The sequence below is a fragment of the Leptidea sinapis genome, chromosome 13 (genome assembly GCF_905404315.1).
Source record: "Leptidea sinapis chromosome 13, ilLepSina1.1, whole genome shotgun sequence".
NCBI lineage: Eukaryota > Metazoa > Arthropoda > Insecta > Lepidoptera > Pieridae > Leptidea > Leptidea sinapis.
In genome coordinates, this window is record NC_066277.1 from 5,145,671 (window position 1) to 5,375,959 (window position 230,289).

At 36.4% G+C, this 230,289-nt stretch overlaps 7 protein-coding genes and 1 long non-coding RNA gene across 16 annotated transcripts in view; 2 read left to right on the plus strand and 6 right to left on the minus strand.

Annotated features, from left to right (window-relative positions):
• Positions 1-12,196, minus strand: part of LOC126967384 (aldo-keto reductase AKR2E4-like) — a 17,378-nt gene extending 5,182 nt beyond the window's left edge. Inside the window, exons 1-5 of one of the 2 annotated variants that reach the window (XM_050811827.1) lie at positions 12,070-12,196; positions 7,522-7,617; positions 6,462-6,632; positions 5,593-5,709; positions 2,590-2,757 (exon numbers count right to left, since the gene is read on the minus strand). In XM_050811827.1, coding sequence (XP_050667784.1) covers positions 2,590-2,757; positions 5,593-5,709; positions 6,462-6,632; positions 7,522-7,617; positions 12,070-12,117 — 600 coding nt within the window. In that variant the 5' untranslated portion in view covers positions 12,118-12,196. The remainder of the gene's footprint in view (positions 1-2,589; positions 2,758-5,592; positions 5,710-6,461; positions 6,633-7,521; positions 7,618-12,069) is intronic. The other variant, XM_050811828.1, reaches the window with a different exon arrangement.
• Positions 12,197-32,199: 20,003 nt separating this feature from the next.
• On the minus strand, positions 32,200-35,265 carry LOC126967394 (structure-specific endonuclease subunit SLX1 homolog). Its single transcript, XM_050811839.1, has 4 exons — positions 34,802-35,265; positions 34,675-34,726; positions 33,704-33,895; positions 32,200-32,949 (listed from the first exon to the last, which is right to left on the minus strand). The coding sequence occupies exons 1-4, from the start codon at positions 34,981-34,983 to the stop codon at positions 32,530-32,532; spliced, it is 846 nt and encodes a 281-aa protein (XP_050667796.1). The 5' UTR covers positions 34,984-35,265; the 3' UTR covers positions 32,200-32,529.
• Positions 35,266-36,590: 1,325 nt separating this feature from the next.
• LOC126967383 (zinc finger HIT domain-containing protein 2) lies at positions 36,591-43,734 on the plus strand. Of its 2 annotated transcripts, XM_050811824.1 has the most exons (4): positions 36,592-36,757; positions 37,196-37,724; positions 38,276-38,479; positions 43,398-43,734. In XM_050811824.1, the coding sequence occupies exons 1-4, from the start codon at positions 36,723-36,725 to the stop codon at positions 43,713-43,715; spliced, it is 1,086 nt and encodes a 361-aa protein (XP_050667781.1). In that variant the 5' UTR covers positions 36,592-36,722; the 3' UTR covers positions 43,716-43,734. The 2 variants fall into 2 exon arrangements, with proteins under 2 accessions (XP_050667782.1, XP_050667781.1); XM_050811825.1 differs by lacking the exon at positions 38,276-38,479 and having other exon boundaries at positions 36,591-36,757.
• Positions 43,735-45,156: 1,422 nt separating this feature from the next.
• LOC126967371 (phosphatidylinositol 4-kinase alpha) lies at positions 45,157-130,106 on the minus strand. Of its 3 annotated transcripts, XM_050811807.1 has the most exons (39): positions 129,161-130,106; positions 126,527-126,737; positions 125,121-125,845; positions 122,051-122,164; positions 120,554-120,731; positions 117,344-117,397; positions 116,041-116,141; positions 115,310-115,460; positions 113,738-113,930; positions 112,439-112,549; positions 110,560-110,733; positions 109,320-109,530; positions 107,842-107,953; positions 104,574-104,585; positions 101,840-102,113; positions 100,791-100,892; positions 98,797-98,998; positions 96,925-97,062; positions 94,769-94,873; positions 93,263-93,454; positions 86,032-86,251; positions 81,556-81,756; positions 77,115-77,247; positions 74,607-74,681; positions 73,284-73,513; positions 72,074-72,204; positions 71,128-71,274; positions 67,798-67,979; positions 66,210-66,339; positions 64,933-65,112; positions 62,994-63,114; positions 59,792-59,982; positions 59,284-59,350; positions 58,533-58,654; positions 56,341-56,529; positions 55,525-55,647; positions 53,942-54,065; positions 53,108-53,267; positions 45,157-52,348 (listed from the first exon to the last, which is right to left on the minus strand). In XM_050811807.1, exons 1-39 carry the CDS (start codon positions 129,251-129,253, stop codon positions 52,123-52,125), a joined length of 6,405 nt encoding a protein of 2,134 aa, XP_050667764.1. In that variant the 5' UTR covers positions 129,254-130,106; the 3' UTR covers positions 45,157-52,122. The 3 variants fall into 3 exon arrangements, with proteins under 3 accessions (XP_050667764.1, XP_050667766.1, XP_050667765.1); XM_050811809.1 differs by lacking the exons at positions 104,574-104,585; positions 117,344-117,397 and adding an exon at positions 85,790-85,830 and having other exon boundaries at positions 85,911-86,251; positions 129,161-130,105; XM_050811808.1 differs by lacking the exon at positions 117,344-117,397 and having other exon boundaries at positions 129,161-130,105.
• Positions 130,107-133,490: 3,384 nt separating this feature from the next.
• Positions 133,491-167,347, minus strand: LOC126967376 (luciferin 4-monooxygenase-like). 2 transcript variants are annotated; one of them, XM_050811817.1, is made up of 11 exons: positions 167,204-167,347; positions 148,684-148,891; positions 145,747-145,936; positions 145,164-145,307; positions 144,941-145,088; positions 138,449-138,583; positions 136,749-136,880; positions 136,587-136,667; positions 135,958-136,104; positions 134,472-134,637; positions 133,491-133,823 (listed from the first exon to the last, which is right to left on the minus strand). In XM_050811817.1, the coding sequence occupies exons 1-11, from the start codon at positions 167,288-167,290 to the stop codon at positions 133,696-133,698; spliced, it is 1,566 nt and encodes a 521-aa protein (XP_050667774.1). In that variant the 5' UTR covers positions 167,291-167,347; the 3' UTR covers positions 133,491-133,695. The 2 variants fall into 2 exon arrangements, with proteins under 2 accessions (XP_050667774.1, XP_050667773.1); XM_050811816.1 differs by lacking the exon at positions 167,204-167,347 and adding an exon at positions 158,682-158,844.
• Positions 167,348-175,299: 7,952 nt separating this feature from the next.
• LOC126967399 (translation initiation factor IF-2-like) lies at positions 175,300-188,689 on the minus strand. Of its 4 annotated transcripts, none has more exons than XM_050811845.1 (9): positions 188,572-188,689; positions 187,841-187,868; positions 181,761-181,832; positions 180,395-180,445; positions 179,405-179,476; positions 178,039-178,089; positions 177,097-177,123; positions 175,636-175,686; positions 175,300-175,416 (listed from the first exon to the last, which is right to left on the minus strand). In XM_050811845.1, exons 1-9 carry the CDS (start codon positions 188,620-188,622, stop codon positions 175,385-175,387), a joined length of 435 nt encoding a protein of 144 aa, XP_050667802.1. In that variant the 5' UTR covers positions 188,623-188,689; the 3' UTR covers positions 175,300-175,384. The 4 variants fall into 4 exon arrangements, with proteins under 4 accessions (XP_050667802.1, XP_050667801.1, XP_050667803.1 ...); XM_050811844.1 differs by having other exon boundaries at positions 177,052-177,123; XM_050811846.1 differs by lacking the exons at positions 179,405-179,476; positions 180,395-180,445 and having other exon boundaries at positions 177,052-177,123.
• A 14,178-nt stretch (positions 188,690-202,867) lies between these two features.
• Positions 202,868-215,338, plus strand: LOC126967393 (uncharacterized). Its single transcript, XM_050811838.1, has 3 exons — positions 202,868-203,321; positions 206,444-206,753; positions 215,193-215,338. The coding sequence occupies exons 1-3, from the start codon at positions 202,868-202,870 to the stop codon at positions 215,296-215,298; spliced, it is 870 nt and encodes a 289-aa protein (XP_050667795.1). The 3' UTR covers positions 215,299-215,338.
• Positions 215,339-224,822: 9,484 nt separating this feature from the next.
• On the minus strand, positions 224,823-225,961 carry LOC126967512 (uncharacterized). The gene is made up of 2 exons (XR_007730010.1): positions 225,810-225,961; positions 224,823-225,243 (listed from the first exon to the last, which is right to left on the minus strand). It is a non-coding gene; the product is annotated as an uncharacterized LOC126967512 (long non-coding RNA).
• Positions 225,962-230,289: the final 4,328 nt, after the last annotated feature.

The following is a 230,289-nucleotide window of genomic DNA, read 5'->3' on the forward strand; positions in this document are numbered from 1 at the left end:
GCAATATGGATATCGTGTCCGAGGTTCTCGAGGGTGCAGAGAACGATTTTGGGATCATTTTTGAAATCCAAGATGGCCGCCGCATAAAATTATGATTTGAGCAATATGGATATCGTGTCCGAGGCTCTCGAGGGTGCAGAGAACGATTGTGTGATCATATTTGAAATCCAAGATAGCCGCCGCACAAAATTATGATTTCAGCAATATGGATATCGTGTTCGAGGTTCTCGAGGGTGCAGAGAACGATTTTGTGATCATTTTTGAAATCCAAGATGGTCGCCGCACATAATTATGATTTCAGCAATTTGGATATCGTGTCCGAGGTTCTCGAGGGTGCAGAGAACGATTTTGGGATCATTTTTGGAATCCAAGATGGCCACCGCACAAAATTATGATTTCAGCAATATGGATATCGTGTCCGAGGTTCTCGAGGGTGCAGAGAACGATTTTGTGATCATTTTTGAAATCCAAAATGGCCGCCGCACAAAATTATGATTTCAGCAATATGGATATCGTGTCCGAGGTTCTCGAGAGTGCAGAGAATGATTTTGTGATCATTTTTGAAATCTAAGATGGCCGGCGCACAAAATTATGATTTCAGCAAAATGGATATCGTGTCCGAGGTTCTCGAGGGTGCAGAGAACGATTGTGTGATCATTTTTGAAATCCAAGATGGCCGCCGCACTTAATTATGATTTCAGCAATTTGGATATCGTGTCCGAGGTTCTCGAGGGTGCAGAGAACGATTTTGGGATCATTTTTGAAAACCAAGATGGCCGCCTCGTTCTCTGCACCCTCGAGAGCCTCGGACACGATATCCATATAGCTCAAATCATAATTTTATGCGGCGGCCATCTCGGATTTCAAAAATGATCCCAAAATCGTTCTCTGCACCCTCGAGAACCTCGGACACGATATCCATATTGCTGAAATCATAAATTTGTGCGGCGGCCATCTTGGATTTCAAAAATGATCCGAAAATCGTTCTCTGCACCATCGAGAACCTCGGACACGATATCCATATTGCTGAAATCATAAATTTGTGCAGCGGCCATCTTGGATTTCATAAATAATCCGAAAATCGTTCTCTGCACCCTCGAGAACCTCGGACACGATATCCATATTACTGAAATCATAATTTTGTGCGGCGGCTATCTTGGATTTCAAAAATGATTACACCATCGTTCTCTGCCCCCTCGAGAACCTCGGACACGACACCCATAATGTTGTGATCATAATTTTGCGCGGCGGCCATCTTGGAATTAAAAAAAAACCTGCACGATACAAGGCTAGTAGGGAAGCCCGAGAGTAAAAAATACTCTCCCTCAATCGGTGTCAATCGCTCTCTCCCTTGAACAAAAACGTCTCAAATATCCGTGACGTTCTTTTTCGTTTAATTTGTAAAAAAAATTACCCTCATTTAAAGAAGTTTCACTTCAAAATGCATAAAAATATCACAGCATTTCGTACTCTTGCGCAACCGTTTTTATAAAATCTTACGCGGTCCTTCCGGGGTGGGGTCGTTGACCCGCATCGCTCGGCTAGTGTCTCAGACATGCCCGTGTCGAACTTATATGTACCGCTATAGATAAATACGTTCGAGTGAGTTTTGCCTAAAGTGTTGGGAAAACCTCGCCTTAACATCTTATGTCTCAAGGTGACGAGCGCAGTTGTAGTGCCTCTCAGAATTTTTGGGTTATTCGATAATCCTAAGCGGCACTGCATTGTAATGGGCAGGACGTATCAATTACCATCAGCTGAACGTCCTGCTCGTCTCGTCCCTGATTTTCATAAAAAAAAAAAACACTAGGCGGGGATTACAGACTTCCATTTTTCAGGGTCCTTTCATATCACTCAATTCTCCCACTCCTGTCAACCCTTTCATTCTGATACTTAAGCCATAGCCTATTTTCACAGCATCCCGATGTTCGTTAAAAGTAAACATAGGTCGATCCTTTCCAATACTTCAATTTGTATTCGCTCTATACATACGACTTAACATACATACGACGGGGCTATTTCCACGATATACTTTTTAATTATTTTTGTAAAAGAAACATTTTTACGAATGGTGGCCATTTTGAAATCCGCCATCTTGATTTATAAACGCCATTTTGTTGTTATAGCGACAATAGTTATTCGCACTGTCAAAATTACATTTGTGTGTGTAGCACAATGACGTTCATTACACATATTAGAAATTAGGAAATATCAGTCGCAGTCTGAAAGAGGAACGGCAAAAGTGTGCTTAAAGACAATGTACGTACACTTTTCTCCTTAGTCGTGGGTCAACTGTCACAGTCCGAGTAAACCCTGAACTAAATAAATGTCTTACATTGCTGTTTATTGACCAAGAATATTTTAAGCAACTGAAGTAAGTGCGTCAATGTATAGATATAGCAGTCGAAGCCTATTATAGTGTAACTTGTAGCATGTTGAATATTTCTGCTTTGTTTTTTTTTTTTTTTCGAAGTGATATTTCTATATGTATTGAACGTCAATAGTCTAGCACCATATTGCAATATATGCTGAATCATCGGAGTCTTAGTAGGTTCCCGTTGGATATGGAACTTCAAAAAGCTAACATACCTCAATTTCATTCACAGCAGGTACCACCTTAGTACGCTGTATTAGATCTGCTATCTGAGTTGTGTTGAAGTTGGAGACACCAATGGAGCGAGTGAGGCCGAGCTCCTTGGCTTCCATCATTCCCTTCCAGGTGTCCACATAGTGCACGTCATCAGAGGAACCGTCAGCCTGCAAATAATTAAATAATCTATAAGACAACAGAAATAACACACGAACTATTCCTGTATTATTACACCAGTGGGAGGCTCCTTTGCACAGGATACCGGCTAGTTTATGGGTACCACAACGGTGAATATTTCTGCCGTGAAACAGTAATGTGTAAACATTGCTGTGTTTCGGTCTGAAGGGCGCCGTAGCTAGTCAAATTACTGGGCAAATGAAACTTAACATCTTATGTCTCAAGGTGACGAGCGCAATTGTAGTGCCGCTCAGAATTTTTGTGTTTTTCAACAATGCAGAGCGGCACTGCATTGTAATAGGCAAGGCGTATCGATTACCGTCAACTGAACGTCCTGTTCGTCTCGTCCTGTCATTAAAAAAAACTTTTTGTCTTTATCTTATCTTCACTAAAGAATTACATGACAGGAAGAACTAATTTTAAACTTGTAGTATCTTTACACAGCGTTTATTAATAAGCTAAGTTAGATTTTTGCTCAGATGTACTGCAAAGTAAAATCTGTTGATGGTAGGGGGTTAGGTATTGTCATAATATGATCTTATAGTAATAATAATTAATATAAAGCTCAAAATCAAAAGATTGCTTTATTCATTTAGACCAAGCACATACCAGGTCCTATTGTAGATCTGAACCATCTAGAAAGCAATTACTATTTCTTCGTGATACCAAGAAATACATTAGAAATGGAATCATCATGCAAATGATTTAACCATTACGTACTCTTTCCGAGAACTTACAATTCACTAAGTTAAACTTTCTTAAACATGTGCTATTATTAAGTAAAATGAAATGAAATCATATACTCGTACAGTAATCTCACCTATAACGAATCTCACTTATAACCCATTTTCACTTAAGTACACGATTTCAATCCCTACATATTTCTGTACTCTGAAATTTATAATGATTTGTACAGCTTATAATTGGACGTAATTCCAGAAAAACGTTCCAAGCCACAATCATCTCGAAATTGAGTTAAGAACACAAAACTGGTCACGTCATTCATATTAACGGACTGACAGAATATGGCAGCCCTACTAAATGACATCATCACTTAGTAGCCCAACCCACATGTATGGAATAAATTTACTTATATTTATTAAAATTCAAACACGAATTCCTTAAAATGTGATGGGGAAAAAAGAACGTTTTTCAGGAAATATGTCAAATTAGCTTCGCGTACCTTTGTTAATTAAATTATTTTATTACATTTTGCTTATTTAAACAAAACAAATCTTATAACTATATTTACAATACTACGACCACATAAAATTAAAACTATCATTACGTGGAAGCGTACCTAATTACATTTTTGTATCAAAACCTTAATAAAATAGTAAAACTAGGTAAACAATTGGAATACTGGTTACGAATTATGATGAATTAATTTTACTCACGGGTACTCACGATGTATATCGTGATCAGTTCCGTCGTGACCACGATTCATGTATCGTAATCGTAAATCGTAAAAACGCGTTATACGAAAACATCTCTATAATGCGTTTTCAAATAACGACGACGATTTTAACTAACGCGCTATGCCCATTACAACGCAGTGGCCACTCAGGATTCTTGAAAATCCCAAAAATTCTAAGCGGCACCACACTTGCCCTCGTCACCTTGAGGCATAAGATGTTAAGTCTCATTTGCCCAGTAATTTCACTAGCTGCCCGCCCTTTAGACCGAAAACCGATGTGCTACCCATATTCTAGGAGGCATCCTGTGCAAAGGAGCTTTCTAAATAATCTTTTTCGAGTGGAAAAATTGTTGCCTCTACACTACTAATTGCTAATGTGGAGTGTTGCTATGAGAACTATTATTATTAACTTGATATAGAGCAAATTAAAAAAAGTAAACTTAACGTCACTTTAAGTAAACTTAAATATGAAATATGGAAAGAAACTTATTAAGTAATAGACTAAAAGACAAATAACGAAGAATGAAATAAAATAAACAAAAAGACATAATAAAAATCGCAAAAACTACAAGATGGAATTGGGCAGGCCACATCAAGTGCCAGTAACGAAAGATGGAGCAGCATAGCATAGCTGGTACCTATTAGATGCCAAGAGAAGAAGAGGTAGATGGAGAGACTGGAGAGATCTAGTATATTACGAAGAAGTGCTATGGTCCCAAGTAAGCCAAGTCTTTTTAAGAAGTAACGTAAATACTCATATTAAAGGATTTTTCGTAAAAACTAAATTGGAATTAGTAAATAAACAAAAGTAAAATTACAAGAAATGTTGATTCCATTATGTAGTTAGGACTTCTTTTAATCACTTATATACTTTTTTGTTTTTATTTTTAATTTATATCCTACTAGCTGCCCCGACAGACGTTGTTCAGTAGATAATAAAAAAAAACTGTTTTATAGGAATTTGTCAATAATATTTCAAAACATTATTTCGTTAAAAATGCTCCCTGTTTTTATTACGAAATTGTCTCACAGCGGAATTCTCTAATAGAAAATATGTCCATACAAAACAAATATTGAAAATAAAAATAATTATGGGTCCCAAATTGAAAATAAAACTATCCTATCTCTCAATTTATGGAGTAATCCCCATTAAAATCCGTTCATTCGTTTAAGAGTCCATCGCGGACACACTTATCTAATAATTGCAACTAAACTTGGGGTAGTAAAACTTTGTAACAATAATACTACAAGAAATAAGAAAGACACTGGGATCACATAGCATCAGTAAGTATTTTGTATTTTATTACTTTCAATGTAAAATAACACGAAGCGTATGTTACAAAAATGTGAAAGATGCCATTCAGTGTGGAAACCAATCCTTAATCTAAGATTTATTCATATAACGTACCTTGACAGCGACCGGAAAATGAATCAAGTAGAGATCAACGTAGTCAAGTCCTAGTTTCTTGAGTGAATCCTTCAGAGCTGGTACAACCTGCTCACGGCGGTGTTTGTCGTTCCAAAGCTGGTCATTATAAAATAAAACATTAATTAATTCTTAAGGCGACACTAAATGCAAGCGATCTATGTAACAAAGCTAATCTTTTCAAAATTCTTGCGTGGAAAACGTAACATTTGAACAGACGCAAACAGTCTATATAATGCTTACAATTCTCACTATTCATTACTAATCTGAATAAATGTACCTTCACAATAAAAGTACAATCTATAAGAATAACTTTTCTGAGTAAAGTACTAAACAAATGCGTCATGTCGAGAAAAAACTTGTTTAATCCAAAAAAAGTGGTAGTTCAAAATAGCTCTGGAGTGTGAACTATAATCAACTGCAAGCATAAACAAACCTACAAATAAGACTTAAGTATTTGTGTAACCGGATAAAATGGTGTTCATAACTTCAAATGCTATATATTTACCACAAAACTTGTCTAAAACACCTTGTTTGCGTGTTTTCTTCTTACCATTGTTTAAGATTAACATGTTAAATAAACAAAAACATTTTAAAAGGATCAAAACAAATTTACTTTAATGATATGTTGTTGCAAAACTTTGGGGTAATTTGATAATGTTAACTTTTGTTATAATTATTAAATTTGGATTTTTGTATTTACACACGTTTTGGCTCTTGCAAAAAGTATTTGATTAATGTTTGCAGCGATATTGAATAATAATATAAAATGATTTTTTTACGAGCATTTTGGGCATTTCTATACTAATCAATCAATGCTTTAAAAGAAATTAAAAGGTGAATTTACTTACTTTGGTGGTAATATAGAGATCTTTCCTGGTGACTAGTTTATCAGCAATGGCCTGAGCTATTCCCTGGCCGACTTGTTCCTCATCGAAATAAACGGCTGCAGTATCGATGTGTCTGTATCCTGCTTCTATAGCCCAATATACTGCTTGACGTACATCTTCAAGTGTTTCTGACTGTTATTGATGGAAATATACGTATATTATTACAAAAAAAAATGGTGAATTTGAATTGAAATTTGTGCATATGTTTTCCTTAAATTTTAATTACCAAAGAAGGATTGGATGTGCATATTGTAATCAATAGACAACAGACAACGAGATTGTATTAGCCAGTTTTAAGCGTTCCGTAGCCAAATGGCAAAAAAGGTAAACCATTATAGATTCGTCAAGTCCGTCTCTCTTGCCGTCCGTATATCAGTCACTTTTTTCCGAAACTATAAGAACTTTAATGTTGAAACTTGGTAAGTAGATGTAATCTGTGAACCGCAATATAATTTTCACATGAAAAAAGAAATAAACAATAAATTTTGGGGGTTTCCCCATACATAGAACTTAAACTCTAAAGTTTTTTTTCATCAAACCCATACGTCTGGGGTAAATATATAATATTTTTTTTAAACTGAATAGTTTGCGCGAGAAACACTTACAAAGTGGTAAAATGTGTCCCCCTGTAATTTTTAAAATAAGAGAATAATAAAACTAAAAAAAAAGAGGTATATTACAACATCAATCAAAACTACAAGGAACTACTAGAACTATTATACTATATTACTTGTTGCTACGGAACCCTTCACGGGTGAGTCCGACTTCATCTTGCCCGCTTTTTTCACTAATTTCTTGAATTGAATGAAATTAATAAATGATAACAATTTCCGTGTGATCACTTTTTAACATTTTATTTAAAAAAATGTGTCTGGGTGTAACGGTATTCAGATTTTTGGAAAATTAAAAAAAACGGTGCCTAAAACAAGAACTACTCAAAAGTGTGTTCCTTGAGTTTATATACTGACTATAGGATATAAAATTATATTCGATATAATATTGATGGTGTATGCTGTCTCACTTCTTTGGCTGTTCCTCTTCCTGTTCCCAAGGCTATAGCTGGAATCTCGTTTCCATCATTCAGCTTGAATGTTGGTGGTTGCACTGCTCCACCCTCCTGTACAAAATTTCAATAAAAAATATCATACTTAGCGATTACTCCTGCAAAATATAATCCAAACGAATTTTTTTAGCTTGTATGACGAAAACGAAAATAAGGGATGAACCGAGCAGGATGTTCAGCTGATGTTTTGATTGATACACCCTTCCCATTTCAATACAGTGCCGCTCGGGATTCTTGAAAAAGCTTAAAAATTCGGAGCGGCACTACAGTTGCGCTCGTCACCTTGAGACATAAGATGTTTAGTCGCAATTTCCCAGTAATTTCACTAGCTACGGCGCCTTTCAGACAGAAACACAATAAAGCTTACACATTACTGCTTCACAGCAGAAATAGACGCCGTTGTGGTACCCATAATCTAGCCGGTATCCCGTGCAAAGGAGCCTCTATTAAAATAATGTGTGATCCAAGTGGAGATACTTTTTTCAGTAGCCTTTTTTTGACAGATCACGTGTGAGTAGTGTCATGCTGTCATCTTATTTTTGTTTAGTATTGTTTGACATTTCATAATGGAAAGACTAACACCTGAACAACGTTTACAAATAGTTCAACTTTATTACGAAAATTCACGTTCTGTGAAGAATGTGTTTCGCGCACTTCGCTCAAATTATGGTCAACATAATCGCCCTACTGAATTACTATTCGCAAAACCATTACCTATTTTGAGACCCAGCATTCATTATTGGATAATATTCGACCGAACAGACCGGCCTCAGCACGCATTGAAGTAAATATAGCGGCCGTAGCTGAGAGTGTACACATTGACCGTGGAGAGTCGATTGGACCATCTGAGGCCAACATTTGATAGTCATAATCTTCAAAATATAAATGCCAAAGAATGTGCTTTCAGTTGATAACAAACATTCCCCATTAAATTTGAATTTTCGGTGTTTCATTCTTTAAAATACTAGGTAACCTCGAAATGGATCACCCCTCGCTTATACTTAATTAGAAAGCAACTGCTCTGTGTGCTATGTATTAAAATTATGTCTTATATAATATAATACTCTAAAGTATACTATGAAAAAACAAAACAATTACCTATGAGTAGATAATGTGAACGGACTTTTAGATAAAATTAAATATCTATCTGTTTATCATATAAATTTGTATGTTATATCATTCTTTCATCAATCTTGTATCTGCATTTCAATATATCAATCGTAATTTCCATAAACAAATGGTATACTATTACCAAAACATAATCCCAGGTGTAGCTAAAAAATGATTAGATAGGTTCCAAATCGTTCTGTGCAGGTAATGGAAAAAAAATTACTTAACTTCTGATCTTGAATTAAGATCGCGATTAAATTATTATAGAAATAAGTTTAAGTATTATATCAACTCATTTAAATAGACGTGAGGTACCTATGCTAATTTCGTTTCAATCATGATATAATCATAAGATCATTTTATGGTGGAAATACTGTTACGAGGGTCACCCCGAATGTTCGGTAGGTACCTACTTAACCACACAAAATCTAAATTATTTATGGAATTATACTGATGTTCACCGAACCTTTACACTTAACAATATAAAACCCTATTAGTTATATTTTATAGTTGGATATACAAGCTTTACATAAAACACCTTTTTAGGGTTCTGTAGCCAAATGGCAAAAAAATGAACCCTTATAGATTCGTCATGTCTGTCTGTCTGTCCGTCCGGAATAGTTTGCACGAGAGACACTTCCAAAGTGGTAAAATGTGTCCCCCCCCCCCCCCCCCTCTGTGACTTCTAAAATAAGCTAATGATAAAACTAAAAAAATATATATGATGTACATTACCATGCAATCTTCCAAAATTGGTTTGAACGAGATCTAGTAAGTAAGTTACAACGAACTACAAGAACTTTTACGTTTTGTTACATGCTGCTACGGCACCCCTCATGGGCGAGTCCGACTCACACTTGGCCGCTGTTTCTTATTTATATATATAAGTTGGGGCAAATTCGCAAGAGGTTCTTGTGATAGATAGTGGTGAGGCAACCGACCATGAACAACCTCAATACCAGAGAGATCAAGAGATGAGTTGGCCTTAGGGTCTATGCTGTAAGCTTTAAGGTTCGGGAACACTTCAGCCGATAATTTATTCTACAAAGGTAGGTTAGATGCTACAAAGTTGCTGTGCGAAGTTTCTGGTAAAACCCGCAGTTGCAGAATGCCAGATGTCAACATGATGCGAAAACAAAACACCCAACCGGTTTGTTATAAATAATAATTTAAAACCAAGGAGAAATGCAAAGGCAACTTGAACTGACCTTTGATGAAAATGTATTTCATTATTATATGCAACTATTGCAACAACTGGTTTAGATACAGCAGAATATATTGATGTTTTTCCACAACCTTATACGTATCTAGTTAAACCACATATTTTTATAAAAATTCCACGGTCTTGTATTTACGATTTATATATTTATAGAACATTTCGTAATTTATTATACCTTATATCTACCTACCACTTTTGCTACAAAATTATATTATGGAGTACTAAAAATAACAAAATGGCCTCAAATTTAAAATAGATTACATTGCAGGTATATGCATAATATTGAAGTGAAAACTTGTTTAGCATCTTTGTGATTTGAAAGTCGATGAAATGAAAAAGCGAGACAGTAAAAAGATACAGACACATAAACTCATTAGATTTAACGCAGGAGAAAATGAGATAGGAAGCAATAAACAGTGTTTTGGTACCAGGCAATCATAGCTGAAGAAGAGATTGTTTTATGCATGGCGCGAGTATACATTAATATATTTATTCTGACATCATGCGCACGATATATTACTACATAGACACCAGGAGAACATAAATTTGGTAGCGGTGATAGTAATGTCTTCTTGCAAAGCGGTTGAAATCATGTGTCATCCTAGGTGCATGTACCAGGACTTCATATGCAGTTTAGAGGTTCACGCACAATGCAGGCTTCACTTCTGACATGTGTACTTTGAACGCATGAAAATATTTTATTATTTGATTTTCGAATTTGGAGTCTGTATAAATAAAAAGTACCTAATAATGTAATAATTTACAATCCTCACTCAAAGTAACAATTTCCAAATTCATTTATTTGCTATTAAATATAGGCTACCACCCTATATTTAAATTTGGTCTTACAATAGCTTAAAGTATCTCATATTTAGCCATCACCATTACGATACAGCATTGTAACAACTTCGCTATTAAGTAGGTATATAATTAACAATTAATTAATTAACTTTCCCAGACAAATCCTTAATACAACACATAAATAATCCGCGACCCAATCAAGAACATTTTTCATAACATTATACAATTCATCAAAACTTAATTGAACTAAAAAGAAATCATTTTGTCACGTAAGTCATATTGAAAAGCTTGCATTTCAAACCTTATTGTAACTTAAGGCGCGGACTGACTTGGATTGTAAACGCTACAACCAATAGTACAATTTTTGAGTTGATCATGACGCTAAGCTGCAAATGGGCATTTATTTTACTGGTTTTCTTTTGTTTATTCAAATTATACATATTAAATTGAATAATTGTTCGGTTTAAGTTTTAGAAAAAATGCTAATTCTATTAAATTATTTAAAGGAAGAATGTTGTTATCGCTGAAAATTCAGAGATTCTAAATTCCAAAGTTTGTTTTTGGGAAGCAACTTCCAAATTTTTTATTGGACATTTCAATTTATATATAAACATTCTATTCGGTTAAAATTTTTCTTTAAATCCTTCTTTTTGTAATGTATTTTTTGCGTAGGAATATTTTCATTGCGTTATGTTGTAATCGACCCTCTAAGAAACCAATTTTAGTGGATATAGTGGTATGACCGCGCCTTAACCTAGTTGCAATAATATTGTAATAATAATAAATCTTGATTTGTTGCAAATTTGCTTAAAATTACCCTCGACCCCCAAACTAGGACAGCCCGTGACATGCGGGTCAGTCTCTTCCCAGTTGTGCAATGTAAAATTTCAAAATAACAAATAAGTGACTAACAATTGAGGTTATTATTGTTGTGTCATTATTACACGCTTTAAGAATAAATATCCGGACGACCGAGCTTTGCTCGGCTTTTTAAGAAAGTACAAAATTTTAACAAAAAACAAACTAATAGAATATCTTGATTCTCGAACCGGGGTCTTCTACTTTCCGGTTCGCCCAGCTATTATAGTCTGGTATATAGTGGCGAAATTTACCATTGTATTCTAATATTATTGTAGCAGTTTCTCATTAAAACACGGATAAAACATTTTTTTTTTTAAATTGAAACCTAGATCGATTTCTCGCCCCCGAAACTTCCGGTATACTAAATTTCATAAAAATCGTTGGAGCCGTTTCCGAGATTCAAATTATATATATATACAAGAATTGCTCGTTTAAAGATATAAGATTAGTATTTGTATGGAAAGAGAAGCTATGTACTTGTGAAAATATACATAAAAAAAAGTTAAATTACTTACATTGTATGATATGATTGTTAAAACAAAGGCAAGTAAGAGAGGCGACATCTTTCCGCTTCTATGACCAAAGCACTTATAAAGCTGTGCAATAGTACATAATTAAAACAAGTCAGACGCCATAACTGGTTATATTGTTTGCTATTCAAGATTATTAACCTCGAGGCTGTTATAGAATCTATGCACACATATGCTTATGCCAATATTTATTTAAATCTTTATCCTACTCTACTAATATTTGAATTTTTTATAAATAAATCTAGTAGGTGTTAAATAGAAGTTTGGTTATAAAATATTGGAACTAATTTTTTTTTAATAAATTAACTTTAACACGTAGTGCTATAGTTATTTAGGTTTATAACGAGGTAGGTACTGCTTTATTACCTATATAATACGCACGCCCCCGGGTTTTAGGGGGCAATCTTTGGGACCTACTGAACCGATTTTGAAAATTCTGTTACCATTTGGTTGAAAAAGAAAGCCACATAATTAATGTAAATGTCATATAATGAGAGATATATGACTGTTTTGTACTTGTGTATGCATGTGGCAGTATTGTAAAAGCAAACTAATATGGTCACACTGATGTCAGTGTGACCATATGTATGCGGAAGTAGTCGCTGGTAAGAGCTAGTATTCATAATTTAGTTATTGAAAATTTGAAATTCCAAAAGCTAGTAATGGCTTTTTTTATAATAAGGGACGACACGAGCAGGACGTTCAGTTGATGGTTATTAATACGCCCGTCCATTACAATGCAGTGCAGCTCAGGATTCTTGAGAAACACAAAAATTCTGAGCGGCACTACAATTGCGCTCGACACCTTGACACATGAGATGTTAAATCTCATTTGCCCAGTAATTTCACTAGCTGCGGCACCCTTTAGATCGAAACACACTGCTTAGACATTACTGCTTGACCGCAGAAAATGGCGCCTTTGTGGTACCCATAATCTAGCCGGCATCCTGTGAATAGGACCCTCCGGATACATAACTGCATGAGACTGGTGGTGTGAGTGTAGGTAGTACTTTGAAGGAATCGGAACAATATTATGAAAATAACATGATAAATTGTCAACATCCTCATGGAATTCTTTACCTACTACAGACTCTCGTTCCCAGAATGGAAACACACGTAATACATTCAGAGTTTACCCTAAAGCAGTGTTACTTCGTGATGGGAAGCCAACTTTAGTATGGCCAACCATATAAAAATTCTGTGAATCCTCGTCGATTATATTGATTTTTGGTGGGATGTTTTATGGTTCAATGGCAAAGAGGATATAAATACTTCGTAATAAGAGGCGGGACTGCCTGAGTAAAAATTTAAATTTAGTTTAGTATGAAACGTGCAGTGATTTGACATAAGTTTGAAATTATGGCGAAGAAGTATAATCCGGCTAAGTTTGGAAGCGAAGAGTATGCGAAGTTAAAACGAAGTGGATTTCGTCCGTTTTTATAAAGACTAGCTGACCCGGCAAACGTTGTTTTGCCATATAATTTATTTTTACTGTTCGACGGTTTTTTCTCCGACGTATTTTACAAATACAACTACTAAGAAAAAGTATTTTAGAGGGTTAATATATAGAATATATATGACACTCACAAAAATTTGAATTTCTATTGGTAACAGAATTTTCAAAATCGGCTTAGTATCGGGTCTTTCAATAGGGACTTCCGAACTTTTACAGTTGATAGCGGCCATCTTGTTGAAGCTACATCTGTCAAATTGGCTGTCATTTATTCAGTCTGTTTTGCCAAATCACCATGGATGGATATAGCGTTCAACAACACGTGCAAATGATAAAATTATTTTATCAAAATGGGTGTTCTGTTCGGGCAACGTTCCGCGCGCTTCGCCCATTTTACGGGCGCCATAATCGGCCTACCAAGAGGACTATTCGCAGTGTGGTGGATTAATTTGAGTCCACTGGTTCAGTAAACGATCAACCAACACCCGTACGTCGACGAAACGCAAGATCTACCGAAAACATCGCCGCCGTCCGTGAGAGCATGCAGGAGAATCCGAGGCAGTTGATTTCGCGTCACTCACAAGAACTCGGCCTTTCACAGACCACAACTTGGCGAATTTTGCGTCGTGACTTGGGCCTGCACCCGTACAAAATTCAACTGACCCAGGAGCTGAAGGTAAATGACCATAGACAAAGACTTGTGTTCGCTGAATGGGCTCTGGAGCTGTTGGCAGTTGGCAACTGACCCTAATTTTCATCGAAAAATCATCTTCAGCGATGAGGCCCATTTCTGGATGAATGGGTACGTGAACAAACAAAATTGTCGAATTTGGGCCGATACAAATCCACATGAGATCTAAGAGCGTCCAATGCATCCTGAAAAAGTCACTGTTTGGTGTGGATTTTGGGCTGGCGGCACCATCGGTCCATATTTCTTTGAAAACGACGTTGGCCAGGCCATCACCGTAAACGGAGAGCGCTATAGGTCGATGATTACCAACTTCTTTTGGCCTGAATTGGATGATATGGACACCAACGACATGTGGTTTCAACAGGACGGCGCTACGTGCCACACAGCTCATGCCACTTTGGACATTCTGCATGAGCGGTTCGATGGCATGGTCATCTCACGTGGAGGTGATGTGAACTGGCCACCGAGATCGTGCGATTTGACCCCATTAGACTATTTCTTGTGGGGTTTTCTTAAGTCGCAAGTCTATGCGAATAAGCCACAAACCACAGCGGCCCTCAAAGCCAACATAACCCATGCCATCGGTCAAATTCAGCCTGATTTATGCACCAGCGTCATGGAAAATTGGACATTTCGGATGCGCGCCACCTAGAGAACCGGGGCGGACATTTGAACGATGTTATATTCCACACATAATGGCATCGATAGGCCTTTCAAACGAATAAAAATTGTTGATGATATCTAACACAAATTTTGTTTTATTTAAATTTGAAGATAGGAAGCCCTTAATGAAAGACCCTTTAGATCCAGATGTGATGTGAGAGGACGGCTGTGATCACTTAACACCAGGTGGCCCGTACGCTCTTTAGTAATTCTAATCCATAAAGAAAGATTACCTTGTAGAAATAGATATAATGATTTTAAATGAAAAAAAGTATTTTCTTTTTTAGTCAATATTTCAATTATTTTATATTATTCTGCGATTCGGCACGGATGCAAATCCAACAAATTAAAAGTGATGAAAATCAGTCCAGCCATTTTACAGATATAAGTGTTCGAGCAACTATATTCTGTAATGTATGTTACTTTGTACCAAGAATCTTTATGATGATTTCACCAATAGGTATTATAAACGCTATAGTTTGTAAGCATAAATAGGTCGGATGTAGGTATATGATGATTGATAGAATGCAAAAGTTATAGGTAGTTACTGCTATATATTCCTTTGTCCTCCTAAATTATGTTAAACGATTTATTTCAGTCAGCATAAAGATGCAGATTTTGCGATTTAAAAACGTGTGAGCAAGTCACGTAGAGTTGGCCGTAGGAAAATAATGACATGACCAAGTGTATGCCTGAACCGCCGGTTTGAACCTGCGATTTGTTGATAGTCATTAAAAAGGCAAATAAATAGGAACTGCAGGCGTTTGTTTTTAATAACCCCCCCAACCGCAGGTGTGCAGTCGCCCGCAAGCCCGACCCACCGCCTGCCACCGGACCGCACCACAATATCGCGCATTCGGTTGTTTATCGTCATCGTCATAACTATTCAAATATTTGTCCAAATAAAATAGTATATACAGAGATTATCTACTTTAAATATCTGTTATGTAAGTATGATTCTGATATGTAAGCTATATTATTGTAAAGTTTCAATAAAATCCATTAAATAGATTTCGTGTGAAAGTGCAACAAACATACGTCCATTCATTCTTACAAACTTTCGTATTTATAATATTAGAAAATACTTCTTGTGAAAGCCAGAAGGTAGGGCTGAGATTATTACAGTCCCATACATCCAGACATCCATACATTCTTACAAACATTCGTATTTATAATTTTGGCAGATACTTTTTTGGAAAGCCAGACGATAGGGCTGAAATATTCACAGGTTCATACATGAAGACATCCATACAAACTTTCGTATTTATAATATGAGTAGATTCTTCTTTGGAAAGCCAGAAGGTAGGGCTGAGATTTTCACAGAGTTGTAAGATAATTGTTCTACTATGTTGTAAGATTAAGTTAAATATGTATAGATCTACTTATATATTATGTCCGATCTAAATGGACTGTCGTTCTCACTTTTTTCCTCAGGTGGACATTATGTCCGTCACCCACAATGGATTTAATATGAATGATGCTATCTGGACTATGTTTTTGTAATCTTTTACTTTCTCGCGGGAACCCGTCACTTTTATGGGATTTTTAAAATTTATAATACTTACACATTGCTTTACCGGCAATATAAGGTATCAACTTGACAAATTTTACTAAATTAGGTGCATAAGTTGTTGTGTACTAAGCTGTATAAGAAACTATAGTATATTATTTTTCCCACGGGAACTTGTTAGTTTTCCAGTATGAAAGGTATCCAAGATGTTGACCGGCAATATAATTAACAAAATGCCAAATTTATCAATTAATTATTATTAAATTATGTGCATAAGTAAATGTTGACTGAGCCATATAGATTTTTAATTATCCCACGGGAGCTCGTTAATTTTCTGGGATAAAAAATATTTAAAGTGTTGAACGGTAATATAAGGTATCTACATGCCAAATTTTATCAAATAATGTGCATAGGTTTTTGTGTACTAAGCTATTTAAGTAAGTAGAGGTTTTTAACGCTCCCACGGGAACTGTCTAATTTTCCGGGATGAAAAGTATCTAAGATGTTGACCGGGGATGTAAGGTATTATCATTCAAAATTTCAATTGAATCGGTCTAATAGTTTCAGAGATTAGCCCGTACAAACAGATAGAAAAAAACAAAAAAAGCGCGTACACCTTCCTTAAAGGCCGGCAACGCTCCTGTGATTCCTCTGGTGTTGCAAGAGAGTGTGGGTGGCGGTGATCACTTAACAACAGGTGACCCGTACGCTCGTTTGTCCTCCTATTCCATAAAAAAAAAAAAAAAAAAAAACAGAGAAATAAGAAATTCCAAAAAAATCGGGTCTGCATGCTTTATTTAATCGTTTTTTTCTTAAAGAGTTTTGCTAGGCTGGATCAATTGCTTCAAATATTATTCGATCCAGTTATCCGGTACTGAGCAAGATTATAACCTCGGACTGAAATATTCAATCAATAAGCAAGAGGTATTCTGTATATTTTAATATTTTATTTAATTTAATATTAACACACTCTTACACAAATTATTTCCCCAAACTAGGCATAGCCTGTACTATGGGTACAAGACAACGATAAATTTAATACAATATACTTACTTAAGGTACATAAATACATATAAACATCCATGACGCGGAAACAAACATTCATGATATAAATGATTGCACCTACCGGGATTCGAACCCGGTACCTTTAACTCAGTAGGCAGGGTCAATAACCACTGGGTTATAGGGGTCGTAAGGTATTCTGTATATAAGCATATATATTTTTTACTTTGTCACTCTCGCTAAAATAAGCAATGAGCTTATGGCGGCGTCGTGGGGAAGGTCACTTCTTTCCGAAAAAAATATAGAGAGGGGAGCGACGGCTGGTCCATGTGTCATGCACGCGAACAAGCTTGAACATGAGTGTCTTGTCCAACCTGTTATAGAAACCCTGCTTCTTTAGTTTTAACACGGACACACATAAGTTATTTAAAAAAAAAATTCACACATTGAGACTATGTTCACATAAAACCTTTATTTATTTAAAGGTATTTTGTGCAGGTTACGGTAGTTTTTTTATTATCAATTTTTTTTACTTTCTCACATAAGTCGGTATGTTTGAGTGTTTTCACCTAGCAGAGATTGTAATCAAATTGTAAAATTCTGAGGCTGAAAATAAGTTTCTAGCCAAATCTTCTCGTTTTTATTTTATATTATTCTTTTAGACATCATACAGTAGGTATTATAAAAATAAAGCACTTAAAATTCCAGTAACTTCTACTTACGTGATAGATTTTGACTTTCAAAAAGTGATACCATATCCTAATTTGAATAAAAATATTTGAATGTACATAGCAAAAGACGTTAAGACATGGTTTTGAAGTGAATTGATTTAAGTTAAAGTTTACTTTAACTTTAACTTGTGTCAAGTTATACTGAAATAAGATGTTTCTTAGTTATTTTTAATCAACTCAAAGAAAATTTTAAGAAATAAATATTATGACTGTTCGCTGTCAGTACATTTATGAAAATTTAATATACGTTTACAAAAATCGTCACCTTTTTGCTCTTAATAGTGAATTTAATTATTATAACACTAGAAATAAGGGATTGCTTGTAACTAATTCTAGTAGGCTTCATAAGATACATAATAGCTTTAAGGGTAAATGTATACACTTCTACAATAAAGTCCCAGCCACTGTTCAGGCATTATCTATTAATAAATTTAAATGTTTTATTAATAAATAGCTCTGACGTATATATACACAGTTGAATATCTAAGTGATCGGACAGCCTGGGACTAGATTATGATTATTTTATAGCAATAACAATGACAGTACAATATTGTATATTTTATTAAAAAAGCGCAAAAAAAGAATGCTGGGAGAGTTTCTTGCGCCATTTCTTCTCTCTCAGAGAGCCATTTGTTTCGGACGCGGTAGTAATTTTAGAAATGACATCAGAAAGAATTCAAAAGGTATCAATTTTGAGAGAATAAATGCCTTTCTATACCTTTTTTTTAAATAAGAAATTGATGAAGAAAATATGTCAACGTGATTGAACAGTTTATCATAGTTACCTGATGGGCGTCAAGACATAAGTAGTGTTTTGAGAAGTTACATAAAATGTCTTTGTTTTATCAGATCGCAAGGGAAGTCGAGATGGGGCATGAAGACTCTTCTTCTTCTAAAATATGTCCAAATCGAAGTGATTGTTAATAATTATTAAGTAAATAAACATCGTATCTAAATTTTGACACTCAATATTACTGAAGTGGTAGTAGTAAATGGTAAAATGTTCCAATAACTTTGAATAAAATATCAGTCATCATCACAGTTTCTTACAAAGCGCATTTGTACGTGCAAAGTAAGAAAGGTTCATTACCCTTTCAAATTGTACTTACCATTTCAATATTACTTATATGTTGGTACTCATTGGTCATTGAGGTGACTATTAAAAAGTAATCAAAGGTATATTGACACTTGCATTCTTATTCGTAATATTTAACGACATCTGAAGACGGCGCGAAAGTGGGCTGTGTTCCAAATTCAAAAATACTTTCACCTAGGCACTTTACGTACGACACTTAATTTACTTTTCCCGCCTTATAAGATGACGTTGAATGTTGCCAGACGGGATTTTAAATTTTTTTGTCCCGGGTGCTGGTAAGTATAATAATTAACTTTTGATTATCTGCCGTCTCAGTTCCAATTGCAAAACTAGTGAATTTACAAGGTTTCTGTATAATTTATATCTACATTTTTTCATTCAAAAGATTTCAATTGTAAAACTCAATCGAAAAAATAATTTTTTGACGAATCCACCCAATCAAGGGCCACTCTTACAAATCAATGAGTATTTCACAATGGCTTTAAAGCATAACAATTTAGTTAATAGGTTGCTGCATCCAATGTATGAATCATGTTAAAAGTTAAAGGCGTTTTAAATAGGTAATGTTAAAAAAGAACGGGTCGCACTCCGGGAGTGCCGGCAGAACTGAAAACTTGAACATTAACGTTGTGCATTTTTCAATATTTTGGAATAGTACGGGAATAATTTCACACGAATTGCTTTATTTATCAGTATAAAAAATACTACCATTTAAGTGGTTAAATACAATATTCATTAACTACGATGACATCAACTATTACAGTTAACTTACATTTAAAAGTCTCTCAGAAAAATCAACTTTAATCCATAATTTCAACGACTGTCTTACGAATTTTCCATTCCATCCCAAGAAAAGTGCTCAACGCCGCTTAAGTTAAAGTTAAGTTTTAACTTCAAAAAGGTATTAAAAATATATGAGGAAGCATATAATTTGGAAATTTGAAATGCCTTAATATTAACTCAAAAAGTAACAGAAATTATTAACAAGAAGGTGTATATACACATTTGCTTAGTACGGGAAAATTCCACAAACGGAGGCGATTTGATTTGTACTTTGTAAGGTCTTAAATGGAGAGGGTCTTTGCTCGGAGTTTCCATGCGAGATCAAATCAGAAATAAGGAGATCCATAGGAGAACCAAAGTCACCGTCATAGCCCAAATGATTGCGAAACTGAAGTTGCAGTGGGCAGGGCACATATTTCGACGGACAGATAGCCGTTGGAGCAGTATAGTCCTAATTCAAATTAAAATTCAAATATTTTTATTCAAAATAGGATGTGAAATCACTTATTGAAAGTCAAAAAAAACTACCACCCATTCCAAAGTGAATGCCTCAGGCCTGAGAAGAATGGGCGCAACAAACTCAGCGGGCTTTTTTTTTCATCAAAAATATGTTTTACAATTAAAGTAACATTTACAAAGTAACATTGTACAATTAAACTTATTATTTAATAGCCTGAGGGCGGTCGCTCCATTCCCAATCTGTGGTATCATTAATAAAGTCATTTATGTTATAGTAACCTTTACCACACAAACGTTTTTTAACAATTCTTTTGAATAACGTAACACCTTTGATTTGAACATTTTCTGGGATCTTGTTGTAAAAGCATATACATCGCCCCACAAAAGACTTACTAACTCGACTAAGCCGAGTAGTAGGCATCATCAGTTTATGTCTGTTCCTGGTGTTAACATTATAACCTCGAATGGCAACAACGTTCGTAGGCTCCCCACAAGATGGAACGACGATCTGGTCAAGATCGCCAGAATACGTTGGATGAGGGCAGCGCAGGACTGATCGTCGTGGAAAACTTCGGGAGAGGCCTTTGTCCAGCAGTAGACGTCTTACGTACGTCAAGATGTTTCGTAAACATGATGGTCGTGATTAATGTTAAAATTTGTAATTGTATCAAACTAAATAATACAACTTAGTAATGCTACTTAGGTAAGTAACTACTTTATCATCTATTCACACGTGCCATTGTGTGATGCGTAATTTTTTTTTTTTTTTTGGAGCAATGTGTACAGGGTCCGTAAATATATTTTTTCAAGCGTGTAACAGATTGTTTTACATAGTTACGTAATAAAATCTGAATATGTATATACTCGTAGTTGCAGTTATGCATTTGGAGACAGCAACAATCGGATTCCGGAACTGTACACATGACCTACATTGTAGTGAATACTTTCTTTTGCGAAATGCAAACCTAGATAGTGCAAATCTTTACATAAACAGTCGATTTTCACGAACCTTAGTGATCGAACATTGTTTTAGAGCAATAACAATGACACAGTACAATAGTGTATAAATTTTATTTAAAAAAAAAGAGAGAATTAAAGAACACTGGGTGAGTTTGTTGCACCGTTTCTTCTGTTTTAGCGCGCAATTTCTTTTCGAACCTAAGACTCAAACGCATAGACCTTGAAATACAGGATTCAAAGGTTCACGCAGTATTTGAATTGACGATGCGGGACTCGAACCCGCGTCTATAGGGTTCCGTCCGAGCGCTCTTACCAACTGACCCAATCCGTACGAGTGACACACCGATCGGAAATCTTGGTATGTTTGTTTAACTCTCAGGTCTGGTGGCTGTGGTATATTTGTATATTAAATCCAAGAAGTGAGGGATATCACTTAAAAAATTGGGTGATCGTAGCACGAAGCACATAGCGCCGCTTGTAAGTCAAAGTGCAGCTTTAGCGCGAGGCCGCGAGTAATTAGACCATCTTCCCTACTAGCGTGTAACATGCAGGTTTAGCACGAGGCCGCGAGTAAGTAGAACATCTTCCCTACTAGCATTGTATCGTGCAGTTTAGGGCGCGCGGCCGCGAGTAACGAGAACATTATCCCTACTAGCGTTGTATCATGCAGGTTCTGCGCGACGCCACGAATAAGTAGAAAATCTTCCCTATTAATAATGTATCGTGCACGTTTAGCGCGCGGCCGCTAGTAAGTAGAATAACTTCCCTACTAACATTGTATCGTGCAGTTTTAGCACGCGGCCGCGAGTAAGTAGAACATCTACCCTACTAGCGTTGTATCATGCAGGTTTAGCGCGCGGCCTCAAGCAAATAGATCAATTTCCCTACTAGCGTTGTATCATGCAGGTATAGCGCGCGGCCGCGAGTAAATAGATCATCTTCCCTACTAGCGTTGTACCATGCAGGTTTAGCGCGCGGCCGCAAGTAAGGAGAACATCTTCCCTACTAGCGTTGTATCAGGCAGGTCTTGCGCGCGGCCGCGAGTAAGGAGGACATCTTCCCTACTAGCGTTGTATCCTACTTACTCGCGGTGAAATGAAAGTCAAACTTCAAGTAGAACATCTAAACTACAACAACAAAATTTTAATTAAAAAAAAATAATAATTTATAATATTGACAAAAAACATAACATTTAGAGAACAAAATAATATAAGTATTTAGAGAACATATTATTATGAAATGTATAAACGAGATTTTAAAAATAAGTACCTATGCCAAAAAAGTATCACTGGCATGTGAACATTGTATGAACGAAATTTTTATATATCCAATATTTTTGAATTTGTTTGACTTAATGTGGTGAATATGGACGTTTTTCTTACAGATAAAGTTGCCACTTTTTTAAAGAAAAGGATGGAATTTCGCAGCAATTACCTTCTCGAATAACCGAAACTTCAACCACAATTGTGACCACGAAACCATAGATTGGTTCATTTGAGAAAGCCAGAATTTACAAAACAACTTGATGAGTGGATTTACTCACGAATTCTCGAAACAACGCTCTCACTTAGATGAGATTTTTTCCGTATACATAAAACGTACCTATTTCCTTTAGAAAATGAGCGTTGTCTGAATTTATCATTTATGGGTTTTTCAAGAATCCTCAGTGGTTCTACATTGTAATGGGCAGGGCGTATCAATTAATATCAGCTGATCCTCCTGCTCGTCTCGTCCCTAATTTTCATTTATGTAAAAATTATTTATGTTCCTCAGACATGTGGACATTATTTTTATCATACCATAAATCTTCATAATTTCTCTGCGAATAATATTATTAATAGTAATACGTAAAATTAACATTTATTTACCTGCTTATCATTATACAATCTCATATACAAGTATCGGCTGTAGCTTACATACAATAAGATCAAAATATGATTGTGTAGAAATATTAGCCGACTTCAAAAATATAGGTTTTTCATTTTGTTTGTATTGCTAACCGTTAGTTAAGTACATAATTTCTACGCAATATCAATTCAAATATTCAATTTTACGCCAATTTAAATGATTCTTCTTTAATAAATAGGATAGGTGAATGTACCTCTAGGGCGATTTATTTTAAAACTAAGCAAAAGAAACGATTTGCTTTGAGCAAGCTAAAATATATCTATAACACGATATCATCGGAAATAAGAAATGCCCAAGCATTGACTTATTTTAAAACGAGTCTTCAAACACATAATTTAATGAATATTTATGAAACATTTTGGTAACTTGAGTGGTTTGAATCATTACATTGAATTGCACTGTATTATGTTCCTATAAAAGAACTTAATCGTTTGTAAACCATTTTAATTATAAAATTGTAATTTGATAAGTTACAATACGTCTAAATGAGAAAAAAATTATTTAAATCAACGAATACCCACCTTTTAAAGGGCGCAAATTAAAAAGTTTACTTAATTTGTTCTAAATATATAATTGAAGTCACATTTCATAGTTTTTAGTTTACGCCTCTATACCTAAATCGTCGGTGGAAAGATTGTGTTTACCATCTCAAATAGATACTTTAATATGTCGATTTGCCACCTATCCTACCTTTCACTAAATAATATTCATATTATATCAAATTATCAATCCAAAATTGGTACAAGAAACGCTCGCAAATGTTTAATATGTCGTAGTAACGGATTAGAAGTCACTAATGGTCAGAATGTGAACTTCATTCCACCAACTTTCGATTCATTTTCACGCTGGTGACAGCGTAACTGTAAATCACTATGCTATCAGTGTCGCACGTTAACACAGTCCGTATGCATATTGGTGACACACAATATTAATACTAGCTTTACACGCGTTGAGGACTGAGGTCTTCATTCATTTGCGCGCCAACACTCAGGCAGCAATCTCTGACAGGCGGTATGCAGTGAGACCTTTGCCTCTAAACTCTGTTAATTTGGCGGTAAAAATGAAGTGTCACATTGCATTACAATTTGTGCTTATAATTTGTATTTTATGTTTGTGTGAATGTAAAACAAGAAAAATGGACTATCCAACCGAAAAAGAATTGGTTTTACAAAGAAAAGAAACATCGCCTGTTGATTTTACGCGGCTATTGGCAATGAGATTTGTTTATGGTATGGCAAAAGTTCTTGGATTGGAAGAACCTGTGAGTGAATTTGCAAATGGAATGTTGGTGCCTCCTGGAGCAGATGATAACGATGATTACAGTGATGATGAAGATGATGAACTCTTCGATGATTATTGAGTGAAAATATTGCTAAATATCTGTGCTTTTGTGAAAAGAAAACCGCCATAAGGTACCTTAATCTTAATATTTATAGAGGTTGGATACCTGCAATTCCTACTTGCAGGTAATTTGTCGTATTTCTAAGTAATTTAAAATTAAATCTTCCCATATTGATTTTTAATAACTAAACATTTGAACGCATGAAATATATGACAATTCATAACAGATCCTACCGATTTTTAAAACGTTTTATAACCGTATTTCTAAACCGCTGTAGGAAGACGGCAGAACTTCCGATAGTGTGTAGGTTATTGTTATTGCCGCTACAACGAATAATAAAAACTTAAGGTAGTTAATATAGTGTTATATATTGTATGTAGCTTTGTGAGTCCGATTCGATCTTGACTGCTTTTTTGACTGTCATTTTTTATTTATTTTACAATAATTATTAATGATCGTACAAGCGGCGAACTTGAAAAAATTCGGGTCTTAATAGATACATAGAAAAATATAATGTAAATATTTTGTTTAAAGCTACAAAAGCTACTACATAATCGTTTTACATAAATTATGATAAATTTAAGAACATTTTACATATTGTGTATTTACATTACATTTAAGTTTTTTTAATTATTGCATTTACATGTTTCAACAAAAATGGCGCCAAATTTTATGATCTGTTGAGTAACATCAGTTGACGTGGAGGTAATTTTAAAATTAGAACACAATTATTGGCTGTTTAAAAAAAATGTTACATTATAACTGTCAAAAGAATTTTAACTGATTATAAAAACTTATTATGTATGAGTGGTGTATTTTAAATAAAAATAAACGTAAAATCGAATGATAAATTATTACATTTAATATTGTGAAGCGTCATGCATATTGCATATATGTAAATCCGAAACCGTATAAATTATGATTTCATAATAATATTTAGGTATTTTAAGTTTTAATAATAGAAATCTAAATAAGAAGGTTATAGAAATATTATAAATGCTTATTCCTTAGATTAAGAAATTGGTCTCCGCTGTGCTCCAATTCAATACCGCAGGCGTAGATACAAAGTGCGGCAACTAAAACTACGCCTTATTTACTACCTACGCCACGCTTTATTGGGCGTACTCGAGCCAGTCTCGAACAATGTTTGACGTTGACGTGCCACATATTCTGCTAACCTTTGCTAATAATTTAAACTAAAATGCCGCGTTGCGAAGTAAATCTTTGTAAAAATAATACTATAAGAAATAAGAAAGACACTGGGATAACATATCATCAGTAAGTATTTTGTATTTTATTAATTTACAATAACACGAAGCGTATGTTGCAAAAATTTAATGATGCCATTGAGAGTCAAGATGTCACGCGCACAAGCATCTAATAGTTGCCGAAATAAAAAAGCTGCTGTTAGGTAGTGCGGTATCTAGTTGGAGCGCAGCGGAGACCAATCAATTGCGGAACGACTATCCCCCATACTATAGGTACATATAGGCCCGATATTTAAGAACTTGCAGTACCGTTTTATTTACTCATGTGCAGCAATTTTGTACAAAATCACGGCAAAACGAATAAATGAAGAATGAAAAAGAAAATGATCGCCATTTTATAAATTTATTTAAAAGGCAGAAGTTTAGATAAATTCAAATATTTTTAATCAAAATAGGATTCAAAATCACTTATTGAACGTCAAAAACTACAATAAAAACAAATAAAAAGTCTTACCGAAGAAATGTTATATTTTGATTCGTAATTTAAAATTCGAATTTAAATTCGAAACTTATTACTAAGTTTCACTTCTATTACATTCTTATTTAGATTTCTATGGTTATTTAACAGAACCAAAAAAAAAATCTATGGTTATTTATTTTAGTCTTAAGTAAGTAAAGTGTATAAAAAGTCTCTATAAAACGCACCAAATAATTAACTGCATTTATTATTTTTTTACTTAGGTATTTATTGATATTTAAAATTTATACGGAAATTTCAATTGTTAATACATAATTCTTTGATCATTTATACATCTAAATAGACTATGAATTCAGAACTACTAGTGCGAGGCTCCTTTGCACAGGATGCCGGCTAGATTATGGGTACCGGCGCCTATTTCTGCCATGAAGCAGTAAGGGGGCGTCCATAAATTACGTGAGGTGTTTTTTTTAATTTTCTGTACCTCCCTTCCCCCACTGGTGAGATGTCATGAGATTTTATTCAACCCCCTTCCCCATCCCCCAGTCTCACGTGAGATTTTTCAAAATGTGGGTTTCTTACGTAAAAAGAAAAAAAAATTGCTTATATTAAGTAACTTATTATAAGTGAAGTAAAAATTTAACAATAGAATACTTAAACCGTTATTACTGTGATTAAAAAAAAGAATATCTACTCTAATTCGTCCATGAAGAATCATGCGCGGTCTCAAGAGAGACTATTGGAACCAACCTGTTCATATGATTAAATGGATCAAAATAGTATATTTTTTTTGTTTCAATCAGAAAAAAATTGCGTGATATTTGCCCAGACCCCCCTCTCTCCAACGAAAGATCAGATTCCCGATCAGAATTGACTCGATCCCTTCCCCCCCTTAAACATCTCACGTAATTTATGTACGCCCCCTATTGTGTTAGAATTATTGTGTTTCGGTGTGAAGGGCGCCGTAGGTAGTGAAATTACTGGGCAAATGAGACTTAACATCTTATGTCTCAAGGTAACTTTTGCAATTGTAGTGCCGCTCAGAATTGACCGGCACTACATTGTAATGGGCAGCGCGTATTAATTACTATCATCTGAACGTCCTGCTCGTCTCGTCCGTTAGCGATATAAAAAAAACTAACCTCTATTTAGAGCAATTCACGCACGCTAACACAAATTGTCATACAAATGGCGAGTGTTAGACGTAGCTTGTCACACACACTTAAACTAATATCAGGAATATTCTGTTTTATCGGTTGTCTAACAGCAAGAGACGTATAAATTATCTATGACATAATTAGTTTATACATTACGTTTTGATTTAGCTGTATTTAGTATATTAGTATTATTGTAAAATTAAATTGTTATGATACATACCTCTATTACTTCTTTATATAATATGAATATTATTTTACCGTATTAAATAAAAATATGTACCTGTTAGTTATGTAAGATATAAAAAGTAAAGTTATAAAATACAAACATTATACCGAATAGTCGTTATTTTTTGTATGAGGTGTTTTTACGCTATGTCTTCTCCTAAAACTATTGGGAATAAAATCCATTGTCCCATAATCTTCCCATAATATATTATATTGGGTGGTGTAGCCATGAAATATTAACACGGGGAGTATTTTGCAGTGTGTAAACATTATTGTATTTCGGTCTGAAGGGCGACGTAACTTGTGAAATTACTGGGCAAATTAAGTTTAATTATGTTAAGTTTAACATCCTATATCTCAAGGTGACGCATTTGTTTGCCAAATTCGTTACCTAATAACATTCTGGACCTTCGAAATTTGAAGAAGGCTATTGAGAAAAGCATCGGACAGTGAATTAGGGTATGGTTTTCTTCAAATAGATCGCTACGATAAAAGATGCAGAGAGAATTTAAAATTCTGTTAAGTAACAATAATTATTTACTTAACCACGGCCGATATCGTAAGGCCCAGTATCCACCGGTGAGAAGAGGAGAAAAGCCGCGAAGCTGTCAGATTCTTTCCACCAAAGCGGAGAGGAAACGGAGATGTGAGCTGTAAGAGCTCGAAATCAGGCAAGTGAGTTGATCCATTTCCACCGAAGCTAAGCGTAGAGGAGATGCGAAATAACGAAATCTAATTGGTTATCAAAATATATCTCCTCTCCCTTTGGTGGATGACCTTAGTCGCAACAAAATCCATGTAGGTAGGTATATAATAATGTAATGATTCAACAAGGTATACAAAACAAAAACAGTAAAGTAAAATGATGGTCTTTGCGAGCAACAATAATTCAGTTTTAGTCTTAATTAATTTAAAGAATTTACATTGGAATGGTACAAAGGTACCAAGTAAATTTATGAACATTCGTGATTTCCCACACTTCTAAATTTTATTTCACCTCCAAGTGTGGCATACCTCTTTTCAATGGAAAAAATGTTTTTTAATACGGAACGTAAAGAATTATTAGTGTTTCAGTCTGTTTTGGTACGTTCTTATCGTTCCATACTTGAGCAGTAGGTATTAAAAGATCACTCGCAATGTTATTTGTCGCTTCATTTGCCTACAAGAGGCATTTTATCATTTGATCAAATTAAGTAATCGATTGCGTTCTTAACGTGGATTTGGACCCTGTGAAACATTATCGGTTACACAACAATGGTAGTTTTTAATACTATAACATACAAATATTCTGAACGATGTGGGTCTCGAACCCATAAGGCGAAGGGTAAACAGAAAACACGCAAACAAGGTGTTTTTAGACAAGTTTAGTGGTGAAAATATAGCATTTGGAGCTATGAACACTACTTTATTCTGTTACACATACCCTTAAGTCTTATTTGTGGGTTGCTAATGCGTGCTGTTGATTAAAGTTAATACTCCAGAGCTGTTATGAAATACCAGTTTTCTTTGCAGTTAAACAAGTTTTTTCTCGGAATGATGCATTTGTTTAGTATACTACTCTCATAAAAATTATTCTTATAGCTTTTACTTTTTTTGTGTTGGTACATTTATTCAGATTAGTAATCAATAATGAGGATTGTAAGCAATTACGCTGTTTGCGCCTGTTAAAATGTTACATTTTCGACGCGAGAATTTTTAAAATATTGGCTTTGTTACCTAGGAGCCGTGAACTCATATCGCTCAAGGTCGCCGGCATTTAGTGTCGCCTTAAGCAGCTTATCAACTATATAGTAGATCCTGTAGATGAAGCCACAACCTGAGAGTTGAACAATACGTGCAAGATTTATCAGCGATACGTTACTCGAAGGATTGACTCAGTGGAAGAGCGCTCGCACGAAACGAGAGTAATTAATCAAACTTTAAAAAAATAACAAATTATTAACATTATCGGTGTCTTGTTGTAGCGATATAATTTATTTAGCCTTTGGCACAAATTTTGAGCGGTAAACGAATGTAGTGCACTATTTTAGGAGCGATACAAGGCGCCAAGTACGGTAAGTGCGTTATCCAGTCAACCTCGAGACCTTATATTTTATGATTCATAACGTCATCACGGATATCAGAACTTATAAAATGCATTAAAAATATTCACGATTTAAGTACCTATGAGTTGTCAACATTTTTTCTAACTATGATCCATGGAACTGGGATAAAATATCGTCTGAGGCAGTCTATTTTGAATGGGTGGTAGTTTTTGACGTTCAATAAGTGATTTTAAATCTTATTTTAAATAAAAATATTTGAATTTGAATATCAGAACACCCGCCGAAGGAATCTGCATAAATAGGTAATTTCTACTCAAGTTCTTCAAAGATGTTAGCACGATATAGTATTTATTGACACCCAACCATGATAACGAGTTGTTCTGGCTCCAGCATGCACCCATAGTGATGAAGAATATATCGTTTTTTTTTATGAATCTAAGGGACGAAACGAGCAGGACGTTCAGCTGATGGTAATTGATACGTCCTACCCATTACAATGCACTGCCGCTCAGGATTCTTGAAAACCCCAAAAATTATGAGCGGCACTACAATTGCGCTCGTCACCTTGAGACATAAGATGTTAAGTCTCATTTGCCCAGTAATTTCACTAGCTACGGCGCCCTTCAGACCGAAACACTGCAATGCTTACACATTACTGCTTCACAGCAGAAATAGGCGCCGTTGTGGTACCCACAATCTAGCCAAAGGAGCCTGATGTGAGATCGCTGCGGTAATAAAGTTCAAACAATATAATGCAATGATAATATTGCAGGCCTAAAAAATTAATTATAATTATCAGGTATCACGCAAAGTGAAAGTAAGTACGGCATCATTTGTTTGTCATCTACAACTCAACCAGAACGAACGCACGCTAATAATTACACGTAATATACAAAGCAAAAAGTAACAGATTCTTAATTATTCTATTAACAACTTTTTCACATTTTAATTACTACTATTAATTAAGTATACCGTCTCCGCACGATACAGAACATTGACGTAGTCTTAATTATTAGATGCCTACTAGATTATGGGTACCACAACGGCGCCTCTATGCTAAAGCAGTAATGTATAAACATTACTGTGTTTCGGTCTGAAGAACGCCGTAGCTAGTGAAATTACTGGGCGAAGGAGCTCAAGCTGACGAGCGCAATTGTAGTGTTTTCGTTGAAGCTCCCAGGCGACTTAATTTTTTTCAACACCTCCAATAAATATCGTTAATGTATACAAAAGCTTAAGAATGAAAAATTTCCGTTTCGTTACAAGCAATGATACTTAAACACAAAGGGAAAGATAATTAAATGGTGGGGGTTATAGGGAGCATTGATATGCTGTTATAGCGTTATTCAAAGGTAGGTATGGAGCCAAAAGTATTTTTAAATACTACATTAGCTCAGTATTCATACTTAAGTCTAAATTTTAGTTGTTGTTTGTCACCATAAGGTATGATCATCAGCCCATCTTATATATCGTCGAAAAAAGGAACATTTATCATTTGGAAAACCAAGTCGTAATGGCGGTAGAGATCGGACCTAAGCCTGTCTCACTCCCTGTGTATGTATTGAAATCGTAAGTACGCTCGGCGGTCTCTACAGAGAGGCTATCCAGAAAGGACTCACGCGCGAGCTCTGTTCGTCACCTACCTTACCAGTCCGATCGATCACTTAAAAGTGGAGAAACTTAAAAAAAGCAGAACATATAAAGGGTCATTGCGATCCGAAATTATTATTTTTAAGCTTCCAAAAGAAAACAATCTAATGTGTGTGATTATTATTATAATGAAATCACCATTCATGATAGCTACCTATTTATTTCCTATAGTAAGTAGGCTTGACTATGTCGTGGTCTTCGAAGGCATACATTAACTACTATCAGCAACTAATGTAGGTTTGACAACGAAACAATATTGATTAAATACCTACTTATATTATAGAAAAAAACTTATAACTTGACCTTACACTAGGTAGGTACAGTTTTAGGTAAAGAAGACAACCCTAACGTCGTCAGAAGAGGTAAAAGTCATGCGATAGAGGCAACTTCTAGCTGAATCTAAATGTAGGTTTTTAGTGCTGTGCGATCTGAGTTACACCTTATTGTATGGCCGCAAGAGTCTCTATTTCTGAATGAGACTTCTGTACTTGTACTATTTATTACATATTCTTTGCCGGGGGCACCATGGGGTGAGGCATCGGCTCTCGGCGCTTTTTTAAACAGGTCCTCTTTTTCTGACAATAAGGAATCGGTTTATTTGCTTAGTAATACTACTATTAAGGCAGTCAATCCACTGAAGGAAATAATATGAAGAAATTCTGTCCAAAAAAAATAATTTTATCTATTAATATGGCAGAAAAAACCAAAGGGTTTTTCAGAGTACGGGACTTATAAATGAAATAAAAAACCTGTCTAATGGATATTTCCACAATTTTTATTTTTATTCAAAGGATATTCGATGACATTTTGTATGGTAAAATTTAATGATGATTTAGATGTATGGAATAATTTCAGCCAAATGGCCGCCGCGACTCCGCCGTAGGTAGTGTATCCTGGTGGACCAATTTTGGAAGACATCTTCGTATGAAGCAGCTAAAGAACATTGGCCATTTTCCCATATCTATATTTTTAAATATTGTTAAAAATATTTTTGACTTTTGAAGTTAGGTTATGTAGATTAGAAGAATTATTTTGAACTTTATATTACTTGCATAATTATTCTATTTAAAATTTTATTACAGTGTCACAAAATATCATTATCGCAAGTAAGAAACCATGAATTATTGTCAACGTAGACCTTATCCTGAGTACAAACAACATCATCATCACTATCACTTCCCCCATCAGGTTTCACTTCCGAGTGTGAATTGAACCCTTTCATTTTTTTAATGAGATCTCCCCATTGCAACATCATGCTACAGAATGGGCAATTACCCTGTATTGGTATGTATTCTCCAGGAATCAGAAATAGCTCAGCCAAACATGGCAAATGCGACACTAAGCCACAATTTTCATTAAGACATCTCAGCTCCTTACCTTTGATATACTCATGGCATAATTTACATTTCACTGTCGGTTTAATTGTATCATTAATTGTTTTTCTATTCCTGCTCTTTACCTCACCAAAACATATTTTCATGTGACCAGGAGCTCTCCTTTCAGACTGAAATATGTAGACAACAATTTACAGCTGTAATGGGCAAAACATTTGTTAGAAATTTAAGTTTTATCCACAAACTAGTAAAAAAATAAGGACTCCATGTCACCTTACATAACAGTGTAGCACCAAAACATGCCGATTAATGTGTAAATACATAGCCCCACACACACACACTTATACTACTACAAGCTGGTAGGCAGCCATTATGTGACAGATCAGTTTTGGTCTCAATAATATATTTTATAAATGCTATTGTTCATTGTGAAAAAGTGTAAAAATGATACTATATAAGTATTTGTGGCCATATATGATTATTAAAGGGAGAAAAAATTTGTGTTAATTGTATCCACCGTAACCGCACACAACTAGCATAACGGTTCTTCACTTCCTAACCACTAGGTGTGGAGGCCTTCTTTTTTAATTGTCCATGGGTTTTTTCATATTTTTATATTTGACAATTGCACAAATAATGTATGGCTGTAGTGTTTATAAAAACCATATCATAACATCCTAATCATTGGCAAGAAGGCTAATGAAGAATCAACCAAAACAAATATTTAAAAAAAACATGAACAAAACCCTTACATTCAAATTTAGAACAATAATAATATTATGCCGATAATATGCATTTATTTTTGGCTACTGTACCATGCATGCCAAAATAACAAGACAAGGAAAAGTTAAACAAAAACTATGGCAGAACAATAACTAACAGAGAATTTTAATGTTTCAAATATGATTTGAACAAAATATTTACAGGAAATTCTTGATAAAAATCTTTCTCTAGCCATTGTATAGTCAATGGTAGACGATACCAAGGTCCAACCCTTAGCATTTCTGTTAGCACTCTTATCTGAAACTGTACTTCTGTTTCTTTTCGTGGTATTTTCTTAAGGTGGAGATGTTGCAATCTAATTGTTTTATTTGGATTTTGCCATGCCCACTCAAACTGAAAAAAATAATAAAAAATATTAAGAATAACAATGTTATATTTATGATAACAGCAACTTTTTCTGCATAACATTACATTACTTCACAAAGTAATTACATTACTTTGTGAACCAATTTCAATGAAACAAACACTTATTGTTATGTGGATCTTGCCACTATACATCAGTGAAAACCATATTTAAATTGATATAGCCATTTCTGAGATAAGTGTGCACAAGAATTCAAAATCAAACTTTTTAGCCTGTTCATAAGAAGTATGTATATAGATAATTGATATAACAAGTTAACCTTACCTTTAGGATCTTGTTGCTAAAGTACCTCTAAATTCAACTTCATAATAACACATTCTCTTGCAATACCAGAGGAGTCACAGGAGCATTACCAGCCTTTTAGAACATAGTACACATGTTACACGTACACAGTTACTTTATGGTACCCATGCCATATTGTCCTGGAAACACTTCACAAGGAAGCTCATTACACAGCCTGGTTGTATGTTAAAGAAAATTCCTTGTAAGCCATACTGTAGAACGTAACCAGACATCCAGATAGTGGCGATGATATCTTACTATCTAAGCTACATAGTTAGATATCAGCCCTACATACATCTGATAGAAATAGTCCAATGTTTGTAGCCTGAAAAGGCTGATAGCTTTAAGTTTGGGAGTAAGATAACTTATGAAGAACACACAAAATGAAGAGAACAAGTGCATAAATAGCCCAGTCCATTAAAGTATCACGAAAACCCTTACAATAAAATGCTTTAAAACCATTTACCCTTAAAGCAGAAATATTATTGGGGAACCCATGTACTATCAGCACCATTTTCCTGAAAAGACATGATAATGGGTATAAAATAAAACAATTATTCCTTTTATTAAATAGAAGACATAGTAAACCATACCATGGTCCTTTATTACTTGTTCGGTAAGCTCCTCCTGCCCATGTTCCTCTATTATGTTGCATTATCCTTCTGTTTGGATCCCTTGTATAGCCGATGTAAGTATGTCCTTTGTATTTTGGATTTAAATTATACAATAAATATACACCATAGAAATCATCAACAATATCAGCTGTTTCAGCCATTGATAATATTAACTAGTAACAGTATAAAAAGAACAAGATTGAGATTATAATGAATTTATATTGTGTAATATTCAACAGCCTCTGAGCCTCCTCTTCCTGTAAGTTTTGATGACTTCGTAGCTGATTGGTCTATTCTGTTCTCGTTGGCGTAATAGGCTTCAAATAGTTAATAGTCGGTACTTTTAATTTAACCATTACCATTAATTCAAAATCAAAAATGTAAATAATGGTGCTGCCAACTGAAAATAATAACCATTTCCATTGTGCATGTTGAAATATAGTAAAATAGCATTTTAAAATAATAAGTGCAGTCTAAATACATGAAAATAAACATTGCACAACGTTTTCTCTGTATAATATATTATTCTATAAATAAAATACATCCAAAAATTAAAATGTAAATTTATTGTGCAAACTTTTCTTTGACACTGGCATGTAGAGATAGAAGTAAGTAAGATATCCCGTGCCACTAAATAAATAAAAAAAAGTAAGTAAGATAGAAGTTAGCATTTGGCTTGTCAGAAATAAAACGTAAGTAATGTTACAAAAAAATCTTGGTCGTAGTGACAGGTATGACAAGTTGCCATATTGTTTTGTTCATTCGGTTACTGACGATCATCGTGATCGAATGTGCTCTTCTTGCTTTTCGTTTATATATTAAACTTTATTTTATATGTTTATATAATAAATATGGGTCAATGATGGGTGTGTATAAAGATATACTATATACATATTTATGTAGCGGTATATTATGTATCTTATATTTGCAAAAATCTGAAAAGTGAATATTTTGCTTTTATGCAATATGAAGATTTTATGATTACAGTTAATAATAGTAAATACTTTTACAGGTTACGCAACATCGAAAATGTGGTTTGACACTTAAATTAAAAGCCTTCTTAAAGTGCCTTACCACTGGCTTAAAAGCTCGAACCAGAAAAGGAAGGCGTCTTATGATATCTCATATAGACAGCGAGGACGGTTTTGTAAATGGAGCATTATTAATGTTCGAATCCAAAAAAAAAGCACAGAAAATTCGCTCATTATGAAAAGTGGTTAAAGGGCATACTACCAAAGCTTAAAACCAATTCAGTATTTGTTTTAATGTCTCTTACCACACCCGAAGGTTATTAGTATTGAATAGCTATATCCAAAAATATGAATAACGAAGAAAATATGATGAAAGCTCAGTTACTAGAAATTGTAAAAAGAGAAAAATTGAATCATCAAACTTTTGGTTTGCAAAGTTGGCTGCGAAAAATAAAATTAATTATAAAAGTAACCAATTCCGATCCATTGACATCATGTTTTTCAGACCCCGAATCAGAGAGCGAATATTAATACGAAAATTATTCATATTCAAATTAATCAAACTACCTAGAAAAATGTTGATAATCTCTGCGTTGTCACTCTGGCATTTCTTTGTTTACAGTTTTGATCTCGAATTACATTTCCGACTGTAAATAATTTATTTTATATATTTATGTTTTATGAATCAAAATAAGATAAAAATTAAACTACTTAGAAAAATGTTGATAATCTCTGAATTGTCATATTGACAGTGACATTGCTTTGTTTACATTTTTGATCTCGAATTACATTTCCGTCTCCCAACTTTAGAATTTATTATTTGCTACTTACTTATTAAAGTATTTTTTCTTATTTTCAAAATTTTGGTTTTCGGCGCAAAGTCAGTTCTCTAATTTATAATATTAAATAAATATTTATACATTGAAAACATGAGTAATTCACAAATTCAAAAACTATGTGGTTTGTACGTATTTTAAATAACCACCTTTAACCCTTCTACATTAGAATAATTATTATTATCATGCCTAATGCTGTAAATATGGTAATCGTTTAATATTTTCTGTAGTTTTTTTTTGAAGCAAAATTATATATTATAGATTTACACAGTTATGGTACAAACACAAACTCATTTGAATTTTAACATGTACCAGAAAATAAAATGTGAAATACATATACATTGAATTGTAAAAATACCAAATCTTAAGAACACAGTATTATTGTAATATTAAGTTATTAAAAAAGCAGAACACATTCATCAGTTTTTAATTGCTAATACACAATAACACAGCATCACAGACTAATATGATTCTTACGCACAGCATGGACTTACAGAATACCTCGGTGCTTGAGTGATAAAAATAAAAGTATGACTGACAATAATTCCTTTATCATATGTTTTAAGATGCAACAAAAATCCAAGCAAATATTGCTGCCCAAAGTGTGAAGAATTATACTGTTCTTTAGAATGTTATAAGTCTGAAAAGCATATAGAATGCTCAGAGAATTTTTACAAAGACTGTGTCAATTTAGAGCTCTCTTCACTTAGTGCTGATGATGATTCTAAAAAGAAAATGCTTGACATTCTTAAAAGAATGCAGGAGCAAAACTCTAATAGTCAAGAGGAAACTGATGAAAGTGAAGGCATAGACTCTGATGATGAAGAGCATATTAATTTAGAAAAAAGAATACAGGATTTAAATTTGGATAATCCAGATTGTTTATGGGATGCATTGACAGAAGATGAGAGAAATGAGTTTGAGGCTTTGGTTAGTGATGGCAATGTTGGTTCTATAGTTCCATATTGGGAGCCTTGGTGGACCTACAGAAGAGATAAGAAGTTAGTTCAAGAAATAAACACAGAATGCAGGGAACAAGGAATTTTAAAAAGTTGTCCTAAAATCAAATCAGTTAAGAAACTGAGTGAATTAACTGTAAGTATGTATTTTAAATTTGCTGTATGAGAGTAAGAGACTAAAAAGACATGGCCCATCTGCTGCCAAGAAGCAGTATCTGCTCATATCAGAGACATTATGATTTGAATATAACTAGCACTGGCCCAAATCCTCAATCAAGATAGAGTCAGATTGTCACTTTCGGGGTGGACACTTTCACAGTGTTTTATTTTTCTAACTTGAATTCTATTTTGGCAAGGCTGCCTTGCACAAAATAGTTATTGCAGTTGGCATGGGCATGTTGACACCACTTGCTCTAGAAGCCATTTAACGACCTGGCTCCTAGAGCAGTTGCAATTGCTCCACCATAAGGCTGCCATTAATTACAACTCATTAGTAACAACCCCTTATTGCATCACACTAAGCCCATCCTCCAGAGAGGTGGTTAACAGGTGCATTGGAGAGAGAAAAGGCTTTCATGAGAGTTTCATAAAAAATCCTTAAATTTCAATAAAATTGTTTTATAACAAGGCAGATTATAGTATATTATAGCAATATTTATTTATAAACTTAGTATTTTTTTATTTTAGAGTGTGAAGCCATCTCCATCAATAACATTCAATGTCGCTAATGTGCTGGCATCATATGCCTTCATCATGAGGTATTTCAATGGAGATGTAGAGCCAGTAGAAGGTGTTTCCTGTATTTTAAGCATATGTGATAATTTAGATAAGAATATAAATTTTAATGATCCAGAATCAGCTGTGGAGGCTGTTGCACAAAAATGTTTACAGGTAAACAACTTCTTAAATTAACTAAATTTAAATTATTTAGATTTGAAAGAGCAACATCTCAAGACAATTTACTAATATGCAATTATTGGGGTTGAGCAGGTTATCAACTGTAAATTAGATCCTGTTAATGGAGCCACAACCTGACAATTGAACAGGGCACAAGATTCATTATTTATTATTATTTATAATAGACTAAGCAGCTTTCGCTGATGCGTCTATATCATTTGCAATATCTATCCAAATGTTTGTCCAGTCTATTCTTAAACTGATTAACAGATTTTGATTTAACCACATCCTTGGGCAATCTATTCCATATATGAACGACTCTGTTGGTCAGAAAGTGTTTAAATGGATTTGATGATGACAATTGATATTCTAGCTTCATATCATGTCCCCTTAGTCTAGGATTGCTCTTCCTTGAAAACATGCTCTCAAAATTTGAGACATTATAATAATTATTTAGTATTTTGTATGTTTCAATTAGATCGCCTCTTTCTCGCCTGCTTTTGAGGGTGCTGAGTCCAAGCTGTGTAAGTCTTTGTTCATATGTAAGATTTTTCAGTTCCCTAGGCAACTTAGTGGCTCGCCTCTGTACCCTTTCCAACAATTCTATATCCTTAACAAAATATCGATTCCAGACCTGAAATGAATACTCCAGTAATAGTCTGATATAAGTTTTATAGATTTTTAGAGATGTTTTCTTGGTGATGTTGAAGAATGCTTTTCTGATTAGGTACAGGATTGAGTTGGCTTTCTTCACAGTAGCCCCAATGTGTGTTTCCCATTTGAGATCATTGCTTAAGATCACTCCTAGGTCTTTTTGTGTATCAACCACTTTTAGTTGCTTATTGTCTAACCAATATGATACTCGGGGATTATTTCTTCCATTATGTAGAACAGTGGTTTTGTTGACATTCAGTGAAAGTAACCATTCCTTTGTCCAGTGTTCAATAGCTTTTAAATTTTGTTGTATATCACCCTGTTGATGTATAGGGTTCCCAAAGAACTTGGTGTCATCCGCGAATAATGAAAATGGGAGACTTATAACATTTTGCAAGTCAGTTAAGAATAACGTGAATAATATTGGTCCCAGTACAGAGCCTTGTGGTACACCGCTGCGAACAGGACGATTACTTGACATTTCATTCCCAACCCTCACGCGAAATTTTCGATCATTTAGGAAGTCACTAATCCAGACTAGCAGTTTACCACGTATGCCAAGGTGTTCTAATTTAATGAATGAAGTAGCCGACTAATTGGAACTCTGTCAAACGCTTTCTCGTAATCCAGATAGATAATATCAGTTGGTTGACGTTTGTCCCAATTTAATATCTACTGTCTAAGACAGCTGAGAAGGTTAGTGACAGTTGATCGCTTCTGTGTAAAACCATGTTGTTCTCGAATAATTATGTTTTCTCTTGTTATGAATTCTCTTAAGCTGTCAACTATGATTTTCTCCATAGCTTTACACAATATGCTCGTCAAGCTGATTGGTCTGTAGTTTTCAGCATTTAACTTATTGCCTTTTTTGAAAATAGGCGTAACCACTGCTTCTTTCCAGTCTGTTAGGAGTCTTCCCGTTGCAAAAGACAGATTCATTATTAAGGTTACTTGGTTAATGATGGCGCTGCATTGTTGGAGCATAATAGCTGGAATTTTATCCGGACCACTAGCTGTTGATTCATCAAAAGTTTTTATAGCCTTTAGAACTTTCTCTGGTGTAAATACAATGTTTTCTAATGATGCCTGTACTCTCTCTATGTTCACATCTGGTAATTTCCCAGGTAGCTCACACACATATGCGTGTTAAAATTGATCAGCAAATATTTCAGCTACCTCTACTGACTTTGTTGTGATTTCAAATGTTTTTGGATTCATAAGAGCTGGCGGTATGTCAACTCTTGTTGATAATTGTTTTCTGACATATGCATAAAAGGCTTTTTCTCCACAATCAGCAATGTTTGATTCAAAATTGATCCTATTTTGACGTGTTAACTGTACTATTTTATTATTTATGGCACGATATTTTTTATAAGATTCATTATCTCGGTCAAGTAAATATATATTCCATTCCTTCTTTTTCCTGTCCATTAATTTACATATCTCCTAAGTAATCCATGGTTTGGTTTTACTGTAACCCTTACGACTTTTTATTTTTGGTATAAACTTATCAATAGTAATAGAGATATTTTCTTTGAACATCCTCCATGTATTATCTATAGAGTCATTTTATGGAATATCAGATGTGAGCAAGTATTTATTAATTGCATCATAATCACCATATTTGAAAGCTCGTTTATAGGACGTGGATTCTTTTATAACTTGACCCACCAGTTGTATCTCAGCCAACAGAATCACATGATCACTTTTTCCTATTGGAGGGTGATAATTGATTTCACTAATGAGGGACTCATCATTGCAAATAATAAGATCCAGAAGAGATTCTTGCTTGTTCCGTTTCCTGGTATTTTGATTTACCATTTGTGAAAGATTAATATCAATTATAAGATCAATAAAATTTTCGTGTAATTTATTATAGCCTGAGGTTTTTTCAATAGGCCACTTTATGTCTGGCAAGTTAAAATCACCAATTATCAACAGGTTTGAGTTTGAATTTGCAGCTTTTTTAATATTGTTGAAAAGACATTCATCAGATTTTTCCATGTTGTAGTGAGTGGATCTGTATACACAAGCTAGTAAGAGGTTAAAATTTTGGTACTGAATATCAAGCCATAATGCTTCCACTGAATCCTCATGCAACATTATATTGGGCTTAGCGATCAAGGGTTGATTATTTAGTGTATGGAGAGTATAAATTGCTACTCCACCACCTTTTTTTTCCTATCTAGACGAAAGAGCGTGTAGTTAGGCAGATTTATTAAGCTGTCACTTATCCCAGTGTGCAGGTGTGTTTCGGTTACTAGTATAATTGTTGGATTCAAAGTTCTGATTTACAATGAGAAAAGATCAAATTTAGCCGTTAATGATGCCAGGTTTGTATATAAAATTTTGAGGTTTGTTATTGGAGAGTTTACTGTGGGTAGTTTTTTGTACTTTTTATAATTTTGGGTTGTTTGTTTATGTACTTAATTGTGAGATCTTATTCCCCATTATTAGTTCTTTCTGCAAGCTCTAATCTCAGTTTTTTTAACTGATCCCTTTGATAGGGTGTCATGTTATTTTATGGGTGGCAATTTATTTTTATTCGTCAAGATTTTAACAGCATTGTGTTTGTTGCGGAGTATGACTTTGATTGGCCTGGGTTTGTTAGCAGTGGGCTTCCCAAGACGAATGGTTGTTATGAGCTCCGAGGATTGGAGCGGGACTTGAGCCAGTGCTTCCAAAACTCCAGATTTGTCATGATTTTTACCACCTGAGCTCGCTTGCTCGATACCAAACATTATCACATTGCAGCTTCGGTTCTCACGCTCAACCATTTCCTGAATGATTGCATCAATATTTAAAAAAGACGACTGATTTTCTTTTAATTCCATCACTTGCTCCTTTAACTCCGATACAAGTTTACGCAGAGCAGGCTCTTGTTTTAAGCCCTCTTGGCAATCCGCACACAAGTACGAAAGTTTGGGGTTTTATAAACAAAACACCCGCAGCTCTGTCGCAGACAACTCACTGCATTTGCCGCATATTTCGCGAGTGCAACCTTTACACTGGATTTTAGGGTTTTTCTCATCATATTTTTTAATTTGAACATTGCATTAATAACAAGATGCCATTTTTTGATGATTTTTCGAGAAAAATATGAGGGTATATGAACATTTTTTTGTTTCACTATGTGTTTGCTAGTTTCATCAAAGTTTATCACTTTAAATACTATACACTTTCACAATATAACATTTCCCAAGATTCACAACACTTTATACTACCAATAGATCACAAACAACATCGATCTATGTAGGTTTCAATTTAAAAAAATAGTTTTGTCCGTGTTTTAATGAGAAACTGCTATAATAACATTCATGAACCATACATCACTGGAACAGTTGTCTCCAGTGGTGATGAGCACTCATATGGAATCCGAGAGGTCGCATCATGTTCGAGTTTCGCATCATTCATAAATTTTGGCATTCCACAACTGCGCGTTTTGCTAGAAATTGCTTGCCTCACAGTCACTTTGTGGAATCAATTACCAGCTGCGGTTTTCCCAAACTGATATGACTTAGTGACCTTCGAGAAAAAAAGCAAACTCACACCGGACGCATTTCTTGACACAACGGTTGTTGCGGATGTCCATGGGCGGTTGGCTCACCTGTCCCCATCCCGTGAGCCTCTTGCCCGTTTGCGCCCTCTTAATTGTTTAAAGATGTTTATGCGGTAAAGGTTACTTACTATAAATGGAGCCAAGATCTTCAGGCTATTTTAGTAAAAAATTTTATTGTATAGAAATTATACAAAAGCCTGCAGAGTTTCTTGAGCCCATTCTTAGGTCTCAGGCATAAATTTCCAAATGGGTTTTTGTCATTCATAATTAGTGATTTCATATTCTATTTGAATTCAAATATGAGAATTTCAATTTGGTTAAAATGTTGTGTGAGAATTAGCCGAATTACCTACAATAAGATTGGCAGTTAAGTTTTATCACGTTTTTTTTTATTTTTCTGTTTTAATTGATGACTAGCCTCAACATTAATCAAAGGATTGCTTGCCTTTTTAATGCTATTATATAAACATATAAACACATGAACACTACAGTAATATATGTTTTATGCAATCCAAGGTCCAATTTGACAGGACACTAAGTTGTTTAAAAACAGTTTCACGGTCCATCTATTCCGTCTCTTTCTCATCGCACTCTCGCACAGTGTTCATCAATTACGCTTGTATAATAAGTTTATGCATAAAACAGACGACTGACAAACATACATATAAGAAAGAAGTACAGAATAAACTTTTGTTACAGAGTACATTTATAGTAACAGATAAGGACAGCCTTGAAATCATGAGACATGACACAATACTGCTGTTTGAAGGGCCAAGTGAAGATAATAAATTTTTATATACAAAAGCAGCTTTATCAGACATTATTCAGGTAATGTCTGACGCAAAATCACAACTGAATTGTAACAAAGTTTCAAATTGTCATGTGACCAAAGGAGCATTTTCAAAGAAGTTTCCAGAACACTCAAATGACCACTTGCCTCCCTTAGATATAAGCAAACTTAAAAAGTGTATGAAGAAATTAGAATTTTATTTGTCATATTTGAATACTTGCAATTAGAATAATATATATTGTGGAATCTGTTTTTCTTTATAAAAATATTTGATTTTTTTTTAAAGCAATGCCTTTTGTTTTTCACAATTTCTTTGTGTGCCATTGGACATGTTAAAACATCCGCCTGTAGTGTACCTGACCCCAACTAGTTATTGGCATTAGACTTCTTCTTGCTCGGACATCGAAAAGAGCGCTCCGATCTAGAACAATCAGTGTAATGTACCTACTAGTTAGGTCTCGTAGTACTTTTAGTACACTAGTCGTTGCAACAAAGTTTTGCGGGTTATATTTGATTTTTCTTCACACTTCACAAGCTTTAGACTGCTATTATATCCTCTAATATAACTAATAAGAAAGTATGTAAAGTTCTAGCAATAAATTGACAAAAATCCTAGAAATAATACAATGGCGACCATGCAACATTAAAACAAACTTAAATAGCCAGTATTTCTGTACAAATAAAGTCCAAATTCTTCATAGATGTCAGAGGAGGATGAATTTGAATTCATCTCGTTCACCGTTGCATTAGTCTCGGTCTGACTGAGCAGAGTCGGACGTCGGTACTGTGCTACAATGTACTACTAGATTAAATGAAGTCCTATATGCTGAAGGAATAGTTCATTCTGATTCTGTGTCGGGTATTAATTCCATATAGTATTAGACATGAACTACACAAGTCTAATAGGCATTGTGAGTCATAAAGTCACTACTAGGTACATCAACTGCATATTACGTGACACGCTATAGAATCTGTAGACATCTCTATAAGGATTCCATTAAATTATGATAAATTTTGAATGTGGAGTATGTTGAATACATCAACCAGAGACAAATCCCAGCGGATACTCCATAGATATTGCTGCTGGCGCCTCTCTATGGAGTATCTGGGCGACCCAAGAGAAGGTCGCCTTCGATGAAGGCTTAAAGGGCACTTGCCCAAAGCCTCAGATGGTGTTTAGTGGGTAGGCACTTAGGTTTAACGTGAGTCCCACATAACCAACGCAGACTTAGGCTGCGTTGGGAAGCATGAGCATTCACGACCTATCTCCCGTCATTATCCCGGAGAGTATACCTTTCACTTTGTCTGAGCGCAAAAAAAACCAGATACAAAAATAAGTCTATTAATTAGACAAAAAGAATAACCGCCTGTGCCACCTCCAAATGTAGTAAAAGCTTAGATAGTGATACTGCAGCCTTGTTTATTATTCATATTTAAACGAGTCTTTATGACCTCTTCAGAATATAATGAGTCACCCGAGTCGAATCTATTGAAATTTAAATGATATTTTCTGGTTAACCTACTAAAAATAAATAGAATAGTAAAATTCAGCCTGTTAATTGATTTATGAGCTTAAAATCCATTCTTTTTGAAGTGGAAAATGATTGATTGAAAAATATGACATTCTAATTACATAGAAGAATCGTCGTTAAAGTATAAATAAAACTATTCACCTTTACCATTATATATTTGAATACCAACAATAAATAACTATAATATCAGAGGAATGTCCAAAACAAGGGTATTTTTTGATATGGCAATACATTTACCTACAGACCACACCCATGTAAGTGTATGACATTATACCATATAAGGTGAAAGTTAAATACACAAATAGCACATTTATATGAAACATTCAAATAATAAATAGAATATCGACATGATCAACAATGGAACTTCAAATAACAAATTTATCTACATTAGTAATTAATATGCATTCACAGAACAATTACCTAAACATCTCAGCATTTGATAATTTAAACGCCTAGATATACTGTGGAAACGTCGAAAAATATTTAAGTTGACAGTTAACCTCTATTTTGAGCGCGCACACTAACACAAAGTGATATACAAATCGCGAACGTAAGACGTAGCTTGTCTTCATCGGATGTATCAACAAGAGGCTGTATCTAGACGTATAAATTATCTAATATCACACCTTATAATAAATATTAAGATTTACTAAAGTACGTATAACACTTCTTATCAGAGTATAGACGTAAAGACAGACCAACACACAAGGGATATAGCATCCAATTATTTATATTCAATATTACGTAGAGACACTGGCCTGTATAAATACCATTGAACAGGCATATGTTGGACAGCAAATTTTTTGTGCCTATTTGAAGCGCCACTCGCGAGCGTTCAGAGAACTAATTTTGACTTATAATACAAATGGCTGCGAAGGAACGTACAATACTCTCAAGTATTTTTACATTTTGAATTAATTTCGTTCGTTTTCCGTGTTATTTATACTTCAAGAATCAACGTTTTATAAAGTACACATTTTTTGTTGTCATGTAAATAGTTTCCCACCATCTATCGATGTTTGCTAAGGTTGTCATCACTAGTTTTAGTACCGCAGACTCTCGCTACATGGCCAACAGCGCAAAAATGGCAATTATCAAACAGGCACAAAAGCACTTTGACAGCCGCCAGTCCAGTTGTATATAATAGAGGTCAGGTGGAGTACATATTCACAAGAAAACTGATAAGTAACACTCCGCGCATGACAGTGACTCATGATGTGAAAAGGATAGCATGGAAATCATGCTATCCTTTTTACAATAATAATTATGGATCACAGCTAATTTATGTCACTGTCAAAATGTGTTCTTCAGGTCTTGATGCGCCCAACAAGCCTAGCGAAACTCTCTAAGAAAAATGCAATTCACTCGATTGTATGAAACGTGCAGTCACTGATAGATTGACAGATGACGGATATAATATTGTAAAAAACGCAGATAGCCGAAATACACTTCGTCTTAAGCAACTGTTCGCTTTCAAGCTTAGCCGGGTTATACTTCGTCGCGATGGCGATTGGCCATACTGTAATTAGTACTATATCAAACTTATGTCAAATGACTGCATGTTTCATACTAAACTAAATTTCAATCTTTACTTAGGCAGTCGCTTCGTATTACGTAGTATTTACATCTTCTTTGCGTCCAACAACATGCAGCCAACCCGATAAGTTAAAATGCCAAAGATTATAAACACCGTGCTACAAACACGGTAAACAGACAAAAGACCATCTTTGGGCGAAATAAAAATTTGAGCTTCAATAGCACTAACTACATATATACCGAAAATGGACTAAGTACTGTTGTTTCTGAAGTTCTTTAGAAAAGAGCGGCTTGACGTGGACCAATTCAAATTAACTTTATCTGAGGCCGGATAAAAGTAAGTAAATTCGTATGAACGACTTGGCGAAAGAAGGCTTACGATGGAGAAAGGTTGTGTGGCGAGACGACTGAAAGAGAAGGAAGACATTTTGCTCACACAACACACACACTCAAAGATACATTTTCTCATACATGTGTTTTAATAAATTTGTAATTTTTATAATATGATATCTATTTTCTTTGATTAACGCGAGTGTTACACATTTAAATAAAACACTTTTACAGGATTAAAACGCGTGTAACTGTAACCTTTTTTACATTAGATTTTTGCGTAAAAGTTACATTTTTATTTTAATTAACCCGACGTTGCAAGAACTTTCCAGATCTCGTTTTCAGGGGAACTGTTTTAACGTGGGGTTAACTAATATAAAAATGTAACTTTTACGCAAAAATCTAATGTAAAACCGTTACAATTACACGCGTTTTGATCCTTTAAAGGTGTTTTATTTAAATATGATATCTATTGAGAGCTTTTGATTAGTCATAGCAATGCCAAATGATGACTGCCAAGTTAAATGATTTTTGGCAATAATGATTGGCAATCATAACTTTATTTGATTCCAAGATAGAGCTTCCGCTGTGGTTCTTTGTATTTGGCTGAAGTCTCACACACTTCATAACCGGTACTTACTTTACATTAAGCTATAATCTATACAGATCAGAAAGACTTAGCCCATTTTCTATATCTGTGGCACTAACGCTTTTCTCTCTTATTAGAAGGTACTTCGAAACGTACAAAAAAGACACAAAGACAAGTTGGCAAAAATAATGCAGCTTTGGAATTGCTTACATTATCTTCATATTTCCTTAGATTAAATTTACACACAGTGTAAGAGTGTCTCATCATTTAAAATAAATAATTACTTATATATAAAGTACCTATTAGACTGGTGTTCTGAAATTAGCTTGATATACTTCCTATAATATTAAATTTAACGTCATTTGACGATCTGTATAGCCGAGTGGTTAGGACCCGGGACCTCTAGCCTAGTATACCTACTAGGCTAGAGGTCCCGGGTTCGCATGCCGGTAGGTGCAATCATTTATATGATGAATATGGATGTTAGTTTCCTAGTCATTGATGTTTATATGTATTTATGTATGTTTAAGTAGGTATATTGTATTAAATATCGCTGTCTTGCAATCCATAACACAGCCTGTGTTATTTATATATGCCTAATGTGGCGTAAGATAATTTGTGTAAAAGTGTGTCAATATTATTATAATAGTCACGTCTGAAATTGTCAGCAAGAGGTAAAGATCCGATTCGATCTCTCCTTTATTTACATGAACTTTATTAGATTTAAACTATTTACCGTTAATTAAAAATATGACGTTCAGGAACATACATATCACTACCATTTTTACCTTAGATAATTCATAAGACTAGATAGAGTCACTTGCTCCTAGACAACCGATAAAAATAGGCCAGGTTTATTACTATAGCCTGCGTGACAAGCTACGTCTTACACTCGCGATTTGTATGACACTTTGTGTTAGTGTGCGTGAATTGCTCAAAATAGATGTTAGTTCTAAACTCAATTTTTTTAGACGTTTTCACAGCTGTCATAGTGTATCTAGACACATAAATTATCTAAGGTTTTCACTTTAACAAATATATAATTGGCTTCGTTTTAAAACATACATATAAAGTAAAGGCATTCAGGTGTTAGGCAAAATAAAAAGATATACAGGCCTTGTAGTTCTAAAACACTATTATATCAATTGATCTGTGTAAATTATCTTATTGTGAACTAGGAAATGGCGCAGTAGTACTAAACTTTGACAATCACGCAGTTATAAAAAAAATACTAAAAACTCAGGTGGTAACTTTGAATGAAGGTAGTTTATAAAAACTAATACCTTCATTCAAAATAGTCAGCTCTTGAACCACTTAAACAGGGGTTACAATGAATACGACGTACCTAAAATTCACACGTAAATCCTTTAGCATCCGTCACAAGAAATAGAAAATAAATTATTATATAACTATTATAATTTCTTAGAATATCAAAATACAAAATATAACTGAATTGTATTATCATTAATAATATTTATGCACCATTAAAAAATAATACTATATTTTGTCAAACGCTCGCCGCCTTCGACGCAATATATCATCAATGCTCTAATGCACGTGTTAGACTTGTTTCTTTTTTAAAATTTTATTGCGATTTTGGCATACTCTTATTTAATGGCAAAAACGGAATTATCGATAAAAAATCGAAGAAAACTCTGCGATAAACACGGACTAACGCCCGTAAGTGCGTTGAGTGGGCATAGATACAGTCCATCTCGCAATACATAGCACAACACTAAATCTCTGCAATTTTCTGGCCGTTTCTGGGCGCACAATTCATTAATATTGCACCGTAGGCAGCAAGTCTTTGACATTGCTATAATAAAGCATAAACCATGAATTACCTATTAAAAATAATTAGTTTTAACAAATTTAACTGACATAAAACAATAATCTCACACCACAGTTTAACTATAGTCTTAAATTTCAGAAGGAACCTTTAAGTAAGACAAGAAGGAAATTCCGAAATCCGTTGTCTTTCATCCATTATTTATTACATGATATTTTACTTTTAAGACACAAGACGTAAATAATCATTGTGTTATATTTTAACTGATAAAAAAAAATACCTTTGACACAAGCAATTCATATTTCTATGTTAAGGTGCGTACGGACTGGTGAAACGTAACATGAAATGTATCATTCTATCTTGCTACTGCTATGCTCATACTGAGCATTCACTACAAAGCTATTCAGCCACGGACGTGCCCCTTTGTGCTCGTTCGAAAAACTCACAAATCACGGGACGCTCCACGCACGGCTTGTAATGCTCGTAGCGTGCGCGTGGTTTGCTCGTTTTGCGCGCACAGGACGTCCAAACTATGAGCAATTGTTAGTTAGTTAGTTAGATTTCGCGATAAAGGTGTTTGAACTCCTTTTTCCAAGATGGCGGCCGGGGGACAAATGCAGCAACCCCAAAAACTTGGGGTTAAGAATTGACCCCCACACATGTCCCAAAAATAAAATTGCGTCCTCTAATAAATACCAAGCTTATGTAACATTTCAATGGACTTGATACAATTGCAGCGATGTGTACGCTGAATTCGATCATTGCATGATACATTTGATGTTACATTTCGCCAATCTGTACGCACCTTAATGTGCAATCTCATTTTCAGAATAACGAGTGCCTTGTTTGGTCTAAATAAATAATATATTTTTTAACGCCTTCGAAATTCGGTAAATAATGCTTATAATCAAGAGATTTAACAATGTACAGTAATTCAGACCATACACTTAGAATATTCTAGCGTATAGGCGACCTAACAGACCAATAATGCGTGACTAATTTTGATTTGTCAATGTGTGCTTTATTTGCTAGTGTTTTAATATTCAAAATTGTTTGCAGTCCCAATAGATTCGCTTAAGTTTTCTATCTTGCTTATTTTTTCTCTGTCTCGCAAGCGATGTTTGTCTATACGTCTATAGTTTATGTTTTTGGTTTTGTCTATACGACGAGACTATCATTGCAGCTATTGTCTGTGTTATGGAGGTATTAATATGTTGATGAGTGTCTGGCATGGTCCTTTGCGCTACTACTATGTTTTGACTTTTGACACTTAACAGCGACATAGCACAGATAATATACTATATATTTAGTTTTTCACGGTTAGCACATAATTCATTCACTCAAACATCGTAAAAAAATTAAAATATTAGTCTATGGTTACGATTAACGATAAGGAATTCGACCATTAGTTAGAGTAGGCCTGTCGCGAGATATCCGGAGCATTATCGTATCGTTCCTAATGTATCATCGATTTTAAGAGTAGGCCTCCAGGCATTACTCTCTCCGCAACATTTAAACTAGTTGAAAGCGTTTGAAAGCCGTTTCGAAGTTTGTCACTCATATATAGATTATTAAAATCGAACTTATAAGCTAAAGGAACAAATTACTGGGATATTTTTCTGCGATAGTTAATTGACACATAGACTAGACTGGTAACTACTAGTGGGAGGCTCTTATGCACAGGATGCCGGCTAGATAGTGGGTACCACAACTGTCGTGAAGCAGTAATGTGTAAGCATTATTGTGTTTCGGTCTAAAGGGCGCCGCTTATGTCTCAAGGTGACGAACGCAATTGCAATGCCGCTCAGCTAATTTGGTCATTGAAGTGCCGCTCATAATTTTTGGGTTTTTCAAGAATCCTGTGCGGCACTGCCTTGTAATGGGCAGGACGTATCAATTACCATCAACTGAACATCCTGCTCGTCTCGTCCTTTATTGTCATTAAAAAAACATCTATTATCTCAATTTTGACGACTTTAACAATTAGCTCGTAGTGAGAAATGTTTAAGGTTATGAGTGCATATTTTTAATTTATATTATTTATTCCCAATATTTTTATAATTTATTATTGTAACTGTTTTTTCTCCAATACATAAATAAATAAACTTTAGAGATTAGTGGACTCTGTGATTCGATAAAGTGTACACCATTTTAGAGACATTTTAGTTTTAAGTGACAAGAAGCTTTAAACGCACCTTTCAAATATAAATTGGAGGTAGTTTTGAAAGCTCGCATTTAACGCGGCTCATGTCAAGAGAAAAAATAGTCGACTTTGCGGTAAATATTGATTTAGATTGTGGTTTTTGCACCGCAAATACAGAATAATAATAAATATTTTTTGTTAAATAATCATAAAATAGAGATAGAGAGAGAGAGAGACAAATGAGCGTGCATGGTGGCCTGATGGTATGAGACCACCGCAGCTCATACTCTCTTATAAAACCAGAGGAGTTACAAGAGCTTTGCCGACCTTATAAAGAATAAATCTTATCATTGAATTAAAGTCCATATGAATTCGTAAACTGAAAACACTTTGGTACATGGCGATCAGCGACGATCGAACTAAGGCTTACGAGAGTCAACGGCACTCTCCATCGCGCCACCGACAATTCACATAAATAAAGAGAAATATTGCGTAAATGTTAAAAATATCAAGACAGCCTATAGCGTCCTATTATTAAATGTTATCAATAACTGTCTATCAAGTGAGCTTCATGCCCGTCACATGACAGAAAACAACCTCAATCCGACAAATGAGAAGAAATAGTACTGCAGTAAACCTTTTTTTCCCGCACCTATACATATCCGCTTATAGCCCGACGGGTGTACTCTTTAGAAAAAAATCCGGTAAATATAATTCAATAAGGTATCTGGTTCTGATAATACTGAATCATGTCATAGGTTCTCGTTCTAAAGTTGAGGAACGAGTTTCTTATCACTGACAGCATGTACGCGGCCGCTTCCTTCTCGGTGGAATTTGGCGCGAACCTGGAACGCAGTTGGCGGATTGTTTGTCCACGGAAACACGGTAGACCCGTATCCAGCATGAGCGATACCATTGATATTATCGCTTCTTGGTATGGCCTGGAATAAAATAAACAATTATAAGCTTGTATGTCAGAAGTGCGGTTTCAAATACATACATTTTTAACATATTGAAGTTATACTTCTTTAGGCACGTAATGAAAAAATGATAAGAGTGAAATTTTCGCATCTCAGTTACACAAAAGTAACAAGGGTGAAGTTGGTTCCTAAAATTTTCTGACGTTTGCGTCAATCGAAATTTATTTTTTGGTTTCTTCGTCCATTATTAGGACAGGCAAAGGGTTCAAGCCCATACAGCCGTATGCATAATAAAATAATAGAATAAGCACGAGGAATAAATCATTTAACGATTTTTGCTTTTTTATGCAAAAGAAGTATAACTTCTAGCGTGCTTACATAAGTACACACACACTTTATTTTCCTAGTCAGGGTGTTTATGCTGTTGGATAAGTATTGTCCAAGAGTTAATAATAGTGTGTGTTGTCGCACCAGAATAGCACCCACCATCTCCTCCCGTAGGTGTTGTAAGAGGCGACTAAGGGACACAAAGAACGGAACCAACTACTGCAATCACCAATCCCCCTGCCAAGCGCCACACATGATTACCCCCCCCCCCCCACAAATATTGAGGGAGGAATTTGGAATTTAATAAATAAATTTCGACGTTATCCCACGGTTTGCATATGATATTAGTTCGTAAATATACCGAACTCAGATCATCTGAACATCACACAAGCATCGAACCCAATCCATGCTCGTCAGTAGATAAGTAACGAAAAATGTAAACGATATATTTACCTGACGGCAAGGAATGCTTGAACACAGAGCTCGCAAAACCAGCGGAAGGGCGGAGCCTCCATTTTGCCGCCCATCACCAGCACCATCTCATCAGTCAACTTGATGTCGGGCTCAAAACCCAAGTTTCCTCCCGGCGATGACTCGAACATAAAGCCGAAATCTGCAATTATAAAGATTGTACAACCATAATTGCAACCGTCGAGTCGAGGTACAGTCTAGATTAGGGTTTCCCAAACATTGTTCTGCCATGGCTCGATAATTTTCACACTGCCCTTTCATGGCACACATTATACATTATGGTTCCATTAGGTAAAATGATACACATTGCTTTTGATTTACCTTTTTATATACCTAAAGAATATTTACGATGCGTCGATCGATCGACAGTAAATAATATTTATAAAACAAGGCGGGAGCGTTCCAACCCGGTATTTTATTCTGTTGGCCCGGAACCGGGTCGCGACCCGGAAAATGGGAAACGCTGATATAAAACTTTCTCTATATTTCACGTAATTATTAGACATATTCTTGCAAATACTTGTTTAATTAATGCATTTTAAACAATAGCTTATAGAAACGCAACAGTAATATAACTTCCTAACAATTTTTTACCAGTGGTAGGCTTCTTTGCACAGGATGCCGGCTAGATTATGGGTACGAAGGGCGCCGTAGCTAGTGAAAATACTGGGCAAATGAGACTTAACATCTTATGTCTGAAGGTGAAGGTTGAGTTTTTCAAGAATCCTGAGCGGCACTGGGACGTAGCCCGAAAGGCGCGGATTCGAATCCCGCATCGTCCATAAATTTTGATACAAATTAAATATGTATACTCACCAATATGTATAATATGTCCGTCTGTGTCCAACATAATGTTGCCGTTGTGTCTATCTTTTATCTGCAACAGGAACCCAATGACGCTGTAGGCCGCCATCGACGTGATGAAACAACGACGCGCCGCCTGTGTCATTGTAATCATGGTATAATATTATACTCCGCCTGGTATTTTCTTCCCGTGACAGCATACCAGTGGGAGGCTCCTTTGCACAGGATGCCGGCTAGATTATGGGTACCGCAACGGCGCTAATTTCTGCCGTGAAGCAGTTATGTATAAATATTACTGTGTTTCTGTCTGAAGGGCGCCGTCGCTAGTGACATTACTGGACAAATGATACTAGCGCAATTGTAGTGCCGCTCAGTATTTTTGGGTTTTTCAAGAATCCTGAGCGGCACTGCATTATAATGGGCAGGACGTATCTATTACCATCAGCTGTACATCCTGCTCCTCTCATCCCTTATTTTCATAAAAAAAGCTGGGACATATTTACATTTAAAGACATTTAGTGCCTGAATGTATTCACACAATTAGTTGATTACAGACGAAATAAGGGAGAAAAAGCCTAAACCATTTTGCACGTGACACTTTCATGGCATTTATCACGGAGAGTGTTCTGAAGAGCTGTTTGAACTGATCCCTGGCGGTAAATCCCAACATCGCCATCAAACGCTACAGACTTAGACATATCCAGAGTATTCAGATGTGTGCGGTTTTCAAGTAACTTTCTTCCACATACAACCAAATTTTGGATTGAACTTACTGGCGCGATCTAGGGCGTTGGCTACCTTACAAAAAGCGCAAACAACTTACATAACCAGTAACGCTCGTATGAATACTTGGTTATGGCAAGATCACTTTCCATTGCGTGCTTGTTAGTCCTACATAAAAACATCTTCAACCCCGCAGTCGTATAGTTACGAATGAATATCAATGCTTCAATATGCTTATAATCATCATCATCAGCCGGAAGACGTCCACTGCTGGATAAAGGCCTCCCCCAAAGGAAATATTTGTTTATCGTAATTTTAAAAGCGACGATCGTTCCTGCGCTGCCCTCATCCAACGTTCTCCGGCGATCTCGACCAGATCGTCGGTTCATCTTGTGGAGGTCTACCAACACTGCGTCTTTCGGTACGTGGTCGCCATTGGAGGACTTTACTGCCCGAACGGCAACTATGTGCCCTGCCCAATGCCACTTCAGTTTCACAAGCATTTGGAGTATGTCCGTAACTTTGTTTCTCCTACGGATCTCCTCATTTCTGATTCGATCTCGCAGGGAAACTCCGAACATAGCCCTCTCAATTGCTCTCTGAGCGACCAGGAGCTTTCTCATAAGACACATAGTTAGCGACCATGTCTGCGTATCGTAAGTCATCACTGGCAACACACACTGGTTGAAAACGTTCGTCTTCACACACAGTGGTATTTGGGACGAGAAGGTTTTACGGAGCTTCCCGAATGCTGTCCATCCGAGTTGGATTCGACGAGTGACCTCGCGAAATTGGACCTGCCTAACTGGATTGTTTGTCCGAGGTAGAAGTAGTCGTCGACAATTTCGAGAGTACAGTATACTTATACTGACCTGAAACTCTTTAGTGGTCTCGTCGCCATACTTGGTGAGGAAGTAATCGTACATGCCGATATCTGTCTGCCTGCCAAGTTGGTCCCGTGATTTTGCGTTTGGCACGCACTCTATTACACCGCACTGGAACGAATAGAAAACAAAAAATTTTGACATATCAGTGGAAATATTATTTAATAATCTATACTCATGAAGGCCTACTACAAGAAGAGTCATTGGATGTTTTTATCATAGATATATATATATACGTCTAGATAGTCTCTTGCTGTTAGACAACCGATAAAAACAGGCCAGGTATATTAGTTTAGTGTGCGTGATAAGCTACGTCTTCTTTTCACAACTGTAGTAGTCTACCTAGTTCTAAACGAACAAATGATGTAAGGTTTTTATCATGACCAGTTATTTTGGAAATAATGTTCCTTTCCGAGTTTGCGCGGAAATAGATTAGATAAAGATGACTTTTGCAATATGTGCAATAGCAAAAGTGTAATTAGTAAAAGAAGTTCTGGAGGAGAATGAAGAAGCGATTGAAATACAATAATTATTAACAGTGCACTATAATATGTAGTACTGTTTTCAGTGCCTAAACCAACCTGGTATGAAAAAAGTATAACATAACTTTTACATGACCTGAAACTATAACACAAAACTCCCGATACATATCATTTACAGAGATATCTATCGGGACTTTTATATCTGTGTGTTTGAGTGTTATACTCTTATAATAATGATTTCTTAGAGCGTCCAGTACCTTAAAAATAAAAACATCCCACTATAGGTACTTTGAATAATAATTTTTTTTTTTACTAAACTTACCCCCGGCGCAGTAGCGACAACTTTGTATGGGAATAAGTACAGGTTGAGGCCGACTTGCTTGAACACGTTCTTAAACAACGATATCACTTGAAGTGCGAGCATGTCTTGTCTGACGTCATCACCCACTTTAAATATGGCGGCCTGCCACGTCTCGTGCACGATCGACGTGTAGCGGTCCCGACCTTCTTCCTGTATAACACACGACAAACATTTAATCGTCATTGCCAATTTTTTTACTAATATAATAAATAATCATAGAAACTATTGTGCTCTACTAAAGCACGCTCTTTAAATATTTTTTTTATTCATGTGGAAATTTGATGTCAAATTTCATCTTGCACATTTGGAGTTTTATATACGTATACCTATATAGTTAAAGGACATCCTTGAGGACAATTTTCTTTATGATGCGTAGAATTTATGCGGGTAGATTGAATCTTAATTTACCGCCGAAGCTGTTTTGGGTGAAAGCACTTTTTGATTGTGTATTGGCGAAACTACATCAAAGGCGTATATTGATCGTACTTCATTAAATAAATAAAAACGAGTTACTTGTTCCTCCTTTTTTTTTGGCTTCTATGCAAAGGAGTCTGGAAATGATATTGGTAATTTATAGTAATAATGAAGAAAAAATTAATGGCTAACAAAAGAGAATAGAATACTACTTGTATAATATATGCACTGTGTAACAGAAAAAAAGAGAGGGCCGTACTGAAAGTTTTGCACTGGTAATTTTTTTTCATTTGTAACATAATTATTAAAAAAAATACAATAACAATATTTAAAAATGGAACTTTCCGAAAGTAGTTCTCATTTTAGTTTGTGTGATTGTTATTTGGTTTCTATACTGTGGCAACGTTTTGTAAATTGTGTATTGGCAGGTTTTTAGGAATTTGCTTAAAGTATACGATTTTCAAGCCTCGGACGGTGAATGCAAAATGTAAGTTACACATGACAAAAAGTAAGTACACGATTTATAAATAATTTAAATATATATTGTCATGGTATTGTATGACAGAAAAAGACAGAGATATGTATACGAATCACTGACCTGTATAAATACCACTGGACAGGCTGTTCCATATTTTTGACAGAAATTTTTGTGCCTATTTGAAGCGCCACTCGCGAGCGTTCAGAGAACTAATTTTGACTTATAATACAAATGGCTGCGAAGGAACGTACAATACTCTCAAGTATTTTTACATTTTGAATTAATTTCGTTCGTTTTCCGTGTTATTTATACTTCAAGAATCAACGTTTTATAAAGTACACATTTTTTGTTGTCATGTAAATAGTTTCCCACCATCTATCGATGTTTGCTGAGGTTGTCATCACTAGTTTTAGTACCGCAGACTCTCGCTACATGGCCAACAGCGCAAAAATGGCGAATATCAAATAGGCACAAAAGCACTTTGACAGCCGCCAGTCCAGTGGTATATAGTAGAAGTCAGTGATACGAATATTAACAGAACGACATCCACGATAGAGAAAAAGAAACATAAACAGACTATGATTAGATTGGAAGATCTATATGAAGAATAATGCGATTCGATAATGAACATAAATCGGAATTACGATGAAATCTTTTACATCCGTGTAATCATACAGTCACCAACACTAATTATCAAACCAGAACACAATAGTTCTTTATTTAATGAAAATAAGGAACGAGACGAACAGGATGTTCAGCTGATGGTGATTGATACGCCCTACCCATTACAATGTAGTACCGCTCAGGATTTATTAAAATTATTTTATAAAGAAACAATCCCGCTGAGTTTCTTGCACCCGTTCTTTTTTTGGTAGTTTCTAACGTTAAATAAGTGATTTTGAATCCTATTTTGAAAAAAATATTTGAATTTGATTATTGAAAAACTCAAAAATTTTGAGCGGCACTACAACTGCGCTCGTCACCTTGAGACTTAAGACGTCGAGTCTCACTTGCCCAGTAATTTCACTAGCTACGGCGCCCTTCAGACCGAAACACAGTACTGCTTACACATTACTGCTTTGCGGCACAAATAGGCGCCGTTGTGGTACCCACAATCTAGCCGGCATCCGTTGCAAAGGAGCCTCCCACTGGTAAAAGGTGTACTGCCAATTTACGCCAGAAAGAGCGCTAGCAGTACTACCATTAATGACCACGGTACATACACTCTCAATTTGCATAGTTGTATAAGTTTCATGTTTACCGCGGGAGGGTCTTCTCCCTTTGAAAGCGCCATTGCAACGGTTTCCATCTCTTCGATCCCGTATTTGCGTACGCGGAAACGTGCCAAATATGGCGCCTTGGCTGCACTCTGCATTGGCGTTCCTGAAAGCGACAAAAATAATGCTAATTACTAGAAAACGGTTTATATCTTTAATAACAAATAATTTATCGGTATGTGAGCTTATCGTTAATGAACAGTTAAGTCAATTTTGAATTGCTTCGGTGGTCAACTTGACACAAAAGGTAGAATGGACGTGGTGGCAATAAAGTGTTATCTTACGGGAGACGACAAGGAATAGGGTATATGCATGAATTTTAAAAATACTTAAATTTGATTTTTTACATTCTAAAAATTATCAAACACATCAAATTATAGATAAAAACATTCTTATTCAATTAAAAAATAAATATTCGCTCCCGGCAAGATCTTTCGGCTATTCAAACGCGTCATTTTGCGCGGGGTTTCTGTGACGTCAGAGGTCAATCCCAAGAATCTTTATTGTACTAATAAATATATGACTGGTTTTTTCCTTCAGTTATACTGCGAAAACTACTGAACCGATAATTCTTGTACATTTAGGTGTAGCGTGTTTTGGAGAAGATTTTAGTATATATGTTGGTGATTACACATATAGAACCTATTTTTTTTTACCTAGAAATGCCTGGCATGAAGTAGCGTAGGATTTTGAGTGCAGTAGATATTGTATTTTTAGTCTTATAAATAAACTTACCGCTTTTATAATCTATATCAATAACCATCGAATCTGGATTAGACGGCAAATAGCATCCTGGCTGCACCTGTGGATTTAATTGATTGTGATTGACTTGAGATTGTTGCTTATGGCAAAATAATATTGGCGGCAGGGTATTATCATTGGAGTTATTCCAATAATATACTGAACAACCCGTGCATTTTGTAATGTAATAGAGTGCTCTCGAATCTTTTGGAATGTTCTAGAGAAATAAAAAAAATATATATTCTTCAATACAACTTTTAAAGTAACTTTAACATGGCGTACTTTCAGAGGCTAATATTATTAATAAACTTCCGTAGGCTATCTATCTATCTTTTACTCGTTACAAAGCATCGGACTCAGGTACTATTACAGGAATAAGCTGGATATTTTTTCATGGATTTCTTCATTGGCCATGGAACTAGTTTCTGAGTTTTGGCGGCCCGCACATTATCTATTGATTATAATAAGAATTGTTAAACGTGATTTTCTATAACATACATACCTTAATATTTTTGAGGGCCTCGAGACAAGCCCTTTTTCTTTCGGGACCCTTGGGATAAGGTCGGATGAGACCACTTATGTTCGTTATTTGACTGAAGAAATCGAATTCACGTTCATAGAACGCCTTGGCCGGCCCAGATAGGGACTCGACTATGTTCTTTGTTAACGCCTCGAGTGTATCATAGAGGGCAGCTGGAAATATAATAGCATTAAATATTTTTTTTATGACAATAAGGGACGAGACGAACAGGACGTTCAGCTGATGGTAATTAATACGCCCTACCCATTATAATGCAGTGCCCCTCAGGATTCTTTAAAAAACCCAAAAATTCTGAGCCGCACTACAATTGCGGTCGTCTCCTTGAGATATAAGATGGTTAGTCTTATTTTCTCAGTAATTTAAGCTACGGCTTCCTTCAGATCGAAACACAATAATGCTTACACATTAGTGCTTCACTACAGAAATAGGCGCCGTTGTGGTACCCATAGTCTAGCCGGCAGCCTGTGCAAAGGAGCCTCCCACTGGTGGGAAACGTGGGATTGCAATAAAAGCAAGCATAGCCAGAGCCGCTCTGGGTGACGAATTAAGCACGTCGAGCTATTTAGTTTAATAAGTTCTTTTGTGGGTATTTAACGAGACAAAGCTGTGACGATTGGCTATGTAACTATATGAATGTTTGAGTAAAGTCGACTCGGTTAGACTAAGGTAGTTTGATCAGACAGAGCAAAATTCACCAGAATAATCTACACACATTTATAGTTATATAAATTGAAACAGCACGAGATCATTGATACGAACCGGAGGTCTGAGGTATTAATTTTCAAATGGTAGTTTTGACTTTCAATAAGTGATTTCATATCCAATCAAAAAAAAAATTTACTTATTTCGAAACCTTAAAGTAGACTAATTGGGTTAATTGTTGATCTGGTAAAAGGCACGTGAGCCCCTAATGCGGACAGCTTACACATATTCAACTAATTTAACGAGCAAACAAAAGAAAGACCATATTGTCTTCCAGGCCCCACCATATTGTCTTAGTTTCAATAGGGGCAAATGGGCAAACAGGTTCGGGGACGTTAATTTTTTTTTTAAAAGAATTACAAAAATAAAAGAATAAATCACACCTTACTAACTACCGTAAGGTCTGATAATACAAGAAATAAATACGCATTGCCGCTCAAGCCTCGACAAACAGCACCGCGCAATTAAGAGCTGTTGAATTAATTATAGAATAACAATAATGCTGTTATTATCTAGGCATTATTCCCTTATTTGAAGGTCACCATGAAGATGTTGATATACGCTTAACATTTGGAAGAGATAGTATAGGGGCTCCTTGATTAGATCCATGAAGCGTGGATGATGGCGATTTTTAAGAACAACAGATTTCAAAATGTGGGTAATCACGCAACTGAGCTGACTGCTTCGTTATATCTAGTGTGGCCTTAAATGTCGTCAATCGTCATCATCAAATCAGCCGGAAGACGTCCACTGATGGACAAAAGCCTCCCCCAAAGACCTCCATGTCGATCGGTCCTACGCTGCCCCATTCAACTTATTCCGGCGATCTTGACCAGAACATCGGCTCGTTTTGTGGGGAGCCGACCAACACTACGTCTTCAGGTAGGTGGTCACGATTCGAGGACTTACAGTACCAACGGAAATCTGTCCGTCAAACTATGTTTTTATGTCCCATAGCCAGTTCAGTTTCGCAATCATTCGGGCTATGTCAGTGACTTTCGTTCTCCTATACATCTCCTCATTTCTGATTCGATCTCACAGAAAAACTACGATCATAGCCCTCTCCATTGCCTTCTGAGCGACCATAAACTTTCTCAGGATCACGTCTGCGTACCATACTGGCAACACACACTGGTTCTTCAAACCTTCGTCTTCAGACAATGCGGTATTTGGAACAAGAAGATTTTACGGAGCATCAGAGTTGGATTCAACGGGTGGCCTCTAAACCTGCCTAACAAGTAGGTGCCACATAGATATTAGACATGATCATCGTCTTGCCCATGTGGCCTTAAATATAGTTACAAATTCAAATATTTTTATTCAAAATAGGATTTCAAATCACTTATTGAACGTCAAAAACTACCACCCATTCAAAAGAGACTGCCTCAGACCTGAGAAGAATGGGCGCAAGAAACTCAGCGGGCTTTTTTTTTAAATATAAAAATGGATTACGATGTAATATCGTAAAATAAACATTTATAATTAAAGAGCCTGAGGATGTTCGCTTTATTCCCAGTCCGTGGTGACATTAAGAAAATCGTATAAACTTTCCCACACAAACGTTTTTTAACAATTCTTTTAAATTTTGTAACACATTTGTTCTGTACATTTTCTGGGATCATATTGTATCCTACAGAAGCATATACATCGCCCAACAAAAGACTTACTAACTCGACCCAACCGAGTAGTAGGCATAACAAGTTTATGTTTGTTCCTCGTGTTAACATTATGAATGTCACAGTTTCTAGAAAATTCCTCGATGTGATTATGAACATTATCGAGAATGTATTGAGAAGCAACAGTCAAAATGTTTATTTCTTTAAATTTTTCTCTTAATGATTCTTTAGGACCTAGGTTATAAATCGCGCGAATAGCCTTCTTCTGTCTATTTTTAATTCTTAACCGCATATGCTGCAGAACTAAGCCTATTCGCCAATCCTTCAATATGGGGGCCCCACTGCAATTTAGAATCAAGAGTAATGCCGAGAAATACAGCAGATTCCACTGGTTTTACCACCTCTCCATATAATAAAATATTAGCATCTACATTTTTGACATTTGCGCGGTGAATTTAATATTTTTGGTTTTATGACTATTTAACAATAAGTTATTGGCACTAAACCAGTACACGATGTCACATAGAGCATTGTTTACTTCGTCATATAAAACTTGGCTTAGTTTCACTTTGAATATAAGTGAAGTGTCATTGGCAAACAATACCACCTTGTGTTTTTTTTCTACAAGATTAGGTAGATCATTTATATAAATTAGGAAGAGGATGAGTCCAAGAATAGACCCTTGTGGTACCCCCATACCGAGAGGAGTCCCAGGAGACAACTTATAAACTACTGGATCTATGTTTTACTGTATTCAAAATTGGAATGCGTTTGCAAAGATTTATATAAATTACACTTTAAATAAAAACATCAGAACAACTTAATTATGAAAAAAAAAAACTCACCATCCTTGTTTTGCATCTCCTCGTCAGTGTACATGTTGGTGTGCATGTTCCAAATCAGTTGGTGGGCGACCACCTGAGACTTCTTCGCCAGCGACTTTATAAGCTCCGACACGTAGCCCATCTGGCGACAGATTAAATGTGGTATTACACACCGCTCAAGGTTAAGAGTTACAAGAATAAAAAATCTTGGAAGAAGGATTGACACAAATGGACGAATCGAAGTGTGCGAGGACCGTTTCAATTTTTTTACGACAATACGGTACGAGATGAGCCCTGCCCATCATATCGTAATTAATATGCATAGCGGCCATTTTGGAAATCGCCTATTTAGTCTTTTATTTGTTGTTATAGAGGAGACAGCATTAAACAAATTGTCAAAATTTTAGCACCCTTACTATTTATGGCTGTTGTCGTTGACATACAGAGGGAAAAATAGTGTTTTTTTTGTTGAGAAAAAATGGCAAGATGTTGAAGTGATGGTAAACGATATTACAATGCAGTATTCTTGATTTAACCCAAAATTCGGAGCGGCCTTAGATAATTAATATGTCTCGATAGTCTCTTGCTGTTAGACAACCAATGAAAAGAGAGAATATTAGTTTTGTGTGCGTGACAAGCTACGTCTTACATTCGCGATTTGTATGACACTTTGTGTTAGTGTGCGTAAAATTCTCAAGATAGAGGTTAGTTCTAAATTATTTTTTTTTCAACGTTTTCACAGCTGTCATAGTCTTTCTAAGCGTATAAATGATCTAAGGGAGCTTTGACACAATAGATGTTATGTGTGATTAGCCCAGTAGCTACAACGCGCTTCAAACCAAAACACATTGTAATACGGCGGAAAAAGCCACCTTTATTTATATTTATTCGTACTTTTTTCTAATTTATATGTATATATTCGACACTCTTAAAGGAAGGAAAATATCGCGAAGAAACCTGCGTAGAAATTTAATGGTTGTGTATGAAGTTGCACTGGGCCATTGTGGTAGATTAAAAAACTTATAAGGGCTTCGAGGCCCTGGGCTTTTGATTACGGCCAAATAGTGACACAGCAGATATTGCAGAAGATAGCCTGTGAATACCATTCGTATACATAAATAAAATTTGAACACAAAATTTAATGAACGATGCGGGACTCGAACCCACGATCTCTGGCGTTCCGTGCCAGTGGTCTGCCAACAGAGCTAACCGCTCGAGTGTCGTATCGTCATAAAATCTTGTATGCTTTGTTCAACTCACAGGTTGTGGCTTCATCAATAGGATCTACTGTACAGTTGATAACCTGCTCAAACCCAATATTTCAAATTCAAATATTTTTATTCAAAATAGGATGTGACATCACTTATTGAAAGTCAAAAAACTATCACCCATTCCAAACTGAATGCCTCAGACCTGAGAAGAATGGGCGCAACAAACTCAGCGGGCTTTTCTTTTTCATCGAATTAATATGTTTACAAAGTAATATTGTACAATTAAACTTATTATTTAATAGCCTGAGGGCGGTCACTCCATTCCCAATCTGTGGTATCATTAAGAAAGTTATTTATATTATAGTAACCTTTACCACACAAACGTTTTTTAACAATTCTTTTGAATAACGTAATACTTTTGTTTTGAACATTTTCTGGGATCTTGTTGCAAAAGCATATACAGCGCCCCACAAAAGACTTACAAACTCGACTTAGCCGTACTCGGCTAACTACTGCCTACTACTGCAGGCATCATAAGTTTACGTCTGTTCCTGGTTTCAACATTATGGTTATGACAGTTTCTGGCAAATTCACCTATGTGCCTAACATACATTACATTATCAAGAATATATTGAGAAGCAACAGTCATTTGAAATGAAAATTTACTTTAGATATCGCACTTGTAAATGGTGGGTTCCAGTCCCGCATCGGTTATAACATTTTGTTTTGTTACCATTCCTATAACCTACCGTGTCATATCGGAGTGCTTGCACCAGCTGTGGGATGTAGGGCAGAACGGCAGACGATGGACAGTCGGTGAGCGCTGCGGCCGCGGTCTGCGCCGACAGCGGGTGTGATGGGTACTGCCGGCTGAAGAAGGAAAGAGCCTCCACCGGAGTCACGCGCGCCCATGTCACCATCTCGACTAGCTGAAAGAAAGTTTTTTAACCGATTTCAAAAAGGAGGAGGTTATCAAGGTTACAGTTTCTAGCAAGAATTATTGAGAAGCAACAATCAAGATGTTAATTTCATTGAATTTTGCTCTCAATGATTCTTTAGGACCTAGGTTATAAATAGCGCGAATAGCAATATATCATAGGACATAATACTATGGAAATAACTAAAGTGTACTAGTCGCGCCGTATCTATGTCAGTTAACTGTCTAATCTTTTTAAGCGCGTATGCTGCAGAAATTTATTTGGTTGAGTTCTCGTAACAGTTTTCATTATGCTCACTTAAATGTCTCTGATTGTGGCAGCGACGTGGTTGGGTCATTCCCTTTCCTAAAATATGGTCGAGGAAGGCTATGGTTCGCCGATGCGTCATGCTCGTGAACGGGCGCTACTTGTGGTGGCAACTTGATCCTGTAGCCAGAAACACTGCTACATGGTTTTAAAATTGAATGTTATTATATTTTTATAATTCCTGATAAAGTGGTCGCAAAATACCTGTATTCATTTATCTACAATGTGTGTGGATTGATGCATCTGCTGTACTAAATAACTCTTCTTTTTACGTATTAATTTATATTTACTTTTTTGACTTACTCGTGTAAGGCATTGAGTATTTGACTTTTACTTTGAACCTTTGATTTTACTTTGAATTCTGTATTTATAATAATAATAATTCACGAAAATTTTACACAAATTATCTAGCTATAATCTAGTTAAAGCCAGTAATATTTTTATATAATATACTAGATTTTAAAAGATCACATGTATTTAGTATATTAGTGTTGTGCCTACTATAATTTAATTTGCATATAATTTAAGTACATTAAAACTTTTTTATTACATTTGAATAATTATCAGTGCATAAGTTAATAAATTGTATTTAGTTGGTAGTCTTTATGAATAAATAAACAAATAATACTATCCATACATCCATGACTCAGAAACAAACACTGTATTTCATCTTATAAATATTTGCACCTACCGGGATTCGAACCCGGGACCTTCGGCTCAGAGGTCAGGTACACAGTCATTGGGCTTTGGGTCGTGTAGATTGAACAACAGAGACATACTACCTCATGCGCGTCGTTGATGAGTGTTTCGGTGGTCGCCAGGTACTTGAGCGCTTGAGGCACGTGACACACGGAGGTCGGGTGAGCTTGCACTTTGTTGCGAATCTCCGTTATAATACCTTCATTCTTTAATCTGGAATTTTTATTTATAGTCAGCTCGGTAATAGTACATTATGATACAAGTGCGCAAAGTTGGTCGTTCGGTAGGATGACCTACGCGCACACTAGTATCGTATAATATTTTTCCTATTTATTTGCGCAAAGTTATACTGCCATAATTATTTTCAATCATTCCCGCACGCTCACCACACATCCGCACGCTCACCACACAACCGTACGCACAGCTACATTCCCGCAAACTTTGCGAACTCAAATGCATGCGCAAAATCGAACCTTGCGCACAATAAAAGGAAAAATTACTTTTTTACGTTTGGAAGTCTCGCTTCTGCTTGATCTATTGTGCGCACGAGTGACCGAGCCGGCTACTGGCCGCATCTTTGTAGGAATATCTCGAGAAAAAAAAACGTCAAAAATGACGTCAGATGTCAGTGCACGTTTATTAGTTACGTAATCGTAGTCTTTCATTCCTATGTATATATCAACTATCAACTCACGTTCTTTTGCGTTTTTTGACCTAGTTATACAACGTGTCGCATATAATATTTTTTCTTCGACTCAGAAAATTAATTTATAAATAAGAAGAGAAATACAACAAGTTTCCGAGTTGCCACTTAAATAGACGGGAAATGTATACATAGGTACTTATCCATACATCCTCGGGTGAGTAGTTTTATTTATACTTCAAGGACTTGCAAAGTAAATGTTGATTTAAAAGAGTGGCAATGAGCTTCTTGCTACTTCTTCTCATTAGCTCAACCCTTCAACGAAGCAGCGGTAAATTCTATAAGAAAACATTTTTGACATTCATCAGTGTCATTTCTGTTACCTACATTAATAAAGTGATTTTGATTTGATTTGATTTAATGGTTAATCCGTCTTCAATCAGTTCCCCGATACTGAGGATCGGACTTCAATTACTTCATCAAGTCCCGGGTAGATGATCGCCAACTTGGCACACCACTAAGATACAAGACCCATACAGCCAACCCCAGATAATATTTTGTGGAAGTTACATACCTTGCAGCATCTTGATACATTACATTATCAAGTTTTTTTTTCTAAAGTTGACATTAAAATGTTTATTCTAATGATTTAAACATGGAAATATTATGTAAGTAATGTAATGTACTTACTACATATTACCTAATATTTCTATAACCTAAACTAGATTCAGTTGTCTGTGGTACCAAAAAAACTGTGCTTTTTGGCGACATTATAGTACAGTCAACAATGTTTTTTAGGCAATAGAATATAAATATTTTCAAATACTCAATAAAGTACAGATAAAAGTAGAAGGGGTACAAAAAATAATTTAATTACATACATAATATATAGCTATAGAGTCTAGCATGATTTTATATTATATATACAAATAAATAGGTATCACTATCTGCTGGTTTAATAATGTCGATAGCTAGTGATTTCACTTCTTTATAAGTTACATATTAGTCTATACCTAAATATTTCTTACCGCTCAGGCAGAAACACAGCCAGTACGGGACTTATGTCCCAGGCAAGTTCGGCTCGCTCTCTGCTGGTTCGTTCTGTGCTGGGCTTTGAGCGCCACGTGGTGATGTTGTCTTCGCCGGGGATCGAGCGCTCGGGTCGCCCGTGTGGGTTGTGCCACGTCACTAAGAACTCTATCTCCACTGCCTAGAGTGTATAATAATGATAATAAACTTTATTACCAACATAATTACACTGCAGGATATAATAGGTCGAAATTTATATCATTAAAAAAGGAACCTTTAACAAAACAAGTAATTTCAACATTATGTGTAACAATAACAAAGAATAATTAATACAGACCTAGTGGAATTTAAAAAGAAACTAGTGGACCCAACAGACGTTGTCAGAACATGTATACAGATGTTTTAAATTTGAAAAATCGGTCCAGCCGTTAGGAGCAGTTCACTAACATACACATGAGCAGGAGAATTATATTATATGGGCGGAATTGAGAATCTAAACCAATCTCAAATTCACTGAAACAAACAAAAAAGTCATCAAAATCAGTCCAGCCGTTTAGGAGGTAGTTTAATTGTGAATCTAAACCATTTTCGAATCCACCTGAAGACACACAGAAAGTTTCATTAGAATCGGTCCAGCCGTCTAGGAGGAGTTCAGTGACATACACACGCACACAAGAATTATATATATAAAGATATGAAAACAATAACATTGAGGAGCAGTGCAATCACTTTAGTGTTGCCAATCGGAGGCGCACTCAGTATACGTCGAGCCGTCTGAGCAGGGGTGGGACAGCGACTTTAAAGTGACGTTTTCAGAAGACTGTAGTGCCATCTGTTAGTTGGCCCGAAAATGAAAGCTGTAGCAGCCGTCACTCGCTTTGAAAACTTTCAACTATTCTTTATTTGTGATGCTACTTGCTGCCCACTGGTCATAAAATGGCGGCTACTCGTGTTCCATTTTGCATATTTACACTACTAAATCTATCCTTTATGTTCTAGGTTGTGACAAAATTAGATAGCTAACTCTACGCGCAATTTCAATATGGTAAAAAGTTGCAATACCTACATTAAAAAGTAGAGTTAGTTATTTAATTGCGTCAGAACATTAAAAATGAATTTTATAATTTCGAGCTTATATATAGTTATTTTCGGGGCCAATCTCCAGATGGCGCCAGCTTTCAAATAGACAGCTCATAATGCGTAAAAAGGGCTCTCTTTTCCCTATATATTATTAAACTCTTTGAGTCTGAGACTCGACAATGATTTTCAGTGGGCACCGTGTTACGCATCACGGACAGCGACCACGACACACAAATACACTTATAGCTTAAAATACTTACATAATATTACTATATAAAGGTAAATTAATAAAATACAACAGGTATAGAACACTAATATGATGTTTATAATATTATAGTTTCAAACAGTGATTTATTATTGAAAGTTGTATATAACTTACATACATACTTCGCGGACAAAGAACATAACGAGAAGAGGAAGAAAAAAAAATCATAAATTGATTATGCACATGCTATTGGGCCATAAAGAAAAGGTAACAATCTTATATTTAAGAAATATTTTCATTATAAAATTAAACATATATAATACAATATTAATGCAATGTTTATATGTCCAGCGGTGTCATTTTACTCGTAATAATAATTATTAGGAACTTTTATCTGACCACTTGACTGAACACTGCTGTTAATATAGATATCACCGGCTCATACAAAAATTTATTACGGTATGGTTGGAGCTAATCTAACCAAAAATAAATATATCTTTATACAGGTCATAAAAGGATACATTAAGTCACAGAAATTTCACAATTATTCTTCATTTTGGAAAAGTTAAGCTATTTTGAGAACATTTATCATATTTAATCAATAAATATACAAATGATTTAAGTTTTCTTTAGTGTTAATTCCGCCAATATTTGTCTTTAAACAATTCGACACGTGTTTCGCCTCTACATGAGGCATCCTCACGACGTGTTGTCTCGCCAAAATCTGGCAAGAGACTGAAAGTTGAGTCTCTAAAGAAAACTCAAATCATTTGTATAATTATGGATGTCCGCAAAGAAACGCCTACTTCAATAATAATAATAATATATTTATTTGCAAAAAACATAGTATACAATGGTGTTTAAATTTAAATAAATAATAAGAGCTTACATGTTTTGCCAGCACTATTCCTAGCATGCAAATATTTAAACACAATGAATATAATCAGAATTTCATTTCCATAAATTCCTTAATACTATAAAAGTTATAATCATTTAGCCAACTATATAGCTTATTCTTGAATAATCTAGAATTTAAATTTTTTATGCTACTCGGTAGGTAGCTTATTATAAATACGAACACAATTACATACACAACTTTTATTATATTTGGTAATTTTTGGAACATCATGAAGAACGAATCTTTGTGGATCACGTCGTTTCCGCGGATTTAGATCATTAGCTGATTTAAACAATTCTTTATTTTTTTTTACAAACATACATATCTCGAAGATGTAAAGCGACGGCAAAGGTAACAATCCTAGTTTTTTAAATATGGGTTGACACGATTGCTCAGGATGCAGATATTATAAAGTTATTTGAGCCGACTCTTTTCTATGAGAGTGCCTTATGCCCTTATAAGTAGTATTTTCTATTTACAACGACCGAGAAGTTGAAAACGTCTTGAAATGTTTTTTGAAAATAATTATGATCTAAACAGTTTGTTATTTTTAAGTGATATCCCCCACTTCTGGGGGATATCACTGGGGGGGGGGGGGACACAACTGCTAGTCATAGGCAAGGTGGAGGGAAAAAGATCACGCGGACGATCACCCAGCCGCTGCAGCTGGTCGGACCAGATGTAGACACTCACTGGCCTACCACTTACGACCGCAATAAGGAAGGCCCAGGAACGAAAGGAATGGAAGGCTTTAGTGATCAATGTTACGAAAGCTTTGAAGTACGAACACGACCTTTAGAAATGAAGAATGTGACCAAGAAGAAGTATTAAATTTTTTTCATAATTGATACCGTAAAGCCTTAAAGCTGGTATTATTGCCAGCAGAGCACGCGGAGGACATTGTCTGCTCATAGAAGTTATAAGATTAAAACAAATATTGAATTAAGCATTATTTTGCGGAAATCCATAATCATTTTTTTAAGTTATCTTGAGCTAAAACACCGCTTATATTTGTCTTCAATCAATTCGACACGTGTTTCGCCTCTACACGAGGCATCAGGAGATGTTGAATCGCCAAATTCTGGCACGAGACTTAATATAACTCAAAACAACTCAATAAATTGGATATAAGATTAATGTCCTCACCATAAGCTCTAGTATAAGATTCCGTTTCCGCACGTAGTTCTTCACGAAGGGATCCTGCCTGGTCTGGGCAGGTTTAATACTCCTGACGGAGCGTTTCCCCACTACACTGCCCGCACCACTGCTTAGCGTACTTGTTGACATTGGCACCTACAAATACATACATATTATAATCACGCCTATCTCATCTCAACGTGATTTATTTATTAAATATGTGAACATGCAACGAAACGTCAGGATTAATACTATTAACATTTACCAAATAATTAATGTAATATGCGGACGACCGGGCCTTGCTCGGATTTTTAAGAACGTACAAAACAAAAAAACTAATAGGACATCTGGATTCGAACCGGGGTGTTCTGCTTTCCGGATCACCCTATGTCCTATCTGAGCTATTATAGTCTTGTATATAGTGGCGAAATTTACCTTTGTATTCTAATGTAACTGTTTCTCATCAAAACACGGATAAAACTACATTTTTTAAATTGAAACCAAGCTAGAACGATTTATCGCCCCAAAAATCTCTTCGATATACTAAATTTTATGAAAATCGTTGGAGCCGTTTCCGAGATTCAGATTATATAATATATATGCTTTTAACGCTTCTTACATATCTGATGAAAAGATGAGTATGTCGTTCAGCTGATGGCGTATCAATTACGCCCTGCCCATTAAAATAAAGTGCCACTCAGGAATCTTGAAAAATTCTGAATGGCACTACAGTTGCGCTCGTCTACTTGAGACATGAGATGATTAAGTCTCGTTTGCCCAGTAATTTTACTACGGCGCCCTTCTGACCGAAACACAATAATATTTACACATTTCTGGCGAATAGGCGCAGTTGTGGTACCCATAATCTAGCCGGCATCCTGTGCAAAAGAGCCTCCCACTGGTAAATATGAAATATTGTTGATGTTTAAATTATAAGGAATAGTTGAAAGTTTACTGTATTTATCCAGCCAGTGGTCTGCTTGGCGCCGATATCGCCGCTGTTGACGGACGACCTGTTGTCTATGGTTGGCGAGTTTGACGTGTACAGGCTGTGGTTACTGGGACCTTGCATCAGCTCCAACTCACCTGGGTAATTAATCAAGCTAAGTATTATGGAAGATGAATCTTAGGCATAAAAGGCATTTATTTTCTCAAAATTGATCCCTTTAGAATTCTTTTTGATGTCATTTCTAATATACTACTACTACCGCTGCGGAAACAAATGGCGCTCTGAGAGAGAAGATGCGGCGCAAGAAACTCTCCCAGCATTCGTTTTTGAGCTCTTTTTAATAAAATATACAATATTGTACTGTCATTGCTATTGCTGTTAAATAATCATAATTTATTCCCAGGATGCCCGATCACTTAAATATTCAGCAGTGGACTAGTAGAATTTACGACTGAGCCATTTTTTTTATAAAACATTTAAATTTATTTATAGATAATGTGCGAACAGTGGCTGGGACTTTATTATAAAAGTATATTCATTCACCCTTAAGCTATTATGTATCTTATGAAGCCTACTAGAATTTAGGTTAGGGTCTATTTGCGATAGTTTTAACCCCCATATTCTTAGTGTAAAAGCGTAACCATTTTAGAGTTATCATGTTTTTTAGCTTTTGCCAAAATATGTCAAATAAAAAATGCAATATAAAAAATAAATAAATTCTATATATATTTCGGATTTTTTCAAAAACAAAAACAAGCGCTATGGAACTTGGCTTGCTTGCTTATAAAAACATAACCGCTTCCTTACCCTTTTGCACCCCATACAGGTCTAAATTTGAAAAACGTTAGATCAAATTATTTATTTCTTATCAAGTGCCTAAAAATGTACAAATTTTCATGGTGTTTATCTTCAACAATGACGAGCTTTCATACAAACTTCCACCCCCTATTTCAACCCCGCCCAGCCTTGTATTCGCGATAAAAGGTATCCCAAGTTCTTGTCTATCTCTGTACTAAATTTCATTAAACTCAGATCAGTGGTCTAAGTGTGAAAGCGTACAAAAAACGCGCCTTGTGATTCCTCTGGTGAAGAATGTGCCCACATTCTCTTGCAATCGGTGATCACTTAACACCAGGTGACCCGTACGCTCGTTTGTCCTCCTATTCCATAAAAAAAACTTACATTAACATTTATAATGTCAGGAGGGATAACTTACCACCAATGTCACTGCTCTTCAAGTACTTTTTGTCCGAGTGCATGAGTTGCCAGAACTTGATGAGCGCTATGATATCCTCGCGCAGGGCGGCCGGCTGGCGCGACGGACACTGGAGCCCGCGGCAGAAGTAGTCGAGGCAGGCGCTGTAGATGCGCTCGCGCAGGATGTTGCGAGCCAGACATCGCGGCAGAATGTCGCCTTGCAGCAGCGAGAGGCCACACGACAGCAGTCTATGGACATATATTCAAATTCTAATATTTTCTATTCAAAATAGGATGTGACATCACTTATTGAAACTCAAAAAGTACCACCCACCAAAATGAATGCCTCAGACCTGAGAAGAACGGGCACAACAAACTCAACAGGCTTTTTTTTCATCGAAGAAAATATGTTTACAAATTAATATTGTACAATTAAACGTATTATTTAATAGCCGGTAATGAGGGCGGTCACTCCATTCCCAATCTGTGGTATCATTATGTTATAGTAACCTTTACCACACAAACGTTTTTTAACATCTCTTTTGAATAACGTATACCAAAGAAAAGTCACCAGATGGCGCTAGATGTAGAAAAAACACTTAGTCTCAAGGGATTCGTTAGATGTTTTTTTATGTTATACTTCTTGAGGCGGCGTTATGAAAAAATTATGAGAGTGAAATATCAAGACGAGAGCGCATCACTGTAACACAAAAGTAACAGGGTGAAGTTGGTTCCTAAAATTTTCTGACGTTTGCGATATTCGTTATTTTTTTTTGTTTTTGGTTTCTTCGTACATTATTAGGATAGGCAAAGGGTTCAAGCTCGTACAGCCGTAATCGTTATTTAATAATTAATTGTCAAATCCATCTTTGCAAGATTTTTACAATAATGTTCTTTCTACATACGTAGAATAGCACGAGAAATAAATAATTTAAAGAATTTTTGCTTTGTTAGGCCAAAGAAGTATAACTTCTAGCGTGCATACATAAGTACATACACACTTTACTTTTTTACCTAGTATCTAGTGGGTATGTAGTAAAAATCAGTTTCCAGGCACTGCGTTATCTGCAGCAAAAAAAAAAGACTTTTTAACCCAGTGGCTAAGAAGGCGCTCTAGGATTGAGATAAAATACTTGTCTTTAAATCGTTAGATGGTGCTCGTAATATCTAGCAACATCTAGTAAAAAGCCAAACAGTAATGCAAGCTGAGTCGCTTTTTTTATGGAAGAGGAGGACAAACGAGCGTACGGGTAACCTGATTTTAAGTGATCACCGTCAATGCAATCCAATTTTGAATAGAAGTAATTGGGTTTCAGTTTGAATGTAGAAAAAAAAAACTCACTTGAACCTCACACCGACTGCGTCCACGTGTCTGTTGATGTGATCTCGAACGTCACCCACAGTTATTGGTAAAGTTCTGAAAAAATAAATACAATTAACATTGTGACTGGTGCACAGAAAGTACTTCCTTCGATGGTTTAGCAGCACTAAGTGCGCCGAAACTGTGATAAATATCGGATTTTTCAAGAACACCTCTAATAATAACCTTCTGCGTACAATTTGTAAGACTGATAATCGCAATTTATATGAAGCAGGGGCGTGCATATCATATAGGCAATTAGGCAGTGCCTAAGGTCATTATAAACCTAAATAAATATTTATTTATTTTGATTAAAACGGTTACAACACCAATTACGTTATACTATTGTTAGACACTATTATGAGAGGACTCACAGCAGAGCAGCAACTGCACCAACACCTCAAGTCTATTAGTAAATAGATCACATATTCAGGGCGGGCTTCTACGAGGTGATTAAACAATTTCAAGACTCGCGGCACGGGCGCCGCAGTTCGTGCTACCGTGCGACACGCGGGTACCGCCTGCAGACGGTGATTTTTTTTTATGGAATAGGGGGACAAACGAGCGTACGGGTCACCTGGTGTTAAGTGATGACCGCCGCCAACACTCTCTTGCAACACCAGAGGAATCACAAGAGCGTTGCCGGCCTTTAAGGAAGGTGTACGCGCTTTTCTTGAAGGTACCCATGTCGTATTATCGTCCCGGAAACACCACACAAGGAAGCTTATTCCACAGCTTCGTAGTACGAGGAAGAAAGCTCCTTGAAAACCGCACTGTGGAGGACCGCCACACATCCAGATGGTGGGGATGATATCGTAACTTGTGGCGTGTCGTGCGAAGGTGAAATTCGGCGGCAGGAATCAGGTTGAACAGCTCTTCGGAACACTCCCCGTGATAAATGCGGTAGAAGACACACAGTGAAGCGACGTCTCTACGCAACGCCAAGTGATCCAGCCGTTCACAGAGCGCTAGGTCCCCGACAATTCGAGCTGCTCTGCGTTGCACGCGGTCAAATGGATCGAGCTGATACTGGGGTGCCCCAGACCAGAGATAACAGCAATACTCCATGTGAGGCCGGACCTGCGCTTTGTAGAGCGCTAGAATGTGGGTCGGCTTTAAGTATTGCCGTGCTCTATTTATGACGCCCAGTTTCTTCGAAGCCAATTTGGCTTTGCCCTCCAGATGGCCACGGAATTGGCAATCGCTCGAGATTTCGAGACCCAGCATTCCGATACTAGGCGAGGCTTTAAGGAAAGTGTTCTCGAAGAGCGGTGATACGGCAAATGGGTTTTTTTTTGTGGTAAACGCGCAAACTTGAGCCTTCTGGGGGTTAAATTGGACAAGGTTCAACTTACCCCATTTCGCGACCTTCTCGAGAGAGGACTCGATAGAAGACACAAGTTTATCCCGATTTCTACTGCGAATATAATTGTCAGGTGTATACAATCGAATTAGCTCATTATGAATATCAGGGGCATCTATTAAGCCCCGGCTAACTTTAAGCAAGGTAGTTGCCTGGTCGAGAGCCCGTCTGGTTTCCAGAATATAGGCTAGCACTAGTGTTAAATTTATTTTACTACCTACGGTAGGGCAGTCTGCAGATTGCATATACGAAGCAAGCAGCGTTTCATACAACTTATGTCGTACTGTCGGAGTAAAGCGCAACTACTCCTAGTTAGATAGACCTTGCTAGAAAACCAATGCACGCTCCTAAAGTGAAGCATACAGCACTCTCCATCAATTGTGAGAATGTGTGATCCCTAAAAATCTCTCCTTGATGACGAATGTTCAATTCTGGACTTAGGAAGTACTTCACTATGGCTGTCTAGGCTTTTTAGACCACACGATAGATGGGTTTGTAATTATCTATGGTTTATGTATAAACTAATAGATATATGGTATTTCGTGTGTGTTTAAGGATATACTGAGGATCAGAATTATTAAAGAAGTTATTTGCTTTGTTTTGTTTTAATGAAAATAAGGGACGAGACGAGCAGGACGATCAGCTGCTGGTAATTAATATGCCCTGCCCATTACAATGCAGTGCCACACAGGATTATTGAAAAACTCAAAAATTCTGAGCAGCACTACAATTGCGCTCGTCACCTTGAGACATAAGTTGTCAAGTCTCATTTGCCCAGTAATATCACTAGCTACGGCGCCTTTCAGACCTAAACACAGTAATGTTTACACATTTCTGCTTCAGTGCAGAAATACACGTCGTTGTGGTACCCATAATCTAGCTGGCATCCGGTGCAAAGGAGCCTCCCATTGTTTGGTTGAGTATTGAAAATTACAATACTGTTTCGTTGTTTATTAATTGAGCACCTCATAGATTTCCTTCAACATTCTTTAATGACTATGACTAATAATAATCTTAGGCCTAGATAATCTTTGTGTAAGGACGCCAATTCGATTATTGGTAACTTGATTTAGACTCAAAATTGTAAAATTTATATCTAGATATTAGTTCATTCAAGATGTACTTACCTGTGCATGAGGCTAGCCAGCATTTCGACTTTCTCCAAGCTGTTGTACTTGGCAGTGTCCGCTACCTCGGACAGGAATCGAACCCATACCGCATGTGGCGCTACAAACGGCGGACGAGGTTCTAATTTTGCACCTGAAACCAATATAACCCTGTTTCATAAAGGTGCATTTAAACTAAACGACCAAAGAGCCAGAGCTAGAACAAGATCATTCTTTCTTTTATCTTTTAGTGAAAACGAAAGCTCGCTGCAGCGTTTGCAATAAAATATCAACGATTAGAACCAAGAACTAGAATTCGGACGTGCTCGTTCCGAACACGCACGAACGCTCGAGTGCCGTTTACATCAAGCGAGCGTGCATTCATAGAATATTCCATAGAATATTTTGCAAACATAGATAAAAATACGAAAGAAAGCTCTAGATCTGTTTAGACTAAAAGAATTTAATAGAGTAGAGATAGTAAGAGCATTCGCTCGTCTTGTGTAAATTGGCCTTAATATTGTTACAAGCTAATCAGAAGGGAAACTAACGGAATCCCTATTTCTAAAACTTTACTATCCACCTGTCTATCTGACAGCAGGTTCTATCTCATGAACCTCTTTAGACAATTGAAACTTAGAGTGGGTTCTATTACAATTAAGAAAAATTAATAAAACCAAATTGGTGAATTCCAAACTGACCGCCATGGAAATTAAGAAAAAAATGGTTGTTTTACAATAGTACTAATTAAATTTTTTTTTAACAATAACACAACCGACTTCAAAAACAATAGATATAATATGGACTAAAAAGTATAAAATAATTACGTATTTTAATACAATCTAATTAATTAATCTAATTCTAGTTACGAATATTGTTATTTTTGGAATCGGTGTCCTTCCGCTGCGACCCGCTCTCGCCTCTCGCCTCCTCACGACTCAAGCACATCTCACTTATAACTATGTATGTAGTTAAAAACCTATCTTGGATGATACCGACTCCAAAAATTACGATAATCGTCACTATAATTAAATTAATTAATTAGATTGTATTAAAATACATAATTAATTTTATACTTTTTAGTGCATATTATATCTTGCTCCTGAGAATTGAAGAGTTCCGTTACTTTATCAAGGATTCCGTAATCAGAACTTTACCAAACTCTCACCAAACTATCTAATATCCAATAAAAAAAAAGAATCATCGAAATCGGTTGGCGCGATCGAATCGATTGAGTTATTCGTAAATTTATCATCCACTTTGCTATACGTATATATATAGCAAATTTAAAAGTTTTATGGTTTTCTTATGGATGCCATTGTAAGATCTGGACCAAATTAATATGGGACCACACGGGAAGCACCAGCTTTCAAATAATAAAGAATTATCAAAATCGGTTCACCCAGTCGAAAGTTTTGAGGTAACAAACATAGTGTTCGATATCTTGCACGAAGGTATGGATACACTTGTGTAAGTAGGTAAGTATAAAAGGACTTGAACGGTTTTACTTTCATTGATTAATACAGTGTGTTAATTTATAATGAATGATTTTATAAATATGAAGCTTATTCAAAATGATCTATATCTTAATTAATTGAAAAAGCCATTGTCACTCTTTCGCTTGATTTATGGTCTCCGAATTGATTGGATCTGTTTGGCCCGCAATTGTCTATTTTCTTTGTTGTAATTTTTTGTTATGGCAAACTATAGTGCAGATAGTTCCTGTAGAAATAGAGAGATACCTATAGACAATAGAGGCATTAGTATCTGATTGGCTGATCTAATGCAAATTTATTTACTCGGTGTAACGCATTCATTCACTAAACGCCGAGCGGACACACACTTTAGCACCTACGAAAGGGAGTTCCTAGAGGATTAGCGGGGGCCCCAGCAGACCACCTCTGCTCGGAACGTCAGGTATTTCTGTCTATTGTTTCGCAATAACTAATTTTAATTTTTAATTTTATATGTTTTCCTACGCACGCGCGTGTACACGATCAAAACAGATTAACTGCCTGACAAATCATTCAAGACACACATAAAAACGGTTTTAATGGGAAGGGGTTATTATAATATTAACGAGCATATTGAGAATGAAGTTTGTCTAACGGTTTCTTGCATATCACGAGTCTCTGCGACCCCGTAGCATCCACCACTAACGTATTTTTAATTACCTACCCAATTTACTTCTTGAAGCTTTTGCGTAGGTAGGTACTTGTTTTTGTAAACATTTTATAACTATCTACAAATGCATTTATAAGTTTACGTAAATAGAAAAAGATCATTTTCATACGCCAAAGGTGCTCTCTAAGAAATCATATATCAGCCATTTGCAATTATTCAACCTTTTTAGTACTGGGATCATTTTTGGTATGTATCATGGTGTTGTTAAGCCGCTTACGGCTGTTCCCAATATACTATGTACAGATAGAGATAAATTACTACCTTCTACTGACAGTAATTAGCTGTCAATAATCTGAAGCTGTCCCAATATACCCTATAAGTCATTCTTATCGCCTTATATCGGGACGCGTGAATTGAAATTTCCATACTAACTTCTATACCACCATTTACTATATTTATCTTATTTGTATGATATTGGCAACTGCTTCCAGTTTGCTAAATTTCTTATGTATGCTGACGACACTAAAATTTACGCTCGCATTAAGACTGAAATAGATTCAATAAACCTTCAGAGTGATTTGATCAGACTGTGTGACTATTATCATGACAACCGTATTGGAGTCAATGTAACTAAATGTTTTCAAATCACCTTTACGCGAAAAAGTAATAAATTAGAATACCAATACACATTACTTGATGTTCCTTTAACACGAACGAATAGCATTAGGGACTTAGGAATAGTGTTTGATACAAAAATGTCAATGTCAGATCACATTGCTGCAATAACTGAAAAAGCTTACAGGAATCTAGGTTTCGTTATACGTGTAAGTCAACCTTTTTCAGGTTTAGAGTGTATAAAAGTTCTTTATTTCTCATATGTTCGTAGCGTCTTAGAATACTGCTGTAATATCTGGAACCCATACTATAGGATATATATCGATGAAATAGAGAATATACAATCAAAATTTGTAAAGGTATTAGAATATCGCCTTCAGCATTATAGTTCTAGTTATGAGGAATCCTGTAGCCAACATAAATTAATGCAATTAAAAGACCGGCGAACTTTACTCGATATGTTATTTCTGTATGATGTGTGCAACAACAAAATTGACTGCCCCGAACTTACATCTTCATTCATGCAATTTAGAATCCCGAATAAGCGTACAAGGCATACCACCCTTTTTAATGTCCCAATTACTCACTCTATTTATGCACAGAATTCGGTGGTCTGCCGTACCCTTAGCTGCTATAATAAACATTTCTTACCAACAGATATATTCGTCCATACTAAAAGCTCTTTCAAAAAGGAAATCATTTTAAGTATACTGTAATCGAAGAGTTGAAAACGACTTAAGACATACGCACATACACTCATACACACATACACTCATACACACATACACTCATACACACCTTTATATTTATTAGTTAATTATTTTTTATTTTGATTTAATCATAGTTTAATTAGAGCGTTAAATGTTATACCATAAATAGTGTGAACCTGTAATTGGCAGTCGGCCATCGCATAATATTTTTGTTATTAGTTTAATTTTTGTGTGCTGTTGGTTCAATAATAAAAAAAAAAAAAAAATAGCTGGTAAGCTATACGTCATCCCATTGACAGACAGTCTGTACGGATAAGGTGAGTTACCGTCGATAAGTTTATTGGGGCACAAAAGTCAACGATAGTTACGATTTTCATCTCAAGTAGGCCACAACCGAATATAGACTGAATATTGGGAACGTCCATAAATCACCTGCTTTATAAATACAGTGTGATACATGTGCCAATGTTTTAAGAAAGACTTTTCACAAGGATATGACTCAATCACTTCTTGATATAGATACTAAAATTTTCATCAAGCGGGGTACTCGTATGATACATTATTGAGAAGCTTTGAGCAAGAACCCAGTTATTACCACTGATTCGGAAGAGAAATACCTCAACCTAGAAAAACGGCCGCAAGAAACACAGTGGGCCCTCCTTTTACATTCACAACATATAATGAAAGTCTAACGGTACTCCATTCCGAAGGTCTGATATCATATTATGTCTGATATGATATCATTCTATTTGACTAATCCGTTATGTTATTTTTTTTTAAGACGGCGATTGACAACGGTTGAGACGACTTTGATTCGTGTGTTGTATCAACATCTGTGTATATTTAAAATTTTCTTAATGCTTTTGACATTGTTTAAATTTTATTGTTAATTGAATTTTATGTTATTTTTAATTTTATTTGTAAGCAATATTTTTTTCTGTGTTAATAAGTGCAATTCGTTATAGGCCGTTCTTGTTAACAATAAATAAATAAAACAAATAAATAGTACTCACCCTCATATGCAGATAATGGGTTGATTTCATCAGCTTGCTTCGCGAAGAGCCCCATTTTTCTGTCCACGGTACATTGCCAGGCAGCGAAGATCTCTTGCAACAAGCGCAACTCCAAATCAGGACGTGACGTAGTGAGCCACTGCCAACATTCAACAGCCGACGTCACTGCATCCTCCGTGAATATCTCAACTTGAGACCACGCTAAAGATAAAAAGATAACTAAGATATATGAGGTTTTGAAATTAAAATAAATTTATTTATTGCATCGAATACAGTATACATTATAGATCAGAAATTTATTGTGGTGTCTCCTATTCGGCTAACTTAAATTAGCATGCAAAAAGTATACTTAAAATTTAAAAAGTCCTCAACACTATAAAAATTTGTCGATTAACCATTTAAACATTCTTGGAGGAGCTTGGCTGGTTTGAGTAGCCTCTACCACCCTCGCACGCAAAATAGGCGCATATGACGTCGAGTTGCGGAAAGCGCCCGTATGAAGAAGATGAAGAAGAACCATTTAAACAGGGGTCCAGTAAATCGATTCTGTGGTATGTTTTTTATTTCTACAGGTAGTTGATTCAATAATTTTATATACTACGCAATAGTTACAATTTAGGTATAATGTTGTTCTGGGACAGTGACCATAAACCAGTCTATCCGTTAATCAGGTGGAACAAGGATTCAATTCAATGGCCCTTTTAAATAAATGATTATTTTGTTTTACAAATTTACACGATTCAAATATATACATATTGGGCAATGTCAAAATATATAACTTTTTAATTAAGTCTTAAAATGAATAGGTCGGCCCAACTCCACATATACAACGAATACATTTTTTTTGCAACAAAATGCTTGATGTACTCTATGAGTTCCATGTGTTTTGTGATATGGCAGTTAAGAATAAGTCAATCGACTTTTGCAAGATGTTGTAAAGTTACTAGGTAGTGGACACATGCTGCACAAGGCAACTCTCCTAAAAGCTGGCATTTCACTTGTCATTGTTCTGGTATTGCAAAGACAGTGGGCACCGAGCGGTGCTATTACTTACTATCAGGTAACCCGTATGCTCATTTGTTCTTATCTTTCATAAAAAGACACATGTCCCACCGCCAAAAGAGCGACTGACCTTAAAATATTTTCTCGCCCATGAAACATGATAAAGATAATATAGATCACTAACTGTTATTACTGCCCGGCCAGAAGTCATTCCATTAATTTGTCACAGCGACATGCGCTATATATTATAACAAAACTAAACTCGCTAAGCGATGCTTGATTTCAGCTACAAAAGCTATCTGAAAGTGAAACAACCAGCCATAATTTTCTACTTCTTTACTTCCATCTTCTCCGTTGTAACGATATAAAGATAAGAGCCATATGCCGTGTCCATATATAAGGAACGTTGGCGAAAGAAAGGTAATGAAGAAAAGAAATAGTCACACTATTTAATCCACTACTGTCTTTTTTATGACAATAAGGGACGAGACGAGCAGGAGATTCCTCTTCAGCTGATGGTATTTGATAGGCCCTGCCCATTACAATGCACTGCCGCTCAGTATACTCGAAAAACCCACTACAACTACGTTCACGACCTTGAAACATAAGATGTTAAGTCTCATTTGCCCAGTAATTTTCACAAGCTACGGCGCCCTTCACACTGAAATACAATAATGCACAAATGACTGCTTCACGGCAGAAATAGGCGCCGTTGTGGTACCCATAATGTATGTAGCCGGCAGCCTGTTCCCACTGGGTACCTATACTGTGTACAAGTAGCGCCGTACACGTGCGTGCGTGTACAAGTAGCGCCGTACACCGCCACAGCGCGGCCCGGTGTCACTGAGGTACCTATACTGTGCAGCAGGGCCCGCGCCGCAGCGCACGACGAGCTGGCGACGGCGGCGAGCGTGCGTGTACAAGTAGCGCCGTACACCGCCACAGCGCGGCCCGGTGTCACTGAGGTACCTATACTGTGCAGCAGGGCCCGCGCCGCAGCGCACGACGAGCTGGCGACGGCGGCGAGCGTGCGTGCGTGTACAAGTAGCGCCGTACACCGCCACAGCGCGGCCCGGTGTCACTGAGGTACCTATACTGTGCAGCAGGGCCCGCGCCGCAGCGCACGACGAGCTGGCGACGGCGGCGAGCGTGCGTGTACAAGTAGCGCCGTACACCGCCACAGCGCGGCCCGGTGTCACTGAGGTACCTATACTGTGCAGCAGGGCCCGCGCCGCAGCGCACGACGAGCTGGCGACGGCGGCGAGCGTGCGTGTACAAGTAGCGCCGTACACCGCCACAGCGCGGCCCGGTGTCACTGAGGTACCTATACTGTGCAGCAGGGCCCGCGCCGCAGCGCACGACGAGCTGGCGACGGCGGCGAGCGTGCGTGTACAAGTAGCGCCGTACACCGCCACAGCGCGGCCCGGTGTCACTGAGGTACCTATACTGTGCAGCAGGGCCCGCGCCGCAGCGCACGACGAGCTGGCGACGGCGGCGAGCGTGCGTGCGTGTACAAGTAGCGCCGTACACCGCCACAGCGCGGCCCGGTGTCACTGAGGTACCTATACTGTGCAGCAGGGCCCGCGCCGCAGCGCACGACGAGCTGGCGACGGCGGCGAGCGTGCGTGCGTGTACAAGTAGCGCCGTACACCGCCACAGCGCGGCCCGGTGTCACTGAGGTACCTATACTGTGCAGCAGGGCCCGCGCCGCAGCGCACGACGAGCTGGCGACGGCGGCGAGCGTGCGTGTACAAGTAGCGCCGTACACCGCCACAGCGCGGCCCGGTGTCACTGAGGTACCTATACTGTGCAGCAGGGCCCGCGCCGCAGCGCACGACGAGCTGGCGACGGCGGCGAGCGTGCGTGTACAAGTAGCGCCGTACACCGCCACAGCGCGGCCCGGTGTCACTGAGGTACCTATACTGTGCAGCAGGGCCCGCGCCGCAGCGCACGACGAGCTGGCGACGGCGGCGAGCGTGCGTGTACAAGTAGCGCCGTACACCGCCACAGCGCGGCCCGGTGTCACTGAGGTACCTATACTGTGCAGCAGGGCCCGCGCCGCAGCGCACGACGAGCTGGCGACGGCGGCGAGCGTGCGTGTACAAGTAGCGCCGTACACCGCCACAGCGCGGCCCGGTGTCACTGAGGTACCTATACTGTGCAGCAGGGCCCGCGCCGCAGCGCACGACGAGCTGGCGACGGCGGCGAGCGTGCGTGCGTGTACAAGTAGCGCCGTACACCGCCACAGCGCGGCCCGGTGTCACTGAGGTACCTATACTGTGCAGCAGGGCCCGCGCCGCAGCGCACGACGAGCTGGCGACGGCGGCGAGCGTGCGTGCGTGTACAAGTAGCGCCGTACACCGCCACAGCGCGGCCCGGTGTCACTGAGGTACCTATACTGTGCAGCAGGGCCCGCGCCGCAGCGCACGACGAGCTGGCGACGGCGGCGAGCGTGCGTGTACAAGTAGCGCCGTACACCGCCACAGCGCGGCCCGGTGTCACTGAGGTACCTATACTGTGCAGCAGGGCCCGCGCCGCAGCGCACGACGAGCTGGCGACGGCGGCGAGCGTGCGTGTACAAGTAGCGCCGTACACCGCCACAGCGCGGCCCGGTGTCACTGAGGTACCTATACTGTGCAGCAGGGCCCGCGCCGCAGCGCACGACGAGCTGGCGACGGCGGCGAGCGTGCGTGCGTGTACAAGTAGCGCCGTACACCGCCACAGCGCGGCCCGGTGTCACTGAGGTACCTATACTGTGCAGCAGGGCCCGCGCCGCAGCGCACGACGAGCTGGCGACGGCGGCGAGCGTGCGTGCGTGTACAAGTAGCGCCGTACACCGCCACAGCGCGGCCCGGTGTCACTGAGGTACCTATACTGTGCAGCAGGGCCCGCGCCGCAGCGCACGACGAGCTGGCGACGGCGGCGAGCGTGCGTGCGTGTACAAGTAGCGCCGTACACCGCCACAGCGCGGCCCGGTGTCACTGAGGTACCTATACTGTGCAGCAGGGCCCGCGCCGCAGCGCACGACGAGCTGGCGACGGCGGCGAGCGTGCGTGCGTGTACAAGTAGCGCCGTACACCGCCACAGCGCGGCCCGGTGTCACTGAGGTACCTATACTGTGCAGCAGGGCCCGCGCCGCAGCGCACGACGAGCTGGCGACGGCGGCGAGCGTGCGTGCGTGTACAAGTAGCGCCGTACACCGCCACAGCGCGGCCCGGTGTCACTGAGGTACCTATACTGTGCAGCAGGGCCCGCGCCGCAGCGCACGACGAGCTGGCGACGGCGGCGAGCGTGCGTGCGTGTACAAGTAGCGCCGTACACCGCCACAGCGCGGCCCGGTGTCACTGAGGTACCTATACTGTGCAGCAGGGCCCGCGCCGCAGCGCACGACGAGCTGGCGACGGCGGCGAGCGTGCGTGCGTGTACAAGTAGCGCCGTACACCGCCACAGCGCGGCCCGGTGTCACTGAGGTACCTATACTGTGCAGCAGGGCCCGCGCCGCAGCGCACGACGAGCTGGCGACGGCGGCGAGCGTGCGTGCGTGTACAAGTAGCGCCGTACACCGCCACAGCGCGGCCCGGTGCGCCGTCTCACTGCCGCCGGCGCACGCGTCACTGAGCGCCGCGTGCAACCGACTGCCGACACGCCACAGCGCCGCTTCGCCCCCGCCCTCCGCGTTCACCAAGCCCGATATCTGCCAAAAATAGAAATTTGAGTATTATCTAGCGTTGAGTGGACAAACTTTTTGATAAGTGCTTGAATTGGATTGTGAAATGGAAAAATATCCAAATCTTTTTTGAACTTCAAATAATAGATGAATTCGAGAGTATATTAACGCTTCATTTTGTACAACAATTAGTAAACTATTCCTCAAATTCGAATTTACAATTTGTAGTTAAGGACGCGTTTACGAATCCGACTAAAATAAGATATTTTTCGGTAGAGTTTGTGATGAAATTAAACTAAATCCAAGAAAACTAAAAATTGCCACAAATAGATTACTTCTTTATCTCCAATTAACGGGAAATTTTTGCTTTGAAATTTTGATATTTTATGTCGTATAAACGATTATCCGTTACCTCTTCACACAAAATTGACGAAATGGGGCTTCATTCAGGATCAGTTTTCTGCTACCACTTACACAATTTTGTCTCTTAAGAATTACGTAAGGAAAGCACATATAATATTTTCAAAAACACGGGAAATAAATTAATAAATATATTATAAATAATCTCAGAAAATAATAAAAATGAATCGTTTAAAATTCATATATTTTTCTGATAAGCATGAGCTTTAAAGTGTGGTATTAATGGTTATTTTATTTTGTCACTCCGTACGCATTGCACATCAAGATCTATCGAAACAACGTCAGTCCGCGCTCAGCCGCCGTTGTTGGTAGACATTGTGTCGGTTGTAAGCAGCAGCTCGTACTCGGAAAGATCGCTGTACGAACATGAATATTTTTTATACGCTCTACAATACTGTCTTTGATACTTTACATATTTTGTACGCAGTCAGATTTTCAAAAAATTATGTTTCTGTATTTTTTGAAGAATTAGTGATTTATAAGTTCATCTCTAAATATAAGGTGAAAGGTCTATATTAACTCGACGTTCAAGATGGCGCTTATGAAATTTACCAACTTCTCTTCATGGGTGTCATTTTCATGGTTTTCGGGGTCAACAATAACGAATTTCGGGTCAAAATCGAAATCCAAGATGGCGCCTATGAATATTACCAACTTCTCTTCATGAGTGTCATTTTCATGGTTTTCGGGGTCAACAATAACGAATATCGGGTCAAAATCGAAATCCAAGATGGCGCCTATGAAATTTACCAACTTCTCTTCATGGGTGTCATTTACATGGTTTTCGGGGTCAACAATAACGAATTTCGGGTCAAAATTTAATTTCCAAATCGCGCCTATGAAATTCACCAACTTCTCTTCATGGGTGTCATTTTCATGGTTTTCGGGGTCAAGAATAACGAAAATCGGGTCAAAATCGAAATCCAAGATGGCGCCTATGAAATTTACCAACTTCTCTTCATGGTTGTCATTTTAATGGTTTTCGGGGTCAACAATAACCAATATCGGGTCAAAATCCAAATCCAAGATGGCGCCTATGAAATTTACCAACTTCTCTTCATGGGTGTCATTTTCATGGTTTTCGGGGTCAACAATATCGAATATCGGGTCAAAATCGAAATTCAAGATGGCGCCTATGAAATTTACCAACTTCTCTTCATGGGTGTCATTTTAATGGTTTTCGGGGTCAACAATAACCAATATCGGGTCAAAATCCAAATCCAAGATGGCGCCCATGAAATTTACCAACTTCTCTTCATGGGTGTCATTTTCATGGTTTTCGGGGTCAACAATATCGAATATCGGGTCAAAATCGAAATTCAAGATGACGACTATGAAATTTACCAACTTCTTTTCATGGGTGTCATTTTCATTGTTTTCGGTGTCAACAATAACGAATTTCGGGTCAAAATCAAATTTCAAAATCGCGCCTATGAAATTCACCAACATCTCTTCATGGGTGTCATTTTCATGGTTTTCGGGGTCAACAATAACGAATATCGAGTCAAAATCGAAATCCAAGATGGCGCCTATGAAATCTACAAAATGTTCTTTATGCAACATTCAACGTGCTTCATGTTCTAACAATATCCCACATGCTAAATTAATTCTTCATTCCTTAAATATAGAAATATTTACGTTTCGCCTTTTCACCCACAATATTTACAAAACACATTCCGTTACCAATCTAATTAAAAAATCTCAAAATTTTATTTTGAAAGACCTATCTAATGATACCCTACATGCATAAAAAATTTTCATCCTCTTTTTAACCACACGAAGCACCGTTCTCTGCACCCTCGATAACCTCGGATATGATACACATATTGCTGAAATCATAATTTTTTCGCGGCGGCCATCTTGGATTTCAAAAATGATCCCAAAATCGTTCTCTGCACCCTCGATAACCTCGGATATGACACCCATATTGCTGAAATCATAATTTTCGCGCCGGCCATCTTGGATTTCAAAAATGATCCCAAAATCGTTCTCTGCACCCTCGATAACCTCGGATATGATACCCATATTGCTGAAATCATAATTTTTCGCCTCGGCCATCTTGGATTTCAAAAATAATCCCAAAATCGTTCTCTGCACCCTCGATAACCTCGGATATGATACCCATATTGCTGAAATCATAATTTTTCGCCTCGGCCATCTTGGATTTCAAAAATAATCCCAAAATCGTTCTCTGCACCCTCGATAACCTCGGATATGATACCCATATTGCTGAAATCATAATTTTTCGCCTCGGCCATCTTGGATTTCAAAAATAATCCCAAAATCGTTCTCTGCACCCTCGATAACCTCGGATATGATACCCATATTGCTGAAATCATAATTTTTCGCGGCGGCCATCTTGGATTTAAAAAAAAACTGCACACGACGTTATGCGACAGAATTGCCATCTAAAGTTCTAATATTTAACTACCAAACGAATACATCAACCAATTATCATAAATACATAGGTATTAAAAAAAAACAAAATTCAAACTTGCTAAAGTATCAAATTCATTTGAATCCCGCAACAAACTTTAAGTATGTGTATGTGTTTGAGCGGTGTTAGTGTAGTGGTGCGATCCGATACCTCTCTGTTTTGAGAACGCGTCCTTAACTATATCCTTGTTGACTGTGTATTTTACATATTAATTTGAAAATGTGTTTTGGTGAATTTGGCTTGATATGATTGATTTGAACTTTTCTGTGGGTGAACATTCAGGCGAGTCTATAATTGGTTACACAGTCAATTAATGTTTTTTAAATTTAATGCAGTAATACTGAACAAGTTGAATTCAAAGGTGAAAAAAGGATAATCGTTTTTAAAAAACAATAAACCGAATCGGTTGTCCAATTCTAAATTAAAATTTTAGAAGGAATCCAAATTTCTTCAAACTTAGTTTTGTCGTCTAGGAGGAGTTCTCGACATACACACACATAAAAATACTGACACCAGTTAAGACCTAAAAAAAAATTATATAAAAGTAGAAACGACCGCGAAAGGTAATTAATGGCTGGCAGCTAAAAAAAAGAAAAATTCTCACAACGGTTTCATATTCGCCCGTCACGTACCAATTGATGTCGGCAACGCTCTTGTGAATCCTCTGGTATTACTAGAAAGAATGTGCCGTGGTGATCATATACGATCAAATACCTCTACCTTAAAAAACATACGATGCGAAATGCACTTTTTTTTTATGGAATAGGAGGACAAACGAGCGTACGTGTCACCTGTTGTCAAGTGATCACCGCCGCCCACAATCTCTTGCAACACCAGAGGAATCACAGGAGCGTTGCCGGCCTTTAAGGAAGGTGTACGCGCTTTTTTTGAAGGTACCCATGTCGTATCGTCCCTGAAACACCGCACAAGGAAGCTCATTCCACAGCTTTGTAGTACGTGGAAGAAAGCTCCTTGAAAACCGCACTGTGGAGGACCGCCACACATCCAGATGGTGAGGATGATATCCTAACTTGTGGCGTGTTGTGCGAAGGTGGAATTCGGCAGCAGAAATCAGGTTAAACAGCTCTTCGGAACACTCCCCGTGATAAATGCGGTAGAAGACACACAGTGAAGCGATGTCTCTACGCAACGCCAAGTGATCCAGCCGTTCACAGAGCGCTAGGTCCCCGACAATTCGAGCTGCTCTGCGTTGCACGCGGTCAAATGGATCGAGCTGATACTGGGGTGCGCCAGACCAGAGATGACAGCAATACTCCATGTGTGGCCGGACCTGCGCTTTGTAGAGCGCTAGTATGTGGGCCGGCTTGAAGTATTGCCGTGCTCTATTAATGACGCCCAGTTTCTTTGAAGCCAATTTGGCTTTGCCTTCCAGATGACCACGAAATTGGCAATCGCTCGAGATTTCGAGACCCAGTATTCCGATACTAGGCGAGGCTTTGAGGGAAGTGTTGTCTAAGAGCGGTGATACGACAAATGGGGTTTTTTTAGTGGTAAACGCGCAAACTTGAGTCTTCTAGGGGTTAAATTGGACAAGGTTCAATTTCCCCATTCCGCGACCTTCTCAAGAGAGGACTCGATAGAAGACACAAGTTTCTCCCGGCACTGGTCGACGAAATCCCGAGAGAGACCTGCATGGCCCGTGTATATGGCATCACCAGTGCTGTCGTCTGCATAGCAATGAATGTTGGAGGTTTCCAACATATCATTGATATGCAGAAGAAACAGCGTGGGAGACAGCACACAGCCTTGGGGCACTCCAGAATTCACGGGCTTCGGGTTCGAGCCGTCCGTATCCGTCGACAACTACCTGTATGCTACGCCCAGTGAGGAAGCTGGAGGACCACTTGCACAAGCTCTCGGGAAGCCCAAATGATGGAAGTTTGGAAAGGAGCGCCTTGTGCCATACACGATCAAAGGCCTTCGCTATATCCAGGCTTACTGCCAGACCTTCCCCCTTGCTTTCAATAGCCGCAGCCCATCTATGTGTCAGGTATACCAGAAGATCACCTGCCGACCGACCATGGCGAAACCCGTATTGTCGGTCGTTGATCAACTGGTGACCCTCTAGGTATACCAAGAGCTGACGGCTAATTATGCTCTCCATGATTTTGGAGAGCAGGGAGGTAATAGCAATAGGCCTGTAGTTTGCCGGATCCGAACTGTCTCCTTTTTTTGGATCGGATGTACAAGGGCAGACTTCCATGAGTCAGGGACTACGCCTTTAGAATAAGAGTGCCGGAATAAACGCGTTAGCACCGGCGTCAACTCAGGGGCACACGTTCTAAGCACGATTGGAGAAATGCCATCCGGCCCGCTCGACTTCCTGACGTCCAACGAAAACAGAGCTCGCCTAACAGTTTTCTGTCTGAACTGTACTTCAGGCATAGAGCTCTGACACCGCGGGATGGTCGGCGGTGTTTTTCCGTTGTCGTCAAGAGTCGAGTTGGAGGCGAAAAGAGTGCACAAGAGATCGGCTTTCTCTTTTGCCGTATGGGCCAGAGTGTCATTCCTCATGTGCAACAGCGGCATTGACGGCTGGCTGAAGTTACCAAGAGCAGCTTTCGACAACGACCAGAACTTGCGTGTTCTGGTCGGGTAACTGGAAAGCTGCTCGCCGATTTTGACGACGTGTTTTGACTTTGCACGGGCGATTTGCCGTTTAAAAAATCTGGAGGCACGGTTGTATTTTCTCTTAAGAACTGTGCAGTTCAGATCCTTTGTGCCCAGCGCCGCAACCCAAGTTGGATACGCCTGTTTTTTGCAGTCAGATGCTGCTCTAACTGACGCATCGAACCAGGGCTGTGATCTGCCACCGATGGGTACTACAGAGTTTGGTATAAAAATATCCATACCCTGTAGTATCACATCGGCAACTGCAACGGCGCAGGCACTAGGTTCATCCGAAGGGAAACAAACCCTGCCCCAAGGGTAGGATGCAAAATAGGAACGCATCCTATCCCAATCTGCTGACTTGTAGTGCCAAACGCGGCGGGTCGCTGGTGGTCTGCGACGTTGCCGTCGGATATGCACAACACTCCTGACCAGGCAATGGTCGGACGTTCCGAGAGGGGCGTCGACAAAGACCTGGTAACCATCGGGATGTGTAGTCAGCAGAAGATCCAATAACGACGGCATGTGGCTATCCACATCCGGGAGCCGCGTAGGCGACTCAACCAATTGGGACAGACCATACGCCAATGCAAAATTATGCACAGATCGCCCTGCGTAGTCTGTGGTACGTGATCCAAGCCATTCGGCATTGTGCCCGTTGAAATCACCCAAGACTACGATTTCAGCGGAGGGGATCTGTGCAAGTACGTCGTCAATTGCCGCTTGAACGCAGCCCATGAGATGATCGGTTTCTGCGTTACCACTATGGGACCTGTAGACACACGCATAGATGCGGACGCGGTCCTCTAAATCTACGCGGAGCCAGAGAGTGGACAGGTCCCTACCCTCAAAATTGCCGAGACGGCGACAGCAGATATCCTCCCTAACGTACACACATACCCCGGCATGAGGCGAAAAATTGTGTTCAATTTTGTACCCGGGGTACGTTAAATATGACGTATCGCTAGGTCGAGATATCTGCGTCTCAGTAAGGAAACACAAGGCCGGCTGCGCCGTTTCAAGGTGGTGGTGGACGGCGTTTAAATTGGAGTGAATTCCCCTGATATTGCAAAAGTCCACGTTGAGTGTGGAGCGGGATGCCGTGGTGATACTGCCTCGTTTGTCCTTGATCATGTGCGGTTCTGTGCCCTCCCCAGAATCCGAAGGGCAGCCCGAGCTAGAGTGCCCGGGGAGGGATTCTCCAACTCTGGTAGAGCCGGTACCCTCCTGGGGTAAAATCTTTTTTAGTTCCGCTGTCATATTCGGTTGGAGGGGGGGGGGAGGGGGGGAATGGCCACCGGTCCTCGACACTAACCTATACGAAACATAGCGGCACTAGGCCGCTACTTCACGCCGGTATTCTGTGCGAGTGTGGTAATTAACCCGGACGAGTCTGGCCCGATTGTGCTGACGTCAAAAGACGGCAGCGTGACTCTCCCACTTCTAAAAAGCCCTTAGTTGCCTCTTACGACACCCATGGGCCTGGGACTCCCCTATTCTTTTTACGCCCCGGGAAAAGTACAACTTTGCTAGTTATTTGTAGTACTCACCTCGCCGACGTAGCGACTCCTTTGCGACACTACCGCTAGCAATGCAGCGGAGTCCTGCGTCACACACGTCGGACGTTTATCAAGCGCGGAGCGTGGTAGAGAGGCGGACGCCCTGTTTAGTCCCGCTGCACCCAACAACGCGCTTGTAGCTAGAGCGAGGCCGCAGTGATGCCATAGAGTCGAGTTTGGAACCTGAATATCATTAGAAGAGGGTAGTCTGTAAAAAGTCTGTAATTTTTTATATATGATTGACATATGAATCGTCTCAGATCAATCAAAAAACTATGGATTACAGACAAAAATACCAGGATTCGAACCTGGGCGGCATTTTAGCTAGGCGGGGTCACACTGTCATTAAAAGTAATATTTATTACTCTGTAGTGCACTAAATCAAGGACTTAAACTTTCTAAAATTGTTATAATTATCAAGTAATCGGCTCACATCATTCAGATGTAGCTCTGGAAAAAACTACAAGATCATGAAGTTTTTGACAACAGATTTAGAGAAAGTCCTACCGGTATGAGTTAACTTTTCTCTGACTTTTGTCTTCAGTTAATTGGAAAGCACGTATAGATTTTGTTAACTTTACAGTGTAAGTAGCAGTGTTGTTATGGATATATAATTTCGGATCCGGATATGGATATGGATATTGGTAAAATATAATATCGGTTTCGGTTACGCTTATGGATATTAAAATATTTTGGATTATCCGATAGTTTCGGTTACGGATATAATTTTTTTAAGGAACTGAAATGAAATACAAATAAGATTATATTCGACTTTAATTGTACCTTCTAGGTACCTCTAAACTCTATATTTTATACTCTAAAGTTACGAATAAACAGGCGCGCGGTAGTCTGCCAGCCGGGCAAAAACAAAAACTTGTCACGACGGCGACGTGTCATATTTACTATAAAGTATAACCCGGACGAATTAGCTGTACACCTCGCGCTGTGACGTCATTAGGTAGCGGGAGAGGTGTCGCATTCCAGCGGAGTGCATAGTTAATTCGTACGTGTGTAGTATTTAGTTAGACTCCGCTCTATCCGAAACTATCCAAAACATTTATTTCGGATTCGGTTACGGTTACGGATATTTTTTTATTTCGGATATCCGATAGTTTCGGTTACGGATATGGATATCCATAACAACACTGGTAAGTAGTACATCGTATATATGTTAAGTTTATTTGAAAGAATGTCGGTAAGTTAGTTCTTGTTATCCTAACAGTGTAAGTGCTTGTATATTTATGTTGCTTTTTTTGTTCCGTATTTCTAACAATATTAAATATAAGCAACAATTTGCGCGAAAAAGTTTCTGAAAACAACTTGCTACAATTTTTTTCTCTATAGCACTTTTTATATTCAGACAGATTTACTTACTTGCCTCTCAAAAACATGTTACATTCATAACTTTTTCTTATTACATTTATATCTATAGGAATATGTAATTAATCTCATGTAGCTTAATGGTAAATACGTTGTTTGCTGCTTTGCTCTTGTTACCTGATTCAAATATTCCTGCAGATGTGACCTCGTCGACTGCGGCGCCCACTTCATAGCCTCTTGCACGATGCCTTCACACCGATCCGCAAAGTCTTTTACTATACTCTGCACAAAAAGATAAGATAAAACCCTCGAATTGCACGTGCTACTTCAATAATATACAAACGATTTGAAAAATTTATATTCCTGCCGCCGAATTCCACCTTCGCACGACACGCCACAAGTTAGGTTATCATCCCCACCATCTGGATGTGTGGCGGTCCTCCACAGTGCGGTTTTCAAGGAGCATTCTTCCACGTACTACAAAGCTGTGGAATGAACTACCTTGTGCGGTGTTCAGGGACGATACGACATGGGTACCTTCAAAAAAGGCGTGTACACTTATTACTTATTCTCGGACCGACTAGACAATAAAGGACTCTCTCTTCCGTTATTGTCTAGTCGGTCCGAAGTACAGAAAAAGAACAGAAGTAAATATAACTGAACTAGCTTACCAGTGGGAGGCTCCTTTGCACAGGATGCCGGCTAGATTATGGGTAACACAACGGCGCCTATTTCTGCCGTATTGTGTTTCGGAAGGGAGCCGTAAGCGAGTGAAATTACTGGACAAATGAGACTTAACATCTTATGTCTCAAGGTGACGAGCGTAATTGTAGTGCCGCTCAGAACTTTTGGATTTCTCAAGAATCCAGAGCGGCACTGCATTGTAATGGGCAGGGCGTACCTATTATCATCAGGTGAACGTCCTACTCGTCTCATCCCATACTCTCATAAGAAAAGTTTCAGAATAACAATTGTTACACTCGCATTGCACAATCCAGACGACTATTTCGGATCTTTCAATGTATCGAAGTGTTAGTTTTAGTCTTTAGTTTATGAGGCCGTCTCTGATTGGTCTGTTTCTTGTAGTTAGTGATTAGTCATTGCTTATAAGTTATGCATTAGTGTAATCAACTAATTGTTATTCAAGTGAATTGGCCTTTGTTCACTAGGTCTTAAAAACAAATTAAGGCTGTTGAACACAAAGCATGAGCTGAGAATAGCGTGCCGCGGCAGAGGCCGGCGGGTGCCAGAACCGAATTGGGCCTTGTTCACTAGTAGGTCCCCAAAAACAATTGAACACTGTTAATCACTACGCCCTTGTTCACTACTATTTCAACAATAATTTCAGATGGAAAATTGTATACACGCTCCAAAGTTTATAAATTACGTATGAAAAAAATTGACCAATCAGAACGCTAGACGTCTAACACTGCTTACTTTATTTGTAATATACCTAGATTTATTATTATATCATAAAAGTGTACCCGCAACATTACAATGTCGCTAAAACCAAGTCGTTAAATTGTAAGAAATGAAGTCGATTGACAATCTACCTGTAAATCATAATATCACGGCTTTGACAATATACCTACGACATATGTACATTATTATGAATTATTTATTATATGCAGAGCGCACTGTATCTCCTGTAAAACGGCCACCTCTGAAAATAATACTGTTTCATAGCTACGGCCGTGTCACAGACAATCCTGAAGCGGTGGCCCATTTCTGCTGCACTTCACTGGAACTCTCCATTAATAAATCAATTATTATTTAAATACGTTCTATTTCTAGTAAAATTACAAGAAATAAAAACGAAAACAAAATTCAAAAATGCACACACTGCATACAGACAGCTTAAATGGCGTTGGACGGGACATACGTTACGAGACAGTAAAGAAAAATGGACTAAGTTAATAACAGAATGGTACCCAAGAGATGGCAAAAGAAATAGAGGCAGACAAAGTAAAAGATGGGAAGATGACTTCAAGAAAGTGGCTGGTCCGATATGGACCCGTTTAGCGAGAGACAGGAATACGTGGAAATCTTTAGAGGCCTTTGTCGATAGACATGCTGTCCTACACAAACATCCAGTTGCCGAAAGTTCAAATAATAGAATAGATTAAATCAAATAAGTGTTTAGTAAGTAGGCATGTACATACTAATTGTAAGGAAAAGCAGCAATAAAGGCTATTTTATTTTAATTTTTTTATGTTCTATTTCGGTTTGTTTTGTACTTTCATATTATTCTATCATGTGAGTGTTTTGTGAAATAAATGTTTGTATTTCATTCAAATCAATCACCTCCTACAATGCAATGATTTGTAAATTACCTCTCTGCCTTCCAAAGTGTCCTGAAGTTGCATCGTAAAGTCAGTCCCGGGAACCTTCAGCAACGGCGTCTCCTGGTTGGCGTCTAACTCCAAACTAAAGCTCAGAACTTGTAATATATCCAACATAGACCATAAAACCTGGAAAAATAATATTAAAATAATAGATTATGTTAGAAAATAACCATTGGCATTGAATTTAACCATTTGGCAACACTTCTGATAATGAGGCATGAAGGCAAGAATATAATTTAAACTTTTGAATCATCTTACAATTCTGGAAAAAATATTAGATTTTACAACGAGGGCACAAAACGAACATCGACAATCCTCAACATTACTATCAGTCTAAAGTGCTAAAAGTCTCGGATGAAAATGGTTTTGTGGACGAGTTATAAACTCTGCTTTTCATTTCGATTGCGAGGAAATAAAACAGTAGTATAACATGGTCATTTTTAACAATTTTAGCAAATTTGAAGTAATTAATAAACGCAGGAAAAAACAAGACCTGTTTCCCGCCGCTTCTTTTTTAAACTTACGACATTGATATGAGGCTCGGGCTTTAGACCTATAATACAGCCTACTATTAAATTAATTTTGTAATAAGTACATATATTTTTTTAATTAATTAAATAACCTACCGTATTTTAATTTAAATTTTAATATATTTTATGTCTTAAAAAACACATGAGGCAAATAAATTAAAGTAAATATTATAAAATAACAAATTCTATCTCTGAACTTTTTACTGTGTTTGGCTGTATGGCTCATTTTCTAATCGTTTAGTTGCAGCCTATATCGTGTACAAATAAGAAATTTCAGAGCATGAGAAGTGAAAAGGTTATTTTTCGTCGATCGTTATATTTCGCTATAGTCAAGTTGCTGCTTAACATAAGGGCAACCATCTGCTAGTTGAGTCACTGTTACGAAAGGTATCAGACCAAGTGGTAGTGCCGCGAGTGGCTAGAGTTAGCGGAAACAGTCGCCGCTACCAACAAAATATTGTACTATAATATTAACTATAAGAGTTACTCCCCTGGTGATCGCTTGGTTGCGCAACCAATTTGGTGGCGCGACAAGGGCGCGTGCACCGAATGTTACTGGTCGCGCCACCACCCTGGTGCACCACATCTAATTACTATACAGCTGTATCGTGATTCACTCACTCGGCCGCCAGTCCGACCGCCACTGACGCTTCCGCCTCATTGCAAGCAACACTTGTTCATTATTGAACAAAAAACTTATTAAATAACTTAGTTTACACTCTTTGATATTAAAATTTGAGAAGTGTAATTTTGTTGTATTTTCTTTTTGATTAGTGGTATTTGTAGTTCCTGTGGTGTTTTTCCATAGTTGATAGAGTAGAAGAAGATCATGTTTGCCACCAGCAATTGGAAGAATGGACCCATTACAACCCTTTTCGGCTGTATATATTTGTGTTCCATCTCCACCAAGCTCTGCTGATAGCTCCCTAGATCTCTTAGATAAAGTTAAAATGATCTTCTTCCCGTAACAGCTGACGGTGTCTTATTACGGCGTCCAAATCAAGCACAAAGCTCGCGAAATTTTTACCTGAGCGAGCAGAGCATCAGCTTTCCCACAATAACGAGCACGATGTGCACGTGCTATCTCTTCGAGGTCCATTTTGATACTGTCTCAGTGTGTCGTGATTCTGGTGTCTGTATGTTAGCTTACTTACACCACGGTGACTTGACTGGTTGCGCCACCGTGGTGTCTCGGTGTAATGTAGCAGATACAGTTAGTGGGTAGCAGAGCAGTGATCACTAATATACTTATCTCATGTCAGGTTCGCATATGACAAATTCGGCTTAAGAAAGAGAAAGAGTATATTTTTTTAAGTGGACAATTCCTCACCCGGCAGTTCCAAAGCAAGTGCGGGAACCTATCCACAAGGCCGGCCAGCCATTTGTCGGCCACGCGTCGGATCTGCTTGTGGATGTGGTTAAAGTTGACCAGGAGGAACTGAGCGTGACACTCCAACTCCCGTTCCCGGGATTCGTCCTTCACCTTCTGCGACATAACGTCTAGAAACTTCTGGAATACCTTGTCACCCACGCTGAAAAGTCAAGGTTTAAAGGAATATCTATATATTCTTTTATTATTTCGTAATAAATAGATAGTTCGCATCGCAATATAAAAAAAAGAAATCCCAGAAAATCATATATAAAAAATCTTGTTAGAATTAGTACTCGACGACACATATCGCTTGCCATTTACCAACAACAAATAAAGGAGGTTAAAAATAAGAATTTTTATCATAGTTTTATATCACATTTATAACGAGCTATGGCGTCGCTTTTAAAAATATGAAACTTCCAATATTCACTTTAACTTCCTGCACAAAAAATTATCATCTTATTATTAGGTATACCTTGATATTTATAATAATTGGTGTAAGAAAATTTTAAAGTAATAAGGTCTATTAAAATTATATTTGGTTTTGATTTAAATATTATGCACGGATCCTATAACGTACGATAAGAATATGGTAACTGCATGTAGAGCTCATGTTTCAATATACTTCTTTTTAGGGAAGAGCAGGACAAGCTGTATAAAGGTTGCCGGCCTTTAAGATAAGTGCAGTGCAAGTACGTGCTTTTTTGAAGATACTCATCTCCTATCTGCCTGTAAATACCGAGCTAGGAAGCTCATTCCACAGTAATTAATCGTACTGTAGAAGAACACCCCACATCCACAGGAGAGAATTATTATCTGATAATTTAAAATTTGCGGCATGTCATGCGAAATACATTCCCAGGGGTAAATAAGGTCGAAAATACTCAATGAAGCGACGTCTCTAGGAACGCCGAGTGATCGAACCGTTTACAGTTCCACGAAAATTCGAGCAGTTCTGTATTGAACGTGGTCAAATGGTTCGAGCTGACACTGCAAAAGACCAGACCGGAGATGAGAGCCACACTCCATATGTGACCGGACCTGTATTTTGTACAGCTCTAGAATCTGGCTTGAAGTATTTGCCTTGTTCATTTTACGAAACCCAGTTTCTTCAAAATCAATTTTGATCTTCCTTCCAGATGACCGCGGAAATGTCAATTGCTCGAGATTTCGAGACCCAGCACTAGACTAGGCATAAAGTAGAGTCAAAGATGATTCCACAAATGGGTTTTTTCTAGTCTTTAACGCGCAAACGTCTTCTGGGGTTGCATTAAACAGGGTTAAATTTACAGCATTCCGCAACCTTCTCAAGAACGGACTCGTGGTGGTTGTAGAGAAAACTGGTGGTGCACTAGCATAAACTCTTGTGCCGTATTCAATCGAAGCATAGTCAATCTGGCCATCACCTATGGCTCTCAGGCTTTCTCCTTTGCCGCCGCCCATTTTTTTCTAAGATGATGGAACGCCAGCCGATCTACCATGGCGAAAGCCGCACTGTTGATCGTGGAACAACTAACAGCCTCTAGATAAACCACTGGCAGATAATTATGCTTTCCATGATTTTGGAAAGTAACGACAAGGACTGACTTATATGAGTCCTGGAACTACACCTCATGTGTGCCGGAAGAAACGCGTTTGCACCGGCGACAACTCAGGGCACACGTTCTGAGCTAAATGGGAGGATTGACATCCATCCTGCTTGAATTCTTAACGTCCAAGGAAAGCAGAACTCGCCGAACAGATTTCTGTCTAAACTCTATTTCCGGCATAGAGCTCTGATACCGCACGACTCTTTCTTTCTATTGTATGAATCGATTTGGAGGCAATAGAGTAGAAGTTAATTAGAAGTTAAAAATTTACATTATCTATTAGTCTGCGCATGCGTACATGGTCGCAAATCTTTTAAAGTATTTTATTGAAAGATAATACATACAATTTCACTGAATACAAACCTCGCAACACACTGCCACATTCCACTCTTGTCTTTCTGTAAAGCAGTGTCACTCAAGTACTCTATGATAGGCTGTAAGCTGGGCTCCATGGAATTTGATACCCTAAAATTACGTATGCATGTATTACTAGAATGAAATAATTTTTAAGATTTTTTACGAAAACAAAAATTATAAAAGAAAGGATATCGAAATAACAGATCCCAGATGGAAAAAATTAACACGTTACGTTAAAGCGTCAAAGAATAGATTAATAATAATCATTTATTTCAGGCATAACCCATAGAAAATACAATTTAAATCAAAATTACCACTAATAAATCAAATTAACTAACCACTAATTTTACAAAAAAATAAACTAAATTAATTACAATTAAGTACTTATTTATATTAAATAACTCATTTTTTATTTTTATCAAGATGGATGCCCATCCATCTTTTGAAAATATCGTTATTATATATATATTGTTAGAGACAGTCATCAGAATTCCGTTGCTGGAGCGTCTCATTCGAGCCCAAAAAGAAGCAATTCTCGAGCGAATTATTGAGAAAATTTAATCAATTAATTATATTACATTTATTATTAAATTAATCTCTGTTAAACTCGACAAGTTCAGATGATTTTAGTTGAAAGGTTATGACTGAAATAGAACAGAACACATGCCATTTAGCAGTTGTTTTAACTACTGAGATACGGTCGCACACAGTTTGATATAATAATATCAAAATGTGTGCAACCGTAATATGTATAATCAACGTCGCGTATACTCCTTGCAACGTTAGATTACGTTTTCAGCCCTTTCACATCCTGTGCTAGCTTTGAAATACAGCGAAAGGAAGTTTGATCTAGAGTTTGTTCAGCAATGTTTTTCATCGACTCAAATATAAAACAAATATACAGTACCCAGTGACGTGACAAACTATCGAAAAAAAAATTTTACATGAAGAACTGTATTCTGTTGCATCAAACGTAATTAATTCACGGGCAGATAAATGTGAAAACAGTCACAGATAAATATAGTAATATTTAGCATTAAAGATAAAACACTCACCTTAGCGTTTCCAGCCAATAGACACTCAGCAGATACATACAGGGCGCGAATGACAGCTTGTTGACAATGACAGTGACATCGGGTTGGTGGTCTAGCAGATTCAAAATCTGCGTCTTCAGCTCCTGTAGCTCGTTGATCGAAACGGAGTCGTTTCGCACCGCAGACGTGTACTGAAGTTCGCGCATTTCCGACCGCAATGACGTTTGCGAGACGAGGAATGGAGACTTGGCTGCAATCTCTTTTACACCCGCGTACCATTCTTGTGGCCATAAACCTAACATTCGGTAGGGAAGGTATAATATTCATCATGATTATTGTACGTAGGGTTTTCCATAAAGTGAGAATGGGGTAATTGCATAGTCTTTGAAAGCTAAAAATCAATTTGCAAGGAGCGAAAGAATTATGATCGTGTCACATCGTATTCTAACTCTCTGCTATCATTTTAATGAGTTTGTGTGGATATATTTATGTATAAAAAAAGGAATAATTTAACTTTTTTCATAATATTTTGTCGTGTCCACTAATGGTTGTTGTGTGAAATACTACAGCATCCTCTATTGTCACGAGACCTTAATAATTACTTCTGATTTTTTAACTTTAGCTGAGAGGATAGTAACTATGATGAAGCTTGGATGGTATTGAAGCTCTTAAATGTTCATAATGACATGTTTTTAATAAAGTATTCTTAGTCACGAAATACATATCGAGGAATAAAATAAAATTTACAAAAAGTTATTGGCAAAATACTCATTTTCACCTTCGTAGAAAGGCCCTCGCACTTGAACTATTTCATAGTGACTAAATTGCGGTTTATTTTGATTTACAATATTAACAAAATCACGTTTTAGAATTTTAATAAAAATCAGGTCTAAGTAATTTGGAATGATAAAATTATTGTATTGATCATATTCTTCACTTCACTTAGTAATTTCTTATACTACAGTGAAATACATCTACAATATAAAATAATAGATTTAATATAAATGCTCACAAAACAGTTTGAACTAACTGTTTATTTTAAATATTTATTAAATAAAATTCGTCTCCTGTCGGCCGACAAGGAATAAATTATATTGAAGTAATAATGCATTCGAATAGTTGTCTTTCATATTTCAAACCCCAAAATAAACTGCAATTTAATCAATAACTAATAATAGCTTTATGGATTTAATGTATATGAAAAACAACTCCATATCTCATAATGAAATCTATTTTACAAACTCTCTTAAAATCATAAACTTAGTATACTACCGTAATAGACGAACCCTGTGTGAAAGTGATATATAACTATTCTTACATAAAAACCTAGGTGTGAGAAAGAGACGGAATAGATCAAGGCCATGAAACCGTTTTGAAACAATTTAGTGTCCTTTCAAATTGGACCGCGTTTTAATTTCAGTGTTTTAACGGATATTGATTTAAAAAACTATTGGTGTCGTGTTCTGCATTAGATTGTGTTGTTATAAAGATACATTTAACAGGCAAATAGTGATTCTGAAACTAGTATACTTTCGTGATGTTTATTTTCGTAGAACATATACACTAAAATACAAAACATTACATTTTATATACGCAGTAAACACTCTATATTCTTAAGATTATAATCATTTAAGAAAATATGTGCTACATAGAAAAAAAATGTAGACGTGAATATGACGCCGTGTATCAATATTTGTCATAGGGATTGTCTAAAAGCAAAATACTACACACTTCACAAACTCACTAACACATCTGTAAAACTAGCACACATTAACATTTTAAATTTAGTCTCGCCGTAATGAAGTGAGTGTTCGTCTGTTACGCTAGTATAATAAGTTGATACTAAAAATGCAATGCCAAAATACTTTCATGTACTTTTTGACAGGAACACAAATGGTTGCAAAATATGAAGCATGGATTTACTGAAAGAAACTAGCAATGCAGTTTTTAATTTATATAAAAAAAAAACACGCGTAAAAACATCTAGAAACTATAATTAAAACAAGCAGTAACTGATACAACTGATTTTACATTTACCATAAGTATCAATTTTGCCAACCTTGTAAGTAGTTTTGATTAATAATTTCCTTTTTTAACAAATGTACATATTTTTTTATTAAACAAAAAGCAAGCGATTGGCAATACTGTTGAAAACTATAAAGACAATATAACCTCTTTTTGAAATTGTATAGGTAAGTGGTACCATGGATTTTAATAAATATAAAATTGAAAGTATTACACGGCCATAATATCTCTGGACCTCGCTGGGACGAGAATCCTCTCCACCCCTTGCACCCCCTCGCGCTCGTGCTGTTGAGTCTGTACGGTTTGCAGTTTCATTATCGTTGGTGGTGATATTTTCGTGCTATCATTGATTTGTTGTTACATTTTGACTTTTCTTGTTAATAGTTTTGTAGTTTTTGTTCTTCCTTGTCACTTTAATAGTACTCCCAGGAAAATATATACTTTTTTTTGCTTAACGCAGATTTCTTTAATTAATTTTTCATTATTATAGTAAAAATAATAATAATCAGTCGTTTATTTATTTATAATAGTGATGCTTTTTTGCACACCGTACAAAGCGACGATGACGTCATCGACGTCAGGTCCAGAGATATTGTACCCGGGAAGTACTATATAATTTAATTTTATAAAAAAAACCATGATTGAATGTACCACCTCGTATACAATACTAATTAGAAAACCACAATCAAACGGACAGACATCTAAAACTCTAAAAGCAACTTTTACTCACGCTTTCGCATGGCTACAGGGTAGGCCATAGAAGAAGAGATTAAAATATATTAAACACATCTAAAACATTAGCCGGTGTAAATAGTTTATAATAAATATAGTAGGATGGTGCTGTATTGAATCTAATTTACGATTGCCAGGCGCACTTTGAAACAGGTAAACATTCATTCTTAATAGAATGTTCAGCCAATATATTTCGTGGGTAGGAAAAGGAAGCATTTTATCTGAATTTTAAAGTATTTGATTGGGAAAATGATGTAAATGCCTCGCAAAACTTCGAGTTCGCTCTGACGTTGCTGCGAAGAGATGCGCAGTTACAAAAATAATGCACAAACAGATACGCGTTGCAACTTCAGAACGACCGAGTTTGGCGAGGGGTAAACTTGTATATACAGGTGTCCCAAAGTTATCAACAGGCAGCGGACTCATTAAAATATTGACGATTTGCGTAAGGCAAGAGGGATCACATTTTGAGCATTTAATTAATTAATTTACAAAAAAATACCCACTTAATTGACTACTTTCTTTTAAAACACTATGTTACTTAAGAAAAGTTATTAGATTTGGCCATTCTTTCGATTGGAATTAAAAAAGTAGGGGTGTTTTTTTTTAACTTTTCAGTCGGTTTGATCCCAGACGAGGCAAGTAATTTTTAGAAAATCTTTGAATGCAGTATTACTAACTTTTAAAAATAACATAAAGTCTTCTTTCAGTAAAATAGCCTATCTTCGATATTTAAGGTACTTTCCCTTCATGTCCCATAACTTTGGGACACCCTGTATATAACAGAAAAAAGGGCTTGAATTAAGACAGTGAAGTTCGCATTGCACTTTTCGGTTACCAACGAACGAGCATGGAGTTTACTTAATGGTAAGTGATCACCTCAGCCCATATCTCTAATGAATCTTTATTTTAACTTCGTGTACATGAGACATCCACAAATTAAGGCTAAATTTAATCCGCACCTTATGGCTTATACATTTAAAACATTGTAACCGGAAGTTTTCTCCTTTCGTTTTATTTGTAGATAAATATCTATAAATAAAACATTGCCACCACCAGGAATATACTCGAATAATACACAGCCCAGATGGGGACATAAAGCAATGTTCAAGCGGGGATCGAACCAGAAAACACTAAGTACTAGGCACTCCGCACTCGACCCATCGGCCTTATAAGAAGCTGACACAATTTAGAGCATATTGTCAATGCTTCTACACGTGTCAGCTTTGGGTCAACTGCACTAAAACTGCACGAAGCAGCATCAGAGTGCAGTATAATGATGCATACCGTATTCTGATGAGACTGCCCAAATATTGCAGTGCGTCGGGCATGTTTGCCGACGCCAGAGTCCCCGATTATTTCGCAGTGATAAGATCACGAGTTGCTGCTTTTTGGTCTCGCATTCGCGAATCCGAAAACGAAATTCTCAGTGTATGCTCTGAGCACCCAGAGAATCCTATACTCCATTACTGGCTTTCGGTGCATCGTGACATTAACCGGACATAGTATTATCAGTACATTACTTTTTGTACGAAACCCCCTTTGGGGCAATCTTAGTTTTAAGTTATTTAATTATTAAGTACTGTGATGTATACAATTTTATTTTTAAGTACATCTTATTCTTTTACTGTAATGGGTTTAAAATGCCTGAAATAAATGACATATTATTATTATATTATTATTAAAAGTCATAAACGCCGAATAACCCTTTCAGATACCACATTAGGTAAATAGATCTTATATAAATCCAACCAACCAGTATTTTTCCATTGGTGTGATAATAACCCGACCAATTACCATATTATGTTATGATCGTGACCTTAACAACATTGAGCACACCAATTTTTTGGCAATTTACCAGTGGGAGGCTCCTTTGCACAGGATGCCGGCTACATTATGGGTACCACAAAGGCGCCTAATTCTGCCGTGAAGCAGTAATGTGTAGGCAATACTGTGTTTCGGTCTGAAGGGCGCCGTAGCTCGTGAAATTACTGGGCAAATGAGACTTAACATCTTATGTCTCAAGGTGACAAGCGCAGTTGTAGTGCACTCAGAATTTTTGGGGTTTTCCAACAATCCTGAGCGGCACTGCATTTTAATGGGCAAAGCGTATCAATTACCATCAGCTGAACGTCTTACTCGTCTCGTTCCTTATTTTCATAAAGAAAAACACAGTACACCTTAGTGGGTTAGTGAATTGTTTGCATCGCGAATATATTATAGGTATTGGAAGTCAACTGGGTTTCAGATCATGATTTGACCAATGGTTCACCTGATGGTATGTGATCACCGTGAAGTATTTATTACAGAGGAATGCTTGACCTTAAGAGCCCTCAGTTCGCCCTTGATAACTGACAGAACGTAGACAAAATGCGTTTTGATTAGAGTTATGTTAAAATGTATGAAAATGAAGGAATGTAATTAGTTGCAAAAAAACAGAATGACAATATAAAATGACAAGGTGTAAATGTAACCATTTCTTTATTGAAGTGAAAACTTATTTAGTATAGTTGTGATTTGAAAGTCGATGAAACGAAAAAGCGAGACAGTGAAAGAGACAGACACATACATTCATAAGATTGAACGTGGGAGAAAATGAGATAGGAAACACCAGGCGATCATAGTTGAAAAAGAGATTATCTTATGTATAACGCGTTACCACTGCCAAAATGCATCTTGCCAACAGCTTTTGCCGAAACCCTAAATCAAAACAATACGGTTTTTCGGCAGCTTGGTAAGCTGTATTCCAATGAGGTGACATGGAAAAGGATTTTTTTTAAATTGGGTGCTCAGGGTGTCCACTTCAAATCAACGACTTTTTTGATACTTATATCAGCATTTTTACGGGATGTGGTATTGCAGAAGTTTATGTGCGGCAGTTCTCTCTTGCCATCAAGTAGGTACGTGTCCCTATTGTGTGATCTATTTATGGCGAAGGTGTTATCCCTCGCGGTCGATACGCCTTTGACGAACCTACCACCAAGATGGTCAACTGTTTGAATGTATACTAAAGGTAATCGTGAAGTATAAATCCGGACAGTCTCTCGGAGATTTTGTTTCCACTTCTGTCCACCCTAGTAATATAAAGACGGGTTTTATACGACTTTTGACTAGTTTACAAATGCCTTTATTATGTGTGCTACCTTAAATTTTAATCTTAGTTTAGAAATCAGTGTCTAATGATACTTTCAAAGTGTGCCCAGCTACAGAAAAAAAAAGTCGAGCGAAAGAGTCTGGTTGAAAAATGGTGAGTGAAAGATATGTACCCGATTCAGCTGCGGTGAATCCCATGACGACGCAGTATAACCAAAAGTCTTTGAAAAGTTTGTGTAGGCGGGGCTTAGGGTTTTTGATCGGCGGCAACCTTTTGACTAGCACCTGAAAAATATTTTTTTTACTAAATTTGCTTTATAAAACAAAATATAATATTACAAAAAAATTAAACATGTGTTGAACACTTGTTTTAAAAAGTTCTATTACAAATTTATGTCTTTCTGCTGTTTAGCGTTCATCAATCTGTAGTCATTGGTAATATTTAAACACGAATCATACTCATACTGAAGATTTAGATTATATGATGACAGATAGATGGCAGCTGACAAAAATTGCGTTTCGGTTCCTTTAATTATTCCTCAGCACTTCAGATTATGTTTCCATTAACGACGTTTTAGTTAAACACAAGCTAAACTCTGTTTTGTAATAGAAAAAGATAAACTCCATTTTAGGCGTCGTTATTGTTAGGTCTTACTCAATTAATTGAGTTAGGTTTAAATATTTGTTTTTTGTAATAACACTAAGTATTTAAAATTATTTATACACTCTGTGTAAGTAGCAACACAATTGTAAAAAGGCATAAAAGGCATTTATTTTCTCAAAATTGATTCCTTTAGAATTCTTTTTGATGTAATTTCTAATATACTAGATACTACTACCGCTTCGGAAACCAATGTCGCTCTGAGAGAGTATGTAGCTGTATGTTTAGTGTTCAACACCAAACACATTATATTACTGCCGTTAAACAACTGTGGTATATTTTGAACCACGAAGTGCGTGCCATTGTTTTTTCGATTTTTCTAAATTCAATTTTAATTCTATTGTTCGTCGTGATCTCATTTCTTAATTGTTGTAACTGAAGCAGATGGCCCCACAGATCACAAACATAAGAGCTGAGCCCGAATGATGATAATAAGTGTGCACCCACAACCCTTCAAGCAGGAATACAATATTTTAATCTATGCATATAAATAAAATTGGAGTGTCTGTTTGTAATATTGAAATAACCGTTTTTTACCACATGTATATGAATATATATACGGTATACACCAAAATTTAACTACATTTTATTACAATTTTTGTCTGTCTGTCTATCTGTTCCGGCTAATCTCTGAAATGGAACGATTTTGACGGGACTTTTATTGGCAGGTAGCTGATGTAATAAGGAGTAACTTAGGCTACATTTATTGTAGAAAAGTAAAGTAATGTTGCAATGTCCAAGAAACGGTCTAACTCTGAAAATAATTTACATGGCGAAACAACGTTAGCCCGGTTAGCTAGTAATCATATAAAGTTCAACGCCCTCTTCGGCAGATATACTTCTACTACTGTTCTGACGATTACAAATCCTGTACAATGCGTATAATTTACAGTTAGATCTACTTCTTTATACATTTGGAGTAATTTTGAAATGTTATTCCAACGCGCTTATCTCTCTGTCGTAATGTATGGGGGAAAAAATAATTCTGACCGCAATGACTGGTATCAGGACACCCAGATTGCCCGCACTGCCTGAAGCCTTTAGCACCGGAGCGGGGGATCTGTCCGTTGCCCTCTCTCCGCCAAGACCAAGCTGCACGAATAGCTCTAACAGCCGAGTGAGAAGTTCCAGGCGAGCATTCGTGCCGCGAACGTTCGCCGCTATGTTCGCGAGAGCGTTTAGCACGGCGCCCGACACGTGACTGAAACAGTGTTAAAGAAAACATACATTTATTAGGTACAGAGAAATAGTAGATTTTACAACGAGTCCACAAAACGAACCATTTTTAACCGAGACTTTTAGCATGATAGTAATGTCGAGGATAAAATGGTTTTGTGGCCGAGTTATAAACTCTGCTTTTCATTTCGATTGTGAGGAAATAAAACAGTAGTATAACATGGACATTTTTAACAGTTCTAGCAAATTTGAAGAAATTAATAAACACACGAAAAAACAAGACCTGTTTCCCGCCGCTTTTTGTTTTTAATCTTACGACATCGATATTAGGCTTGGGCTCCAGGCCTATACAGCCTACTATTAAATAATTTTTGTAATATATATATTTTTTTAATTATTTAAATAACCTATCGTATTTTAATTTAAATTTTAATATATTTTATGTCTTAAAAAAAACATGAGCCAAATAAATAAATATTATAAAATAACAAATTCTATCACTGAACTTTTTCTTGTATTTGGCTGCATGGCTCATTTTCTTAACATTAATATAGGTACATTTATGAGTAGATACGTTTATGCACTTGTGCACAAAAAAATATTTTGTGCAGCCTATATCGTGCACAAATAAGCAATTTCAGAGCATGAGGAGTGCAAATATATTTTTCACCTCTCCAGCACGAAAAAGGGCGCTATTGCTACGTGAAAACTCGCAGCAAAAACGCTTTTTGCTTTAAAGTGACAAGAGGAGAGGGTGAAGATGTCTATAAAAGCCTCCGTCCCTCTAGCGTCGACACACTTCTGCTTCAACCGTTGACGAGTTAGGGCGTTCCAAAATTGTTCGAATATTTATTATTTCGAATTAGCTTAGGTTGCTGGTAGATATTGAGGTTTGTTCCAATAAAAATCCCTTTAGATCTTATTTCTTAGAATATATAATTGAGATTTACAATATACTTAATTGTAGTTGTGTATAACTACAAAATGTAGTTGTGAGCGCGCCTAAAGCAGTTTCCACTTCAAAAAACTTGATTTGATGAATTGAATTTCTCACCGATACTGTTTCCTGTCATCCGTGTGCTGGTACGCCGCGCTGGCCGCCTCCACCGTGATGACGGTGAACATCCGCATGATCTCATCGTGCGCCGGACCCTCGGGGCTCGCTAGCGCCATGCACCCCAGCTGGTCCACTATCAGCGTGTCAAGAGACGACGGCGCTCGACAGAGCCTGGCCATGAATGAAACAATATACTATACTAACGTCGAATGCTTATTGCCCGTATAAAATATCACAGGTGTTTGGTGCCAATTAACTAATATTCATATGCATACTCGTTTTCCCTCGTTTCCCCCTGCAATCGCACTATAATTTATATAGAATAACTCGCGCCCTATCGAAGGCGTTGTCGCTACTAAAGCAGTTACCGTCCGGCCGCCGATATATACGCAAGTACATTAGTAAATGACACGGCAACACTCGCCGATCGCACCACAAATCAACTCACCACTGACCGCGTGGATCCTCGATCGCTCGGATAAACACACCACATTTACTAGTGTAGTATGTGAGGGAAACCCACAGTTCCGAAGAGACAATTGAGATGTCACCTGCGCACGAGCGCATCTGCAACCCCGATGATATTGCAGGTTAGTGCGATTGCTCCTTTAATAAGTCCTTTTGTTCACGCCTTAAAGCACCGCAACATACACGACACAATGCATTGAATACTGCCACCATACTAGGTAGGTTCCTGTCATGCGGTTGACTGAGATCGAATCCCCAACGCGGAGCCTATAGACAGGGGCCGATATTTATACTTACATTTGTTCATAAAATTATATAAAACTGCTATAAAAAATATTTATTCTATGTAATTTTTGGATGAATGCGGTATTGGGTATTTATATACTTGCTAATTACTTTTTTTTATGGTAAAGGAGGACAAACGAGCGTGCGGGTCACCTGGTGGTAAGTGATCACCGCCGCCCACATTCTCTTGAAACACCAGAGGAATAACAGGAGCGTTGCCGGCCTGTAAGGAAGGTGTACGCGCTTTTTTTGAAGGTACCCATGTCGTATCGTCCCGGAAACACCGCATAAGGAAGTTCATTCCACAGCTTTATAGAACGTGGAAGAAAGCTCCTTGAAAATCGCACTGTGGAGGACCACCACACATCCAGATGGTGGGGATGATATCCTAACTTGTGGCGAGTCGTGCTTGCTTATTTAGAGAATACATTCTGTGTTATTATTAAACGCGAAGTTATTGCAAGTTTAAAACATTTTGTCTTTATCTTACCTGTTTGCGCCGCAATTGTCTATTCTCTTTGTTGTAATTGTAGCTATAGTGCAGATAGATTACTGTAGATAATAGAGAGATAACTATGGACAACAGACGAATTAGTATCTGATTGGCTAATCTAATGCCAATTGACTCTCGCACCGGTTAATAAACAATTTGTCACCGGGCACCGGCACAGTCGCACGCATACTCATTCATCAGTGGTCACCGGCATATTCGCATTGCATAAAAGTACTCGGTGTAACACATTCTTTCACCAAAAGCAGAGTGGACACACACTTTAGCACCTCAAGAAAGTTCCTAGAGGATTAGCGGGGGCCCCAGTAGACCATCTTTTCCTAGGAACCTCAGGTACGTCAGTCTATTGTTTCGCCATAACTAATTTTTCATTTTTAATATCATATGTTTCCTTAAGTACGCGCACGCGTTACGGTTTATCTTTGTCATTACAGAATTACATGACAGGGAGAAGTAACTTTAAAAGTAGAGTAAGTCTACACTGCGTTTATTAATAAGGCAGATTGGGTTTAGTCGAAATGTAATCTATATCTAGCTCAGTATGATGCTAGGTGGAGAAGTAGAATCCATACTAGCTTGAAGACGTTTTTAAGAGTAATCAGGCCAACTTACCTCTGTTGAAAGAACTGTAATATGGTTTCTGTTGTCTTTGGTGTATCCTTGAGTGCTACAGCCACGTGACCCAACATTATCACTATGTTCGTGCTTATTAAAGATGACTCGCTGTGGAAAAGTAGATACACTTATAAATATTTTTTAAAGTGTCTGTCTGTATGTTCTAAATCCTAATATAACTAAAGACCATCTCGACGAGGGATCATCATTTACAAAATGGAAAAAATGCTGTAAGAACATGTTATCTCAAAAATTATAAAATTAAAGGCATAAAAAAGTGTTTGTTTAATAGTCTTAGATATGATATCGATAAGTGCTATAAAAAATGTTAGTTAAACTCAATACAATACGTTAAATATTGCTCTGCTTACGCTGGTCTAAAAATCTATTTATTTGACTTTAATATTCCAGGCTAAGTTATAATATAAAATGCTTTATATAAAATAACAGTAAGCAACCAGAGATGATAGCTATGCTGTAATATATTGCACTATATAGCTTTACAACTAGCTGTGACGTAATGGTGACGTCACAGAGCTAATAAATTAACTTTAGGTCATAACTGACACACTCACGCAATCTGTCAACCTCCATATTAGGCATAGCCTGCACCATGCCAAACAATGATATCTATATGTTTACTAGTTGACCCGACAGACGTTGTTCTGTACATAATAAATAAAATACTGCATTTTTATGAGTTACATCTTAATATATATATCTAATATATAAAATTCTCGTATAGAGGTGTTTGTAGTTAAACTCCTCCGAAACGGCTTGACCGAGGTCTGAGAATCAGACAACATCTATTTTTCATCCCCCTAAATGTTAATTTGGGGGATGGACTAATTATTTTTTTTTAATTTTTAGATAAATTTATTATTTAAATTTTTTTTATGATACTAATTTAAAAAATACATAGAACTTAAAATTTTCACTCGTCTACGATAAACATATATTTTTCTATCGCGATTTTTTTAATTATTCTGTTACATCCACAGATTCGCAATAGGGTTGCGAGTTGGCAATATATTTTTTTATTTATTACTTTATATGGCAATACAACGCTTGCTAGGTCAGCTAGTATATATATATTGGTGGAAATTAGATAGATCTTATATCTTTAGAACTAAGATCTTAAATATTCATACAAACTAAAGTAATTTGAACTACGAGACCCTAGTACTCAGGGTAATACGCGTAATCTTCAAAGAAAAATATGTGACAGAATGTCATGCTACGCCTGTCACCTTATACAATGACTTGCTCCATCCATCCTCACAGCACATTAATCACCTGTCGCTAGTCTCTGCCGTGAACAGCCGGTTGCTAACAGAGCCCACAAGAGCGGGCACGCAGTACGGGTCCACAGACAGCGCCGCGTCGAGAGCGACACACAGATTTTCTATCGCGGCGTCTCGAAGCTTCTCGAACGGCGTCGACTTGGTCGGTAGGCCTGTGCCGGTTATGGGCGCCTCGTTACCTTGAACTGATACTTTGCTGTTAGCATTACCTGGATACTTACAACGATTCTATTCTGTCGACGCGGTAGCAAGCGTCATAATCAAGGGGCGTTGACGACATTAACTGTTGATAGAAAATTATTGTCTCTCGATATTTGCCGAATTGTCATACAGCAGACATATGTGAAAAAGAGTAGGTGATCAACGCCATACCCCGAAAAATTCAGCTTTAATGAGGAGAAGTGGCGAGAAACTGATTGCCATTTTAGATCGATATCTCTATAGCTTCATAATTTTACAAAATATTTGTGCAAGTTCTAGAGATATTAGTGCCGATACTAAGGCAGCTAAAGGGCACATCCACTTTAACTATTCCGTGCTTTAAACAAGTATCAAGCTGAAGGTCCGAACTCTGTTTTTGTCCGAAATCTTGGATTTGCAATATAATTTTGTAATTTCTGTATAAGTTTGAAGTGGGAGCAGACCAGTCAAGAGTAAATGAACTTAGAATTTACACAGACGGTTCCAAAATGGCAGCCGGAACTGGAGCTGGCATCTTCTCAGAGGAACTGAATATACACACCTCTATACCCTTAGGCACACACAGCTCCACATTCCAATGCGAAAGCATAGCCATCAAGAAAGCTGCAGACGCGATACTAAGAAGGAAAGTACATGGATATTATATCCGTATTCTATCCGATAGTATTGTGGTACTGACTGCGCTGAGGAGCAACACCTATAACTCAGCGCTGATATACGAGTGTCACCGATCCTTAGAACGAGCTGCCTCTAACAACTGGGTAACTCTGCAATGGATCAAACGACACAGCGGTTCGTTGGGGAACGATGCAGCGGATGAACTTTCAAGGCGGGGGTCGGAAACGCAGGTGGCTGGCCCAGGGCCAGTCTTGCCGCTACACTTCAGCTAAATGCGGTCATGGATACGCTCTCTCACCAACAACCTACACAGAACCCGATGGACAAATGTCTCAGGCTGTAGACTGTCGAAAGATGCGAACTGACACGTCGACTTATTAGCCTAAATAGACACGACATCCGAATCATGGTGGGCACCCTAACGGGTCACACATCACTGAACAAGCACGTATTTACAATCGGCGTTACGGACAGTCCTAGGTGCAGGGGCTGTCTAACCGAGGATGAAACGGTCACTCATGTAATCCTGGAATGTGTTGGGGTGGCCAACCAACGGGCAAAAACCTAAGTAAATATATGGTCGTTCCAGGAAGTCCGGGAACACCCCAAGAGTGTTTTGAACTTCTGGAAGAAGCTGGGCTGGTTGGACTAACTAAACTAAATTGCGGAAACAGGAGCCCTTTACCAATATCCAACTTCTGTATAAATACACATTTAAATTTAAAATTTAAGGTTATCAACTTACGTGTCACCTTCATGTGTTCCTTCCCTGTCCTCTCCAATTCCAACTTGTGAAGTTTGAACAATATAGGAGACGGTGTAACCAGGAAATCCCGCAAACAATATATCGATGTGTTCGCTATTGTTGGAAACTTTGTAGCCAATTTACCGAGACCCTGTTGGTAACAATATAAAATATTTGGGTAATTGTTACGAAGGCAGTTTAAAGGTAACATTTTCTCAGCTATTGTAGTTCATCGCACGGACGAGTAAAAAAAGAAGGACTCCGCGCCGTGATATGCTAGTGTGTGTGTGGTTACGGGGGATACTAGTTACACAATTTTTTTCTCCCTTAAATAATCATATATGGCCAGAAATACTTATATAGTATCGTTTTTACACTTTTTCACAACGCACGACGGCATTTTTAAAATATTTTATTGAGAAGCAAACATTATCATGCATCTAGATAGACTATTATAGCTGTGAAAACTTAAAAAAAAATTGAGTTTTGAACTAACCTCTACTTTGAGCGATTCACGCACACTAACACAAAGTGTCATACAAATTGCGAGTATAAGACGTAGCTTGTCACTCACAGTAAACTTATATTCCTGGCCTGTTTTTATCGGTTATTTAACAGCAAGAGACTCTATCTAGACACATAAATTATCCAAGATAACTACAGACTATATAATTTGTAGATTAACAAAGTTGACGTTGCGGGTAGAACGAAAACGTAACAAAAACAATCACCTCTAGACAGACCATCAGCAACGGCATGTGAGCCAAAATCAATTTGTGGTTGTGATTTGAATTTATCTTTTCTGTCAATCGGCCGCACAATGAATCCGCACCTGAAAATTTACACAAATAATATTTAGCTGTGTATTGTCGATCTAAAAACCCAGTAGACTCATAATATTCACAATGCAAGCCATACTGACAACCAACAGAGGTCAGCGATCGCGAGGCACTGAATGCTGATTGGTCAGGTAATTATCACGACATATTTTTTTTATGGAAAAAGAGGACAAACGAGCGCACGGGTCACCTAGTGTTAAGTGATCACCGCCGCCCACATACTCTTGCAACCTCAGAGGAATCACAGGAGCGTTGCCAACTTGATTAGAATAACAAGATGAAGCCACAATCTGAGAGTTGAACAAGACATACATTATTTATCAACGTCATTTGAACGAATGGCTCAGTGGAAAAGCGACGGAACGCAACAGGTCACGGGTTTGAATCCCGCATCGTCCATAAATTTATTTACAAAAAATCTTTTGTGACAGTGAATCTCGACCACTACTAGGAGCTGAATTCGAATGCTCGACTCTTTAAACTCACCTTCCCTATCGTTGAATGTTGGAAGTTTCTCAACACCAATAGTTCAATCATCGCCCGCGACGTACGAACGTGTCTTCGGGTTTTGAATTCATATGACGTATGTTTGTTCGAGGCTTAATAGGTCGGAAACGCTCAAGTGCGACCTCTGGTGTTACAAGAGTGTGTAGGAGGTGATCATGTACATCATATCCATTATGGATCACGTGATCCATTATTCCAACAACTTTCTTACGAATTTGCGGTCAGGCCACGTGTCCTGACGAGAGTTAACGCCGCTAGAGCCGAAAAAGTGAAAGCTTTCACTTAACAATATTTTTTTTTGCTATTTTCCAGCAGTGCAGATATAAAAATATAAACATACATGTACAATGCACATAGAATACTTCAACTCCTTATTAAAAACTGTGAATGTATATATCTAATGTGATCATCAGGGAAACATGATAAGGGATACATTGCTTGCGGTTATTATGTTGTAGAAATAATGAGGTTAGTACGACGCCACCCGAACTAAATTGTGGCCATTGTTTGCATGACGGTATATTATTAATAAAAGTATGCAGAAAATACTTCAAACCATTGCCAATACACATGCATCCCTTAAAAACGCATCTATTAAAACACTTGGATTCTTACTTCAATTGTTACAGTAAATATGTCCTTTAAATTAGTCAAGGGGGGAAACAAACCCTATTCAAATATTATATACCTATTAATATCGCAAGGGCGCGTATAAGAGTTGGAACGTCAAAGTCCTCATCCACTGCAATAATAAATAAAATGTGCCTATATTTATTTAAATAAATCACTGGGTGCAACATTGTATAAACAGACCAAGAAAAGCTTATTTTTATGTATTTTTTACCACAGAATATCATTAACAGTAATTTAATGTTTTGAATATTGAGTGGTGGCCCAAAAATAGTTGACATCGCTGAATTATAGCTCTTTTCAGACTACGCTATAATATAGAATATAGTTCATAGCCCAACAATATCGCGCACCATAGATACATTATTATGAAAAAATCAAAACAAATTATTTATTTATAACACCATTTTAACAAGTCAAAAAGTAAGTAAATTAAAATGCTAATTATCATTTTAGATAGGTAGGAAAGTATCTGACTCAGAATAATTTAATATTATGTAATTTTTGTTGTTATATAAAAAAAAATTGTGTTGTAAAATAAGTGTACCTATGTTACTTAGTCAAATAACTGGCATCTTGTAAAACTCGTCAACTGAGTAAAACGTATGTTCGAGAAGCCACTTTCGAAGTTGTGTTTTACGAGGGCGGCACTGAAAATGTCGGGAATCAAGGAAGTGACACAACATTACTATTTAAAAATGTATTTATTGCTTTTCGAAGTATTCTCCGCGAAAATTGACACATTTCTCCATACGATGGAACCAATCATTGAAGCAACCATTCTATTCGGAAGTTGGGGTCTTCAAAATGGCCGTTTTGTAGGCGTCCACAGCTTCTTCAGGTGATGAAAATCTCTGACCACGCAATTTATTCTTTATTTTAGGGAAAGTATAGAAATCATTAGGGCTTAGGTCGGGGCTGTACGGCGGATGGTCTAATAATTCTATGTTTTCTTGCTCTTAAAACTCTTGCTCTGTGCGCAGTGTGAGAACTCGCATTGTCGTGATGGAGGATGATGCGGCGGTTGCAGTTCTCTTTACGGAGTACAGAAACGACCTGTGGCAGACAAATGCTAGCATACCATTCTGCATTAACCGTTCTTTGTCCCTCAAGAGGAATAGTCGCAATATGGCCGGTTTTGGAGAGAAACGTAGCCACCATTTTTTTTGCAACACTCCGTCAACGAACAATTTTTGTTGGCTTTAACTCATTTTCGAACACCAAAACTCGTGACTAGTTTTTTGTTTCGGGTTCCTGCGTGGAATCTTTCGAGACTTCTGACGCACCAAGTAACACGAGCACCAAGCATCGGGAAAACAACTTTTTTGCACCTAATTGTTCATGCAAGATTATTTGTATTTGACTCATGCCAATGTCTAAAGTTGCCTGAATTTCGCGGTATGTCAATGTCGATCTTTCTCAATCAACTTACGCACAGCATCAAAGTTTTCTTTGGTGACTGCAGTTTTTGGACGACCTTGACGGGGATCATCACTGAGCTTGACACGTCCACGTTGAAATTCAGCAAAGCAGCGATAAATTGTGGTTTTGGATGGGGCATCATCACCAAATACAGAAATCATCCGGTCAACACACTGTGTTAAACCACTTCGAAAGTCATAATAAATCATCGCTCTAGAATTTTCTCGAGTCAATTCCATTTTCTCAACGACTAAACAAGTTTGAAAAGACCTTGTGAAAAGAATCTTTTTTTAAATAAATAAATGGTATTCGATTTTTAAAACCAAGGAGTTTTCAATTAAAAAGATTTTAATATGACAGGAACAGTGCAAATATTCCTTTCCCGATACTTTTAGTGCAGCCCTCGTAAAAACTGTTGTGAAAGTTGCATCTTTCTTGATACAGTGCGGGAGCCTGTTATAGACAGGTGGAACCATTATATAAACTGATCTCTCCGATTTTCGCAGCTTATGGTCTGGCGGGACCAGTTACTGTGCGAGATTGTTGCTGCGTAGAGATCTGGATGTATTAATGCCTTTCCGACGGAAGAGGTTTATATTGCGAACGTGCATAGCGCTATTTGATAAATCAGCTCGCAAGTTAGAGGCATGATTTTTAGGTCTCTGAACAGCTCTCTACAAGAGACATCGTCCGAGACGCCAACAATGGCTCGTTTCTGCATGATAAAGACTCGCCCAACGTCCGTTGCCCGCAACCCAGAGCTCCGCACCGTAGGTGAGATTACTGTCGACGGTAGCGTGATAGCACGAGACTATCACGCTACGAGATGCGGTGCTGGCGAGCCATCGTAATGCAAAGCAGGTACGACCCAGTCTAGAGCAGTGCTCACCACTGTGGCCATCCCAGGTGAGGCTACTATCCAAATAAAAACCGAGCGCTCGCGGTGACTGTGAGAGGCGGCGTAGGTGAATCATTCTGGTAGAAGCACATAAAACAAGTTTTATCTCTATTCAGAGCCAGACCGTTCGATCGGAACCACTGCTCATGTTTTTGAACAACTGAGTTCAGCCTCTGCTGCAACTCGAATGTTGTCGGTGCGGTTACAGTGGCGGCGACGTCGTCTGCGTACTTAAATACCTCTGCGTCGCCGACCGCGTCGGGCAAGTCGTTTAGCAGAAGGCTGAACAGAGTGTTGGAGAGACAAGAACTTTAAACTTCAGTTTTGCCCTACAACAGTCTGAGATCTCTCTCAACTCTCAGAGATACGTTCACACTTCGCTGTACGATATATTATTGGCTTACTATACGCAATAAAACTGATCGTGCGCTGAGTTCGTGCTGTGCTATATCGTGAGCCTCCTTTTTTCATCCTCAAAAAGTTTCATATCACCACGTTCTCCTCTCAACTTTATATGCCTTATTTGTTATACTATAAATCACAATAGCATAGCGTAGTCAGAAAAGAGCTTAAAAATAATAATAATTAAATCTATTGTACCATTAAAATAATTACGATTGGATTTAATTTAGCTATTTTGACACTATAATCTAAGATAATTTATAGGTCTAGATGGAGTCTCTTGCTGTTAGACAACCGATACAAAAAGGCCAGATTTAAGACTTTAGTGTGCCTGACAAGCTACGTGTTACACTCGCGATTTGTATGACACTTTGTGTTAGTTTGTGTGTATTGCTCAAAATAGAAATTAACTCTAAACTCATTTTTTTTTCGACGTTTTCACAGCTGTCATAATCTATCTAGACGTATAAATGATTTAAGACTGTAATCATTATTTTTAGAATAAAGAATGTCAAATGATATAATTTGGGAAAGTGTTCCAATTACCTGTTTCATCACCAATAGCCCACACCAGTAAATCAACACACGCCGAGTTGGCCATTACATTCACTTTAAACTTATTGACAGTTGCAAAATTAGTTTCTTTATCTTCTTTCTCCGAAGCATCGTGATGTCGGCTCTGAAGCTCAGTTTGCCCACTTAGAAATAAGCATTTTACAAATTCCTGAAACATATTTTATCCATATAAGCTGTGCTCTTCAGGTTTATAACATCTTAGGACATATAAATCCAGTGTCCTGATGTTTGCTTCCAGCGAGTGAACTCCTAAACTAATGAACGGATTCTAATGGGGATTACTTCATGGAGTGCAATTTAGTCTAACTTGAGAGATAGGATAGTTTTTACTTCGATTTTGGGACCCATAATTTTTCGCCCACCTCGATGAAAAGTTCGCTTTCGTCCTGTAGGGAGAAAAGTGGCCGATTTCCTCCCGGCAAGACGACTTTTGTCCCTCCTACCAGAGACTAAAAGCGAGATTTTTTATCCAGATGAGAAAAAATCGTATACGCACCACGTGAGATAAGTAGGACCTTGCCACCTGCGATTGTCAGCGGGTGAGAATGACGTACTTTTCTCCCTAGGTGTGTAATATACTTTTATTTCCAATATTTATTTTGTATAGACATATTTTACATGAGAGAATTTATTGACGTACAGTTTGACAGTTCTGCTGTGAAACAATTTCATTATAATATAGAGCATATTTTACAAAATAATTCTTGATGTCAAGAAATATTATTGACAAATTCATAAAAAAAAACATTATTTTATTTATTAGGCACAGAACAACGTCTGTCGGGTCAGCTAGTTAGTATAGATAATATTTTGAAAATGATACCGCAAGGGGTGGAACTCTCGACTCTCACACTGGCCCCCAGTTCGATTCTTACCCGCCACATACCAATTTTACAGTTTTAGAATTAATCTGGTCTCACAAGAGCTGCAGTGATCAGTATTCTCAAGTGAACTGTATCTTAGTTTGTTTGTCCTCTCTTCAAGAAAAACATACAAACAGCCAACCAAACCAGTGGGTTTGTAGTTAACCTCCCTTACACAGGATGCCGGCTAGATTATGGATACCATAACGGCAACTATTTCTGCCGTGAAGCAGTAATGTGTAATCATTACTGTGTTTGGGTCTGAAGGGCACCGTAGCTAGTGAAATTACTGGGGAAATGAGACTTAACATCTGACGTCGCAAGATGACAAGCGCAATTGTAGTGCCGCTCAGAATTTTTGGGGTTTTCCAAGAATCCTGAGCGGCACTGATCAATCAGCTGAAAGTCCTGTTCGTCTCGTCCCTTATTTTCATTAAAAAAAAGCCAAAATGAATACAGTTCATAACATAATATGTTAATTACCAAAGCATTAAGGGTACCATATACACTAGCACAAATTGTACCTATAGAAGTAGTGAGTCTAGTGTATTTAAAACCTATTTTAAATAATTTACATAGCTTATGGTTTATAAATTGCACTTACCTGGACATCTTTAGTGAATGGTCCAGGCAAATCCTTTTGATTTTGTAAAAGATCTCTTAGCAATGTCACCATCACCAGGTTAAGAGTCTCCGAGAATGATTTGTATGGAAACAACTGTAAATAAATGTATATTATAACTTTACACTCTATTTTATTTACACATTAGATTAGCTAAGCGAACCAATAGGTATGGAATACAGGAAAAGTATCTTAAATAATTTATGTGTCTAGATAGCGTCTCTTGCTGTTAGAAAACCGATAAAAACAGGCCAGGAATATTAGTTAAGTGTGATAAGCTACGTCTTACACACGCAATATGACGTATGACACTGTGTCAGTATGCCTGAATTGCTCAAAATAGAGGTTAGTTCTAAACTCAATTTATTTCGACATTTGACAGCTGTCACAGTCTATCTAGATTCTAGACGTATACATGTTCTAAAGATATAATGATATTTTGTTGTTTTGTGTTATAATATGCTTACTCACGCATAGTTAAAACAGGTGGAAGTACCCTTAAACTTCCTTACTATGAGAAACAATGTTGCCAAATCTCAAACACTTACAAATTAAAATGTCAAATCACTTTATTCATTTAGGTTATGGAAAACACACTTATAATGTCAATTTTTTTTTTTCATTATTGAATTTACCGCCACTTCATAAAGGGTTGATCTAATGAGACCAAATGGCAAGAAACTCATTGCCACTCTTAAATTAACATTTACACTTTCATCGTTTTACAAATCATTTCAATTACAATATATCTTAGTAAATTGATGCAACAAAAATACTCAAACGTCAAATAGTCAATGCCTTACACGAGTAAGTCAAAAAAGTAAATGTAAATTAATACAAAAGTTATTGAGTACAGTAGCTGCGTCACCCACACACACCGTAAATAAATAAAGGTATTATACAAGCATTTTATTCATAAGCGATTTAAAATAAATATAATAACTTTTAAAAACCTGAAGCTTTTGGTTTTTACAAATCATTAATGCTTTGACGAAAATTAAATCTTATTATTATTAACTTTTACAACTTATGTAGGCTATTTCATCAATAGTGATAACTGTCCATTTTATTCGAGCACTAAGCAGTAAGTTAGGCCTAACCTAACACTTGAGAATTCTGTAACCAAATTCCGATATGTTTGAAATAGATAACATTGGTATTAGCATTTTTCACTTTTTTCGAGTGGTAAATAATTGTAATAAATAATAAATAATTTGACCTTTAAACGCTAGAGGATATGTAACCAAATTACTGTACAATTACCACACTTACTGCCTTATTCATAATAAAACGCTCTTCGAAGGTATAAGCTATATTAGTTAAAACGTGTTTTAAGCCTAGCGCACGTTCGATAAAATTCCTTATTCATATTTGTTAGATAAATCTCCCATAACTAATACGTCTCTATAGTACGCAATGTTGCCATTTCGTACAAAAAAAACATGATTTTATCTAATTTAATGAGGAACTGTCAATGGAACCTGACATATTTTCAATGTCAAGGGTTGTCAGTTGACAAAAGAAGATGTCAAAATAATTTCAAACTTCTAAAATCAAAGTTTTGAAGACTGTCGGTTGTCAATCTGTGACGGATATCCAACAACTTTGAGCGGGAAGCTATTTAACACATTATTTAACGAACAGCTGATCGATGTCGGCCATGTTTTTTTGCGTTCGAGTGCGTAAAATAGGTTTATAGAAGGGTCCTAGCTACTATAAGTCACGTCAGCTTTATCGAAGAGATATTTAATTTAATTAATGAGCGTTTTAGCTCTAATATGCGATTATGAATACAATTTTTTAACAAGCGTATATTAGCGATGTTTTAAATCTCCGCTTAGTCATTATGAATAAGACAGTTAGTGTTTGAAATAGATGTAATATTCATACGCAACTATAATGAATTTCTATCATGAGTAACATTACACTGTAACCAAACTACTCCAATGTAGCATGCTAATATCAATGGTATTGGTATTTTTTTATGGATTATTCCAAAAAAAATAGGAGGACAAACGAGCGTACGGGTCGTACCTGTTGTTAAGTGATCACCGCCGCCCACAATCTCTTGCAACACCAGAGGAATCACAGGAGCGTTGCCGGCCTTTAAGGAAGGTTTTGAAGGTACCCATGTCACAAACACCGCACAAGTTCATTCCACAGCTTTGTAGTACGTGGAAGAAAGCTCCTTGAAAACCGCACTGTGGAAGACCGCCACACATCCAGATGGTGGGGATGAAATCCTAACTTGTGGCGTGTCGTGCGAAGGTGGAATTCGGCGGCAGGAATCAGGTTAAACAGCTCTTCGGAACACTCCCCGTGATGAATGCGGTAGAAGACACACAATGAAGCGACATCTCTACGCAACGCCAAGTGATCCAGCCGTTCACAGAACAAAAGGGGTAAAGGGGCTCCTGTTTTCGCAATTAGACCACTAATTTGGGTACATTTTGCGTGCAGTGTTGGCCAGTCATTCCAACCGGCCTATTTCCATCCAGAAGTTCAGAACACTCTTGGGGTGTTCAGACTTCCTGGAGCGACCTTTTATTTACTAAAGTAGATTTTTGCCCATTGGTTGGCCACACCTGCACATTCCAGGATTACGTGAGTGACCGTTTCATCTTCGGCTAGACATCCTCTGCACTTAGAACTGTCCGTTACGCCGAATGTAAAAAGGTGCTTGTTAAGTGATGAGTGACCCGTTAGGGTGCCTACCATGATTCGGATGTCATGTCTATTTATGCTAATAAACCGACTTATCAGTTTGGGAGATAGTGCCGGAATCGCTTCTCGAATAATCGAAGAATCTAATATCTATGAAATGAAATGTCATATAATGCAACTGTTATCTATTTATCTAATAACAGTAATAATATTTAAATAATTTTTTTCATAACAATCGGGATATCATATTATCACAGAAAAGACCTTATACGAACTAAGCAAACGTTGTGGGACTCACTCACGAAAGCTTTTTATGGTTGGTTTTGTGCATGCGTGTTCATGATGTGATGGGCAATGGAATAAAAGCAAGATAGATATTAATGCTCACATGTATATCTCCTGATGCATGAACATCTTGTGCTTCTTCATCCAGAAAGACTAAAACATCTCTTGTCAATAACTTCTTTGCTAATGATAAAACTGACTGCAAATATGTCACATAGAACTGTACACCACCCCTCTTCTCGGGAGATTCCGGAAACCTCATATATGGGAACTGGTTAAAACTAGATCCAAACTTGTGGAAGAAATATGTCGTTGGATCAAACGGTACTGATTGGTAGCTCTGTAGAGAAGTCCGTTTTAATGTCCCACAACCACTGTCAACTGTGTCACTACCATTTTCCACTATGCTTTCAATATTAGGATTAAGGTTGCCTGATAAGGATCTAGGTATTATAGGGCGAAATTGATTAAACCGTCGTTTTTTGTCTAATGTTGCATACTCAAAGTTTAGCTCGGGTTCCTTCGGGCGCGTTGGACTATTTGGCTGAGGAAACAGACGGCAAAGTAAGGGTGGATCAATTGTGGGATATCTCCCCAAAGATCTTGCCAAACCAATTAAAATAGGAACTGTACTTTTGCATAACTGCAGTTTAGACACTGTGTTTTTGTAATCCTTAGTTTCATAACATGCTATTATTACTTTCGTCAGGTTAGACATTAGCTCAATCTGAGCTGTGATTATTTCTTCTCGAATCGACGGATTTTTTGCTGCAATGTCAGATAGTAATGTATTTAGGCAGAAGCTAAATTTTTCTGACATTGGTATTCCTGGAATTATTTGATTTTTACAGTTAATAAAGTTTGAAACGAAATATATTTTAATGACATGAAAAAAAATATGTAAACTATAATAAATTATGTGTAATGGCCGCTTACACATTACACCATTAGGGTTGCCAACATTTGATAGAAGTAGTAGAGTATTTCTGATTTAACAGACAGACTTTTTAAAATTATTATTTTTTAAACAACATGTCTTCCTCCAACAACTTATCACATTAATATTAGTGACATAAAAACTAATGTGGCTGCATGCAGAAATACCTAATTTTTATAAAATGCTAATGGTACAACCAGTACATTTCATTTGGATAATTGAAAGGTTTTATATTAATTTCGCACAGACATTTGCTAAAAAGGTCAGTTTTATAAAAATATATTTAAGTGTATAGTACACTATTGTATCAGTGTGATAGATTTTAGTGCACATCTACTTGGAATAGAGTACAATAAAAAATATAATATAATAATAAAGAATGGGTGGCAACCCTAATTGCCATATGCTAATCATGCTGTACACACCCTTATGGAGTTGCAGTGTAGTTTGTATTTAGCTGTTCGTTTTCTTGTTGTTTATAATATAATAAATTAATGTAATATATTCCTTGTACTTCTGTTCTGTATACCAATTAAAAAAGTTAATAACATATCACTTGAATGAATACTTACTATCATCGTTTTTTATCCTAGTCATAGGCTCTTCAAACTGTGCATTTGTAAGGCATTTCAGCACTTTTAGAAAATATGGCAGAAGTTTATCTTGGTGTTGCATTCCACTCTGCAGGAAATATAGCCCAAGAGCTATACTCGCCTCCTGATTTCGTGAGGTCACAACAAATGAAGAGCTCACTTGTGGACATAGCATAAATAACGTATTCACCTGAGAATATTACAATAATATAAATCATCAGTTACATTAAAAGATAGTCTTTCCATACCCTTTCTTCAGAATCTGTTGTGAATACAACACCCATTATACAAAGATTAGAGCCTAAAAAATTAAAACCAACTTCCTACCATCTTTTTCTGTATAGAAATGAATCTACATAATATAAAATCATTTAAAAATTATTTAAAATTCTTAATTACTTTCTATTATTACTTATTAAGTACATAACATATTTTATTTCCTTTTCTTACTAATAAGTTATCAGCAACATTATTTAGTTGTGATATTTGATATATTAACCTTGCAAAATCGGCAGTGCCCCAGGGCACTAGATTTTTCAGATACAAAACCGAGAGTGCCATATGGCACAACATTCCCTCACCATGTTCTGACCCTTATTTTGTTTATAGGATGGTTTGCATCTTTCAATATCTTTCAGATACATTCACGCTGAGCAAGCTCCAAAATTATGCTAATCTGAAGCATATCATGCGATCAGAGAGATTTCTTAATTATTAATATTATATTTTAAGCATATAATTCTACTAATCATGCTTTGAACACATGCAACTGGAGTTGCAGCCTACCATGTATTTAGCTGTTGGTTTTCTTATTTAACATGTTGTAGTGATAGCTCTTTTGTGTGTCCAGCCACACTCCCCATAGGGTAGACAGAGATTAGGAACCTGTACATGTAGACTTTTGTTCTTACACAATTCCCTGCTTTTGTCCACTCATGTGGATTTTATCAATTACAAGCTTTTACCTGGGACTTTGTCTGAGTGGAATATTAACTTTGGGCAGAATTTTTTTTTGGGATACTTTGCAAATAAATAAAAAACTGCTCTTCCACTGCTGGCAGTACTTTTCTATGATATAGCGGATATCCCTTTGTCAATGTGGAAAGTCTCTAAGAACAGTATTTCCCTACAAACTTTAATCTCCTATTTCATCCCTGTGTAGGTCAAAGTTTCAAAAATGCTTGATCAAATATAATTATAATAAAAAAGCCTTTATTACAGTTAAAAAAACATAAAAATTTCCTTACTAACTAATACACATACTATAAAACATTTTACTTAATTATTAACTTATCGTACATAACTATTTTATTAACTTAATTATTGGCAGTAACTTTTAAGCAGTCTGTGTCCTCTTTCAGTTAACTGTTTGTCCTTCGACAAAGGCCACCTAAGCCTTAAACGCCAAGGTTTTCCGTTCTTTCCTGTTCCTTGTTATTCTAGTCCATAGTGGTCCTCCTATCTGTTTCAGTTCATTCTCCCATCGTATGAACTGTCTTCCTCTATTCCTTTTATCTCCTCTGGGGTACCATTCAGTTATTGCTCTAGACCATTTTGGTGTTTCATCCCTCATAAAGTGGCCTACCCATCATGTTTTGAACTCAGTTTTTCCTTTGATATAATCCAATCGCACTTTGTCTTGGCACTTTAATCCCACTACACTTTGTTCTATTGAATTTTGGCAAACTTTTAACTTACTTAGTTCTTTTTGGGTAAGGGCCCAGGTCTGAAAACCATAGGTAAAGGAAGGCAGAATGCAAGAGTTGAATACTTTGCTTGATCAAATACTTATAACTTATTTCTTATCAAGTGCCTAAATACAAAGTTTAATAGTGTCATCATAAATAATGAATGATTTTCGCAATAAAAAGTAGCTTATATCCTTTTCCAAGCTCTACTCTCGGTCAGTTCAGTGGTTTAGGCTTGAAACCGTAACAAGCAAACTTACATTTAAATTAATTATAATATTAGTAGGGATTTATACTACTACATTAACCTAATTTTTACCATACTTATAACCCAGGATTAATATTTTCACTCACATTATAACATGGGATTGAATCAAAAGTTTGCACACTTATTAAGCACTGAAGACAATGCAATAACCTTTATTACTGTTACTAGCTATCTATGTAACAGAATCTTTACACATGATTTTTGACTCCGACCAAACATCAGATTTTAATTTGAAAGCATTAGATTAGCATTTTTAGATCTTATATGACTTTATGAGGATCATGCTATGCCTAATATAGACTTATTATAATTTTATTTTTATTTTTTAGTCTGGTTTTCTAGTTGCATGTTAGTTTGATTTTTAATTATTTATTATCCATGATTCTCATACTACCTCATGTTACTTTGAATATTCATTAAACAAGCAAAACCTTCTTCATTACAAACTTCTTTTAATTTGGAGGATAATATATTTACTGCTTATGTCATAATAGGATGAGGTCATAGAGATTACAAATACTAAACAAAACTTTAATTATTTATTAGAATTTAAGTATAATCCTGTAGTTTCATATGGGATAAAAATGCGACACCTTTAATTGTTTCAAGATAAATTAATAATTATTCTAATATTTAATTATCACATAAATATATTACCTTTTCCCAAGGTGTTGGATTGAGGCAAGAGAGACATCGTGCTAAATGTTGGACAGTCTGTTTAAAAAAATCACTTTCATCCATAGTAAACATTGAATTTCATATCTGAGTCACAAAATTTTGAAACATACTCGTTACGAATATTCACAGCTGTAGTGTCGACAATCGATTTCCCAATATCAATAATTATCAACAACACTCAACACAGGGTCACCCGTCACAGAAACTTGCACTTGCAAAATACACAAGTGTCACAATTGTTTTGACTAGTAGCCGTAGGTACCTAATTATTTTGAAATTGACGTTGACAATGACGTTTGAGTTAACATTGCAACATGTCTATAAATCGCATGCTCGCCTTTATAATTTGTACACCAACCTAGCGAAACTCTCTAAGAAAAAAAAACCGTATGGTGTCGTGGGACACCGGATAGGAACGAAGTGCCTTATTATAAAAATATTAATTTTACTGATTTACTAAAAAAAATGGGCAGTATCCACTGAATAAGAAAAAAGAAAGTTATATTTCTTTGGCGTGAAAAAATCGTGAAATATATTATTGAATATTAACGAATACGGCTGTATTGGCTTGAACCCTTTGCCTGTCCTAATAATGGACGAAAAAACCAAATAATAATAATTAATATCGCAAAACGTTAGTTTGCGTTTTTTTTTATGTTTGTTACCTCAAAACTTTCGACTGGGTGAACCGATTTTGATAATTCTTTTTTTATTTGAAAGCTGGTGCTTCCCGTGTGGACCCCATTGTATTTTTTTTATGGAATAGGAGGACAAACGAGCGTACGGGTCACCTGGTGTTAAGTGATCACCGCCGCCCACATTCTCTTGCAACACCAGAGGAATCACAAGAGCGTTGCCGGCCTTTAAGGAAGGTGTACGCGCTTGGTCCATTGGTCCAGATCTGACAATGGCATCCATGAGAAAATCCATAAAAGTCTTAAATTTGCTATACATACGTATAGCAAAGTGGATGAAAAATTTACGAATCTATATATATAAAAGAGAATGTATGTTTGTATGTTCCTTAATAACTCCTAAACTATTCGACCGATCTCAATGAAATCTTTTGTAATAGATTCGTTGATGCTCAAGGAAGGTTTATATACTTTATATGGCAAAACAACGTTTGCCAGGTCAGCTAGTTACTCAATAACGCGCAGTGTCGCAGAATTTCTAACTATTTGTAATCAAATTGCAAAGCGCTTAAGTACGTTCATTGCTGCATTGAAAAATTAAGTATATCTACACATATTTAGACAAATTTTTAGTTAGTGTACTTCACATTCACAAAAAATTAAAAAAAAAATAACCGACTTCAAAAACACTATTCGAAAACATCAGACATTAATATGTTTTTAGCACTTTTTAGACAGAAGGAAAGACTTTTCTAGATGGATGAAATCCAACGTTCCATCCAGGGGCGGATCTACTTAAAGGCTTTTTGGGCTGCAGCCCAGGGCCCCGTGGATACAGAGGGCCCCCAATCGAACTGAATTTCGAGACCCAGTATTCCGATACTAGGCGAGGCTTTGAGGGAAGTGTTGTCGAAGAGCGGTGATACGACAAATGGGGTTTTTTTAGTGGTAAACGCGCAAACTTGAGTCTTCTGGGGGTTAAATTGGATAAGGTTCAATTTTCCCCATTCCGCGACCTTCTCAAGAGAGGACTCGATAGAAGACACAAGTTTCTCCCGGCACTGGTCAACGATTTCCCGAGAGAGACCTGCATGGCCCGTGTATACGGCATCACCAGTGCTGTCGTCTGCATAGCAATGAATGTTGGAGGTGATATGCACAAGAAACAGCGTGGGAGACAGCACACAGCCTTGGGGCACTCCAGCATTCACGGGCTTCGGATTCGAGCAATATCCGTCGACAACGACCTGTATGCTGCGCCCAGTGAGGAAGCTGGAGGTCCACTTGCACAAGCTCTCGGGAAGCCCAAATGATGGAAGTTTGGAGAGGAGCGCCTTGTGCCATATACGATCAAAGGCCTTCGCTATATCCAGGCTAACTGCCAGGCCTTCCCCCTTGCTTTCAATAGCCGTAGCCCATCTATGTGTTAGGTAAAGCCAAATAAAAGAATTTGCAGCACAAAAATGCAGAAAGGTTGCTTTATAATTTATATAACATAACCATTCATAAACTGTCAATTTATTTTGTTATAAATAATGTTTTAATAAATATCTTTAGTTTTTATAATAATCTTAACATATTATATAATACATACCTACATCACTACAGAAAACAATTTTTTGACAAAATGACAATTGGCTGAGTATTTAGGTAGGACCCCTAAGCAGTATTAGCCCAGGGCCCCACAAATTCAAGATCCGCCCCTGGTTCCATCAGTTATTATAATTCAAATTACGTGTTGTTTTATCTCTTATTCTTTTCATTAGTATTTAATATGGACATGGTCTTCGTACGACACATAATTCTCGAATACCTCGCACTCACTGTCTGTTACAACGCAACTGCGTCTGTTAGATGTAATCTGCCGGCAAAAACGGATGTAATCTTCGCTCGCCAACCGCGTATGGAATCACACGCCCACAATCCAAGGACGATGAGGATTATATCAATATTTGATTGACATCTGCAATCTACATGGATGGCATCCAGCAAGGTAACCCCTGATGGGACGCTGGATTGCATTCCGTCTAATCTCGCTTTTATCCAGCGTTCCATCAGGGGCCACCTCGGAGTGAGCTTGGTTTTCATCTTTGGATAGTCTTTCTGCCACACTGATGTCATCCGCGCGCCAACACGCTAGCGAATTAGTCGCAACTCATTCGTCATCTTTTGGCGCGATAGCATTATATCATCTTGTAGGAAATGGCACCTGGGCCTTGCTTTTAAGTTTCCCGCTCTATAATTTTTTTAGGGTCAATTCCATTCAATAAATTAACACTTCAGCTTAGGTTCGGGTTGACACAAACATTTATTTTAAGAGAAATGTAGATATATAAATTCATTATTATAAAGGAGGAGACTATTGAGAGCTAGACTATTAGTGGTTTTTTAATACATAGGCAGTACATTTTAATTATTAGCATTACCTAATCGTTAGAACGCTTTCGGACTACGTCCGATCAGAGTCCGATCCGTATCCGCGCAGACACGGTCCGAAGTAGTCGTTGAACTACTTCTACGGTTGACGGAAAGAAATCGGATGACGGAAGTCGGATCTAGTACGTAAGCTACAAAAGAAATAGTTCTACGACTACTCCACACCGTGTTTTCACGGGTACGGAGCGGACTCTGATTGCACGTAATGCGGAAGCGCTCTTAGGTAGTCCTTAATTTAAGATAAGTAACATTAGATTATCTATATTTTTCAGAGTTTAACAGGAATTATAAAAGCAAATATAATTGATTTTGCCTTACAAAAATTGCCATGAAGCTGCAAATATAACAGTATTAGGATGAAATACCAAACTGTAAGCTTGAAAATCACGAAGACATGGCTACAACCTTAGATAATGTATAAGTCTTTATTGACTGCGACAGTTGTGAATACGTCGAAAACAGCGGCAAACTGTATACCTCTATTCTCAAGTAATTCACACATACTTAAACAAAGTGACATAATATATATAGTGAGTGTAAGTCGTAGCTTGTCACGCACACTATAACACCTGGCCTATTTTTATCCTTTGCCTAACAGCAAGAGGCTCTGTCTAGACGTATAATGTATCTAAGGTTACAACCTTTCAGCCTTTCATTTTCAGTACAAGAATATTATAAATTACATAATACATTAATGTTCAGTACAAGAAAATATTATTCACCAAGTAGTAATGAGGTATTACTTTACTATCATACCTATAACTAAATAGTGCAAATACGTAATTTTTTTTTTCATAATCTTTTATCGAACGAGATTTATTAATATATTAATAAACTAGCTGTGCTCCATGGTTTTACCTGCATATATAATTAAATTAATACTCGCCCACCTATTGAGGCAATGAAAGAGGTAAATGGTAGAGTCGACTTTCATTTTCATTAACCGTTGGTTGCAGAAAGCATCATCATAAAGTTAATGTTTCATTAAATATAATACCATCAAATTGTTTTTCATTTTGACAGTCAAAGATAGCATGTGATATACGGGCGTTTTCAATAACCTATCTATCCTTAGTTTAACTTACTAGATGTATACAAATCTACCTATCCTTTACTTTACCTTTACGATTACTTACATTTCAATAACCTATTGACAGATAGCATGGGACGTAACTATGGATATATAAGATCTTGTTATTAAACGGTGGCAGCAATTCAAATTCAAATATTTTTATTCGTTAGTTAAACTAAGGGTAGATAGGCTATTGAAAACGGTCGATAGTAACACATTAACTTTAGGGATAATTTCTGCAACAAGCGGTAAGTCATTTAATTCCTATATTATATTATAATTGTCAAACTTGAATTTAGGTTAAAGTTTGTATACGGTTCTTATTCATCATTCATTTATAATATTTTGCATTCTAATACCCTCATATTATTTTATTCCCTTTTGGAATTCAGTACAATTTCCAGTAGTTTCTTTCGAGCTATCTTCTTAGTAGATGTGGTCGGAAATTCTTGCAGAAATAGTACTCCACCACGTAGCTGATTTTGATTTGATAATTTACCTAAAAATAACATTATCACGGTTAGCATATTAATATCAAATATAAGTTTTTAAATGAATCAGTGCGGTTTTCAAGGAGCTTTATTCCACGTTCTACAAAGCTGTGGATGAACTTCCTTGTACGGTGTTTTCTGGACGGTAAGACATGGGTACCTTCAAAAAAAGGGCGTACACCTTCCATAATAGTTTTATGAAATATAGCAATTATTTCGTAACAGAGATAGGTGTGAAGACAGTCCTGTAGAAATAAACATTTCTTGACGGTTTATATAAAGGTTATATTTTTACAAAACATTATTATATATGTTCAGAATTTGAAAAGAATTATTTATGTTTTCTTTACATTTCTATTTTTATAGACAACGCGAAAAATAAATCACCAAAATAGCCCTTACATTTGGAGCCAGGCTAATCATTCTATCGCGATAAAAATTGTATGAAAATTTATTAGTTCTACATCAACAAGACATAGTTTTGTTAGTTTTGTAAAGAAAATTATATTATGTTTGTAATCGATTAAAAATGCTTCTAATTCTGAACAATTAAAACTATGGCGATCTTGTGCGAGAAAGATCTCCGCTCGATTCCTCAAGGCTATCGTCTCGGTCCCCAGCCTTAAAGTAAGACTTTACTGCTACTAAATACATACTCGCAACAAGCTCCTTGATATCTAGAGCAGTTACATTTGCTCCATATTTTCTAATAACACAGGCTGTTGGAAGTTCACCATCTTCAGGATCTTTTATCCCAAGTACACATACATCATCCACACCAGTATGAGTGCGAATAAGGTCTTCCACTTCACAGGGTAACACCTGGGTAATAAAATATAGAAGTATAGTGGTGGGAAATATTATAGAGTAGTTAGTGATAGCTATTAGTTATGATTGATTTGAAATTTCATTACTATTTTTTTTTTTTACAGTTGTTTGTTTCCAGTGCACATTCAAACCTAGTAAAACCTAGTAAAATACAAGTAATAAGAGTAGTAACACGTTTTTAACAAATATCGCCTTACAAAAACTTTTTAGTGGAATTTAAAAATACAAATAACTAATTTATATCTACGTCAATTTTTTTAACTAAAACATACTTCAAATTTACTAAGACGAACCTTCCACGAACAACTTGTCACTCGTTCTCACAGGAATTCTCACTTCCCGGTTGCCTAAACCACACATTCTATATAGTGTATACTGTTTACACACAGGGGCGTGCATTGGGTTTTCTAGCAAGGTAGGCACTCGCACTGTAGATCAAACTTGTCATAGTTGGCCTGTGGCTCGTCCAAACACTTGTTTTCTCATATTTTTGTATGCTGCAGAGACGTGGACTTTGCGACAAGTCGAGAAAAATAAAATTGACGCTCTGGAGATGTGGTGCTGGAGAAGAATGCTGGGAGTTTCATGGACCGAGTTTTGCACCAACGTCTCCATTGCCATAAAATAACCACTTTCGGTGTTAGTACAGAGTCTCATTCTTAAGTTTTTCGGACTCGTCTCCTGGCGCGAAAGTGAGTCCATTGAGCGCCTTGTCGTGCACGGCAAAGTGGAGGGGACCAGAGGGCGAGGAAGGTCGCCCATGTGATGGACCGACCAAATTAAGTCTGCCGTGGGCGGCCCATTGAACGAGTGTACCAGACTGTTCGGCAAGCAGGGAAAAATGGCGAAAGCTCGTGGGGCAAATCACATCTGCCCCAAAAGAATTTCACTTTGTAATGAGCACGACCGCTCTGTCAAGAGTGTAACGAAGAAGAAGAAGAAGTTGGCCTTAATTAGCCCGACGTAGTACGTAAGTAATTAGTATGTATCGTGAGGAAAATATTAAAGAGTGGGTGTTTTAATACTATTGTATTCAATCAATAGAAGTTTAGTTATCTTTAACGGAACAAAATTAAACTAAAACGACTTTAAAACTAGTGCTATATTAATAAAGGTTCATTGCGAGGGTAGGCACTGCCTAATTGCCTATAAAGTATGCAAGCCCCAGTGTTACATACATAGAGAGGATCGTTCTTGCATACAAAGCGATGTAGATAGGCATAATAATTAAGGTAGTTTGACTGAGAATAAGTCGACTTGATTTTGTTAATGAATTATGACTACACGAAGAACCAATAAGCCATTCGTACTCACGTGAAAGTTTTTCCATTTTATAAGTGTTTTAATCCTCTCAACAAAGTAATAAAATCCAGCTTCGTCTCTATACAACAGATCTCCTGTTCTGACATATCCATCTGATGTAAAACGATTCGCGGTCTCCTCGGGGTCATTCCAATATTCCTAATATTTGATTTGGTTAATTGTATTAACAAGGTGTCAATAAAATTTCAAATAGAATATAAAATAATATTCACACAAACTGAGCATATTGAGTACTATGGGTACAAGACATCGATATATTCAATACAATACATATAAACTTCCGTGATTCAAAAACATATTCATCATATAAATGCTTGCACCTACCGGGATTCGAACCCGGGTACTCTAGCTCAGTAGGCAGGGTCACTAACTACTGGGTTAAAAGGGGTCGTCAATATATATAGGTATGTATACACCCATGGACAAATTTAGCGTAATGCAAGAAAAAAGGTTTAATTTTTCTTGTTGTAATTATTGTGCGTATAGGCCAAGCCACACATAAAAAAAAACCATTAAGATATTAACTTTTAGAAATAATGTGAGAAGATTTTTTTTCTGATACGTGCTCAATAAAATCATTTCAAATGTTCAGAATATACGACTCGCACATAAAGACTCACCGTAAAAGATGGCCCCTTAGCACACAACTCTCCGGCTTTACCAACTTCAGAAATTTCATCTCCTGTTTCTGTATCTAGCATCTGTTTATATATGATATTATGCGTTAAAAATATCATTTATTATAGTGAACACTTCAAGAAATGTAATAATTTCATACTAACTTTCAAAGAATACATGTGGAAGCCTTTTCCACAACTTCCCCGAGGCATACCTGGCATCGACATGATGACAGGACCTATAGTTTCCGTCTGACCATACGCTTCTAACGCAATTGCACCTCTTCGTAGACATGCCTGCAGTAAATATGTCCTTTGAAATCATTTAAATATATTGTACATAATATACGGCCTTACAAATAAATCTGGTATAAAGTTATACTTGAGACCAAACCAAGAATATGTTTAATTTTGACTATATCGCTGAAAACACTAACACAATACAATGATAATTCTGTAATTATCTGAATGTCAGGCAGCCTTGCAAATAAACGCGGGAAACGTTAACAGCCTTACAAATAAACTTGGTATAACGTTATATCTGAGTATAAACCAAGAACATGTAAAATGTTTACAAATAGATATAATACTTATGATTAATCTGACGTGTAACGTTCTAACTTCAGAATTATCATTGTATTGAGAATGTTGTCTGCATATCGCAGAGTCAACATTTTGCAATTTCTTGGATTATTCCCAGGTATAACTTTATACCAAATTTATTTTAAAGGCTTTGTTATAGAGCCATAGTTAAGTTATCGAGATTCAAGATCATATTAAGTTTCTTTGGATATAAGCCAAATTATATGACTAATTATGATGTGAATGTTTAAACTTAAAATAACAAGAATATAAACTGTTAATAATATAATAGTGATTAAGCAGGATTTAGAAGAAGACTATAGCATAATATTGTATCTAGCTGTTGATAAAGTGTATATATATCATAAAACATATAAATTTTAGAACAATATGGACACTATATAATAAAATATGGATGCTAATCCACCAACAGTAAATTAACATAAAGCTCTTGTGGGTTAGCCTGCGACAAGGTAGAGACGATCGGCTGTGTCGCTCACGAGACATGTAACGATGAAGGTAGTGGTTTACCAGTGGGAGGCTCCTTTTTTTATAGAAAAGGAGGACAAATGAGCATACGGGTCACCAGATGTTAAGTTTAAGTGATCACCGCTGCCCACATCATCTTGCAACACCAGTGGAATCACAGGAGCGTTGCTGGCCTTTATGGAAGGTGTACGCGCTTTTTTGAAGGCAGCCATGTCGTATCGTCCCGGAAACACCGCACAAGGAAGCTTATTCCACACCTTTGTGGAAGAAAGCTTCTTGAAAACCGCATTGTGGAGAATCGCCACACATCCAGATGGTGCGAAGGTGGAATTCGGCGGCAGGAATCAGGTTAAACAGCTCTTCGGATCCAAGCCATCCATGATCGTCCACAGAAAAATAAACTTCTTTGCACGGAAAGTCACCGCCTACCACAGTGACGTTTTTTTCTGTAGTGAACCAGTTATGCCCAAGCATTATTCGCAGTATTTCGGTTTGAAGAGTGTAATAGCTAGTGAAATTACTTCTCTAATGAAACTTTACATACTTATGTCTCTAAGTAAGAGCACTATTTGCGATAGCGCTCATAATTTTGGGTTCAATTAAGAATCCTGAGTGGCACTGCATTGTAGTGGGCAGGGCATATCACTTACCATGAGATAAACGCCTAAAATAAGATGCTTCGTATTAATTTTAGTATAATTCCCCTTAAAAGATCTTGTGTAATATTTGCGTACTTGCGAAAACTCTGCGTATTAAATTGATTTAAAAGTTATGAAATAATATAAAATATTTACCTGAAATTTATCCATAACATCGGGATATATTTTAGATCCAGTAAAGAAAACTGCATTGAAACAGCTTAAGTCTACTTCATCTTTGTGTTGCAATAAATCCGACATTAATGACGGGCCTACTAGACATTGAACTGGCTGAAAAATAATCTTAATAGCTTATTATAATTAAAGGTGCTTTTTTATCTCTAAAAATGCTTTCAAAACCGGTTCAGCCGTATATGCAAAATGCATTATAGTACAAATTACAATACAAGTGTATAAAACTAAATTTTAGCGTCCTATTTAGGTTCAATCTAAAAGATATCACCAGGCTCCTTTGCGCAGGATGCCGGCTTGATTATGGGTACCACCAGTGGCGGATTTACCAGCAGGCTGAGTAGGCTGGAGCCTAGGGCGGTAAATTTTAAGGGGCGGCACATTTAGTTCATATTTTTTAACCGACTTCTAAAAAGGAGGAGGTTCTCAATTCGTCGGTGTTTTTTATGTTTGTTACCTCAATCTTTTCGACCGGGTGAACCGAATTTGATGATTCTTTTTTTATTTGAAAGCTGGTGCTTCTCGTGTGGTCCCATTGTAATTTGGTCTAATCTCACAATGGCATTCATGAGAAAACCATAAAAGTCTTAAATTTGCTATACGTATGTGGATAATAAATTAACGAATAACTCAATATCGCGCCAACCGATTTGGATGATTCTTTTTTTATTGGAAAGGATATACTTCAAGGGTAGTATGGTGAGTTTGGTTAAGTTCTGATTACGGAATCCATGACAAAGTATCGGAACTCTTCAATTCTTAGGAGCAATTTAACGATACTCGGTCGAATCTTTTTTACGCTATTCGGATATTTATCTCATCTACTATAACAAAGTTATGGTCAAGTAATTCGTAGTCGTAGTCGAATATGATGATCAATGGGACTGCTTAACGACTTACAGTGAGGGTGCGATCTGTGGCAGAATTTTTAACTGTCTGTAATCAAACAAGGCGCTTATGTTCATTGCTGCATTGAAAAATTTAGTATATCTACACATGTTTAGACAAATTGTAAGTTAGTGTACTTCAAATTCACTATTCCAAAACAATAGATATAATATGCACTGAGTACAGATAGAGATAAATTACTACCTTCTACTGTCAGTGATTAGCTGTCAATAATCTGAAGCTGTCTCAATATACCCGATAAGTCATTCTTATCGCCTTATTGGGACGCGTGAATTGCAATTTCCATACAAACTTCTATCGCTCGTAAGCTATACGTCGTCCCATTGACAGACAATATATTGGGAGAATATTGGGAACGGCCGCAAAAGTATAAAAATAATTGCGTATTTTTATGCAATCTTATTAATAAATCTAATTCTAGTTACGATTATTGTCATTTTTGGAGTCGGTGTCATCCATGATAGGTTTGTAGATACATACATAGTTATAGATGAGACGTGCTTGAGTCGTGAGGAGGCGAGAGCGGGTTACGACGGAAGGACACCGATTCCAAAAATTAATTAATCGTAACTAGAATTAGATGAATTAATTAAATTGTATAAAAATACGCAATTATTTTATTTCGATTTACAAATTGAAAAAAAAAAATTACTAAACACACAAAATACAAATTTCGAAAATTGGAGGGAAATTAAAATATTTAACAAAAATTCAAATATATTCCTATATACAGTGCTAAATAATAAATATTTCAATATCTCTACATAAACAATTGCTAAACGCATTATAAATTATTACAATAATGATCATGAATTTTTAGAATACCGCCATAACGGTTCGATATTATGGTCGAAATTTAGTATTTTTTATATATTTTCTTCACTGATAGCTGCTATAATTTTTTACCTAATAATTATGAGATGACAAGTTTGCAAATTATCAAATTCAAATTCAAAAAGTTATTTCTTTAAGCGTAAAAATACTGACGAAAATTTACTAGTTACTATTAAATAAAAAACTAATTCGTTATCTTATAGAGATATAGTCTTTTGGTTTAAATTAATCGATTAACTGGTATTTGAACGCCTGCGACATGACAATAAAAAAATGCCCTTCACAAAATATGAAGTTAGTCAATTTGCTGATTAGAAAATTGAAAAACTGGAAACGTTGTATGAGTGACTTGTTACAATCAGTTCTGATGGTAACGATTAGTAGGAGATCCGGCCATAGAATGACCCTCACCCATCGTATTACGGGATGAAAATGATTTTTTTATAAAATTAAATATGTAAAAAAAATTATTTACAGGAGGTTGTCTGAAAAATTTGGTGCAAAGTGTAATTAATTAATAATTAAAAAATGATTTTTTTTAAACATTACACTCATTCCCTTACGCAAAAAACTGTATACTAATCGAAAGTATGTAGCTCATAGAATATGCAAACGCTGGGTTGACTTTTTTTTACGGTGCAATTATCAGGTAGGCAGGTATATACAGGTAAATCGATACTAGTAATTTGCAACGATCCAGTTACGCGATAAACCTTATATCAAAATAAAGATAATTTTATTATGAATATAATGACATAAGGTTGGCTGCAAAAAGTTGGTGCTAAATCCCGGTTGTCGATTTTTGAAAAACGAAATATTCGTGCGGTTGAATACGTGCGAAAGAGAGGTCCGAGGAACGTATCCAGTGCGATAGAAAAGGACGCAGCATTGCAGCTGTGTGTCGCTCAATTGTCGAAAACAAAACAAAGCAAAAAATCAAAAGTTTTTCCGAAAAAAAAAATTAAATAAAACATAAATTACAAACATGAAATACAAAGCTATAATTTTGTACAAAAATTTAATTTTATTATAAATACAATATTTTGATTAAAAAATGTATTAATTAATTTACATTATTCAAGGTCTGATTCATCGGAAATAAAACTTGTATCTTCAAGTTCACAACATTCGTCACTTTTTTCGTCTTCTGTTATTTCAGCAATATCTTGTACTGTTAAAGGCGTTTGGTCCCCAATGAATCCTGTTGGTTGTAGATAACCATCAAGATACCAACCACAATTTTCAGGTTGTAATTTAACACATTGAGGATCCGTCGCATGAAGCCACATAGAATTGACAAAAATTGTTCTTAAAATTTTTTGTTGCAGTGATATCCAGCACGGTGTTATAGTATTTGAGTCAAAACTTTTGATTTTTTTTAAAAATGTTTCGCTATCTTCTTTCGAAGAATAATTTTTGAGAAAAATTCGATATCTCGCTTCATTCACCCTGTTGCAGTTTTTTATACCGTACATACTAGCAGTGAACTCTTGAACTGTGTCCATTTTTTCGTTAATGAAAAGATCAGCTTCGTCTGTTAATGACGAAAAAACTGTATGATACTTTTCGTTTTTGGAAAATAATTTAAAAGGTTTCACTTTTCCTTTATTAAAGAATGCTGCCGTATAATCGCATCCTGTAAATACATGAAAAGCTGGAAGACTTTGGCATAACTTGGATCCCAACTTCAACGCTAATTCAGTGCAATTAACGCATTCCAGATGTTGATTTTTTTTTTGTCGCTGAATTGGCTAGCCAAATTTCTGAATGTTGAATTTTGTGCATATTTCCCAACAAAATAACCAAAACATCCGTATCAGAGGCCTTTATTAAAATTTTTGAACCTGGTGGCGCTTTATATGCGTGAAAAATTATCCTTTATCCGTTTCTTCATGATGGCATACATAATCAACTTCTTCATTTTTTTTCAACTGATTGCTAGCATCAGCGTTGATAGTCTGCTCTAGCGTCAAGTCTACAGGTGATCGAGCAAAATTTGCTTTGGTGCGTCTGATTCCAAAGGCGCCGCGACGAAATTCTTCTACCAAAACTGAATTTTCAGTATACAAGGTGATCAAATGACTCAAGTATAACACAGCCCATCTAGCATAATTAGGCTGGTTAAACGCAAAAAATAAATCACACATGTTGTATATCGAGTCCACATACAATTCAAAGTTGCTAGTGCGCATGCTTCTTGAAAATCGAAGATATAAATTAATTAATTCACAATACTGATAGTAAAATTGAGCGGTTTTTCCTTTTGCGCCACTTAAAGTGTCTCTGCAGAACTGTTTTTATCCATTTGAAATACGCTGCAATAAATCTGGCTCTTTTGTTGACGTCACATGCAGCCTGATCTGATGCATTCTGTATTTGAGCTTGTAGCAATTCATCCAACGACTCGGGAGATACATTTGTTGTGGATAAATACTGTTCAAAATGAAGAATTTGCAATGCTGCAGCAGTTAGTGGATGTAAGCGCTTGCATCGATTGAAATGCTTGCTGTCCAAGTAGCTGTTCATCGAGCCACCGGCTAATACTTCTGCTTGAACTAGAATTTCCACTAAGCCACTAGAATCAATATACTTCCCAATCGTTTTGAAGAATGCCATTTCCATGTGGAATGCTCCCAAATTTATAAAGATGCTGTCAAATTTTGGCTTTTCTTTTTCTTGGATCTACATAGCCATTTTTGCTATTGCTAAATCATATGTCACGATAATATGTGGTTGGCTACACTTTTCAGCTATTTCGTTTGCTATGAGTAATGTTTCGTTGACGATTGCGTAGGATGTTGGAGAATTATTTATCGGAGATAAATACTCGATCTTTTGTTGTTCACTCCGATCAGTTGACGTCATGCAGTTATAGCCCAACCACATTGGAACTGAATTTATTCGAGATAATGACATTACCCATAATAAATCTTTGTCAATAGCAATTTCTGTAGAACCTTTGCATATATCCAGTGTATTAGTAAATGAATCTACCGGCAGCAGTTGCAAACTAGCGGTTGGTTTAGAATAGTATGGTCGAATTTCTCGCACAATTTCATTAAAACGCCTTCTTTTACGTGCAGGTGCTTCACTATTTACGTCGCCACCAACTTCACGTGTTTCAGCTGTTTCATCGTCGGAATCATCTGCAGAAGTACTAGGAAACTGATAAATAATACCAACCGTGTCACAAACAAAGAGCATGCGCACTCTCTTTCTTTCGACGATTGAGCGACACACAGCTGCAATGCTGCGTCCTTTTCTATCGCACTGGATACGTTCCTCGGACCTCTCTTTCGCACGTATTCAACCGCACGAATATTTCGTTTTTCAAAAATCGACAACCGGGATTTAGCACCAACTTTTTGCAGCCAACCTTATGTCATTATATTCATAATAAAATTATCTTTATTTTGATATTAGGTTTATCGCGTAACTGGATCGTTGCAAATTACTAGTATCGATTTACCTGTATATACCTGCCTACCTGATAATTGCACCGGAAAAAAAAGTCAACCCAGCGTTTGCATATTCTATGAGCTACATACTTTCGATTAGTATACAGTTTTTTGCGTAAGGGAATGAGTGTAATGTTTAAAAAAAATCATTTTTTAATTATTAATTAATTACACTTTGCACCAAATTTTTCAGACAACCTCCTGTAAATAATTTTTTTTACATATTTAATTTTATAAAAAAATCATTTTCATCCCGTAATACGATGGGTGAGGGTCATTCTATGGCCGGATCTTAGACTAGATGATGTATCTTAGATTTAGAAATAGACTGAGTCCACGAATGCGTACACTTTCAAAGCTATCTTTCGTCTGAAAAAATTTCAATAAAACCAATTTCTGGATCATCACTAAAAAGTCTGTCTTCATTCCTGCGAGAACCGAATCTAATAAACATTTATCCAAACTTGGAGATAGTACTTCGTATGGCTCTTTCTTCGTATTTTCTTTACACCAGCGACAAATTGTTCACGTGAAAGAAGCTTCTCCTGCTTGAAGAGAGTAAACTACGATCGACTTTACGTCAAGAAAAGCTAAACGCTTGAGCTCCCTTACAGCTTACTTTAAAAGTGGTACATGATTGAGATATTTTTTGTGTAAAATAATGTTTTTTGATAATTATTTGCTGTAAAAATAATCAAGAATCTAACACGGTACCATAGTGCTCAATGATACGGGAACCAAACGGGAAAAATTTATGTAACGAGGATGATGGAGCACAAATCGAAAATTTATATCAAAATTTAGAGGCGACAAAAATTTAATAGCCTACAGGCGGCAAATCTGTAAATCCGCCACTGGGTACCACAACGGCGCCTATTTCTGCCGTGAAGCAGTAATGTATGCATCATTGTTGTTCGGTGAAGGGCGCCGTAGCTGACTCTGACATTACTGGGCAAATGAGACTTAACATTCTATGTCTCAAGGTGACGAGCGCAATTGTAGTGCCGCTCAGAACTTATGGTATTTCAAGAATCCTGAGCGGCACTGCATTGTAATGGGCTGGGCGTATCAATTTCCATCAGCTGAACGTCTTGCTCGTCTCGTCCCTTATTGTCATAAAATATTTTGGCTTTTGTAATATTTTGATCAATAAAGTCTGAGATTAGAAGAAGAGAAAAAATACAATAATAAATAATGAAGACAGTCTCTTAATGGCTCATTAGACTTAGAACTATATTAATTCCAAACAGATTACCTTATATTTGTTAATCATGTGTATAATAATCTCTATATTGTCTGGAAGCGATGTCTGTATATTACAATGTCCCATCATCGGATTGGCTGTAGCAAGGTAGAACGAGGAAACCCAGTTTATCGGAGAAAGTTGCAAATATTTCTGATGTCTTTAAATAAAAATATAGTTCAATAACTTGACAAGACAAAAATGATGATTATGAATTTCATAATTTTATACTCACAGAGATATATTCGATGATTTTGAGAAGTAGACCATTTTTTCTATCAGAGCTTTGTATTTGAATGCGGCTATTTTTATATTTCCTGTAGTACCACTTGTCGTAATAAAAAATGGGTAAACATTTTCAATATCGACTTCAGCAGCTCTAAAGAAAAACGTGATAGTAAGTAATTCATCGTTGGCTTAAACAATTCTTAATCTATTTTTATTCTTCGCAGGGTAACTCTTTTTCACACAGAGTTTCCCTGCGAATTGAATTAGAAATGGGGAGATCCGTAGGAGAACCAAAAGTCACTGATATAGCTCAAATGATTGCGAAACTGAAGTGGCAGTGGGCAGTGCACATAGCTGACAGTTGGCCGTTGGGGCAGCAAATCCTCGATAGGCAACCACGTACGGTCAGGCCCCCCCAGAAGATGAATCTTGACCAGATCATCTGCCCATCATATCATAGGTTGGATGAGGGCAGCGCTGGACCAATTGTCGTGGAGATCTTTGGGGGACACCTTTGTCCAGCAGCGTCTTCCAGCTAATATAATGATGATGATGCTTCTTATTCTTAACCATATCTCATAGGGACTTACTTAAATTCGTCTTCTTTTATGCAGTTGAAGTCTCTTAAAAGCTGCCTCATAGATCCTAAATTACATCCAAACGTAACTATCTTCGTGTCGAGTCCTAAGTCCATAGAAACTTCATTGTACGTCTCATACATGCTCTCATCACAAAATATTACTTTTGGCGACGTCATTTCAAATAGCTTTTTGATTTCACCTGGAATTGTAAATAAATACGTGAAACGTCGGATTCCTTTTAGAATAATAGTCGTAATCATCTCTTTGGTCAAATAAAGTTAGTATACGACTATTTAAAAAATTGGCAGTTTGTAGAGACTGTCGATAGAAGTGAAAACTTATAGCTTTTAATATTAAAATTTGAAATTTTATAATGTTTAAAAACAATCATACTATAAATTTTAACTTATTTTTAATAATATATTAATCAAACAAAAACACTATTTCAATAATGCACAGTATAATACATTGAACTTTTCAATAAATCCATTCCAAACACAGCATTCAAATATTTTTATTCAAAATAGGATTTGAAATCACTTATTGAACGTCAAAAACTACCACCCATTCGAAAGAGACTGCCTCAGACCTAAGAAGAATGGGCGCAAGAAACTCAGCGGGCTTTTTTTTTATATAAAATATGGATTACAATGTAATATCGTACAATAAACATTTATAATTAAAGAGCCTGAGGGTGTTCGCTTTATTCCCAGTCCGTGGTGTCATTAAGAAAATCGTTTATGCTATAATAACCTTTCCCATACAAACGTTTTTTAACAATTCTTTTAAATTTCGTAACACATTTGTTTTGTACATTTTCTGGGATCATATTGTAGAAGTATATACATCGCCCAACAAAAGACTTACTAACTGGACCCAACCGAGTAGTAGGCATAACAAGTTTATGTTTGTTCCTCGTGTTAACATTATGAATGTCACAGTTTCTAGAGAATTCGTCAATGTGCTTATGAACATACAGAACATTATCAAAAATGTATTGAGAAGCAGCAGTCAAAATTATTATTTATTCTTTAAATTTTTCTCTTAATGATTCTCTAGGACCTAGGTTATAAATCGCGCGAATAGCCCTCTTCTGCAGCACAAAGATAGTATTAATATCGGCCGCACTGCCCCATAACAAAATACCATACATAATACTATGAAAATAACTAAAGTATACTAATCTCGCCGTATATGTGTTGTAAATGTTGTATATTACTGTGGCATAGCTATAGACAGATAAGCATTTCGATGACTTGAACTCACGAGAGTTCATATAATATCCAAATAGTGTATAACTTTATATACTTATTTTTTAATTATTTATTTATCACGTGCGCCAATCAAGAGTTTGTCAGTGACACGAACTCATAAGATTTTTCTTTACCAAAAAGTGCCCAACGCGGCTAAATAATTTTTCACTTCAAAACTTAATGAACTTATAGTCTTATACGAGTATGTAGCTATATAACCACTTGTTTTTATCAAAGCAGTGGTCGTGAGCATGAACGATGTTTTAAAAATAATATATCTTTTTCTGCTGTTTCTGCTCCTGTATTACAAACTTCATCTTCCGGATAATTGAAACAGCGTCATCACTATCATGATATTGTTTTGGGCTATACTGTTAAATCCGTAGTAAGTTTGTCGGTCATCGTATCGCATGTAAGTTTTCGGTGTAACGCAATTCATTCTACAAACGCCGAGAGGACAGTAACACCCACTTTAGCAACAGGGGTTCCTAGAGGATTAGCGGGGACTGCAGACTTTTTTTCGGAATCTCAGTATGTCTATTGTTACACCAGAACTGATTTTCATTTTTAATATCATAATATTTTAATCCCTTGGATTTCCCTTGTCCGTGCCAGTTCTGAGCTGACCGTTGAACGGCCGCGGCGGTCGTACGGTACCGCGCCGATCGCGCACGAGATTAAACCGACGTGGACTTACGGCTAGGTAGATCCGCGAAACTCCGGGGCGTTCCTCAGAGCCATTCCTTATTCCAAAGTTACGGATCCAATTAAGTATGGAGACATCAAGATAAATTTGATATCGAATTTGTTTTATTATTACGTAGGTCTACAGTAAAAGAGACTTGTGAATGAACTACTACGAACCTAATCAAATCTCAAAAAATATTTAATTTCAGGTTTCTCTTTGTTCAAATATATCATTCTGCTGTTATGTTTTTAATTTTTTAAATTTGTTTGTACCGTTGCAATGACAGCTACGAATTGTAGTACATTGTAGGTATTTTGTCTGTATAGCTGACTTCAAAAAAAGGAGGAGGTACTTTATTCGACTGTATTTTTTTATGTTGGTTAGCTCAGAACTCCAAACTTTTATGATCCTTTTTTTGGACTTGAATGAACCAATTTTGATGATCCTTTTTTTATGTGAATGTACCAACAACAGGTAAATTGTAAAATATATATCTTTAGGTTCAAAAATGTCAGTTACTGACATATATGAATTTGGCAATTATTTTGTACTAGCTGACCCGGCAAACGTTGTTTTGCCATATAAAGTATAATTCAAGCGATAGTTTTATAAGTAATAAAATATTGCCTATATTATAGCCTGTATATCATTTTGTTCTATTGTCAATAGTTTTTGCAGCGCACGCAAAAATAGGTTTTCGATTTTACACCTTGTGTTACAAAATAGCAATTTTATTACGGATCCCTAATTTTGAAAAAAAAACATAGCCTAAATAATAAATATAATAATAATCCTCGATAAATGGACTACCCAACACTGAAAGAATCATTCAAATCGGACCAGTAGTACCAGAGATTAGCGCGTTCAAACAAACACTGCAGCTTTATAATATTATTAGTATAAATTAAATGATCTATGGTATGTATTGAAAGGTCTAGAATAAATTGTTGCGGGCTTATAACTTCATAAAACTAAGAAAAAACACATTTCTTAGCCAATACCTACTATTTTTATAATTAGGATCAACACCAATGATCGTATGTCCATTAAACAACGCGCTGTAGAACGGTATGTATAAGTCTACATGATTCCGTCCACCAATAGCCAGAACATCTCCAGGTAATAAGCCACTATTTCGTAAATATCTTGCTAACTTCACAGATCGATCCAGAACTGATGCATATGTTTCTTCTTCACCTGTAGCTGCATCTATCTGAAAATAATGGAAAGTGGCTCATAATATAATAATAATAATAATATTGACACATTTTTACACAAATTATCATGCCCCAAGTTAAGCATATATAGCCTGTGTTATGGGTTACAAGACAACGATATATTTAAGACAATATACTTACTTAAACATACATAAATTCATATAAACATACATAAATACATTTAAACATCCATGACTCGGAAACAAACATCCATATTCATCATATAAATGCTTGCACCTACCGGGATTCGAACCCGGGACCTCTAGCTTAGTAGGTAGGATCGCTAACCACTCGGCTATACAGGTCGTCAATATGGATCAGAAGGTGGCGGAAAGTGTATAGCTCGAGGAATAATGAAATATGTGATTGTTAACAAGAAAAAATATAAGTTTAACAATTTAATCTCGAGAACGCTATGTATGGATTATTGTGATTGAATTGAAAACTTTTGTAGGGTCGTTGAGCACATTTCTTGGGACCGGTATAAATTGTTAAATTCGCGTTATATTATGCCTCTCGACAAACTGCTTAACTTGATTTAGTACTACTTTTTCTCTTATCTTTCAGTTCAGTAGCACAGTTCTTCTTCGGATATGGTCTTACGATCGCTTTCTTCCAGCAAGATGGAAATGTGCTGGTTTCGATGGATTTATTGATTATTCTTGTTATAATAGAAAGGGTCACATCAAGAGTTAGTTTTAGCATTTCTTTATTTAGGTAATCAATACCTAACGCGTTTGACTTGATATTCATAATAATTTTCTTGATCTCTGTCGTTGGTTACAAATTAAGGATGTCATTCATGGGTGAGCATAACTAATTCTGATATAATATATATATATAAAATGTTAAACTCACGTCAGGACACGTGACCTGATCGAAAATTCGTAAGGCAGTCGTTGAAATTATGGATGAAAGATTTATACTTCTAACTAAGCATAGTTCGGCTATTTCAATGACCATATCGTCACAGGACCGCTGGTTGAATCATTGTTACTGCGAAGCCGAAACACCGCGAGGTCGAGAGATCGAATGTCAGCTCTGAAATATTTTATGGATGAAAGTGATTTTTCTGAGAGATAAACTTATTAATGTAAAATAATTGTAATAGTTCTAAAGTTTAAAATTTTTATGTTAAACAAATTGTCATTTTTGTGTACGATAGCGGAATAAATGAATATTGTATTTAACCCAATAAATGCTACTTTTTTTTATACTGATATATAAAGCAATTCGTTAATTCGAAATTATTCCCTAACCATTCAAAAATATTCAAAAATGCACAACGTTAATGTTTAAGTTTTCACTTCTGCCGGCACTCCCGGAGTGCAACCCGTATTTTTTTTTATGAATATCCCTTTAGAAACCACGAATACAGTTTTGTATTATTTTTTAACCGACTTCAAAAAGGGGGAGGTCAATATCAATTCAAAGTTTAGTTTTTAGTTTAGTTTATCAAAATAAACTGATATGGACTTATGTGGACATAATAAAGATTGGCGGATGATCATCTACTACATAAATAAAGTTGAAGTGTATTTGTGTAATAACAAAAAAACCGAACAAGTTCGAGTCGGGCTCACCCACTGAGAGTTCCGTACTCCGTATTATTAAGGACCTACATATACATATAAAAAAGGTAATGTTTTTCTTTTCATTCTTCATCGTAAATCGAAAACTTTATAAACAACATAAAAATGATTAAGGATTGGTCCCCGCTGCGCTCCAACTGGATACTAATACTAGGCCCAAGCGGGCGTACTCGAGCCAGTCTCGAACAATGTGCTTCGTTGAAGTGCCACATGTTCTGAACTTTGATAATAATTGAAACTAAATTCTGGGTTGCGTAGTAAAACTTTGTAAAAATAATACTACAAGAAATAAGAAAGACACTTGGGTCACATATCATCACTACGTATTTTGTATTTTATTAATTTCAATGTAAAATAACACGAAGCGTATGTTACAAAATTTGAAAGGCGCCATTGAGATGCCACGCACACAAACATCTAATAGTTGCCGTCATAAAAAAGCTATTGTTCTTAGATAGTGCGGTATCTAGTTGGAGCGCAGCGGGGATCAATCCTTAATCTAAGTAAAATGCTAACGAAGCAATACCCCAAATGAAAGCAATTTGGACTGCCCGCATAAAGACCGTGTTTTTTTTATGATTTAATTAGGTACATAATTATATGTCTGCCGCGACAAAATGTTGGAATACCTAATAGGTACCCAGTACCTCTACCTATTTCGAAATGTCATGTTATTATATTCAATGTCTACTCGTATCAAGGTCATCTTCGTGGAAAAAACAGAATTAGTATATTGTATCTAACTACTATTACTATATATTATATATGTCGCAGGGATATGATAAAAACAGTGATTTGATCAAATATCGGAGGCTGTTTAAATAACAACACGCTTTTATGATTTCACGAAACAAATCTAGTGATTTGACCAAATGCCAGAGTTGGTACCGAGAAATGACAAAAAGTATTTTCTTTGGTATTTATAAGGTTTATTTGGTATGACTAAGACATAATTTTGTAAGATTTTAGTTACGTGTCGCAGGTGGAGGGGGGTGAGAGGGGAAGGGGGTGGGCAGGGAGATGTCCTCCCTCCCCTGGCTCTCATGAAAAGGCAACGCATCATTCTCTTTAAAATCAAATTAATGCAACCTAACCTCAAAACAAATAAAAGTTTTCTAAAGGCCACGTAGAAGCCCCGTTTCGCGGCCTTTATATACAAAAAAAACCACGAATGTATATCCTGTCCAGGTAGGGGTATGACTCAAGTCTGATGCTCGCTTCGCTCGCTTTTACATCCTAAGTTCTTCTAGTCGCGTCACTCATATTCATTTCACGGAACCAACCCTGGCATTTGATCAAATCACTAGATTTATTTAGAGAAATTGTAAAATCGTGTTGTTTATTTAATCATACTCCGTGATTTGATCAAATCACTAACGGCCGTTCCCAATATTCAGTCAATCTCTTACTTGAGATAAAAATCATATCTATCGTTGACTTTTCTGTCCCAACTGTCTGTATCAACTTATCGACGGTAACTCATCCGTACACGCTGTCTGTCAATGGGACGACGTATAGCTTACCAACGATAGAAGTTTGTATGGAAATTGCAATTCACGCGTCCCAATATAAGGCGATAAGATTGACTTATCGGGTATATTGGGACAGCTTCAGATTATTGACAGCTAATTACTGACAGTAGAAGGCAGTAATTTATCTCTATCTGTAGATGGTATATTGGGAACGCCGTTAGGGAATTGACCAAATCTCTGTTATTATCATTTCCCTGCGACATATAAACTGATTGCGTTGTAGTGTTTCGTAATACTCGGAAGCGATATTATTATATTACAACCGGTCATGCAACAACAATGTTCAACTTATAAAGCCAACAGCCTAGAGGAATCGGGCGGAGTTAGGTTACCTCTCTCCCACAAGATCGCCATAGTTTTAATTCAGAAGCATTTTTTATTATAAACATTATACAATTCTCTTTACAAAACTAACAAAACTATGTTATGTTAAATAATATTGGTGTACAATAAATAAATTTTCGTACAATTTTTATCTAGATTGAATGATTAGCATGACTCCAACTGTAAAAGGTTTTTGGTGATTTTTTTTGCACTGTCTAAAAAAATAGAAATGTAATGAAAAAATTAATTATCTTCTCATATTCTGTAAACATATAATTTTATTTTGTAAATGTATGCTATGTATACAGGGTGTCCCAAAAATCAACGATAACCTGGTACCGGGCGAGAGGCCAAGGTATACCAGTTATGAAAAAAATAAGAAAAAAAATCTATGTCACTTAGTCAAGCGATGATACTAGTACTATTTTGAAATCTAGACTAAATGGGCCATCTTTTAAAAAAACATGCCATAGGTAGTGTAGTAAATTTTTTTTCCAACGTAGAGTGTCAAAGTTGACTGACATAAATTTTATAAACCATAACTCGTCAAAATTTAATTTATTTTACTTAGTTAACAATGATTATTACTTTCATTTGTGGTTACCATTAATAGGACTGTTATTTGAGATAACATTATTAAAAAAATCACTGTAAAATTGTGAAAATTGCGATCACAGTACCTAAAAATGCGACAAAGGGTGTAAAATTTTTAACATTTTCGAAAAATGTCTGTCATCGCTTGACTTAGTGACATAGATTTTTTTTCTTATTTTTTTCATAACTGGTATACCTTGGCCTCTCGCCCGGTACCAGGTTATCGTTGAGTTTTGGGACACCCTGTATAAACCGTCATGAACTGGTTTCAACTATGCGCTATTTTGGCGATTTCATGGTATAGTACAAAGACCTTGCACGTTCGGGCGTGGCCTATGCTTATAGGGGGGTAAATATAATTGCTATCGACACTTCATCATTAACATTTTTATGACATTACAATTATAGACTAGCGGCCGTTTTCAATACCTTATCTATCCTTTGTTTAAGTTACTAGAGGTACACAAATCTATCCTTTTACGCTTACTTACATTTCAGTATAAAGATAAAAATATATAACATATCGACATAAAGCATTGTTAAATAACTATATTGGATATAACTATGGATAGATAAGATCTTGTCATTAAACGATGAAAAACAAACCCTAAAAAGATGAGACTTCTTTATTGGACTTTTTTGTAAAAAAATACTGAAAATAAATACCGAAAATGAAAATACTAAAGGCGAGGCAGTAAGGGCCCGGGCTATAGCCTGTTCGCAAGAACGAATTTAAAAAAATTAACTCTGTGCTCTTGTCAACTCAAACATCAATGGAGGTGCGTTCATAAGTTGTTATTTTTACAAAAACACCTAAGCAAGTATTTAATTTGTAATTCAAAGCACTATATATATTTATATTACTATTATTTAATAATTACAAAAAAGGGCTTAATGTTTTATAATTTGACGCTATAAAGCGCAATTTTAAAATGTATTTTTTGTATTTTCTACGCAAAAAAACCGCTAAAATCATATCATTTTAGGTTTCGAAACGCAACGCACACGGTTCGAGTAAGAGAGACAAACTTATGCAACGACTGTAGTGCGTCATCTCTTTTTCACACCGCAGACCACAGACAAATTTATTTCGTTCATTATTCATTAAGCGATCCAAACGCCATTCAGTAAAAGGCACTTCATGGTACGAATTTAAGCGATTCAGTTTAGGTACCTAAACTGTACTGCATCGGAATCGCATCGCTAATTACCTACAAGTTGTTGGTAAGCCTGCTGGGCCTGTTTTTATCGGTAGTCTAACAGCAAGAGACTATCTATTCATCTGAATTACCTAAGAATATTGTTTATTTGTCTCCAAAATCATGGAGATCATAATTAACCGCGAGCAGCTCTTGGTATACGTAGAGGGTCACTAGAAATTGATTAACGACCAGACAGTACGGCTTCCGCCGTGGTCGCTCGACGAGCGATCTTCTGGTATAACTAACACGTAGTGTGTGGCTATCGAATGCTAGGGAGAAGGGCTGACAGTTAGCGTGGATTTAGCGAAGGCCTTGATCGCGTATTGCATAAGCCGCTTCTCTCGAAACATCCATGATTTGGGCTTCCCGAGACTTTATGCAAGTGGACCTCCAGCTTCCTCCCTGGGCGCAGGTTATTGTCAAGGGTTATTGCTAGTCGAAGCCCTTGATCGCTGGAATTTTCCAAAGCTGTGTACTATCTCCTACACAGTACTAGTGATGCCCGTATACACGTATATGCTCTCTCGGGGAATCGTCAACCAGTGCTAAAAGAAACTTGAGTCTTCTATCGAGCCCACTGTTGGTATTTGCGATTTCGTTTGACTTTTGTGAAAAATGACCATTAGGTGGACATACAATATGAAGATAGTTTACTCTTTATTACTTAATAATATTATTCGTAAGCAAACGGATTCCGACAGCGTTACTCACAGCCTCCTCATGTGAAAGTCAGCGGCACACTGCCTCCCGTCGTTCGCACACGACGACGATAATAATAATAATAATAATATATTTATTTGCAAAAAACATAGTATACAATGGTGTTTAAATTTAAATAAATAATAAGAGCTTACATGTTTTGCCAGCACTATTCCTAGCATGCAAATATTTAAACACAATGTATATAATCAGAATTTCATTTCCATAAATTCCTTAATACTATAAAAATTATAATCATTTAGCCAACTATATAGCTTATTCTTGAATAATCTAGAATTTAAATTTTTTATGCTACTCGGTAACTTATTATAAATACGAACACAATTACATACACAACTTTTATTATATTTGGTAATTTTTGGAATATCATGAAGAACGAGTCTTTGTGGATCACGTCGTTTCCGCGGATTTAGATCATTAGCTGATTTAAACAATTCTTTATTTTTTTTTACAAACATACATATCTCGAAGATGTAAAGCGACGGCAAAGGTAACAATCCTAGTTTTTTAAATATGGGTTGACACGATTGCTCAGGATGCATCCCGTACATTGCCCTAATACACTTTTTTTGAGCAATAAATGCTCTTTTGATATCTGTGCTGTGTCCCCATAATATAAGCCCGTAGCGCAGTACCGATTCTACATGTGCGTGATAAGTCATTATAGCAGTTTTTAAGCTTGTTACTCTTTTGACTTGCTTAAGCGCATATACGAACTTATTTATTCTCTTACATATATTATCTACTTGCTCTTTCCAATTGAAGTTCTCATCTATTATTACTCCTAGAAACTTTGTATGTGCTTCTTCTTTAATTGTCGTTATTTTTAGTTGTATATTGTATTTAGGATTATAACATTTATTGAAATTGATATATACGGATTTATTAAGATTTATTTTCAAATTATTTATATCAAGCCATTGTATTAATTTATTTATAGTGTTATTAATTTCAATCTCATGATTATTGATACAGTTATTATTTTTTTCCGACGCTACAACGATTGTGATATCATCAGCAAATAACACACATTGATGTTTGGTTATGTTAATAATATCATTTATATATAATAAGAATAGGATAGGGCCCAGCACACTTCCTTGTGGAACGCCACATTTATTGTGCTTGTATTCGGACAAGAAAGATCGGACGACCGATTGTAGTGCTTATAGTTTAAAGTCCATGTTATACGCTATTTTTAACTTTTAAAAAGCTTAAAGAGAAATAGAATAGCTATTTTATCTTGTAAGAGCCACAACACTATCACTGGTAGTTTAGAAGCAGAAGGAAATTTAAAGTTCAAAACAGCTTCACTTCAATATTTTACGTTTAACAAAATTTTTAAACCCTCAGATTGCAGATCATAGATTAGTCCCTAACATATATTTTTTTTAAATCTGCCAGTAAACTAATTGCAGAGCATTAGGCTCTTAAAGATGGTCATTCCACGATACCACGCACCTTAAAAGCCGGATTAGGGTCAGTTCTGTACTTTAAATTTTAATTCGTGTAAAAGTGTGTCAATATTATTATTAATAAGTTTCACTAAAAAATTACTCTCAGGCAGCCCCGCATATTTAAGCCCATTCATGGGCCTAAATATTCGGGCACCGTTTCGCGCGGGGCCGTGGCGATTGCTAATCTTGCTACGTGGTTAATCCGGCACTGCTCCTACAGCGATTCTAATCCGGGACCTCTAGCTAAGTAGGCAGTCTCACTAGCCACTGAGCTATAGGGGTCCTCAAAAATATCTTTCGATAGTACGATTTTATACGTAAGTGTCCATACCTACTACAAAAAAAGCGCGTACTCCTTCCTTAAAGGCCGGCAACGCTCCTGTGATTCCTCTGGTGTTGCAAGAGATTGTGGGCGGCGGTGACTTAACACCAGGTGACCCGTACGCTCGTTTGTCCTCCTAATCCATAAAAAAAAATCTACTCCGTGGTACAATATACGAACATATTATGCCTAATATCGGCTTTTGAAGTATCTTGAAGATGACCGACGCATACAAACTATTTAAATTAAACAAGACAATAGGGCATTTTTAGCAGTGTAAATAAAAAACATACAACTACATAAATATAATATTGTTTATATCAGTTCATTCATATCTTGTGAGGATTATTTGATAAAGAACTTCATATTGTGTTTTATAAATCATCATAAACTCACCTCAAATTAATTAAATTTAAAAAGGAGATTAGTCTCTCGTTTTAATAAGTGAATGGATAATTAATGTTTCGTTAGTCTCTTAAATTAATATTAAAATTGTAACAGTAGAGATTCTGAGTTGAATGAAACTTGAATTTAGGAAGTCCATTTTATTAGCAAAAGATCCTCTGAAACTCCTCTGATTTGAAAGTGTTTAATAGCAAGGAAACTAAATATATAAAATTGATTTCGACAAACATTGAAAATATAAGTACAATTTTTTTTAAACAGAAAAGAGAAAACCTGTGGTATTTGATTTATTGCCATTATATTTTATTTCAAATTGTAACATTGAAGGATTAATTAAAATTTAAAACATTAACTAGCTGATCCAACAGACGCTGTCCTAATTTTAAGTTATTTGTATATTTATGTGTACTATAAATAAACATTTTTCATTTTTTCATAATAAAATGATAAGCGCTTTATAATTACCAATTTTTTAAGTGGATATAGTATGTTCTCCTTAAGAGATATACATTTGCCATGGTGGACCTTTCTGTAGAACTATATAAGATACACAATTCCACCAATTCCAACTAATGTATAGTTTGTTATATCTCAAAGGGTTTAGACACTGTTTTTGTTGATAGCTCCCAGACGGCTTATTTTTTTCCGACACCCCCAACAAATATAGTTAACATATACAAAACTGTGTACAAAAACTTAACAAATTATATATCAAAACCTTCCTCGAGTACCAGGCTATCCATTGGTGAAATCAGCATGAAAATCGGTGCAGTAGTTTTTGAGTTCATCGTGAACAGACAGACAGATAGACGCGGCGGAGAACTTTGTTTTATAATATGCAGTGAAGTTCTAGAGCATACAATAGTGAGAATATAAGAAAAACACCCGAGTTCTCATTTTAAGGCAGAGAATCATTAGAAAATCATTTTCTTGAGATTATAATTCATTTCAATCTATATATATAAAAATGAATTGCTGTTCGTTAGTCTCGCTAAAACTCGAGAACGGCTGGACCGATTTGGCAAATTTAGGTCTTGAATTATTTGTGGAAGTCCAGAGAAGGTTTAAAAGATGAATAAATAGGAAAATGCTGCTAAATTAAATAAAAACTACAATTTTGTTTTTTCTTTGATGTGTCCATACATAATTTATATGAGAGAATTTATTGACGCACGGTTTGACAGGTCTGCTGTGAAACAATTTCATTACGACAGCAGGGTTCATATTTTACGAATTAATTTTTGATGTTATGATATATTATTGACAAATTCATATAAAAACATTATTTTATTTATTATATACAGAACAACGTCTGTCGGGTCAGCTAGTTCATAAATAAAGTAATATTATAATAAAGATTAAAATTGATTATAACTTATTTTACTATTTATTTTTAATATGCGTTATCATTGTTATATTTACAGAGCCAAAAACCAAACCCAAATAGTGCGCCACGAAGTAAAGGGAAGAAGGTACAAAATTACAAAAAATATTAGTACAAGTCGGACAGGTTTTTCTCAATATTCAAGTATCAGATATGCCACTACATCTTTGTTTTATTAAAAAATCTCTCTAAATTTAGAAGATGTTATAAATGGTGAACGAAAACAAACAAAAAGTAAACACTGGATAACTAACCTGGTGTATGTAATCAGAATATTTTCGCATCGATTCCAAAATTATGTGACCGAGGTGATTATCGGGTCTTACATCGAACTCCGCCATCTTTTTGGATGACCGGTCTGATTCGTGTATGATCACAAACTGCAGTTACGAGACTTGTTGTACAACAGAGATAAAAATAATCATTGTGAAATGGTCATTGGCGCGCTGACTTGACTCACATTGTGATGGAAAAATATTGATTTAACTGATTGGGATTGTGGACTTATTTTGTTTATTTGTTGAATACTTTAAACAAATTGTCACTAATTGTCTATTTTATTTTAATCAGAAAACCAACAGCATATTACAGATTAGATAAAAAATTCAATATATATACGACATGTATAGCCGAGTGGTTAGCGATCCTACCTACTAAGCTAGAGGTCCCGGGTTCGGTCCCCGGTAGGTGCAAGCATTTATATGATGAATATGGATGTTTGTTTCCGAGTCATGGATGTTTAAATGTATTTATGTATGTTTAAGTTAGTATATTGTATTAAATATATCATTGTCTTGTAACCCATAACACAGGCTATATATGCTTAACTTGGGGCAAAATAATTTGTGTAAAAAGTGTTTCAATATTATTATCATTATATTAATATAAAAGTAAAATAAAAAAACTAATAATATTTTACAATAATAATGCCAATAACAGATTACTCTTATATTATTCGATTTTTCACGACTGTGTCGGTAATTTATTTAAATATCCCGTCCCGAAACCCTCAGGTAAACGGATACCTAGTGTAATGACCCTGTTCTATCGCCCCGTTAAAAATAGGAGCTAATGTTGTAAGCCAGGTTGTGATCGATCGGTCGATTGTTGAGGATGAGCAGATGTGGATGGCAAATGTGTTGTGCTCGGATAATGGTTGTGCCGTGGATTGCGATATGGATGAATGTTATGAAGACGTTGTGTGTTTGAGTATGCTGTGTGTTGTTGGTGAGCCTGCGATGATTGTGTTATGAAAACTGTATCCCGAAGCACATTACTAATAATGTCGGAAGAATGTAATGCTGCTTTTTTTAAACCGACTTCAAAAAAAGTGGAGGTTCTCAATTCGTCGGTATGTTTTCTTTTTTGTTTGTTACCTCAAAACTTTCGAGTGGGTGAACCGATTTTGATAATTCTTTTTTTATCTGAAAGAAATTATTTTCCAAAAATAATAATAATCCTTACTAGAATTAGTTTAACTCAATAGATTGAATAAGCATACGCAATTATTTTTATCTAGTGCATATTATATCTAGTGTTTAGGAAAAGTGTTTTTGAAGTCGGTTGTTTATTGTTATTTTTTTATGTATTATGGATATACTATGGATGTTAATGTTTGCATCTTAATTAGATGGCTTCTGCTACAATCGGGATAGTTGTGATGTTATGATTGTAACGTCAGCTTGCACAGGGATTACCCACATTAGTTTAGCTATACTATTTTCTTGTAACATAGATTGCTCGAGTTCTTCCTGCCACCATAACTTGTTGACTTCAATTTTGTTTTTCTTAGCTAAGCACCAGTAAATATATTGAACAAATTTTTTATGTCCTTTTACAAAATATGTCCCGGCGAGCTTTTCGCATCCTGCTAGAAGATGTTGGACGGTTTCGTCCTTATTTGCATACAAGCGGCATTTGCCAAAAAAAAACCTTCCTTCTCAAATACTCCTCCTCCCTGCGTCGTAATCCTCAGTACTGAGGATCATGACCACCCTTCTGTATCACTTTCTCTCGTATGATCGCTCTCCATCTATTCCTGTCTCTGGCGGTGTGAAAGGCATTGTGAACCGTAGAGTCGAGGGCGGAGCGGATCTGGTCGGACTATCGTGTTGGACTGCGTCCACGAGGCCTCTTCCCATCTATTTTGCCGACCACAATGAGCCTTTCAAGGTTTCCATCGTCCTCCCTTGCGATGTGACCGAAGTATTCTAAAACTCTGCGCAGACATTCCCAAATACACCCACACACAAACATCAAGTTTATATTGGGCTAGCTGAGCGACATTAATACATACTGCATCTAGCGTGAAAATATGTATCCTATATTATGTCCCGACCTCTTATTAAAATTCCAAATTTGAATTAATTATTCAGTAGTTCACCGGTCCGACGCATTCGGTTGTTTATCGTCATCGTTAAAACTATCCAAATATTTGTCCAAATGATGAAGTGCTGAAGACAAAGTTTATCTACTTCAGATACCCGTTGCGATAAAAGTATTTATTTTGATAAATGGATTAATTTGTTAATACCATATGTGCATTAGAAATAAATTATCAATTCTTATTATATTTATCGTTCACTATTTTGGCGAAAATTGCTTACACATACAAGAGAGATATATGCTGTCTCTGGCTTTTTTGTAGGAATATTTAAGATAAATATTTCCATTACACATTATATTTAGCAGTGGGAGGCTCCTTTGCACAGGAAGCCGGCTAGATTATGGGTACTACAACGCCGCCTATTTCTGCCGTGAAGCAGTAATGTGTAAACATAAATGTGTTTCGGTCTGAAGGCGCCGTAGCTAGTGAAATTACTGGGCAAATGAGAGTTAACATTAACTTATGTCTCAAGGTGGCGAGCGCAATTGTAGTGCCTCTCAGAATTTTTGGATTTTTCCAGAATCTTGAGCGGCACTGCATTGTAATGGGTATTGATAACCATCAGCTGAAGGTCCTGCTGATCTCCTCCCTTATTTTCATAAAAAAAAATCGTATAACTACAACTGTCTGCGGCGCACGCCAGAATAGCTCGCGGATGGCAGATTTTTTTCCTACTTACTTGACACTTATCGTTATATTTTGAATAATCTACAACTACATCTTTATAAATTACAGCCAATATGTGTTATACTGATGTGTAAACTATATTATTGTAAAGTTTCATCAAAATCAATTCTGTATTTTTTGCGTGAAAAAGTAATAAACACTAAACATACATTCTTGCAAACATTCGCGTTTATAATATTGGTGAAGAAGGTGTCGAACAAAGCTGGCGCTTGTGTTACTCACTCGAGCACATCGTGAGTCCCCACTGGATAGCCACGCTGGCGTGGCTGCCGTGCGTACTAATTACGTTTTCGATACCTACACGGGGAGTGAGACAGGCCTGGTAAAGTCGCAGAAGACATATGTACCAGTACGGAAACTACCTACAAACGTTCGATGTGACACACTCACACAAACATACGCATCGACGAGGCCCCTAAGTGGTTTTCGCGGTCTTGCAGTAGCGAGTGTCACGTCAAGACGAGTGTCACGTTGTTATTTGTTTCCGCAATCTTTTTAAAAATGCCAGAGCATTGCGTGGTATACGGCTCCATCGAAACTCTGGTCTTCGTTTTTCAAAGTAGTATAGTAAGAGTATTGCTCCGCAATGCCCATAAGGAACTTCGCTCCAAAAATACAGTAGTTGAGAGCCTCCTCCTTTTTTAAAGTCGATTAGAAAAATAACCTGACAACCCAATTGTTTCAATGGAATGTAGGCACGTGTAGGTAAGTAATATTAAGTATTTTATTAAGAGGGGACGCTAGCAGCGTTATTACATACAAACGTATTCCCCTTTTTTCTCCCTGGATAATGCTTCTAGAGACGAGATTTTGAGACGTCACGAGACGTCACAAAATCTAGATATGCTAAAGCTGTCTGATGTCTGTACATTTTGTTTTTTTCAATCAACTAACGACATAAGAAAATATGACTCTTCAAACATCGTAGAAAATGCCATTTGTATACCGCCCTGTTCAGACGAATACGTAACAATTTTAAAAGATTTTTAAGAAAAATGAAAACGTACCGACACAGACTCTTTCTTACTGAAAATATTGTATTAAAATTTTTTTGGTAGGTTCAATATTCTAGGAGAAAACCTCTATTTGGCCAAAATTATGTAGGTAAAATCGGCCTGAGCGACATTTGTCTCTATAGTACTATAATATTATAAGTATAAATGAGTATAAATGAGTTATGCACATAATATAATATAGTTATAGTGAATCGCCCAGATACCATGTGTATCATATTATGTAGTGTATGACTGATGATTATATGAATTTATACAGAAAAAATCAATATAAGTTATCTACAGATAGACAAGAATGTATAAATTATACACGCAACCACAAGTATAAGGGCGCGTTTTCACTGACACGAAGCTGAATTGATCAATCACAGCTGCTTCCATCAGCGATATGGAGTAGAGATTTTGAGTAGGTAAACTGTGATTGTTCAACTCATGAACCGATAATGTATATATTTATTTTGATATATAGGTACTGTAAACATACTAAAATAAAATATGTAAAAGGGGGTGCTTATTATTACACACAAAACATAGGTAATATAGTTATTTTTCAAATAATTAAGTAATTTATTGTATAGTTATTTTTACTCTTCCCCGTACAGGTAAATTTCTTGGAATACGACTGTCAATCAATTCGGGAAGAAGGCATTCGTATAAATGTTTTCTAGTTTTGCTTCCACGTTTCGCATAGATCCGTCATCTTTTTCAATTGTTTCATAAAGTTATTTCCTTAGGGCTCCACAAATATGTACACAATATAATAGAAACATAATAAATGAAATGATAAAACATTAGGCCTTTCTCTAGCAGTGGAGGTCTTGCGGCTGATGATGATGATAAAAAATGATAAAAAATAATTGTGATTTCTTTTCAATTTTAACATGTTTTTGTGAAGTGTACAAATATCAGTAATTTTAATTTCCTATTCCATCTTTCTAATTTTTATTTATTATTTTTTTCAATTTTATATTGCATTTTAATTCAACAAAGGAATCATCATTTATTAGGAACTCAGAAGTAGAGGCATATTTAGCGTACTACAAATTTCATTTAACAGCTGTGCATACCCATTTACCGAACAGAAACCTACCCCAGATTCCTTCCACAAACGTTTTATTTATACTTAGTTTCAAATTTAGGTTTTCAATATACACTATTTCAATATTTATATTTATTTTACATAAGTGATTGAATTCATGAGTGTTGGTAGGCCCCCACAAGATAGTCCGGAACAGGTTGGATGCGGGCAGCGCAAGTGCGATAGTCATGGTGATCTTTGGGGGAAGTAATTTGTCCAGTAGTGGACGTCTTCCGGCTGATAATGATGATGAAGATAGTAACACTGATCATTTTAGAGCTTTCTAGTGTGATGTCGTAAATGAACACATTTTTTTTCGCATACATTGCAAATGCTGGGTGAACCGTACGAGGTAGATCAAAATGTGTTAGAGTATTGTACAACATTGTTGTTTGACGAAAATAAATGTAACTCGCTGACCCGGCAAACGTTGTTTTGCCATATAAAGTATAATTCACGCGATAGTTTTATAAATAATTGCCTATGTGTTATTCTGGTGTGTAAGCTATATTATTGTAAAGTTTCATCAAAATCCATTGAGTAGTTTTGCGTTAAAGAAGTTCAAACATACATCCAGACATACAAACTTTCACATTTATAATATTATAATAGGAGAGCCTATATGTTATTCTGGTGTGTAAGCTATACTATTGTAAAGTTTCATCAAAATCCACTCAGTAGATTTTGCGTTAAAGAAGTTCAAACATACATCCAGACATACAAACTTTCACATTTATAATATTATAATAGGATAGCCTATATGTTATTTTTTTCCGACGCTACAACGATTGTGATATCATCAGCAAATAACACTCATTGATGTTTGGTTATGTTAATAATATCACTTATATATAATAAGAATAGGATAGGGCCCAGCACACTTCCTTGTGGAACGCCACATTTATTGTGCTTGTATTCGGACAAGAAAGATCGGACGACCGATTGTAGTGCTTATAGTTTAAAGTCCATGTTATACGCTATTTTTAACTTTTAAAAAGCTTAAAGAGAAATAGAATAGCTATTTTATCTTGTAAGAGCCACAACACTATCACTGGTAGTTTAGAAGCAGAAGGAAATTTAAAGTTCAGAACAGCTTCACTTCAATATTTTACGTTTAACAAAATTTTTAAACCCTCAGATTGCAGATCATAGATTAGTCCCTAACATATATTTTTTTTTAAATCTGCCAGTAAACTAATTGCAGAGCATTAGGCTCTTAAAGATGGTCATTCCACGATACCACGCACCTTAAAAGCCGGATTAGGGTCAGTTCTGTACTTTAAATTTTAATTCGTGTAAAAGTGTGTCAATATTATTATTAATAAGTTTCACTAAAAAATTACTCTCAGGCAGCCCCGCATATTTAAGCCCATTCATGGGCCTAAATATTCGGGCACCGTTTCGCGCGGGGCCGTGGCGATTGCTAATCTTGCTACGTGGTTAATCCGGCACTGCTCCTACAGCGATTCTAATCCGGGACCTCTAGCTAAGTAGGCAGTCTCACTAGCCACTGAGCTATAGGGGTCCTCAAAAATATCTTTCGATAGTACGATTTTATACGTAAGTGTCCATACCTACTACAAAAAAAGCGCGTACTCCTTCCTTAAAGGCCGGCAACGCTCCTGTGATTCCTCTGGTGTTGCAAGAGATTGTGGGCGGCGGTGACTTAACACCAGGTGACCCGTACGCTCGTTTGTCCTCCTAATCCATAAAAAAAAATCTACTCCGTGGTACAATATACGAACATATTATGCCTAATATCGGCTTTTGAAGTATCTTGAAGATGACCGACGCATACAAACTATTTAAATTAAACAAGACAATAGGGCATTTTTAGCAGTGTAAATAAAAAACATACAACTACATAAATATAATATTGTTTATATCAGTTCATTCATATCTTGTGAGGATTATTTGATAAAGAACTTCATATTGTGTTTTATAAATCATCATAAACTCACCTCAAATTAATTAAATTTAAAAAGGAGATTAGTCTCTGGTTTTAATAAGTGAATGGATAATTAATGTTTCGTTAGTCTCTTAAATTAATATTAAAATTGTAACAGTAGAGAGTCTGAGTTGAATGAAACTTGAATTTAGGAAGTCCATTTTAATAGCAAAAGATCCTCTGAAACTCCTCTGATTTGAAAGTGTTTAATAGCAAGAAAACTAAATATATAAAATTGATTTCGACAAACATTGAAAATATAAGTACAATTTTTTTTAAACAGAAAAGAGAAAACCTGTGGTATTTGCTTTATTGCCATTATATTTTATTTCAAATTGTAACATTGAAGGATTAATTAAAATTTAAAACATTAACTAGCTGATCCGACAGACGCTGTCCTAATTTTAAGTTATTTGTATATTTATGTGTACTATAAATAAACATTTTTCATTTTTTCATAATAAAATGATAAGCGCTTTATAATTACCAATTTTTTAAGTGGATATAGTATGTTCTCCTTAAGAGATATACATTTGCCATGGTGGACCTTTCTGTAGAACTATATAAGATACACAATTCCACCAATTCCAACTAATGTATAGTTTGTTATATCTCAAAGGGTTTAGACACTGTTTTTGTTGATAGCTCCCAGACGGCTTATTTTTTTCCGACACCCCCAACAAATATAGTTAACATATACAAAACTGTGTACAAAAACTTAACAAATTATATATCAAAACCTTCCTCGAGTACCAGGCTATCCATTGGTGAAATCAGCATGAAAATCGGTGCAGTAGTTTTTGAGTTCATCGTGAACAGACAGACAGATAGACGCGGCGGAGAACTTTGTTTTATAATATGCAGTGAAGTTCTAGAGCATACAATAGTGAGAATATAAGAAAAACACCCGAGTTCTCATTTTAAGGCAGAGAATCATTAGAAAATCATTTTCTTGAGATTATAATTCATTTCAATCTATATATATAAAAATGAATTGCTGTTCGTTAGTCTCGCTAAAACTCGAGAACGGCTGGACCGATTTGGCAAATTTAGGTCTTGAATTATTTGTGGAAGTCCAGAGAAGGTTTAAAAGATGAATAAATAGGAAAATGCTGCTAAATTAAATAAAAACTACAATTTTGTTTTTTCTTTGATGTGTCCATACATAATTTATATGAGAGAATTTATTGACGCACGGTTTGACAGGTCTGCTGTGAAACAATTTCATTACGACAGCAGGGTTCATATTTTACGAATTAATTTTTGATGTTATGATATATTATTGACAAATTCATATAAAAACATTCTTTTATTTATTATATACAGAACAACGTCTGTCGGGTCAGCTAGTTCATAAATAAATAAAAAATATTATAATAAAGATTAAAATTGATTATAACTTATTTTACTATTTATTTTTTAATATGCGTTATCATTGTTATATTTACAGAGCCAAAAACCAAACCCAAATAGTGCGCCACGAAGTAAAGGGAAGAAGTTACAAAATACAAAAAATATTAGTATAAGACGGACAGGTTTTTTCTCAATATTCAAGTATCAGATATGCCACTACATCTTTGTTTTATTAAAAAATCTCTCTAAATTTAGAAGATGTTATAAATGGTGAACGAAAACAAACAAAAAGTAAACACTGGATAACTAACCTGGTGTATGTAATCAGAATATTTTCGCATCGATTCCAAAATTATGTGACCGAGGTGATTATCGGGTCTTACATCGAACTCCGCCATCTTTTTGGATGACCGGTCTGATTCGTGTATGATCACAAACTGCAGTTACGAGACTTGTTGTACAATAGAGATAAAAATAATCATTGTGAAATGGTCATTGTCGCGCTGACTTGACTCACATTGTGATGGAAAAATATTGATTTAACTGATTGGGATTGTGGACTTATTTTGTTTATTTGTTGAATACTTTAAACAAATTGTCACTAATTGTCTATTTTATTTTAATCAGAAAACCAACAGCATATTACAGATTAGATAAAAAATTCAATATATATACGACATGTATAGCCGAGTGGTTAGCGATCCTACCTACTAAGCTAGAGGTCCCGGGTTCGAATCCCGGTAGGTGCAAGCATTTATATGATGAATATGGATATTTGTTTCCGAGTCATGGATGTTTAAATGTATTTATGTATGTTTATATGAATTTATGTATGTTTAAGTAAGTATATTGTATTAAATATATCATTGTCTTGTAACCCATAACACAGGCTATATATGCTTAACTTGGGGCAAAATAATTTGTGTAAAAAGTGTTTCAATATTATTATCATTATATTAATATAAAAGTAAAATAAAAAAACTAATAATATTTTACAATAATAATGCCAATAACAGATTACTCTTATATTATTCGATTTTTCACGACTGTGTCGGTAATTTATTTAAATATCCCGTCCCGAAACCCTCAGGTAAACGGATACCTAGTGTAATGACCCTGTTCTATCGCCCCGTTAAAAATAGGAGCTAATGTTGTAAGCCAGGTTGTGATCGATCGGTCGATTGTTGAGGATGAGCAGATGTGGATGGCAAATGTGTTGTGCTCGGATAATGGTTGTGCCGTGGATTGCGATATGGATGAATGTTATGAAGACGTTGTGTGTTTGAGTATGCTGTGTGTTGTTGGTGAGCCTGCGATGATTGTGTTATGAAAACTGTATCCCGAAGCACATTACTAATAATGTCGGAAGAATGTAATGCTGCTTTTTTTAAACCGACTTCAAAAAAAGTGGAGGTTCTCAATTCGTCGGTATGTTTTCTTTTTTGTTTGTTACCTCAAAACTTTCGAGTGGGTGAACCGATTTTGATAATTCTTTTTTTATCTGAAAGAAATTATTTTCCAAAAATAATAATAATCCTTACTAGAATTAGTTTAACTCAATAGATTGAATAAGCATACGCAATTATTTTTATCTCTTTTTAGTGCATATTATATCTAGTGTTTAGGAAAAGTGTTTTTGAAGTCGGTTGTTTTTTGTTATTTTTTTATGTATTATTCTATGGATGTTAATGTTTGCATCTTAATTAGATGGCTTCTGCTACAATCGGGATAGTTGTGATGTTATGATTGTAACGTCAGCTTGCACAGGGATTACCCACATTAGTTTAGCTATACTATTTTCTTGTAACATAGATTGCTCGAGTTCTTCCTGCCACCATAACTTGTTGACTTCAATTTTGTTTTTCTTAGCTAAGCACCAGTAAATATATTGAACAAATTTTTTATGTCCTTTTACAAAATATGTCCCGGCGAGCTTTTCGCATCCTGCTAGAAGATGTTGGACGGTTTCGTCCTTATTTGCATACAAGCGGCATTTGCCAAAAAAAAACCTTCCTTCTCAAATACTCCTCCTCCCTGCGTCGTAATCCTCAGTACTGAGGATCATGACCACCCTTCTGTATCACGTATATACGTTCTCACGTATGATCGCTCTCCATCTATTCCTGTCTCTGGCGGTGTGAAAGGCATTGTGAACCGTAGAGTCGAGGGCGGAGCGGATCTGGTCGGACTATCGTGTTGGACTGCGTCCACGAGGCCTCTTCCCATCTATTTTGCCGACCACAATGAGCCTTTCAAGGTTTCCATCGTCCTTCCTTGCGATGTGACCGAAGTATTCTAAAACTCTGCGCAGACATTCCCAAATACACCCACACACAAATATCAAGTTTATATTGGGCTAGCTGAGCGACATTAATACATACTGCATCTAGCGTGAAAATATGTATCCTATATTATGTCCCGACCTCTTATTAAAATTCCAAATTTGAATTAATTATTCAGTAGTTCACCGGTCCGACGCATTCGGTTGTTTATCGTCATCGTTAAAACTATCCAAATATTTGTCCAAATGATGAAGTGCTGAAGACAAAGTTTATCTACTTCAGATACCCGTTGCGATAAAAGTATTTATTTTGATAAATGGATTAATTTGTTAATACCATATGTGCATTAGAAATAAATTATCAATTCTTATTATATTTATCGTTCACTATTTTGGCGAAAATTGCTTACACATACAAGAGAGATATATGCTGTCTCTGGCTTTTTTGTAGGAATATTTAAGATAAATATTTCCATTACACATTATATTTAGCAGTGGGAGGCTCCTTTGCACAGGAAGCCGGCTAGATTATGGGTACTACAACGCCGCCTATTTCTGCCGTGAAGCAGTAATGTGTAAACATAACTGTGTTTCGGTCTGAAGGCGCCGTAGCTAGTGAAATTACTGGGCAAATGAGAGTTAACATTAACTTATGTCTCAAGGTGGCGAGCGCAATTGTAGTGCCTCTCAGAATTTTTGGATTTTTCCAGAATCTTGAGCGGCACTGCATTGTAATGGGTATTGATAACCATCAGCTGAAGGTCCTGCTGATCTCCTCCCTTATTTTCATAAAAAAAAATCGTATAACTACAACTGTCTGCGGCGCACGCCAGAATAGCTCGCGGATGGCAGATTTTTTTCCTACTTACTTGACACTTATCGTTATATTTTGAATAATCTACAACTACATCTTTATAAATTACAGCCAATATGTGTTATACTGATGTGTAAACTATATTATTGTAAAGTTTCATCAAAATCAATTCTGTATTTTTTGCGTGAAAAAGTAATAAACACTAAACATACATTCTTGCAAACATTCGCGTTTATAATATTGGTGAAGAAGGTGTCGAACAAAGCTGGCGCTTGTGTTACTCACTCGAGCACATCGTGAGTCCCCACTGGATAGCCACGCTGGCGTGGCTGCCGTGCGTACTAATTACGTTTTCGATACCTACACGGGGAGTGAGACAGGCCTGGTAAAGTCGTAGAAGACATATGTACCAGTACGGAAACTACCTACAAACGTTCGATGTGACACACTCACACAAACATACGCATCGACGAGGCCCCTAAGTGGTTTTCGCGGTCTTGCAGTAGCGAGTGTCACGTCAAGACAAGTGTCACGTTGTTATTTGTTTCCGCAATCTTTTTAAAAATGCCAGAGCATTGCGTGGTATACGGCTCCATCGAAACTCTGGTTTTCGTTTTTTAAAGTAGTATAGTACGAGTTTATGCTCCGCAACGCCCATAAGGAACTTCGCTCCAAAAATACAGTAGTTGAGAGCCTCCTCCTTTTTTAAAGTCGATTAGAAAAATAACCTGACAACCCAATTGTTTCAATGGAATGTAGGCACGTGTAGGTAAGTAATATTAAGTATTTTATTAAGAGGGGACGCTAGCAGCGTTATTCCATACAAACGTATTCCCCTTTTTTCTCCCTGGATAATGCTTCTAGAGACGAGATTTTGAGACGTCACGAGACGTCACAAAATCTAGATATGCTAAAGCTGTCTGATGTCTGTACATTTTGTTTTTTTTCAATCAACTAACGACATAAGAAAATATGACTCTTCAAACATCGTAGAAAATGCCATTTGTATACCGCCCTGTTCAGACGAATACGTAACAATTTTAAAAGATTTTTAAGAAAAATGAAAACGTACCGACACAGACTCTTTCTTACTGAAAATATTGTATTAAAATTTTTTTGGTAGGTTCAATATTCTAGGAGAAAACCTCTATTTGGCCAAAATTATGTAGGTAAAATCGGCCTGAGCTACATTTGTCTCTATAGTACTATAATATTATAAGTATAAATGAGTATAAATGAGTTATGCACATAATATAATATAGTTATAGTGAATCGCCCAGATACCATGTGTATCATATTATGTAGTGTATGACTGATGATTATATGAATTTATACAGAAAAAATCAATATAAGTTATCTACAGATAGACAAGAATGTATAAATTATACACGCAACCACAAGTATAAGGGCGCGTTTTCACTGACACGAAGCTGAATTGATCAATCACAGCTGCTTCCATCAGCGATATGGAGTAGAGATTTTGAGTAGGTAAACTGTGATTGTTCAACTCATGAACCGATAATGTATATATTTATTTTGATATATAGGTACTGTAAACATACTAAAATAAAATATGTAAAAGGGGGTGCTTATTATTACACACAAAACATAGGTAATATAGTTATTTTTCAAATAATTAAGTAATTTATTGTATAGTTATTTTTACTCTTCCCCGTACAGGTAAATTTCTTGGAATACGACTGTCAATCAATTCGGGAAGAAGGCATTCGTATAAATGTTTTCTAGTTTTGCTTCCACGTTTCGCATAGATCCGTCATCTTTTTCAATTGTTTCATAAAGTTATTTCCTTAGGGCTCCACAAATATGTACACAATATAATAGAAACATAATAAATGAAATGATAAAACATTAGGCCTTTCTCTAGCAGTGGAGGTCTTGCGGCTGATGATGATGATAAAAAATGATAAAAAATAATTGTGATTTCTTTTCAATTTTAACATGTTTTTGTGAAGTGTACAAATATCAGTAATTTTAATTTCCTATTCCATCTTTCTAATTTTTATTTATTATTTTTTTCAATTTTATATTGCATTTTAATTCCACAAAGGAATCATCATTTATTAGGAAATCAGAAGTAGAGGCATATTTAGCGTACTACAAATTTCATTTAACAGCTGTGCATACCCATTTACCGAACAGAAACCTACCCCAGATTCCTTCCACAAACGTTTTATTTATACTTAGTTTCAAATTTAGGTTTTCAATATACAGTATTTCAATCTTTATATTTATTTTACATAAGTGATTGAATTCATGAGTGTTGGTAGGCCCCCACAAGATAGTCCGGAACAGGTTGGATGCGGGCAGCGCAAGTGCGATAGTCATGGTGATCTTTGGGGGAAGTAATTTGTCCAGTAGTGGACGTCTTCCGGCTGATAATGATGATGAAGATTGTAACACTGCTCATTTTAGAGCTTTCTAGTGTGATGTCGTAAATGAACACATTTTTTTTCGCATACATTGCAAATGCTGGGTGAACCGTACGAGGTAGATCAAAATCTGCTAGAGTATTGTACAACATTGTTGTTTGACGAAAATAAATGTAAGTAGCTGACCCGGCAAACGTTGTTTTGCCATATAAAGTAAAATTCACGCGATAGTTTTATAAATAATTGCCTATGTGTTATTCTGGTGTGTAAGCTATATTATTGTAGTTTCATCAAAATCCACTCAGTAGATTTTGCGTTAAAGAAGTTCAAACATACATCCAGACATACAAACTTTCACATTTATAATATTATAATAGGATAGCCTATATGTTATTCTGGTGTGTAAGCTATATTATTGTAAAGTTTCATCAAAATCCATTCAGTAGTTTTGAGTTAAAGAAGTTCAAACATACATCCAGACTTATACAAACTTTCACATTTATAATATTATAATAGGATAGCCTATATGTTATTCTGGTGTGGAAGCTATATTATTGCAAAGTTTCATCAAAATCCATTCAGTAGTTTTGAGTTAAAGAAGTTTAAACATACATTCAGACATAAAAACTTTAACATTTATAATATTAGTAGGATGGTATATGTCTATCTCTTAGGGATGACCCACAATAACTATGTTTTATCCTTTACTATTTACGAGAAATAATGGCTTATTTACGAAGGTAATTTAATCAATACAGCATTAATACTTATAAAATTAAGTATACATTGTGCATTTAATATAGATCAACATGGCCTTTTACATTTGCATTTAATTTAAATGAATATTTTCGAAGATATTAAAGATTTCAATATATATTGATATTATACTACCTACTTAAAATCCTATTTACAAGGCGAGAGCGAACAGAGTCAATGAATAGCAACGTTTCAAATCCGTGTATCAATAGCCAGGGTCAAAAACTAATTATGAGCGAGTACGGAGTAAGTTGTTAAATGAAACGGGATTTGTGGCGTGCGCGCACCCATCATACGCATTACTCACACAAAACATAGGCTATTCACGCACACAGAGATAGTTGTGTTTCGGGCGTAGCGCGACTGCGATAGTTTCTTCAAATACCTATTTTCCAAATTACGCTTGACCCCTCTTAACAAGACTTTCCATACTGGTACATATGTCTACTGTGGTAAAGTGAAGTTAGTTACTATGTACTACTAATGTTACATAAACGCCAAAACTCGAATTCCATAATTATCGAGGCACACTCTTGTATTTGTTTAAGTCCGTTATTAACTGTGAACGCATTCTGTTATTGTAACCAAATTGCCAAAGACCATAACCTATTTAAATAAATTGCGCCAGGAAATTTGTATATCTACATATTGATGACATTTAGAAATGCACAGTGGCGCTTCAAATAGGCACAAAAAATTTGCTGTCAAACATATGGAACAGCCTGTTCAGTAGTATTTAAACAGGTCAACGATTGTGACATAGTGAGACAGTGAGAGAGTGACATACCCAATCAATATCGAAACGTAAATACGACTATTGAAATTGTACACAAGATGCAACCGGTAGGTATTCTTTATCTAGTATGTAGTTATAGTTGCAATGACTGTTCTTGGAACAATTTGTAAGTCACATTAATGCATGTACGTTGAGCCTGAGTTCACTGACATCAATTTATTGATAAGCTGACAATCTAAAGCTCTGTTCAAACTGAGTCAGATAACGCGCGGGACGCGGGACGCGTTTTAGACCAATTCGTTTGCTCGCTTAGCCTCTCAAACTGACGCGACTTCCCGCGTGTCATTTAAGGTTCTGCAGTGGAGAAACATCATGCATTGTGAGTTTAAACAATCCCGCCCGGCGTCCCGCTCTTGTTTGGCTTCAACTTGAGCGACTACTCGCGTCAATTTGAACACGTCCATACAAGTTAGCTGACACAATCGGCGCGGGCGACTTCTGTCACGCGTCCCGCGCGATGTTAGCTTCAGTTTGAACAGAGCTTTAGTCTGATTCAAATGACTTTCGAGTAAGGAATCTTTAGGTCATCGACACTACTTCACAGATACAATTGCATTTACTTTTGTTATTGTTATACTCTTTATTATAATTTAATCTTATTTCCTACATTTATATAAATAACATATTTTATAAAAAAAAAAAAACAATTTCAATATAAATATAAAAAATAGAGTTCCGCCGGCATTGGTTCTCGACAATTCCTTATGCAGGTAGGAGCTTACCATAATAAGTTAACATTTTTTGTTAGAGTGCGCGTGGAAGCTAGTCACCTTCTGAGTTATGTGGGGGGAGGGGTCAGACGGAGGATGGCGCGATTGACAAGACGCACGCAATATATACGGTCGACGGCCATAGACCAAGTATAGTAACTAGACATCGGTTTGGCGTGGCCAACATGAGACATGTAATATCCTATATACTTATACTCTTATAGGTACATAATATAACACAAGTGTTCTTTCACTATCACTTTTACATCGTAAAACACAACATCGCACCAAATGTTGAATAAATAGTGGATATTTCACACGCTTCACAAGTTTTCTGTGCAGCGCTGTCAAGTTTGTTTAGCACACCGGGTGTGCTGACCTTGAACAAAACCGGCACGCATGGCGAAACAAAAAATCTAATCACTCTATCTCATTTTTTTACCTAAGATTTGCATAAGTTTTTCTTTTTCTCATGTGAGTGAGACGGAAGCTATCAATTAGTCTAGTTACTATACTTGGTCTATGTCGACGAAGACTAAGTTAGCATGACGTTTGTCTACCTCCCCCGCCGTGGCGCTCACATACCTCAGGCGGTGACTAGCGCTTCCGCGAGCACTATAGTAGTAGTGCGTAGTGAAGTTAGTTAAACAAATAAAAGGCTTTTGATATCCATCATTTTATATTTCTTGAAGTGTTCGTTATATGTACAAGTGTATAAAAGAACATTTTTGAGTTGATGTTAAACTTAAGGAGGTCCTCTGAGAGTGGCATCAGAATCTGCAAGTTGGTACAATATATTAAAAAAATACTTATAAGGTACTTCTAATTACGTAGGTACTCGAAAAAATTTGATCTAATTGTGAAGTTTATTTAACTGCACTCTTATAAACTCAGTTCACCAATTGTAATATAAGTTTCTAAAGTAATTTACCTATATACCTTAACTAGTTTAATTGATGTTCAAATTTAAGACTATAAAACAAAAAACATATGTACTTGGATTAGATGCTCTTCCATTGTTCCCGCCTTTGCCACGTCCAGGGTGGGCTGAAAATCACATATTATAATAAGCAGCAAATATTTATTTATTTTTATAAAAACATAACATTAGAGGAAATATTGAATATTTCATTATGTTTTTTGGTTTTGATTTTATTAAATAATGCGAAAGTTGGTTAATCAATAGTTTGACTAGAATAATCATTATTGGTGATCTAAGATTATTAATATATTATTTTCAGTGTCATTCGAGATTGAACACATTGCACTTTGTTGAATCAAAGACTGCATTTTATCCAGCTAAGTTTGAAAGCGTACAGTTGCTTTAAACGTAGTGGATTTCGACTATTATCTCAGTTTTTAACAAGATTATAGCCGTCATCTGTCAATCTATCATAACAATGACTGAATGCACGTTTCATACAATCGAGTGAATTGCTTTTTTCTTACGGCCGTTTTCAATAACCTATCTATCATTAGTTTAACTTACTAGAGGTAGACAAATCTACCCTTTTACGCTAACTTACATTTCAATAACCTATCGACATAAAGCATTGGACTATAACTATATTGGACATAACTGCGTGTTGTATGCGAGCCTAGTTGTACCCGATCGAGTAATTAATCTAGCAATTATGAATCTACACGTTTGTGAAAACTTTGCTGGCTTATTGTATTTTTCTAAATTAAGGCTAAAACTATGTATAATATATAGCTGTTTGTTTTCCAAATAAAAGAAAAAAAAACTATGGGTATATTAGATCTTGTCATTAAACTGTGACAGCAAGGTATCCGTAACTAGAGATACGTTATTGAAAAGGGCCGTTAGAGAGTTTCGCTAGGCTGGTAGAGGCTTTCTGAAAACTTAGTTCTTCAAGCCGGTAATCTGTGTTCGAGCGTGTTACTGTATTAGGTCGAGTCTGGCCTGATCACCGTGTATGCTGACTTTTATAAGGGGATATGAGTTGATAAAGGTACTTTCAAATATACCTATTACCGTTTTGAAATAATTTGACTAATTAAAGTATAACACGGCAATAGAAATATTATAAAACCAAAGTTACCGACATAGCCCAAATGATTGCGAAACTGAAGTGGCAGAGGGCAGGGCACATAGTTCGACAGACAGATGGCCGTTAGGGCACGGGCAGTAAAGTCTTCGAATGGCGACCACGTACCGGAAGACGCAGTGTTGGTGGGCCCGCCACAAGATGAACCGACGATCTGGTCAAGATCGCCGGAAAACTTTGGATGAGGGCAGCGCAGGATCAATCGTCGTGGAAGTCTTTGGGGCCTTTGTCCTGCATAGGACGTCTTCCGGCTGATGATGATGATGAAAGTTTGATCAAAACAAAAATGGGCAAACTATACTTGGTGTGCTTAAGTCTATCAAATGATAAAAAACACATTTACTTGGATCTGGATCTGATCCTATATTTGGTCCCTTGGGTTTCATCCCTTTCATTTCATCCCCGAGATCTTGTTCTGTAAAGTGAAATATATTTTTTAGGATTTTGTGCAATATTTGTATAAATATATGTACATAAAGAAGATTTTTTTAGTTTCATGTATTTTTATATAGCTTATACTATATATAATCTCGTAGACTCATAAATAGGTACATATACTCGTATGTACCTATTTAAGAGTCTAGAAGTACATCTCTTAGGTAATAGTAATTTATGCAATTGTTGTGTTATAAGGGCTATTAAAAGACTAATGTGGGTGTGATAATGACACTGATTACATGAGTGTTTTAATACCTAATTATCAACAGTTGCACGCAAGACTTTATCTACTACCATAACATGACTCCTCTATAAAAGTCTCTGAAACAGTTAGCTTACTGCTTACATTAAAAAAGCCAGTAATAGTAACCATAATATCATCCAAATTATGAAAACGGATAGTATAATGTTGACTGAATTTCGTTACAACACTCGTTTGGATGATGTAATGGTTATTAGGATATTTGGTGTTTTAATGTTGGCAATAAGCTAACTCTTTTAGAATCTTTAATCTTAAATTTCGTCAGTTTTAGAAGAATGGCCTGCTCTAAACGACAGGCCGATATCGAGTCGCTTAAGAAATCTTTAGCACAAACGGTGACTAAATTGACCATGGAAACAGTGTATAAATGGCCCGACAGATTACAGGCTACCTTAAAAGCTTTGTAGTATTTGATCATTTTATATACATCTAGATAGACTAAAACAGCTATGAAAACGTCGAAAATAGGTACTCGAAAAAATTTCATCTAATTGTGAAGTTTATTTAACTGCACTCTTATAAACTCAGTTCACCAATTGTAATATAAGTTTCTAAAGTAATTTACCTATATACCTTAACTAGTTTAATTGATGTTCAAATTTAAGACTATAAAACAAAAAACATATGTACTTGGATTAGATGCTCTTCCATTGTTCCCGCCTTTGCCACGTCCAGGGTGGGCTGAAAATCACATATAATAATAAGCAGCAAATATTTATTTATTTTTATAAAAACATAACATTAGAGGAAATATTGAATATTTAATTATGTTTTTTGATTTTGATTTTATTAAATAATACGAAAGTTGGTTAATCAATAGTTTGACTAGATTAATAATAATTATTGGTGATCTAAGATATTAATATATTATTTTCAGTGTCTATGACCTTGTCATTCGAGATTGAACACATTGCACTTTGTTGAATCAAAGACTACGTTTTATCCAGCTAAGTTTGAAAGCGTACAGTTGCTTTAAACGTAGTGGATTTCAGCGATTATCTCCGTTTTTTACAAGATTATAGCCGTCATCTGTCAATCTATCAATGACTGCACGTTTCATACGATCGAGTGAATTGTTTTTTTCTTACGGCCGTTTTCAATAACCTATCTTGTCTTAGTTTAACTTACTAGAGGTAGACAAATCTACCCTTTTACGCTAACTTACATTTCAATAACCCATCGACGTAAAGCATTGGACTATAACTATATTGAACATAATTGCGAGCCTAGTTGTACGCGATCGAGTAATTTTGTATGTATTTTTCTAAATTAAGGCTAAAACTATGTATAATATATAGCTGTTTGTTTTCCAAATAAAAGAAAAAAAAACTATGGGTATATTAGATCTTGTGATTAAACTGTGACAGCAAGGTATCCGTAACTAGAGATACGTTATTGAAAAGGGCCGTTAGAGAGTTTCGCTAGGCTGGTAGAGGCTTTCTGATAACTTAGTTCTTCAAGCCGGTAATCTGTGTTCGAGCGTGTTACTGTATTAGGTCGAGTCTGGCCTGATCACCGTGTATGCTGACTTTTATAAGGGGATATGAGTTGATAAAGGTACTTTCAAATATACCTATTACCGTTTTGAAATAATTTGACTAATTAAAGTATAACACGGCAATAGAAATATTATAAAACCAAAGTTACCGACATAGCCCAAATGATTGCGAAACTGAAGTGGCAGAGGGCAGGGCACATAGTTCGACAGACAGATGGCCGTTAGGGCACGGGCAGTAAAGTCTTCGAATGGCGACCACGTACCGGAAGACGCAGTGTTGGTGGGCCCCCCACAAGATGAACCGACGATCTGGTCAAGATCGCCGGAAAACTTTGGATGAGGGCAGCGCAGGATCAATCGTCGTGGAAGTCTTTGGGGCCTTTGTCCTGCATAGGACGTCTTCCGGCTGATGATGATGATGAAAGTTTGATCAAAACAAAAATGGGCAAACTATACTTGGTGTGCTTAAGTCTATCAAATGATAAAAAACACATTTACTTGGATCTGGATCTGGTCCTATATGTGGTCCCTTGGGTTTCATCCCTTTCATTTCATCCCCGAGATCTTGTTCTGTAAAGTGAAATATATTTTTTAGGATTTTGTGCAATATTTGTATAAGTATATGTACATAAAGAAAATTTTTTGAGTTTCATGTATTTTTATATAGCTTATAATGATAAACTCGTAGACTCATAAATAGGTACATATACTCAAACTCGTGTGTACCTATTTAAGAGTCTAGAAGTACATCTCTTAGGTAATAGTTATTTATGCAATTGTTGTGTAATAAGGGGTATTAAAAGACTAATGTGGGTGTGATAATGACACTGATTACATGAGTGTTTTAATACCTAATTATCAACAGTTGCACGCAAGACTTTATCTACTACCATAACATGACTCCTCTATAAAAGTCTCTGAAACAGTTAGCTTACTGCTTACATTAAAAAAGCCAGTAATAGTAACCATAATATCATCCAAATTATGAAAACGGATAGTATAATGTTGACTGAATTTCGTTACAACACTCGTTTGGATGATGTAATGGTTATTAGGATATTTGGTGTTTTAATGTTGGCAATAAGCTAACTCTTTTAGAATCTTTAATCTTAAATTTGGTCAGTTTTAGAAGAATGGCCTGCTCTAAACGACAGGCCGATATCGAGTCGCTTAAGAAATCTTTAGCACAAACGGTGACTAAATTGACCATGGAAACAGTGTATAAATGGCCCGACAGATTACAGGCTACCTTAAAAGCTTTGTAGTATTTGATCATTTTATATACATCTAGATAGACTAAAACAGCTATGAAAACGTCGAAAATAGGTACTCGAAAAAATTTCATCTAATTGTGAAGTTTATTTAACTGCACTCTTATAAACTCAGTTCACCAATTGTAATATAAGTTTCTAAAGTAATTTACCTATATACCTTAACTAGTTTAATTGATGTTCAAATTTAAGACTATAAAACAAAAAACATATGTACTTGGATTAGATGCTCTTCCATTGTTCCCGCCTTTGCCACGTCCAGGGTGGGCTGAAAATCACATATAATAATAAGCAGCAAATATTTATTTATTTTTATAAAAACATAACATTAGAGGAAATATTGAATATTTAATTATGTTTTTTGATTTTGATTTTATTAAATAATACGAAAGTTGGTTAATCAATAGTTTGACTAGATTAATAATAATTATTGGTGATCTAAGATATTAATATATTATTTTCAGTGTCTATGACCTTGTCATTCGAGATTGAACACATTGCACTTTGTTGAATCAAAGACTACGTTTTATCCAGCTAAGTTTGAAAGCGTACAGTTGCTTTAAACGTAGTGGATTTCAGCGATTATCTCCGTTTTTTACAAGATTATAGCCGTCATCTGTCAATCTATCAATGACTGCACGTTTCATACGATCGAGTGAATTGTTTTTTTCTTACGGCCGTTTTCAATAACCTATCTTGTCTTAGTTTAACTTACTAGAGGTAGACAAATCTACCCTTTTACGCTAACTTACATTTCAATAACCCATCGACGTAAAGCATTGGACTATAACTATATTGAACATAATTGCGAGCCTAGTTGTACGCGATCGAGTAATTTTGTATGTATTTTTCTAAATTAAGGCTAAAACTATGTATAATATATAGCTGTTTGTTTTCCAAATAAAAGAAAAAAAAACTATGGGTATATTAGATCTTGTGATTAAACTGTGACAGCAAGGTATCCGTAACTAGAGATACGTTATTGAAAAGGGCCGTTAGAGAGTTTCGCTAGGCTGGTAGAGGCTTTCTGATAACTTAGTTCTTCAAGCCGGTAATCTGTGTTCGAGCGTGTTACTGTATTAGGTCGAGTCTGGCCTGATCACCGTGTATGCTGACTTTTATAAGGGGATATGAGTTGATAAAGGTACTTTCAAATATACCTATTACCGTTTTGAAATAATTTGACTAATTAAAGTATAACACGGCAATAGAAATATTATAAAACCAAAGTTACCGACATAGCCCAAATGATTGCGAAACTGAAGTGGCAGAGGGCAGGGCACATAGTTCGACAGACAGATGGCCGTTAGGGCACGGGCAGTAAAGTCTTCGAATGGCGACCACGTACCGGAAGACGCAGTGTTGGTGGGCCCCCCACAAGATGAACCGACGATCTGGTCAAGATCGCCGGAAAACTTTGGATGAGGGCAGCGCAGGATCAATCGTCGTGGAAGTCTTTGGGGCCTTTGTCCTGCATAGGACGTCTTCCGGCTGATGATGATGATGAAAGTTTGATCAAAACAAAAATGGGCAAACTATACTTGGTGTGCTTAAGTCTATCAAATGATAAAAAACACATTTACTTGGATCTGGATCTGATCCTATATTTGGTCCCTTGGGTTTCATCCCTTTCATTTCATCCCCGAGATCTTGTTCTGTAAAATGAAATATATTTTTTAGGATTTTGTGCAATATTTGTATAAATATATGTACATAAAGAAGATTTTTTTAGTTTCATGTATTTTTATATAGCTTATACTATATATAATCTCGTAGACTCATAAATAGGTACATATACTCGTATGTACCTATTTAAGAGTCTAGAAGTACATCTCTTGGGTAATAGTTATTTATGCAATTGTTGTGTTATAAGGGCTATTAAAAGACTAATGTGGGTGTGATAATGACACTGATTACATGAGTGTTTTAATACCTAATTATCAACAGTTGCACGCAAGACTTTATCTACTACCATAACATGACTCCTCTATAAAAGTCTCTGAAACAGTTAGCTTACTGCTTACATTAAAAAAGCCAGTAATAGTAACCATAATATCATCCAAATTATGAAAACGGATAGTATAATGTTGACTGAATTTCGTTACAACACTCGTTTGGATGATGTAATGGTTATTAGGATATTTGGTGTTTTAATGTTGGCAATAAGCTAACTCTTTTAGAATCTTTAATCTTAAATTTGGTCAGTTTTAGAAGAATGGCCTGCTCTAAACGACAGGCCGATATCGAGTCGCTTAAGAAATCTTTAGCACAAACGGTGACTAAATTGACCATGGAAACAGTGTATAAATGGCCCGACAGATTACAGGCTACCTTAAAAGCTTTGTAGTATTTGATCATTTTATATACATCTAGATAGACTAAAACAGCTATGAAAACGTCGAAAAAATTTATGAATGAATGAACATAGAACTAACCTCTATTTTGAGCAATTCACGCACACTAACACAAAGTGTCATACAAATCGCGAGCATAAGACGTAGCTTGTCACGCACACTAAACTAATATTCGTGCCCTGTTTTTATCGGTTGTCTTACAGCAAGAGACTCCTTTTGCCCTGTACTTTTCCCGGGGCGTAAAAAGAATAGGGGAGTCCCGGGCCCATGGGTGTCGTAAGAGGCGACTAAGGGCTTTTTAGAAGTGGGAGACTCACGCTGCCGTCTTTTGACGTCAGCACAATCGGGCCAGACACGTCCGGGCTAATTACCACACTCGCACAGAATACCGGCGTGAAGTAGCGGCCTAGTGCCGCTATGTTTCGCATAGGTTAGTGTCGAGGACCGGTGGCCATTACCCCCCCCCCCCCTCCACCCGAATATGACAGCGGAACTAAAAAATATTTTACCCCAGGAGGGTACCGGCTCTACCAGAGTTGGAGAATCCCTCCCCGGGCACTCTAGCTCGGGCTGCCCTTCGTATTCTGGGGAGGGCACAGAACCGCGCATGACCAAGGACAAACGAGGCCTTATCACCACGGCACCCCGCTCCACTCTCAACGTGGACTTTTGCAATATCAGGGGAATTCACTCCAATTTAAACGCCGTCCACCACCACCTTAAGACGGTGCAGCCGGCCTTGTGTTTCCTTACTGAGACGCAGATATCTCGACCTAGCGATACGTCATATTTAACGTACCCCGGGTACAAAATTGAGCACAATTTTTTGCCTCATGCCGGGGTGTGTGTGTACGTTAGGGAGGATATCTGCTGTCGCCGTCTCGGCAATTTTGAGGGTAGGGACCTGTCCACTCTCTGGCTCCGCGTAGATTTAGAGGACCGCGTCCGCATCTATGCATGTGTCTACAGGTCCCATAGTGGTAACGCAGAAACCGATCATCTCATGGGCTGCGTTCAAGCGGCAATTGACGACGTACTTGCACAGATCCCCTCCGCTGAAATCGTAGTCTTGGGTGATTTCAACGGACACAATGCCGAATGGCTTGGATCACGTACCACAGACTACGCAGGGCGATCTGTGCATAATTTTGCATTGGCGTATGGTCTGTCCCAATTGGTTGAGTCGCCAACGCGGCTCCCGGATGTGGATAGCCACATGCCGTCCTTATTGGATCTTCTGCTGACTACACATCCCGATGGTTACCAGGTCTTTGTCGACGCCCCTCTCGGAACGTCCGACCATTGCCTGGTCAGGAGTGTAGTGCCTATCAAACGCCAACGTCGCAGACCACCAGCGACCCGCCGCGTTTGGCACTACGAGTCAGCAGATTGGGTTAGGATGCGTTCCTTTTTTGCATCCTACCCTTGGGGCAGGGTTTGTTTCCCTTCGGATGATCCTAGTGCCTGCGCGGTTGCAGTAGCCGATGTGATCCTACAGGGTATGGATATTTTTATACCAAACTCTGTAGTACCCATCGGATCCGAACTGCACAGTTCTTAAGAGGAAATACAACCGTGCCTCCAGATTTTTTAAGCGGCAAATCGCCCGTGAAAAATCAAAACACGTCGTCAAAATCAGCGTGCAGCTTTCCAGTTACCCGACCGGAACACGCAAGTTCTGGTCGTTGTCGAAAGCTGCTCTTGGTAACTTCAGCCAGCCGTCCATGCCGCCGTTGCACATGAGGAATGACACCCTGGCCCATACGGAAAAAGAGAAAGCCGATCTCTTGTGCACTCTTTTCGCCTCCAACTCGACTCTTGACGACAACGAAAAAACACCGCCGACCATCCCGCGGTGTCAGAGCTCTATGCCTGAAGTACAGTTCAGACAGAAAACTGTTAGGCGAGCTCTGTTTTCGTTGGACGTCAGGAAGTCGAGCGGGCCGGATGGCATTTCTCCAATCGTGCATAGGACGTGTGCCCCTGGTTTGACGCCGGTGCTAACGCGTTTATTCCGGCACTCTTATTCTAAAGGCGTAGTCCCTGACTCATGGAAGTCTGCCCTTGTCTATCCGATCCAAAAATCCCTTGTCCATCCGTTCGGATCCGGCAAACTACAGGCCTATTGCTATTACCTCCCTGCTCTCCAAAATCATGGAGAGCATAATTAGCCGTCAGCTCTTGGTATACCTAGAGGATCACCAGTTGATCAACGACCGACAATACAGGTTTCGCCATGGTCAGTCGGCAGGTGATCTTCTGGTATACCTGACACATAGATGGGCTGCGGCTATTGAAAGCAAGGGGGAAGGCCTGGCAGTTAGCCTGGATATAGCGAAGGCCTTTGATCGTGTATGGCACAAGGCTCTCCTCTCCAAACTTCCATCATTTGGGCTTCCCGAGAGCTTGTGCAAGTGGACCTCCAGCTTCCTCACTGGGCGTAGCATACAGGTCGTTGTCGACGGATATTGCTCGAACCCGAAGCCCGTGAATTCTGGAGTGCCCCAAGGCTGTGGGCTGTCTCCCACGCTGTTTCTTCTGCATATCAATGATATGTTGGACACCTCCAACATTCATTGCTATGCAAACGACAACACTGGTGATGCCATATACACGGGCCATGCAGGTTTCTCTCGGGAAATCGTCGACCAGTGCCGGGAGAAACTTGTGTCTTCTATCGAGTCCTCTCTTGAGAAGGTCGCGGAATGGGGAAAATTTAACCTTGTCCAATTTAACCCCCAGAAGACTCAAGTTTGCGCGTTTACCACTAAAAAAACCCCATTTGTCGTATCACCGCTCTTCGACAACACTTCCCTCAAAGCCTCGCCTAGTATCGGAATACTGGGTCTCGAAATCTCGAGCGATTGCCAATTTCGTGGTCATCTGGAAGGCAAAGCCAAATTGGCTTCAAAGATACTGGGCGTCATTAATAGAGCACAGCAATACTTCAAGCCGGCCCACATACTAGCGCTCTACAAAGCGCAGGTCCGGCCACACATGGAGTATTGCTGTCATCTCTGGTCTGGCGCACCCCAGTATCAGCTCGATCCATTTGACTGCGTGCAACGCAGAGCAGCTCGAATTGTCGGGGACCCAGTGCTCTGTGAACGGCTGGATCACTTGGCATTGCGTAGAGACGTCGCTTCATTGTGTGTCTTCTACCGCATTTATCACGGGGAGTGTTCCGAAGAGCTGTTTAACCTGATTCCTGCCGCCGAATTCCACCTTCGCACGACACGCCACAAGTTAGGATATCATCCTCACCATCTGGATGTGTGGCGGTCCTCCACAGTGCGGTTTTCAAGGAGCTTTCTTCCACGTACTACAAAGCTGTGGAATGACCTTCCCTGTGCGGTGTTTCAGGGACGATACGACATGGGTACCTTCAAAAAAAGCGCGTACACCTTCCTTAAAGGCCGGCAACGCTCCTGTGATTCCTCTGGTGTTGCAAGAGATTGTGGGCGGCGGTGATCACTTAACAACAGGTGACCCGTACGCTCGTTTGTCCTCCTATTCCATAAAAAAAAAAGACTATACAGATGTACTTATAAATTATCTAAGTAGTCATTTCAAATAGAATCTTCTTTAATTATCGCCGAGACTGCAGCAATATATATATCTAAGTAATATCACAGAATATAGATATACATACGTAGGTATGTTTTTATCAGATTACATTATGTCATAAATAATAAATAAATTTTTGTTGATTGTTCTGTAAAGTGACAAATAATTTATAGGATTGAAAGCAATATTTCTATGTCAAGATTTTTTTATTAATTGAGTCCGAAGCTACATCTGTCATATAGTCATATATATGTCGCAGGTATATGATGAAAACAGGGATTTTATTATTTCTCTAAAAAAAACCAGTGATTTGATCAAACACCAGAATTGGTTCCGTGAAACAACGTATGTCAAGTGGATGAAAAATTGGACTTTAGAGATGCTACGTTTACGCATTAAAGGACCACATTCAGAGAGTATGTCTGACGGGGTTTCATGCGCAATCTCTGAGGCCTAAGATTGAGAGGTGTTTGTTAAGCTTAGTATGTGAATATCCATGGCCTGTTCCCGTGTCCCATAACAAGGATGGGATGCAAAAAAGCAACGCATTCTGCAAACTTGTGACGCGTCGTTGGTGACAGTAAGTTGGGCTTAAAATTAAGAATAAATTGTGTAACCAGCCACAATCCACAGACTGAATTGTTTCTACTTTTCAGTATGTACTTTAATTATTACAGTAAAACCATAGAGTAAGGATGGAATGAATACTTACGTATTTAATTAAAACAATACTTTGACTAAAACGGTATATCTTGTCTCCCTGTGTTGTTAGCTACGATGATCAATAATAAATATATTTGGTTGACTTGCTCTGGTTACTAAGTCATATTTTTATCACTACTTATTATAAAACAAAGTACTACGCTGCGTTTGTCTGTGTTCGAAGTAAATCCATCGAACAGCATTATATTACAAATATTGCTTAGTAGATAAAATTAATTGTAATAAAACTATGTGTTGCCTTAAGTAAGGCAGAACGCGGGTGACCATTGATCGGGCCGGTCCTAGTTACCATTAACCATTCTTCTATAACCATTACAGGACTGGTCCGAGTAACCATTTTAACCAATTAATAGTAGAGATCCGCGTACTCACAAGTAGAACCATTCATTGTAGTTATTTAGCAAGTGTCATAGATTAATTTAGAACCTTAAGTAAATAAATATTTTTATCATTAAACCAATATATATATCTACCCCAAAGTGCATCCCTTATCAGTCTGTCTGTTCGCAATAAACTCAAAAACTACTGCGCACATTGTCATGCTGTTTTAACCAATGGATAGCATGATTCTCCAGGAAGATTTTGGTATATAATTTGTTTAGTTTTTATTTATATTTTTCTATAGATTAAAGATATTTATTGGAGGTGTCGGAAAGATAAGTCTACTGGAGCTATCAACGAAAATGCTGTCTAAACTAATGTGTAATAACAAAATAATGTACGGTGGAAATGTGTATCTTATAAAGATCTACAGAAAAGTCCGCAATGGCATATGCCTATTTCTTAAGGAGACCGTACTATATCTACATTTTTTTATTATTTATTTATTTATTCAATGAACAAAATTTTCTTATAATATATAGTAATAGACATACTCGCAAAACCTCTCAGGTTTATGTGCGAGCGGTAAGTTCGCATTACAATAATACATAAATTGGTACATCATATATTTCTATTTACAGAACAGCATATGTCGGGTCAGCTAGTGCAAGTGTATAAATCAAAAGAAAACATAATACCTTCTGGCAGTACATCAGTTTGGAAACTCTGAAAAAAAAATGGTTTCTGTTATACGTTTAAAATTAATTATTATTACAGTTAATTGTAATTGAAAAAAAAAATAAGTAAAAGGATACACTGTGTTTTCGTGTAATAGCCTGTTACTCTGTTATTCTAAAACATAAAAGATTTTTAATATTATATTGTCACTTGATGATGATGTTAAGTTAACGAATTAAAAAATAACCTTTTTTTATAAAAATAAGGGATGAGACGAGCAGGATGTACAGCAGATGGTTACGCCTTGCCCATTACAATGCAGTGCCGCTCAGGATTCTTGAAAAACCCCAAAAATTCTGAGCGGCACTACAACTGCGCCCGTCACCTTGAGACATAAGATGTCAAGTCTCATTTTCCCAGTAATTTCACTAGCTACGGTGCCCTTCAGACCGAAACACAGTAATGCTAACACATTACTGCTTCACGGCATATTATATCTTTCAATAAAAGGAGCGCAAAAAATGCTGGGAGAGTTTCTTGCGCCGCTTCTTCTCCGCTGTTTCCAAAGCGGCAATAGTATCTAGTATATAAGAAATAACATCAAAAAGAATTCTAGAGGAATCAATTTTGAGAAAATAAATGCCATTTATGCCTTTAAATTAAGAACCAACACACGGATATTTTCTTTTAATTTAGTTTTTTGGCATTAGCATGTAAGCATTTATTATATAGATAATATATAGTGTGTTACCCTTTCAAGTAGTGTAGCCAGCAGTATAACACAAATATAATATTTGAACATGGTGGTTGTTAAGACCTGAACTTTCAGAATACGACTTCTGTTCAAGTATTTACACAATATATACTCATTTAACTTCAAGGTAATAATATGATAAGAAAATATTTACTTTTTTATAGATAATATTTTATTATGTAGAAAATTTAAAAAAACAAAAAAATGAAGGTGATGCCCCAATCTACATAAATTTAAATAGATAGTTGGAAGTTTTTGTAAAGCGTGAGTTTCCATTCCCAACTTCAGTTGCTATGACAGTTTTATAAAATTATATCAAAAATGTTTAATACTTTGTTGACTAAAATACTAAAAATGGATGTATAGATGATTAGGAACATGCATTGGTTTACAGTAAAAGTCTAGGTGATAAGGTAATGAAAAAGTGAAATAATTAACGTTTGGAGAGGTTACATTTTATTATTATGTACCCGTCGTATTCGCAGCATATACGCAAGTTCACATTCAAGTATTTTGCAAAGTAACGATAATAATTTACATGGCACCACTGCACACGGGCCATCTTCTGAGCTTTGGCGAGAGAGTTTTCGACGTTCAGTTCCGTGGTCACTTGGAAGAGAAGGCCAAATTGGCCTCTAAAAAGCTTGTTGTACTCAGTACGGCGAGACAGTAATTTACTATGAGCCACCGACTGCCACTATACAAGGTGCAAATTTAGCCTCACATGGAGCACTGTTCTTACCTCTGGGCGGGTGCTCCCCCTTACCAGCTTATTCCATTTGACCGCATACAACGAAGAGCGGCTCGAATGATCGATGATCAAGTCTCCTGCGATCGGCTTGATTCTTTGGCGTTGCGTAGAGATGTGGGTTCTCTGTTCAGCGACTGAATGCCACCACCGCGCGTGTTGTAAGAGATTTTTTGCCTCGCAATTGCCACTTTGTGGATTCAATTACCGGCTGCTGTTTTCCCGAATACGAATTAGGGATCTTCAAGAAAAGAGCAACTTAAACGCCAGCAACGCATCTCTTGACAGATGTTGTTGCGGATGTCCATGGGCGGTTACCTCACCTCTCCCCAACCCGTGAGCCTCTTGCCCGTTAGCCCCCTCTTATATAAATAATAAGGCTGTGCGGCACCCACGGGAAACTATCCTCTCTCATCTCTATTATAATTCAAGCGAAGGTGCCCGTGTGGAATCTTGTGAACGCTTTCCGAACCTATATGCATTATATGCTGATATTCTTCGTGTGTAATTCATTTGTTTTCTTGAACTAAATTTTTTGCTGCTGGCATATTTTCCTCGGTAATCGTCAAAAGACGACCATTTCTTTTTTTCATCCCCCAAAGATAGACGAACACGCTTAAATTAGCTGTGCCAACGATGATTTAGGAGACCATCATCCAGAAACCCTATTTGAAGTTGATCAAATGAATCGTATGGCTTAAGGACACATTTGAAATCATAAAAAATCATCCCACAAAAATGTTCCCTCATTCAAATTAATTTTTAAATAAGACACCATAATTCAATTAAGCTCTCAAAAAATATAGAGAGATATTATTAGAAATTCGAACGATGGTATTTTTACTCGTAAATAATAATCACTGTACTTAGTTTGGCCATAAGTACTGTTACAATAAAAAATAAAAAAATATAACATTTAAATTTAGAATCTGTCACTTTTACATTATGATTGTTCATTGAGTTTTTCATTTTGGCGCCAACACATTGTACAATATTATGTAATATTAAGATGGAGTGGGGTGATAAAGAGAACCGAATCGCTGTGATTGCATTAAACAAAGCAGGTATGAAGCCTAATGCAATTTTTAAAACTCTTCATACGTTTGGTATTAGTAAAATGTTTGTTGTTCGGGCTATTAATAGGTACAATGAGACCTCCTCTGTTTATGACAGAAAAAGATCTGGCCGTCCATGTAGTTTTCGTACGAAGAAGGTGGTCAAAGTTGTATGGGAAATAATTCAAAGAAATCCTGTCCGAAAGCAAAACATTTTATCTCGGGAGATGAAGATACCCTATATGAGACGTACTGGTCATTTCTTAACTGATAATTTAAAAAAGAATAGCTGGTAAAATCGAAACAAATACTGAAACGGTATGCAAAGGGAGGTCACAGAAAAATTTTGTTTACATATGAGATTTTTTTTACAATTGAGCAAAATTTTAATAAACAAAATGACCGTATTTATGCTCTAAGATGCTTCCCAATTGTCGACAGAGTGCATTGTGAGCACTATCCGACTTCAGTGATGGATTGGTGGGGTATTTTAGCTATGAAGGAGTGACTGAGCCATACTTTTGTGAAAAAGGTATCAAAACATCGGCACAACTGTATCAAGATACCATTCTTGAAAAGGTAGTGAAGCCTCTTAACAACACCATGTTCAATAACCAAAAATAAGCGAGACTCGGCACCGGGTCATAAAGCTCGGTCTACGCAGTCTTGGTTGGAAACGAACGTTTCGGACTTCACCAGAGCTGAAGCCTGGCCGTCGTCTAGTCCCGGTTTTAATCAAATGGATTATGATTTATGCCAGTTTTAGAGTGTTCGGCTGCTCTAAACGCCATGATAATCTGGAGTTCCTAAAACAATCCGTTCGATTGGAAGTGAAGAATTTTCCCATGGAAAGATTGCGTGCTTCTATTGATAGCTGGCCTCATCGTTTAAAAGATTGTATTACAGCCAATGGAGACCACTTCGAATAAGCTTTTTATATTTTAAATTGTTTTATATTTATGTATTAAACTAACATAGTGTAAAATTAATAAATGTTATTTGCAATATAATTTTTTTTTCTTTGTTTCAGTATTTATGGCAATACTAGGTATACATAGGCATTTATATAAAATTATTTTCACAAAACTTTCTGAGTGGCCTGGAATAATAATGATATTATATAAAGTAGAATATTTCATATACTCTTACAAACTTTCGCATTTATATATTTTTATAAATTATTCTGATGCGTAAGCTATAATATTGTAAAATTTCATCAAAATCCATCCGGTGGTTTTTACCTGAAAGTTTTTACGTTAACAAAAATGCATAAATACTTACAAACTTTCGGATTTATAATATAGGTAGGAAGTAAGATGTGTGAAGAGAATCTGTAGGTAAAATATTAATATAATTTTTAAGCGAGCAGTTCACTAACATACACATGAGCAGAACAATTATATTATATGGACAGAATTGAAAATCTAAACCAATCTAAAAATTCACTGAAACACACAAAAAAATCATCAAAATCGGTCCAGCCGTTTAGGAAGTGGTTCAATTGTGAATCTAAACCATTCTCGAATCCACCTGAAGACACACACCAATCTCAAATTCACTGGAATACACAAAAAAATCATGAAAATCGGTCCAGCCGTTTAGGAAGTTGTTCAATTGTGAATCTAAACTATACTCGAATCCACCTGAAGACACACACCAATCTCAAATTCACTGGAATACACAAAAACATCATCAAAATCGGTCCAGCCGTTTAGGAAGTGGTTCAATTGTGAATCTAAACCATTCTCGAATCCAACTGAAGACACACACCAATCTCAAATTCACTGGAACACACAAAAAAAATCATCAAAATCGGTCCAGCCGTTTAGGAGTTCAGTTACAACAGACGCACAAAAGAAATATATATATAGAACTTCACACTTTAGAGGTTGTTTTAGATTTCTATCAGCAAGTATATGGAATGATCTGCCTCCCCCCCTTCCGAGGGAAAATGAGTGCATATACATTTAAACTCAAGTTTAAAACTGCCTTACTAAAACGACAACTTGCTGGTGAAAATCAAAAAACACTCTTGCTTAAAAGATTTAAAACTAAAACACTTTTTTTTGAATCTCCATATTGTACACACCACATACACACACAAACAAACAAGACTATAGCAAAGAGTAGGGATAGATACTTATGACTATAGCGTGATATATTCTGAATATGTAATATAAATATGTTAGATGTAGTAAGAATAAATAGTATGATAGATTTTAAAACATAATTATATGAAACAAAGTATATGTATAGTTACAACATTTGAAAGTTTATTGTAAATTTTCTTGATGATTTATATCTGGTGGACGTGGACTCTAATAGTTCCCTAATAACACCTCAGGGAGGGGGGCGGCTGAAAACCAGCGCTGCTTGGAGTAATGTACGCCGAGCAGCAGAAGCTGAGCATCTACCTTTTGTTTTCATTTTAATTTGTAATCTGTAGCATGTAAGTTATTCTGTAATTTTTTTCTTTGAAAACAATAAATGTGATTTTATTTTATTTTTATATATATTAAGATATAGATCACAGCTCATAAGCTAAATATTCTTTTTATTACTGGTGTTGCATATTTTTTTTTAATACAAAAACGTTTGAACACGTCTGGCATTAGTTGCCATTTTTTCAAAGGCTCTCCAATGTGAGAAACATTGGAGAGCCATTGTTTTGAGCCATGATTTTCAGAATTTTTTTTTTCAACTATATATAACTATACTGATATTTAAAACCTCAATATCATTATTTAAGACCTATCCATCCAGATATCATCAAATCCATACAAAAATATTTTGAGTTTCTTTTCTAAGTGTACCTCCAAAATTATTGTTTTTTGTGAAAATTTTAATGCGGTTCACAGAATCCATCTACTTACCAAGTTTCAACAGTATAGTTTTGGAAAAAAGTGGCTGTGACATACACGGACACACAGACAGACATGACGAATCTTTAAGGGTTCCGTTTTTTGCCATTTGGCTACGGAACCCTAAAACTGAAAACATTCCGTCACAGAACTTTTTCTTACCTATTCAGTTTCAATATTTAGTGACGATTGGTTAGTTTTTATTAAAAATCTCTGATTTTATTTGTAACTCACTGACGTACAATATATTGTGTGGATTGATGCATCTACTGTACTCAATAACGGCCGTTCCCAATATACTATCTACAGATAGAAATTAATTACTACCTTCTACTGTCAGTAATTAGCTTTCAATAATCTGAAGCTGTCCTAATATACCCGATAGGTCATTCTTATCGCCTAATGCAATGCGTGAATTGCAATTTTCATACAAACTTCTATCGCTGGTAAGCTCTACGTCGTCCCATTGACAGACAGCGTGTACGGATAAAGTGTGTTACCGTCGATAAGTTTATTCGGACAGAAAAGTCAACGATAGTTACGATTTTTATCTCAAGTAAGAGATAGACTGAATATTGGGAACGGCCGTAAGTCTTGTGTTTTTATTATTAATTTACTTTTATTTTGACTTACTCGTGTATGTGTCATTTAGTATTTGACGTTTGAGTATTTTTGTTGCATAACTTTGCATAAATTGTTATTTAAATGATTTGTAAATTGCATTAAAAATAAGAACTATTTAATACGTAATTTGTTTTGAAAAGAGCAACCTTAGAGTTTCTTGGGTTCATATTTCAAGGGTTATATGATTTACCTGTGAAATAAAATATTTTTTGATTTGATTTGATTGTCTCGCCTGCGTTAGCGCGGCGGTATAATATTGTAAACATAACTTCTTCAAAAGTTAGCAATACTTCTTGTTCCACGAATGTGGCGGTGATCACTAAGCATCAGGTGATGTTACATACGCATGTTGACGGGGAATTAAATAAATTGAGTTGCTGATTATTTTGAGTAATTGTATTAAATTGGCGACAAATACGATTGATGCAGGAGTGATAAGCTAGGTAATGTCTAAATATGATGTTGGTACAAATTGTACGTTTAGGGATTTTACAATTCAAATATATTCTTGGTATTAATGAATAATGATAATAATCATTCTTGGGTAGTTTGGCTCGGATCAGCTTCAACCAACTATTTCAATTCATTGTTATTCAACTGTGTGGATGGTCTTTCACGTGGTTCGTTTTTCAAATCAAAGTTTCCAACACGAAAGCGTTTAAAACAAAATCGCACGGTGCGTTCATTAGCAGTACTACAAACGCAACATTGATATTGCGAGCTGTTTCTACCGCGTTATCTCCGCGTCGGAACTCGTACTAAAAATCACTCGAATTTCGTTAAGTATAAGCTAAATAAAAAAAAATCGATAATCGAATGTTGCACATTTTTAAAAAGAAGAACTACATAGGTACCATGTGCAAAAGTTTCACTCAAAAATCTTAAATCATCTTATGGACATTGTCGTAGGTTATGCATTTAGTACTAATTATATTATTTCTGCCCCTAATGTAGTCATCTAGTGTGTGATTGTTTTGTGTCCCAAATAAAATAAAATAAAAATTAAATCATGAATGATATAGAAATATCAATTCGGAGTACCTATTACAATAAAACGATAATTTCATACTTTAACCCCTATTACATAGGGATGTCTTATTGGAGATTATAGAGGAGTACCTCTAGAGGGGTACAGAGATACCTTGTAGGTATACAAGTTTTGTTTGAATCAATCAATCAATATAAATGATATTATCATATCCAATGTAGGACATTCCTATTTGACAAACCATAACAATGATGTATATTGTCATACAACGAAAAAACAAAGTCATTTTGTGATATCTTATCGTGGTCACATGACAGTGGACTTGATAACTTTAAGGTAAAAAATTGTAATGGTCTATTAATTTACATTTTCTACTATTATTACATCCTGTCTTTGATTAAACTTTTAACGAGTAGGCGTATAATGGTTTTTATAGTAATATAATTATAGTATTATGAATATTTTATACCTTTTCTAGCCATTAGTTCGATTACATATAAGAATATATTCACTTTCATGACGTGCTGTATTTGCAATTAAATTTATTGATGTATTTATTTATTGAAGTCTCATCAATAAAAAAAATTGTAATATATCTGGCCAGGTATCTATGGACTTTGAAGCAATTCATAACTTTTTGGAAACGGTAATGACTAGTTTAGAAAATAAAAAACGAGTACCAGCAATATTTATGGACATGACCAGAGCTTTTGACTATGTTGACCATTTAATACTGATCAATAAATTAGAAACGTATGGCATAAGAAACAATGCTCTTAATTTAATTAAATCGTATTTATCTGGTAGACAACAATTAACAGAAATAACTAAAATAAATCTTATAACTAAAACCAAAATGAACTATATATCAGACCCCCGGAAAACAACATTTGGCGTGCCCCAAGGCAGTATTCTAGGACCACTGCTTTTTCTTATTTATATAAATGACCTTCCTCAAACTATTAAAGATCCAATGGTCCTATTTGCAGACGATATGCCATATTTATTGACAAAAATCCATTAACATATGAAAATTACATAAACAATTCGCTAAACGAACTAATAATCTAAAAATCAATCTAAATAAAACATGCATGACGAAATTTGCTTAATTTGATTAAATATAAATTATGACGGTAAAGTGATTAATGAAGAGAAGTCCACAAAATTCTTGGGCATTTATCTTGACCACAATCTGTCATGGAGAACACATATAGATTATGTCATTAAAAAACTAAATAGGTTCTCATTTGCTCTACATATGCTGAAGAAAGTAGTTGATATGACTGCAGTGTTAGCAGCTTATCATGCGTATGTGGACAGCACTCTGAGATATGGGATACTACTCTGGGGTAATGCTCCAGGGATTTATGAAGTATTCAAAGCTTAAAAGAAATGTGTCAGATCTGACTGCTCACTGAAAGCAACCGAATTATGTAAACCTCACTTTATTAAATTAAATATTGTTAGCATGCCATCAATATATATTTATGAAGTAGCAGTTATAGTAAAAATTAATATCAATAAATATGAAACCTAATTTCGAAACGAAACGAACTTTGAAGTCCACAACAGAGTTGTATCGAAACAGCATCTTTTGCATGGAACCAACTATTTCAAATAAGTTACCTGACAATATTAAGCGCGAAAATATATCTGGACAAAAACAGTTTCACTAACAGTAATAAATTGCGCCAAGTACACGTTCATAACTTTTGATTAACAAAATTACCATGGAGAAATTATCACTTTACAAAAAGATGTAAAATCAAAGAAAAGACAGTCCAAGTAGCCGTTATGATTTTTAATTGAAAAAATTTTCTGGTAAATTTAACATTTACGAACAACTTTTCAAACGTGCTTGGCGTGCGTCATTGAGTACCCCAAATTTTTTCATGTCTGATAACTAAGCCCAAAGAACTGATGCGAAAAGCGATTATAGGGACAACAATTCTCTCAGCCGCTTCTCACCAAGTCATTGACCCTACTGATGATTATTTTGATGCAACCATATGAATCTATAAGTTTTGAACAGCTCGATCAATCGGATCGAGATAATTGACGATCCAAAGAGTATCATTGCCATTAAATTTGGTAAATTTGAATCGATTCAGTTCGCTTAATTTTGAGAAATCTCAAAAATAAGATTTTCATAAAATGTTTTTTTTTTTGATATAATTTTTATATAACTCTACTAGTCGATGTCAAAATCTCATCCGCTCTTAGACTCGAAATACTACGTCTATTCCCGCCAGTCCCGTCAAAATCGATTGATTCGTTCGGGAGTTATCAAAAACGAAAAATTTCGAAAAAAGTGATTTTTTACATAACTTCGACATTTCTTTTTGGATCGTTTTTGATGAAAAAAAAATAATTATTGAAGGATTATGATTAAAATTGAATTTTTCTTGACGAGATAGAAAACTTGATTTTCAGGCGCTAAAAGCATGCAATAATGCTGTGAAGAGAAAAAGAATAGGAGTTAAGATACTTAATAAACTACTGACTGTTGACATAAATGAATTATCTGAGGGATATTGTGACAATATTACAACACATCTGAAAAAAATTGGGGTACTCAATGACGCACGCCAAGGACGTTTGAAAAGTTGTTCGTAAATGTTAAATTTACCACAAAATTTTTTCAATTAAAAATCATAACGCCTACTTGGTCTGTCTTTTCTTTGATTTTACATCTTTTTGTAAAGTGATAATTTCTCCATGGTATTTTTGTAAATCAAAAGTTGTGAACGTGTACTTGGTGCAATTTATTAAAGTGAAACTGTTTTTGTTCAGATTTTACATCTTTTTGTAAAGTGAAAATTTCTCCATGGTATTTTTGTAAATCAAAAGTTGTGAACGTGTACTTGGCGCAATTTATTAAAGTGAAACTGTTTTTGTTCAGATTTTACATCTTTTTGTAAAGTGAAAATTTCTTTTTGGTATTTTTGTAAATCAAGAGTTGTGAACGTGTACTTGGCGCAATTTTCTACAGTGAATCTGTTTTTGATCAAATCTTTTAAATATCTGGAAAATACCGCGTCAATGGTGGTCCCATATTTGTTGTGGATTCTTGTGGATCATAATTCATTTTAAAATTCAATAGTTTCGAAAGAAAAGTTGTCAACCGCTCTAATTTTTTATCAGCCAGGTTGATGTTGAAATCGCCAGCCAAAATACGTGGATATTTGTACCAAGTATTTTCGACCCTTCTTCAGTGAACTCCAGTTGCTCGGATTATTTTTTGGATACACTAAGTGATCCAAAAAAGTGAAAAGAAACTGATAAATTTATTTATCGTAGTTTTATATTTTAACACAAGATGGCACTCGTTTCCCATTGAATGGACCACAACTGTCGACTGACACATTTTCATATTATTAATATTTCAAAAATAACAATGTAAATAAAAAAGTAATAACATTGAGGTTATTTTTGATAAAATTAATTTACAAAAAAGCAAACGAAAAAAGAGCAAAAACTGAGTAAAAATTAACTTGCAAGATTTGATTACTGACAGACAATGGTACAGGTGAATCTAAATAAAAATGCTTGTCATAATAAATAAAAATCTAAAAACGTGATAAAAAAAATAAAGTAAATTAAAAAAATCGAGACTGACTCCAGGCCTGACCTTCTGCACAAAAAGCATACGTAGTAACCGGTGTTCCACGGCAATTGTATTTAGATTTACATTTAGTAAGTCGACTTATAGATGGCGTGGAAAGTAACTTTTTGAATCGTTATATCTCAGAAACGGTGGCTCGTAAGAAAAAAAGTATTGGTACATTTTTTATAGATAATTGTATGATCTACAATTTTTGTCCGAGGTACTTTTATGATAAAACTTACCGTTTTGCTGAAAATCGCGAAAAACTAATTTTTTGACCTTTGACCTTGAATAATTTTTTTTCCATACACGGAAATGATGGGGAACTTTTAACCATTGTTTATAATTATTTTTTGAACAATTTCACTGATTTTCAGCTTGTTGGGACTTTATGTAACTTCGAATGTCTAAATTGACCGGACTAGTCAATTTATACCAAAAAATTAGAGTGAAGTTACATAAAGTTTCAATATGATATAAAGATTCAAAAAGTTATAAAAACGCGCTAAGTACACTAACTACCTCATAGATGGCGTGGAAACTAACTTTTTGAATCGTTATATCTCAGAATCGGTGGCTCGTAAGAAAAAAAGTATTGGCACATTTTTTAATAGATAATTTTATGATCTACAATTTTTGTCTGACAAACTTTTATCTATCTAAAATCGCAGTCGGAATAGTATATTACTAAACAAAGTATTAATAACTAAATTAAATAGTATATCATAATAATAATAATAATAATTATAATAATACAACGAATAGGTAACATAAATAATTGATTAAGTAATCGCCAATTGTATAATACATAAATATGAATTATCCTCAGAGGTATCATTAATCAAGTTAATAATGTAATTCAATCTTATAAATTTACAATTGAATGATAAAGAAATGTAATCTTATATAAAAAAAGATATATCGAAACGAAATAAATATATATCTATAATTATAACTAATAATATAACTGTACCTAATTAAATAAAAAATCAGAAATTAAAATACATACTTCATTCGTTAAAAACATAAACATTCATACTTACCTTTTGTCAATAAATTACTTAGCCAAGTTAAATAGGAAATAGAAAAATAAAAAAAATAAATGAAGTTTAACATAGTGTTTATTTTATGTAATAAGATATGTTTAAAGCGTTTTAGCAAAAAGAAATCATATATCGTTAACTTATAATGTAATGGTGTTCGTAAATAATATTATAAGTAAACATGGCGACTCATAGGTAGGATGTAGTATTTACTAATAAAAGAAGCACGAAGTTTTATTTGTAACATACAAAATGTAAAATCATTTATATAAGGTATAGAATATAATGTATATATAGCAACGTTGAAATAAAGTGAAAATAAATATATTATAGTACGTTGATTGAATTAGTATAATATGTGTGGGAGTACCAGTGGGAGGTTCCTTTGCACAAGATGCCGGCTAGATTATGGGTACCACAACGGCGCCTATTTCTGCCATGAAGCAGTAATGTGTAAGCATTACTGTGTTTCGGTCTGAAGGGCGCCGTAGCTAGTGAAATTACTGGGCAAATGAGACTAAACATCTTATGTCTCAAGGTGACGAGCGCAATTGTAGTGCCGCTCAGAATTTTTGAGTTTTTCAAGAATCCTGAGCGGCACTGCACTGTAATGGGCAGGGCGTATCAATTAGCATCAGCTGAACGTCCTGCTCGTCTCGTCCCTTATAATCATTAAAAAAAAATATGTATATTGTAACGAAACCTTCTCTAACCAATATGCTACGCCTGGGAAGAGCTTTTTTCAACCTTTCTAGATAGTTTATAAGATTTATGTATATTTTACTTGTTACTATTTATATTTATTTATATGTATTAGTATATCATTACCCATTTATTTCATTTGTATACTGGGTATTTTGCCTTTAATAAAAACTTACTATTATTGTAATACAACTCAGTGCTCTGTGAACGGCTGGATCTCTTGGCGTTGCGTAGATACGTCGCTTCATTGTGTGTCTTCTACCGCATTTATCACGGGGAGTGTTCCGAAGAGCTGTATAACCTGATTCCTGCCGCCGAATTCCACCTTCGCACGACACGCCACAAGTTAGGATTTCATCCCCACCATCTGGATGTGTGGCGGTCCTCTACAGTGCGGTTTTCAAGGAGCTTTCTCCCTCGTACTACAAAGCTATGGAATGAGCTTCCTTGTGCGGTGTTTCCGGGACAATACGACATGGGTGCCTTCAAAAAAAGCGCGTTCACCTTTCGTAAAGGCCGGCAACGCTCTTGTGACTCCTCTGGTGTTGGAAGAGAATGTGGGCGGCGGTGATCACTTAACACCAGGTGACCCGTACGCTCGTTTGTCCTACTATTCCATAAAAAAAAAAAAAAAAACTCTATTTCTTCAGGTATACTTGTAGCCGGTTTAGTATTTAAAAAAATCAATTTACCCACAGGCTACGATCGCGATAAAATATCTGTATTACATTTAAGCCTAAATAATCAAATAAAGTTTAGTATTCAATAAAATTTATAATTACTACCATCGTACCTACCCGATTATGAAGCCGTAGACACAGAAACTCCGTAATGAGCGTATGTAAGAGCTGACGGATTAACTCCAGTAGTAGAGAGGCATATGAAACAAAGAGTGCATTAGTCATATTCCCCTTTTTAACTTCGAAACTGCAAAATCAAGCTCTTATTAGAAAAAAGGCTTTGTTTATATAACTACAAAGCAATAATAAATATTTTCTACAAAATTGTTGAAGCAAAATAAAACTTAAAAAACACTTAGTATAAGTATAGGATTTACCCAGATGTCACTTATGTTGTAGTACTTCAGACCTATTATTCTCTATTGCTCTCAAATTTATTCATCTAATTTTGTTAACACTTCCAAAATCCAGGCGAAGTAAATACAAAAGCTTAATATAATAAAATAACAACATCAAACTGTGTAGCAATATCATTTTCCATGTGAGTAAAAAGCAATTAAAGTAGATTAAAGTGTTGTTTGTTAACTATCGTATATTACCCCGGTCCGTAATGTTAATAAAACATTCAGTTCCTCACACTGTTGTTTCATAACTTTTTATTATTTATTAGTTATGAATTTCTACGTTTATTTAGGGATGAATATGTCAAAGTGTTGAATCGGAGTTACTTTTTTTGCAGACATATTTTTGGCTTATTATTTCTGCGCAGAACTATTTCAATTTTTGCTTTTTTTACTCAGCGCATAAAGGCAGCTCATTATTATTATGTTGGGCGTTTTTTATTTCCTTAACACGTTTTTTTTCTAAAATTTTTAAAGGTGATCACCCCACCATCTGGATGTGTGCCACCTCCACAGTGCGGTTTTCAATGAGCTTGCTTCCACGTACTACAAAGCTGTTGAATGAGCTTCCTTGCGCGGTGTTTCCGGGACCTTCCTTAAAGGCCGGCAACGCTTCTGTGATTCCTCTGGAGTTGCAAGAGAATGTAGGCGGCGATGATCACTTAGCACCAGGTGACCCGTACGCTCGTTTGTCCTCCTATTCCATAAAAAAAAATTGAAATGAATTATGGCTTGTCTGAGCATATGAGATGGAGGAAAGCTAGTAAATAAATAGCTAAATAGTCCAAATATATTATCGCTACGTCAAATGTTCGCGAGAATTCGAAGGTATAGCGGTATCCGCGTAAAAGAACATCGACTTTAAGCTAGCTGTCTTTGTTAAAAATATCGCCCATTTTATCCGTTCCCGGGTGACCAGAATAAAGTGCATTTATGACATCAAAATTCCCGGATTGAAAAAGCTTCTTTCTACAACTCGCATATTTTGCGTGCGGAAAAATACTAGTTATTTTTGCCACCCCGCCTCCTCCAGGAACACAACAACAATCTCTCCTTCCTATAGACTTCCAGGAATGTTTTTAGGGTGCCAAGATGAAGTTGCATTAGGTCCGCAAACGTCACAATTTTTTTTCGTCATCAGAGTCATTGCATCGTTTCACAGCAGATTACATTATTAATGTCACCAACAACAGCCCTGTACAAAAAGTACAGCCAAAGAGATTTTTTTAAGCAAAGTTTAGACGAATGTGCTCTATTCGAAAAAAGTTTTCCCCCAAACTATATCGGTGTAAATTACAATGTGCGTAAGTTTTTAAAATGGCTGGTTAATTAATTCAAACTTCTAATTATGATCGATATCATATTATGTGAGAAAATAAGTCTATATTGTACACGAAACGGTTCAAAAACTATTAGTCGGGTCACCGGAATTTATTTAGCTTTGTATGATTATACCTAAAGTATTTTAAAAGTTGTTACAAACTAGTTTATAAGTTAAATTGACGCGGTCTACAGACTATTTACTCGATAAGCTAAGTCGGGGGACGGCTGTGCCAGAGCTATATTATTTTTAAAGAAAATATGAAAAATTACATAATTCTAAAAGCGTTTTGTAAAAAAGTCTATCTTGTCGGTTCAGGAAATTTTTGGTATGAAGCGGACGAAGTAGGAAATGATAATAAGACGTATTACAAAATACTAAGTACAGTACTTTTTTCCGTCTATAGTTTTATGACCGCATTAGAAATATTAGCAGCTTTAATTGGTGACTTGCCTAAGGATGAGAAAAGTGATGCCATATCGTTTGCTGTGAGTCATACCATTGTTATGATGAAACTCTACTCTGTTATTGGGAATAAAACATTGATTAAACAGCTTCTGTATGACTTGGTTAAAGTTTGCGAAACTCACGAAGATGAAGCTTTAATGATTGAAAAGTACAACAGGGTTAAAGTAAATATAACGGCTTATATCGTTATTGTTTATGGTTCTGTGGCTTGCTTTATATTCGAAGGCTTGAGGAAAGTCTACAACGGTAAAGTATACCTAATATTTATAATAGCTGTATATAGCTCTGTCACTATCATGAGATAAAAAGGCATTTATTTTCTCTAAATTAGTTTCTTTGCAATTACTTAAATACTTATAAAAAATATAAAATTAAAGCTATCCCGCTCAAAGTTACGCGTGGCGGGTGTAGGTACTTACATTTGGTTTGACACTGACTTTAAATACAATAATAGGTAGCACATGCAAATAATAGTTTTTTATTATTTGATTATATTAGATTTGAACAAGTGGTGTTTTAAATTAAATTTTTATTAAGATATTTTATACTTTCTAGTTCTTGAGGTCGGTTTTTTAAACGTAGTTTTGTTTTACTTTTAGTGTCTATAATAGATTGTTCTGGAAACTACAGTAGGATTTTTCTAGATTACATCAGGTGAACATATATACAAACATATAACATTTCCTTGCTTTTTAACCGAGTTCAAAAAAGGAGGAGGTTCTAAATTCGTCGGTATGTTTTTTTTTTATGTTTGTTACCTTAAAACTTTCGACAGGGTGAACCGATTTTGATAATTCTTTTTTTATTTGAAAGCTGTTGCTTCCCGTGTGGTCCCAATGTAATTTGGTCCAGATCTGACAATGCCATCCATGAGAAAACCATAAAAGTCTTAAATTTGCTATACGTACGTACAGCTAAGTGGATGATAAATTTACGAATAGCTCAATATCGCGACAACCGATTTCGATGATTCTTTTTTTATTGGAAAGGACATACTTCAAAGATAGTTTGGTGAGAGTTTGGTAAGGTTCTGATTACGGAATCCATGACAAAGTAACGGAACTCTTCAATTCTTAGGAGCAAATCAACGATACTCGGCCGAATCTTTTTTATAGTATCCGGGTGTTTAAGTCATCTAACATGACATAGTTATGGCCAAGTAATTGTCGTAGTTAAATATGATGATAAATGGGACTCCGTAACGACTTATAGTAAGGGTGCGATCTGTGGCAGAATTTCTTACTGTCTGTAATCAAATTGCGAAGCGCTTACGTTCATTGCTGCATTGAAATATTTAGTATATCTACACATATTTAGCCAAATTGTTAGTTAGTGATTGTTTTTTTAAGAAAATAAGGGACAAAACGAGCAGGACGTTCAGCTGATGGTAATTGATTCGCCCTGCCCATTACAATGCAGTGCCGCTCAGGATTCTTGAAAGCCCAAAAATTCTGAGCGGCACTACAATTGCGCTTGTCACCTTGAGACATAAGATGTTAAGTCTCATTTGGCCAATAATTTCACTAGCTACGGCGCCCTTCAGGCTGAAACAAACAGTAATGTTTACACGTAACTGTTTCACGGCAGAAATAGGCGTCGTTGTGGTACCCATAATCTAGCCGGCATCCTGTGCAAAGAGGCCTACCACTGGTGTACTTCAAATTCACTAAAAATTATAAAATAAAATAAAAATTAACAAAAAGACAACCAACTTCAAAAACACTATTTCTAAATAATATATATAATGTGCACTAAAAAGTATAAAAATAATGCGTAATTTTATACAATCGAATTATTTAATCTAATTCTAGTTACGCTGATTGTAATTTTTGGAGTCGGTGTCATCCAAGATAGGTTTGTAACTACATACATAGTTATAAGTGAGATGTGCTTGAGTTGTGAGGAGGCGAGAGGCGTGAGCGAGTCGCGGCGGAAGGACACCAATTCCAAAAATGATAACTAATAAATTCCAATAATCGTCACTAGAATTAGATTAATTAATTAGCAATCTAATTAATTAATCTATATAATATAGTATAAAAATAATTGCGTATTCTTATACAATTATAAGAATACGCAATTATTTTTATACTTTTAAGTGCATATTATATCTTTTGTTTTGAAATAGTGTTTTTGAAGTCGGTTGTTTTTTTGTTATATGTCATAATAGTCATTTTTATGTACCTAATGGGTAGGCCTACGAATGATGCCGGGCGCCTGAAACAATATAGATCCTAAGAAACGGGAACATAAAATAAAAAATCGACTCTGAAAAATACTGTTCGAAACACTATTTCACGTTCTTGTGAGACAGTAAAATATCGTAAAGAACGTTTGTTAGCTACGAATGATACGGAGGCGAATTAGTAATAATATAAAATCAACCTAAATGAAAAAGTAAAAAAAACTAGAATTACATCGTCCACGTAAACAACAATGTTCATAAAATGAAAACTACTGGGCCAATATGTAAAATTTTTATGAGACCAAAATGGCAACTATTTCGCATTAAACATAGAAGAATTACGTTAATCGGATTATAAATCTCGGCGTAATGGTTGAACATACATAAAAAAATACCAATCGAATTGAGAACCTCCTCCTTTTTGAAGTCGGTAATTATTAAATATTTTATGACTGCTGTTAGAAAGATTAGAGAGTACACTAATGTTGCGACCGCTAGGTTGGTATACTTCAGTTAGTTTCACAGCATCATGACGTACGGTATTTTACTGTGGGGTCATGCTGCTGACATTGATATAGTGTTTGCTCTGCAAAAGAGAGCTGTTCGTGCTATCAGCTTGGTTATAGAGAGTCTCTCAAAGAAAAATTTAAAGAAATAAATTTTATGACTGTTCATTGTCAGTACATTAATGAAAACTTAATATATGTTCACAAAAATCGTCAACTTTTTGCTCTTGATAGTGATTTTCATTATTATAACACTAGAAATAAGAGATTGCTTGTAACTAATTCTAGTAGACTTCATAAGATACATAATAGCTTTAGGGGTAAATGTATACACTTTTATAATAAAGTCCCAGCCACTGTTCAGGCATTATCTATAAATAAATTTAACTGTTTTATAAAAAAATGCCTCTGTCGTAAATCCTATTACTCCACAGCTGAATATCTAAGTGATCGGACAGCCTGAGACTAGATTATGATTATTTTATAGCAATAGCAATGAATGTAGAGTTGCAACGCTTCTTCTCTCTCAGAGCGCCATTTGTTTCCAAAGCAGTAGAAGTACCTAGTATATTAGAAATGACATCAAAAAGAATTCTAAAGGAATCATATTTGAGAAATAAATGCCTTTATGCCTTTTATTTGTTTGTAGCAGATTCTTATAATCATTTATATTTCAGGCTCGCATTTTGTAACAGTCGTCACATATTACCCGTTATACGATGACGAATCTATAATCGCTACTATTACAAGAACTACTACTACGGTTATTCTATGCATCATGATGATAAGTATGATAACCACAGTAGACGGACTTACGATGGTCAATCTTATAATATTCAAATATAAACTTATAACGTTGAGACATTATTTCGAGAATTTACGAGATGAGGTCGAGCGTATTTGTGTCCGGGGTGATATTGTGCAAGCGGCCGAGAACTTATCAAATGGATTGATCGAAGGAATTATAATGCATAAAGAACTATTAAGGTAGAAATTTGATGTACTTATTTCGTTGTATCAATTTACTATAAAAGTACAGAAATCCTACCAACAACTTTTAATTAGCGATTCAATTTCGATGCAGTTCAGTTTAGGAACCTAAACAGTGGTGGTCCGCCGTGTGAGCAGCGGATGACGCTGTACAGTCGTTGCATAAGTCTGTCTCTCTTACTCGAACCATATGCGTTGCGTTTCGAAACCTAAAATGATATGATTTTAGCGGTTTTTTTGTACTTATTAAATAATTCAAATTCAAATTCAAAAAGACTTTATTTGTGTAGGTCACGGAAATGACACTTATGAATGTCGAAAAAAAATAAAAATATTGTTTCTTATTGAATTTACCGCTACTTCGTAAAGGGTTGAGCTAATAAGAAGAAGAAAGAAACTCATTGCCACTCTTTTAAGTCAAGATTTACATTTCGTCTGGTTCTTTTTTTTGAATTATTGAAAAGAGGTACTAACCTTTACTCTGATTATCCTCACACTGAGTCTTAGTGTGGCTGCAGTGACAGCCTTTCTCATATGATTGATGGAATGGGCTGGGTGTGTTGTGCAATAGGATCTCGGTAAGTGGGTAATTCGTTTTCCGCCGATACGGTCAACACGTAAATAAGCATGTACAGGTGTCATCCTGCAGCACCACGAGCTGACACCAAACTGCATCGTCAAGAGTGGATTCCGCGACGGAAAATGCGCCTCACGATGCTCCATCCTCCGCTGTAGACGCTATCTGTCACGCCAGGCTATGCAGCAAATGCAGTTACCGCTTCGTAGCACCTCGAGACACTGACACCATTGGATCCCTTGGGCACACACAGCTCCATCTTCCAATGTGAGTGCGTAGCCATCAAGGAAGCCGCCAGCGCAATATTAAGAAGAAAAGTACATGGCCACAGAATCAGAATTCTTTCTGACAGTATGGCGGTACTAACAGCGCTGCAGGGTACCACCTACAACCCAGCACTAATACACGAGTGTCACCAAACCCTCGTTCTGCACTACGCATTGCAGCGCACTCGTTCCAGTCAAATAAAGTAAACTTGAATCCTTTATCTTCACTTCGGTAAATAAAGCACATAAGTGCACTGACATTTTCTGCATCGTCTCCATCAAGAAATGACTTGGTATCCCTCCCATCTGATTTCCATACTATGGGTATGCTTGCAGTCCTTGTGACCCTGCTTCCAATGGCGTATTTTTATCTACCAACGGTCCCTTCTGCTGGATGTTGGTTGCTCGCAGTTGATCAGGTCGTATCCCACTTCTGATGACGAGGAAAGAACCTTTGTATTGTTTTTAAAAGGTGTGACGTCATTAATGTTGACATCACAATTCCTATCTTGCTGAAGATCACTCATTGGTTCTTCTAAAGAAAACTACACGAATAGGTATTTTATAACTATCGTTTATTCAACGGGCAGTGTTACACGGCGTCCCAGAGAGGTTCGTACCGTACGACAGCCCGAGCACGACTGACTCAAGTGTCGACCGTGCGGCTGTATTTATGAGGCTCGGTGCACGTGCACGTGTTTTCAATTCGTGTTGTAGTATTTGCGCCGATATATATATATATATAATATATATATATATATATATATATATGTCTAGTTCTTTAAATTTCAATTTAAGGGTTTGCTTATAAACTGATTAAAACGAGTTATGAATGCACCTCGATTCATGTTTGATTTGACAGAAGCACAGAGTACATTTTTTTTAATTCATTTTTGCGAACAGGCTATAGCCAGCGGCCTTACTGCCTCGTCTTTAGTATTTTCATTTTTGGTATGTATTTTCAGTATTTTGTTTAATTAAAAAGTCCGATAAAGTATTCTCATCTCATCTTTCATTAATTCCAATTTCCTTTCTGTATGTTTTCACTATTTTTCAAAAGTTATTAACAAAACACTTTCCGCTAAGAAATAGCAACGTTTTTTGAATCTCTCACTTTCACACATAAGCTATCTAGTTAAGGTTGAAATATTACCTCATGGTACCAATGAATGAGGGAACTAAAACATTTTGCGATTCAAATTCCGACTTGATTTGACGTCAACCTATTGGATAGCTCTAATGACGTCGTGGTATGAAATAGCAAAGCAGTTCATTTGAATTGAATCGGAATAAGAGTTCATGGTAGGCGCGGCCCGTCGTAGGACTATGAATTTCACTGAATCAAGTTGAAATCGCCATATTTCTGAATGATTTTATAGTATTGTAGTCTTATATTATTGATGGTCTCCGCTGCGCTCAAACTATATACCGCACTACCTAATAAAAATAGCGTTTTTTATTACGGTAACTTTATATTGTAGTGTGTATTTGTAAAGATGCTTGTGTGCGTGGAATCTTGACACTCAATGCCATCTTTCAAATTTTGTAACTTATATACGTTTCGTGTAATTTTACATTGAAATTAATAAAATACAACATACTTACTGATGATATGTGATCCCAGTATCTTTATTATTTCATGTAGTATTCTTTTTACAAAGTTTTACTACGCAACCCGACATTTTCGTTTCAAATCAATTTAGAAAAGTTTAACAGACATGTGGCACGTCAACGTCACACATTGTTCCAGACTGACTCGAGTACGCCAGCCTGGACGTAGTATTAGTTGCCACACTTTTCGATTACGCCTGCGGTATCTAGTTGGAGCGCACCGGAGACCAATCCTTAATCTAAGTATGTAGTAATAAAATGATAAGGATTAAATTTACACAAATATAAACAGCTTTTACATTTACACCGCTTTATAATTGCTAATTTAAATGGATATACTATGTTATTCTTAAGAGATAGATATATACCATCGCCGTCTTTTCTGTAGACCTATATAAGATACACAATTGCACCATAAATTATTTTGCTACGTCTCAAAGGGTTAACACAGCGTTTTCGTTGAACGCTCCCAGACAGCTTATTTTTTTCCTACACCTCCAACATATATCGTTAATGTATACAAAATATAAAAATATGTACAGAAACCTTACAAATGAAATACTAAAACCTTCCTCGAAAACCACGCTATCCATTGGTGATAATAGTGTGAAAAATTGGAGAAGTAGTTTTTGAGTTTAACGCGAACAAACACACGGCCGAGGACTTTGTTTTATAAGATGTAGTGATAGATACTGAACCCTTGTTTTACTTAAGGTATATTAGCTTGAATGGGTAAGTCTTTATCGGATTCTACTTATTCAAAGTCTTAGCAAATCTCTTTAAACTTTAACCATCAATCCTTTCTCAGATTTATAACTTCAATAATTATCTTGGCACCTATAAAATTTCTAATTCCCTGTTTCCGATGGCGCTAAACGATGACAACAGAATATTCAAACAGGTAGACAAAGCCTTCAGGAGAGTGATGGCTTTGCAGCTTTGTCAAAGTTCCGGTTCTGCCGTATCACTGTTACTGCAAATCGCTGTGAGTATTTTTTTTTTAAATTCACTCAGTCACAACTAGTCTGGCTTCCTCCACAGTGCAGCTTTCAAGAAACTTTCCTCAGCGTACAACCAAACTGTGAAATGAGCTTTCTTGTGCGGTGTTTCCAAGACGATTTCTTTAAGGTCCACAACGTTCCTGTGATTCCTCTGGTGTTCAGAAGAATCTTAGCTGCGGTGATCACTTAACATGAAGTGAACTTAGTACTGTCGTCGTCTTCCATCAAAAAAAATATTATTTTTAAATTATTTTACTGTTTAAAATTGTTATCACAAATAATTAATTGGTAATAATTAAAGAAATAATGCAGAACAGAGTGCAGTGCAGGACCGATCGTCATAGCGATCTTTGGGGGAGGCTTTTGTCCAACAGTGGACATCTTTCGGTGGAAATGATGATGATGATTAATTAAAGAAAGAAAGATGCGCTTCTTAAATAAGAATATTATCGGATACCTACTCATAAGATATTCAATATGTTCTTCACTCGGCGAGGAATACATTTCTACAATTTTATAAAACTAATTAATTAATATGTGAATTTGATAAGTTATGTTTGTATTTAGCCACAGCATGAGGAATAGCCTTAAATATTTAAGTTTTTATATAAGAGGAGGCAAACGGGCAAGATGCCCACGGGATGGGGATTGGTGAGACAACCGCCCAAGGACATCCACAACACCTTGGGGTCAAGAGATGCGTTGCCGGCTTTATTAGTGACCCGTCGAAAGAAAATCCCTCGAACTACGTGAAGATATTGATATTTAATACATCTATAAAAAAGTATGCAATACCATGTGCCTATTTTCTTATATATAACACAACATTTTATGAATAAAATTTATTTTACGCGGTAGCACAACACGTTCAACGGAATGTAGTTTCTTGAAATACTGCTGTCGATGTTTTAATGTAGTTATTTGTAACTTTATTAGCTTACAGAAGGCCTGACTTTAGTGGCAAAGTTGAAGATAATTTTTTTTGTAGCAGCATTATTCTTCTTATTAGGACTGTTTCTGTGCAACGCGGGTGAAATCACATATCAGGTATATTCTCATTACAAAATTAACGAAAATTTTGATTCATAAATCAAGAAACAAAAATACTACAGAATATATATTGAGCAATTCATTGTTGTGTCTGTTTATAGACCACCCTGTGGTAACACTGAACTTTTTGAGAAAGTTATGAATGAAGTTTTATTCAAAACCACAAAATCAAATAAAAAACTGCTTGTTTGTGGAGACTTTAATATAAATATTTTAGAAAATAGTGCTTTAAGTATTAAATTATTAAATCTATTTAAATCATACAACTTATCCAATATGTTCATGGAACCCACAAGAATAACTTCTACTAGTGCCACATGTACTGATAATATTTTTACAAATGTGAGGGCTACTAGTAAAAACATAATTAGTAAATTAGATTCGGACCACTGTGGTCAGTTAATTCAGTTTGAATCTTTAAAACCCAATATAACTAAACACAAAATAACTTTTGTGCCAGTTACATCAGACCGCATAGAAAGAGTGAGGGCCACCCTTGTTAGAGACCTCCCATTTTTACATAATACATTAAAACCAAAGGAAATCTATAATTTATTCTTTAATAAGTTCTATAATTTAATACGACGACCCATATAGCCGAATGGTTAGTGACCCTGACTACTAAGCTAAAGTTTTTGAAAGAAAAATTTTTGAAAAGTTAATTTTAAATCAATTGCTTCATCATTTTTTCCGTAATAATTTATTGCTCTCCAAACAGTTTGGTTTCACCCAGGGTCGTTCAACTACCGATGCAGGTATTGACTTGATACATAATTTATTTGAAGCCTGGGAGGAGTCTCGTGATGCACTTGGCGTCTTTTGTGACTTATCCAAGGCGTTCGATTGTGTTGAACACGAAACATTAGTTAGAAAACTTCACCAATACGGTATTAAAAATAAAGCATTGGACTTAATGACATCCTATTTAAATTGTAGAATACAAAAGGTGGATATCAATGGAAAGAGGTCCTCTGGATCAACAGTTAAAATGGGGGTTTCACAGGGCTCGATTTTAGGACCTTTTCTATTCATTATTTATATAAATGATCTCCCTTATATTGCAAAAGATAAATATCAAATTGTGTTGTTTGCTGATGATACATCACTCATGTTTAAAATACACCGTAGCATACCAAATTTTGATGTTGTTAACAATGCTTTAACTAAAGTTGTGCATTGGTTTGAAGCTAATAACATGTTACTTAATGGTAATAAAACGAAATGCATTAAATTTACTTTACCTAATGTTAAGCAAGTGTCAATCGATATACAGCTTAAAAACGAGAAATTAGATATAGTTGATACCGCTGTTTTTCTTGGAATAACGCTAGATGCCAAACTCTAATGGGGCCCTCATATAGCAAATTTATCAAGTAGACTAAGTTCTGATGCATACGCAGTTAAAAAGATTCGTTCCTTAACAGAAATTGAAACTGCAAGATTGGTTTATTTTAGTTACTTTCACAGCATTATGTCATATGGTATATTATTATGGGGTAATGCTGCTGATATTGATTCTATTTTCGTGCTGCAGAAAAGAGCTGTTCGGGCAATTTATGGTAAGAGAGTCGCTTAGATCTAAATTTAAAGATTTTAAAATTCTGACTGTTTCTAAATATGAAAATTTAGTGTATGTTCATAAAAATGGCAATACATTTATAAGGTATATGAAAAACATAATATTAATACTAGAAACAAAAATAAACTGTTAATGCCCACTTCTAGGCTTAGTAAACTCGAAAAGTCATTCATCGGTAAATACGTTAGATTTTATAATAAGCTTCCTGAGAACATAATGGAAATGTCCCTCAACAAGTTCAAAGCCTATATTAAACATAAGCGTCATGCTCGTGAACGGTCGCTACTTGCGGTGGCAGGATGATCCTGTGGCCGGAAACCCTACCTCATGGTTTTAAAATTAAAAATTATATTTTTTATATTTGCTAATAAAATGGTCGCTAAATACCTTTATTTATTTACGGTGTGTGTGGATTGATGCATCTACTGTACCATGGCCTAGTATTATTGTTGATACAGTAGTAGTCGGCCGTGATTGTACTCAATAGCTCTTGTTTTTACGTATTAATTTACATTTTTTTTTGAGTATTTGTAGTTTAAGTATTATTGCTGCATCACTTTACATATATTGTAACTGAAATGATTTGTGAGTGATTGCCACAAAGAGTTTCTTGCCACTTCTTATTAAAGCTGAACCCGCAAAGGAGGTGGATATAAAAAGAATAGTCATTTCGTTGACCTGCCTGAATAAGGTGATTTTGATTTGATTACCCTAAAGGATTGAGCTTTTGATTACTGTTAGTAAAAATGTAATATTAATTACAAGTTTAAGCAGGATTGTCAAATTGTAAGTAGAGGTATTTATTTGGTGATTATTGCATGATACGTAAATTAGGATTATTTTATTGTTGTTTCCTGAGTTCTCGTAACAGGTTTCATCATGCTCGCTTAAATGTCACTGCTTGTGGCGGCGACATGGGACGGGTCGTCCCCTTCCCTAAAATATGGTTGAGGGAGGCGATGGCTATCTCATGCGTCATGCTCGTGAACGGGCGCTGCTTGTGGTGGCAGGATGATCCTGTTGCCGGAGACTCGGTTTAAGATTCTTAAAAGTTATTGTGTATATATATATGTATGGATATATACATGTTTATTTATTTATAATCGCTTATAAAATGCTCACAGAATACCTTTATTGATTTATGGTGTACGTGGATGATGCAGCTACTATACTCAATAACTTTTGTATTAATTTACATTTACTTTTTTGACTTAGTCGTGTAAGACATTGACTATTTGACGTTTGAGTGTGTTTGTTGCATCATTTTACATTTTATATTGTAATTGAAATGATCTGTAAATCTTAATATAAAAGAATGGCAATGAGTTTCTTTCACCTTCTTCTCATTAGCTCAACCCTTTACGAAGTAGCGGTATATTCAATAAGAAGAATATATTTTTTTGACATTCATAAGTGTCATTTCCGTGACCTACGTGAATAAACTGATTTTGATTTGATTTGATATATATGACATATATCACTTAGGAGCCACCTACACGAGCGAGCGATATTATTGTCATGGCATGTATTTCTATGCACTCTCTTGAAAGGTATAATAGCCTCTTTTTGATGTCCACACTAACACTACCATCGCTTCGGAAACAAATGAAGCTATGATTGAGAAGAAACGCCGCAAGAAACTCTTAGGATATGCCTCCACAAGGCGATGTTAACGCAGTGATATTATATGACGAGTGACTGAATGCGAGCCATTATCGCGCCCTAGTTTTTTACAATTGTAAAATGAAGTCGTCGTATTCTCGTGTTCTTTCCGCAGAAAATCATATCGATACTGTGTGATAATCGTCATCTTGTGGATACTACCCGATGATAAAATGCAGTACTCGTCACGATGCACTCGTTCGTGGAGGTAGCGCCTTATCATTTCGACAGACACTTCGCATCACGAAAATGCTACGAGAATTAAGATATATTATATAAATTCATTTTGGTAGCACCATGGTACTACACAGATACACAGACTTTTTAAGTTGTGTACAGTGGAATCATAAAAATTTATTCAAATCAAATTAAAATCAGTTTATTCATGTAGGTCAAAGATATGACACGTAACATGTAAAAGCTTTTTTTTTAATTTGCCACCACTTTGGATAAGGTTGAGCTTTATTGAGAAGAAGTGGCAAGAATCTCACTGCCGCTCTTTTAAATCAACACTCACAGCTACGTTACAGTGTATATTGATTATATACATATTATTATAAACACTTATACTTTTGTGTGCCGAAATTTTAATAATATCTTAAAATTTAAAATTTATTAATAGCTTAAAAATCTTACTAAAAAAAATTGAAGATGTAAAAGAAAATGTGTTTGATTGACTCATTTTTGCAGGCGTCCCTTTTATCGGAGTCTATATTCTATTGCGGCTGGAATCTCCTTCCACCGCACTTGCCTCGTGGTCGCCATCTTCGTAAAATCGTCATGTTCGCATGTATAAGAGCGCAGCAACCTCTGATTATGAAAGCATTTAAAATGATTGATCTCACACACGTGACTTTCCTAATGGTAAATCATAGACTTGAATATATTAGCGTGTAGACGATCTGACAGCCCGATGAAGCGTGACACCAATTTTGATTTGCCAATGTGTGCTATAGCTAGTGGTTAGCTAGTTTAATATTTAAAATACTAAGAAGCTAATTCCAAGCGTGGCTGACTGTTTACGATTTGTCAATCAAAATTGGTTACAGTAAAAATAGATTCGCTTTCCTCTTATATCTTTCTGTATCTCCGTTAGAGATGATCTTCTCTCTTGCACGCGATCTTATTAAACTTCTATACTTTTTATCCAGATACTATGAAGTATATCTGCATATTATGAAGTATAGATTATACTTATATATAGACTGTGCCAGCTGTGAACACGTCGAAAAAAAAAATTGAGGTTGACAGTTAACCTCTATTTTGAGCAATGCATGCACACTCACACAAAGCGATATACAAATCGCGAGTGTAAGACGTAGCTTGTCACGCACACTAAAGTAATAAAACTGGTCTGTTTTCATCGGAAAAAACGGAACTCTTATAGATTCGTCATGTCTGCCTGTCTGTGCCTGTCATAGCCACGTTTTTCCGAATCTATAAGAACAATACTGTTGAAACTTGGGAAGAAGATGTATTCTGTAAACCGCATTAAGATTTTTATATGTAAAAATAGAAAAAAAAACAATAAATTGTAGGAGTCCCATACTTAGAAATGAAACTCTTTAAGTTTTTTTCACTAAACCCATACGTATCTATGGATAGGTCTTCAAAAATGACATTGAGGCTTTTGATATAAGTTTTTCTAATCTGTTTTTAAAAAAGTTTGCACGAGAGATACTTTTAAAGTGGTCAAATAACCCCCTCCCCCCCTTAAAGTAAGAGAATGATAAAACTAAAAAAAATATATAATATAAAACATCGATCAAAGTTACAAAGATCTACAACTACTGTAGTCGAGGTAATAAACAAATTTCATTTTATTTCATTAGTGTTATCTTAATAATAAATTGTATTTACAGGTGGTTCGCGGTACTTATTCTGTTTTTGCCTTGATCAACGCGCAGAATCAATAAATTTTCTTGGTAATAGATATATAATTATAAGTAATAATAAATTTAGTAAATATTTTGTTTTTATTGTCTACTTAGTTTAACTATGTGTAATAAAATTTGAAAACTGAACTACTTATACTGATAGAAACATTATACTAGAAATTACGAAGAAAGACTTCCCTTGTTGGGAAAGTTGATCACCAATTGGTCACGCTAAAACCTTCAACCGTTCAATTTAAATTTCACTCTAATGAAATGTTAATACTTCCATTGGTCGTATGAGATAGGCTTTAATTTTGTATCGGAAACAACAGGATTTTATTGCAGGAACAACGTGAAAAAAAAGACAATGAAATGTGCTCTTTTTTTATTTTCTTGTAGTGTTTATTGCATGCAAGATGTGAAATTAAATCAACGTTGCTGGGTTGGGCAGTTTGAAGTGATTTTTTTTAAAATGCGCATGCAGAGCGACAGGATTCTCCAACACCGTTGATATATCTATCTCCTTCTAAAATAGTGGAAAGTGTTAGTGACACTGTAAAATCATAACAGGCAACTATAACCATTACATCAGTGTACTAATAGAGGTTTCTATTCAAAGTGGCTGTAACTTGTTACGTTGCGGCCATATTGTTGCGATAAGGCGAAGATTTGCGCAGTCGCAACGTGTCTTAAAAAGCAATTCGAAATATCGTTTATTTTATTATATCAAACCACAGAAGTTATAATTTCTTACGTTTGTACCTAATAAGTATATACACACTAAGAATTTTATTTTGTAGTTATTACATGACAACAATGTTCTATTGTGTACTGCACTACATATTACTTTCATCTATACTAATATATAAAGCTGCAGTGTTTGTTTGTTTGTTTGAACGCGCTAATCTCTGGTACTACTGGTCCGATTTGAATGATTCTTTCAGTGTTGGGTAGTCCATTTATCGAGGAAGGCTATAGGCTATGTTTTTTTTTTCAAAATAAGGGATCCGTAATAAAATTGCTATTTTGTAACACAAGGTGTAAAATCGAAAACCTATTTTTGCGTGCGCTGCAAAAACTATTGACAATAGAACAAAATGATGTGCAGGCTATAATATAGGCAATATTTTATTACTTATAAAACTATCGCGTGAATTATACTTTATATGGCAAAACAACGTTTGCCGGGTCAGCTAGTAATAGATAAGTGGACAACTGAGCCAGAAAACAGATGAGAGCTGCGGGTGTTGAAGTTATCTATATCATATCGAGCTGTATGCAACGCAGTAGCAAGCTCATGTCAGTTCCACAGCGGAAAAACATATGAAAATATAATAAAATAAATTCATTTAAGTCAAAAAACTACACTCAGGTTAAAATGTCAAGTTACATTTTACCATCTACTTACTATCACTTTTTGTGCTTTAATGAGAAGCAATGGCAAGGAACAATCTGGTGCTGCAATAGAAATTCTCGAACGTTCCACTTACTTGGGTAAGAAAAAATATATAAACATATTAAGATATTATAAGAAATATAAACATTGTAAGAATATTTGAAGTTGTTGTAGTTCACGTTGACAAGACCGACTAGTCCTCCCAAACAGCGCTAGCTCACGAACATGACGCGTGGACAGGCCATCGCTCCCCTCGCAGATATTATCTTAGGGAAGAATATGACTCTTCCCACGACTCCACCCCAAGTAATAATATTTAATCAAGCGTGACGCTAACTGCAACGGAAATTCAAATTAAAAAAAATATGAATTTATAGTATGTATAATTAATTGTTTACGAGGTAAGTACAACATTCAACTTCTTATAATAAAAATTTAAAAGCTTTGAGTGACGAAATGTTGTTGAAAAATTGCCGATGATTAGAGATTAAGCAATTAATTCTAAATTATTTTCTGTACTTAATTAATTTGACATATGTAATATATATTTTTAACTTAAGGTTGCTTGGAAATATTGCTAACTTTGCGCTTATCTTATAACTCCAGTGTTGACTGAGAGAATATAAAACAACATTATTTGATAAAAAAAAAAAAAAAAAATATATACTATTTAAATAGGTATGGTTTTGCTGGTTCTTTCCTTGCAACATTATTTGCAAAATAATACCGACGTCAAATCTCTCGTCTTCTATCAATTAAGTTTCATGAGGATGGCTTAAATTGTTTATAAAAAAAAAATTAAATAAATAAGTATAAGTCTCAAATATTCTGGAACAGTCTAGTTACTAACATTAAAAAAGAAAACGACTAGGTAATTCAAGGATAAGGTTCCTGCGGCATGCGCCGGCAGGCGTGTGTCGCTCTGCGCCTTATTTACGAAATCATAACTACGGGCGCACGAATTCCTGGAGGTACCTAAGTTTTATAAGCTGAAGTTGCTATAACTACTCTTACTACCTACACAATATACTTATACAACATAAAATTAGGACATTAAATACTTATAATAACTACATACCGAATGTAATAATTATAATTATCCTTTGAAGAACCTTTGGGGGTCATGCAAGTCAATACTTCAAACTGGCCTTCATTCTAGTTGTTCGCAGTTTCAATCACATATTATGAAGTATTGCTCACATCGCTGGTAAGGTGCACCACAGTATCAGCTCGATCCATTTGACCACGTGCAACGCAGAGCTTCTCGAATCGATAGAGACTACTGACTGATCAGCTCGATCATTTGATGTTGCGAAGAGACGCCGCTTCATTGGGCGTATTGGCCTGCATTAACACGGGGCCGTCGAATTCTATTTTTATACCACACGCCAGTCTTAGATATGGTTAACATGTTACATGGATGTATGGCGATAGTACGGCTTTTACCTGGTTCAACCAAACTATGGAATGAATTTCCTGACGTAGTGTTGCTTAGACGATATGACCACGGTAAGTTCAAAAAATTCATACACCTACCTAAAAGGCAGGCAACGCTTCTGTGATTCCTCTAATTATGTAAGAGAAGATGAGTGGTCGTGATCACTTTACAAGTGACCCAAACAATTGCTTGTCCTTCTCTTCCATTTAAAAAATCCGATTCTGATCCTATCTACTTAGAGACCCTCTTTAGGTGTTGATTGAGTCGCTTCGCTACTAGACCATTTACGGATACGGATAGGAACAATGATTGTTGAGTTAATAATCAGATGGCGCTAGCCTCACGAGCTTGGTCCAAATATTATGAAAGATTTAATAAGAGTTAATATTATCAGTATGCACTAGGATCTCATCACACAGCAAGGGGATTTATTGTTAACTGACCAGTGGGAGGCTCCTTTGTATAAGGCTAGATTATTGGTACCACAACAGCGCCTTTTTCTGTCATGAGGCAATAATCTATTATTGTGTTTCGGGCAAATGAGACTTAACAGCTTATGTCTCAAGGTGACGTACGCAATTGTAGTGCTGCTCAGCATTTTTTGGTTTTTTCTAGAATCCTGAGCGGCCATGCATTTTAATGGGCAGGCCGTATCAAATACAGCCGAACGTCCTGCTCGTCTCTTACTGCCATAAAAAAAACCCTATCAGCACAATAAATATGGCAACAATGACGACGAAATAAATAATAAATATAATAAAATAATAAATGGTGTTCAACATATGGCAAGTATTGAACTCCAGAGAATGAATAACATTTTATTTTTTTGTATTTATCGCTCGCAATCTATACTTGTCTCAGTATCTGCCAAGTATAGCAATACTTCTATTTTTCGGTATAATAATTAGTACAATAAAGTCGTTAGAAAAATATGTGGCAAAACAAACATGCGGGCTATTTGATGGTAAGTAGTCACCTCCATCCATGTCTTTTTTCAGTACGGAGATCGAAGCACACGTAAATTCACTAATTAAGCGCATACGGTTATGAGTTTCAAACTGAAATCATGCAAATGTGCCTCAACCTGCACCACACAGAGCGCACAGTATCATTAAAATATGTGGTAAAACAAGCATGCAGGCTATCTGATGGTAAGTAGTCACCTCCATCCATGCTCTTTTTCAGTCCGGAGATCAAAGAGTTAAAAGTTTCAAACTGAAATCCCCGATTGTGTGCGTGGATTGCAGTAATCAGTAATTTTATTTTAAATTTATCATTATTATCTAAAATCTAAATAGAGATTATTAAAAATAACATTCGGTTGTGGCAACTCTATTACTCTATGCCAAAGTCACCAATTCCATTATGTTTCACTTGACTCATAAAAGTGAGTTTAAAAACTTGGCACTAGCACTACTCACTTGATACGTTGATGGCGTATAGACTTGCATCCCGTGCCACTAATTAAATAAAAAAAAAACGTTGATATACTTCATCTGAATGCACCCTTTACTGATTACTGGAGTTTTGGCGGGAACCTCAATTGGCGCGGTTTACAAAAATTTTGAATTTTAATTTTATATTAATAATTCAAGTATTTCTCATTGTTTTGCTATTAAAAATAATTAATAATATAGTGAGTGGCTGCTGAGATGGAGGGCAATGAGGGGGGCGGGGATAACCCGCCCACCTCACTGAAACGTCCTCGGTCCGAGGACAACCAAATAATAAATGTTGATGGTGATGGTGATGGCGGAGGCGGTGAGAAGGACTTTTTACCCCATTATAAACCCAACTATAAAAGACTATACCCCGAAAATACAATAAATACAAAATTTAAAGTTTACGTTGAGCAGTGTCAGTGAGCAATGAAAAACTGGGCAACAAGAGCCCTACTTATTTAACCATATTTTCGCCAATGACATCAAAGGTATGATGGCTATACAGTGTGTCAACGCAAGTAAAATAGCTGTTATATTTAAACAGTGTAATACGGCTAATAACTTTATTAATAATTGTAATTCTTTAACTAAGCATGGCACGGGGGCATTTATTCCAACTGCTCAAATAGAAAAAATTTGAGTCATAAGATTTGTTCCAACCAATATCTCAAACAAAGAACTTTATAGCAGATTAAGCTCCATTTACGAAATAATAGCTATAAGAAGATTTACAAAGAAAATTGGAAAAGAGCGTGTCCCACTACAGACTGTCAGCATAACTTTTTTATCTAATTTGTTACCCGATAATGTTCAATACGATCTATTCTCTTAATAAACCTGTAAATAATATTGTAGATAATGTAAATAATAATAAGTATGTCTGTACACAACAAGACATTAAAAACCATATTGCTGCCAACAATGATGTGCTGATGGCCCTAGTGCAGACATTGGTGGAACTGGCTAATAAAGGTGATGATGCTCCTACCACTGTTGCAACAATTAAAGATGCTTTAATAAAAAAAGCAAGAACGAAATATAAAAGATTGAAATCAGCAGCGAAAGCTGTTGTATCTAGAAAGAAAGAAGAACGAAAGGATGATTTTGATAGGAGGCTCACTGAAGATTTCCAGTCAAACATCAAGTTCTTCTGGAAATCCATCAAAACAGCCAGAGGAAAAACTTTTACAGCAGAGCTCAGTATAATCAGGAGTCAAGATGGGAGCATTATAAGAGGAGAAAAATGTGTGCTAAAAAGATGGAAAGAGTATTTTGAAAGTTTGTTTGAAAGAGAGGAAGTGCATGAACAACATCCGGCAGCTTCTATTGAAACTAATATAAATGTTGATGAAAGTGAGATAATCATGGATGAAATATTGAAAGCATTGAAAAGTATGAGATTAGGTAAAGCTGCAGGGTATGACAGGATTACCGTCGAGATGCTGAGGGCTGGTCAGGGCATAGTGGCTAGCCAGCTGTACCACCTCTTCAATTTGTGCTGGCGAAATGGGCAAGTACGAGGAGACTGGTGCAAAGCTGTAATCGTGCCATTGTATAAGGGAAAAGGGTCACGAGAGGACTGCAGAAATTACCGCGGTATAAGCCTTCTCAGCGTCGTCGGTAAATTGTATGCAAAAGTGTTGATTGAAAGAGTTGTGAATGAAACAGACGAAAAAGTGTGGGATGCACAAGCGGGATTTAGAAAGGGAATGGGATGTACGGATCAGGTCTTTTCCTTGCGGTGCATAGCCGAAAAGTTTTTGGCTTAAAACAAGAAGGTCTATTGCGCGTTCGTGGATCTAGAAAAGGCCTATGATAGAGTGGTGAGAAATGAATTGTGGTCAGCATTGTCCGCGAACGGTGTGAGCAGTGTCCTCATACGAGCATTGCAATCTCTTAATAGGGATTCTAGTGCTTGTGTAAGGATAAACGGGGCATACACTGAATGGTTTAATATCGAAAAAGGTGTTAGACAAGGATGTGTAGCGTCACCGTGGCTGTTTAATCTGTTCATGAACACTTGCTTGACAGATTTAAAAGAGAATGAAAGTGGGTTGAGAATGAATGAGTTACTCGTCAAATGTTTTCTCTATGCTGATGACCAAGTATTACTTGCATCTTCGGCCGAGGAGTAGCAGGAGATGGTAACTGCTATGAATGGAGCTTTTGCTAGAAAGGGAATCAAGATGAATGTAAAGAAGACGAAAGTGATGGTGCTTGAAAGAGATGAGGTAGTAACAGACTGCAATATCGTGATTGGAGATGAAAAAATTGAACAGGTGAATGAGTTTGTGTATCTGGGTTCTAAATTTACAAGAGATGGAAAGTATGAGAGTGATATTGAAAGAAGAGTGAATGCAGGAAACATGGTTAATGGAGCTTTGCACTCCTTTATGAGCAGGCAGAAGGTGTCTAATAAGGCTCGTTTGGCTGTGCATGAGGGGGTGTTGGTTCCAATACTCATGTACGGAAGTGAAAGTTGGGTATGGCAGAAGAAACATGAAAGCAGAATAAATGCAGTTGAGATGAGAGCGTTGAGAAGTATGATAGGAGTTAAACTGAGTGACAGGATAAGAAATAGTGAGATAAGGAAACGTTGTGGTCTGAAAGAAGATGTGACAAAAATTGAGAAAGGTATGCTGAGATGGTTTGGACATGTCGAGAGAATGAATGAAGAACGATTGACGAAGAAAGTGTATGAGGCCAGTGTGAATGAAAGTGTTGGAAGGGGTAGACCTAGGCGGACGTTTCAAGATCAAATTAGGGACGTCTTAAAAAAAGGCCAGGTCTAGAGTTCCCTAAACCGAAGAGCATGTATGAAAGGAATAATGAAAGTGGACGTAGCGAAACAAGTATGTAAGGATCGTAGCAAGTGGAAAGAAGTGGTATCTGCCTACCCCTACGGGAAACAGGCGTGATTTTATGTATGTTAATAAAAAATTTAAAATAATGGATCCATACCATACTCAATCAAAGTTATGTATCGCTCAATACAATATACAAAGTGCAAATAGCAAAAAACCCTTACTTACTACATTTTTAAATGAAAAGTCTATTGATATATGTTTATTAAATGAAACTTAGTTTAAAGATAATAGTTTTAAAATACCCGGATATAATAAAAACTCTAATAACCATCATAATGGAGTAGCAATACTCATTAAACCTTATTTAAAATATAATATCTTAGACACTACTTTTTATGAAGATATTTAAACCATTACTCTGTCCTTGTCTACTAGTAGTGGAAATTTGACTATTCTTTGTGTTTACTGTTCTAAGGGACATAATATAAGAATAAATAGATTGCAAAATATTATTAATAATCTTCCAAAACCTATTTTCATAGGTGGAGATTTCAATGCCCATCACATTGCATTTGGTTGTATATCTACTAAAAGCAGAGGCCTGGATTTATTCAATGTATTAGATAACTTAGACTTATGTATTTTAAATGATGGCAAATTTACTACTGTCAATAACCCAGGGCGAAATCCTTCCGACACTGATGTTTGTTTCATTAGTGCTGGCCTCGCATCATGTTGCGATTGGTCTGTCCATGATGATACTATGGGAAGTTACCATTATCCAACAATAACAGAGATCTCAATTTGTATTGATGAATATCACATAAATTCTCCAGTAGATAGGTTTATATATAAAAAAGCTTGAAAAAGAAAAAATTGGGTATCATATAAAAATCTCTCCAAAACATTTGATAACCTGGTTTTAAAATTACATGATCCAGTTTCAAGTTACAATGATTTCTGATTGAAATGACAATTCCAAAGTTCACTAAACGAAATAACTTTGTAAGTAGGCAACCAGCACCTTGGTGGAATAATATTTATGAACAAAGTGTTATTGCTTCATATAATGCATTAAAACTATACAGAAATGAGCCTAATATAGATAATTATATAAACTACAAAAAAAGACTATCTCAGAATAGAAAAAGATAGGATGAAATAATTTATGTAACTCTTTTATTAGAACTACTCCAATAAGTAAGATTTGGAATCTCATCAAAATGTTCAAAGGTGTAAGAGTAGGCAATAAATTATATGGAGATGAGTTTATTTCTCCATTTCTAGAGAACTTATCCGATAAAAGTGATTTAACTGAGACTAATGACTTAGATAATTTATATAAATTAAACAATGATGATAAAAATTCAAAATTTTTACTTAATTCATTTACATGGAATGAATTTACAAAGAGTTTACAATCTAGACAAAACACAACTCCAGGTCTCGATGATTATCCTTACATGATTATTAAAAATTTTGATGAATCTGCTCAAAAGGTTTTCCTTAATATCCTAAATCTACTTTGGTACAAGAAAATTATTCCACAATCATGGAAAACTCAATGTGTTATCCCCATACTCAAGCCTGACAAATCTCCGGAGCTTGCCAGTTCTTACAGACCAATATCCTTATCTTCTTGTCTTGGTAAAATATTTGAAAATATGATTAAAGTTTGTCTCAACTGGTATGTTGAATCCAATAATATTATCCCACAATTTCAATACGGATTTCGTAGAGGGTGTTGATGTGCAGATAGTTTTGCCAGTTTAATCTCTGAACTGAAACATACAAAATATAAGAAGTTACACACTGTTTGTGTATTCCTTGATGTTCAAGGTGCTTTTGATAGTGTAGATCCTGCCATACTTGTTAGAATTTTGACTAGATTAGGAATACCAGGACTGCTTAGTAAATGGATATTTAATTTCTTGAATAATAGAATACTATATGTAAAATACAATAATCAATTATTTGGGCCAAAAACTGCATCAAAAGGTACAATGCAGGATGCTGCAATATCACCTTTATTGTACAATATATATACTAGTGAAATTTGTAAATATGTAAATAGTTGTGATGTAAATATTTTACAATTTGCTGATGACATTATTTTATATAGCAGCAATTATAATTTGCAGATTGCCACCAACAAAATTAACCGTTCATTATTTCAACTCTTTCAATATTATCATGAAATTTTACATTTAACGATCAACCCATCTAAAAGCAGTGTAATGATTTTTGGACATGATAACCCAATTTATAATATTTTTTATAATGGACAAATTATTAACAGAGTAAATTCAAAGAAATTTTTAGGCATAACAATAGACAGAAAACTAACATTTGAAAAATATATAAAAACCATATCCAAAAGTGCACTTAAGGGATTAAATGTTATGAAATGTATTGCTGGTATATCCTGGAGAGCAGATCCCAAAATACTTTCAATTTTGTACAAATCTATTGTCAGAAGTGACTTTGACTGTAGCTCACTTGGATTACTTGCTCACTTGGACTTAGCTTAAGGGGAAGGGATGTTGTATAGATGCATCTATGTGTGCGGGCTGCGACCCGGCGTTCATCGCTACGATATAGCTGACAATAAATTAGTGTGTTACCGACTTGCTTGTTTCACTGACGTACGTTCGTGCGCCCTCCCGTTACTTGACAAATACTCAACACTTATGGACTCAGAAAGTGACTCTTTTACAGAGATAACAACATCTAATTGTCTCCACATATATGAGAAGTTCATTTCGTCAATTTTACAAGCTGCTGATGCTTCAATTTCCATAAAAAATCCTGACCGAAAATTAACTTCTTGCCCTCCTTGGTGGGATGCTGAATGCTCCGCCATGGTCCGCCCGCGAAAAGAAGCTGAGAAAATATTCTCCACATCTTGTAGCATGGTAGATTTTATTTCCTTTATACAGATTTCTGCTCGCACATCAAGACTTCTTAATTAAAGACATCAAGCCCAAAAAGAAATCCCTTGGATGGCGTCAATTCTGTGAATCCTTATCTCCTCGTTCCCCCCTTTCCCTCATTTGGAATAATATAAAAACGTATCGTAGAGGTTTTGACATGCCGGACATTTCAAACAATGACCCAAACTCTTTTATAAATCTTTCTTTTGCCATCTAGCTCCTCCCTACGTCCCTGAATCTGATTGCCTTTTTACCCCCGATCCGATTTCTACCCTTTCCGACTCAGACAGAATGAACGATCCTTTTTTTTTCTCCGGACTAACATCTGTTCTTGATCACCTTCATGATTCCTCTCCTAGCGCGGATGGTATACCTTTTTCCTTCATTTGTAAATCCTCTACCCTAGCAAAAAGTCCTTCTTAATATTATCAATTCGTTCTACTCCTCCTGTGTAATCCCGAATTCTTGGAGAACACAAAATATTATACCCATCATTAAACCTGGCAAGGACCCATTGGTTGCTTCCTCCTATCGTTCCATTGCTTTGTCGTCAGTTCTGGCCAAAGTTATGGAAAATTTGGTAAAAAACAGAATAGAATGGATAATAGAAAATAAAAATCTCCTTTCTAATAGCCAATATGGCTTTAGGAAAGGTAAGGGTACGCTGGACAACCTAAGCATCCTTACTTCTGAAAATCGTTTAGCATTTTCTAGAAGCGAGCATGTTGTTGGGGTCTTTCTAGATGTCTCAGCGGCATATGACAACGTTCACCTTCCTCTACTCAGGCAGAAAATGCACCGGCTGAGTATTCCTGTTAGGTTGATCAATATAATTTGTAATATGTTAATGGGTCGCTCTATTTCCGTCCGCCATCAAGGAACCTCCTCCCACCTCGTACTGTCTGGAAGGGCCTCCCACAGGGTTCGGTGTTAAGTCCTATCCTATATAATATATATACTTCTGACATAGGCCTTACTGGTAGCCCATTCTGCAAAATTCTTCAATATGCTGATGATATAGCACTATACTCCATCTCATCTTCTTTTAACTATTCATCATCTTGCTTAAATTCTGCTTTATATTATCTGAATCATCTGAAACTGTTAGGCGAGCTCTGTTTTCGCTGGACGTCAGGAAGTCGAGCGGGCTGGATGGCATTTCTCCAATCGTGCTTAGAACGTGTGCCCCTGAGTTGACGCCGGTGCTAACGCGTTTATTCCGGCACTCTTATTCCAAAGGCGTAGTCCCTGACTCATGGAAGTCAGCCCTTGTCCATCTGATCCAAAAAAAGGAGACAGTTCGGATCCGGCGAACTACAGGCCTATTACTATCACCTCCCTGCTCTCCAAAATCATGAAGAGCATAATTAGCTGCCAACTTTTAGTATACCTAGAGGGTCACCAGTTGATCAACGACCGACAGTACGGCTTTCGCCATGGACGGTCGGCAGGTGATCTTCTGGTATACCTAACACATAAATGGGCGGCGGCTATTGAAAGCAAGGGGGAACGCCTGGCAGTGAGCCAGGATATAGCGAAGGCCTTTGATCGTGCACGAGGCGCTCCTCTCGAAACTTCCATCATTTGGGCTTCCCGAGAGCTTGTGTAAGTGGACCTCCAGATTCCTCACTGGGCGTAGCATACAGGTCGTGGTCGACGGATATTGCTCGAACCCGAAGCCCGTGAATGCTGGAGTGCCCCAAGGCTGTGTGCTATCTCCTACGCTGTTTCTTCTGCATATCAATGTGTGCAACGTAGAGCAGCTCGAATTGTCGGGGACTCAGTGCTCTGTGAACGGCTGGATCACTTGGCGTTGCGTAGAGACGTCGCTTCATTGTGTGTCTTCTACCGCATTTATCACGGGGAGTGTTCCGAAGAGCTGTTTCACCTGATTCCAGCCGCCGAATTCCACCTTCGCACGACACGCCTCAACTAAGGATATCATCCCCACCATCTGGATGTGTGGCGGTACTCCACAGTGCGGTTTTCAAGGAGCTTTCCCCCTCGTACTACAAAGCTGTGGAATGAGCTTCCTTGTGCGGTGTTTCCGGGACGATACGACATTGGTACCTTCAAAAAAAGCGCGTACACCTTCCTTAAAGGCCGGCAACGCTCTTGTGATTCCTCTGGTGTTGCAAGAGAATGTGGGTGGCGGTGATCACTTAACACCAGATGACCCGTACGCTCGTTTGTCCTCCTATTCCATAAAAAAAATCGACCATAACCTCACTTTCTGTTCCCAAATGTACTGCGGTTATTTTTTCGCGAAAACGCACTATACCGGTCATAAATCTCTCAGTAGGTGATGAATCCGTCCCGTTTAAGGATAATGTTAAATTCCTAGGTCTTTTTCTTGACTCTAAGCTCTCCGGTATTCACCACTTGAAGTACATTGTTAAGAAATGTGAGAGGGGTGTTTTTTTTATGGAATAAAGGACAATGGAAGACAAACGAGCGTACGGGTCACCTGTTGTTAAGTGATCACCGCCGCCCACAATCTCCCGCAACACCAGAGGAATCACAGGAGCGTTGCCGGCCTTTAAACTGACTGTAAACGTTATTAGGGCCCTTTCGGGGGTACGCTGGGGTGCCCACCCATTTTGTCAAAAACTTTTATATAATGCTATCGTTCGTAGTCATTTTGATTACGGTAGCTTTCTACTTGAGCCGTGTAGCAAAATAGCCCTGTCCAAATTAGAGAAAATCCAGTCCAAATGCTTACGAATCATAACTGGTGCTATGAAATGTTCTCCGGTCAACGCTCTCCAAGTGGAGTGTGCAGACCCACCTCTTCACCTTCGCTGTCAGTACCTAGTCCTAACTAACGTAATCCAATTTAGCGCACACCCCCTTCTTGATATTCTGCACTCTTTGTCTATAACTATTCAAACTTCTTTATATTAGTCTCATAAAGATCCGCCTCCGTTAATTAATTCTTATACTAAATTTAAAGCCTTTCCGTACCCATTTACCAATCAGCCTTATGCCCAGTCTTTGAAGTAGAATATCAGTCTCTCATTTTCCAACCTAAAATTTTCTTTGACTTTGGAATTACTAAACACTGCCCTGAAGCCAATAGAAAATTTTATTCCATTCTATCTTCTGATTGGTCTGATTGGGTGACGTTGTACACGGACGCATCCAAATTATCCAACAATAGCTGGGTCGGGTCTGCAGTTTGGATCCCTAAGTTCCGTATTATTTTAAATTACAAAAGTCCCCCGCAGAATTCTATCTTTACTGGCGAATCAATTGCCCTGTCAGAGGCGGTGTCATATGTTGAATCACGTAAGATCAACAAGGTTTTAATCTTGTCTTTAATCTTGTTAACAAAAAATCCTTTCAAGTCTTCAAACAACTTCACAATTCATTTTAAGAACAAAGGCATCCCTGTACAGATGTCACATAATGGGAATAGAAGTTGCATTAGCTTGGATACCTAGCCATCTAGGGATAACTGGCATTGAAATTGCAGACTCGTGCGCTACAGACGCGATTCAGTCTGGAACATTAAAATTTAATTACTGTTTTCCTCGAGATCTACGCGCTATGTCTAAACACTTTCTGGTTGATTCATGGAATGCTTTATGGCAAATCATAAAACAAACTAAAGGTAAATTCTATGGTTCTATCCAACCCTTTATCCCCTGTAAGCCCTGGTTCTTTCCTCAAAAAAAAACAAAATAAACTTTTCACTTCTGTCATCATACGACTTCGCTTGGGATTTGTCTGTTCCCCAGTATTTTTGGCCAAGATCCGGGTAAGGGACCATTCTATATGTGAATGTGGCCTTGAGGAAGGTACTCTTGAACATATTTTTTTCTATTGCCCTAAATTGTCAATTCCTTTATATGACCTTCTACCGAAGGATATCCCTCGCCCCATCAACATCCC

Excerpts from the sequence above, each read along its gene's own strand:
- LOC126967371 (XM_050811809.1), bottom strand. The coding sequence starts at position 129,253 with ATGTTTACTATGGATGAAAGTGATTTTTTTAAACAGACTGTCCAACAT. Across the intron at positions 115,461-116,040 it reads TGCTGATGGTCTGTCTAGAG|GGTCTCGGTAAATTGGCTAC; the intron begins GTGATTGTTTTT and ends TGTTACCAACAG. Across the intron at positions 71,275-72,073 it reads CCACTGGCTGGATAAATACA|GTGCCAATGTCAACAAGTAC; the intron begins GTAAACTTTCAA and ends ATGTATTTGTAG.
- LOC126967393 (XM_050811838.1), top strand. The coding sequence starts at position 202,868 with ATGAAAAATTACATAATTCTAAAAGCGTTTTGTAAAAAAGTCTATCTT. Across the intron at positions 203,322-206,443 it reads CTTGAGGAAAGTCTACAACG|GCTCGCATTTTGTAACAGTC; the intron begins GTAAAGTATACC and ends TTTATATTTCAG. Across the intron at positions 206,754-215,192 it reads ATGCATAAAGAACTATTAAG|GCGTCCCTTTTATCGGAGTC; the intron begins GTAGAAATTTGA and ends TCATTTTTGCAG.
- LOC126967383 (XM_050811824.1), top strand. The coding sequence starts at position 36,723 with ATGAGTAATTCACAAATTCAAAAACTATGTGGTTT. Across the intron at positions 36,758-37,195 it reads ATTCAAAAACTATGTGGTTT|ATGCAACAAAAATCCAAGCA; the intron begins GTACGTATTTTA and ends ATATGTTTTAAG. Across the intron at positions 38,480-43,397 it reads TTGCACAAAAATGTTTACAG|AGTACATTTATAGTAACAGA; the intron begins GTAAACAACTTC and ends CTTTTGTTACAG.
- LOC126967376 (XM_050811817.1), bottom strand. The coding sequence starts at position 167,290 with ATGGCGGAGTTCGATGTAAGACCCGATAATCACCTCGGTCACATAATT. Across the intron at positions 145,937-148,683 it reads TGATCCTAATTATAAAAATA|GTGAAATCAAAAAGCTATTT; the intron begins GTAGGTATTGGC and ends TTACAATTCCAG. Across the intron at positions 134,638-135,957 it reads TAAAATGGAAAAACTTTCAC|GTGTTACCCTGTGAAGTGGA; the intron begins GTGAGTACGAAT and ends TTTATTACCCAG.
- LOC126967399 (XM_050811844.1), bottom strand. The coding sequence starts at position 188,622 with ATGTTCAAATATTATATTTGTGTTATACTGCTGGCTACACTACTTGAA. Across the intron at positions 180,446-181,760 it reads AGGATCAGATCCAGATCCAA|CCCACCCTGGACGTGGCAAA; the intron begins GTAAATGTGTTT and ends TGTGATTTTCAG. Across the intron at positions 175,687-177,051 it reads AGGATCAGATCCAGATCCAA|CCCACCCTGGACGTGGCAAA; the intron begins GTAAATGTGTTT and ends TGTGATTTTCAG.
- LOC126967394 (XM_050811839.1), bottom strand. The coding sequence starts at position 34,983 with ATGGCTGAAACAGCTGATATTGTTGATGATTTCTATGGTGTATATTTA. Across the intron at positions 33,896-34,674 it reads ATAATATTTCTGCTTTAAGG|TTTGAGTGGGCATGGCAAAA; the intron begins GTAAATGGTTTT and ends TATTTTTTTCAG. Across the intron at positions 32,950-33,703 it reads ATTTTTATCAAGAATTTCCT|TCTGAAAGGAGAGCTCCTGG; the intron begins GTAAATATTTTG and ends TACATATTTCAG.